Consider the following 238,366-nt stretch of genomic DNA (forward strand, 5'->3'; position numbering starts at 1 on the left):
TTCTGGAAGAGATGCCAAGGACAACGAGCTATTGCTCTCATTGGAAGACACCAAATGAGGAATTCTAAATCACCTGTGAAATATGCGCTACAACGGAATGCATGCAAACCACGGGGCTACGAAATAAACCAGTGAAAGTGCTTCTCAGAAGAGACATGTCTACGCCAGGTTGGAGAGAAGGGCCCTGGGTGGGGCAGATGAGACGGACTTTTGCTATTGGCTCTGCCTCCTCCTGGCTGTGTCCTTGGCAAGTCCCTTCCTTTCCCGCAAGCCTCTGCTTTCCCATCTAAGGTCTCCTCCGATGCTAAGATTCTATGTCCGACTGAGGGAACAGACGGGAGGAGAGAGTTCCAGAGAGAAAGCTCAGCTCTTAGGCAGGGGGTAACTGAGGAAGGGAATGGGAAGCCCAGAAGCGGCCAAGGGCAGTAACAGGCCAGGTCAGGAGGTAGAGAGCTTGAACTGGAGCCCTTTGTTCTCATCCTCCTGAAACTCCACATCCTCGGCACCCACTGAGTCCTTGGCTCTCTGCAAACCAGGCTGGTCCCAGCACACTCCTGAAACTGCTTTCTTCCTCCTTCCCAGTGACCCAGGCCCAGAGCCCTTTCTTGGTCCTCCTCCTCAGTCTCTCAGGAGCAGTTGACACTGGTGCTTACTGTTAGCTGGCTTTGGTCCCAGCTTCCTGCTCCACACGGTCCTCTGCTGGGTACCAGGTTATTCTTCCTAAATTACGAATAGAAAATCTCATTCCCTTGCTCAAAAACCTCCAGTGGGTCCTTTCGCCCACCAGTCTAAGTACAAACTCATCACCCAGGCATGCAAAGCTCTCCACAATACCTCAACCTGCCCTCCCAGCTTTTCCTCTCCCTGTTCCCTTGCACGAGTTGTGTACCCCAAGCTCCTCCTCACCATCCTCTCCTACCTCCCTACCTTGGGCGTGCAGTGATTCCCACCTGGAATCTCCTTTCTCTGCTGGTCAAATTACCTTTCATCATCCCTGTCCGTGCCACTGCCTCCTGGAAAATCTGCCTTTTCTTTTCTAATGGAGGTCTTTTTTTCAGGTTTTTTATTTGTTGTTGTTGTTAAATATTTCCTTTATTTTTGAGAGAGAGAGAAGGGGGGGGCAGAGAGAAAGGGGGACAGAGGATCCAAAGCACACTCTGCCCTGACAGCAGTGATCCTGATGCAGAGCTTGAACTCGCGAACCACAAGATCATGACCTGAGCCAAAGTCTGTCACTCAACCGACAAAGCCACCCGGGTGCCCCAAGGTTTTTTTGTGCGTTTGGTTTGTTTTGTTTTGTTTAATAGTCTCTGCACGCAACACAGGACTCAAACTCACAACGCTGAGATCAAGAGTTGCAATGCTCTTCTAGCTAAGCCAGCCAGGCACCCCTGGAAAACCTGTCTTGATCGTTTCCAAATGTAACTGTATTAGCTAGGCTGCTGAAACAAACACCCTAAAATACACGGGTTTGAGTAAGCCCTCCCTGATTCCTGCCTGTTCTCTGACCCTCATTCTCCAGTTCTTCTTTTGTTTCTGTGAGCTATTTGATAACCTTCTAATAAACTCCTTCTCTGCTTAAGCTATTCAGAATTGGTTTCTGTTGCTTGCAATCAATAATCATGACTGATACCCCTGCCTCCCTCCTAGATTGCTATCGAGTGAGATGCTGTGTGCACAGGTGCTTTGTGAAGAGTGAAGCCCAGCAGAAATGTGATTTATCATTCCACTCTCTATTCCCCATCCATGGCCTCCCATCATCCCGCTGCCTCTGACAGAAGAGAACCAGCAAAACAACTAGCAATCACATTAGCCAAAGGGAATGAAGGGCCAGAAGAGCTAGCGATGAAGCCCAAAATAGAACACTCATGTTACACTTGATAATTACCTCCCTGAATATGACTTTTGCAATTATATAATCCTAAACTTTTTTTTTTTTTGCATTGTAAACAGATAGCAAATAATCTCCAAAACCACTTACTGATGATTCCTGACTCCATTAAGGTAAGTTTAAGTGCTTTGTTTAGATCCCCTGTTACTGAGCCACCAAGAGAGAGAAAGTGGCTATTTCCCCCCTGCAGTTCCTCTCCAGGCCATGCGGCCTTCACTGTCCACTTACGCTAGAAGAAATCACTCCCTTTTCTAAACTCCTCTGACACAATTTTCTTCCAGATATCATTTACATAAAGTGCACAAATCTTAACTGGACCTTTGGTTAAATATTTACATATTTTGCATATGCCCAGGATTCCACTACTCAGATGAAGACACAGAACATTTCCAGAAGGTTCCTTCATGCTTTCTCCCAGCCAGTACCCTAATATGAACCTCTGACCTCTATCACCATAGATTGTTTTGCCAGTTCTAGAACTTCATAAAAATGGAATCATGTAGGAGCACCTATGTGGTTCAGTCAGTTGAGTGCTCAACTTTGGCTCAGGTCAGGATCTCACTGTTCCTGAGTTCGAGCCCTGCATCAGGCTCTGTGCTGGCAGCTCAGAGCCTGGAGCCTGTTTCAGATTCTGTCTCTCTCTCTCTCTCTCTCTCTCTCTCTCTCTCTGCCCCTCCCCTGCTCACGCTCTCTCTCTCAAAAATAAATAAACATTAAAAAATTTTTTTCTTTAATGGAATCATGTAATATATGCTCTTACTTCTAGCTTTTTTCATTCAATAAGTGTTTTAGTCTCCTGGCTTTTTTTTTTTTAATAAAATTTATCACCTTGCACATGAAATCTTCCTCACTTATAGACATGTTTTCTCTCTTCTACTAGACCTGGGAGTGGGGTCTGTGTCAGATGGCAGTCCCTTCAGAAGCCCCTGCAAATTAGATGATAAACAGTCCCCAGATGATTTCACCAGTGAAGATCAGAACTGTGGACACCATTTCTCTGTCCCCCTTACCATCTCTGTCATGATGCTGTGCACATGTATTGGGTACTTACCATGTGCTAGGCTCTGGGCTGAGTCCTTCATACACATTAACTTCATATAAGTGCCCACCATACCCCCAGATGCAGGTATGACTTTGTCCCCATTTTCTACATGAGGAAACTGAGACTAAGCTGTTATAATACTTCCCCCATGGCCAACTTCCTAAGAAGTGACAGAGCCAAGCTCGGACCCTGCTGTCTCTGACCCAGTACCCAGACTGCTAACCACTATCCCACACTGCCTTGTGGTTGGGAAAAAAGCTAACATGAATGGTCTGCCTGTCCTTTGTGACAGCTTGTGAACCCCTCCCATCAGCCCAGCAATGTGCATATTATTATGCCCATCTTCACAGGTAGGAAGGCTGAGGGTCAGAAAGGTTAAATGACCTGTTCATATAAGCAAGTAGCCATGGCTGAAGACCAGAATCCCTCTCAGGGTAGGCCTGTGCTCTTTGACATTCATGAGCCTCCTTTCTGTGGGACAAGCTAACTGAATGAAAGGGCCTTAGCAGCACATCTCTGTGTGAGCTGGGTATTTGTTTTCTTGACTCAGGGAGATGTCAGGATCAATAGTCTCCTTTAAAGCACAGCATTCGGAACTGACTGGCTGACTTGACTGTGCAAGGCTGACTAGGGTGACTGTGTCTATGGCGACATTTAAGATATACTCAAATATGGAAAAAAAAGTTTTCAATGTTTATTTTTGAGAGAGAGTGGAGAAAGGGCAGAGAGAAAGGAAGGCAGAGGATCTGAAGCAGGTTCTGTGCTGACAGCAGAGAGCCCAACGCGGGGCTCAAACTCAAGAACTGTGAGATCATAACCTGAGCCAAAGTTGGATGCTTAACTGACTGAGCCACCCAGGTGCCCTATCCTCAAATATTTTTAAAAAGCAGATCCAAATGAAGGGGCACCTGGGTAGCTCAGTTCGTTAAGTGTCCGACTCTTGATTTCACGACTCAAGTCATGATCTCATAGTTCATGAGTTCGAGCCCCGTGTCAGGCTCTGCACTGACAGTGCAGAGCCTGCTTGGGATCCTCTCTCTCCCTCTCTCTCTGCCCATCCCCTGCCCATCTCTCTCCCTCTCCCTCTCTCAAAAATAAATAAATAAACTTAAAAAGAAAAGAAAAGGAAAGGAAAGGAAAGGAAAGGAAAGGAAAGGAAAGAGCAGATCCAAATGAAAAGGACATGTGCTTTCATTCAAGCCTTATGTACTGAGTTCATGATAAGAGCTCAGCATAGTTCCAGGTACTGGTGAACACGGAAGGCCTGGTTTTAAGTCTCTTGGGGCCTCTGGTCCCGAAGGGGAAACAGACATGAGTAATGAAGGGCAAGTTCAGGACTCTGGCAATCCACAATAGGCGTTCCTAACTAAGCCTGAGTTAAGGAAAGCTTCAGAGAGGAAATGACATTTAATTTTGGTCTGAATGATGAACTGGAGCTAGAGGCCAAGGCAGTCAAGTGTGTATGTTGGAGAAGAGAGTTCAGGCAGAGGGAGCCACATGTGAGAAGAGCCTGAAGCAGGAAGAGAAAACACCAGATACTTCATGAGAATGAAGTCTTTCTCCTTGTTCACAATGGTTCACACACTATTGGCATAAATTAGGCACTATAAATTCCTGGTTACCGGAATTAATTAATGAATGGATGGGTGGATGGATGGATGAATGAATGAATGAATGAATGAAAAATTCAAATTGGCTGGAGCTGAGAACGGAGCAGCAGGAGATGGAGGCTGAGAGGTGGTCCAGATCATACAAGGTCTTGAAGGTCATGGTTAAAGGGCTTGGATTTTATATAAGGGAAATGGGAGAGTATTTGAAGAATTTTGAGACATGATCTTATTTGAATTTCTAAAAAGTCACCTTGGCTACTGAGAAGAGAATGGCCCCCAGAGGGGGCAGCTCGAGATAATGGCAGTGGTGGGGATGGAGAGCAGTAGAAGGACTCAGGAGTTATCGAGGGGGTGGGACGATCAGGATTTGAGTCAAGGATGACTCACACAGGCTTCTGGCTGCAGTGACAGCTGTGTGATGCGACCATGCACCATGATAGGGACCCTGGAGGGGGAGCAGGTGGGGAAGATGAGGAGTTTTTATACATGTTGAGATTCAGATGCCTAAGAAACACCCAAGTGAAAAAGTCAAGTGGGCTGACTGTTAGATGTGTGGGCTGGTGCTCAGAGAGAGAGCTCCGGAGAGAGCTCTGAGGACTGTTGACATCTGAATAGTAATTGAAACCTCAGGAAGAATTAGCCCAGGAAGAGAATAAAGCAGAGGAAGCTAGGGCCCAGAACTCAACCTTTAATGGCTACAGACAGGAACTGGAGAAGCTGGCAGATGAAACCAAGAAGAGAGACACAGGTGGTAAACTGGAGAGCACAAGGGTCACACAGGTGGGAAGAAGGTTTGGAGAAAGATGCAGACTGAAGTGTTTCCAGTGGATTTAGCAATATGGAAGCGATGGATAACATCAGCTATAAAATATAACTAATGATTACTGCTATCTAGTCCTAAGGAAGGAGACTGTGTTCTAGGGACAGGACTTGAAAATCCTCTATAAGGCTCTGGATGCCAGGTTATTGGAACCCGGACTCCCCCTTGGGGTCAGGATTTCTTGTCTTTGGTGGAAAGAAAAGCTACCTGTGAAGAGCTTTGGACACAGAAGGAAAGATTCTTGGAAAACCTGCTCTTAAAACATCAGTAAGGACATGTGATTTAGCAAAGAAACCACCTGAAGTTCCATGATTCATTCCCTCAACAACACGTTTATCCAGCCTCTACTATTTACCTGATACGTAAATCTCAATCCATTGACTATTTCTTGAGCCCTTACTGTATGCATTAATCAATCTATAAGTCTTTTGTTATTTAATCAAAAATGTAAACTTTTGGGGCACCTGACTGGCTCAATTGGTAGAGTGTGTGACTCTTGATCTCGGGGTCATGATTTTGAGCTCCATGGTGGGCATAGAGTTGACTTAAAAGAAAAAAGTAAACTCTCAGAGCAGAACTTTTTCTTTACCCTTTTATCTCCCAACAAATGGGGAAAACCCAGCAATCCTTGTCAATTCGCCATTCTCCCAATTTCCCGGGAGTCTATTCCCTCTACCTAGAATGTCCTCCAACTGCGTAAATCCTCATTTTGAAGGCCCAGTTTGGATGTCACTTCCTCTGTGAACTTCCCCAAAATGCCTCAAACAAATTTAAAAGGTTTTTCTCAGGGGTCCTAAGGGTCAGAAAAGCACTTGTCTTCCTATGCAGTGTTGATCTCTGTGTGGGGCTTCTATTTCCCTGTTCCAGCTGTGCCTCTTCACAATCCCTGCTGCCTAGCAGAGCACTTAAATTTGTCAAAAATCAACTACCCTCTTCCTTGGTCAAAATAGGGCTGTGTTCCAGACTGAAAGGCTCAGGCTCAGCCAACAACTCAGAAAACATTCCTCCAGCGCCACCTCCTGGCTAGATGGGGTATGATAGCTCCTGATTCCAGGCTTTCTCTCCTTGTTCTTGGTGCCCTCTCCTTCAACTTTTATTCTTCCATTCACTCTTTTGTTCATTCTATGCCAGGCTCTGAGTGTACTAGTGAGCAAGACAAAGTCAGTTCCTGAGCTCAGGGAGTTCCGAATCTAGTGCAGAAGTCTCCTAACTGGAGCGTGCTACTACAATCTGTGATCCTGAATGTTTTGAGGTGGCAGGAAAGGGGCTGCTTTGCCTGTCCCTGAGACTGCCATCCCCAGAGGCCATGACTAGAGCATGACCAAAACAGGACATGGCCCTCCTGTGGCTACCTGAGCTCTCACTTGGGAAGTATATCTGTGCCAGGCAGGTTCTCCACACTCCACTCCTCCACACACTCCACATTCCATACTCCACACACTCCTCCACACACTCCTTTTTTTTTTTTTTTTTTTTTTTTTTTGCTTATTGATCACAACAAAGAAAAACAGTACACCACACCACAGAACATTCTGGTATCTCTCTTGGTGCCTCTGAATGGCTAGGCCCTGGGATCCATGTCTCATATTCTTTTTTTCTTTTTTTTAATGTTTATTTATTTGAGAGAGTAAGGGGGGAGGGGCAGAGAGAGGGGGATACAGAGGATCCGAAGCAGGCTCTGCACAGAGCCCAACGTGGGGCTCAAACTCACGGACTGTGAGACAATGACCTGAGCCGAAGTCGGACCCTTAACCGACTGAGCCACCCAGGCACCCTTCCATGTCTTACATTCTTGAAGCCCTAAGATTAGAACCACAGTGTTAGAGCTGGAAGAGACCTTCATTCTTTCTTTCCATTATTTCTGTAAATACTTACTGAGTACTAGTAGGTGCCAGACATGGTTTTAAGTGCTGAGGATATAAAAGTGAACAAGGAAAGTCATGGTATACACTCTCATAACATTTATATTCTCTTTAAGGAGATAGGAAACAGAGAAAGTACACAACTTTTAAATATTTACTGATTTTTAATAGGTGGTACTTTATGTGATTCAAAATACAAAAAGATGCACAGTGAAAAGCCCCCCACCCCTCCCCTAGCCACCTAGTCCCCTCCATAGAGGCAAGCAATGTTACCAATTTCTTCTGTACCAATCCAGAGATAACATATGTATATACAAGTAAATGTATTTTCCCCCCACCCTTATTATACAAATGATGGTATGCTATACACTCTGTACTGCACTTTGGGGTTTTTTTTTTTCCACTTAACAGTTTATCTTAAGACATCATTCTATATCAACACATAGATTCCTATCTTTTTTACAGTGGCATGGTATCCCACTGTGTGTTGCATGACTGAAAATAATGTTACATTGTGATCAATGTTATGATGCAAACAGAAAGTAAGTAGTGAGCTGAATTTTAAAATAACAAGGGAGATCTGGCTTTAGATAAGGTGGTCAGGAAAGGAAGTTTGCACTTAGGAAATGACACTGAAACCGAGTCCTAAAATATAAGAGGGAATCCACCAGGGGAACACAAGGAGGAAGAACATGCACGCAAAACAAAGGATTGCCAAGGCAGGACTGAGCTTGGCATACTGGAGGGGCTGGAACTATGGCTGGAACCAGATGGGAGAGAGGAAGCACAGAACCAGATGGTGAGAGGCCTTGTAGGCCAGAGGGCGCAGCACGGGGGAGATTCCAAGTGCAACAGGAAGCCAGTGGAGGGTTCAAGAGAGAAATGGGCATTTATATTTGTAAAAACACTTTACTTGGGCAGCTATGTGAAAGGTGGAATAAAGGACGGAAGTGAACTGGGGAGATCAGTAAGGAGCTGAGGCAGTAGCCCAAACAGGAGAGAACAACAGCACGGAGAGAGGGTGATGGCAGGGGGATGAGAATCACTGACAGTGCTGGGTGGATTCTGGAAGTAGAGTTGACAGGATTGGAGGTGAGTGAACCTCATAGGTCACTGGGCCCAGCTCCTGCCCTTCCTAAGCTCACCAAGCCTAATGACTGGCTTGCCACAGGTCACAGAGCTGCTTAGTGACAGATCCAGGCCTAGTTTCCAAGGTTTCCCAGCAGTGCTCTATCACTCTAGGAAAGCAGGAGTTGGAATTTAAGGTTAGAAATCGTTTTGTTTTGTTTTGTTTTTTGTTAACCAGAAATTTCGGATTCGACTTTTAAAACTTTTAAACTTGCTTGACAACTTTTTATTAGCTTCCTGGTCTCCCTGCCTCAGAGTAGAAAGAGACAGATCCGGGGTGGGTGCAATTTCAGGTCCACTGCTGGCTATGGCGACACAGGGTGTGAGATGGGGACAGTGAATGTAAACAGGGTAGTCAGAAGAGACCTCGCTGATAAAGACAACCCTGCTGAAAAACCGGAAGGACATGAAGGAGTGAGTGGGCCCTGCAGATATATGAAGAAAGGTATTCCAGGTGGCAGACACAGCTGAGCAAAGACCCTCTGACAGGAGCCTGGCATGTTTGACGGTCTCGGGGAGGCCAAGGTGAGTGGAACACTTGAGAGCAGTACACAAATAAGCATGGAGAAGAATGGGATGAAATGTGGGAATGCAGGGTCAGATGCCATAAGGCCTTGTGAGCCATGGAAGGCTTTGGCCTTTATTCTGAGATGGGAGCCATGAGAGGGTGTAGGCTGAGAAGTGGCATGATATGACGTGCATGTTCACAGGAGCTCCGTGCTGCCATGTGGAGGACAGACTGTAGGAAGCAAAAGTAGAAGTGGAAACCCACTACGAGATCGTGGCAGTCATCAAAGTGAGAGAGGAGAGTGACTTGGCCCATAGGATGTGGCAACAAGTGGTCAGCCAATAAGATCTGCTGACAAATATGATGCAATATGTGAGAAAGGGAGTCAAACATTACTCCCAGGAGAAATGGGGGAGATGAATTTGTTACCAAACGAGATGGGGTAGGGGCACTGGTGTGTTCAGTCGGTTAAGTGTCTGACTTTTGATCTCGGCTCAGGTCATGATCTCACAATTCATGAGATGGAGCCCTGAGTCTGGCTCTGCACTGACAGTGCGGATCATGCTTGGGATTCTCTCTCTTCTGCTCTCTCTCTCTCTGCCCCTCCCCCACTCATGCATGCTCACTCGCTCTCTCTCAAAAATAAAATAAACAAACATTAAATCAGATAGGGCAGATGAGGAAGGAAGGGGTTTGGGTTTCGGAGTGTTAGGTTTGAACTGTTGGTAAGTCATCCAGTGGAGTGGCTGGGCTAGCAGCCGAACATACCAGAGTTCAGGAGACACATTTAAACTGGTTCTAGGGCACCTGGTTAAGCATATGACTCTTGGTTTCAGCTCAGGTCATGATCTCACAGTTTTGTGGGTTCAAGCCCCACATCAGGCTCTGCGCTGACAGCATGGAGGCTGCTTGGGATTCTCTCTCTTCCCCTCTCTCTGCCCCTCTGCAACTTGCACTGTCTCTGTCTCTCTCAAAATAAATAAATAAACTTAATTTTTTTTTATTTAAATAAAAAATAAACTAGTTCTACTTGGGAGGTATTGGCACATGGATGGTGTTTAAAGTCACAGGACTGGATGAAATCCAGTGAGTGTACAGGGTCAAGGACTGAGCCCTGGGTCACTCTGGTATCAAGAGGACAAAAAAGCAGAGGAGGAACCAGCCAAGGAGACTAAGTAGGGACAACCAGTGAAACCAGATGAAAATCAGAGGAGGTATGCTGTGCTAGAATCCAAAGGAAGAAAGTTTACTAAGGAGGAAACAGCAACAATGCCACATGCTGTTTATAGGTCGAATAAGATGACTGAAAATTAACAATGTGAGGTCCCTCATGACCTTGACAAGACCAGTTCCACTGGGATGAAGAGGATGAAAGCCTGACTCGAGTGGGTTAGAAAGAATGGAAGGAGAAATAGAGCCAGAGAGTAACAGCTTCCTCTTTGGGGGTTTGCTGCAAACAGAGAAATGGGTGGTAACTGGCAGGAAGAAAGGGGGGAAACAACAGCATGTTTGCATGCTGGTAGGAATGATCCGATAGAAACAAGTAAAATTGGGATGTGGAAGAAGGGAGATGTGGTGGAACCATGTTGAGTTGGTGAGAAACTGGGGTCTAGTGCACAGCCAGAGGGATTTTCTAGGCAGAAACATGCATAGCCCAAGGGCATTGCTTCTCAAACTAGAAGGTTCATTAGAATCACCTGGAGCACTTATTAAAGCACAGCTTGCTGGACCCCACCCCCTGAACTTCTGATTCTGTAGGTCTAGGGTCCAATAATTTGCCCTCTGACAAGTTCCCTGATGGTGCTGATGCTGCTGGCCTGGAGACCAGGCTTCAAGAAACATTGATCTACAGTGATGTAAGTGAGTAGATGTAGTGGAGGGGAGTCTGTGGTGTTTCATTTTGATTGCTTCAGCTTCCTCAGTCAAGTAGGAAGTAAAAACAGTAACTGAGAGTAAAAGTGGGATCTGAGGTGCTGAAGGTTTGAGAAAAGGGAGAAGGTATGAAATGGTTGTCTCGTGAGTAGGAAAGTGAATACAGGAGAAAATGTCAGTGATTCCCCTTCTGAAACTGATAATCAAGAAATTAAAATAGGACACTGCTTGCATGTTTTTCTCCAACCACTCTAAATGGCACAGGTACAGGTAGTGAAGAGTTGTATGTAACATAGATTGTAGTTTGTCAGTTAAAATCAATGAAGTGAGAGGTGCCTGGGTGGCTCAGTCAGTTAAGCGTCCGACTTCCGCTCAGGTCATGATCTCACGGTTTGTGAGTTCGAGCTCCACATTAGGTTGTCTGCTGTCAGCACAGAGCCTGCTTCGGATCCTGTCTCCCTCCTCTCTGCCCCTCCCTTGCATGCACTTTCTCTCTTTCTCAAAAATAAACATTAAAAATAAAAATGGGAGGGGCGCCTGGGTGGCTCAGTCAGTTGGGCGTCCGACTTCGGCTCAGGTCATGATCTCACGGTCCGTGAGTTCGAGCCCCGCATCGGGCTCTGTGCTGACAGCTTAGAGCCTGGAGCCTGTTTCAGATTCTGTGTCTCCCTCTCCCTCTGCCCCTCCCCTGCTCATGCTCTTTCTCTGTCTCTCAATAATAAATAAACGTTAAAAAAATTTTTTTTGTAAAAAGTGGGAGTGCCTCACTCTTCAAGTTGAAAGGCTTTGGGGAATAAGAAATTCGGAAAAATTTGGATTCCAATGCTTCAGAGGAACAAGGTCAGAAGGACAGGCTTCTGCCAAGTTGCTTTTGATGACAGAGACCTAGGCCCTTGGAGTGCTGCTCACCCCAGGATGCTAGAAGACCATCCATATTAGATCGTCATAGAAGACATGTGTCCTTCTTTAGCAAACCAAAATAAAAAATTCATGGAATTGTGACTGGAAGTGGTGAGGGAGGAGGACCCTGCAGATGGTTTGGTGTTGTTCTATTTTTGTAAAATAACTTATGTGGGTTACATATATTTAGGAATACACACATGCTATATGTATACACTGATTTTGTATGTGTCATAAAGCAAAAAAAAAATTTAAGTTTAGAAAGATATATAGAAAACTGCTATATCAAGATATACACCTTTTTATTCTATATATGTAACTGTCTGAACTGGTTATTTCATTTCTTTCATCAGAAAAGCACTCCTAGTTAAAATGAATTTAAATCTCTCAAAAATCATACATCAACGAGCTTCAGAGGTCATTTCCTTTTTCCAGTGAGGAAACGTGTGCAGAGCAATTCCCTGACTTGCCAAACATCACACAGCGCCTTCATCATGGAGCAGAGTGCCTAGGACTGAGCTGAAGCTGTGGAGGAGGATGAAGAGGCAAGGGGCGCATGCGGTCTCCGCTGAGTGAAAAAAGGCGAGGAAGGAAAATCCAACACAGAAAAGGCTATCTTCTGGATAGATGCCCCTCTTCTCTTCTCACAGCATCCTGTATCTCCCCCAGCATCAAACGGTATTACAGAGGAATCCTTAAACTGAAGTCTGAGAGGACGGGAACCTCCCACTTCCCTCTCTCCGGTGCCCAACAATAGCACCCACAGGGGCTCACAAAATACAGGCCAAATAGACGGATAAACCAGGAGTACACTCACACGGCAAACTGGACAAACAGCAAAACTGAGAGTTTCTTCAAGGAGCTTCCCCTTAAAGGGCAATTTTTAAGTAACTTTTTCTTTTTTGAGCACACGAACTGCTCCTGTGGCCAGCAGGTGGGTTCAGGGTAACAGTTTTCCAAGCTTCCGCTAGCCAGCCACATATTTGAGCATTATTTTAAACTTAAAATTTTTTTATGTTTATTCTTTATTTTTTTATTTTTATTTTTATTTTTTATTTTTTTGAGAGAGAGAGGGAGACACAGAATCCGAAGGGGGATCCAGGCTCGGAGCTGTCAGCACAGAGCCCGCGGCAAGGCTCCAACCCACTAACCGCTAGCTCAGGACCTGAGCCTAAGTCCCACGACGCTTAACCGGCTGAGACAGCCAGGCGCCTCATGAGCATTATTTGAAAAGGTATTAGAAAGCAATAAACCATGCATGACACTAATGACATCTCTGCCCCGTTAGCAAGTTAGTGCGAAATCCCATTTGCCCGTCCCTCAGGCTACCTGGCTTACCTGTGAAGGTAAGGGGTTTGGCACAGGGGGAGAGACCCCATCTTGAACCCAGTTTCTGGAGGTAAAATAGCCATTCCGTCAGGGCAGGGGAAAGGCATACAAAAACGAAGGTATGCAGAACAGCCCCTTAGGCTGAGGCGGCCTACTGCAAGCCAGGTCGCAGTAATATGGAGAATCAGGTTAGCAGGACGCAGGCTCGCCCGACCGCAGGTGAGGGAGCTGCGCACGCGCCGTCCAGGGTCCTAACCCGGCGGCTGGGCGGGGCGGGGCAGAAGGTCCGCCCTAAGCGCCCCCCGCAGGGGGGCTGCAGAGCCAGTCCAGGAAACGTGAAGGCAGGGCCCTGCAAGTTTGTGAGACCTTCTCCAATTCAGTTAATCTCGCTGTGGTATCTTACCCCACAATGACGTCAGCGTTCCACACGCAAGCCCAGCAGCTACTGTAACATAACGGTTCTAAAGGAAGGCTTCTCAGAAGTAAGGAGTGTCACCAGCTGCCTAGAAACCACTAAAGATGAATGACACAGTTTTAAGTGGCATTACTTTCCAAGGCAAAAAAAAAAAAAAAAATCGGAATCCTAGGGACACTATTACTCTTTATCAGAAGGGTCCTACATTCATGACACAAACATTTCAAATACACATCTTCCTCAACTTCTGATGGGGTTAGATCCTCCTGATAAATCCATCAAGTTGAAAATATCCTTAAGTTAAAAGTACATTTAATACACTTAACCTATGACAGTTTTGCCTAGCATACCTTAAATGTGCTGAGAACACTTCCATTAGCCTATAGTTGAGCAAAATCATCTAACATAAAGCCTATCTTAAAGTGTTGGATACCTCATATAATTTATTGAATACTTTACAGAAAGTGAAAAACAAAACGGTTGTGTGGGCACTAAATGGTTTAAGTGTATCAGTTGTTTACCCTCCTGATCATGTGATGGGACTGGCAGTCACACCAGCTGTGCTGCCCAGCACCAGGAGAAAGTATCTTTCTTCTGGCATAATGCTAGCCTGGGAAAATATCAAAATTCAAAGTATGATTTCTACTGAATGCCTATCACTTGTGCACCAGTTTTACGTAAAGTTGAGAATCTTAAGTCAAAACATCCTAAGTCAGGGACTCTCTATAAATCATTTTTCAAACAACAGTCAAAAGAATTGGCAGTATCCAAGTGCCATATTAACTCATGAAATACAGAAAATTTTAGTACTCATTTATTTTCATGCAGGTAGAAAAATCTCTGAAAAGTAAGTTAGGTGGGGTGGAAAATAGTTCTTCCAACATTTGGGGTTTCTATTTACAAGGCCAAAAGTAAAAATTATGGAAGGGCACAAACCAACCCACATTTACTGGGCCTCACTCTGGGTGAACCATGATGCCAAGTGAAAGTTCTCTCCGTAACTCCAGAAGAGTTCATTGCTATGAAAAGGACAGAAAAGGGGCGCCTGGATGGCTCAGTCGGTTAAGCGTCCCACTCTTGATTTGGGCTCAGGTCATGATCTCATGATTTATGAGATTGAGCCCAGCATCACACTCTGCACTGACAGTGCAGAGCCCACTTGGGATGCTTTCTCCCTCTCTCTGCCCCTCCCCTGCTTGCATGCATGCTGTCTTCAAAATAAATATTTAAAAAATAATAAAGGAGCTCCCAATTGCCAAAGCTGGGACAATTTGTGCAACAGAATAAATGACAGCACTGACCCATGGAATTAAATATCCCTGAGTCCACACTGATACAATTTTTAAAAAATGGGGAAGACAATTCCTCCTTATAGGATTCTAGTTGGTATAAATGTAAAATACACATAGTGAATAAACATGTGGCAAATGCCACAGTAATACAGGCAGTAACAATCCAGATGTCCAAATCAGTGAACCCAAGACTGATTTTGAGTATACTCAAGTTACTTATTAATTACAAAGGGGAAATCAGTAACTACAGTGGAACAGTATGGCAGACACTACCTTAAACACCAAGTGATCAAAGTCAACAGTAGTAAGACATATGGACATCATGTTTGTTAATACAATGCAGTGAGAAGGGCACAGAACTCTTTTGGTATTCTTGCCCAAAAAACCCTCAATCTAATAGTGAGAAAATATCAGACAAATCCAATGCAAGGGGCATTCTATAAAATACTTGGCCAGTTCTCTCCAGTGTCAATCATAAAAGGTAAGATTGAAGAACTCACAGGCTAGAGGCCTAAAGACAACTAATGTAATATGGAATCATGGACTGGATGCTGAGCCAGAGAAAAAGGGACATTCCTTGGACAACTGGCACAATCCATAGGTTAACAGTACTCTATCAGTATTTAGTTTTTTGATAATTGTACTATGGTTATGTAAAACATTGACAGTTTGGGGAAAGTTGAGTGAAGGGTGTATGAGAACTCTTGGTATTATTTTCACAAAAGTCTAAAATTATTCCAAAGTAAGTGTTCGGTTTTTTTTTTTTTTAAATGGAATTATGTTAGGGGAAAGTAGCCAATCAAATGTGGCTAAGATTAAATTGAATGAATTTAAGATTTATGCATTTTGTTCATCTTAAAAGTCAGAATGCTTTGAATCAACACTGGTATGTGTGGTTAAGATTGTTCAGTTCCCGGGGCACCTGGGTGGCTCAGTTGGTTAAGTGTCCAACTTCGGCTCAGGTCATGATCTCGCAGTACGTAAGTTTGAGCTCCATTTCGGGCTCTGTGCTGACAGCTCAGAGCTTGGAGCCCGCTTCAGATTCTGTGTCTCTCTGCCCTTCCCCCGCTCACATACTGTGTACCTCTCTCTTTCCCTCTCAAAAATAAACAAACATAAAAAAAAAAACTGTTCAGTTCCCCCTCAACAAAGGAGAAAACAACATGGCTATCCAAAATCTTACATTCACAAAATAAAGCACTGAGGGCAAATTATCAACAGTCAACAATTTCCACTGGCAAAGTGGTCACTGGAAGTAAGAGAATTCATTAGCTGCACTGGGGGTTCTTCATCAAACCAACTTTTGGACCAAACTTAGAGTGAACATAATCTCGTTTTTTATACTACAAAAGAAAGCCTGTGTGTGTGTGTGTGTGTGTGTGTGTGTGTGTGTGTGTGTGTGTGTGGTTTTTTAAATACACAAATCCAACATCTGGACCTTCTCAACCCTCAGGGAGAGCTAGGTGAGCAGCCTTTAGAGAGGCTCCAAATTCCTTTCAGTTTGTCCCCAAAATCATTCCAGTATTTCCTATGATGTGAAAAGAAAAACTGGGAAGCACTGGCTTAAACTTACATTTCAAACTGCAAAAACAACATCCTGAATGATCTCATATCCAACTTGAACACAAGGTAGAAAAATGAAAGTAAAATTGCTTTTGAATTTGCTTTTCTCAGGATATTTTCCCTTTTGAAGGTGAAATACTGGGCAATTAAGCCCATGGTAGTGCTCTACATGTCACAGAAGTTTGAACTAAAACTGTAAACAATGAATGTTAAATTTCTAAATTCAGAAATTGGGCATCTTCAAACTGAGCAAAAGACTCCCCAATTTTGGGTGAAATGTATTTTAGAAAAAGTTTGGCAAACAGGAATACCTACGTATACTGTACTGTGCCTCAAGCAGAGAAAAGTTCTCAACTCGAAGTGACAACTATAATGCTAGTTGCTAATTAGCATTATTACTTTTATCACATTCTATATTTAGTAGCCTGGGCTGTGTAGAACAGCCAAATGAATAAGTCATTTGAGGACAAAACACTGTCCAGTATCATTAAAACCCATTTTCAGTACCTTTTCTTATTACATGAGTTTTCACACATTTAACACACATTTAGCACAACTGGGACATCTTAAGAACTAAAAATCTTTTACTTATTTATTTCATTTTTTAAAGTAATTTCTACACCCAACGTAGAGCTCAAACTCACGACCTGGAGATCAAGAGTCCCATGTTCTACCAACTGAGCCAGCCAGGCACCCCAAAGGGCTTAAACTCTTTAAGGCAGAGAAGCCCCAAACCTTGGGAAATAAACAAAGATGAACCAAATACCATTATGTTTTTATGGTTCACAAAGACCCAAGCCTTACTGGGATTTATGCTTGGAACTGCATCCACATGAATTACTCTTTAGATAAGCCACATTTCAAATTAAACACTTACATCCTTGATACTGGACTCTACCTACTTTGCAAATAAAATTATAAGCTATCTGGCCAGATTTCTACAGGGTTAGACAAGTGCCTGGCACCTAATAAGCACTCACAAATATTTGCTGAATGATTTCCCAGTGGCTCTACCTTCTTTGGGAAGCATTATGAATTCTGGCCCACCTTTTTCTTTACAGAGGTCCCGGTTACAAAAGCAAACCTGAACTGTTTCATTTCAGCAAACTTTCCAAACATAGTTGCCATCTCACCTCTTAAAAGTCCTTACATTCCAAATCTTTCATTAAAGATAGTAGACTCAAATCATACTAATAAATGGTACTAGAAGTGATGCTCAACAGGATCTCACGTTTATTGAGAAGTGATTAATGGTAAAAAGAAAGGCAATGCCCTTTCCTCATTGGCTGAACAAGAAACTGAAGAAACATTCACTACACGTTTTACAATATTTTTCTCTTCCAAAATGCATTTCTGTAAACAAATTTTTACCACTGTTCTTAGCTTTGAAATCAAATTAATCCTGACTTAATCAGTATAATGTACAAGAACAGAAAATTTCTTAGGACTCCTAGTAGTTTACTTTGAGTAACAAAGGGTCAGAGAAAATGAACCACCCTTAAAGACACAACCTTGGGTAACACTGTTAAATTCTCCAAGACAAAAATTCTTCATAAAAATGTTCTTCCAGTTCGGAAGGGGAAAAACCAAATTCCCACTTTCTGGGGTGGAGGCCCAAAATCTTCGAAACTCAAGTGTTCTCCAAGTGCAAATGTCAAAATGGGGAGAGGAAAGGGTTTAAAAATTAGAGAAAACTGTATGCACTTACGGACTTTAAAATCCGAAAAACATAGTAAAAAGACAAAAAAACAAAGCATTATGCTCTGAAATCACAACCAAAGCCAAAATAAAAGGGACATTTTTCACCTAAACTACCTAGAGGGATTTTTTGTTTAGTTTTTTCTTTTTCTTTTTTTTTTCATTTTCCAGTTAAGTCCTATGTCTTTTGTGAAATTCCAATACTTAAACTGCAAGTCTGCAATCGTCTCTGAAGTCAATGAGATTAAGAAAAAAGTCCTAATTCTCTTGAAGGTCATTTTTTTCCTCTTAGGATATGCAGATGCAACCGTTGCTGCAGTCTGTGGAGAACTGCCTTTTATTTGCCACGACCTTGACGTTCCTACAGAGGTTAAAAAAAAATTGAAATCATTAGTTAAAACTTATCTGAACATGCTTAAAAATTAGAACTTTATAAACAACTCAATAGAAATTTAGTTATTTGTGCTAGATAGAATACTCCTTACAAATAAAAACTTTTACTTCCTGTATTTTAAACCAAAGTAGTAACACTCAATCACACCAATTAATAAAAAAAATGTTTTTGACTTTAAAATTTCTTACATGACTGAACAGATTTATTTTCCAACTATAGTTGGTTTAGGCTAATACTTGTCAGTCCCCCAAAATATGAACCCTTGGAAGTAATTCAAACATAATCAAAAGCCTAAAGAAGGAAAGCAGCATATAAGGAATACTAAAAAAACAAAGAAACAAACAAAAAAAAAAAAAAACAAAGAACACCTAACAAGGCTCTAGGCATATTCACAGGTTTCAATTTCCTTCTTTTATGAAATGAGGATACATATCTCACAAGACTGTGGAAGAATTAATGGACTGACATACAGAAAGCTCTTAGTCCATAACAAGAAAGAAAATTATCCTCTTAACCCCTAGGGACAGTTTAAAATCCACTTAGAGACAGAATTTTGAAAATTGACTGCAATACTTAAGTTTTCCCTGAAAAAAATCTACATGCTTATTTCTTAGTAAAAATCATTCTTTATGTGCCTTTCATAAATTTATCCTAAACAGCCTCCCATTTCACACACTACCTCATGTATTAGAATTTTTTAAACTATGATTCAATCCATGTGCCTTTTAAAAGCAAAAACATTAAGAAGCACAAGGCCTGAACTTATTACTTGATTCATCAATCTGTTGGAGTAGAATCAATCATCTGCTCCCATTTACCCCATGGTAAATACGATTCCTACTAAGAACGGCAACTACCACTTATGGGATTCCATGTTCCAGACACTGTACGTAATAATGATCTTCATAACCACCCTGTAAAGACTATTATTCCTGTGATAAGAAAACTTAAGTTCAAAAAATTTACTTGACCAGGATTACCTAATAAGAACCAAGATTCAAACCTAGGGCTATATATGACTATATAGGCTCTTTCTCTACACCAAGTTATTACAAATATTTATATAAAAATCAACAAAGTGAAGCTTTGTGATAAACAGACTACCCCCACCACTAAATTAATCCATAGATATAAAAACAGTATTAAGAGCAGTTATCTTTTTCTTTAAATAGACTCCCAGCATAGAGCCCAATGCAGGACTTGAACTCACAATGCTGAGATCAAGACCTGAGCAGAGATTATGAGTTGGACACTTAACCCACTGAGCCACCCAGGTACCAAGTTACCTATTTCTGATGTTCCATTTCACATATCTGGAATTCAGGGATAAACTCACCAACATACCAAGATGTGGGATGGATGGATGGATGGATGGAGATTATATAAGTTTTATTTATTTATTTTGAGAGACAGAGCGCACAGGGTAGGGCAGGGGCAGAGAGAGAATACCAACCAGGCTGTCACTGTCAGTGCGGAGCCTCATGCGGGGCTCAAACTCACAAACTGTGAGATTATGAACTGAGTCAAAGTCAGAGGTTTAACTGACTGAACCACCCAGGTGCTCCTGGGATATTATTTAAGTCATTGTAACATTTCAAATTTAATAAAATAACTCACCCATACACTATCTCTTGAAATTAAACCCAATTCAAGAATAAGAAATTCAGTCCAACACAAAAAAGACCTCAAAAGTTTTGATTCCCCTCATTTTTTTGCCCTTCCTGTATAATCTTCCAAAGTTTTGGTAATAAACATACTGGTTATAATAGGAAATTGCAATTAAAAAAAATCTCTGCAGTTGACCAAAGTCAAGCTTTATTGTTTATTTATTTTTGACACAGAGAGAGAGAGAGACAGAGCATAAGCAGGGGAGGGGCAGAGAGAGAGGAAGATACAGAATCCGAAGCAGGCTCCAGGCTCCGAGCTGTCAGCACAGAGCCTGACGCAGGGCTCAAAGTCACGGACTGTGAGACCATGAACTGAGCCGAAGTTGGACGCTCAACTAACTGAGCCACCCAGGCGCCCCCTAAGTCAAACTTTAAACAGCACTTCACTTCTCATTAATTTTAAGCTCATCTACCTGGTTTTATCCTTCATAATTTGGATGGATACGATTTACCTAACCTGTCTTCTATTATGGACCAAAATCTACCCTTGGGCTTCAGAAAATCTGGATTTTTCTTTTGTTTTTTAATGTTTATTTTAGAGAGAGAGACAGAGATACTGCACACGATCAGGGGAGGGGCAGAGGGAGACACAGAATCTGAAGCAGGCTCCAGGTTCCAAGCTGTCAGCACAGAGCCCGACGTGGGGCTTGAACCCACGAACCCCTTCCTTCCTTGATACTTAACTACCACAGTTTGCACTATCCTTATAAAATCTGCACCCACAATTAAAAAATTAAATTGCATTATTGTTTTATGTAAAATAAGTCCCAACTCAATCAAGAGCTCCTACAAAGCAAATAATAGGTCTTCAACTAACCTCACTCACAAACTACTTATGAATTTAGCAATAGGTAACAGGCTACAGCTGACATTTATTTATTTTTAATATTTATTCATTTTTGAGAGACAGAGAAAAACAGCATGAGCGGGGGGGGGGGGGGGGGGGGGGTGGCAGAGAGAGAAGGAGACACAGGATCTGAAACAGGCTCCAGCTCTGAACTGACTACTGACTCAGCACAGAGCCCAAGGTGGGGCTCGAACCCAGGAACCATGAGATCATAACCTGAGCCAAAGTCCAATGCTTAACTGACAGAGCCACCCAAGCACCTTCCCTACAGATGACTTTTAAATAAAATTCTGGTGCTCATCACAAGAAAACAAATCATTAACTATGCCAAGTGACAGATGTTAACTTATTGTGGCAATCATTTATATTTAACCATTACACTGTATACCTTTAAACTAATACAATGTTATGTCAATTACATCTCAATAAAACCAGGAAAAAAATTCTGCCTACTATCTCTTATTTTAATATAATGTAACCCCTACGAATACAAATAAACGTATGTACCCCAAACTGCACTGCTAAATTAGAAAAACTAGAATTTGCTAAGAATGCAAACTGGTGCAACCACTTTGGAAAACAGTAGGAAGGTTCCTCAAAAAATTAAAAATAGAACTACCCTATGAGCCAGCAATTACACTGCTAGGTATCTATCCAAAGGATACAGAAGTGCTGTTTGGAAGGGGCACATGCACCCCAATATTTATAGCAGCACGACTGACAATAACCAAACTATGGAAAGAACCCAAATGTCCAGCGACGAATGAATGAATGGATAAAGATATGGTACATATACACAATGAAACATTACTTGGTGATTAAAAGGAATGAAATCTTGACATTTGCAACATGGATGGAGCTAGGGTGTATCATGCTAAGCGAAATAAGTCAGTCAGAAAAAGACAAATATCATATGATTTCATTCATGTAGAATTTAAGATACAGAATGGATAAATATAAAGGAAAGGAAGCAAAAATAATATAAAAACAGGGGGAGACAAAGCGTAAGAGACTCACATACAGAGAACATACTGAAGGTTGCCGAAGGGGTACTGGGTGGGGGTATGGGCTAAATGGGTAAGGGACATAAGGAGGACACTTGCTGGGATGAGCACTGGGTGTTATAAGTAAGTGATGAATCACTAAATTCTATTCCTGAAATCATTATTACACTATATATTAACTAACTTGGACTTAAACAACAACAAAAAAAGATATATATATTTATGTGTGTATACATATCATGTAATCATCAAAAAAAAAAACCTAGACATCGCTAAATTTGTTTTTTCCTAATACAGTTATATGTAAGTTTATGAGCATGCTTAGTAACAGCATTTACAGTATTTAGTCAGAAGAAACTCAAACCAGCATTTTGCAATTGCACTTAACTGCATCATCAGATTTTTAAAACTAAGTCTTTTCTTCTTCATAATGTGCTAAGTCCCACAAATATCTATGCTCAGTTTTGCCCCAAATACAATATAAAACTATTCCTGAATCTTAACTACACAATGATACCAAGAAGGCAAGTACAAACTTCTGTCCTAACGTAAACCTGTATGCCAGGTTTATTTTAAATTACACAAATTACATACAAATACATGGCATTAGTGGTCTTAATCTCCTGATCAACATCAAGAAAACATCACACTGATACAATTCAACAAGCTGAATTAACTGGTGTTCTACTTCCAAATACAGCTTTGATGTATACACGAAAATTAAGCTTATATATTTACAAATAATAAAGATAACATCCATCTTCTCAGAGATTATAAAGATATTTAAGCATTCACATCACACTACCTTGAAAAGTAAAATAAATTTAGCACCAATAAAAAAGCAATTCACAGGATTTTAAATACTAGATTTTAAAAATATTTTCATTACGGTGCCTTGCTGGCTCAGTCCGCAGAGTATGCAACTTTGCAACTTTTGATCTTGGGGTTGTTGAGTTTGAGCCCCATGCTGGGTGTAGAGATTACTTAAAAATAAAAAAAATAATAAATCAAAATTAAATATTTTCATTAAGAAATTATAGATTGGAAACAGAAGCAGTGGAATCTTGCTTGAAGGGCTTCCCACTGCCCAAATCTGTGACAATCAGAGCATTACATAACCTTAATATAATAAGTAAACTATCATAGTAATATTTGAATTAGGCAACAATCAGCAATGGATGCTAAAACTAAAGGGTGAAAATTTGATGAGGAATAAGATGTTTACAATCTCAAACTATTTTCCCAATTAAAAGAAAAATAGCTTTATCCTCGAGAACTTGATGATGTCTTAAATAAGTGATCAAAATTAACATTCCCAGTAATGGAATAAACTGTCTTCTAATGTGAGGCACTGAGGACACGAAATCACTTCTGTAATTCCTGCCAGAAGCACAATCAGAATGTCCATAATGAGGAAACCTTAGACAAACTGAAGGACATCCTGCAGAAATAAACACCATAGGGGCACCTGGGTGGCTCAGTCAGTTAGGCGTCTGACTTCAGCTCAGGTCATAATCTCACCTCAGGTCACGATCTCCCGGTTTGTTGGGTTCAAGCCCCGCGTCAGGCTCCGTGCTGACAACTCAGAGCCTGGAGCCTGCTTCGGATTCTGTGTCTCTCTCTCTCTCTGACCCTCCCCCATTCATGCTCTGTCTCTGTCTCAAAAATAAACGTTAAAAAAAATTTTTTTTTTAATAATAATAAAAAAAAGACCAAAAAGACATGAAAACTAGAAGATTCTGGACTGGAATCTGGACCACTAAAAAATGGCTATCAAGGACATTAAGATTTACTGGTAAAATATAAGTAAGATCTGTAGATAACGGTATTGTGTGTCAATGTTAAACTTCCTGATGTTGATAACTGTGCTGTGGTTTTAAGTGCATGTTGTTTTTAGGAATTAAACAGCAAAATATTCAGAAGAAATGGATCTAGCTGCAATTTACTCTCAAATGGTCAGAAAATTACACATGTATCTCCAAAGAAAACGATAAAGTAAATGGGGCAAAACAATACACTGGCAAATCTGGGTGAAGAGTATACAGGCATTTGTGTACTATTCTTGAAATTTCTCAAAGTTTGAAATTATTTCAAAATAAAGTTAATAAAAATGGGAAGAAAATGACAGTTTTCATTTATTCTTCTGCAAAGAGTGACTACCCTAAAAGTTATGTTTAATAATTCATAAAACTTTGAAATGAGTTTTTCCTGAGACCTACACTTAAAGTCATTAAACACAGGGTATTTTAGCAAAAATTAAAATAGGGGTGCCTGGCTGGCTCAGTCAATAGAGCATGCAACTCTTGATCTCAGGGTTGTGAATTCAAGCCCCACACTGGGTGTAGAAATCACTTAAAAAGAATAATAATAATTTTTTAAAAAGAGTATAAAAAAACAAAAAGTTTACACCTAGCAGCTTTTTATAAGTCTTTTAGAATGAGAAAAGAAGACAGAGAAGGTTCTAACACAAAGACCATCATATTTCTATACACTTTTGGACATTAAAACCTTTTAGGCTTCAGGGCACCTGGGCAGCTCAGTTGATTAAGTGTCTGACTCTTGATTTCAGCTCAGGTCATGATCTCGTGGTTTCTGAGTTCCAGCCCCACATCGGGCTCTGCAGTGACAGTGCACTGTCTTGGGAGCCTGCTTGGGATATTCTCTTTCTCTCCCCCCCCCCCCCTTCCCTGCACTCTCTCTCAAAATAAACAAATAAAATAAACTTTAAAAAATAAAAATAAATAAAATAAAACCCTTTAGGTTTCTATAGAAGACTTCTCTTTTACTCTCCGGGGCACCTGGGTGGCTCAGTTTGTTAAGCTTCCAACTTCAGCTCAGGTCATGATCTCCACAGCTTGTGAGTTCAAGCCCCACATCGGGCTCTGTGCTGACAGCTCAAAGCCTGGAGCTTGCTTCAGAGTGTGTGTCTCCCCCTCTCTCTGCCCCTCCTCCACTTGTGCTCTGCCTCTCTCAAAAATAAGTAAACATTAAAAACAGAAGACTTCTCTTACAACAGCTTTCACTTTTATGACTATTTCCTATTACCACTGAGAACAATTCCACTAAATGCTTTGACAATTTATGGTAAAGGGCTTCACTTGTAAGTCAGCTGTATTTATTGACATTTCTAATCAACCAATCCTACCCTAGTAAAAATAAAAAGCAAAGGATGGGGGAACTAGGGAAGTGATGGTGGATATATAATAAAAGGAAGAGAGAAGAGCACATAAAAGCAAAAGGGTCCAACTCCCAGCCAGAATTGCCATGAGCAAAACATACATTTGTCTTGTTGGAACACTCAAGCTTTTAACATAAAGATACTACTGACTCACTGCAGCAGGGAAAGTGGTATGTCAAGTTGTTTTTCACCCATGGTACTGTCATGTGGAACCTGCCTACCCCTTTTTTTAACCTACTGCTCCTAGAGCCACAGGCTAGACAGTTACAAGGATATCCGTGTTAAGAACAGGCTGAAGCGGTCAATCGAGGTTAAGCTCTTGCCATGGATTTGCTGTCCACAGAGAGGTAAACCTAAGATCCTCAAGCACAAACACAAAATTAATTATAAAGTCCCAGTTAAACCAGAAAACAGCCCAAATACTAGAAGGGCAGATACATGCATTCCTAGGGCTTTAGGATATTATGCTGCTAATAAACAAAGAATAGAGGAAAATCGTAGAGCAAGATCTTACTGAATTCACACCCATCCCCAAAATCTCCATTAGGACATTCATTCTAATCTCTGAATCAATCCACCATCTCAACAAGAACAATGAAGAGACTAAAGAAACAGTCTTAAGAAATAAATTTAAATATAGTAAGAAAGTGTAAACCAAGGGAAGAAGTTTCTAGCCCTCAGTATCCGGCCTGCCACTTAAATAGAGGTAACCACGCATCCCTCCTGAGCCCCTCCCCATTTTACATCTACTATTGTAAAACACAAAATTTCCTAAAAATATCCTAAAAGCCACAAGGTGGCAATGTTACTTAAAATCTGCATGTTTGAAAACTCTTCCTAGAATACATATAGATCTCATTTTCCTCCATTTAGCTTAATACCCTTCTCTCATGTTTCTACCACCCACTCCCTACACTTTTAAGAAGCCATGAAACACAACTGAGGCATATATTTATTTGCTGGCTATGATTTTATTAACTTTAAAATCTGATGTTCACCCCCCAAATTAAATTTACTTATAAGCCCTCAACTAATTTTCCTATGTCCCCAGGGGCCTTGATACAGCAGAAATTTCAGTGTCTCTGGCTGAAAATTAAAAAATGCTGAGATAGGCTAACATGAAAAAAATGTGACTGTACTAAAATGACTTTTTAAAAAAAATTTTAATGTTTGTTTATTTTTGAGAGAGAGAGAGAGAGAGAGAGAGTGTGTGCATGTGGGGGAGGGACAGAAAGAGAGGGAGATACAGAATTCAAAGCAGGCTCCAGGCTCTGAGCTGTCAGCACAGAGCCCGATGAGGGGCTTGAACTCACTAAACTGCGAGATCGTGACCTGAGCCAAAGTCAGATGCTTAATGACTGGGCCACCTAGGTGCCTCTATACTAAAATCACTTTTACAGAGATATATACCATATGATTTATTCACTTGTATGTAAAATCTAAAAAAAACAAAACAAATGAATAAAAAGACAAAAAGCAGAAACAGACCCATAAATACAGACAACAAACTGATGGTTGCCAGAAGGGAGGTGGGAGGAGTAGGCAAATAAGTGAAGGAGACTGATAGTCTTCCAGTTATGGAATGAGTAAGAGGATAAAATGTATGGCAAAAGGAATACAGTCAAATGGTACTATAATAGTCTTGTATGGTGACAGTTGGTAGCCACATTTGTGGTGAGCAGAGTGTAACATATAGACTTGTCTAGTCAAATCACTATGTTGCACTAATGTAACGCTGTGTGTCAATTAGACCTAAATTTTAAAAATTTGATAAGAAAACAAAAAGTTAAAAAAAATCACTTTCACGGCTTTATGTGGCTTATGAAATCAACCTTTGTAGTCTGTGGTGCTGTGAATGAGTTAAACGAGCCTAATGACAGTTATATACAATATTCCACCATCTATAGGTGGAGGGAATAAAAATATTTTCCATCAATTTTCCAATTTAAAGCTGAGCTATAGTATTTTATTAAGAATATTTTCTACTGGGCACTGCTGGATGGTTCAGTTGGTAGAGCATGAGACTCTTGATCTCAGGGTTGTAAGTCTGAGCCCCACATTGGGTGTAGACATCACTTAAAAATAAAGTCTTTAAAAAACGTATGTATTTTTAAAGATAAGATAGATAAATCTTAATCTTCTACCAAAAATATTTACCTTCTACCTTCTCAACCCGTTAAGTTTTTACAGGTACAGAAATGTATACTTATTTGGAATGAATTTCTGGGAAATGAGCAACAAGATGAACTTAATGTATTAACTAATAACATTTCCTACTATCAAATTTTTTCAAGACTGCTAATTAGAAGCTGAACTCCTATCCACATTTTACCAAAAGGGTTGGAAGTAAAAAGCCTAGATAATCCACTATATTCAGTACCTGAATAATAAAGCTGACTAATAACAGAACAAAGGGTAAAAGAAATGATACATTAACATTTTTTAGCTTAACTGAAAGTAAAATTAGCAAACACTAGCTCCAAATCAAATGAAATCGTTTGACAGGCTTGATACTCTCTGAATCACTCCTTGGCTTTCCAGTAAAAACTATATTTGAACCGAAACTAATTTCACAATAAAACCAATTTCTCAAAACACTTCAGAATTAAACAAATAAGTTTTTAATAGCTTGTCAAATCCCCTCTATTCCCAGTACAAGTATAATTTGCATTCGACAGATAAATTCAGAATGAAGTAGTCATTAGAATATGCTTCCAGCATTCTGATGATATTCCCCAGCTCCACCTCCAAAAATTTCCTGTAACCACCCTCAACACCTCCATTAATACCTCTCTAGTCCAAGCTATGGTCATCTCTCACCTAGAATTTGCCAAACTCTTAACTGACCTCCCCTTTACTCTCATGCCTTCTTCATGTATTTTAAGGGTTGGACCCTAAAATAGAAACTCAGTAGCACTATTAAGTACCATGCCAAAAGTTGTTGAAGAATTTAATGAATGATCGAAAATAAAAGTATGTGCATATATACATATATGTGTATATGCCTAATACCACAAATCACAATCATTCATAGAAGACCTATATGCAAACAATTCATATATAATTTAATCCTAACAACACAATAGTATTGTGGTATTTTTCTGATTTTTAAAAAAATACTAAGACTCAGAGTTTACTTGCTCTAATCATAGTGGTAGATACGGTATCAGATCTTCTTCTAGAGTCCTTAGCCTTTCTGCTACTATACATTTGATACATTAACAAGACCACAGAATCTAGGTAGGGTTCATGCTCTCTATAAATAGTATCAACCTAGTATACACACCTAAATAATTTAAGGCCCACAATATGTAACATACTTTATAGAATCCCTTCCCCCATCTGAAGAAAAAAACTGATCACCTTTAAAAATCAGCCTTGAAACATCTCACTTTGGGCAACTTCAAGATGGCTGGTGGCCACAAAATCTTGTAGTTAAATCTTATCTAACAACTCTCTAAAAAATTAATGTGCCAGGGCACCTAGGTAGCTCAGTCGGTTGAGTGTCTAACTCTTGATTTTGGCCAGAGTCATGATCACACGGTTAGTGAGTCTGGCCCTGAGTTGGGCTCCCCTGCTCTCTTGGCTCTCAAAATAAATATATAAACAAACATTAAAAAAAAAAAAAAGTTTCAGGGTGCCTAGGTGGCTCAGTCAGTTGAGCATCCAACTACTCTTAGTTTCAACTCAGGTCATGATCTTGCAGTTTGTGAGATCGAGTGCAAAGCCTGCTTGGGATTCTCTCCCTCTCTCGCTGTCCTACCACTTGCGCTCACTCCCAAAATAAACTTTAAAAAAAAAGTTTCATTAAAAAAAAGTTAATGCCCCTTAGAGCCGTAACGCCTCTAAAAAGTAGATTATAGCATCAAGTTACAGATGTAGGATATTAAGCCAAAGAGACTGCCACCTTTTAATGAACAAAAAAAATATAGGCAACTCACTAGAGACTCATAATATTGATAGCTGATTTAAAAAGGGCAGGGATAGGGGCACCTGGGTGGCTCAGCTTGTTGAGCATCCGACTTTAGCTCAGGGCATGATCTCGTGGTTCACAAGTTCAAGCCCCGTTGTCGGGCTCTGTGCTGACAGCTCAGAACCTGGAGCCTGCTTTGGATTCTGTGTCTCCCTCTCTCTCTGCCCTTCCCCTGCTGAATCTCTCTCACTCTCTAAAATAAATAAAACTTAAAAAAAAAAAATTAAAAATGGGCAGGGGTGACCGGGTGGCTCAGTTGGTTAAGCACTGACAGCACAGAGCCTGCTTCGGATTCTCTCTCTTCCTCTACACTCACACACACAGGCTCTCTCTCAAAATAAATAAACTTTAAAAAAAAAAAAAAAAAAAAGGAAAGCAAACTGGGGTGCCTGAGTGGCTCAGTCAGTTGAGTGACTCTTATTTCAGCTCAGGTCATGATCCCAGAGTCATGGGATCAAGCCCTATACTGGGCTCTGTGCTGAGCATGGAGCCTGCTTAAGATTCTCTCTCTCCCTCTGAACCTCTCCCCAGCTCTCACAGGCTCTCAAAAAAAAAAAAATTTTTTTTCAATTAAAAAAAAATGGGCAAACTGCTCAAAAGATCATCCTTTCAGCCTTAAGACAGACCCCAACCCCAGTACTGAAAGGCACAGCCAGGCTTATCAGACACAGGTGAATTCTAACATTGCTTTTAAAGATAAAGTCTTGAGACAGAGACTTTTGAGGGGGAAGACAGGACTACAATACAAAGCAACTTTAGAAACCAAACTTGGTAGAAAAAAATGCATGAGGAACTTGAGGTAAGAGGCACACAAACCACTGACTAATGATATACATAATCTACAAGTTCTCAAACTTTAAAAATATGAGAGTCATCTACAGAACTGGTAAAATGCAGATTCCAAGGCCTTGGCTCCAAAGATGCTTATTGAGTAGGTAAGAGAGAACAGGAATCTGCAGTTTAAGTATTCACAGATGGTAATTTATGTAAATTGAGAAACTTCTCTTCCATCAACTTTTAATCCCATAAAAAATGCCCAGGAAGCTTACTAAATTAAATTTCTACTTTAGTAAGTCTGGGTGCAGAGCCCAGTTATCAGTATTTTTACAAATACTTTCCAGATGACTCAAATTTGACTGTAAGTAATTATTACCATCTTTGTGTGTATTCTCTGAAGCACTCACATAGGTCCACCCTGCTCCCCTCCTCATCCTTCTACAGGCTTATGGATTCCAAGTAAAGTAACATTTATCATAAATGACTTGAATTACCCAAGAACTTGTCTAGGTGCTTGTTCTGCCTCTCCCACTAAACAGAAGTAATCTTGTGGCACCTCAGTGGCTCAGTCATTTGTCCAACTTTGGCTCAAGGTCATGATCTCACAGTTCGTGGGCTTTGTGCACTGACAGCTCAGAGCATGCTTCAGATTGTCTCACTCAGCCCCTCCCACTCATGCTTTCTCTCTCAAAAATAAACATAGAGATAATCTTGCAAGTTCATGTACAAAATAAAGAGTGGGATAGAACAAAACCTTCCGATTCAACTTTATAACCTTTTCAGTGTACATTACAGCCAGAGCTACTTGTGTTCCTCCTTATTCCCGATGCCTGTCATTAGCAGTAACTTAAACAAGGTTAGAGTAGATCTAATTAGCTCCATTTTGATGCTAGTGATCAGGGAAGTACAGCCTGAGTGCTTAAACAAAGGTTTAAGTTTCAATTAATTATGCTCGCCTCATATACCCACAGAGAGGTGAATGGCATCAGTAGGTAACAGAACATCCTTGTTAGCTGTTTTAAATGATAAATGTGGGGGCACCTGGCTGGCTCAGTTGGTAGAGCATGCAACTCTTGATCTCAGGGTTGTGAGTTGGAACCCCGTATTAAAAAAAAAAAAAAAAAGACAAATGAAGGAGTGCCTGAGTGGCTCAGTCTGTTAAGTGTCTGGCTTTGGTTCAAGTCATGATCTTACGGTTTGGTTCCTGTGTTCAAACCCCACATTGCGCTCTCTGCTGTCAGTGCAGCCTGCTTTGGATACTCTGAATCCCTCTATCTGCCCCTCCCCCTGTGCACACCCATGCGCAAGCATGCGCTCTCTCATTCTCTCAAAAAATAAACAGAGGGACCTGGGTAGCTCAGTCAGTTAAGCCTCAGACTTCAGGTCGTGATCTTGCAGTTTGTGGATTTGAGCCCAGCGCTGGGCTCTGCACTCACTGCTTGGAACCTGCTTCGAATTCTGTGTCTCCCTCTCTGTCTGACCCTCCCCCCCACTTGCACTCTCTCTCAAAAATAAAAAAAATTAAAAAAAATTTTAATATCTAAAAATAAAAAATAAACATAAAAACATGATAAATGTAAAGATGCAGCAAAGCAGAAGAACAATAAAAGCGCTGGGGCAAAATAAATTCTAGCTCATCTACAACTTAGCTGGTGATCCTGAGGAACTTACACCTTCCCCTTTTTTTTTTTTTAAGACACTTCTTTTTAAGTAATCTCTACCCAACGTGGGGGTTGGACCGACAACCCCTACTAGGTCAAGACCTGATCTACTGAATAAGCCAGCCAGGTGCCCAGGAAGTTATACCTTCTAAATTACAAGTTCCCTAACTGTAAAATGAAGATAATCTTATAAAGATTATTAGAAGGGATCAGAGACAAGATATGAAAAGTGCCTAATACACAGATGTCTAAAATATGGCTAAATATGGGTATATACCTACTAAAGTATTAAGAGGAAAAGGCAAGACAAAATACTATACAGAATGATTATTATTGTATAAACCACTTGAATAAAATAAAGACAAGGAAAAATGTCAAAACAATAAGTGGTTTCATCAGAGTAAAGAAATCACAGGTGACTTTTTCCATTTTCTATACGTTTTATAATTTGGTTCTATTTTACAAGAGATAAATGTAAAGGCAAAATTTGCGATTATTAATATAAAACTTGCACACTGCAAATTTTTCACATACAAACATTTTAAAAGTTCTATATGCTACCCATACTGTTTACCAAAAAAGTTCACACAAAGTCAAAAAACTTATTAGTAAATCTAATGTGTATTACATAAGTGATATGGCCAAATTTTTAACTTTGACATATAAAGTACAAAAGTAAGTATCTCATAAGAACCATCAGACCTTATAATAGCAGTGCAAAGGAGTTGGAAAGATTAACTGCCTGCCTCTTCCCTTTCACCACCTACCTTACATAACAGCTGAAACTTGGGGTTTAGACATTTTCTTCCTTCGTTTTTCCACTATCTTTCCTATCCATTCTTCACACCCAACTCAAATCCAGTGTTCCATTAATATGTCTTGACCCTAGCCCTAACTAGTCTTGTTATTCTTCTCTTCTACATTTGGTCTCATATTGTAAAATTAACTTTTTAATATACATTGTCCTACAGTGCTTCTTTTCTTCTCCCTATGGCTAACTGGAGTTAAATCAGTTCAATTAGGAACTATTTATTCAACAACAGATGAAAAACATTAGGGCACTATTTACTGAACTAGTTATGTTATAGAGAGAAGATGTTGGTCCACAGGAGGTGGCAGCAGCAAGCAAATTTAAACTGAATTACTTGCTTCTGTGGAGAAAGGCAGGAGAGATGATCTGAGTTGATACACTCAAGGCTTTTCTCCTTGCTCATGTGCAGACTTGCAGGATTCAATGGTGAAGAAAAAGATCACTTTTGTTTGCCCTAATTCAGGGAATAGAGCTTTTTCCTCCTCTTCTGCATGAAACTCCTGAACAGTCTGCAGGTAACAGGGTAGTCATACTAGGGCAGTCAAAACCAATGCTGCAGCCTACTCACTTCTTAGGAGATGTAGTCTTCCTCATATCTCCCTCCCCCCAGACTAAACAAACCAACACACCTAAATGATGCTGAAGCTGCAGAAATTTACATTTCTTCAATTTCAAAACAGATGCACCCCAACTTCCATGTACCACCCCTTCATTTAAAAGAATTCATATCAACCAATAGGTTCCAAATTATGCTTCACAGGGGAGATGTTTTGGAGATCTCCAGGGGCGAGGGGTGGGGGAGCACCAAAAGTTAGCAATTCATGGGGTTTTGAGTAAGGTTTTGTTTGGGAGGAAAAGAAAAATTCACAGCTAAAAAGGTTAAAAATTGTTATGGGACTAATCTTTACTCCTGGCAGGTAAGCACAAAGGCTTGCATCTGAGTAATTCTTGGTTTACACTATTCAAAGTAGATAGTAAGTGATTCTAGAGTTGCTAACTAACCTTATCCCAAAATGGTGATGTTTGGAAAAACAACAGTCCCCTCTGGATCAATCTTTAGCCATATCAAAAAACAAAAACAAAACAAACAAAAACCAGAATACTATCATTTTTAATACCTAATTGAATTTCAGACATTTTTATATGGTCTAATTTATCATAAGAGCCCATACTAACTATATAAAAACCGGTCTTGGGGCACCCGGTGGCTCAGTCAGTTAAGCGTCCAACTTTGGCTCAGGTCATGATCTCACAGTCTGCAAGTTCCAGCCCCATGTCAAGCTCTTTGCTGGCAGTGCAGAGCCTGCTTGGGATTCTCTCCCTGTGCTCCTCCGCGACTTGTGCACATACTCTCTCAAAATAAATAAATAAACAAACAAAAAAAAAAAAGGTCTTACTTCCAGCAGCTCAAACTTCACTAAATGTCTTTAAGGCTTGGAACACTTTGTGGGTGGAAAGGAAACAATACAGAAGAAAACAAATACAAAGTCTGTTGAATGATATATAGACACCAAAACCTAGAAATACCTAACAACAAAGAGCTCTCATGTTACTGTTATTCAAGAGAGCCACTGGCATTCCCAATCATCAGTTACCTCTCTGCACTCTCTGAATAAGTTGATTATACTCCACTGCTCTATTTAACCCATCCTGCAAACTGGGTTATGGGGGTTCTTTCTCTGGCCCTCTTCTCTTACTGTGTGTTGGCTCTAGAACCAGACTGCAGAAACAAGTACAACAGCTCTGCTTTCTCAGCTTACCTGACTTCACAAAGTTATTCTTAATATTATTTTTCTTTTTAATGTTTATTTTTGAGAGAGAGAGCACGTGCACAAGCAGGGGAGGGGCAAAGAGACAAAAGAATCTGAAGCAGGCTCCAGGCTCTGAGCTGTCAGCACAGAGCCCGATGCAGGGCTCAAACCCACAAACCATGAGACCGTGACCTGGGCTGAAGTCGGACGGTTAACCGATTGAGCCACCCAGGTGTCTCCAAAGTTATTCTTTTTTGTGCTTCAGTGTCTTTATCTGCAGAATCAGATAGTTGTACCTACCTCATAATAATTAAATGAAAACTTACAAATATGTAAATTAATCAGGACAGATGTATGCTTGATATTGTATAGTGTTCAATTTCAGCCATTGTTTTTATTACCAATATTCTTAAATAATCTTAAACTCTTTCATGCCTTTAGCTATACTGAGGTCTATAAATACAAATTTCCATCAACAGTTTTCTCTCCTGAGCTCCAGACCCTACCATTACCTTACTGCCCCCCACATGTACCCCAAACACTATTTCCAACAACCAACACATCTCCAAACCCTAACCTTAACCTGGTGTTCATCCTATATTCTCTATTTTTTCTTTTTTTTTGCAGTAACTACTCAGCAAACAGGTCAACATTCTTCAAATCCACCTTTCCATCCTTATTGGGTCTTTTTCTTCCAAACTATTATAAAAGCCTCTGATTTGGTCTTTTTTTTTTTTTTCAATTTTTTTTTTTTCAACGTTTATTTATTTTTCGGACAGAGAGAGACAGAGCATGAATGGGGGAGGGGCAGAGAGAGAGGGAGACACAGAATCGGAAACAGGCTCCAGGCTCTGAGCCATCAGCCCAGAGCCCGACGCGGGGCTCGAACTCACGGACCGCGAGATCGTGACCTGGCTGAAGTCGGACACTTAACCGACTGCGCCACCCAGGCACCCCTCTGATTTGGTCTTTGAGTCACCTACACCTATCATATAATAGATGAGTTTACATAAGGTGCTAAACTAAGTTTCCATTTCTCTATTTGTACATATAGGATATTGCCTCCCAGGGTTGGCATGAGCATTAGAAGACTATGAAAGTGGCTAACAAAGGCAGTGCTCAATAAGTAGTTCACCCTTCTGATCATCCAAACTAACTCCACATTAACTATCATCCCTTACAATCCAACTAACTATAAAATAAAAATCCAAAGCCCTTCCAATATACTATTGGGCTCAACCAACCTCTCCAGCTTTATCACTTATCATTCTTTTCCACATTAGACTTCTCATTACTCTGAGAACATAACCTAAGCATTCATGAGATCATGTTTATAAACACGATGTCTCCTCTTCCTAGAATGTCTTTCTTCCTATTTCTCTACCTGGCAAACTCCATATACCACATAATGGTCATGGTCTTTGGAGGATAGAGGCTTCTGTGTCTATTCAAGTGTAGTTCCAACATTTTCATTTATCATTTATTAAGACAAAAATGAAACAAAAACAGGGGTGCCTGGGCAGCTCAGTCAGTTTAAGCGTCCAACTTCAGCTCAGGTCATGATCTCACGGTTCATGAGTTCGAGCCCCACATCAGGCTCTGTGCTGACAGCTCAGAGCCTGGAGCCTGCTTCAATTTCTGTGTCTCCTTCTCTTTCTGCCCCTCCCTCACTCATGCTCTCTCAAAAATGAACATTAAAAAGAAAAAAATGAAACAAAAACATGTCAGAACTTCACAAGTTCATCAATGATTTGAGTAACTTCTCTGCCAAACTGGATAATAATTTTCAAATTCTGGAAGAGTATTTCCTCAAATTCTTTGTGTTATTCGAAATATGTCAGAGCTACAGACATGACATGCTTAATTTAATCTGCATTCGTATTTTCTCTATCACTGTAAGGCTAGACAACTTAAAAAAAACAAGCCCTGATATGTATATATAGCATTTCCCAACTTCCATGGTGTAAGTAACATGGCATATTTCAAGCTACCAATGTTGACACCCCTGAATGTGGGGTTGAGATGTGCAATTGCAGAGTATCATATATTGATACAACAGATGTAAATAACCTCAAGAATGATAGATTCGAGTATTAGTTTGAATAGTAACAGTGGCATTCTAAGTTTGTTGTTTAATTTTAATTTTTATTATAAACCAGTTTATAATGCATTTAATGTAAATACAAAGGCATTTAGGGGCGCCTGGGTGGCTCAGTCGGTTAAGCATCTGACTCCGGCTCAGGTCATGATCTCACAGCTCGTGAGTTCGAGCCCCGCGTCGGGCTCTATGCTGACGGCTCAGAGCTTGGAGCCTGCTTCGGATTCTGTGTCTCCCTCTCTCTCTCTGCCCCTTCCCTGCTTGTGCTCGCTCACTCTCTTTCAAAAATAAACATTAAGGGGCGCCTGGGTGGCTCAGTTGGTTGAGCGTCCGACTTCAGCTCAGGTTATGATCTCACGGCTCGTGAGTTCGAGTCCCACGTTGGGCTCTGTGCGGACAGCTCAGAGCCTGAAACCTGCTTCGGATTCTGTGCCTCCCTCTCTCTCTGCCCCAACCCACTCACACTCTCTCTCAAAAATAAACATTAAAAAAATTTTTTTAATACAAAGGCATTTAATCTTTTAATATAATGTATTTAAAATTTTATGTCATTTAATAATGACTTTTTTTTTTAATGTTTACTTATTTTTGAGAGAGACAGCACATGAGTGGGGGAGAGGCAGAGAGAGAGAGGAACAGAAGATTCGAAGCGGGCTCCACACTGATAGCACAGAGCCCGATGTGGGGCTCGAACTCACGTACCGTGAGATCACGACCTGAGCCGGAGTCAGACGCTTAGCTGACTGAGCCACCCAGGCGCCCCAATAATGACTTTTTAAAAACTAATGTTTAACAGCCAGCTTACTAAAATTCTTGAAAGCTAAATTTAACTTACAATTAGCCAGCCCCAGCACATCACTACCTAACTGAAATATCAATTCCACCACTTAAGCTATGAGACCTTACATAAATAACCTCTTTGAGCCTCTTCCTCATCTAAAATGACAATATACTAAACTTTTATGTGCACTATGTGCCAAGAATTGTGCTATCATCTGAGTGCTTATTACTCATTCTATTTGACATGGTTCAAATGCTATTTCCAAACACCTGGGTGGCTCAGTTAAGCATCCAACTCTTGATTTCGGCTCAAGTCATGATCTCACATTTGTGAGATAAAGCCCCACGTTGAGTTCTGCACTGGGCATGGAGCTGCTAGAGATTCTCTCCCCCTCTACCCCACTCCCCCACTCATACTCTATCATGCTCTATCTAAAATAAAAAGTTATTTTCTCTATGAAGCCTTCCTTAATTTCCCTCATTTATCACTCTCTTCAGAAAGCTATTTTTTCATTCCTCTACTATAGCTAATATCCCATATTTTATCCATTCTGTTGTCCTCCTAACAACACTGTCTGGTCCTAAAGCAAAGATGGTGCCTTGTTTATCAATTAACACAAATATTTGCTCAAAGAGATCCAAATTCAGTGTCATCTATTCTCTTCTAGTGCTCCTTTAAGAAAGCTGCAGAAAGGCATTTTATCTATCCACAAAGCAAGGAAGGTGATGAGTAACACAAACAGAATTTCTTCAACCCTTTCGGCAAAGACAGATAAACTTATCTGCAAAACAGAAGTAGACATAAATGGCCTTAGAATTTTACAAAAAGTTCAGGTTTGCTACCCCATTAAAACAGGGTGCCTGGCATCTGAAGAGGCGATTTAAGCCAGTGGTGGAGCAGGGAAATACTAAATGGAAAAGACCATGGGTATTTATTCATATTTATTTAATACGAAAACATATTTGGCTAAAGTGATATTTTCTTTCTTTTATGTCACAAGTTTTACTTACATATTTTAAATTTTTTTCTAAAGTTAAAAATGGAGGGGCGCCTGGGTGGCTCAGTCGGTTAAGCGTATGACTTCAGCTCAGGTCACACATGACCTCTTGGGTTCGGGAGTTCAAGTCCCATGGCGGGCTCTGTGCTGACAGATAGCTCAGAGCATGGAGCCTGTTTCTGATTCAGTGCCTCCCTTTCCCTTTGTCCCTCCCCCACTTGTGCACGCGCGCGTGCTCTCTCTCACAAAAATAAACATTTAAATAAATAATAATAAAGTAAAGTTAAAAATGGAGCAGGGCGTCTGGCTGGCTCAGTAGGTGGAGCACATGACTCTTGATCTCGGGGTCATGAGTCTGAGTCCCACGTGGGGTGCAGAGATTACTAAAAAAAAATTACTTTAAAAAAAATTTTTTTTTAAATAAAAAGAAAAGAATATGGAGCCAAGGTTGCTTGCTTCAAATATTTCCCAAGGGATTAAATGCCCAAATCAAAGAATCAGGGAGGAAAAAGATGGCCACAAAGAAAAAAAAAAACTTCCTTATAAAGACAAGCATTACTTGCACCAACACCACAGAAAAACTACTTTTAAGAAAAAGGAAACAGGGCCATCTGGGTGGCTCAGTTGGTTGAACGACCAACTTCGGCTCAGGTCATGATCTCATGGTTCACGGGTTTGAGCCCCACATCAGGCTCGCTGCTGTCGGCCTGTCAGCACAGAGCCCACTTCTGTCTCCCTCTCTCTACCCCTCCCCTGCTTGCACCCTTCAAAAAATAATATTAAAAAAAAAAAAAAAGAAAGAAACATGTCTCTTAAATAATCACTTCTATATTTTTTTAGTAAGTCTTCAGTATGTGGGCGCCTGGGTGACTCAGTAGGCTAAGCGTCCGATTCTTGATTTCAGCTTAGGTCATGATTTCACGGTTGTGGGTTCGAGCCGCACTTGGGGCTCTGCACTGTGTGTGAGACCTGATTAGGATTCTCTCACTCCCTTTCTCTCTGCTCCTCCCCAGCACATACACACTCTCTCTCAAAAAAGTAAAAATAAACTTAAAATTCAAAAAAAAAAAAAAGGGCTTTAGTATGTTTTAGGGGCACCTGGGTGGCTCTGTCGGTTAAGTGTCCCACTCTTGATTTCGGTTCATGGTGGTGAGATCGAGCCCCATGTTTCCACTCTGGGCGTGGAGCCTCTTTAAGACTCCCTCTCCCTCTCTGACTGCCCCTCCCCCTCACACACACATATGAACACTCTAAAAAAACCCAAAAACTTAAAAAAAAAAAAAAAAAAAAAAAAAGTCCTGGAGTGCCTGGGCGGTTCAATCGATTAAGTGTCTGCGTTAGGCTCAAGTCATCTTACCGTGGTTCATGGGTTTAAGCCCCTCATCAGGCTCCGCTGACAGTGCAGAGCATGCTTCTGATGCTGCCTCCCTCTTTCTCTCTGCCCCTCCCTCACTCTCTCTAAAAAACAAACATTAGGGGCGCCTGGATAGGTCAGTAAGTTAAGTGTCAAACCTCAGCTCAGGTCACGATCTTGTGGTTCATGAGTTCTCGCCCTGCGCTGGGCTCTGTGCTAACAGCTCAGAGCCTGGAGCCTGCTTCAGATTCTGTCTCTCCCTCTCTCCCTGCCCCTCCCCTGCTCGTGCGGTCTCTCTCTCTCTCAAAATTAAACATAAAAAAAATAAACATTAAAAAAAGTTTATAAAAAATAAACCTTTAGTATTGTTTTAGATAACTTTTTCATTAATACTAATACAGTAACTATATTAAAAGACAACCACCCACATACCTTATCTGTGCTAAGATTTACTGGAAATCTGCCAATCTTTTCTGTCATTCATGTCCTTCTAGCCTTAAGTCCTTTATTCTTTTTATAAGTAATAAGTTATTTAGGTCGAAAATTATAGAACAGAAATAACCTTCCTAAAAAGACCTGTTTAGGAGCATCAATTCCTCTCCGTGAATTTCACACGTTATCTTGGGCTGGCTAATCTTACCCTGGGTTTATCTGGTTAGACTATTCCACATATAAACTTTCTTTACAATGTATCTTATTAAAGTTCTTTTGGTCTCTTCTTGAAACCCTCTTGTGACTAAGAACTCCATTTTTAGAAAGTTCTCCCTTTTATTTACAAAACTCTTCCTATAACCTCTATCCATTGGTTCTGGTGCTGTTTTCTGGCTTGGAGAATAAACCTACAAAGTTGTTGTGGGATTTTGTTTGTCTGTTTGTTTGTTTAAGTAAGCAACATAAGGCTTGAACTCATGACCCTGAGATGAGGAGTCACATGCTCTACCAACTGAGCCAGGCACCCCTAAACCTACTGGTCTTAAAAGTATTTGATTACACTTATCATATTCCCCTTCCAAATCATCTCTTCTAAGCACACTAAGGCATCTGATGAGAAATACGATAATGTGTATGAAACACATCACTGGAAAAAGTAAGCTGCTAGTATTTAGTAATGGCATCTATTACCATATACTCGTTCACCTTTACTTCTACAAGCTCCCCATTGCCTTCCATGCAAAGCTAACATCAAGGAGAGCATGGGCTGGTATATGGAATTGTTGCATCACTATGCTGTACACCTGAAATACAACACTGTACATGAACTAGAATTAAAATAAAAACTTAAGAAAAAAGTAACATCAATGAGTTTCTGATTGAAATTAGGTCTTATTCTTTCTTTTAAACTCTAGAATTTAAGCCAACTTTGTACCTGACTCAGTAAGTTCCTTCTATATCAAACTAACTGCATAAACATTTCATTCAACTTCCTTTTCCTCATCTCCAACAAACTTCCATTGTAGGGAAACCCACTCCACAAATACCAATTAGACTAGCTCTTGGACTGTACAGGACTTCTTGTTCCAAGTTATTATCTATACAGTGTCACAGACGTGAGCTGTCCTGAATCTGTGTTCATTCTTCCCCAAACATCTCTGGCAACCTTCTATACATCTTTGAAGGCTCAGCTCAAAAGCCACCTCTTCCAGGATTCTTCTGGGACCAATCCACCTATATACCCCAGGCTGGGTTAGACAATCGTCAAGCTTCCAAATTGGCATTCTGTGCATATCTTGAGAAAAATACTGTTTTGTACAGTTACCTGTCATGAGTATAAGGCTCCCTGACAACACACTCCTGCTTTCTCAGTAATATCTAGCACAGAGTAAAAAATTGTTCAAAGAAAAGGCAAATAGCTTCATCTCAATTCTTAAGCAGCATAATGAATCTTAAATATATCCAAACACATTCCAAGTCACTATTTTTAGGTCTTCTGCTTGAAAATAGGAATAACTCTAGAGGTATTTAAGAAATCCTGCTATTTTTATTTAATAACAATGAAATTTTTAAAAATACATACCTTGAGCCATTGTCACTATAATCATATCTTCTCTAGATCTATTTCTCTCCCATTAGCTTTCCAATTATTCAGAAAAATCATTTACCCAAGTGCCTGATTAAATCTAACACGAGGCCAGGCTTTAAAACTTTTTTTTTTTAAGTTTATTTATTTTTGAGACAAAACGAAGACAGAGAATCCCAAGCAGGCTCCGTGCTATCAGCACAGAGCTTGATACTGGGCTTGAACTCAAGAACTGTAAGATTATGACCTGAGCTGAAGTCAAGAGTCAGATGCTTAACAGACTGAGCCACCTAGGCACCCCAGGGGCTAGGCTTTAAGAAAATTATGCAGTCCTTGTTCCCCTCTACTCTTCCTACTTTTACCTACAGTTGAAAGCCTAGACATACAAGACAAATATTAAACTATTATGAAGCTTATAAAAAAACATTATCGCTTATGCAAGGAGTAACTCTCCCTTTATGCCAGACTATTCTAAAGTTGAAATAAAGAAGTTAACTCACTGTTGTCTTCTGACAGTGATTCTTTGAAAATCTTCAAAAAGAAAAAGCCCCATACGGCAATATACAGCACAGCCAAAACCTTCGAAGAGCATACACCCTTTGACCCAACAATAACACTAAAGGACAGGTGTAAATCAGTATTTATATCATGGATGTTCACTGCAGTGTTATTTCAGCTGGAAAAAAATATAAAGACACTGACAAATCTAACAATTAAGGATTGGAAAATTATAATACACCTATGATCGGATATTATGAAGCCATCAAAAGTGATGTCACAGAAGAATATTAAACAATTAAGGAAAAGTTCTAAATAACTGCAGAAAGCAGGTTACAAAATAGTATCTGAAGTATACAAAATAAACAACACATGGAAAATGTCACTAAAAGCTGCTCAAGTTTCAAGCCATAGATCCAGTACTTGAAGTTTCTATGATACTACTGAAGTAGATCATGGAACAGAACAAGTCAGTAATACTAGGCAAAAATGGCTATAGTTCTGCTTCAGTGTGTTCTGCCAAGATACATGCCCAATCATGGAACTTTAGAATAGCTGTGACATCATCTTCAGGATGAAGCTTAAGTATTTCTCTACTTATTGAGTTACCATGCCCATCTGGCACGATTTTTTGCAATCTTGTAAATAACACAAAGGTGCACAAACACCCTAACTAAAGGAGTCTACTGCCTCAATGAGCTATCAGTTTCACTCTCATGAAACTTGTTTTGTATTGGAAGCCTAATAAAGACTGGCTTTAGAGTCAGTTATGTAAGGATGTTAAGGATAACAGCGGGCAAGAGAAGGCAATACTGACTGAAATGGCAACTGGGTTTAGAAGCAATCATAGGGACCTTCCTGAAACCCCAGCAATCTCTTCTCACAAAAGGTAAACTAAAAAGTAATCTCACGCAAGTATAATCGAAGCTTTTTTTTGTTTGTTTTTATTTTTGGTGGTTTGTTCACTAGCCTGAGAACAATTAGTATACTCATTCATCAAAAGTCTTTATGGAATAGCTTTAAGACTGATCCATTAATCGGCGAAACAAAGACGCTAAACCTTGATTATTATTACTCACTGTGAAAACATCCCAACACTGGTCAATTCCAATTTGTGAATCTTACACCTCCTTATGAAGTTCAATTATTGTTCACTGAACCACTCAAGTGAATTTAATACAAATACAAACCTGATTGAAAGGTTACATAAATTAACAGCCCTTAAATTTGCTACTTCATTTTTATTTTTTTTAATGTTTATTTTAAGAAAGAAAAAGCATGTGCAAGCAAGGAGAGGGGCAAAGAGAGGGAGAGAGAGAATGCCAAGCAGGCTCCACACGATCAGTGCAGAGCCTGACCTGGGGCTCAATACCACCCCCACAAACCTCAAGATCATGACTTGAGTCAGATGCTCAACTGACTGGGGTCACCCAGGCACCCCTGCTACTTCATTTTTAAACCCAAGCTTCTCCACTAGTTCTAACACCTACACGTTGATCTTATTATCTATGTTGTACATTCCTGAAAACATTGAAATCTTTGTTTGCTTTCCTACTTTTTAAAATATTTTTTTTTGAGAGCATACACATGAGTGGGGGGAGGGGGGCAGAGCGCAAGGGGGACAGAGGATCTGAAGCAGGCTCTCTGCTGACAGTGGAGAGCCTGATGTGGGGCTCTCTCACAAACCGTGAGATATCCTGACCTGAAGTTGGACACTTAACCAACTGAGCCACATAGGTGCCCCTGCCTTCCTATTTTTAATCACAAGATGTAGACAGAACGTGCAGATATATGCAAGCAGATTTATAATACGGTATTGATATTATGCATGTTTTGAGTGGTTAAACTAAGTACCTGAATGGCCCTCACATACAATAATCTGCTGTGTCAATACATGATGCTTAAAAGGCCTCCCCTTCCTTGTTCCTCTAGATTCAGAAGTCAGTTAAAACATCTTTTGAGCCTTTCACATGTCTAGCAAAACTAATCAGTAAACTATCTTTCTACAAGATGAGGGCAGTTACACTGTTAAAGTTTGGGGAAGGGAAGAGAATTTAAAGGACAAAAAAAGGAGTGGTTTTTTTTTCTGACAGGCAATTTTTCAGTAATGTGGCTCTGTATCCCCAATACTTTTAGCATCACTGACAAGCATATCTCCATTTTTTATTCAACTGCACACATTAGAATGGCAACCATCCTACTTCAGTTGAACAACCATGCCCCTGATTCTTAGGTGTTATGGAGAAGGAGAATCTAACCAAAGAGCCATCCTCCCAGTGCTCAAAAGTTTTTACAGAGATATAACAAGCACCTCAGATCCTAGATCAAATATATAAAATCCCTAGGAATTCATCACAAACATAAAAAAATATATTTACATAAGTTTATTAGGTTTTATTTTACATTTGAACCTGACCACTTAGAATTCTCCCAATCATTAATAATCTTTAAAAAGAAACTTCTCTTTACCCACAATAATCTTTTCACCTACTTCCAACATTTAAATATGTCTAAATCCTAGATAACGTATGCTCTGCCCCAACCAGTACTTTATCATTCTCTACCATCTTAAAGTTTACATTCACTCAAAACACACAGACCAAGCATTACCAACACTTCCCAGTAAATTCCAACATTTTAGTTTGGACCTATTCTCCATGATTCTGCCCAAGACTCACTTGTTACAGAGAAACAAGAGAAGATTACTCCTCAGGAATACAGGAGAATTTTAAGAGCAGAAGACCAGCTTTTTCTAATCATGTTTTCAAAGTTTTATATAATAAACATTACTTTTCCAATGGGAAAAAGGTTTGCGAAAAAACAATTAAGTAGAACACTAAGGATAGGAATAAGGAAGAAAGTTCTGAAAAATACACTAATACTGCCAATTGTCAAAGGCAAGCAGAAAGTGATGTCAGGGCTGGTGACACACTAACTCTGATTTAACCACTGTACCCAAGTTAGGCCAAAAGTTAATTACAACATAACTTTTACCTTTTCTCTGCCATATTACAGCCTCAATCTTTCCCTACTTTCATTTCCATGGTTCTATCACTTCAATTATGCTCTCTGCATTTCTTTTGGCCTTATTCACCTCTTTTGCATCATTTAAATTCAGTTTCTCTACAGTTTCTGCTTTCCGTTAATTTAAGCCCACATTTCTATACACTAAGTCAAACAGTAACACCAATTATACTTCCACAAAGGCTTGAACTGTTAAGTAATACGCTTGTTACTTACAGAGCTTTTATTAACCATTCAGTATAATAACTCTCCTATTCCCTCTTGTACATTTTTCCTTCTCTAAAAGTCTTAATAATGGTAAACCAGTTACCTTTTTAACACTTTCTTCTTCCTCTTGGCGTTTCTCATAGTGTGAGAAGTCATCAAAAATCGAAGTGGTGTGCTTGTAGCTGGCTATGATTTTCAACACCTGCTTAGCCTTTTCCAGAGGCACTTCCTGAGTGTCCCTGGAGTTGGTCACTGGTTTATTCTCGTTGTTCTCTAGGCGAATGTGTCGCAGTTGGCTATTGGGAACGTCCTTCACAAAAATCCACCTGACGTCAAAACGACCCTTCCATTTGTCCTGGGACCACACACCTGCACATGTGTTGTAGTCCACAGCAGATTTCATTTCTGCAACGCCACAGAAGTGTCCACTGCCGTTGACACTGAAAAGTAAGTAAACGGGGCCTTTCCCGTTCATGGAGCGATAAGCAGCATCCAGTCTCTTGTTACCGTGCTCTGTGCTGCACCAGATATTATACTTAATGGAACGGTGGATATCGTCCTCAGAGTAGCTCTTGATGATGAAAACCCGGCCATGTTTCAGATTCCAGTCAAAATCCTTGGGGTTATAGTTATTAATAGACCGCAGCTTCTCCAACACTGGGTGAGGTTCTGAAGGAGTAGATCCAGATCCGGCCTGAGACGGTCCTACTCCATTACCATCCACCCCATTATGACCGAACCCACTGCCACGGTTCCGAGGTGCTACCCAGCGGGTTGGCTGAGTTGCTTGTTGCTGGACTGAGAGCTGGGCAGGCTGAGGTGGAGGTGGGGGCAATGGCTGTGTCTGTTGCCCAACTGATGCCTGAGCCACTGGTGGGCTATTGTTAGCCTGCTGACCTACAGGCTGGGGAGACCCCTGGGTTGGCTGTTGACCTAAATTCTGAACCAAAGCCTGTGAGGGGGTTTTTGCCACAGGACCCTTGTTATCCCAAGTTCCAATATCCATGTTATGCTTTATTGGGGGTGGTGGAAGACTTGACCCTGCAATGCCATTCTTGGTCTTCAACTTAGGCTGCTGTTTCGCAGGCTTGCTAGCAATATCAGCCCAAGACGCTGGTTTTGGAGGAGCAATAGTAGCTGGAGGCAAACTATTGGAAGCCACGATGTTACCAGTAATGGACCCACTACCAACTGCAGAGCCTACAACTTTTGGAACATTGCTTGCAACTTCTGTGCTACCCAACTTCAGCGCTGCCATCCCTTGGTCTATAGTATTCATGCCAGGAGCCTTATTGAGGGTCTCACTGGCAAAAGCTGACTGTCCATCAATCATGGCTCCACCTAAGGAGCTAGGTGCATAAGCATAATTGCTACTATATCCAGAGCTTTGAGTAGACTGTCCCTGAGAACTGTTATTTCCCCAAGCTGAGAAGTCAATCCCACTGGGAAAGAAATTAAAACCATGTTGACCAAGAAATGGAGTGCTACCTAGGGCTCCTGGTTGTCCAAACATTGCATCTGGTAAGAAGTGAGGCTCTCCGTTGCTCAGCTGTCCATAAGAAGTTAGATAGGGCATGGCTGTATCACCCCCAGTAGACCAAGCGGCTTCACCCAATGAATAGGAGAAGCCAATGGAGGGACTGTAGTAACTGGGTAAGTAGGAATCTGACATGGCAGTATATGCATTATTCTGTGGAAGGAAAAAAACAAAACAAACAGGCAAATCACAACTAAACACAAAAATTAATAAAACAACAATCAAGACATTTCCTCTCCCAATTATTCATACAACTCAAATTCAACTAAAAAAGCAAATGACCACCTCAGGTGGTCTCTTCCCACAAACTTGCTGAAATTTTTACACTATAAGAGATTTTGGTTTAACAAGTGAAATGTTTAAACACTTCAAGTTAAAGTGACATACAGTGATGTGGACCTTAACTTAAGCACTATCATTCAGTGAAGGGAAAACCCAGCATCTCATCAACAGTATTAATGACAGTATTAATAACAGTTCTACAGAACTGTTGAGATGATGCTTCTACTAAAAACCATTATCTCTGGATTTCAGGAGTGGGAATTTTGACACATCAGGAGTGTTCCTAAGAGTTTTCTATCAAAACCATACAATAGCTAAAACAACACAAAAAGAACTGGAAATTACAGGTTCTATCCTAAAAATCTGTGTTGCCATTCCTCAACCATAATCCAAGGTTCATTACACCTAGTTTACATTGCCAGCCTCTTGGCAAACCATTTGGGAACATCAACAAATGCCACTATTTAATTATAACCTGGAAAGGAAATGTACAATGAATTCCAGAGTTTAAAACTAGAAAAACCTTGCTACCTGTTGTACTTCACCTATAAAATTATTGGCTGTAAGCTCAAATGCACACCTAACTTTTCCATTAAAAACAGAATTCCAAAAACATGGTAAAGTTCGACTCTTTGAAAAAAAGAATTATCCTAAAGAATTTCCCAGAAATATAAACTTATATTCAACTAGTCTCCACACTGGAAGACAGATTACACTGTAAAAACATCATTCTTGATCTTACTTTAGTTTATGAACAGTATCTTAACTTTTCTATAAATGCTAGAATTCACAGACTAGTCCTGTGAGAAGCTGGAGATACAAAAAATTGGTCTCTGTAAATATAGATACAGCTCAATTCAAAATAGAGTACTTTACCCTAACTTGAAAATAACTCTAGTACAAGAGTACACTTATCTTGATGAGCACGGAGAAATTTATAAAATTGTCGAACCACCGTATTATATACCTGATACTAATATAACACTGTATGTTAACTACACTAGAATTAAAATAATAGCTCTGGTACATAAGAATCCATTAACTAGTGAATAGAGAATTTTACTCTCAAGAGACTTGGATGACCATAACTATGTTAGGCCTTAAGTTTCTATTCCCAAAGCCAAAAGTACTTCTCCTAGCAAAACGTATCTCTTTAAAATTAAATGTTTCGACTAATGCGGCCTGATAAAATGGTGCTTTTCTCTGCCAAAATTTTCCTTAAAAAAAAAAAAAAAAAAAAGGAAAGGAAGCTAAGCCTTTTCACACATACCCTCAAGTTTAAGAGAAGTCTATTTTTCTCGAAGACAGTATTAAAATTTAACAGACTCAAATCCATTATGAGTAAGAAATTCAGTCTATAACCAATGGATTAAGCCTGAAGGATTATTCCAACATTAAGGCGATGAATAATGGTTAAAAAGCAGATGAATTACTCTTGACGATTAACTACAAAGGACAAAGATTCTCAGGTTATCCATCTATTTAACTATGATTTCTATTCCCCTCCCCCCCAAAATTGTTTTAAGACATTTAAGCTTTAGCTTACTTGAGAAATAAAAAGCATGCACTTAATATCACAGGTTATGCCATTATATAGCTGAATGCCTACACCTGAACTGGCAGGTTCCCACATGTCCCTGAGCTCAAAAATCTGAACTACACATTATTTCACAAGAACTACCTAGAATTATGTTTCCAAATGCTCCCACTCTCCCTGTTATAATGATTATGTAAGGAAACTACTTCAATAGCAGTAATCTATTAATAGTTCATTCCTCTACTTCCTTTCCCATTTTTCCTGATTAACTGGTTGATTTCTGAAAACTTTTCCCAATCCCTTGCTTAAGTGGTTTCTACACTCTCAATGCAGAAAATTTTACATAAGAGATCTAAAAGTTTTATGTAAGAATTAGGCCCAAATACGGGCATGCACCAATATTTCAAGTTACTCAAGACTTGTATCTATCGTACAGCATCTGTTAAATGCCCCATAAGCTTTTTCATCTTTTAGGGTATTTTAGATGGGTTACTGTCAGTTTTCCTTTTGGCTTATTAATCTGTGGATTTATAGACATTAGCTACAACCCAAAATACTAATTTAAAAGAACTGACAAATCAAAGCAGTTTCTATATGCACAAGTCTTGTCAATGTATGAACTTACATGGAGCTAGAAGACATAAAAACAGATTACATCTAAAACATCAGAAGACAGATAACATGTCAAAAACCTTAATCATTCTCGATCTTCATTTGTGTGTGCCGAAGTGTTTTATCTTCCTTTAACTCCATTTTAGAAATCCTATAGCTCCCATAAGCGAGAAACCAGCGGTGTACAAAGTTGATCTCTACAGATACATTTCAACTTGAAAAACGAATACCTAAGTCTAAAACTTAGGATAATCTAAGAACCCACTAACTAGTGACCAGATGAAAGGGAAGAGATCAGTTCTGCAGCACTGAATAAAGTTCAGGTGATTTTACATTAGTTTTTCCCATCACATATGAATCCAGTTTTCCTAAAAGAAAAAGGTTTTGGGGGTAAAAAGTCAGAATATTTAAACTGGAAAGTATTCTTCAGTTTTCCACTGTTACATTTTTGGTAAGGAGAACTACTAACAGTGCTGTCAGTATACCGTGAAGTGTTATCAGTCAGTCTCATCTCAGAATGTTTGCTGGCAACAGAAATGAGAATCTTAACACTGTCTGCAACATTTGTAATAACTCTTCTTACAACACATTGAGTGGTATTAAGAAAGCCAACCCCTGAAAATCATATTTACTGATAGGGCAGAGAAAGAATATGGTTTACTACACCCTTTGATCAGGCATGTAAATGGTTAACTACTCACGGGCCTTGCCTGTGGACTCAAGTAAGGTTCAAAATCATCATCATTTAATCCATCCTTTTGATGTACAGATCCATTTTGTACTAAAGGGAAAAAAATTCAAATAAATTACAGAAATGTCTTAGTCGTACCACCTACCTCCCAAATTAGTCAATTCTAACCAGAGAAAAACCTTACTAAACAGAGCAAGTAAGTGTGAATTTCAAACGGATAAAGACGAGAGTGACTGCTGAGCAATAATAATCAATGAAAATGTCTCCCTCCACCCAGAGCAAGTTGATCTAAAAAGGTCATTTTATTGGCTCCTCTGGATTTCAATTCCCTCCCGCTTCCCCTCCCCCACCACATGTGAGTACTTCCAGAGTGTGATCCACGAGGATGAAAAACAAAGGCCTTCTAAGACCTACAGGAAACTAAGGACCTGGGACATTTCAAAACCGAATCCACCCCCACCCTTAATGAATTACTCCTTGTTCACTGAGAAGCTGTTCGCCAGCTGCAAGAACACACCGAAAGGGTCAAATACTTAAGTGTGAGGCACCTGCGAACTAAGCGGCTTCCGAAAGGTCCTCTCCCTGGGGCGCCTCCCGGAGACCCCGCCCCCACTGCTCAGCGTACCCCCCCTACCCCCCACCCCCCCACCCCCACCCCCCAGCCCAGGGCTACCGGCAGAGCTGGGCTCACCTTTGTTTCCTTGACCTTTTGGTCTCTGCGGGCGAAGGAAACGTCGCCGAGCAGCAAGTCGTCCGAGGAAGAAATGGAAAAGAAAAGACAAATTAAAGCCGGGCCCGAGAAGGGAATAAAGGAGCAGGCCTGAGGGGAGGCGTCAAGAATGGTGGTGAGGGGGAGGCTGAAAATGGGAGGCGGGGAAAAGCGCAGGCCGGCGGGGCCCGCTGAGAGAAAGCGGGGGACGCGCCAGAAACAACGCGAGCAGACTAGGGCTTCAAGGAAGGGGAAGGAAACAAGGAAGAAAAGAGGCCTGCTGAGAAGAGGGAAGGCGGCGCGGCCGGTGGGCTCCGAGGCCCAGGGAGAAGCGGGAGAAGCGGGGAGTACGGGCTGAGGGCGAGGCGCTGGGTGCGGCCGGCCTGAGAGGCCCGAAACCCGGCCCGCGAGAGGCGCCGCCTCTGCTCGGCCCGACCGGGGGCGGCGGGCCCGGGCCTAGTCGGACTACCTCTCGCCTCACACAATGGCCGAGGCATGCGGGCCGGGCCTGTACCTGCTCCAAGAGGCTGCTGGCCGACATGGCTCTCGGATCCTCACGAGTGGCGACAGCTGTGGACTCTCGTCAGGGCGGCGGCGGCGGCGGATGAGCCCTGGCGGCGGGAGCAGGCGGCGCGGCGACGGCTTTGTCCCTGACACTCGGGGGCCTCGGCGGACGCAGCGGAGACAGCGCGCGGCTCGGGCTCCGGCTCCGACTCGGCGACGCTCTAGCCCGAGAACTCAACGCCCGTCTCTATGCCTTTACGCGCGCGCCCGCCCCTCGCAGCCGAAATAAGAGCGCCGAGCGGCGGAGGCGAACGGCGCGCGCGGCGCGACGCTGACTCTCACATTCACTCACCCACGCGGAAGGGGCCCGGCGCGAAGCACCCCGGGAAGGAAGAGGCGGGGGTGCAGCGCCCCCTGGTGGTCTGGAGGAGCGGAAGCGGCGAGTGCGGCTTCCCCGCCCCCACCGCCTCAGGATTGGGGCCTGTAGGAAGGTGGGGGCGGCCAGGGTCGTGCCGCGAGGTTTTGACTAACACCTGGATAGAGTAGTTTTTAGCTTGAGAAAACCCACAAAAGCCTGTTTTCTCAAAAAGCGACCCCCGGAGCGCCAGAGACCTCAAAATAAACCAGCCTCCCAGCTGCAAATGGCACCCCACCCCCATGTGGGAGGGAACCCTGAGAGGGGTCACAGCCCCCAGGGAAACTTAATGGGGGCCCTGCCCAGAGAAAGACACGCCGCCACCACTACCACCAGGGACCTGATTATCCTCCTCTGTTGGACTTCAAAAAGAGTGCCCAAAGACTAAAACATCCACAAAAAAAATCTGGTCCCCTGCAAAGGATATTTGGCATTGCAGAGATCATCTACATTGCTAGATCATCTAGCTCTTTTTTAGGGAAGTCATTGGCCCGCCAGGATACTCTGTTAAAGAGTAGCTTTATTTTCAGGAAAAGCAGACCTCACTCATCTACACAAAATTTTCCATGTATGTTCAACAAGTCCAGAGAATCTATAAAACTATGGACTTCCAAGAGAGAATGTCCTTACTCTGGGAAAGGAGGGAGATTAATTCTAACTGAATACCTGCTGTAGGTTAGGTATTGTTGATAGGTTCTTTAAAACATTTAAAAGCTAGCAGCAGCTTCAAAATAGTTGTCAGTCTGTTTTACAACTGGAGAAACAGAGGTTAAGTAATGTGCCCAAGGTCACAAAGCTATTAAATAATCATGTGTATCTGACACTAAGAGAAACACAATAGTGTACTTCCACCCTCAAAAGAAATCCTGTTTTCAGGAATCATAATCCAGAGGAGATCCAAAATATGGGCAAAGACATTTTTAATCAGCAGCAAACCTAATTCATGTAGGGATATTTGATCCTAGGGCACCCATCTCCTAATAGCTTTTGTTATTGCAAATAGTAGTAAACAGATAAATAATGCACTATTCCGTGTCAACTTGATACCATCCACTCTCTGGAAATAGGAGGCTTTGGTGGACTCAGTAGTAAAATAAATGATAACACAGCACCTTGGATTTTGCATTATAATTTTGCTCAAAGTGCTCAAAGCATTTTTTCTGCACATCATCACATTTATGGTTGGAATGAATAAAGCCAGGCATCAATATGTGATGGACTTCTGACAGAAACCATAAAATGTCAAGTCTCAGAGCATAGATCCCACCAAGGAAATAAGAGAAACCTAGTAATCCTTTTTTTTTTTCTTTTTTAAGATATTCAGCCAGTTAACCTCATAGCCCAGAGTTTTGTATAAATTGTAAGCAGTTGCCTATACTTGAAAGCAGCATGATATGATCAATAGAGGATTGACCAAAAGTCACGTCCTGGGAAGGGGAGGCTTCACCACCAGATTTGCAATATTAGGTAAATTACTAGAACTTTCAGAGATTCCCTCATTTGATAAAGGGGATAATAACATCTACCTAACAGGTTTGTTGTGAAGATAAAGTTTAAAACACACACACATACACAGAAGCAAATCTGGTACATTGAAGATTCTTTCCTATAATCCGATTAAGGGATAATAGTGAAAATTCCCTCCTTCCAATGACTTTTGTGGTGCCTGAAATTTTTCTTACAGTAGTTCTCCCTTATCTGAGGTTTCACTTTCCACAGTTTCAGTTACCCACGGTCCACTGTGGTCCAGACCAGATGATTCTTTTGACATGTGTCAGAAGATCAATAATAGGCTAATGCTAGGTCACAATGCCTACATCTTTTACCTCACATCATCTCATCATGCAGGCATTTTATCATCTCACATCATCACAAGAAGGGTGAGTATATTGTAATAAGAATGGTGGGGGGGGGAGGTGCTACTTATTTATGACAAATATCCCACGTCCTTCATCCTCTCCAGTCAGAAATTCTTTGAAATGATGCTGTGGATCTTGGCCAGAGGATGGAGTCATCTGACTCACCCATCCTGCAAATGGCCCCACAGATAGCAAAGGTTTCAAACACTTTGGTCACATTGAGGGGATGCCTGTGTGGCTCAGTTAAGCATCCAACTCGACCTCAGCTCAGGTCATGATTTCACAGTACGGGGGATCGAGCCCCACTTCAGGCTCTGTGCTGACAATGCAGAGTCTGCTTGGGATTCTCTCCCCCCCTCACTCTCTTCCCCACCCCTGCTTGCACTCGTGCACGCTCTGTCTCTCAAACTAAATAAATAAACTTAAAAAAAATAAACACACCATTGAACTTACCTGTCACCTTGTCAGTCTTGGCTATGTTCATCTGGATGGACCTGTGGTCCTTGGCACTGATGATGTGGTTGCTGGCAGAGCATTTCTGCTGCACATACAGGTCCATGAACTTGCCAGCATTGTTATACATGTCAAGGGCACCCTTGCTGCCACTGCCACAAGCACAAATGCAAAAAGCTACAATAAGATATTTTTTGGTTTTTGTTTTTTAAGTGTTTAGTTACTCGTTTTGAGTGGGGGAGGGGTGGAGAGAGAGGAAAAGAGAATCCCAAGCAGGGTTTGCACTCTCAGCACAGAGCCTGCCACAGGGCTTGATCTCGCAAACCATGAGATCATGACCTGAGGCAAAATCCAGAGTCAGACACTTAACTGACTGAGCCACCTAGGCACCTCCAGCTACAATAAGATATTCTTAAGAGACCACATCCACATAACTTTTATTACAGTATATTGTTACAATTGTTTTATTATTATCATTAATCTCTTGTGCCTAATTTGTAAATTAAACTTTATCATAGGTATGTATATATAGAAAAAAAACAGTATATATAGGGTTCAATACTATCTACAGTTTCAGACACCCATAGGGAGGTCTTGGAACATATCCCCTGTGGATAAAAGGGGACTTCTGTAGTTCCTTTGGGGTTATTTTCTGTCCTCCAGGATTTCCCAGTTAAAATGCAAATATCCTTGAAAGAAGAGTAAACTCTAAACCTGGATTAGTTCACCAAATTGGCTATAACTGGCCCCTGAACAGAAGAGGGATAATTTAATCACTGGGAAAGGAAGAGGAAGTCTGGAGAGTGGGGTATCATCTTACAGGGACAGACCCTTCATGGTTTGAGAAAAGAATACTGTACTGGAAATGGATTTAGGTTCTAATTCCAGTTCGGCCATTGGGTGGAGGGGCAGGGGGAGAGGGAGAGAGAGAATCTTAAGCAGGCTCCCTGGCCTGCACAGAGCCCAGCGCAGGACTCAATCTAACAAACTATGAGCTGAAATCAAGTGTTGGATGCTTGGGGCACCTGGGTGTTTCAGTCGGTTAAGCCGGTCCGACTCAGTCGGTTAAGTCGGTCCGACTTCGGCTTAGGTCATGATCTCGCAGTTTATAAGTGTGAGCCCCGTGTCAGGCTCTGTGCTGACAGCTCAGAGCCTGGAGCCTGCTTCGGATTCTGTGTCTCCTTCTCTCTCTGCCCCTCCCTCACTTGTGCTCTGTCTCTCTCTATCAAAAATAAATAAATGTTGGGGCGCCTGGGTGGCTCGGTCGGTTAAGCGTCCGACTTCAGCCAGGTCACGATCTCGCGGTCCGTGAGTTCGAGCCCCGCGTCGGGCTCTGGGCTGATGGCTCGGAGCCTGGAGCCTGTTTCCGATTCTGTGTCTCCCTCTCTCTCTGCCCCTCCCCCGTTCATGCTCTGTCTCTCTCTGTCCCGGAGATGAATAAATGTTGAAAAAAATTTTTTAAAAATAAATAAATAAATAAATAAATGTAAAAAAAAAATTTTTTTTTAAAGAGTTGGATGCTTAACTGACTGAGCCACCCAGGCGCCCCTCAATCCCTCTTCTAGCAAGTATTTATTGAGGTCCAGACAATGTGCTGGAGAGAGAGTCTTAAGAGTTCACTTACCTCTCGAGCTTATACGTCAGGGGAGATGACAGGGAGCAAATAGTTATTCAGTTACAGTTGTGCAAAGTGCAATGAGAAGGCACAGATGGATCTAGCCTAGTCAAGGAGCTAAGGAACTTTTCCCTGAGCTCATAAGCTTCAGCTAAAACCTGAAGGGTGACCAGAAATTGACCACACAAGGAGGGAAGGGAAGTTGGGAACAGTATGTGCAAAGGCCCTATGTGGGGAAGGAGCTTAGCACTGGTGAGGAACTGAAAGAAGGCCAGCATGCCTGGCACATAATGAGAGCGAGGGTGGCACCAGATGAGACTGGAGAAAGGAGAAAAACAGGGACTTTAGTCATTAGCTGCAAATAATGATCAGTGTGAGTTTTGTGTTTTAAGAAGTTCCTTCTGGTTGCAGTGTGGAAAATAAACCTAGGGAGAAGAGAGTAAATTAGGAGTTAGAAGAAGATTGTAGTAAGTCCGGGAAAAAGATAATGGTCTAACATAGTGGCAATGAAGACAGAAATGGACTAAATGAACATTTTAGGAGGTAAAATGAGAGGTCTTGGTGATGGATTAGACTGGGGGAAGGGCACTAAAGGTGAAGGAGTTATCAAAGATGATACCTGATTTTATTTGAGTAGTTGGATGGATGAGGTGGCATTTTTTAAGCCTATTTATTTATTTTGACAGAGAGAGAGTGTGTGTGTGAGCAGGGGAGGGGCAGAGAGAGAGGGTGAGAATCTCAAGCAGGCTCCATATGCAGTCAGTGCAGAGCCCAACTCGCGGTTTGATCCTACGAACCATGAGATCATGACCCAAGCTGAAATCAAGAGTCAGATGCTTAACCGACTAAGCCACCCAGGCACCCAGAGGTGCCATTTTTTAATGTGGGGACATTTGTGGGAGTGGAGAAAGATCATAAGTTTATCTTTGGACATAGTTTTCAGGAGAACATAAAACATCAGATAGAGATGTTCTGTAAACAAAGGGCAGAGGACATAGAGAAACATAGCTGGGAATACAAATCTTGGAATCTTTGGTGTAGAGATGTTAGTGGAAGTCAAAGGAATCCATGCAATTTCCTCAGAAGAGAGAGAGAGAATAGCAAATGGCCCAGTACCCTACCAGAGAGACAGAAGGGGAGACGAGGAGAGTAAATCATTCCCTCACTTGGAATCTACTTCCAAGGCTATAAAATAAGGAAGTTGGATCAAAATAAATTCTAAGGTCCCTTCTGGTTCCACCACTTTAGATGTCTAGAAGGTAGAAACCTAAGCAATCCTTCCTCATATTTGAAGTGAGGAGTGGGGATAAGACAAAAAAAAAAAAAGTGAAAAAGAGGACAGATTGTACATACTCCAGAATTCTGCCATGGGCTGGGGCTGGGTCCTAGAGCTCTAGTTCTCAAAACTTTCTAGCCTTCAGGAGCGGTAGACCTCACTGCCCAAGTCACCCCCTTAGTAAGGCAGGAATAGAGAAATGTTTACACACAACTGACAGTGTAAGAGCTTATTTTTGAAGATTTCTGCTGGTTTTCTATAGTCTACTCAACGTGTACAAAGCTTGCCGCTCTCTGGCTCTGTGTATTTCTCACTGTGTACTTATGCCCCAGCCACACTGAACTTTTTCTCAAATACACTTTTTTTTTTTCCTGGAACCCACAATTCTGCACATGCAGTTTTTTCTGCCTCAAATACCCTTGTCATCTCCCCTACCCAGCTCCTGTCTTTCAAGACCCTCATCAAATGATGCCTTATTTCTTCCCCCAAGGAGAAGGGTGCTCTATTCTTTGTTCACCCATAATATTAGTCATATTTCCTTACTGTAACATTTTAGTGTATTAAAACTTACTTCATTAAGTAATACACTTCATTTTAGTGTATTAAAGCTTACTTCAAAATTTTTCTTTTGGAAGTCTTGGATTCAGTTGAGACTCTAATGAGAATAATGAATTTTCTCCTTAGGAAAAGGTACATGCACCCAAATTTTTGCCAACAATCTCATTAAGCAGTCCCATCCCCAAGCCATCTATCCCATGGATCCCAGGTTAAGAGAACCAACCCCTAGCTTACATATTGTTTCTTCAATAAACCTATGACTTCTTATAGGACAAGGAGTATTGTTATTATTGATCTTTATATTCCAAAGCTAAGTAAATATTTGTTGAATTAATTTGTTATTTTCAAAATTCTCCCTAGTAATGTCAATCCCCATTTTATCAATAAAAGTCTGGTGGGACCAATATGTTAAAAAGTGAAATGTGCAGGGGTGCCTGGCTGGCTCAGTCAGAAGAGCATATGACTCTTGATCTCTGGGTTGTGAGTTTGAGCCCCACATTGGGTGTAGAGATTACTAAAAAAAAATACTAATAAATAAACTTTAAAAATAAGTTAAATGTACAGACTTAACTAGCTCAATTGAATGTTAAAAGAAAGGCACTTTGGAAATCCCAAGGTAAGTGGATGATTGGGCTTTGTTATGTGCAGGTGTGTGTTATGACTGGCTGGCTGGAAGCATGGAAAGAGCAATGTGAGAACGTGGCTAAAGGAAGAAAAGACCAGCAGCTGGGCCAGGTGGCCTTCGGACACTATTCACAGCTGTGTATATCCAAAGGAAGCTGTTAGAGACATCAAGGGCAGAAAAGAACAAGCACCAAGAAAGAGCCAGCAGTAAAAACGCCTTGAAAATTCAATTCAGAGTCTAGAGGAAATTTTCACCAGTCCTCCAGGAAGAAAAGTAATGATCATGTGATGAGTTTTTCATAAAGCTAAATGTATTCAATGCAGAGGACTGTTCCTTATTCTGAGATTATTTCTCTTTTTGATGTAAAAATGCCCTTTCTTTTCAAATTATGCCAATAAGAGTTGGCCATTTACCTTTCTCTTTCTTTCTTTCTTTCTTTCTTTCTTTCTTTCTTTCTTTCTTTCTTTCTTTCCTTTCTTTCTTCTTTCTTTCTTTCTTTCTTTCTTTCTTTCTTTCTTTCTTTCTTTCTTTCTTTCTTTCTTTCTTTCTTTCTTTTTGTAATTCTAAGTTGAAATAATGCTGAGTCAGTATACCTTCTGAAATATTCGGCGGGGGGGGGGAGGGGGGCACCTGGGTGGCTCAGTCAGTTAAGCGTCCGACCTTAGCTCATGATCTCACAGGTCACGATCTCACATTCTGTGGGTTCGAGCCCCACATCGTGCTCTGTGCTGACAGCTCAGAGCCTGGAGCCTGCTTCAGATTCTGTGTCTCCCTCTCTCTCCCTGCCCCCCCCCCCACTCATGCTCTGTCTCTGTCTCAAAAATAAAAATAACATTAAAAAAAATAAAAAATAAAATGTGGAGACAAGGAGCGCTTGGGTGGCTCAATGGGTTAAGCATCTGACATCAGTTTAGGTCATGATCTCATGGTTCATGAGTCTGAGCCCTGCATGGGGCTCTCTGCTATCGGTACAGAACCTGCTTTGGATCCTCTGCCTCTCTCTCTCTGGTCCTCCCTCCCCTCAAAAAACAAATAAAAATATTTTTTAAAATTAAAAAAAAAGCATGTATTAAAAAATAAAATAAGGAGCACCTGGGTGGCTCATCCAGTTAAGTGTCAGACTTCAGCTCAGGTCATGATCTCACTATTTGCGATTTCGAGCCCTGCAATGGGCTCTGTGCGGACAGTGTGGAGTCTGGAGCCTGCTTCAGATTCTGTGTCTCCCTCTCTTTCTGCCCCTCCCCTGCTCATACTCTGTATGTGTGTCTCTCTCTCTGAAAAATAAACATTAAAAAATTTTTTTAAATAAAAAATAAAATGTGGACACAGAAGGATATATTTTTTTAAGTTTTTTTATTTTATTAATTCCCTAAAATAAGGATTTTTTAAAGGGGCTCCTGGGTGGCTTGGTTGGTTAAACATCTGACTCTTGATATAGGCTCAGGTCACGATCTCAGGGTTTGTGAGTTTAAGCCCCACATCAGGCTCTGTGCTGAGGGTGCAGAGCCTGCTTGGGATTCTCATTCTCCTCCCTCTTCCCCTCCCCTGCTCACTCTCTCTCTCTCTCTCTCTCAAAATAAATAAACTTAAAAAAAAATCTTTAGGGGCGCCTGGGTGGCTCAGTCGGTTGAGTGTCCGACTTCGGCTCAGGTCATGATCTTGCGGTCTGTGAGTTCGAGCCCCGCATCGGGCTCTGTGCTGACGGCTCAGAGCCTGGAGCCTGCTTCGGATTCTGTGTCTCCCTCTCTCTCTGACCCTCCCCTGCTCATGCTCTGTCTCTCTCTCTCTGTCAAAAATAAATAAAACATTAAAAAAATTTTTAAAAATCTTTATTTGGTAAAATGTAATGTCGTGAACTCCAGGTTGGTTCCTAAGACTTTTTTCTCTCTCTCTTTTTAAGTTTATTTTGAGAGAGAGAGAGAGAGAGAGAGAATCCAAAGCAGGCTCCGCTCTCAGCAAAGAGCCCAATGCAGAGCTTGATCTTATGACTGTGAGATCATGACCTGAGCAGAAATCAAGAGTCAGTCGCTTAGCCAACTGAGCCACCCAGGCGCCCCATTTTTTCCCCTCTTTTATTGATACATAACACCTAAAAGTCTGAGTAGCAGTGTACCAGGGAACAGCTACAGTCTCAATCTGATAATCAGAGAGAAAAATGGAGGGCAAATGAGATTTCTGGAGATAATGCCAAGGGGAAATGAAGCCACGGAGGGCTGGTTCAATTTTAAGTTTGTGCCAAGAAAAAATAATTAAACCAATGACTGTGTCTGAACTATTTGTGACAATGTTTCACAGATAAATCCTTCCTTGGTCCTTGGGAGGGAACTATAGAGAATTTAAACAAGGCAAGAATATGAGTCCAGTTTGCTCAGAAAGGCTCACCGGAGTGTCTCAGTCAAAAGCAGTGGGAACCTAGCATTTCTGTGGCATAAAAGTTCCATTTTGTTCCTGGACCAAGGGAATATTTGCTTTTTGCTCAGTTAGCAAAGGCTTTACAGTGCTATCGATGTTCTATGGAGTAGGGATCCTATGTAACAACTGGCACAAGGGCTTGGGCTCCACAGAGAAGGACCTTAACAAAGAAAGAAAGGAGTTCTAAGCAGGGACCCTGACACCGGCAACGTCTCAAACAGGGCCATTAACAAAGTGATAAGTCAGAGGCACCTGGTTGGCTCAGTCAATAGAGTGTGCAACTACATCTTCAGGTCATGAGTTTGAGCCACATATTGGGCATAGAGATTACACAGATACATAGAAATGTAAGTGTGATAAGTCAGTACTTCCTGTGACTGACAGATGATCTGGGTTCTAAAATCCTTCATTAAGTGAACTTTCCCTCCCACCAGTACTTCCTCCCTGGAACTCTGGAGAGACGGCACAGGGGACTTGCTGCCTAGCACAGATCACAAAATCTTATCAGCTACCACTGCCCCAGATCTCTGCAATCCTAGCCAAGCTGCAGCCTGATCAAGACTCAGTCCTACAACTGAAAATTTTAACTTCGGTAGTAACTAAACATGTCTTCAAATAAAACACCATTATTATAAAATGATTCATTGAAGGGCTCCTTTTAGGTATTAAGTTCTGTAGGACATTTAAAGACTCTGTTTAATAAATTTCATGAGTTACAATGCTTCCAATGTATCTATTGTTTAGAGTAGAATGTAAATATGTTTCTTCATTGTAAAATGAAGTAAATAATGTCATCTACCACATAGGATTGTTGTGAGGACCAAATGGGTTAACAAATGTAAAGTGCTTAGAACAATGCTTGGTACATAGTTCCCCTTCAATGAGTATTGGCTATTTAGTATTCATGCATCAAATATCTATTCAGCTTCTACCACATGCCAGGCACTGTTCCAGGGACTGTAGAAACAGCAGTGAGTAAGAGACCGGAAAGATCCCCTGCTCTCACAGAGCTTCCATTCTAGTTTGGGGAGGGGAAAAAAAAAAAAAAAAGTATGTCAGATAAGTAAAATGGAGGAAAATAAAATAGGGTAAAGAAAACTAGAAAGCATAGTGCAGGGGAAGTTGCCATTTTTTAATAGGGTGGGTGGTCAAGGAAGTCCTCTCTGATAAAGTAACATGTGACCAGAGACTTGAAGGAAGTGAGGAAATAAGCTTTGCAATTATCTGGGGGAAGAGTGTCCTAAGAGATTACTGAATCAAAAAAACAGGCTACCAAATAAGAAAGTCTAGGTCCATAATAGGAACAGGGTCACATGGTGAAGAAACCATGCCCCACCAGAGACAGGAATCAGTTCCAGTCAAGTGTTGCTGTGAGGAAATATAGACCCAGTGTTGTCAGTTCTTCTGGGGTTTTTTTTTTTTATTATATTTTTTGTTTTTGTTTTTTAAAGAGGTGTATCTTGAATTTTGAATTTTACATGTGAACTGGCCTAATGTTTGAAAGACTATGTAGGCATAAATGCATATATATGTTCATCAAAACTCATGTACAAGAATGTTCAGAGGCATTATCTATAATACCCCCAAACTGGAAACTACCCAAGCACCCATCATTAGAATGGATCAGCTATGGCACAGTTAGTTTCTACAGAGCAATGAGAAGGAACCAATTACAACTTCACACAACATCAAGGGTGAATCTTACAACATCATGCTGAGTGAGAAAACACCAGTCACAAAACAATTCAAAAACAGGTAAAACTGAGCTATGGTGTTGAGAGCTAGATGTTGGTTATCCTGGCTGGGTAAGATGCTGGTAACTTTTTTTTTTTTTTCCTTCTTGATTTAGTAGCTGATTTCATGGGTGTGTGTAGTTTAACCTTTTCAAATTGTACAGTCATTTGTGCACTTTCCTATATGCATTTATATTTCACAAAAAGTTAAAACAAAAATGTGGACCAAACAAAGTCTCAGGCTGAATCAGGGCTCTGGGCTTCCAGTCTGCTCTATAATACATAGATTTCTTTAAAGAAAACAGCAGAGAAATTTTTAAAAAACAAACTTATACTTCAAAATGCAAGTAACCCTCTCTGTATGCTTTCTTTAGAAGCTCCTACAAAGCCCGTTAAGGAATTTGTCTTTCCTCTGGGTCATTACCCAGCTTCATGTTTATCCTTAGATGTGATTCAATACTATTGTTCATTTTTGTTCTCAAAACTAGAAAAATAAATCCATATATACCATATTATAAGCCATAACTATCAGTAAAGAATACAGAATTGGAAACCATAGATGCAAGAGGAGAACCCAGAGGCAATTTCAAAGCAGGTTGTAGTCTACTTTTAGGCTGAGAGGCTCGTAAAACATAACAGAAATTTCAAGTAGTTGTGAAGAGGCAGTAGGAATCATACTTGGCTGAAATAATCTATCCAGGAAACAGGCATGTCTTAGCCTGGACCATGAGCCATAGATACAGAATCAATTGGGTATAAAAGATAAGTTTTAGGGGCACCTGGCTGGCTGAGTGGGTGGAGCATGTGACTCCTGATGTTGAGGTTGTGGGTTCAAGACCCATGTTGGGTATAGAGATTACTAAGAAATAAAACCTTTAAAAAAAATAAACACAGGTTTTAGAATCTACGTGCTCTGGAGAACTTACCTATAGCCACTGCATAAGAACATCCCAAAGGTGCTTCAATTCAGGTGGCTGATTGAGTCAGGGAAGCTGTTTTAAGTAGAGAAGACCCAGACTATGATTGGTGTATACTGAGGTTTGGCTCTTGGAGGTACCTTGACAAAAACGATGGTCTCAAGTTGAATTACTGACATGGCAGAATTTAGGAACTAAATCACCTTTGGCTCCCAAAAGCAAGGGCCAGGGAAGTAGTAGTATGGGAATGGAAGTTAGAGGGAAATAGAACCTTCTAGAGGAAGTTAAATTGTATACATCAGGACTAAGAAAGTTGTTCCGGGATTGGGAGGGAATCCTAGAAAGGTCTCAATTAGGGCTGCTGAAGAGAAATGCCAGGGGCAAAGAGTCCAAATCTAGCAGAATTGATTGTCTCGGGTAACAAACTTGGTTGTTATTGTAATACATTACAAACTAGGTAAGAATTTCCCCAAGAGGTATCCTAGGGGTGAGGGAATCCATAATCAACTATACTAGGGAAATTGTCTGAAAATGCAGGCTAGCCTAGCATCTGACTTTCTTCTCAGAGAGGACTATTTCCTCAGGAGTATTGCCCAAAGTGAATCACAACCTCATGCCTATTTTCATAATTCAGCCTTTTCTTTATCCTTTCCACCTCCTTAATAGTGCTAAAACCTGGACCAGTTATAATTCAGTGAACTGGTAATTCTGTATCTCATGCTTGATTATACTATCTTTATAATCAGATGTTACCAATACTAGTATTTCCCACCACACAGACTTACCATAAGGCCTTTCATGAAATAGGATAAAATGCCACCACCACAGTGGCAGACCACCTGAACTGAGTATCAATTTCCAAGATAATTGTATTAACATTAGTCTTCCTTCCCTAATGTGGACAGAAGCGTGCAAGAAACTTCATGTGAAGTGGCTTTGAATCTTGATGATTCAAGTATATTGTCCATTTTTTTACTTCAGAATAACTGGGAGTTGTTTTGTTTTGGGGGTGGGAATAGGGAAGGAGCCTAGCAATTGAAAGGAGAAGAATGAGGGAGGGACATAACTAAGGTATGACCGTTGTACAGTTGACTCCAAGGCCTTTGTGGAAACCACATGGCAGGAAGGTTTGGGACATTCACCTTCTACCAGCTAACCTCCAGTCCGGCACTGGATTCCTCTGATGGAAATTCTGAGAAGCTGACGCATGACTCGGCTTTTCCCAGTGGGATGCTCTCAGGAGACAGCCCATGCTGCTGATTCTACCTAGCTCTGGAGGCAGAGGCAGCAAAAGACTAAGGATTTTTTCCCCCTCTTGTATAAATAAGACCAACTACTTGAAATAGAGTACAAAAAAAGAAAAAAAACACCTAGCCAAAAATGGTCTCTGCTAAATTAGTTTAGGTATACACCTTCTCCAGGAAGTACTCCCATATTTGCTGACCCCTATCCCTAAGCTGGGTCAGGTCCCTGATCCTTTCTTCTCAGCTCCCAGCCAGTAGCTCTATCGCTGCACTTACCCCAATATGATGATGTTTCAGTATCTCACTAGAAAAGGCTTAACTTTGTTGTGCCTCTCGTAGTCTGTCGAAACCTATGGGCTAATTTGCAGAACAGTGTTTTTCAGTGCATGGAATAAAATACATAGGATTACAAAAGAAACCAATTAAATTGAAATATAGTTCTTAACTCCAGACAACCTCCGAAGTATGAAGTCCTTGAGTGCAGGAACTGTGTCTTCATCTCTGTACTGCCAGTGCCTAGCACAAAGCCTGGCACGTAGATGGTACTTATAAATGTTTATTTAATGAATGAACAGAAATATAGATGGCTACTGCCAAGTCAGCCTGAGGAATGATTCATTGCAACTGCTTGTGCACATACCAATGGCTTGCATATTTCTCACGCTGTCTGAGATCATTTAGACCAGGGCTCTGAGGAAACCCCCACACAACAGGTGCCACAGCAGCTAGCAATAATGACAGGCTATTGGAAGACCAGGAAAACAACAAAGCTTGTGTATTTCCACCAGCCGGAATATTCAGATAGTGCAAGTAAACAGGCTCTGTCTTTAGGAGGAAAAGATCTCTTGACTTTGGAAGCATGATGCTCACACTGCTTTAAAACACTACCAACAACAGCTGACAGAAGAAAGAAAGGAACCTGAGCTAGTGTGTGGGTGTTCTCCAGGGCTCCCCCTCTGTCCTGAATCGGACCTTGCATCTCTGGGAAAGAGAAAAGTGTCCCTAAAAACCACGATAGGGGTGACATGTGCCTTCCTAGGGTCAAGTAGCAGTTTTAGGCTTAAACTGAAATTTTGGTTTTGTTTATGTACCATCAGAAAACCTAAAGAAGCAATAATAAAAGCCACTTCCCTCGCTAACGGGCCAAAGGTTTGTTCTAAGCTGATTGCTACATCTATTGAACATTTTGAAGAGAAAAGTAAAACCCCAGACAATTTTAAAGCTGAAAGCCACAATTATATGGGGTTAAGAAATCTCACCCTTAAGGCTTTTAAGATTGCCCTCCCAAGTTAGAGGGCTTCTTTAGCTATTAAAGCCATCTGAAAGACGGCAGAATGCAGTCTTCACTTCCTTGACAACAAGGTTTCCAACATCTGTTGGAAGAAACATGGCTTCAAGTGGGTGCCCTCTTTAAAAAAAAAAAAAAAAAAAGGAAACTATAAGCCAAAGTTTTGCTTTTAATTAAAAAAACAAACAAACAAAAAAAAAAAACAAAAAAACCTCCCACTCCTAAGGTGTGTGCTTTCGTTTTGACCTCTTTTTCCTTTAAATTGTCTGCAGTTTCCCTATATTTTATCTAGTGCAGTAAACAATGCAATCAAAGAAATAAAAACCAGGGTCCACTCTTGCCCCAAACACTGAAAATGGTCAAAGAGCAGGAATCACAGCACAGAAAATGGCCCAGCTCTAAACATACAAACAACATAAAAAAAAATAATAACAACACCCCCCAAAGATATTATTATTGACATTCCTGGTACATTTCCTATAATATAATGTTGCAGACAATGCTTCTTTCCCAGGGAGTCCAGCTCGCTCAGGAGGAGACATCTACTTGTTGCCTCAGGATAGGCTGGGGCTGTTGAGTCTTCTCTGCCAAGCCTAAGGTGTTTTTTTTTTGTTTTTTGTTTTTTTTTTTAAGAGCTCAATATCTCACAGAAACATCTGTGGTATAAATGAATCTAAAAGAGGATGAAGGCAGGCAGACACCTGTCACTGTTCTCCAAATCAGCCAAAAAGCTGAAGAGCGTGGGATCCAGGAGACAGATGCCATTAACAGTTGAGGGATGGAAGGGAGAACAAGAGGAAGCACCAAATGAGTGGCTGCTTTTGGTTCCAAAGCCAAAAAAGGGCCCCACCAAAAAGGGCAGCTGGTCTGGATGAGGAACTACCCTGCACCCGGAGTCATGCAATAAAAACTATGGCCTTGGAGCCCCACCTCCATGACAGCCACAGTCCAGGAACCAGAGAAATTTACACCACATCACATAGTTTGCAAATGAATGGATTGATCCTAGTTTAGGGGGGTTAAGTGCTTTGACAAAATTGGGGAAGGAGGGGAAAGTGAGCTTGAAACCCAGATTTCTATTTCTGCAAAGTCACAGGCCCCAGGCCCCTGATGCCACTTGCTCCACGGAGATGTACCCTTCCACTTATTACTGGCCTCTCCTCAAAATGGCACCCATGGTAGTAACCCCTTAGAGATATCAAAAGGCATCAGTTGCACTTCTGGAAGTAAGATAATTTCCTTGCCCCATCCTGAACAAAGCACTTCCCTTTTCAAGCTGCTGCTGGTATGCCACCTTCCCCTCCCAGCACAGTTCAACTTGCTTTTGTTTCAGAGTTTTGCACTAGCCTCTGAGGGCCCTTTCCAGGATACAAAATAAAGTATCCTCTGCATCCATGTGCAGGTGGGTTGCCTTCCAGTGTCAGATCTGCGTCCCAGAGTTTGGCCAATGCATCTTTACAAAAATAAAACCGCACGTGTACACAGACAGACTAGCCTGGAAAGGGCTTTCCGGACAGGGTTTCTGGTTGTCTTGATGCCTCCCCTAAAAGAACTAACTTTCTTTGTGTAAAAGGATTTAGACATTGAGTGACCTACTCTCAACTTCCGGAAGGACAGCTTGTTTTTGTCCGTTTTTCAATGAGGGGGAGGGAGGGACCCAACATTTTCAGTTAGAACAATGAGATTTTGTTTTAAAAAAAGGATCCTATGTGGAAATGAGTGGGACAATGATAAAAATAAACAAATAATTAAAATTCCAAACCAAAGCATATCTCCTGGCCCTGAGATCCCCAGTTAATCCTCTAAGACCACAATCTCCACATTGTGGACTTGATGCTGGTGGTCTTCCATCTCAGCCACAACTTTCTCCTCAGTCCTCAGCTCTGTCTCCAAAATAACTGCTTTGCCCTCAGTATCCTCAGCCTCTGGGTCTGGGGCTGGGTCAATCTCAATGATGGTCTGCCCATCTTCCGAGGTGCTTTCAACAGCCTGGATTGCCGAGGTCAAGCCGGACTCCATGGCCACCAGCTCCACGGGGCTCACCATGGTGGTCATGTTGCCCAGGGTACTTCCATCCTGCATGGCAGTGGAGCTTAGCAGTGCTAAGCTAGATGAAGGATGGATGGTCACTGTGTCTGGTGAGCTGCTCTTGGCAGAGGAGACCACTGTGGCATAGCGGAAGAGCTGAGGGCCAGAAGGCAGTGTGTGAACAGTCACAGGACTGGAGCCCTGGCTGAGGGTGGCCACTGGAATATTGCCCATGGAAAATGACTGGCCCACTGGGGTGATGGTGATGGGTGAGATGACTGTGAACTGAGGCTGCTGGACCGGAGGAGAAGGGCTCAGGACTGTGGTAGAAGCTGGCCGCTGGAGCCGGGGCCTTTTTGGAGGCTTAGGAGTGCTCACAGGCATCAGTACCACATTTTGAACGGTCTGGGATTTCAGCCTGTGATCCTGAGCTTGCTTCTTCTGCTCTTCCAACTGGCGTTCCAACTCTGTGGAAAAAAAGACAGACTTTGTATGGAGAGAAGTATAGTCTTGGAGAGAGTAAACGGAGTCAGGAAACCTGAGGTCTTGTTCTGGTTTTGCCACTGTGTAGCTTCATTGTTCTCAAAAGAAGAAACCAAACTGGATGATTTAAAAAATCCTTGCAGCCATTGCATTTCATTGCTTGATTATAGGCAGGGCAACGATTCAGAATCTTTCTCGGGCTGTGATCCTACTATAGCTCAACCCTAGAAGCACCTGTGGCATTTTGTCACCTGTCACCAAAATGCAAAACAAGCCTCCAGTTGATTTTACAGCTTATAGATACCCACCTTGGGTCTACGGGTGAAAATAAGGAGTATCTGCACAATCCCTTTGGAACTAACATGGGCCTACAGAGGAGCTACAATGGCTGCTCCCCCCCACCCAAAAAACAAAACAAAACAAAACAAAACAAAACAATGACTCCTAAACTGTTTTTCAAGACAGGATCATCTTGCTGGTAATCTCAGTCTACCAATGGTCTTAGTCTACCATTAGCACCCAGAGAAGTATACAGAAAGTTACAGAAGTCTCTAGGAATTACAGAACTAAAAGAGGTCTTAGAGTTTATTTTTTTAATATTTGAGAGAGAGAGAGAGAGAGAGAGAGAGAGAAAGTGGGCGATGGGGCACAGAGAGAGACAGGGACAGAGGATCAGAAATGGACTCTGTGCTGACAGCAGTGAGTCCAATACAGGGCTTGAACTCATGAGCCATGAAATCATGACCTGAGCTTAAGTTGGACACTTAATCAACTGAGCCAACCAGGCACCCCTCTAACACATTAATTTTAACAGGGATCCATAGGCGTAAAGCGACTTAAGGTCTCAGAACTTGGGCCAAGGCAAAAGTCTTCTGATGACCAACCACAGAAGTGGTGGGTGTGCTTTCCCACCACAATATGTCTATCACTATCCCTCTCCCAATGTACAATCCAACCTGGTGACCACTGGTGAGTCTGGTTCTATACCAGAACTTCCTCTATTGCTTAGTACCTGAGAAGCATTCAACAAATAATCAGTTACAACTGTAGGGCACTTTGTTCCCTTTGGAACACCAAGAGCAAGTTAATTCCTTGCTTGGAATAAAAGGAGTAAGTAGGAATCAAGAACATTCAAAAAATTTTAAATACTGCCTTATAAGTTACAAAATACTGCATTTTTTCCATTGTCAGTAGTAAGCAAAGAAATGTGAACCTCAAGAAGATAACAACTACATCTATAATTTTTTAAAAAGTTAAATCAGAGAATATTTTAAGTAACAGCATCCAATGTTTGTGTGTTCAAAATGGTGACATAAGTTGGTATAATCTTGGAAATTTGGCAACAGGTCACAAAAATGCATAAAAAAAATTTTAATACCATTTAAAAAAAATTTTTTTTTTTTTTTAATTTTTAAAAAAAAATTTTTTTTTTCAACGTTTATTTATTTTTGGGACAGAGAGAAGACAGAGCATGAACGGGGGAGGGGCAGAGAGAGAGGGAGACACAGAATGGGAAACAGGCTCCAGGCTCTGAGCCGTCAGCACAGAGCCCGACGCGGGGCTCGAACTCACGGACCGCGAGATCGTGACCTGGCTGAAGTCGGCCGCTTAACCGACTGCGCCACCCAGGCGCCCCTAAAAAAAATTTTTTTAATGTTTATTTAGTTTTGAGAGAGAGAGAGAGAGAGACAGGGCACGAGTGGGGGAGGGGCAGAGAGAGAGGGAAACACAGACTCCGAAGCAGGCTCCAGGCTCTGAGCTGTCAGTACAGAGCCCGACGTGGGGCTCAAACTCACAGACCGTGAGATCATGACCTGAGCCCAAGTTGGACACTTAGCTGACTGACCCACCCAGGTGCCCGATTTTTTTTTTTTAACTTTTTTTTTAATGTTTATTTATTTTTGAGAGAGAGAGAGAGAGAGAGAGAGAGAGAGAGAGAGACAGTTAATACCATTTAACCTGAAGCTTAGTCCTGGGAAGTAGTTTAAAAAAAATTTTTTTTTTAATTTTTTTAATGTTTATTTATTTTTGAGAGAGAGAGAGACAGAGTGTGAGCAGGCGGAGGGGCAGAGAAAGAGGGAGACACAGAATCTGAAACAGGCTCCAGGCTCTGAACTGTCAGCACAGAGCCCGACATGGGGCTCGAACCCAAGAACCGTGAGATCATGACCTGAGCCGAAGTCGGAAGCTTAACCGACTGAGCCACCCAGGTGCCCCTAAAAAAATTTTTTTTATGTTTATTCATTTTTGAGAGGTGGGGGAGGGGCAGAGAGAAAGGGAGACACAGAATCCAAAGCAGGTTCCAGGCTCCAGGCTGCCAGCACAGAGCTGGAACCCATGAACCATGAGATCATGACCTGAGTCAAAGTCAGTCGCTTAACCAAGCCACACAGGCACCCCAATCCTGGGAAGTAGTTTAAAAGAGCATAAAAAAGAGGCACCTGGGTGGCTCAGTCCATTAAGCGTCCAAATCTTGATTTCGGATTAGGTGATGATCTCATGGTTCATGGGTTCAAGCCCCACATCTAGCTCCACACTAAGCCTGTGGAGCCTGCTTGGGATTCTCTCTCTCCACCCCTCCTTCGCTGCCCCTTCCCTACGCATGCGCACGCACACGCTCGTTCTCTCTCTCTCTCTTTCAAAATAAATGAACTTTAAAATATTGGGGTGCCTGGGTGGCGCAGTCGGTTAAGCGTCTGACTTCAGCCAGGTCACGATCTCGTGGTCCGTTGAGTTCGAGCCCCACGTGGGGCTCTGGGCTGATGGCTCAGAGCCTGGAGCCTGTTTCTGATTCTGTGTCTCCCTCTCTCTCTGCCCCTCCCCCGTTCATGCTCTGTCTCTCTCTGTCCCAAAAAATAAATAAAAAACGTTGAAAAAAAAATTAAAATATTTAACGTATATTTTATAATATAAAAATAAATTTAAGACAACATAAATTGTTCTTCTCTTGTTGAATAATCTTTTGCCTTTTGGCTTCATGACTGTAATATATCTTACATCATTCAAAGGGTGATAATCCATACCTCTGACTTGTTTTATATTTTTCACCTGCCTTACCTCCCCAAAACTTTTTCTTAATTCTCTCCAGGTATAAGTGACAGCTCCCTTTCTTCTTCTACCATACCCACTATATGCCTCAGTTACTACTGATAATTCCTTGAATTACTTAAAGACCACGTGGAGAGTGGGGCTGTCTCAGTCAACATGATATTTCTAAAACCTAGTCTGGCACTAGCACAAATTAATTACTTGATAAAAAGAGTTAAATTATTTATGTGTTCATAAGTTCTGATTACTGCAAATAATGGAGAAGGTGCTAAATTTATATTTACCAAAAGATGCAGTATCAGTAATGTAACAAAGACAAAGGCCAATTTGTTTCTTCTGCCACTAATGTTATTGGATTAATGGAGCAATTGAGCAGACATCTTAATCCTCCAAAAGATACAGAAGGAGGAAGAAAGAAAAGAAGCCAGTCCCAACAGAAGTCCAAAAAGAAATGGCAAGACTCAAGGATATTAGTATAATATCATCTAAGAAGAGACAGAAGTTATACACACCTGTCAGAGTGTAGAGAAACTGCTCTTCTCCCTGCTCTACTTGGTTCCTCCTGTTGTCCAAAACCTTCTTTACTGTGTCCATCAGGCCAAATGTATGTGCTACATTGTTGAGAACAGCAGCATCTATTTAAAACAAAGACATGCTTGTCAAATTAAAACACAACTGTTCCCCCAGCTTTCTGTTGTTCTGCTTATAAATATGAAACAACCCAGAAATGATGGGACTATTCTAATTGCATTTCTAAAAAAAATTAGCCAAGATTTATCACATGTATAATTAACTTTGATTTAATTGTTACAAATTTATACATATTTCCATATAAACAAATACAAAAATAAGAAAAAAATCCTGTATCTGGCTGTAAGTTATGACTTTTGGTTTAGAAAACACGGTGACTGTGCTAGATAGAACTAAGTTTGAATCTTGGGTTTACAATTTCTTCCTATCTGTATGAACTTGGATAAGTCATTTCAGTCCTTAGTTTTCTCATCAGAAACAAAGGGGATTAATAATACTTACTTGGCAAGACAGATACGAAGATTAGAAATATCATATTTTAAGTGTGGAATGGGAACTAGTATGCAAGGTTATTCATAGTATTATCTCTGTTCCTTTTTATACAAAACTTCTTGAAAGAGTTGTCACTAGTTGTGGTCATTACTTCCTTAACTCAGATCACTTCTCCACCTACAACTCTTTTCCACAGTCATCTCATCCAGTTCCATGCTTTTAAATAACACATGCATGCTGAGAACTCCCACATGCAGGTCTCCAGCCCTGACTTCTTTCCTGCATACCAGATTCATAATTCCATCTAGCTCGGTGACATCTCCATTTGAAGGCCTCATAAGCATTTAGCAAGTCAAAATTCATTTTTTTCTTTCTTTCTTTTTAAGTAAGTTCTATGCTTAACATGGGGCTTGAACTCATGACCCTGAGATCACAAGTCACATGCTCTGACTGAGCCAGCCAGATGTCTCAACTCAAAACTAATTTTGAGGGGCACCTGGGTGGCTCAGTTGGTTAAGTGTCCGACTCTTGATTTCAGTTCAGGACATCATCTCACAGTTCGTGGAATCAAGCCCTGCGTTGGGTACCACACTGACAGTGCAGAGCCTGCTTGGGATTCTTTCTCTCCCTCTCTCTCTGCCCATCTCTCTGTCTCTCTCAGAATAAATAAACTTAAAAAGTTTTAAAAACAAACAAATTTTGAGGGGCACCCGGCTGGCTCAGTTGGAAAAGAATGTAACTCCCGATCTTAGGGTCACGAGCTCAAGCCCCACAATGGGCATGGAGCCTAACTGAAAAAAAAAAAAAAAAAAAAAAAGCAGGGGTGCCTGAGTGACTCAGTTGGTTAAGCATCTGACTTTGACTCAGGTCATACTCTCACAGTTCGTGAGTTCAAGCCCCGTATCAGGCTCTGTGCTGACAGCTCAGAGCCTGGAGCCTGCCACAGACTCTGTCCCCTTCTCTCCCTGTCCCTCCCCCACACTCACTTGCTTGCTCTCTCTCTCTCTCTCTCTCTCTCTCAAAATAAACATTTAAAAACAAAAACAAAAACTTGATGTCCTCTCCCACTGATCTTCATCTCAGGAAATGGTATCATCATTCATGGCTCAGGCCAAAAATGTATGAGTCGTCCTGGATTTCTTTCTTTCTCTTTTACCCTATATCCAATCCATCAGCAAGACCTGTCAGTTCCACATTCAAAATATATCCCCGATATGATTACTTCTTGCCAGATCTACCACTATTCACCCTAATCCATGCCACCATAATCTCTTGTCTGGATCAATTCCTTCAGAAGTCTCCCAAATGATTTCTTGCTCCATACAGTCTGTTCTCCATATAGCAACCAAAGTGATCTTTTAAAAATCTAAAATATATAAATATATAAAAAATTATAAAGAGGGGCACCTGGGTGGCTCAGGCAGTTAAGCATCTGTCTTCAGCTCAGGTCATGACCTCACAGTTTGTAGGTTCAAGCTCTGCATCAAGCTCTGGGCTGACAGCTCAAAGCCTGGAGCCTGCTTCTGTGTCTCCCTCTTTTTGCCCCTCCCCTGCTTGCACACTGTCTCTCTCTCTCTCTCTCAAAAATAAACATCAAAAAAATTTATATTTGTAAATTGTATATTTGTAAATTTATATATGTAAATAAATAAATAAATCTGGTGCACCTGGGTGGCTCAGTCAGTTAAGTGTGTGACTTTTTTTTTTAATTTTTTTTAACGTTTATTTATTTTTGAGAGAGAGAGAGACAGAGAGAGAAAGGCAGAGTGTGAGCAGGGGAGGGGCACAAAGCGAGGGAGACACAGAATCCAAAGCAGGCTCCAGGCTCCGAGCTGTCAGCACAGAGCGCAACACGGGACTTCAACCCACAAAGCGTGAGATCATGACCTGAGCCAAACTCGGATGCTTAACCGACTGAGCCACCAAGGTGCCCCAAGTGTGTGACTCTTGATCTTACTTCAGGTCTTGATCTCAAGGTTGTGAGTCAAGCCCCATGTTGGGCTCTGCGCTGGGCATGAAGCCTACTTAAAAAATAAAAAATAGGGGCGCCTGGGTGGCTCAGTCGGTTAAGCGTCCAGCTTTTGATCTCAACTTAGGTTATCTCACAGTTTGTGGAATCCAGTCCTGGGTAGAGCTCTGTGCTGACATTGTGGAGCCTACTTGGGTCTCTCTCTCTTCCTCTCTCTGTCCCTCCCCTGTTCCCATTCTCTCTCCCTCTCTCTCAAAATAATTAAATAAACATTAAAAAATACTAATAAAAATTTAAGAATATAAATCTTATTACATCACTCTCCTGCTCAAAATCAGTATGATGGCTTAGCATCACCTTAAAATAAAACCAAAGTTCTAACAAAGCTTATCTAAACTTTGCTCCCTATTCCTCTCCAGCCTCATCACCTATCACTTTTGTATCTTATTCCACTGTGGTGGAATCAGAGCTTCTATAATGCTTTAAACATATCAGGCCTATTGCAACTTCGAAGTCTTTGTCCCTTCTGCCTAGAGTGTTCCTTCTCCCAGCTCGTAACATGAGACCTTCCTTGACCACCCTATCTAAAAGAGTCATCCCTGCTTTCTATATTACTTGCCTTTTTTTTTTACACTCCAAGCACATAAAGTTTTACTGTAAAGTTTAAGTGTATTTATATAATGTATGAATTATAAAGGCACAATAAGATAATAATAAGACACAACTAACAACTTTAAGATCTCACTGACACACAAGGTTATGAGATATCATTATGACCCCCCTCTCTTTTAAGTAAACTCTACCCCCAATGTAGGGCTCAAACCCAAGACCCCGAGATTAAGAGTCACATGCTCCACCCCCTGAGCCAGCCAGGTGCCCCATCATCATGACCCTTTTGTATCAGATGATTAGAACATCCTTTTACATTATGCACAGCAGCAAGAACCCTATGGGTATTCAGAAACAGCTATTAAGTGAACACAATAGTTCTGGAAACCTTAAACTAATAGAAGATGAGACTTGTCTAAAACCAGATAGATTTTTCCCAATTTTTAGACTGACTCACACTCTCCCTCTCTCTCTCTTTCCCATATATATATATATATATATATATATATATATATATATATATATATAATAGAGAGCATGCTTTCTGGCACCATTTATACAGGCAAAAATTACCTATGGAAAAAGCATGACCAGACTTGAGTTCAAAACCTCATTATGAACTATGGACAAACAACCTTTATGAGCCTTAGTTTCCTAATCTGTAAAATTAGGATCATAATGCCTATATGCCAGTGTTTTCATGAGGCTAACAAGGTCTACAGTTGTTAACATTTAATAAAATGATCACTACTGCTAGAATTGGTGTACTTACCTGTTACCTGGAAGGGAGCCTGAATGAGCCGCTGCTGAACTCCCCTGAGTAGCTCCTCTATTTCCTTCTGTATATTGCAGACAACCTCTTCCATCAGTCCTACATCAGCTATTCCTTTCCAGAACATCAAAGTATCCTCTGACACAAGAGGGATAAGACAGAGGGTAAACAAGGGATGCTACATACACCTAGGCACATGTCTACAAGTTAAACTCGAAATTACTTCAATTTGAAATAATTTCTTGTTGGGCCATTTCTCGGAAAAGGGAAGAAGCTTTTAGGGTACCGGCTGCCTCCTTGAGTTGGCACCCAGTTATTTGGCCTCTTTGGCAACATAGGGACTTGAGATAATTGTCTCAATTTGTCATGGCTCTGGCTATAGGGGGCAGGTATCTTCCTCTAATAAAGATATTACATTAAACAAATATTAAATATTATTTACTTAAATAATTTAAAATTAAATAGTCTTTAATATCTTAAAAGTTAAACAATAAAGATATTAAATTAAAGATATACAGTTAAGCCTTGTACAAGTCGGTTTGAACTGTGAGCGTTCACTCATATACGGATTTTTTTTAATAATACAGTACAAGTGACGTAAATTTATTTTTCTTATGATTTTCTTAATAACATTTTCTTTTCTCTATCTTACTTTATTGTAAGACTATAGTATATAATACATATAACATATGCTAATTGACTATGTTTTCAGTAAGGCTTGTAAAGTTTTGGGGGGAGGGGTCAAAATTTACACACAGATTTTCAACTGCACAGGGGGTTGGTGCCCCTAACTGCCACGTTGCTCAAAGGTCAACTATACTCCCTCTAGTACTATACTTGCAAAAATAAAATGAGATAGCTGAATAGGGGGGATTATAAGCTCCCTGAGGGCAGAGGCTATGCCTTTTCATCTATGTTGGCAACAGTGTCAACTGAAAATAGGCAGCAATAAATACTGTTTAAGTGAATTAACGAATGGAGGATGATGTGAAACATCTCGTGGTCCCCTGTAAGTGAATCATCATTAATCATCATCCTCTATACCACCTGCTACCTAATTTTTTCTTCTAACATCTTGCTACTTGGTTTATCTAAGAAACGTTCCAAAGTTGGAGGCTGACAGGATGAAAAGCATTGGACTACAGAGTCAAACAGCTGAATTCAGCTCTGACACTACTGGTGGTGTGACAGGTCTCAGGCAAGCTGCTGAACCCTTCTGAATCTCAATTTCTTCCTATGTAAAATGTGACTGTGCAGGGCTGTTGTTGCATGCATTAAAATACAATGTTTGCAGCTATAATTAGTATTAATATGCATAAGAAAAACCAGCAAAAGTAATTAAGAGGCCTTCTGTGTCCATAATCATAATGGTGAGAAGGGGCACAAAACCCTGCAAGATATCTCAGCCTCGTAGTAAAGTACCTGAAATTTCCTCTGAGTCTTTCTTCACACCCTCCTCTGTAGCCATGGTGACAGCAGCAGTGAGAGCTGAGTTCCATTCCAGCCCTGCCTCTTCCATGCTCTCTTCCGAGATGGCAATCTGTGTGATGCTACCTAAAAGCAGTCCATTAGAGGTAAAGTCAGTGAATTTCATGAAAAAGTTATAGCTATCCTTTATCTCATATAGCTAAAAAAAAAAAAAAAAAACAAAACCTGTTATTTTAACATTCTGGCCTTTTGCCTGTAGGTCCATATATTAAAAACTAGAATTGTAAGCAAGGATGAATATTGGATATTTTTCTTTAATGTTTATTTATTTTTGAGAGAGAGGGAGAGAATGTGTGCACATGTGCAAGCAGGGGAGGGGCTGAGAGAGAGAAAGACAGAGTATCTGAAACAGGCTCTGCGCTAAGAGCAGAGAGTCTGATGCGGGGCTCAAACTCATGAACCCGTGAGACCATGACCTGAGCCAAAGTCAGACACTTAAAACAACTGAGCCATCCAGGCGCCCCAAATGCTGAATTTTCTAAAGAAAACCTGCCTTGCAAAAGAGAATGCTTTCTTCTTACTCTGAATAGAAAGTGAAAGATAACTTACAAAATCACAAAAGAGCAATTTGCTCCCTGAGCAGGTATGTTTTTGAAAGACTGAAAGAGCACGATTGCCAGGCTGTCTCCCCCAGACTTAGTGAGGATAAGAAGAATCTAAAATGATTTAAGAGAAAAGTATGGTGCTTAGCCAAGAGCCCTACTACAAGCATGTTTGATACTAACCATCTAGAATATCAAAAGTTGCTGTCGTTTATTTATCAGGCTATATAAGAGAAAGCAAGAGAAATGAGACCAAAACAAATCAGAGAAGAAGAGATCCATGAATACCAGATTCACAGATAAAAATAAATTTTGCTATTAATATTGTATAACATTTTATTTTTTAATGTTTATTTTCGAGAGAGAGTGGGGGAGGGGGAGAGAGACAGAGAGAGAGACAAAGAATTCGAAGCAGGCTCTGTGCTGACAGCAGAGAACCCAACGTGGGGCTTGAAATCATGAACTGTGAAATCATGACCTGAGCCTAAGTCAGAGGCTGAGTTAACCGACTGAGCCACCCAGGTGCCCCTATTATTTATTTATTTATTTATTTATTTATTTATTTATTTAACATTTACTTATTTTTGAGAGACAGCATGAGCAGGGGAGGGGAGCAGGGGAGGGGCAAAGAGAGGGGGAGACACAGAATCTGAAGCAGGCTCCAGGCTCTGAGCTGTCACACAGAGCCCAGCGTGGGGCTCGAACTCACAAAGCGCAAGATCATGACCTGAGCCGAAGTCGGACACTTAACCAACTGAGCCACCCAGGCACCCCTTATTTTTTTATTTTTTATTTTTTTAAGCAATCTCTCCACCCAACATGGGGCTCAAACTCACAACCCCAAGATCAGGAGTTGCATGCTCTACCAACTGAGCCAGCCAGGCACCCTCATATATTAGGATTTTAAACAAAGACAATTGAGAAAAATCAAACTGATCCAGGTAGATATATAGACAAGTATGGACTCCCCATGCTAGAGGGTATCAATAATGAAGCAAAAAAGTAATATTGATATGGACAATCAAAACTAAAGGAATTTTTGCCAAATAAAAAGGAAGTAAATAATTTCATCGTTTTTACTTTCCAAGTGGAAGAATCACATGACCAAAAATTCAAACAGCTAGACATTTTATACTTTCCTAAAGGGAACTTAAGTTCCAAAAGATTTGGCTTCTACTCACCCAGTGGTTACTCACAGAATATTAGAGCTGACCACAAGAAACCTTGAGAGGTCATTTTTTAAAAATGTACTTCCCTTATATCCATTAGTGTCCTTGTGACTCTGTGAAACACATATGTAAGTCTTCTGGAAGCAGCTGAGACAGTCCAAGAATCTTAGCTGTGCTAAGTCTTCAGATGGACTAACTGAATCCTTTTTTTTCCCCTAAATTTGTTTGTTTGTTTAAGTAATCTCTACACCCAGCGTGGGGCTCGAACTCATGACCCTGAGATTAAGAGTTACGCACTCTTCCAACTGAGCCAGCCAGGTGCCCTGGGACTAACTGAATCCCTAATAATTATCTCACATGAGTCCATCTTCTCTGGAGATAGAGAGCTCTAATCCCAAGGTCAGTGATACCAAAGTTAAGTGTATGCCCATCCTGCCTCATTTGTGAGGAAGCCTCAACATGATTATCTGGATCCCTTCCAGGCAGAGCTCTTTGATCCTTGTATCAGAGTCTTTAGAGTCCAGTCCAGCCAACCATACATTACCTTTGATACATCTCAGCTCAACAGTTGAAAACCATTCACTATTTTAATCCACCTTCCTGCCTTGACCACTAGTAGAGCAAAGGATTTTCAAAACAATCTAATTTCAAAGATCCGCCAAGTGGCACCAAAGTGAAACCACTGAATAAGCATAATAACCACTGAACCATCTTTTTAATGTTCACCATGCATTATAGGAAAGAAACACGGAAGGAGGTCTGGCCAACAGGAATCATCTAGGAGAAAACAGATCTATTTCTAAAGCATGGAAGTGTACCCAAGATTAGCATACTTTACAGGGACAACAATGCTCATGAGAATTGAAATTAGGAAACTTACAAAAGAGAAATAAGGGGAAAGTGTTACTAAAAAACACAGTGGGTTTTCAGGTGGTTTCCTACCCCCTACCATCGGCCGAAGTGGGTGTCTGCACCACACTTGTCTGCTGTCCTGGCACCGGAGCTCTTGCACTGCTGATAAGAAGATCAAATTTGGTGCTTCTGCAGGTATTGGAGCAAACCTTGTCATGTTGGTAAAAATCAATCTGTCCGGAGTCCATCATTTTCCTGTGTAAAGGGAGACAAGAAGTATCAGTTCAGCCTGCACTTCATCTAGATGGAACTAGGCCTCTGGGACAAAGAGAGACAAAGTTGCTGAGTCTACTCTATAGATTAGCATTAAGTCATTAGGTTGCAAAAATTCTAATTGGGATTATAATTTTCATTGGTCCCACCCACATTACTAGTCTGCTCATTATGAGTATTCTCTCATTTCCCGTTATCACCAAGCTTTAGGTCCACACCCCTGACAACAGCTGAGTTTCCCCATAGAATCTCATTGAAACCAAACCCAAAAGGGAAAAGACTAGTTCATATCCCAGCACAACTGAGAATGCTACAGGGGAATAAGAATTTTGTGATGAGATTCTGATGTATTAGTATTCCTAGACCACCAAGATCTGTTGCCACTTTTAGAGACATAAAACTTCAGCAATTTCTTTCCTTAAAAAAAAAGGTAGCAACTCTCCTATAAACACAGAGCAAAGATGGATAGCAACTCTCCTATAATACAGAGCAAAGTTGATTATACTAAACCCTACTATAAATCGCCCTTATAACTGGATTCACAAGAGATTGTTATTATAGGCTATGAACAAACCCATGGGGTATTTTAATTATAGTATACTCTATGTTATAACATGACTTGGCTTTCACTAAAGATCTTTCAAGCATTCTAATTCCTTTTTACATTTGGGGAAAGTTGGCATGTGCTTGTTTTTTTGGGCAAAAAAGAACCGGCCAAGAACAACAAAAATAAAAGTTAAAAGTATTCCTTCCCAATTTCCTTCAACCACTGATTTCTGCATACAAATCATCTGTAATGAAAATTTTTTTAATGTGTCTCTATTAAAATAATATTTGAAGAAAAAAATTAACATTTTTCTGTGGAAAATACAGAAAACTATAAAGAAAACAACTGCCATTTAAAGAATCCGACAACACAGAGATAACTAACATTTTGGCATATTATCTTCTACTAAAGTTTACATACATAGGTGTCTAGGTTTTTTTGTTTTTGTTTTTATTGACAGAGAGAGTAAGCATGCATGTGAGCAGGGAAAGGGTAGAGAGGGAGAGAGAGAACCTCAAGCAGTCTCCACACTGTCAGCGGGGAGCCCCACCTGGGGCTTGATCCCATGAACTGAGATCATGACCTGAGCCGAAATCAAGAGTCAGACGTTTGACCGACTGAGCGTCCCCATACATGTTTTTTAACACAACTAAAATCACATTAATTGTGATTAAACACACATGTGTCATCACATTGTTTAATTAATTGTGTGTGTGTGTAGACACACACATACACACACACACACTTTTTTAAGTAATCTCTACACCCAGTGTGGGGCTTGAACTCACAACCCTGAGATCAAGAGTCACAGGTTCCACTGACTGAGCCAGCCAGGTGCCCCCAATGTTATGTTTTGTTGTCTTTCTTTCATTACATCATAAGCAGTTTTCCATGTAAAAACTCTTCAGAAATATTTTAATGACCCAAGGGCACCTGGGTCAGTGGAGTATGCAACTCTTGATCTTGGGGGTTGTGAGCTGGAGCCCCAGGTTGGGTGAGGAGATTACTTAAAAGTAAAATCTTAATTAAGAGGTGCCTGGGGGGTGCCTAGGTGGCTCAGTCGGTTAAACATCTGACTTTGGCTCAGGTCATGATCTCACAGTTTGTGGGTTCAAGCCCCACGTCAGGCTCTGTGTTGACAGCTTGGAGCCTGGAGCCTGCTTTGGAGTCTGTGTCTCCCTCTCTCTCTCTGCTCCTCCCCCACTAATGCTCTCTCTCTCTCTCTCAAAAATAAATAAATATTAACAAAAAAAAAATTAAGAGGTGCCTGGGTGGCTCAGTTGGTTGAGTGGCAGACTCTTGATTTTGGCTCATGGGGATGGAGCCCCGCACTGGGTTCTGCACTGAGCACAGAGCCTACTTGGGATTCTCTCTACCTCTGCCCCTTCCCCCACCCCAACTTGCTCACTCGCTCTCAAAAAAAAAAAAAAAAAATTAGGGGCACCTGGGTGGCTCAGTTGGTTAAGCGTCCAACTTTGGCTCAAGTCATAATCTCACAGTTCATGAGTTCAAGCCGCACATCAGGCTCTGTGCTGACAGCTCAGAACCTGGAGCCTACTTTGGATTCTGTGTCTCCCTCTCTCTCTGCCCCTCCCCTGCTTGAACTCTGTCTCTCTCTCAAAAATAAAGGTTAAAAAATTTTTTTTAATTAAATTAAATTAAAAAATAAATAAAATTTTGGGGCACCTGGATGGCTCAGTTGGTTAAGTGCCTGACTTCAGCTCAGGCCATGATTTCATGCTTCGTGAGTTCAAGTCCCACATTGGGCTCTACGCCGACAGTGCAAAACCTGCTTGGGATTCTCTTTCTCCCTTTCCCTCTGCCCCTCCCCCACTCACTCTCTCAAAATAAATAATAAACTTAAAAATAAACAAATAAATAAAATAAAATCTTTTAAAAAATGACCTCAGGGTGCCTGGGTGGCTCAGTTGGTTAAGCGACTGACTTTGGCTCAAGTCATGATCTCGCAGTTCATGGGTTCGAGCCCTGCATCGGGCTCTGTGCTGACAAATCAGAGCCTGGAACCTGCTTCAGATTCTGAGTCTCCCTCTCTCTCTCTCTGCCCCTCCCCCACTCGTGTTCTCAGAAATGAACATTAAAAAAAATTTTTTTTAATTACCTCATTTTTTAATGACATCATATCTCATAGTATATACTCATATATATTTAGATGAGCCACAAGTTTACTTTAGATATACCTTGAATATATATTAAAGCAGACTATAATTTTCAACATAATAAATAATGTTGCAATGAACTTTTTTTTTTTTAATATTTTTGACCTTTATTTATTTTTAGTGACAGAGAGAGACAGAGCATGAGCAGGAGAGGGGCAGACAGAAGGAGACACAGAATCCAAAGCAGGCTCCAGGCTCTGAGCTGTCAGCACAGAGCCCAATGCAGGGCTCGAACCCACAAAGTGTGAGATAGGACCTGAGCTGAAGTCGGATGCTCAACCAACTGAGTCACCCATGGGCCCCTGCAATGAACATTTTTATGCCTGAATCTCTACAAGCACTATAGATTTTTCTTAGGACAGATTCCTTAAAAAATTAAAGACAGGGGCACCTGGATGGCTCAGTCAGTTGAGTGGCGCCTGGATGGCTCCGTCAGTTGAGTGACCAACTTCAGCTCAGGTCATGATCTCATGGTTCATGAGTTCAAGCTCCGCATTGGGCTCTCTGCTTGTCAGCATAGAGCCCACCCCACTTTGCTTTGGATCCTCTGTCTGTCACACTATCTGCCCCTCCTCCACTCAAGCTCTCTCTCTCAAAAATAAGTAAACATTAATTAAAAAAAAAAAATTAAAGATAAAGAGTAAGATGTTCTCAAAGCTGTTGATACATGTTCTGTGGGGCACTTTCCATTCTTGACCACAATTTAAAATTTTCTATCAGTAAGTGAGTGCTCAAGAATTACCAAATAATGTTAATCTTCACGGGGGGGTGGGGGGATTACAATAATAAATTTGCTGTATAAAGAGATGGGGGTGATGGTATTACACATCCTTTTTTTGTTTTTTACTTTTTTTAAATGTTTACTTATTTATTTTGAGAGAGGGAGGAGAGACAGAGAGCACGCACACGGGGGAGGGGCAGAGAGTAAAGGAGAGAATCCCAAGCAGGCTCCATGCTGTCAGCACAGAGCCCAACGAGGGGCTCAAACTCATGAACTGTGAGATCATGACCTGAGCCAAGATCAAGAGTCCGATGCTTAACTGACTGAGCCACCCAGGTGCTCCTAATTTTATTTTAATGTTTATTTATTTATTTTGAGAGAGAGAAAGAGCCTGAATGGGGGAGAGGTAGAGAGAGATGGAGAGAGATTTCAGAAATCTCAAGCAGGCTCTGTGCTGTCAGTGCAGAGCCCAATGTGGGGCTTGAGCTCACCAACCATGAGATCCTGATCTGAGCTCAAATCAAGAGTCAGACACTCAAGTGACTCAGCCACACAGTGCCCATTTTTTAAAAATAAGGCTTCATGCCCAGCATGGAGCCCAACATGGGGAGTGAACTCACACACTAAGATCAAGACCTGAGCAGAGATCAAGAATCGGACACTTAACTGACTGGGCCATCCCGGCATCTCAAGGGCATTACACAGTCTAAAGTTTATTTCTGTGGTTCAATGATGGCAAAGATTGCATTCACTAAGCATGACTGTTACTTATCAACAGCACCCTCCATTTTACCATATTATCCCAGAACTTGTCAGCCTATACTTTTCCTTGGTCATCATGCTTCCTCAGCACCAGGCTTAGCTCTGCCTGCCCTTGGTGATCTCAAGTAGGACTGTCATCTACTCCCAAACTTCTCTGTCCAGAAAGGATCCTAACATCCTGACATTAGAAAAAATTTGCCTTAAATGCTGGGAAGAATTAATTTAATTCAATCTTCTTTTTCTTACAGGGATTTTAAGAACAAGCTGGGGTGCCTGGGTGGCTTAGTCGATTGAGCATCCAACTGTTGGTTTCAGTTCAGGTCATTATCTCATGGTTCATGGGTTCAAGCCCCATATCAGGCTTTGTGCTGACAGTGCGGAACCTGCTTAGGATTCTCTCTCTCTCTTTTGCTCTCTGCCCCTCCCCTGCTTGTACTCTCTCTGTTTCAAAATACATAAATAAACTTAAAAAAAAAATGAAGAACAAACTGATGAAAGTCAATACATGGGTTGCTCAAGCCAATTCTTCAGAGGGAATAAAAATTTCAAACTGAAGAGAAAATATGGAATTATCTATATTCTACCATAATTAAGTGCCCCAAAGTCAGTTGAAAGGTATGTGCTAATTTTTTTAAATTTTTTAATTTTTTAAAGTAATCTAGTAAATTGAAAAAACAAACAAACAAACAAACAAACAAAAAGTAATCTCTGTACTCAACGTGAAGCTCTGAGATCAAGAGGTGCACACTCTTCTGACTGAGCCTGCCAGGCACCCTGGTATGTGCTTGTTAAAAGCTCACCTGAGCATGATTCCACCCAGACGAATGGCTCTCTTCCAGTCCTTTAGGGTAGACTTGCCAGCCAGATGAACAAAATGCTTGGGGCTGATCAACTGATCATTGAACTAAAGGAAAAGGAAAAAATCCAAAATAAATCAAGGTCAACTGACGCAGGCCAAGAAGGAAAGAAAGGTAACTCCACTTGTTACATACGAAAAGTGCCCAGATGGCATCTTAAGTCATAGCCTTGTATCTTCCAGCCTTCTGCCCTGCTGTGCCAGAGAAGATGACCCTTCCCTGGGCATAGTGCCCTGTCTTGGTACAAAGCTACAGAAGACACGAGGATGATCAGAGATTAATATACTGATTAACATCTGAAATCCATTTATGCCCTAAATCAGGTACTTGGGTTCAATGTTGCAAAGGCTGTTTAAATAAACTGAAATAACCTACCTAGCCCTAATGACAAGATTCAAGATATGGTGGAAAGACTAGCATAGAAACCATTATCACTGCAGAGCTTCAAAATTCTGCAATCCTTCATGATTCTAGGATGATACCAAAGGTGGTGACTACTATCTACGGGTACCATCGTGACTACCACTGGAGACAGAATAAGCAATTATTTCCACATTGTGCTCTCCTGAAAATTTATTTTTATCAGTGATAAATTTCAATAACCTCTACCATAATGCACACTTGTGTAAGGCATTTTACACATATTATCTCATTTCATGTGCTAGCAACCTTATAGTATGTGTGTGTGTTGTGCATATGATTATTCGTATTTTAACATACGAGCCTCTATGGGGCACCTGGGTGGCTCAGTTGGTTAGGCGGCCGACTTCGGCTCAGGTCATGATCTCACGGTCTGTGAGTTCGAGCCCTGTGTCGGGCTCTGTGCTGACAGCTCAGAGCCTGGAGCCTGTTTCGGATTCTGTGTCTCCCTCTCTCTGACCCTCCCCCATTCATGCTCTGTCTCTCTCTGTCTGAAAAATAAATAAATGTTAAAAAAAAAATTAAAAAAAAACAAAAACAAAAACATACGAGCCTCTGAAATATTAAATAACTTATTCAAGGTCACCTAGCTAGTCAGTCATAGAGATGGGACTTCATTCATTCAACAAATATTTATTGATAAATATACCAAACATCTTTCTAGGTGCTGGGGATACACTGATAAACAAGACAAACAAGTTCTCAGCTCTTATAGATCTTGTATTCTGCGTGGAACTTGAATCCAGGTCAATTTCCCTCCAAAGTCCTTAATTTTTTCTACCGTGACAGCACGGGACTACAGCCACAAAACTGAAAACACTGATATGGTAGACGAGAGAGAAGAGGTACTGAAACTATACTCTTTGAAAACAAGGGGCCCCAAAACAGGCCCCAGCAAGGAGAAAAGACAATTACCTTGACACATTTCACATTTATTCCTGGACATACAAACTTCTTCCAGAGGAGAATGGCTTTGCTCTCCCCACAAGTTATGGGGTAAGCAATTTCCATATCCTCATTTGCTTCTATAGTGCTTGCATCTGAAAACGGAAAAAAATATCAATTATTTATTGAACACTTTTCCCCCAAAAGCTTAATTCAAAATCTCTAGTTTCCTGGTTCCTCTAAGGAGCTAACAGTTCACATTGGCTGGTATTGTTTAGGAATCTTCTGCAAGAAATTTGGCATACCAGCTTTCTTACCAAGCTCACACTATGTGTCAGACACTGTCCTATGTGCTTCTACATGCTTAATCTTATTCAGTTCTTACAACAATCCTGTGAGGCAGTGATTGTTTCCTATGTAGGCATGTGGGACTTGAAAAGGTGAAGTGACTTTCCCAAGGGCACACAGCTAAGAAGTGAGAAAATAGGATTTAAAATCTGGTTTGCCTAATTTCAAAATTTGTTTGTTTGTTTGTTTTTTCAGTTTCTTTCCACTGATTGCCTTCCAATCAACACCTGATAAGTCCTCATCAGCAACTTCTCTAATGACAGGATCAACCTTGAGGCTCCAATTTCTTTGCGGAATTTTTGTAGATAAAAAAATCTTTTCAGCATCCCAGCAAATTGATGTTAAACAATCAACTGACAGCTCTAGCATCTTAGTGGTGTCTCTAGATGCGCCATCAAATCGATGGCTACGGCATTGGTGGGGCATACTGGGTATGGGAGGGGGGACATAAGGCATAAAAGGCAACAAATTTCAACCAAAGCAGCTAGGGTCAAAGGCGAGAAAATAACGAAAGACTTACCAATCCCTTCTTCAATTTTGTGAATCGTGTGAGTTTCTACTGCCACGACTGCCGTGTTGTTCTCGGACCCAGGTTCATAAATCCTGTTGTAAAAGTGTCCATCGATAAACAAACTACATAAATCATGAAAAAATTAATATTCACAGCATGGAGTTAAGAAATTTCTTATAATCTATCTCAAAAGGAATAAAATAAATACACTTTACAACACTATGTTAGTGCTTTGACTAGTTCCCCACTGTATTTACATTCCAAGCTGCCGAGGACAGCTTAGCAGCCACTACCATGCACAAGAATCAACAACTTTCCTCACCTCAAAGCCAAGTTCCTCTTGCTACTGTCCTTACACCAGACTTTTCCCTTCCTAAATTTAAACACTTCTGACATAAAATGTTGCTTCAACTATAAGACTAAGTCACATTATAGAATTATCCTAGCAAGATTCAAAAGTAATACTGTTGGACAGTTCAAGACAGGAAGAACCCATTGACCACACAAGTTGATGTCCTTTGTTGGAATCTAGACACTTCAGTCTTTTTTAGCACTTCTGCATTTTTCAAAGACTCATAACCAAACTATTGACATGAGCAGAGCCTAGTTAAAAAAACTATGCCCAAAGTAACTAGCATTAATCAGAGATACCACCTCAGGGAAAGTCTCTAAATGTCTCTACCTTCTAAGAAATGTGCTCAAATAACCTAATAAAATACGCTGATGACCTCTGTTTAATTTTTATAATAAACTTAATGCATTAACTATTGCATCTGGTTTGAAAGCACTGCCTGAATAATATCCCTTGTATCAGTGATCACCCACCCCCACAGTGGACACCTTTAGCACAGACCTCGCCTCTAAATTTCACACCAGGATACAATTAACTGCTAAATGAATAAATACATTTGGATGTACCGCAGGACTTTGTGGAATTCATTATGTCTAAAATAACCAAGTTCTCTTCCCTCTCCCAAACCACTCTTCTATTCTCTATCTTTCTTAATGGCACCTCCTAGCATTCTATAGCCTAAGACAGAAGCCTGGGAATTTCATCAGATTTCTCCCTCCTCCTCCTCCTCACCTCCCACATACTCAGCCACCAAATCCTACCAGATGTATCTCCTTAACACCAGCCAGCCTCCCTGTCTCTTTTTCCACTGCTACTGCCTTAATTTAGGCTGCATCATCTCTAGTCTGAACTAGTCTCCTTGCATCCACCTGATCTTCTATATTCCTACCAGAGTGATCACAGAAATCCCTTCGGAAAACCCTTCAAGAACCCTCTACTTGCTGTTATAATAAAGCCCCAAATCCTTAATAGGATATTTAAGTTGCTCTAAGATCTGGCCCCTGGTTTCAGCTCTCCCTAAACCTCACCTTATAATCCAAACCCCACTCATACCAAATTATTTGTGGTTTTCAGAACTGTCATGTTCTTTTATACCTTCTATCTTTGTTCTTATTTCCCGCTTTCCCCAGAACATGCTTCCCCATCTATTTGTGTATTTGTGGGGTTTTAAAAAAGATTTTATTTATTTACTTATTATTTTAAATTTTATTTATTGTGAGAGATAAGGAGAGCACACATGAGTGGGGAAAGGGGTAGAGAAAATCCCAAGTAGGCTACATGCTGTCACCACAGAGCCGACACAGGGCTCGATCCCGTGAGCTGTGAGATCATGACTTGAGCCGAAATCAAGAGTCAGAAGCTCAACTGACTGAGCCACCTAAGTGCCCCAAGATTTTATTTTTAAGTAATCTCTACACCCAACATGGGGCTTGAACTTACAACCCTAAGACCAAGAATTGCATGTTCTACTCACTGAGCCTGCAAGGTGCCCGTCTATTTGCTTTGTAGTCAGTAGCCTCTATGATGCTTTTCCTTCCATATCAGTCCCTCCAGTATAATCACCTACTTCCTTCTTTTGACCCAACTGTACTTATGCCTTTGTTACAACACATATAACACTTCATATTATATGTTTGTTTACCTGTCTGCCTTCCCTTGGGCATGGTCTAAGAGGTCCCTGAGAGCAGAAATTATGTCTTATTTACTTATTCAATTTTGTATGTCTACTGTGTCAAATACTAACTGGAACACGACAAAGCACCCAATAAGTGGTTGGTTGGTGAATGAGGATTATGATAAACATGAATAATCACTGCTTCAAATAAGTTCAGTAAACTCACTGTAAATTGACCAATATGTGCAAAAATCCTTTTTTTTTTTCCTTAGGGTGAAATTCTTGGGGCGCCTGAGTAGCTCAGTCAGTTAAGTGGCTGACTCTTGATTTCGGCTCAGGTCATGATTTCATGGTTCATGATTTGGACACCCACATCAGGCTCTGCACTGATGGCATGGAGCCTGCTTGGGATTGTCACCCTCTCCCTCTCTCTGCCTCTTCCCTGCCATGCTCTCTCTCTCTCCCTCAAAATAAATAAACTTAAAAAAAAAAAAAAGAAATTCTTATTTATACATAATTTCAACAACCAGTAAATTGCACTTGTAGTGGGAAGTAGGGGCACAGTCTATATTTTTATGAGTAAACAAGGTTTTATCGAGAAAAAATTTCTAGGGCACCTGAGTGGCTCAGTTGGTTAAATGTCTAACTCTCGATTTTGGCTCAGGTCACGATCTCACAGTGTGTGAGATTGAGCCCCACATCAGGCTTTGTGCTGACAGCATGGAGCCTGCTTGGGATTCTCTCTCTCTCTCTCTCTCTGTCCCTCCCCATCTTGCTCGCGTGCATACACGCTCTCTCTCTCAAAATAAACTTAAAAAAAAAAAAGAAAAAGAACAAATTTCCTAAAGCAACTCAGAATAGTAATGGATTTAGCTTAATTCTCTATATCTACTACAACTATAGTAAAAAATCATAAAATATGTCGAAATGTTAAGGGACTGTAAGATAGTGACATGCCTTGTGAATCACCAAAGGAAGGTAAAATTATGCTTACTGGAGCTTTAAAATTAAGTCTGCATCATTGTATTCTAATTCTCTGAAAACCCACATATAGTTAAGTTCTTTTTTTTTTTTAATTTTTTAAATGTTTATTTATTTTTGAGAGACAGAGACAGAGCACAGGCGGGGGAGGGGCAGAGAGAGAGAGAGGGAGACACAGAATCCAAAGCAGGCTTCAGGCTCCAAGCTGTAAGCACAGAGCACAATGCGGAACTCGAATCCACAAACTGTGAAATCATGACCTATGCCAAAGTCAGATGCTTAACCAATTGAGCCATGCAGGCGCCCCTATAGTTAAGTTCTTTTTATCCAGAATGTTAAGGGAAGAAATTCTGATTAATTGAACATTAGATTAAGATTATTACATAAACTAAGTGGTACCTTACTGATTTGAAAGAGCTTATAATATAGGCTTTAAACTTTCTGCTAGAGAGGGAGAGAGGGATCTGAGCATGAAAGGGAAAGTAGGGCCAATACTCTTCAAACTGAACTATTCCAATACATTTGGATTGAATGTCCTCTACAGGAGAAAAAAAAAGCTAGTCAGGACGCTCAGTAAATTTACGTAGTACACTAAAACCACCAGTCCCTGGTGATGTTAAAAACTATTATGAATCCATACAAAACAGATGAACATAAGGGAAGGGAAGCAAAAATAATATAAAAACAGGGAGTGGGACAAAACATAAGACTCTTAAATATGGAGAACAAACTGAGGGTTACTGGAGGGGTTGTGGGAGGGGGGATGGGCTAAATGGGTAAGGGGCACTAAGGACTCTACTCCTGAAATCATTGTTGCACTATATGCTAACTTGGATGTAAATTAAAAAATTAAATTAAATTAAATTAAAAACTGTTATGAATCCACAATGAATTGGACAGCCAAGAACAATGAAGGAATCATAGTACCTTCACTCCCCTTGATAACTTTTTTTTTTAAACTAAGCTCTATGCCCAACGTGGGGCTTGAACTCACAACCCTGAGACCAAGAACTATGTGCTCTACCAACTGTGCCAGCCAGGTACCCCCTGCTCCCACAACTTTTTGAGTATAAGAAATTATATTTGAAAAAGTTAATAGCCATTTTATTTTTTTTAGAGAAAGCACATGCTGAACAAATCTTCTATGCTGAAAATCTCCTAGGATTAAAAGCCTTCTAGATACCTTAGTATCTATATTAAAAAAATAATAATAGGGGCGCCTGGGTGGCGCAGTCGGTTAAGCGTCCGACTTCAGCCAGGTCACGATCTCGCGGTCCGTGAGTTCGAGCCCCGCGTCAGGCTCTGGGCTGATGGCTCAGAGCCTGGAGCCTGCTTCTGATTCTGTGTCTCCCTCTCTCTCTGCCCCTCCCCCGTTCATGCTCTGTCTCTCTCTGTCCCAAAAATAAATAAACGTTGAAAAAAAAAATTTTTTTTAAATAATAATAGAGTTAAATGTGGACATATTTTAAAGCCAATCTAGTGTTATTATGAAAGTGTCATAAAAAAAAAAGTGTCATCTTATTCAGTATGTCAGATTCTATGTATTTATATCAAGAGAACATTACCAGACACGCTACTTTTGCTTGATAATGTATTCCTGGAAACATGTATATAATGCATACTTGAAAAAGTATAAAATATCATATATGTAAAAGTTAAAAAAGACATACAAGAAGAGTTCTATATATTGAAATCTAAAAATATTTATAGAGGGGTGCCTGGGTGGCTCAGTCAATTGGGTAACCAACTTTGGCTCAGGTCATGATCTTGCAGTTCGAAAGTTCGAGCCCTGCATTGGGCTCTGTGCTGACAGCTCAGAGCTCAGAGCCCGTCTGAGATTCTGTGTCTCCCTCTCTCTCTACCCTTCCCCAGCTTGCGCTCTGCCTCTCTCTCTCAAAAATAAACAGTAAAAAACATTTATAGAAAATCTCTATTTTTTGCCTTTTGAATATCTTTTCCAATTTATTCCCAGCAATTCATACATGTTCTTTTGATCGTTTCTTTCCCTCATGCTTGAATCTGTAGCCAATCAGGTTACGTGTGACTGAGGCTAAAGACCTCATGATTTCTATCTTTGTCTCAACAGTATTAAATTGATGAGGCCTATACCTTTTTTTGGGGGTGGGGAGTATAGTTGACATATAGTATTACATTAGTTTCACTGTGTACAACAAAATGGATTCGACAAATTTATACATTATGCTGCCTGCCACAAATGTAGCTACCATCTGTCCGTATACATCCCTATTACAATTATCACTGACTATATTCCTTAATGCGGTCCCTTTTATGATGTGACTTATTCATTCCATAAGTGGAAACCTCTATTTCACACCTGCACTGCTTATCACTAGTATCAATATTTCTGTTCTCTGCTAAAATGCAACAAAATATCCAAACAATTAAAAAATACAGGGCCCCTGGCTGACTCAATCAGTAGAACTTAGGACTCTCAATCTTGGGTTTGTGAGTTCAAGCCCCACATTGGGCTCAGAGATTACTTAAAAATAAATTAATTTTAAAAAATATAACTAGAGAAATCAATTAAACATTGATTGGCAGGCATCTCAAAATGCAGAACCTGAAAATGTATCACTAGCTTATATGGTAAATTCAGTGTAAACAGTAGGTTGGGGGGGGGGGGGGGCGCCTGGGTGGCTCAGTTGGTTGAGCATCCGACCAACTTCAGCTCAGTTCATGATCTCGCAGCTTCTGAGTTCGAGCCCCGCATCAGGCTCTGTGTTGACAGCTCGGAGCCTGGAGCCTGCTTCAGATTCTGTGCCTCCCTCTCTCTCTGCCCCAACCCACTCGCATTCTGTCTCTGTCTGTCTCAAAAAAAAATATTTTTAAAAAATTAAAACAAAACAAAACAAAAAAAACCAGTAGGTTGGGGAGTCCATATGTAGTACAAAGATGTCTAATCAGGCAACAAGAATTTTCCCGAAAAGACAATGCCATTTGGAAAATTAAAAAAGACATATGCACACGCAAAATAAGTGGAACTAATCTTCAAAATAATTAAGTCTCTAAGTAGTTGAGAAGCGTTTTCTGTCTCCAGAAGGGATAGGAAAGCGACAACTGGAGCACTTTAGAAAAGATAGAAGAAACAATGATTCCAGGAGAAAATAAAGCTGCCATGCACAAAAGAATCTTCCTCATGTTACCCTTCCTCAAAGGATAACAACTACAAGTATGTGTGTGTATGTAACAAATGAAATCCCAGACAAGTGATTTTGAATAAGTATGCATAATCTTTTGGTGCCACTTAATTGATTAAAATTTTGAATCACTTTATCCATTATATGTCAATACTTATTATTATTATTTAAAGATTTTATTTTTTTAAGTAAGCTCTACTCCCAAAGTGGGGCTTGGACTCACAACCCTGACATAAAGAGTCACATGCTCCACTTACTAAGCCAGCCAGGTGCCCCTGTCAGTAATTATTTATATCAACTTTCCCTTACAGATCTTAGAATATTTCCTTCAATATTCAGAAATGTCAGCAAACTATGGAGATATATATATATATTTAAATGTTTATTTTTGAAAGAGAGAGAGAGAGGGAAAGAGAGAGTGCATGCTAGTGGGGGAGGGGCAGAGAGAGAGGGAAACAGAGGATCCAAAGCAGGCTGTTTGCTGACAGCAGAAAGCCCAATGCAGGACTAGAACTCATGAACCTCAAGACTATGACCTGAGCCTAAGCCAGACGCTTAACTGACTGAGTCACCCAGGCACCTGATGAAATTTCTTACACTAAAAAGTTTTTTATGTTACCAAGAGAGAGGTTAACTATCTTTCTCCAGAAGTGTTTAAGACAAGGTACATTACTTAGTAGATTGGGATTGGATTATGTGTTTGCCCAAGAACATTTCTTTTTCTTTTTGTAAGTAATCTCTACACCCAACATTGGGCTTGAACTCAAGACCCTGAGATCAAGAGTGGCACACACCACTGACTGAGCTGGCTAGGCACCCCAAGAACATTTCTAATCCTATGAAGAATGTTTTATACATTCCTCAAGATAAAATAACTCTCTCTCCCTTCTCTCTGTAGATCTAATTCTTATTTAACCTTCAAGACCATTTAAAAATCTTATCTCTTCTTTCAAATTCATAGTGATCCTCTGAATTCAAGCTACTTTCTAACCATGACACTCAGCACTTCTTAGATTTTGCCATGTAAGTGACCTCTTTATTTACATATATGTATTTTTGGTTTGTACAACTAGACTGCAAGCTCCATGATGGTGGGAACCATGTGCTATATTTCTTCCAACACTTTGTAATATATCGTATAATAGTAGGTGGTCGATAAGTATTATTTGATTAACTAAGCTTGATTAATTTGTCCATCCTTTAGGGTCCAGATCCCTTCTGGTAGGAAAAGTTTTGCAGTTGCCTTGCCTAATCTCCTCTGACTCTAACTACACTGTCTTTCGGTAAACATGTATCAAGTTCCTATGCTAAACTGTGTGGATAAATAAGAAGAGGGAGCTATGTAACTTACCCTCAAAGAGCTTACAGTGGAGAAGAGGGAGAGAGACAAAGACACAGTTTACTGTTGTAATAAGTATTAAAATAACAAATAGAGCACACGATACATTATAAATACGTTCTGAAAGATTGATGCTAAATGTTCCATTGCGCTAAGCAACCATAAAGTTAAAATTTCCCCACTCTTTAAACCTCCCAAATTTTTCAGACTACCCAAATCTTTGGTTACTTACCCTTGCTGCACAGGCTGTAACTGCAAGATCACTTGGGTTTTAGTGTCTTCAGGGTTCTCCCCTTCATTTCCTTCAGTGGGAACCACAACCACATCCCCCACTGGAACACTTACTTCTGCATTAGCCATCTTTCACATGAAGTCAGATAGCTGGGCTGTTGTCAGAAACAAGAAGCATCAGTGACTGTCTGGTTTTGAAAAGATAGCAACCCTAGGAAAGGAACATCAGGATAATTAAGACTACCCATTCTAAGATCACGGTCCTCTGAAAAGGATGGGAACTGTGAGAAGGGGCTGACAGGCTCTGATCTTTCCAGACATGCTTTCGTACTTACTGATTTAGGTTTTCTTAGTATATGTGATTCACCCAGTGCTGTGCTGGAGCCTGCTCCTGAGAACCAATTGTGCACATCTCTTCCCAAATCTGAGTTTAGTGACAGCAAGTTGGTAGCTTGAAATCAGTGATGCTGGGAGTACATACACCACAGAAATTGGCAAGCAGTACAAATCAGGGTATTTTTTTTTTTCTGGAGAACTGATTTATAGCACACCACTAGTTCCAACCCCATCAGTAAACTCCTAGAAAGTAAGAATCACCTCTTTTCTTTGCAACCAGCCATTATGCTTCACCAAGCACTCTGTACTTTGTGAGCACTTCATAAGTATCTGCTAACTGAAACTGTACAGGAAGAAAAATGATTTGCATTGTGTGGTTGTTTAATAAATACTGAATCCAACTGTATGACCTCTAGAAGTTTCTTACTACCTCTTTGCCTCAGACTGAATGGAGAGATGATCTTGCCTGACATCTCCCTTGCAGACTTGTTGGGGAAACCAGTGTCCAACACCATGTGCTCCTCGACTCTAACGTAACTCAAAGCATCATCCCAATTTTTTTTTAAGTTTATTTATTTTTGAGATAGAGAAAGTAGGGGAGGGGCAGAGAGGAAGAGAGAAAGAATCTTAAACAGGCTCCTCAATGTCAGCACGATGTGGAGCTCAATCTCACAAACTGTGAGATCATGACCTGTGCAGACCATGACCTGAGCCAAAAATCAAGGGACAGCCGCTTAACTGACCGAGCCACCCAGGTGTCCCAGCATCATCCCAATTTTAATGAAAATTCAGAGGGCCCCAGAATATTCTGCAGTAGTTAGTCCTCACAGTTGCAAAGAAGGGAGTCACTAAAAAGAGTACAGGTAAGAGTACTGTGTTTACTTTCACGTGTAGGGACACGGTGGACACACATTTGAATATGTGACTGATAATCAGACAACTGAATCCACATCGTGGCTCATATTTGCCTATAATATGCATACTTAAGCACAGCAAGCAAAGTCTCCCTCATTTGGCCCCAAAATATTTTTCCCGTTTTATCTGCAACAGTAATTCCCTGAGAATCTGAAGTGCCAGCCAACCCAGCCTCTGCCCATGCTCTGAACAGACAATATGTACCTTCAGGTTTTTAGACCTTTGTTATTCCTTAAGCCCAAACTCTCTTCTCTCATCTCAGTCTCCCTTCAAGGCCCAGTTCAAAGCCCGCTCCTCCACAGAGGCCCTGCCAAGCCATTTTCTTTTCTACAGTCCCCCAACACTTCACATGTAGCTTTCCTCTAGTGGTTATCACACTGTGCTCTGTATTGTCGTTAATTGAACAGACCTCTATCTCCATAACTGCACTATACTCTCTATGAGGGCAGGTGCTGCTTCTCTAAAAAGCTGGTCTCCACAGCCCTGATCATCATGGCACTGACATGTTGGTTCAATCAATTTTTGGTTGTATATATAATCTAGTTAAAATTGCTCGTAGCAGACTTATGCTTCTGCCTTTTGTGATTCTCACATTCAAACCTCTTTCCTGAATTCTCTACCACCTGTACCCAAAAGCCTCTTATAATTTATCTTGTAAGCACCTTAAACTGAACTCACGTTCTCTCACAAACCTGCTCTTGTTTCCCTCCTCAGTAAATGGCACTATCCTCCACCCATTTTCTCAAGCCAGAAACTAAGGAGTTACTTTTCATTCTTCTCTTTATAAAATCTAATCAACTACCAAATCCTATCCATTCTATCATCTATATTTCTCTTTTAACCATCCCCCATTCTCCATCTGTGCTGCCACCATATTCTGAGCCACACACTACCACTTGAATTTTTCCAGCTGCTTCGCATCAGTATCCTTATCTCTGATCTTGCTCTCCACTCCATGATCTACAGAGCAGACAAAGTGATCTTACTAAAGGCCACAAGCCATTTCCCCATTTCAGAATCCTTCAGAGGATTCCCTTTGCTATTAAAGTGCAAGCATCTTAACAGTGCTTATAGAATCCTCCAAATCTGTCCCATCTACGCTGCTAACCTCATTTCTCATAGTTCTTCCTCTCACATTGTGGTCTCCTGTCATTGAATTTTTTTTTTTTAATGTTTATTTGTTTTTGAGAGAGAGAGACTGAGTGCAAGTGGGGGAGAGGAAGACACAGAATCCAAAGCAGGCTCCAGGCTCTGAGCTGTTTGCTAGCACAGAGCCCGACGCGGGGCTCGAACCCATGAACTGCAAGATCATGACCTGAGCCGAAGTTGAACACTCAACTGACTGAGCAGATGCCCCCCCCCCACACTTTTTTTTTTCAATTTCTCAAACATGCCATATTTCCTCACCTGAGCCTTCACGCTTGTTTCCTCTACCTAGAATTCTCTTTTCCTTCCTTTTTGGCTAGTCACTGCTAAACTTTTATAACTTATTTAAAACATTACTTCCTGGGGCACCCGGCTGGCTCAGTTGCTAGAACAAGAGACTCCGGATGTCAGAATCATGAGTTCAAGCCCCACATTGAGTTTACTTTAAATAAATAAATAACTTCCTTAGGGAGGCCTGTGACTTCCTTGACTAGATGTGAGATTGTGTTCTTAGTACCTACAGCACCCGTCATAACCATCATCCACTTTGTCAGCCTCTCCCCACCAGACTATATCCTGGGAGAGCAAGGATTGCCTTTCTTTTTCAACGGCTCCCCTACCCTTAGCTCAGTACCCATGACACAGGAGTACAATAACCAGTTTTCAAATATCAGACTACTATTTACAAAACTGTCTGTCTACTTTGGATATGAAAAGGGAGAGTAGCTGCTCTTCAGGAACTAAACAAGGGAAAGAGATGCATACTAGAGAAAAAAATTAATTGTAAGATATTACAGTACACTATCTGAACTTATATAATTTAAAGGCTTAAAAATTTTTTTTAATGTTTTTATTTATTTTTGAGACAGAGAGAGACAGCATGAGCAGGGGAGGGGTGGAGAGAGAGGGAGACCCAGAATCCGAAGCAGGCTCCAGGCTCCGAGCTGTCAGCACAGAGCCCGACGCGGGGCTCGAACTCACGGACCTCGAGACGCCCAACCGACTGAGCCACCCAGGTGCCCCTATAATCTAAAGGTTTAAAACTAGGGATAAAAAACAGAATCAATGAGGGGCGCCTGGGTGGCTCAGTTGGTTAGGCGCCCCACTTCAGTTCAGGTCATGATCTTGCAGTTCGTGGGTTCGAGTCCCGCATCAGGTTCTGTGCTGACAGCTCAGAGCCTGGAGCCTGTTTCAGATTCTGTATCTCCCTCTCTCTCTGCCTCTCCCCTGCTCACACTCTGTCTCTCTCTGTCTCAAAAATAAATAAACATTAAAAAAACTGTTTCAAAACAAAATCAATGGGGGCGCCTGGGTGGCGCAGTCGGTTAAGCGTCCAACTTCAGCCAGGTCACGATCTCATGGTCCGTGAGTTCGAGCCCCGCATCAGGCTCTGGGCTGATGGCTCAGAGCCTGGAGCCTGTTTCTGATTCTGTGTCTCCCTCTCTCTGCCCCTCCCCCGTTCATGCTCTGTCTCTCTCTGTCCCAAAAATAAATAAACGTTGAAAAAAAAAAAATTTAAAAAAACAAAATCAATGGACTGGTTCAGCTGGCTGCCAACAGTAGAATCAAAACAATTAGGACCTTAGAGTCTAGAAAAAGACAAAAAGGGATACAATGAGGCATAACAAATGCTATCAAATCCTACAATAATTGAACCAATAGGTATCTTCAAATTTTGAACCATTAAAATGTAGCTTGGGAGTGCCTGGGTAGCTCAGTCAGTTGAACATCTGACTCTTGATTTTGACTCAGGTCATGATCCCAGGGTCTTGGGATCAAGCTTGGAGCTTGATCTGCAACAGCGCAGAGCCTCCTTAAGATTCTCTGTCTCCCTCTGCTTCTCCCTCTAAATAAGTAAGTAAATAAATAAATAAAGCTTGAATTAAAATAATCACAGCTGACATTTGTTGGACATTTATTGTCAAGCACTATTCTGTTATTACATACTTAATGAATTTAAAAGATATAATACTTTAGCATGTAACATACTTGTGAAATTATTATTCTAAAACAGTGTTTTAGGGGTGCCTGGGTGGCTCAGTCAGTTGACCGTCCGACTTCAGCTCAGGTCATAGTCTCGCAGTTCGTGGGTTCAAGCCCCGCGTCGGGCTCTGTGCTAACAAACAGCTCAGAGACTGGAGCCTGTTTCGGATTCTGTGTCTCCCTCTCTCTCTCTCTCTCCCCCTCCCCTGCTCATGCTCTGCCTCTCTCTGTCTCTCAAAAATAAATAAATGTTAAAAAAAATTAAAACAGTGGTTTAAAATTTTTTAAGTAGCTTAAGTAAATAAATGGGTTAGAGGAGGAGAATTAGAAGGATGCTTCTAGTTTTAACCTTCTACCCTAAGGTTGAGTCCTCTCTACAATACTCTGAATAAGTGGTTAACTAACTACTTTATTAATACTTTCCTCAATAGGAATTCATATTTTACTCCTTAGCCCTCCTACTCCTTAGAACCCAAGAGGAATGTTCTCTAACCTTCTGAGTTTATCCGAGAAGATAATTACAATCATCCACAATATGTCTCTCAGTGTCAGTAAGAGACACAGGTCTGATCCAACATGGCAACTCTTACATTCTTTAGAGAAGCAAGTTTAGGTTGAATATATCTCATTACCCTAAATACCACATTCTTAACAAGTAACCTGAAACCAGACTCTACAGACTACACTGGCTAACTGAAAGGTCATCTCTTTGAGGTGAGTATGATCTGAAAAGTGGCTCTTGTTTATAGCAACAAAAACTCCTGAGGCAAGATGACTGAGCTGCTCCTTTGGGTATTTCATGGAAGGGGCCTTAGAGTATTCACTGTGTAATCACACAACACTGTAATTCTAGGGGAACACACATAAAGGAAAGATGTCACATCCACGTGAAAAGAATTATTTTGTAGTTCTTTTCAAAGACAAAAAAGACACCTTGATCAAGAGTAAGCATATGACCATTGACATAACTATTGGAAAACTAAACAAATGACATCTGACCTACTCGAGATTAAATTCATTTTTTGTGTTCTGAAAACAAAGGTTTCTTTTTCTTTTTTTTTTTTTTTAAGTAATCTCTATACCCAACACAGGGCTCAACCTCATGACCCCGAGACCAAGAGCTCCACGCTCCATCGACTAAGCCAGCCAGGCACCCCTGAAAACTAACGTTTAGAACGTGGCAAAATCACAAGTGTCACATGATTGCAGGGACATCGGAGTTGATAGTGGAAAAGGTAAAAGAAATAGATACCCTGAAACTTTCTAACCCCAGAATGTATTTATTCCATACTGTATTATAATTTTTGTAGATTGTGTAGTCTATTACAAAATTCCCAAGTTATAATAAATTATATAATCATCAATATAATCAATAAAATTAAAACTTTATTATTACTTGAGGCCAAAACTCCTTGATTTTTTCCTTCTTTATTCCTTCTCATGCATTCAGTAGGTGATCCAGGGTGCTATCAAATGTAATAAAGCCGACAAGAAGGCTACACAGGACCACTGTGAGGGACAAAGCCAAAGCAAATGAAGTTTGGGACAGGTCACATATTGAAGACTACTATATAGGTGTTTGGGGAAGCGATGGGATAAAGGGTTCTTTGAAGCGTCATCACACTAGACTCTAGGGGACTTCTGCCTAGGACAAGAGCAATTTAGGGCCCAAGCTAACCCAATGAAGTTGAGTACAAATTAGCTACTTAATATATGTTTGTTGAGGTAAATATGAATGGTTGACTCATGACTAATGAAAAAAGTCATCAAGTCAGTATATACTAAGTATATATTAAATATCCATAATTGATAAAAGGCTTAGGAATTAGGGAAGACAGTCCAAACATTTAATGAAAAGGTCCTCCAAAAGCACTTTGGTAACATTACCAGAGGCAAGGGAGAAGAATCCCTCTGAGAGTCTAGAACGATCTGATCCTCCCTTTCCCCAATCCCTAGGTTGAGGAAACCCAGTTCTTGGTTCTCCTAAATAGACACCAAACAAGGCCCTTTCTGTGCCTGTTAGGAAGTACCTTTGAGATTTCTCTCATCCTAAGAGAATTCAGACCTCCTCCTGTTCCTTGGACGGTCAAGCCCTACAACCGCCCCCGCCCCCCATCCCTACTAGGTCAAGGCTCGACACGCCTCAGTCTGGTCTGGTGGATCTCTCTCCAGGACTCTCAGGTAAGATTCTGCTCTCACCGTTCCTGCCCCTCAATTAGGAGACAGCTGGCCAATTCCCCTGTCATTTCTGAAAGCAGAAATGTCATTTCTTCCCCTCAATTATCTTCTCTCCGGTCCTCCAAAACACGGGTTTTCCCACCCCCTGACATACCAGACTGTTCCGTTCTCTACCTATATACTTCAGAAGATCCTCAGTCTTTCATTCCCTCACAGGTTTGGACCCTTCCCCTTCCTACTTGAGGAGGCTGAGGCGTCTTCCTACCGCCCCCTCATCTCCGGGAAGGCAGGGGCCTGTTCACTTTCCCCTGGAGCTCTTCTTCCTCGTCCCCTGCTCACACTACCCATACTGTCACCACGCCTTCGGAACAGCACCTGCCTCTTTTCCCCTGGACTGAAAGGCCGAGGCCTCTAATGCGCCCCTCGGGTGAAACTCGGGCCTCCTTCCCTCCGCAGAACCCACTCTCCGCTCTTTCTCCCCCGCCAAGCTTCCAAGGGTCTCCTCCCGGGCGGGCGTGCAGGCTTCCTTCACCTTTCGTACCCACCCCCTACTTCCCCCCACCTCCCCCACCCCACCCCCGGCCAAGCGCGACCCAGGCCCCTCCCAAGCTCTGTATCCAAGGGCCAGCTGCTCCCCGGGCCCCGCCTCTAGGGATACCCCGGGATCCCCGGACCCCTCATCGGGGTCCTGGGCGTCCGGGCCTCTCAGTCCGGAGTCGCTCCGGCCCCTCTGGGCCCCTCAGTCTAGGACTTCCGGGGCCCTCGGTCCGGGGGCGCTGGGCCCCCCCAGCGCCCCGCTCGCCGGCGCCCGCCGCCCTCGGCCAGGGGCCGAGCCCGGGCGGCGCGGCCGGCCGCGCTGGGGGCGGCCCGGCTGCTCGGGCGGACCCAGCGGCAGCGTCCCCCCACCCCCCCGCGGCGCCGCGACGTCCGCTCGCTCCCCGGCGGCGGCGGCGGCACGCACAGGGCGTGGGGAGGCGCCCGCGGAGGCAGCAGCCCCCCGCCCCCTGCGCGCCCGCCCGCCCTCGCCGGCCGCCGCGCGGCCCCCGCGCCCGCCCCCCCGCCCCCACCCCACCCCGCGCCCGCGCCCGCGCGCCCACCCCTCCCCCTCCTCACCGTCTCCGTCGGGCGGGCGGGCGGCGAGCGGCCAGGGCGGGCGGGCGACGGAGCATGCGCAGAGGCCGCCACGGCCGCTACTGCCACCGCCGCCGCCAGGCCGAGCTTCAACACTTCCGGCCGCCGCCGCCGGCGAGCTGGCGCCTTAAAGGGGACGCGTCCTTATTGCGGGCCCCGCGGACGATGAATCTCAGCCGGAGGAATTTGAATGAACCTTTACCTGAGAAGGGGTCTTTTGCTCTGAAGAGTCAGTATTGGGAAGGGCTCTGGGACCCTAATAACTCTTCTTCCCCAACTTCAAGGTGAGGAAAAGGAGGTCTAAATTAAAGGTTCATCTCATCCGCAATCAGGGGCAAAGGCAGGTCTCTCGACTCCTCTGGAGGACTGCCCATTTCACCTCCCCAAATCCAGTTTTATTACAGACCTTCAGAAGTAATGCCCCACTATCAATTCGGAATCAAAGATCTGGTTGAGTATAGAGTCAGTAACTGGTCACGAGTCGTTGAGCAAGCTGCTTGCATTCTCTGACCCACGCATTTGCCAAGCCTTGCCTGGTAGTGAGGTTATGGATTCAAGTCTTAACTTCTTTAGGGGTATTATTAACAGCTCCAAACCTGCATTTCGCGTAAGGTATAAGGTTGTCGTGAGTGTTAAGAGGTGATACTTGAAAAGTGCTTAGGAAATTTCTAGGAGCCAGTAACAGTAATTAGCAAGTATTAAAACCTTTCTATATGGCCAAGCGTTGGGGAAGATGCTTTTGTCTCCTATAATATTCCCAGCGACCCTACTAAGTAGCTTCTTTTCACTCCCGTTTTACAGGTAAAACAAAACAGGGGGGTAAGAGAATTAGTTGATTCCTCAAGGTCACATAACCTTAAATGGCATAGGCAGGGTCTCAATTCAGGCCCTTCCTTCTCCAGAGTCCATGGTTGTAACCGCTGAGATGGTTCCTCTTATTAGGAACAAATGAGGTGGTGGTATGGGCACTTTTTTTTTTAAGGGGGTAGGAGAATTGATTCCCCGTCTTGCCTCCTCCTGTCATGTCCCCTCCACCACCAGGAAGAGGTGACAGGAAGTCTTACAAGTTCTTGATTCAAGGACAGGTAAGAATGCCCAGGGGTCAACGATAGAACTGAATTTGGGGGCTCAGGGATGTTGACCAAGTCTCACCTCTTTTTTAAAAAAATGTTTATTTATTTATTTTGAGAGGGAGAGAAAGACAGAGAGCCTGAGTGGGGGAGGGGCAGAGAGGGAGAGAGAGAATCTGTCAGTGCAGAGCCCCACTCAGGGCTCAGTCTCACCAATGGTGAGATCATGACCTGAGCCAAATCAAGAGTCAGATGCTCGGGGCGCCTGGGTGGCGCAGTCGGTTAAGCGTCCGACTTCAGCCAGGTCACGATCTCGCGGTTCGGGAGTTCGAGCCCCGCGTCAGGCTCTGGGCTGATGGCTCAGAGCCTGGAGCCTGTTTCCGATTCTGTGTCTCCTTCTCTCTCTGCCCCTCCCCCGTTCATGCTCTGTCTCTCTCTGTCCCAAAAATAAATAAACGTTAAAAAAAAAAAATTAAAAAAAAAAAAAAAAAAAAGAGTCAGATGCTCAACCCACTAAGCCACCCAGGTGCCCCAAGTCTCACCTCTCTTAAGCCTTGGTTTACTCTTCTGTAAAATAGAGATGATTTTCCCACTGTGCCAACCTCTCAGGGCTGTTTCCAGTATCAAAATAAGGAGACTTAGTGCCCACATTGGTACCTGTTCTTATGATCAAGGACTTAAACATTATCAGATGATTTTGAATATAATGGGGGCTGGTCATGACTGGAGTCTGGACCTATGTGAACTATTCCATAGTGGGACCATCTATATCTTTTGATCATGCATTGAACACCCACTGAACACTCACTGAACTGTCCTTACCTTCCAGAAGCTCTTGTTCACCTTCAGAGACAGAATTGTAAACATACAAGACAGTACAGTGTGTTAGATGTTATCCTAGAGATACAAACTAGGCACTGAAAAAGTTCAAAGAGCTCTCCCTGGAAAATTCCTGAACAGCTTTAGAGAGGAGGGGGTATTTGAGCCTGGCCTCAGGAATGACTAGTCCATCAAAGGGAAAGTGAGGAAGAGCATTCCAAAAAGTACAGCAGGTGCAAAGACAAGAAATGATGGGAGCTGGGCTGAAGAGGGAGGCTAGAACCAGATGGTTGTCATAAGGAGTACGAAGCCAGCCTGCAGGTATTCGGGACCCAAAGAAGGCTTATGTTCTCTCCAACTGCACTGCTAACACCCAACCCAGCCCACAGGGCTTGACCAGGCCACTGCAGTCTCAGCCACACTGTCCACCTCAACCCCAGATGCACTCCACCCTATGCACCTAGAGGGAGTAATCTTTTGAAGAGACAAAGTCAAATGTGACTTCCTTGCCAAAAACTCTTTAATAGCCTCCCATTCCACTTAGAATAAAACCCAGTCCCCTAACCAGGGCCCCCAGGCATGATCTTCCTGCCCTCCTCCTTCCACCCCTTACTGTGCCCCAGACCAGACATCCTGGGCTCCTTTGTGTGCTGGGAACTCTCTCGGCCTTATCACTAGCTCTTCCCTCTACCTGGAAAGTGCCTCTTTCAGCTCTCCAGAGCTCATTCTCATCCTTCATTCCTCACAGGCCTTTCCTGGCTCCCAACCTGATGTTGTGTCCCAGCCACATTCTTCTCTATCATCGCTGCCCCCAGTTCCATCAGGACAACTGTCATGTTGATCTGGGGGGACTATTCCAGGGCAAAGACCACCTCTGAGAGAACTCCCCTCCCCATGCCCTACTTTCTCTCAATCCCTCTGCTTACTCTTGTAGCAGTCCCATAATTTGAAATCCCCTAGAGGGGTGCCTGGCTGGCTCATTCAGCAGAGCACGTGACTCTTGATCTTGGGGTTGTAAGTTTGAGCCCCATGTTGGGTATGGAGATTACTTTAAAAAAATAAAATCTTTTGTGGTTTTAGGCACTTTGGTGGCTTGTGATTTTAGGCACTTTGAGGCACTTTGGTGGCTCAGTCAGTTGTGTCCAACTTTTTTTTTTTAATTTTTTTTTTAACGTTTATTTATTTTTGAGACAGAGAGAGACAGAGCATGAATGGGGGAGGGTCAGAGAGAGGGAGACACAGAATCTGAAACAGGCTCCAGGCTCTGAGCTGTCAGCACAGAGCCTGACGCGGGGCTCGAACTCACGGACCGCGAGATCATGACCTGAGTCAAAGTCGGATGCTTAAACCGACCGAGCCACCCAGGCGCCCCAAGTTGTGTCCAACTCTTGATTTCAGCTCAGGTCATGATCTTGCGGTTGTGGGATCAAGCCCCATGCAGGGCTCAAGCTGGGCATGGAGACTGCTTGGGATTCTCTCTCACCGTCTCCCTCCACTCCTCCCTCTGCTTGCGCTCTCTCTCTCCAAAAAATAAATAAATAACAAAATAAATAAAATCTTTAAAGAAGAAAGAGAGAAATCCCCTAGATTATTTACCTATTTTGGGTCAATCTGTATGATTTACCCCTCATAGTATTTGGAGCAGAGTTTGTGCATAGCAAATGTTTGTTGACTGACTGAAGGAATGAATAATCAGAAAAATTATAAGGTATGGACTGGGGAGGAGAAAGATCAGGAAATGGAAGCTATGTCAGGGAGACTACTATGATCCAGGCAGGAAAGAGGGGGCCTCCTGAAGGGCAGAGGAAAACATATCAGCAGGGAGCTGATGGGTTCCAGACACAGTTTCAAATTGGAACCAACAGGTATTAGTGACCAACTAGACATGGGGAGAATGAGGGAAAGAATGAGACAATGATGACTTCCAGGGAAGGAACAAAGCAGGAAGAGTTGGTTGGGGTTGAGGGGAAGTAGAAATGATGAGTCGGTTTGGACTTGTTCAGTGTGAGTTGTTTGAGGGACATCCAAATGAAGGTGTTCAGAAGGAATTTGGACTGACTTACCTGAGGCAAGAGGCGAGGGCTGGGATATAGGAGCTGTCATGTAAATGGGATCATACAGGCCAAGAGTGGATGAGGCCACCCCAGAAGAGTGTGCAGAGAGGTAGGGGGCTAGATGTCCAAACCTAGGGAACATTAAGCTGAGAGGAATCTGCAGGGACCAACCAGAAGTGGTCAGAAAATTAGGTCCATGGACAAAGGGGAGAAAGGAAGCCCAGATGGCAGGCAGGGAGCTTACAGAAAGGGGACAGCACCAATCCTGTCTGATACTGCACAAAGCTCTGGCAAAGAAAAAGGAAAAGCCCCTGGATTTGGCAATTAAGAGTTCATTGCTGATCCTTCCAGGGTGGAGTCACCTCCAGAGTTAAGGAGGAGGCCAGATTGTAGTGGATCAAGTAGTCAATGGGAGAAATGAAAGAACCAGCCAGTGGAGACCATTCTTTAAAATTTTTCGATAGAGGGGGTGCCTAGCTGGCTCAGTTGGTAAGAGTGTGTGACTCTTGATCTTGGAATTGTGAGTTCAAGCCCCACATTGGATGTAGCGATTACTTTTAAAAAGATTTAAATTTAAAATCTTTTAAAAATAAGTAAAATTTAAGAAAATTAAAAATTTTTGATAGGAGGAACTAAGACATAAGGCAATTAGAAGATTAAGAGGAAAGAAAGGGTGCCTGGGTGGCTTAGTTGGTTAAGTGTCCAACTCTTGGTTTCAGCCATGGTTCGTGAGTTTAAGTGCTGTGTTGGGCTCTGTGCTGACAGTGTGGAGCCTGCTTGGGATTCTGTCTCTCCCTCTCTCTCTCTGCCCCACCCACACTCATGCTGTCTCTCTCTCTCTCAAAATAAATAAATAATTTTTTTTTAAGAGGAAAGAAAGTCATGTGAAGGCTTTCCTTTTTTATTTTTTCACTTAGTTGTTTTTCCTATGAAGTACACATTCACTATACAAAATTGTAACGTGCATAAGAGGATGGAGAAGCAGAGAAAAAAGTGTTTCTTTAGCATCTAGCATATTTCCTTTCAATCTTTTTCTATGTATTTTTTTTCTTTACCTGGATGAATTATCTTCAATGTACAGTTCTGTGTTGTGCTTTTGTCCCCCACTAAACATTGTTTCCTAAACATTGATGGCGGTTTTTCTTCTCCTTCTTCTTATTCTTTAATATGAGACACTTGAATGGCCACTCAGCTCTGCCCTCCCCTCTAGCATCCTTGGGGGGTCGCTCTGATTTTTCAGCAGACAATTTTGTTTGGGGGATAATTCTGTTAATTTGGGGGGGAATAAAAAAGACTGAACAATAGAAGGGACAAAAATAAAAATAATTTGGCAGGGGGAGGGGCAGCTAACAGGGTTAGGAGAGGGATGTTCAAGGTATCCAGGCCCAGGAGGGGAGACCATGAGTGTCAGCTGGACATAGGCCTGCGGTGTTTGCAGTCATTTTGGAAATAGCAGGGCAACTGAGGAGTGCTGATGTCCAGGCCTGCCAAGGGCTTGCTAGCTGCCACACACTGCTCTAAGCACTTAAGGTCTATACAACCTCCCAGGTCCTTTTATTAACCCAGTTTAACATGAGAGGTTAAGAACTTGCCCACATTTATACATCTATTTAATGGCTTGGTTGGATTTGAACATAGGCAATTGTGCTGCAGAGCCCATGCTCTTAATTATCTCTCTACTGTAGAGCTCCTATTCTTGGCTGCACATAGAATCACTTGTGGAGATTTTATAAAATACCCATACCAGGGCCCCACCCCACATGAATTCAGATGAGATCTCCGAGGATAGAGGCCAGATATGAATATTTTTTATTTAAAAAAGTTTTTTGAGTTTATTATTTTTGAGAGAAAGAGAGAGCACGAGCTGGGGAGGGGCAGAGAGGGAGAGGGAGGCACAGAATCCCAAGCAGGCTCCAGGCTCCGAGCCGTCATCACAGAGCCCAACGTGCGGCTTGAACCCATGAACCGTGAAGTCATGACCTGAGCCAAAGTCGGACAGACGCTCAACCTACTGAGCCACCCAGGTGCCCCAAATATTTTTTTTTAAATGTCCCTAGAAGACTCTAATGGCCATCCAGGTGTAAGAACCAATCTAATCCTTGCTGAGTGCCATGCCATTTTAAACACTTTGTATTGGGGCGCCTGGGTGGCGCAGTCGGTTAAGCGTCCGACTTCAGCCAGGTCACGATCTCGCGGTCCGTGAGTTCGAGCCCCGCGTCAGGCTCTGGGCTGATGGCTCAGAGCCTGGAGCCTGTTTCCGATTCTGTGTCTCCCTCTCTCTCTGCCCCTCCCCCGTTCATGCTCTGTCTCTCTCTGTCCCAAAAATAAATAAACGTTGAAAAAAAAAATTAAACACTTTGTATTAACTTATTTAATTCCCAGAAGGTAGGTAAGAGTAGTGTCCCCATCTTACAAATAGGACAACTAAGGTTGCATAGTTGGTAAGTGGTAGAGCCAGAATCTGGACTTTTGTTTTTCGTTAATGTTTATTTATTTATTTTCGAGAGAGAGCTGGGGGAGGACAGAGAGAGAGAGAGAATCCTAAGCAGACTCCACGCTGTCAGCACAGAGCCCAGCATGGGTCTGGAACCCACCAACTGCAAGATCATATCTGAGCTGAAATCAAAAGTCAGACGCTTAATGGACTGAGCCACTCAGCATCTCCAGAATCTGGACTTTTTACCTCAGCCTATGCTATGACCCAGCCATTCTGATTTCCTGAGACTAGTTGCTCATCAGATTGAAAGGAGCAAACACTGCTTGAGCCCCTTCTCTGTGTCTGCCAATGTGCTAGGAGCTTTCCCAGAGATGAAATTCTAGCTAGCGAGTGTTAGCCCCATGTTTCGGAAGAGGCAAGACAGGCTCAGTGAAATTAGGTGGCATTGCGAGGCTGAGACACAGGAAGGCTGCCACTTCCAATGAATCCATCCAAAGTCCAGGCTTTGTGCCAGGACAACTTTTTCCCCTTCTCTGGTGTCACCTCCTACCCATACCAGAGGTTGAAATCAGTGCCACCAGGACCAGACGTTGAGCAGGCCTGCTGGGGTTGGACCAGCTGGAGAGTTTGTGCCCGATCTGGAGGGGCAGTAGCTCCTCTACCAGTCTGCCGTGGAACCAGAATGTGGGCCCAGTGTGGCTTGCCCAATTTGGAAGAGGAGGTAGAAATCCTAAGTTTTATTTGATGTCTCTGGATGTGTAAGTGTCAATAACCAATTTCAAAAAAAAAATGAAAACAAAACCAAATGTCAGACCTCTTCTGGGCTCTACATTGTCCATCTGTAAAGAGGTGTGGCCTGTGGGTCCCAGGTAGCAGTGTCTGGTCTCGCCTCCCAGGCATCCGCTTCCAGCCTGGAACAGTGCCTCCAGCTGCCTGACTGCAAAGTCAGCATGTCCACCCTGACTCATTTCTACCCTGTCTCACCTTAGATCTTCCCTTCCCCCACCTCTTACCTCCTCCACCTCAGAGAATGATACTTCCATCACTCAGTCGCCTCCCAGAGACCCCTCTGATACCGCCTCCTCTCTGAACCCCACCTGGTCCACACCACCATCATCTGCCTCTGCTGCCTTACAGCCAGAACCTCCTGATTGGTCTCCCCACTTCCTGCCATGCTGCCTCCCAGCCTTCACTGTTTACTACTCCAATGGCCTCTCTTCCCCTTAGAATTAACCTTGAACTCCTCATCATGGTCTACAAGACCATTCATGAACTGGCTCTGGGATCTCCGCTTGACTCCTTTTCTCTCTGTCACCCTGCTCCAGCTTCATTGGCCTTCCTCAAGTGCCTCTGACACATGGGTTTCATAACCTTTGCCCGTGCTGTTTCCCCACAGAATCCTATAATGCTCTTCTCCCACATCTTCAGCTGGCTCCTTTCTGTGCTCCAGGTCTCCTCTCAGCTGAGCCAGGCCTGCCCTGTCCTCACTGTCTCCAGTTCTGTCTGCTCCCCAGTCACTCTCTCTCACATCCCCTTTATAGCCCTTACTGACACCAGGCACATCTTCCTTGTCTGTATCCACTCTCCTTCCCCTCTCTCACTTCCTTTTCTACCCTATCCCCCTCTCTAGCCCTAACCTGTCACTCACATGCATATAAACCCTGTAATGGAATCTCCTTGAAGGCGGAGACAAAGTCTGTTTTATTCAGCCTCTAGAACATTGCCTGATACCAGATAGCTCTCAAAACATACTTGTTGGGGCCCCTGGGTGACTCAGTCGGTTAAGCATCCAACTTTGGCTCAGGTCATGATCTAGAGGTTTGTGAGTTCGAGCCCCACATCTGTGCTGACAGCTCAGATCCTGGAGCATGCATCTGTGTCTGTCTGCCTGTTTCTCTCTCCTCTCTCTCAAAAATAAATAAACATTAAAAAAAATTTTTTTTAATATTTGTTTATTAAGGACTGCCTACCCTTTTGTATCTACCTCCCCTCCCCCACAGCTTACCCTATCTTCTGCATCACATTTGCAGAAGCCAGAACCCACTAACAGATGGGGAGTGAATCAGAAAAAGAGGCAAAGAGAGAAAAGGAGGAAGTCCTGCCAGTGGGTGCAAAAAAGAAAGAAAAAGAAACCAGAAAAAAAAATCTGGGTTGAAACTAGATTTGGTCAAGTGAGTCACCTACTCCCCCACCCCAGAAACCCCTTCAGCCACTGTCCACCACCAGTACCAAACCAAAAGGCTGGATTTCTGTTTTTGGAGTCAGAGTGGACAAGATTCAAGGTATGCTGGCTCTGTGAACTTGGATCGGTCTCTGTCTCAGCGTCAGATTCTTCATCTGAAAAAGGGAGATAGTAATGGGACCTCACTCACAGAGGAGTTGTGAAGAGTAAATGAAGAATCCATACTCACAAAAAGACTAAGAATAACGTCTGGAATGTAGTAAGTACTCAAGAAATACCAGCTAGTATTACTATTAATATTCCAACTGGCACCACCTCCCTGCCTTACAGAACTCAGAGTCCTGTCAGCTGCCTCCATTGGCTACAGGACCTCTCTGGGCCTCAGTCTTCTCATTTGTGATGGGGACCATTAGTAGCTACGCTTATGAGCACGTGCTGCATACCAGGCACTTGGCATACACACAGTTTTGCCGACTTAGGGCAACCTCCCTGAGCTGATGACCAGCTTCCAGTCCCAGTGCTGGAGATATCTTAGGCACACCCAAAACCTTGCTCTTCACCATCTTCTCTTTTCTTTAAAATTTTATAATCTTAATTTTTTAATTTTTAATTTTTAACATTATGGTAGGGGCGCCTGGCTAGCTCAGTTGGTAAAGCACATGATTCTTGGTCTCGGGGTTGTAAGTTCAAGCCCGACATTGGGTGTGGAGATTACTTAAAAATAAAATATTTAAGATAATAATAATAATTAAATTAAATTTACATTAAAAAATAAATTGTGGCAAAATAGATATAACAGAAAAATGTAGCATTTTAACCACTTTCAGTGTGCACTTGAATGGCACTAATCACGTTGACATGGTCGTGCAACCATCACCACTGTCCATCTCCAGAACTTTGTCATCATCCTCAGCTGGAACTCAATGCCCACTACACAGTAACTTCCCATACCACCCCCCTTCAGTGCCTAGTAACCACTCTCCTATTTTATGAATCTGACCATTCTAGGTATCAACACATGGTATTTGTCCTTGTGAGTCTGCCTTGTTTCCCTTAGCAGAATGTCCTCAAGGTTCATCCACGTTCTAACATGTATCAGTACTTCATTCTTTTTAATGGCCAAGTAATGTTCCATGACATGGATATTTATTCATTTTGTTCTTCCCTTTATCCTCTGATAGGCATTTGGATTGTTTCTACTTTTTGGCTATTGTGAATAATGCTGCTATGAATATGGATGCACAAAATTATCTTCGAAACTCTGCTTTCAGGGGCACCTGGGTGGCTCAGTTGGTTAAGCATCTGACATCAGCCAGGTCATGATCTCATGGTCTGTGAGTTTGAGCCCCACGTTGGGCTCTGTACTGACAGCTCAGAGCCTGGAGCCTGCTTCCGATTCTGTGTCTCTGTCTCTCTGCCCCTCCCCTGCTCATGCTCTGTCTCTCTCTCTCAAAACTAAAATAAACATTAAAAAAATGTTTTTAATTGTTTAATACCAGGATTTGATACAAGGATTCTCTATTCTTTTCCACTGGACTATATGTCTGTCTTTATAGCAATACCACACTGTTTTACTTACTATAGCTTTGTAGGAAGTTTTGAAATCAGGAAGTGTATTCTTCCAACTTTGTTCTTTTACAAACAGTATTTTGTAAAAGATACAAAATACAAAAACATTTTGGCTATTAGGGGTCTCGAGATTCCATCTGAATTTTAGGATGGGTTTTCTATTTCTGCAAAAAACGTGTTAGGATTTTTATAGGGATTGTATTGAATCCACAGATCGGTTTGGCTAGTATTGACATCTCAACAATAATATTAAGTCTTCCAGCCCATGAACATGGGATGTGTTTCCATTTATTTATGTCTTCTTTAATTTCTGTCAGCAGTGTTTTGTAGTTTTCAGTGTACAAGTTACACTCATCCTTGGTTTAGTTTTACCTCCTTGGTTAATGTTATTCCTAAGTATTTTATTTTTTGATGTTATTATAAATTGAATTGTTTTCTTAATTTCCTTTTTGGATTAGTAGTGTATAGAAACACAATTTTTATGTGACCATCGTTTCTTTTCAGTGGTCACTTATCCCAACCTAGGGGAGCTCAGGGACCTTTTTGGCTGTTTTTGGTTTTGTTTTTTTAAGTAAGCTCTGTGCCCAACATGAGACTTAAACTCATGACCCTGAGATCAAGAGTGGCATGCTCTACCAACTGAGCCAGCCAGGCGCCCCCAGATTTGGTCAGTTTTGAGAGAGGAGCCATACTTCTATCTGCCTACCTGAAGGTTAGAAACTTCCTCTTATCTTCTGACAAATTGACACTCTCTTCCCCTCCACCCTTAAAATGCCAAAGCTTCATGGCCCCTCGAAATCAATTTCCCTGAACTACCTCCCCTGCCCCCCCCACCCCCTGGAGTAAACCCATCCTGTTGGGAGTCTATGACCCGAGTAGGAGTTCCATTTTAGTTACAGAAGGCAACTTCCTTACAAGTTGTGTAAACTTAGACTACCTATAAATGGGAAGACTGTTGTCCTACTTCTGAGAATGGACAGGAGCACACTGTCTTGCTACACCCATATGCTTGGACATAGCAGGTGCTTAATAAATAGCAGCAATGGGGCGCCTGGGTGGCTCAGTCGGTTGGGCGTCCGACTCCGGCTCAGGTCATGATCTCGCGGTCCGTGAGTTCGAGCCCCGCATCGGGCTCTGTGCTGACAGCTCAGGGCCTGGAGCCTGTTTCAGATTCTGTGTCTCCCTCTCTCTCTGACCTTCCCCCATTCATGCTCTGTCTCTCTCTGTGTCAAAAATGAATAAACGTTAAAAAAATTTTTTTAAATAAAAAAAAATAGCAAATGTATGTACATAAGTACTTCATGACATACGAAGAGCTCTACAAATGTATTGAATGCCTACTAAGTGCCAGGTACTACATCAGACACCCAAGGATGCAAGTGATATATAAGACACAGGTTCCATGCCCTCACCCAGGTGACATTCTGGCTGGGGAATATAAATATTGAGCAACTAACTTTACATCAAGTGTAAATGCATTAATAACAACTATGATGATGTTCTGCTGCAACGTAGATGGTGCCATGAAAGAGTGTAACAGAGTGTGAGGGAGCTAACCTAGTGAGGGGTGGGGAGGTCAAGGAAGGCCTCCCTGAGGAAGTAACATTAGAGATGAGATGTAAAGAATGAAGAAGTAGCCATGATGGGAAAGGGGGAGAACCTGTTGAGAAAGAACATTTCCAGCTAGAAGGAAGAACTTTCTGGAGGCCCTGAGGCGAGGAGAGAGTAGTGGCCTCAGAGATACACAGAGAAGACTAGTGTGGCTGGAGCCCTGAGAACGAAGAGGATGGTGAGTCACAGAGACTTACAGGATGTTAAACCAAACTAGTTAGGCGCCACGGAAGGGTCTTAAATGAGGGGGGTAGTGACATAATCAGCTAACACACAGAAACTCAGCATGCAGGAAATCCACTAAGGTCAAGTTTTTAAATTAGAGAACTTATTCCATAAACTGATTACAGCTCAGGCTCCTAGCTGTGTATATTCTCCTTTTAGCCCTTGAATTTTGTTTTTAACATCCTTATTCAAGTATAATTTACATACCACAAAACTTACCCATTTTAAACGTACAACTCAATGATTTTTAATAAATTTATAGAAGTGTACGACTGTGACCATAATGTATTTTTAGGACATTTCCTTCACTCCCAAAAGATCTCTCATGCCCATTTGTAGGGCATGCCCACGCTCCCCACCCACCATGGCCCAGCCACCGGTGTAAATGCCCACACCCACACTGAGCTCAGGTCCACTTTGGGGGAGGGCCCAAGTGGGGGCCATGCCTTTGTCCAGACTCTTGCCCTGGACCCTGCACTTTGACCTAGGCTGGGAGCCAGAGGACCCTCTATCTGGTCCTGCTGGCTCTGTGGGAACTGGCAGTCCCTGTCCCAGGGGGTCTCTCTGGTGACATTCACTTGGGGCCCTGATGCACTCACTGAGACCCTCCTGTACCTCCCACAGACCCCAAGGTGGGGGAATGGCAGGGTCTGGCTGGGGTCCCCTTCCTATGCCCAAGGGTTTGGGGTCCAGCCCAGCTGCCAAGTGACCTTGTCCCAGCTCCCCCTCCCCAGGCTGGTGTGAGTGTGTGTGTTGGCACCCAGCTTCTATTTCATATTGCAAATGTAAATAAATAAAGGTGCTCCCACCTCCAGCTCCAGGCAGCCACTAACCTGCTTTCTTCTGCTTTCTGTCTCTATAGATTTGCCTTGTCTGGACATTTTACGTAAAAGGAATCATATAAAATGTGGTCTTCTGGGACTGATTTTGTCATCATTTGTATTCCAGTGACTATGTGTCTCCATTATCTAACTTTTTCATATATCCCATATTTTCATAGAAAATAGGGAAAAAATGGGGGTGCCTGGCTGGCCCAGTCAGAAGAGTGTGTTACTCTTGATATTGGGGTTATGAGTTTGAGCCCCACATTGGGTGTAGAGATTATTTAAATAAATAAAACTAAAAAAAAAAGAAAAGAAAAGAGGGAAATATGGATGAGCAAAATGAAAAAGCTTCACTTTCCCAATAAGTCTTTCCTAACAGATTCCACTATAGTTGACTTTCTCCTGGGGCATTCTGGGCAGTCAGAGACCTGATTCCTGTCAGAAGACCTGGGCTCACCTTTTGACTCTGCTATTTTCTCGCTATGTGATCTGGGACTCTCGGAGTTTCTGTTTTCTGATCTGTAAAGTGAGCAAAATAATACTACCTACATCATTGGCTTCTATGATGAGTAATAGGAGCTAATGCACGCTAAGTGCTTAATATAGGGACTGGCACTCGATAAGCACACCATAGAGGTGAACCATTATCATAAATATTCCTATGCAACATTTTATTTTTATTATTATTCATTGTTTTTTAAGTAAGCTCCACGCCCAACATGGGGCTTGAACTTGTGACCCCAAGATCAAGGGTCACATGCTCTGTTGACAAGCTAGTCAGGTGCCCCTCTATGCAACATTTTAATGAGTAAATGGTATTCAGTTTGTGGCTATCCCTTAGTCGGTTTGAGTTCTTACTGCTCTTGAATATGTAGGCCAGGGGCCAGTGAACTACAGCTCAAAGAATGGTTTTCACATGAGATGCCTGGGTGGCTCAGCTGGTTAAGCCGTCCAGCTTCGGCTCAGGTTATGATCTCCCGGGTCAGTTCGTGAGTTTGAGCCCTAGGTCTGGCTCTGTGCTGACAGCTTGGAGCCTGGAACCTGCTTTGGATTCTGTGTCTCCCTCTCTCTCTGCCCCTCCCCTACTCACACTCTGCCTCTCTCTCTCTCAAAAATAAACATTAAAGAAAAAAAGAATGGTTTTCACACTATTTATTTTTTAAATGTTTATTTGTTTTTGAGAGAACGTATACAGGTGAGGAACATAGAAAGAGGGGAGAGAGGAGCCGAAGCAGACTCTGTGCTGACAGCAGCGAGCCCGATTCGGGGCTCAAACTCACCAACCATTGAGATCATGACCTGAGCAGAAGTCAGACGCTTAACCAATTGAGCCACCCAGGCACCCCTGGTTTTCACATTTTTTTAAATCATTTTTTTTTAACGTTTATTTATTTTTGAGAGACAGAGCACAAGCAGGGGAGGGGCAGAGAGAGAGAATCCAAAGCAGGTTCCAGGCTCTGAACTGTCAGCACAGAGCCCGATGCGGGGTTCGAACTCATGAACCATGAGATCATGACCTGAGCCGAGGTCGGATGATCAACCGACTGAGCCACCCAGGCACCCCTGGTTTTCACATTTTTAAATGGCTCGCAGGATTTTAAAAATAAATCAAAATAATACTATTTCATGACGTGAAAATTATATGAAATTCCAATTTCAGTGTCTGTAGGTAAAACTTTATTGGAACACAGCTACACTCCCTTGTTTGTATATTGTCTCTTACTGTTTTGCAACAGCAGAGTTGAGTGGCTAGTAGATACCATATGACCACAAACCCTAAAATATACACCATCTGGCCTCTTTACAGAAAAAGTGTGCTGATACATGGTGGAGATAACTCTTCATCCCTTATGCTTTATAAAAAAAAAAAAAAAAAGTACTGCAAAGGAACATCCAAGGCCTGTGAGACCAGAAGTCAGTGGCCTCTTCAGGCTGCCACCCGGCTGGTTTCATACTGGCCTTTCTGGTCTTTCAGCTCTTGGTCTGTCTGCGGCACATTGGCTCCACCCTCAAGACTTTGCCTCTGCCTAAACAGTCCTTCCCCCCCCCCCCCACAATTTTGTGTGGGGGTCTTCTATTGCTTCTTCAGGTTTCAGTTACAAAGTCTTTGCTTCAGGAAAGCTTTCCCAGATCTCCTCCTCCCAGCCAAATTCAGCACAGTAGTACTCAGTTTGCTATTCTCTCCCCTCACTAAGCCTTGTCAAGTCAGGCACTGGATCTATCACTACTACAGTTGACCTTGAACATTGCAGAGCTTAAGGGTGCCACCCTCCCACCATTTACCCACTGTAAAAAAAAAAAAAAAAAATAGTATAACTCCTCACCCAGTATAACTTTTGACTCCCCCCAAATTGCCTTCTGTTGACTAGAAGCTTTACTATAAAAACAGTTGACTAACATGTCTTTTGTATTAGATGTATCATATACTGCATTTTTTTGTAAATGTTTATTTATTTCTGAGAGACAGAGACAGAGAGAGTGTGAACAGGGGAGGGGCAGAGAGAGAGGGAGACACAGAATCAAAGCAGGCTCCACGCTCTAAGCTGTCAGCACAGAACCTGACACGGGGCCTAAACGTACTGCAAGATCATGACCTGAGCCGAAGTCCGGACGCTTAACCGACTGAGCCACCCAGCAGTCCTAACTCAGCTTTAGAAAGGCATAGCTATATGCATACATATCATATAGTCCTGGTTAAGGGGGAACATTATTTTACAAAATCAGTTATGTGTGATGATTCAATCACCCCTGTAGACAGGTACCTAGGTGGAAGCCCGATATTCTCACTGAGTAATTCAGAGTACTCTTAAGTAAACTTGTAACTTGTTTGGTTTAAACCTCAATTCCTTAACCTGTGATACGGAAAACAGCCGCTCTTCCTACGTCAGCAATCACCTGAGCAACTTTTCCACAACCAACGCTGCTGTGAATACGCTCTGGCGATCACAACTCCTTGACGTTTTTCAGTAACTGACTGACTTCCTAGAAAAAGACCTGCGTAGAGATTTTGTTCCGGCTACCATTTCACATACTTGCATCTAACCCCCAAAAAAGGGACAATAAACAGTGCTTGTAATTACGACATTGCCATACAAGCAAAACGGGGTTTGAAATTCTTTTTTAACGCACTACTTCAAACAGGGGCGCCGGGACCAACGATCACCAGCTGCCCAGGTGCCAAAAAATTATGCTTCCGAAATCTCTTGATGTCGATTCCGCACGAAGAGCAATGGAGCTGCCCTACGTGTGCCACTCACGACAGAAGCCCTTTTTGCCTTAACCGGAACTAAGGCAGGGTGGCAGCGTTGGCGAATCCCTCTTTTGCTAAAGGTGAAAACAAAGCTGAAGTAATTTCCTATTTCTTGTTTCTCTGGGTAAGGGGAGGAACTGCAAGACATTCTGGCCCGGGGGGCAATCTTCACAAAAAGACTTATGATTTGTCCTTTTGGTTTTTATATAGTAGTAAAGGCAAGGAGGTAAATTGATATGCAAATATGAGCGGTGCTTGCTGGGAAGGGGCCGGCAGGCGCAGAGGGAGTGGCAGGGAAGAGCGTTTGTAGGAGAGGGCGGGAGAAGCTGTCGCCAGCTGCAGTAGGCATGGGTGGCACCTGTTGTATGCTGCGCGGGAGATCCGCTTCTGGGCGGCTCTGGGTACCTGTCTGCGGAAGACACGAATCCCACCCTATTAAACTTGAAAACGCACAAACTTGTGCCACCCCTAGCCATCGACCCGGATGGGGCCCCACCAGGCGAGCACTGGAGGCAGAGCTTCCCATTAAGAGAAAAATTGAGAAGAACCTCCTCTTCTGCTAACGGATTAGCAGAGCGTTGTGTGTTCATAAAGTGGAACGCCATCTGCTGCGCTGCCAGGAGTGAATTAGACACCAAAAAGCATTGAGCGACAAGAGTTGCAGAATAAGGTACAGCATGACGACCATTAACGTGAAGGGGGAAAAAAAATCAATACTACATTTGGATTGATTGAAGTAGATCTTTATCAACAGATATAAAAAAAATGAGTGAAGGTGTTGAATAGGGTACCACATTAAATGATCAGTGTAACAAAGAGCCTACACGTGTGCACATAAAAACCCAGTGCTATATATTTTCTGACGCCACATACTTTATTAACTTTCTAAAAAAGATTTGCAAGAACATACATCAGTGATTACCTCTTGGAAGGAGGGAAGGATGAGACTCATGACACACAAGACTTTAGATTTACCTGTAATAATATTCTAATTATTTTAAAAAGCATAATGAGTTATTTTATTACTTGTATAATTGAAATTATTTTTAAAATTGTTCTTGCTTTTGAGGGCACCTAGGTGGCTCAGTCAAACATCTGACTCTTGGTTCCAGCTCAGGTTATGGTCTCATGGTTCATGGGATAGAATCTCAGCTCTGTGCTGACAACGTGGAACCTACTTGGGATTCTCTCTCCTTCTCTCTGTGCCCCACCACCACCTCGTGTTCTGTCTCTGTCTCTCTCTCAAAATAAATAAATTATTTAAAAAATTGTCCTTGGGGCACCTGGGTGGCTCAGGCGGTTGAGCGCCCAACTTTGACTCGGGTCGTGATCTCAAGGCTCGTGAGTTCGAGCCCCGCATCGGGCTCTGTGCTAACAGCTCAGATCCTGGAGCCTGTTTCAGATTCAGTGTCTCCCTCTCTCTCTGACCCTCCCCCGTTCATGCTCTGTCTCTCTCTGTCTCAAAAATAAACGTTAAAAAAAAAAATTGTCCTTGCTTTCTATATTTCCTCCCTATATTTCATTTTCTAAAGTCAGGTTTGTTGACATGTAATTTATATATAAATATACCTTTTTTATCATATAGTTTAACAAACTCATATAGACGTGTATCTGGTACCAAGGTCAACCAAATATCAAACATTTCTATCACCCCCAAAAGCTCCTTTGTCTCCTTTTGTAGTCACCTTCCCGTAATTCCAATCCTGGTAAGTAGTGCTCTTCTCTGGTCCTGTAGTTTTGCCTTTTCCAGAATGGCATAAAAATGGAATCAATCACACATCAGTTTTAATATAAAAACAGTATGTGCTAATTGTAAAAATGCTGAAACAGTACTGAAATGTGAGAATGTTTTCCCCAAACTACTATGAACAGTTTAGTGTTTCTCTTGCCAGACTGTTTCCTATGTACATACACATAGATTTTTTTTTTTTAGTGTTTTATTTATTCTTGAGAGAGAGACAGAGCATGAGTGAGAAAGGGGCAGAGTGAGAGAGGGACACAGAATCCGAAGCAGGCTCCAGGCTCCGAGCTGTCAGCACAGAGCCCGATGTGGGGCTCGAACTCACAAGATGTGAGATCACGACCTGAGCCAAAGTTGGATACTCAACTGACTGAGCCACCCAGGCGCCCCTACACAGATTTTTTTTTTTTAATTTTTAACTTTTTTTTTAGAGAGAGTGTGTGAATGCTCGAGTGGGGTGGGGGGAGGGAAAGAGAGAGAGAGACAGAAAGAGAATCAGAATCTCCAGTAGGGGCTCAATCTCACGACCCTGGGGGCATGACCTGAGCCGAAATCAAGAGTCCAATACTTAACTGACTGAGCCACCCAGGCTCCCCTACATTTTAAAACAAAAATGTAGACTGTCAGGCATTTTACTCTCCTTAAAATATTTTATTTTTAATTTAAATTTTAGTAAGTTAATATGCAGTGCAATATTGGTTTCAGAAGCAGAATTCAGTGATCAAATTCAGTGAAAAATATGCAATGCTTCACAAATTTGCGTATCATCCTTGTGCAGAGGACATGCTAATCTTCTCTGTGTCGTTCCAATTTTAGTATATGTGCTGCTGAAGTGAGCACCTTAATATATTTTAATAATATATAGAGGTACCTGACCTCTACAATTTAGAAGCTGCAAGAGAAGGAAGTCACATAAAAAGTTCCTACAGAATAATAGGAAGCAGACCTGTAGTGCAAACTCGTCGAAGCCTAGATACGGGCACTGTCAGTTGTGTTTGTTGGGGGCTTCTCCTATAATCAATCTGCTAGTCCTCTCTTAAAAATAAATCATTATTTGGGGCACCTGGGTGGCTCAGTCAGTTGAGCGTCCGACTTCAGCTCAGGTCATTATCTCACAGTTTGTGGGTTCGAGCCCTAAACCTGGCTTTGCACTGACAGCGAGGGCCCGCTTCAGATTTTCTGTATCCCTCTCTCTGCCCCTAACCCCCACCTCTCAAAAATAAACATTCATTTTTTAATTTTTAAATTTTTTAATGTTTATTTATTTTTGAGAGACAGAGAGAGAGACAAAGTGTGAGCGGAGGAGGTACAGAGAGAGAGGGAGACACAGAATCCAAAGCAGGCTCCAGGCTCTGAGCTGTCAGCACGGAGCCCGATGCCGGGCTCGAACCCACGGACCGTGACATCATGACCTGAGCCGAAGTTGGATGCTCAAGTGACTGAGCCACCCAGGCGCCTCCAAAATAAACAAACATTTAAAAAATTAAATCACTATTTCACTCCCCCTTTCAACACTCCAATGGCTTCCCATTGCACAATAAATAAAACCTCATGTCCTCACCATAGCCTACAAAGTCCTGCCTGAGCTGAGCCCTGCTTGCCTCTCCCAACTCTACCCGCCACTCTATCACTTATTAAATTCCAGCCACCTTGGTCATCTTGGTCCTTGAATAAGCTTCCTTAGCTCAGGGCTTTAGATCACCCAGCTAGTTAAATCTGGTATTCTCTCTTACACTTTTGTGTACTTTCTGTACTGGTCTGTTTCCCACTCCAGATTGTAAACTCTCAGAACAAGGATATTTATTATCTGTCGTATCTACTAGCATATATACCCAGGACCTAGCAAAAAGCTTGGCACACAACGAGCGCTGCTTGCTGAATGAGTGAATGTACATTTAAACTGGTCTTAAAAAGATGGAGTGGGAGGGAAAAAGTGTGCCAGATCCTTAGGAGAATGAAGAGAGCTGTAGCAGGGAAATTAGGCTAAGGAAGGCCATTTGAAGCCTAATGGTGAAGGGGCCTTGAATCTAAGAATTTGCATCTGGTGGCAATGCAGGTGATTGGGAGTTTGGTGGGCCAAGGATGAGAAGATGTAAAGATAAGGAGGGCACCTGGCTGGCTCAAAGAGCCTGTGACTCTCGATCTAGGGGTTGAGTTTGAGCCCCGTGCTGGATGTAGAGATTAATAAAAAACAAACTTAAAATATAGGTGGGGGGAAACCTCTTCCTGATTTCTGCAGGCAGTTACTATGGCTCACTTTGGGCTGTCATGGCTCTTTGTATATTCGTTTGTGTCTGCAGGTTCTTCATTTTAGTGTGAACATCACATTGGTTGGACTGGGTCTTACATGCCTAGCACCTGGCATAAGGTAAAAAATGTTATCCCAAAGTGATGTAAAAACTAAAGCCATCAGTTTAATAGTTACACACAGGACAGGATTAGGCTTTAAGTGAGAGTTCAAGTTGAGACTGCACTTATTAGAACCTTAATCTCTCAGGGATTTTATTTTAAAGTTTGTTTGTTTGTTTGTTTTTGAGAGAGAGAGGGAGAGAGAGCAAGAAAGGGGCGGAGAGAGGGAGAGACAATCCCAAGCAGGCTCCATGTTATCAGTAGCGAGGAGCCCCACGTGGGGTCTGTAACTCACCAAACCGAGATCAAAACCAGAGATCAAGAGTCCCACACTTAACTCACTAGGCCACTAGGGCGCCCCTCTCAGGGGTTTTCTTTAAATGATTACGTGATATAGGGGCACCTGGGTGGCTCAGTCGATTGAGCATCTGAGTCTTGATATTGGTTCAAGTCCTGATTTGGGGGTGGTGGGATCAAGCCCAGCGTCAGGCTTCATGTGGAGTCTGCTTGGGATTCTCTCTCTCCCTCTCTGCCCCTCCCCCATTTCAAAATAAATAATTTTTTAAAAGATTAAATGATGTATCGGAGTTAAGAGGCTTAGCAAAGTTCCTTGATGACAGTAAGCGCTCAATTAATACTATTTGCCAATCCATAGGTACAACCCGTCTCTCGTCTCCACGCTCTTGTGCTGCCAATTCCCTTGTTAGACTTCAACGGGATTATCCACGGGGTGCTTCGGTCCCAAGTGGTATCGCTGTCTAGATACGACCATAAAGGCAACTAAATCAACTAAAAATGGCGACCTGTAGGACATCCAAGGGCGTCAATTATCGGCTGTGCTAGCGTATACGATACGCGGAGACTGAAAGAAACAGAAAGAGCAGGGATCGCAACGCCGGGGTAGAAGGCAACGAGTTCGCCCACGCTGCTACCCAACCACAAGCAAGATAAACCCCAACCGCCGGAGCGGAGAAACAGCCTAGGACCGCGACCACGTGTCAGAAAGCAGTCTGCGCATGCGTAAGCGAGGCGCGCGCCCGCCGGCCGGAAGAGCCGCGCGTTTCCGGGTTGGAGGCGGGGAGCGGTGCCGGAAGTACTCGGGGAGGGCCGAGCAGTCGGACCGGCTGCTGAGACGAACGCTTCACTGGGGCAGTCTCCGCATATCATGGGGAGATAGACGCTGCTGCCTGTGAGTCTTGGGCCCTGGCAGTTGAGGAAGAAGAGCGGGAGGAGGGAGTCAGGACCCAGACCCACAGTGGGTCAGTGTTTGAAGAACTATGTTGTGGAGGATACCGGGTTGTGCGAGGAATCAGGCTGTTGGGACGGGACTAAGGGGCTCCGGGCTCGGAGAAGACGCGGCTGTGGGGACCCGGGCTATAGACGGGACTTAGGGAACCGGGACGAATGTGAGTTCTCCGGCACCTGAGGGAAAGCGATGTGAGGGGAACAGGATTATGAGGACCCGTACTCTTAAGAGGAGAGGGTCTGAATGGAAAGGGGCGTGAAGACACGGGCTCCTGAAAGGTAAAAGCGGAGCTATGAGGACTTGGGCTCCTAAGAGACAGAAGCGGGACAGTCAAGACCCAGGCTCCTAAGGATTCAGAAACAGATTAGCGAAGACTTAGGTTCCTGAGGGGCAGGAGCGCTCAGAGACCACTTGGGTTTGGAAGGAACGGCAGCGGGCAGTGAAGACGGGCTTCTGTGGGGACGGGATCAGGGCTTGGAGACTCCGAAGTACCTGAAGGAACAGGGCTGTGAGAACCCGAGCTCTACAAAGCGGAGAGTATAAGGGGCCATGGCTGCAGGGAGATCAGCCTCCAAAGGAAAGGGAGAGTTTGGAAAAGATGTAGTGATCCATTTTTTTCCTCATAGCCTCTGAATCCAGAGTGGTAAAGGATGTATTCAGGGGAAGACGACCCTTCCTTCGCGCTGCCTGCTTGGCTTTTGGCAGGCTTTTCTTGTGTCAGATACTTTTATCTAGGAAAGCCCACATGCAAGCATCTTCGTTTTCTGCTTCATTCTTACAAAGCTCTGATGTGAAGTTGAAGCCGTTTGAACTCAGTTATATACTTGATAAGTGCTTTAAATACCATTCCACCGAACCCTGATTGAGCACAGATCTCTGCATCTCAAATAAAAGAATGTTAGAGATAGGGGGACAGGATGGCCCAGAAAGATAATCTTTGTAAAACTCCTGTTTTATAGGTAAAGAGGCTGAGGTCCAAAGAAGGCTTAGGATCACATGAAGCAATGATTGATTCGATCATAATTTTGATATAGTACCCTGCTGTGCCTAGCAAATAGGAGATCTTGGCTAATAATATCCTTGAAAACACGCTTCTAGAATCTTTGCTTTAACGTCAAACTCAAGAAGGAAATTTTTACAAATTTAGTACTTTATTTCAAGGCTTGTGGCTGTATTGACATCAATACAGTGAATGTCACCAGTTAGGGAACCTTTAAAGGAACGCTTCTCCTCCCCCTCCCCCAACCCCAATATAGTAAGCCATTTAGAAAGTTGCAGATAAATAAGTTATATCCTATATTTTTAGTATCAGGATTTATTGGAGATGGCTGCTTTTAGATAAGAATGTCAGGGATACCTGGACCAGTAACTTCCCTTCAATAATATCTTTTACTGAAACCTACACAGATTAATCAGGCACTATCGTAAGCACTTTTTTTTTATTAATTTTTTTTAACGTTTATTTATTTTTGAGACAGAGAGAGAGAGAGAGAGACAGAGCATGAACGGGAGAGGGTCAGAGAGAGGGAGACACAGAATCTGAATCAGGCTCCAGGCTCTGAGCCGTCAGCACAGAGCCCGACACGGGGCTCGAACTCACGGACTGGGAGATCATGACCTGAGCCGAAGTCGGCCGCTTAACCGACTGAGCCACCCAGGCGCCCCCGTAAGCACTTTCAAGTGTTATATTATTTAATTCTCACAACTCCACAAGTTAGATATTGTCAGTCCCATTGTGCAGATAAGGAAATTGGTTCAGAGAGGTTAAGTACCTTGCCTGAAAACACATGGAACTAAGTGGCCCATCCCCAGTCAAACCTTGTATGTGTTTGACTAATTTTGTCTACTTTTCTAAGTGAATTCCTTTCCATATCTCAGTTTGCCCATCAACAAAATAGAAGTAACAGTTAAACAAAACATATTGAATGAAAACACCCCCTCCTCCTTAAGATTTCTATTAATACCAAGTACTATAACTTGCTAGGGTACTTATATAGTGTAGTATTTGAGAGCTAAATTTCTTTGTTTTTAAATAAGCATAGATATTCAAGATCTAAAAATGGGACCTGATTAGAACTTTTCCTTACAATGGAGAAAGATATATTTAATTTTAAATTTAGGAGGCCACAAAAGACCAATTTGAAGAGCAAGGACTTAAATTGGATTAACTTTACAATTAATTGCAACATGAACTAGATGATTAGGGAAATTGGGCTAACTTAGTTGAAAACTACTGTTTTTTTTCCCCAAAGGGTTAGCTTATACTATTTTCAAGTGCCTCTACTACATACAAGTGATCAAAACTTACCCCAAATTATGAAGTAAAGCATTCCCATGACACCATTTCAAAATACTTGGTTTAATTAATGACAATTTATTCTTGAGTTAACATTCTCATCTACATTTGCAAAAGGTACTTATTTCACTCATATGTAGCTCTAGCATTGAATTATCATAATAGTGTTTCAAAGTACCTGATCAGAAAATCATTGTGTTAGAGAAGATCTGAACATGGAACGTATTACTTTTGATCTAAGGTCTTCATGGAAAGCCCCAAAATACTTTGGAGACTATACACAACCAGTGTTTATCAGTCTGTATTGTGAAATAGGTGTGCCAGTGGCAGAAGACAAACTGAAATCTGTACATATGGACTTAATCTAAAATCTTACGTTAATTGTTAGAGGTGTAAGGACTTAAGAATTCGGATCCCACTCTTAATTATAGATGTAGAAAATTTGGTCAAAGGGAGCTCCTATAACTCTGTGGCAGAAGTAGTATGATACCCAACCCTCCTGACTTGGGCCTTCCCTGTGCCATAGGACCCCTCATCAGCCTCCTTTTGACCATTTACCACGACCATTTTTTTGCAGTCACTTTTTTTTTTGTATTGTTTTTTAAGTTTTTTTTTTCAAAGCTTATTTATTTATTTTGAGAGAAAATCCCATCCCAAGCAGGCTCTGCAGTGTCAGCACAGATCCCAATGTGGGGCAGGAACTCCCAAACCTTGAGACCATGACCCTAGCCAGAATCAAGAGTCTGATGCTTAACTGACTGATCACCCAGGCACCCCACTTTTTTTTTTTTTTAATATCTGAAGTCATAAAAATGGTTATAGGATGCCACCAACACATACTACAATGGTTGAAAACCTTTAGCTTTAATGCACTGATTTTTATAACTAAGATTTAGAAGAGAGGAGCATATATATTATAATATTAGCAAACATGTTTATTTGTACTTTTCATGTGCCAGGCACTCTTCTAAGTGCTTTCTATACATAAATTCAATGTACTGTCACAACAGTCCCATGAGATATATAAAATGTGAATGCATTTTTCACATGAGGAAACTGAGGTATAAAGAGATTGGGATAACTTGCTCAAGGACGTAAAGCTGATTAATAAGTGGCAGAGTTGGTATTTGAACCCAGACATTGCCACCAGAGTCTGTCCCTTGACCACTGTACTGTATTGCCTTTCTGTTAAGCCAAGACCACCTAAACAAAATCAAACTAGTCAAAAAAACTAATGGAAAGAAATGTTCCTCTCAAGTTTTACAGAATGCAATTAATGGATTTTTTTTTTAAGGCTGGGAAATTTGAGCTCATTTAGATACATCTAGAAGCCAATGAGAAAAGAAACAGATAGAAAACCCAGTCATTTAAGTCCTGTACCACAGTGATAGGGCTTTTATGCCATCAGCCTGGTAGTCCCCTTTACTCCACTATTTGGTTTAAATAATTCCTAAACATTTCAGAAGTGAAAGGGTTTTAAAGACAATCTGTTCTTCTATTCCCCTATTCTCTTCACTTAAAAAAATATATATATACATATATGTATATATATCTTGGACTGGTTCAGTCCAAAGAACATGCGACTCTTGATCTCAGGGTTGTAAGTTTGAGCCCCAATGTTGGATATAGAGATTACTTAAACTATTTTTTAAAACTTTTTTTTAAAGTTTACTTTCTGGGGCGCCTGGATGGCTCAGTCGGTTGAGCTTCCGACTTCGGCTCAGTCATGATCTCACGGTCTGTGAGTTCCAGCCCCGTGTCGGGCTCTGTGCTCAGAGCCTGGAGCCTGCTTCAGATTCTGTGTCTCCCTCTCTCTCTGCCCCTCCCCCATTCATGCTCTGTCTCTCTCTGTCTCAAAAATAAATAAACATTAAACAAAATTAAAAAAAAATAAAGTTTATTTTCAGAGAAGGAGAGAGAGAGAGAACAGGGGAGGAACAGGGAGAGAAAGAGCGAATTCCAAGTAGGCTCCGCAGTGTCAGCTCAGATTCCAGCGTGGAGCTGGAACCCACAAACCGTGAGATCATGACCTGAGCTGAAATCAAAAGTCGGATGCTGTACCGACTGAGCCACCCAGGCACCCCTTGTGAAAACTTTTTTTTTTTTTTTTAAGTTTTATTTAAGTAATCTCTACACTCCAGGTGGGGCTCGAACTCACAACCCCAACATCGAGTTTCATGGTCTTCTAACTGAGCCAGCCAGGTGCCCCCAAAATAAAATATAAAAAAATATCTGTTGGGGTGCCTGGGTGGTGCAGTCTTTTAGTGTCTGACTTGATCGCAGCTCAGGTCTTGATCTCAGGGTCATGAGTTCAAGCTCCGTGTTGGACTCTGTGCTGGGCATGAAGCCTACTTTAAAAAAAAATTGCTAATGAAACAGATGTCTAGAAAAGGCCATGGTCTTATAATTACTACAAGGTGTGACCCCCTCCCCCCATCTCCTAACCCTCTGAAAAATCAGAACCTCATAGTACAATGATAGGGTTGTGACTGGATTTCTGTTTGAGGTACAAGCTGTTAAAAGGAAAAGCAGCTAGGGCTGTTATCCTCAGCCTGTCACCCATAGTTTAAATGTAACTGGTGAGGAGGAGGGAGGATAGACTTGGTATTTAATTGAACTCCCAGCCACACAATCTTGTTTTGATAAAATTATGAAGTAAGTTTTACTGTGGATTACTGGGGCATGGACTCTCTGGACATAATTTCGTAAATCCTGTAGCATGTGATTTCCACATAGTAGGTGCTAGTAAGGGTTTACTGTTACAATTGTTCTCTCAAACTGTCCCACAATTAATGTCTCTGTTTTTACACAGTAGTACTTCCCTATTTCTTGGCATTCCAGGTAAGTGAGAGTTAGAAATTTGAGTAGCCCAAAGGCAACCATGGTATATTACATAACAGAATTTAGGTTATTTACAGTCACTTCATGGCATTGTGCTTGGTCAGTATCATCCACAATTGGACTTAATGAAAGTTGTCAGTAAACAGGTGATTTGGAAATGGAGTCATTGACCATTTCAGAATGGTTATGATGTTTTGTTTTTAAATTTACATACCAAAAAACACACCCTTTTGGGAGTGCAGTTCTATGAGTTGTGACAATGCACACTTTCATGTAAGCACCATAACACTGCTCCCTAAAAGTTCCACCATCCCCAGAATTTTCTTCGTGCTGCTCCTTTGTAGTCAAACCCTAACCCACTCCAAGCCACTGGCAACCACTAATCTGTTCTCTCCATTCATATAGCTTTGCCTTTTCCAGAGTGTCATATAAATGGAATCATATAGTAAGTAGCCTTTTGTCTTGCCACTTTCACTTAGCATATGCATTTGATTATCCATGTTGTCGCATGTGTCCGTAGTTCTTCCTTACTATTGCTGAGTAGTACTCCATTATATAGATATATATTTATAGTTTATCCATTCACCAGTTGAAGGACAATCTATTTTTCCAGTTTTGGACAGTTATTAATAATGTTGCTGTAAACATTCACACACCAATTTTTGTGTGAATAGAAGTTTGCACTTCTTTAGTAAATACCTTAGGAGTGGGATTTCTGGGTCATATGATAAATATATACTTCACTTTATAAGAAACTGCAAACTGTTTTCTAAAGAGATTGCACCATTATACATTCACACAGAAATGTATGATGATTTCAGTTGCTCAACATCCTCTCCAGCACTTGTCTATTTTTAAAATTTTTAAATTATTCTAATAGTATTTAATGGTTATTCATTTCCCTCATTGCATTCTCCAGATGACTAATGATATTGAATATCTTTTCATGTGTTTGTCATCTGCATATCTTCTTAGGCATAGGGTCTGTTCAGATCTTTTGTCCATTTTTTAATTGCATTGTTACTTTTCTTGTTGAATTTTGAGAGTTCTTTATATAACCTGTATACAAGTTATTTGTCAGATATGTGATTTTTAATATTTTCTCTTCATGTATGACATGTCTTTATTTTCTTTTATGGAGCAGGAGTTTACATTTTGGTGAAGTTCACTTTATCAATTTCTTTCTTTTTTTTTTCACAAAGTTTATTTATTTTGAGAGAGAGAGAGAGAGTAGGGAGAGGCAGAGAAAGAGGGAGAGAGAGAATCCCAAGCAGGCTCTGCACTATTAGTGCAGAGTCCAATGCGGGGCTGGAACTCACAAATCATGAGATCACAACCTGAGCCGAAGTCATACGCTTAAACGACTGAGCCACCAGGCACTCGTCAATTTCTTTCTTTTGTGGATTATGCTTTTGGTGTTACATGTAAGAACTCTGTCCTGACCCAAAGTTATGAAGATTTTTTTTTCCGTATATATTTTCTTCTAAAAGTTTTGTAGTTTTACATTTTTAATTTTAAGTGTATGATCAGTTTTGAGTTTGCTTTTTTATAAGGTATGAGATATAGGTTAAATTCGTTTTTGTTGCTACTGCTGTATTTTTTGTTATATTTTAAAAAGTTGTCAGAACTACCTATTTTTTCAGAGGAAACAAACCAAATACTACTTTAATTCTTTTTTTTCATAGGTAGCATATACACATGGTACAGAATTTAGGCTATATGATGAAAAGTAAATCTTCTCCCACCTTGGTCCCATAGGCCACCCAGATACTACCGTTCCCTTCCCTACCAAGATAACTGCTGTTATCAGTTTCTTATTTATCTTTCCAGGAATAATTTATGCATTTACAGTTATATGTCTTTTAAGAAATGATAACAAATTATTCTCACTATTCTGTACCTTGGATTTTCAATGAACAGTGTATTTTATTTTTTATTTTTAAAAAAAAAATTTTTTTTTTCAACGTTTTTATTTATTTTTGGGACAGAGAGAGACAGAGCATGAACGGGGGAGGGGCAGAGAGAGAGGGAGACACAGAATCGGAAACAGGCTCCAGGCTCCAAGCCATCCGCCCAGAGCCTGACGCCGGGCTCGAACTCACGGACCGCGAGATCGTGACCTGGCTGAAGTCGGACGCTTAACCGACTGCGCCACCCAGGCGCCCCTGAACAGTGTATTTTAGAGGTCCTTTCATGAGTTTTTTCATTTTTTAAAAACAGCTTTATTGAGATGTCATTGACATTATCATACAATTCACCATTATCAGATGTGCAGTTCAATGGCTTTTTTATACATTCAGGGTTATGCAACCAACCATCACCATAATCTAATTTCAGATTATTTTGTCCCCTCCTAAAATAAACCCTTTACCATTAGCAGTCAATCCCTATTCTTCTCCCTTACGCTTCAGCCCTGGCAACCACTAATCCACTTTCTTGTCTTGATAGGTGTGTCTGTTCTGGACATTTCATATAAATGGAATGATACAACATGTCTTTTGTGACAGGATTCTTTCTTTTATTTATTTTGTTTAATTTTTAAGAAGTTTTATTTAAGCAATTTCTACACCCAACATGGGGCTCGAACCCATGACCCTGAGATTAAGAGTTACAGCTCTTCCAGCTCAGACCTCGGAGAATGATCTCCTCTGAGCCCCTCTGGTGTAAAATAAACCTCCTGCCTTCCAAAAATACAAAAACAAAAACAAAACAAAAAAGGGTTACAGCTCTTCCAATTGGGCCAGCCAGGTACCTCTGGATTCTTTCATTTAGCTTAATATTTTCATGAGTCTTATTCTTTTTCAGTGTATTTCATTGTGGTTATACCCTGATTTATTTAACTGTATCACTTTTGATGGACATTTAGGCTGATATTCCTTGTATGTACAGTATTATTTTTACATAGAAGTTCAACTGTAATATAAATTGCTAAACATGGAACTGTGGGGTCAAAACAATATATGTTTTTTAATTTTGGTAGATACTGCTAAGTAGCCCTGTATAGAGACCTCTAACAAATTTATATTCCCCCCACTCCAACAACAGACGAAATGACTATCCATAAAATTTTCAGAGTACATGTAAAACTTTTTCATCATTGCCAGAGGAGGAATATATAGTTTTAATCTGTGTTTTTATTATGAATGAGAATAAAGGTAATTTCATTACTTTAAGAACTATTTGAATTTCTTGTGCTGTGTTTTTTTGGTTTTGTTTTGTTTTGTTTTGTTTTTTGCAATTTTTCTTTTGGGTGGTTGGGTGCCTATTGATGTCTAAATATTTTTTATATGTAAAAGAAATTAGTTCTTTGTCTTTGATATATATATTGCATATATTTTTGCTAGTTTGTCTTTTTGTCCTTTATTATGTTTGTTGCCATGCAGACATTTTATTTGTCTGACAAATAAATAAAATTACATTTTATTTTTATGTAATTGAACATGTCAAGTATTTTATGGCTCCTGAGCTTTGGGTCATCTTTATTTTATTTATTTATTTTTAAATGTTTATTTATTTTTCAAAGAGAGAGCGGGTGCAAGCAGGGGAGGGGCAGAGAGAGAGGGTGACAGAGGATCAGAAGCAGGCTCCATGCTGACAGCAGAGAGCCCAATGTGGGGATGGAACTTGTGATCCTGGAGCTCATGACCTGAGCTGATGTCAGACACTTAACTGACTGAGCCACTCAGGCGCCCCCTTTGGGCCATCTTTAGAAGGGCTTTTCATTTACTGCTGAGAATTTTTTTTCCCCAATTTTAAAAATTGAGATAATTGTAGATTTATTTGCAGTTATAAGAAATAATACAGAGTGGAACACCTGGGTGGCTAAGTGGGCTAAGTGTCAGACTTTGGCTCAGGTCATGATCTCTTGGTTTGTGAGTTTCAGCCTTGCGTTGAGCTCTGTGCTGGGATTTTCTTTTCTCCCCCTCTCTCTGTCCCTTCCCCACTCTCTCTCTCTCTCTCAAAATAAATAAATAATTTTTTTAATTAAAAAAAAATAACATACAGAGATCTCTTGTATACGTTGCCTAGTTTTCTCCAGTGGTAACATTTTGCAAAACTGTTGTGCAATATGACAATCAGGATATTGACCCTGATATAATCCACCAGTCTCATTCAGATTTACCCAGTTTTACTTGTATTTGTTGACTTGTATTCATTTGTGGATGTATGTGGATTAAGTCCTATACAATTTAGTCACTTTCATAGGTTCTTTTTTTTTTTTTTTTAGTGTTTATTTGTTTATTTTGAGAGAAAGTAAGCAGGGGAGGGGCAGAGAGACAGAAAATCCCAAGCAGGCTCCACACTGTTAGCAAAGAGCCAGCCCATTGTGGGGCTTGAACCCACGAACCACGAGATCATGACCTGAGACAAAAATCAAGAGTTGGTCATTGGTTGGTCATTGGTCACCTCACTGACTGAGTCACCCAGGAGCCCCTAAAGGTTCTTTTATCTGTCATCACAGTCCAGACACTGAATGATTCCATCACAAAGGTCCCTCATATTGCCCTTTTGTAACCACATCTGCTTCCCTGCTACTCAGTGCCTAACAACCTCACGAATCTCTTTCCTGTTCCTAAAATTTTGTCATTTCAAAGATGTTATATAAATACATTTTTGTATTGTCTTTTGCTCAACGTAATTCTCTGGAGGTTCGTGTAAGTCGTGTGTATCAAGTTTTTTTCTTTTTATTGATAAGTAATTTTCCATGATCTGGATATACCAGTTTGTTTAACCATTCACTTCTTGAGAGACACCTGAGCTGATTGCAGTTTTTGACTATTACAAATAAGGCTACTATGAATATTCATGTAAAGGTTTTGGTGTGAACATAAGTTCTCATTTCTCTAGGATAAATGCCTAGGACTTCAATTGTTGGGTCGTGTAATAGTTGCATATTAAGAGTTTTTCTTTTCTGAGCCAACTTTATCGAGGTATAATTTGTGTACAATAAAATGCACATTGTAAGTATTTAGTTTGATGGGTTTTCAGAAATGTATGCAACTGTGTAAGCATCACCCCCCTCAAGATATAGAGCATTTATATCTACCTCACAAACTTCCCCCATAACCCTGTTCAGTCTCTGCCCCATCTATTGCTAGAGTTTAGTTTTTAGATCATTAGAGATTAGAATTTCATATAAATGGAATCAGGGGTGCCTGGGTGGTGCAATCAGTTAAACGTTGGACTCTCTTGATTTTGGCTCAGATCATAATCTCATGGTTCATGGAATTGAGCCCCAAGTTGAGAGATTCTCTCTCCTCCCATTCTCTCTGCAGCCCCCCTCAAAATGAATAAACTTTAAAAATGAAATACAAATACGGGGTGCCTGGGTGGCTCAGTCGATTGAGCGTCCGACTTCGGCTCAGGTCATGATCTCACAGTTCGTGAGTGCTAGCTAGCCCTGTGTTGGGCTCTGTGCTGACGGCTCAGAGCCTGGAGCCTGCTTCAGATTCTGTGTCTCCCTCTCTGTCTGCTCCTCCCCCTCTCATGCTCTGTTTCTCTCTCCTTCAAAAATAAAAACATAAAAAAAATTTTTTTAATGAAATACAAATTTAAAAATTAAATAAATGGAATCATAGAGTATTTCTTTTGAGACTGGATTTTTTTTTTGCTTAAATATTTTTTGAGATTCATCCCTGTTGTTTTGTGTATTAATGGCTTGTTCTTTTTTCCCCTTTTTTTCTTTTTAGAGTAGGCTCGACACCCAATGTAGGACTTGAACTCCGACCCTGAGATTAAGAGTCGCCTGCTCTACCTGCTGAGCCAGCCAGGCACCCCCTCCCCCCTTTTTTTTTCTAATTTTTTTTTACTTTATTTTTTTAAATGATTATTTATTTTGAGAGAGAGAGAAAGACACACACATACTCACACATACGCACGTGCATGCACGAGAGCAGGAGAGGGGTACAGAGAGAGGGATTGAAAGAATCCCAAGCAGGCTTTGCAACATCAGCACAGACCCCATCTCAGGGCTTCATCTCATGAACCATGAGATCATGACCTGAGCTGAGATATAGAGTCGGATGCTTACCCGACTGAGCCACCCAGGCACCCCTAGTTTTTTAATAAACTATTTCTTAGAACAGTTTTAGGGGCACCTGGGTGGCTCAGTGGGGTAAGCATCCGACTTTGGCTCAGGTCATAATCTCGTGGTTCATGAGTTCGAGCCCGCGTCAGGCTCTGTGCTGACAGCTCAGAGCCTGGAACCTCCTTCGGATCCTGTGTCTCCTTTTTTCTCTGTGCTCCTCCCCCACTTGTGCTCTGTCTCTCAAAAATGAATAAACGTTAAGAAAAAATTTAGAACAGTTGAGATTTACAGAAAAATTGGGAAGGTAATAGGGTTTCCATACACCCAGTTTCTCCATAGCAATATCTTACATTAGTATGGTGCATTTGTTAAAACTAATGAGCCAATATTAATACAGTATTATTAACTGAAGTCCATCATTTATTCAGATCTTAGTTTTTCCATTTGTCTTCATGTCTCTTTAGGCTTCTCTGTGACAGTATATCCTTAGATTTTTTAAGAAACTGCAAACTGTTTTAGAGTGGCTGTACTGTTTACATTCCCACTTGCAATGTGCTAGTGATCCATTTTCTCTGCATCCTTGTCAGTATTTGGCGCTATCACTATTTTTTATTTTAGGCATACTTCTAGGTGTGTAGTTTCATCTTACTGCAGTTTTAATTTGCCTTTCTTTAATGACTAATGATGTTGAATACCTTTTCTTGTGCTTCATTTGCCATCTGTATGACTTTGGTGAAATATCTGGTCAGGTCTTCTGTGCATTTTGTAATTGAATTAGTTAAAAAAAAAAAAAGACGTGTTGAGTTTTGAGAATTCTTTATACTTTATAGATACTAGTCTTTTGTTGGATATGTAGTTTGTAAATACTTTCTCCTCGTCTGTAGCTTGTCTTTTCATCCTTTCTACGTAGGCTTTCACATAGGAAACATTTTTAATTTGATGAAGGCCAATTTATCAATATTTCCTTTTATTGATTGCATTTAGTGTCAAGTCTAAGAACTCTTGTCTAGCTAGAGCCCAAAGATTTTCTCCTATTTTTTCTAAAAGTATTATAGTTGTACATTTGATATTATTAAAGTATACGATCCATTTGGGGTTAGTTTTTTTTAATAAAGTGAGAGGGTTATATTTCTGAATATTTTTTAAATCTCCTATATTCTAGTATTTTATATTTAACATTTAAGATAATTCATTTTATATTTAAGATTTAAATATTTGATCCGTCTGCAATAAAAGAGTGTATGAAGGGAGGAATATATATATACCCCCCTCATTCCAGATGGGTCAAATATTTAAATTTTAAACATGAAACCTGATGTTTTCCAGATGTACTCATATACCACCATGTATTCAATAATCTATCTTTTCCTTATTGATATATGCTATGAACATGAGAATATAGGTTTGTGTGGGAACACAAGTTTTTATTTTTCTGGGATAAATGCCTAAGAGTGCAATCCTTTATTTATTTGGGTGGGGGTTGGGTGATTTGGTTTCCTGTCCTTAATAGTGGTATAATTTGTATATACAATAAAATGCACAGATCTTAAATATTCAGTGTGATGACTTTGACATTGTGTAAATCCATGTAATCATCACCCATCCAAATATGGTGTTTTAAATCCAACCAAATAAAGGAATAGTCTAGGAAACTATGGGCAGTGTCAGTCTGGTAATGAGTGGTTATCATCTGCTTTGTTTTGTTTTGTTTTAATGGAAGAAATAGCTCACTTAACAGAATTATTGAAAATGCAGAAGTAATGTTTGCTTCTCAACAAAACAATACAGTAAATTGCAGTCTAGTTTCTTAGGGAGAAACTTTGATGTCTCTTATATTGTATGGATTCCCGTTATTTCATTAAAACAACTTATTTCATTAATAGTCATTGGAGCTATTCCTTAATGTTAATTCCAAACTTGACATATGATTATTCATATTTGGTGCTGTGTAGATTGTGGTCTTGTCTACAGGTCTTATTATAGAAATTCCCATTATGCAGAAATCTCTATTACAAAAGAAGTCTTCTACTTATTTTGAGCAATACCCAGTACTCTTTGGGAAGTCCCTTGAAGGTTATGGGAATGTTATTTGAAGGGTATAATATGTTCAGTGTGGTGAACATACTGATAATCTTTAATAAGTCTCTTTCATAAAACTTGCTGTGGGTAAATAGTTTGTTTTTATAACATTACAGAACAACTATTAACCACATTCTGAGTCTTTCCCTCTCCTGATTCTTCTGTTGGTACCATTTGTGGGTAAGGGAGAAGGAGGCATGGACTGCATACGGTTAAAAAACAAACCAGTGATCTTGATGCTCTGCTGTCCCCCTCAGCTGACTCTTGGCCAAGTTTCTCTTGGTCACTTAACCAGTGTATAGTTAGTTGCTCTTCTTAAGGGTAAACCAGGAAAGGTGATTTCTCATGTTAGAAAGTTAGACGGTTTGTTGGGGAGGAACTCAGCAACTGGGGCAAGAGTTCACATGTATAGATGCTCATTTAGGTTGCTAAGCTTCACCACGTTCTGATAACCACTGCCATGATTCCTGCAAGTTCAAGTTTCACAATTTGGCCAATGAAGTTTCCATATGCTGCTAGTTTATCCCTAACGCTAGAACATCCATTTCATTAGAAGAGAATTTATATTACTATAATCTTCATTAATTTTAAAAGCTGCGTATGAAAGAGATGGAGATATTTCTCTTGGTAATGAGTAAGAATAAGGAGACAGGAATATGGATGCGTTTCTCCACATCCAGTTTGCTTGGATTCTGGCCCGTGAAGATGTGCCAGCCACGCAACTGAAATGGTTCTGTGGCAAGAGTGGTGCTTGATGCCAGTTGTTCATTTACAGGTAGCTTTTGAAAATGGCTGCCTCTCAGTTCACCGGGCTCACAGCTGTTGCTGATGTAATTAAAGATCTAGACACTCAGATAGCTGTAAGTAAGCTCGTTGAGGCCGCTGTTGACAGAATTTGGTAAATGTGCTTCTGATCTTGATGACACCAAAGCTGCTGTCCACAGAGTCTACCTCATGGCTTTAAAATTTAGGAGTCTTGGCTACTCCAGGCTAGGGACTCTGCATGTACTCAAAGATTGCTAACACTCAGAGAAAATTTGCTCTTGATGACAAAGAACAGCTTACTTTTAACAGTTGCTAAAAATCGTGTTGATTAGACATAGCCCTGACATAGATTTAAGCATGTTTTGAAGTGCCAAAATGAACTAATCTGTTTTCTGAAGTTTTGTGACTGGTTTTAAGTATGTGCTTGTGCCATGATTTATTTGAATTTAACATTATTTGCTGTTGAAAAATAACACATTTAGTACTTAACCAAGTATTCTATTTTTACGAAGTCTTCAAAAATGTCTTACTCATTCTAGTTTATTTTTGTATAAGATTTCTCATTTCATTTACTTATTTAATTTTGTGGACTATTTCATTTAGATTTTAGAGAAAATATAGTTTCTAAATATGAGGTGAGAGCAATGAACATTCCTCATTCCGTCCATTTTTAATGTGCAGGTATCACATGGTCACTATCCCAGAAATCCTAAAGACCCTTCAAGTCCAAGAGACTTTATATAAGTTTACTTTCAAAACTTACCCTTTATTAAAGATGTTTCTGGAGTTAATTCTCTTGTTTTCCTTCTACAGTTGATTGGCCTTGGTCCTCACAGCTCCAAAAAGAAACAGGATCTTGATAAGCTCTATGAGCTGAAGTCCAAAGCTCGGCAGATTATGAACCAGTTTGGCCCCTCAGCCCTAATCAACCTTTCCAATTTCTCATCCATAAAACCGGAACCAGCCAGCACTCCTCCACAAGGCTCCATGGCCAATAGCACTACAGTGGTAAAGATACCAGGCACTCCTGGGACTGGAGGGCGTCTCAGCCCTGAAAATAATCAGGTATCGTTTCTTATTTTTGGTTCTTTATAGGTACCTCTTATCTGTTATTTGAACCAGTAATGCTTTGGGGGAGATGTCTGTCTATCTCAGATGCTGCTTCTTCCTTTTAGCTGGAAAAGGTCTTTTCCCTCCTTTGGACTTCTTTATTTTTTTTATTTTCTAATTTTGTTGTTGTTGTTTATTTATTGTTGAGAGAGAGAGAGTGTGTGTGAGCAGGGAAGGGGCAGAGAGAGAGAGAGGGAGACACAGAATGTGAAGCAGGCTCCAGGCTCTGAACTGTCAGCACAGAGCCCGACATGGGACTCAAACTCACAAGCTGTGAGATCATGACCTGAGCCGAAGTCGGACGCTTAACCCACTGAGCCACCCAGTCGCCCTATTTTTTTTAAATAGGTTTGTTGGGGGGCGCCTGGGTATCTCAGTGGGTTGAGCGTCCAAATTTGGCTCAGGTCATGATCTTGCCATTCATCAGAGCCCTGCGTCGGGATAGCTGCTGTCAGCACAGAGCCCACTTTGGGTCCTCTGTCTCCCTCTCTGTCTGCACCTCCCTTGCTCACACTCTCTCTCTGAAAAATAAAATTTAAATTTAAAAGAAATTTAAAGAGTTTTACTATTTATTTATTTATTTATTTATTTATTTATTTATTTATCTTTAGCTTATTTTGAGAGAGAGTGAGAGAGCAGAGGAGGGGCAGAGAGAGAGAGCAAGAATCCCAAACAGGCTTAGGCTTGAACTCACGAACTGTGAGATCATGACCTGAGCCAAAACCAAGAGTCAGACACTTAACCATCTGAGCCACCCAGACGCCCCTGTCCTTTGGACTTCTGAAGTTCTTTATGAAATTATCATGTACAATGTTTATCAGTGTTTGTAGTGTTTATGTGTGTGATGTATATTTACATCCATATACACACACTAACACATGTTGCCTATGATAGGTTTTTATATTTTTATGTATAAATACATATATGCTCTATAATTGGTAAATAAAATAGCTAAATAAAATAACTAATGCATTCATTATTCATTATTCCTGTAATTAAGTACCATTGCCTCCAGTCTTTTCTCCTTCTAGTTCATTCAGCTGCTGCCATTAATTTTCTGCAGTACTTCTAAAATCTGCCCCCTACTTTCTGGCCATGATTCTGATTCTGCTCTGCAGACCCACAAGAGATAAGAAATAAGTATTATCTCTTAACTTGAACCTTGTAGGCTGGAATAGGAGGGAGAGACATTTCAAGAAAATAGGGGGAGGGACCAGCAAAGGTGAATGGGGAAGGTTGGGCAGATAGTTGGGAAGCCAGCTTGTGTTGAATGTGTAGTCTGTTGGAGAAGAGCAGGAGGTAAGACAGTTTAGGCTGGATTATGGCAGAATAAACTGAGCATATACTAGTCAGTTTCCTTTGGAACTTTTAGTCATTAGACAATCTTTGCAAATATTTAATAGAAGAGTAAGTAACATAATAAAAGTAGTATATCGTAGGAGGATTAACTTGGTAGTAAGTGGATAAGAAAGGTAGGAAAGGGGGCAGACTGAGAGGAAGACCAGGTCTAAGACTTCTGTAGTAAATCAAGATGTGCAGTAAAGGCTTGTTGTAGTGGTAATGTTAGAATGGAGAATGGATAGATCTGAGAAATCATGAACAAATATGTATTTTAAAAATTTGTTTCTTGGGGCGCCTGGGTGGCGCAGTCGGTTAAGCGTCCGACTTCAGCCAGGTCACGATCTCGCGGTCCGGGAGTTCGAGCCCCACGTCAGGCTCTGGGCTGATGGCTCAGAGCCTGGAGCCTGTTTCCGATTCTGTGTCTCCCTCTCTCTCTGCCCCTCCCCCGTTCATGCTCTGTCTCTCTCTGTCCCAAAAATAAATAAACGTTGAAAAAAAAAAAAAATTAAAAAAATAAATAAATAAAAATTTGTTTCTTTTTTCTTTATTTCCAAGATTATACATGCTTATCACAGAAACTTTAGAAATACAAGAATAAATAGCCCATAATTTTACCATCACCCCAAAATAACTATGGTTAACATTTTTTTTAATATGAAGTTTATTGTCATACTGGTTTCCATACAACACCCAGTGCTCATCCCAACAGGTGCCCTCCTCGATGCCCATCACCACTTTCCCCTCCCTCCCACTCCCCATCAACCCTCAGTTTATTCTCAGTTTATGGTTAGCATTTTAATGTATGTCTTTTGATTATTGTTTAATGGTATATATATATGTAACATGACATTTCCTCTCTGAAAAAGGGATCACAGTTGTACACACTTATACAAATATTATATGGAGATGAACACATGGTCCCTGCCCTCAGGGAGCTTTCAGCCTACTAAGTCTGAAACAGGCAAGTTTATGGGGTGCCTGGGTGGCTCAGTCGGTTGAGCAGCCGACTTCGGCTCAGGTCATGATCTTGGGGTCCATGAGTTTGAGCCCCGTGTTGGGCTCTGTGCTGACAGCTCAGAACCTGGGCCTGCTTTGGATTCTGTGTCTCCCTCTCTCTCTCTGCCCCTTCCCTGCTCACACTCTGTCAAAAATAAATAAACATTAAAAAAAAAGAAAGAAAGAAACAGGCAAGTTTACAACTACATACAATGATAGAAGGGTGCACAGAGTCTAGTAGAGGCCAAAGGAGGAAGTGGTTCCTTTTACCTGGGTGGGCTAGGAAAAGCAGAAAGAAGGCACCATAGACTGAGCAGATAGGAAGAAGGGTAGAAGAGCACGTCCAAAAGCAACAGAGGCACATACAAGTTGTGATGGTCAGAAAATTGCGAATTATTTAATGTAGAGGGAAGGTAAGGCATAGTGAGAAAGAGATGAAGCAGAAATAAACTGACAGATGTTGGCCTCTCGGCCACACTGCTCTTGTGGCCTTTCCCTGGGCTACTTCTGTCTTGAGAGTACAGTTTCGTAGAATACAAGTCTTGTAGGCCAGACTGCTGACTTTTGGAAAGTAGAAACTAAACCCAACACAGTGACAGCCTTTCTTCATTACAGGGTAATGAGGTGTTTTTCTCCCTTAATACTTACTGAAAAAATCTTCTCCCAATTAACTTTAGGTATTGACCAAGAAGAAATTACAAGACTTAGTCAGAGAAGTGGATCCTAATGAGCAATTGGATGAAGATGTGGAGGAGGTAAGGTGGGGTTGGGAACCCCAGAATCTGTGTCCCTGAGACCTAATACAGAATATTGGCTCTTTAGAGGCAGACAAATCTGAATCTGAATGTTGGCTCTGCCACTTACCAGTTCTGTAGCTGTGGACAAGTCACGTACTCTTTTTGACTCAGTTTCCTCTTGTGTTGGCAGGGTATGGTATTATTTACCCACAGGGTTATTGTGAGGGTTCCCTGGAATAACTTGTACAAATCACTTAGGAGAATGCCTAGCACTTTCTACCTAGCAGCTGCTGCTGCTTTTGCTTGGCGAAAAGGGCTTCGTTTGTTGTTCACAGGCAATCACTTTCAACAATTTTAGTTGTTTCTATAATATTCCTCCATATTTTTAAGTAATATACTGAAACAGATATTCTTTGATTTCTGTCTGTTGATAGAATTTTGTTAAACCACTCACATCCATACATGCTTCCCTTTCCCTCATTTTTCCAGTATACTTTTGTCACAACTTTTAGGTAACTCAGAAATCAGTATTTACATTATTCTGACCAAGTGAATATTGTTCACCACTGAACCAAGTCCTGTTTTGTACTACTTACAAAGTTGATAATTGACTCATTTTCATTTAGTTTTTTTTTTTTTTTTTGTGCCTTTTTTATTCGACTTCTGCTATCACCTCTGGTGTACACTTTATCAACATTGTTTTCCAAATGGAAAAATAATCTGCAGATTTTAGTCTCTCCCCCGCCCGCTTTCCCGACTCGGAGATTTCACTCCCAGAATCCTCCATCGTCTTCTGGTCTGATTAATTTTAGGTCACTTGAACAAACCTCTCCTGGGTCTTCCTTTTGCTCTTTCTTTTTTTTTCTCTTTGGATCTCTTGTTTCCTAGATCCTACATCCTCTTCTTACTTTATTCCCTCTTTTTGTTAAAGCACATTTTTATTACTGTCTAAGAAGGTTAGATGAGAGGTAAATGTCTGAAAATGTCTACATTCTAACTTCACACTTAATTTTTGGTTTGAAAGAGTTTAGAATTTGATTATGGAAATCATTTTTTTCCTTTCAGTTGTAAAGGCATTGCTCCATTGTCTTTGAAAATCTATTAAGAAATCTTATGCAGGGTGCTTCATGCAACTCTTGATCTCAGGGTCGTGAGTTCAAGCCCCATGTTCGGCATGGAGCCTACTTGAGAAAAAAAAAGAAAAACAGAAAGGTCTTATGCCATTCTGATCCCAATTTTGGTTTTTTAGAGTCTTTTTTCTTTTCCCTTTATTTTTTTAAATATTTTCTTTTTTAAGTAATCTCTATACCCAACCTGAGGCTTGAACTCAACCCTGAGATCAAGAGTTGCATGCTCTACCAACTGAGCCAGCCAGGTGCCCCTAGAGTGTTAACTTTTTTTCTATTCTGAATTTTCATATGAGCTTTAGTGCTATCTTTTTTCATTTGTTGTGCTGGGTTCCTGGAACCTTCTTTTATTTTAGGGACTTGAGTGCCTCAATTCTGGGATGATTTTGTATATTTTGGGGTTTGGAGTTTTTTGTTATTAGTTTGTTTTGCCTTTGCTGAAGAGTATGTAATGACAAGGAAAGGAAATACAAATTATAAAAAAAAAGTAGAACTCTATTTTTATTTTTTTTAACCAGAGGGAAAAATACTTGCTCTCTTTGTGTGTGGGGATGATGGGGGAGTGGTTGAGGGGGTAGCAGCTTTATTGAGATATAATTCATATACCATAAAATTCACTCATTTGAAATCTACAGTTCAGTGGTTGTTAGTCTCTTCACAGAATTATACAACTCTCAACACTGTCATTTTTAGAACATTTTCATCACCCCTAAAAGAAACCCCTACCTATTAGCAGTCACTCCCATTTTTTTCCAACCCCCACAGCCCTTAAGCAACTAACTACTAATCTACTTTCTGTCTTTATAGATTTGCCTGTTCTGGACATTTCAGATAAATGGAGTCATATAATATGTGGTGTCTGTGACTGGCTTATTTCACTTAGTGTAATGTTTTTAAAGTTCATCCATGTTGTAGCAGATATGAGTACCTCTTTTCTTTTTAGGGCAGAATACTATTCTGTTGTATGGACATACCATTGTTTATCCATTCATCAGTTGATGGGTTGTATCCACTTTTTGGTTATTATGAATGTTGCATGAACATTCATGTGCAAATTTTGTTTTTTTCCTTTTTTTTAAACTCGTGCATAAGTTTTATGTGGAAATATGTTTTCATTTTTCTTGATAATATACTTAGGAGTGAAGTTGCAGAGTCATGTGGTAATTATTTTTCCAAAGTGCTACATACACCCTTTAACATTCATACCAGCAGTGTGTGAGACTTCCATTTTCTTATATTAGTTTTTTGATAATTTCTTCTCTGTTTTTGCTCTTTCATTCTGTAATGACAATTGGTTGGATATTGAATCTTCTGCATTGGTCCTCTTAGGGTTTTTTGTCTTTGATTTCCTATTTTTCATTTCTTTATAATTCTAAGTTCCACTTGCTAGGGAGATTTTTCTTAGTTTATCTTCTAAACTTTGTAAGTTTTATGGTTTTTTGCTATAAAAATTAGAATTCTCATGAGGTTTTCTTGTTGACTAGTCCTTTTTTTGTTTGTTTCTTAAAGATTTTATTTGGGGGCACCTGAGTGGCTCAGTTGGTTAAGCATCCAACTTCAGTTCAGGTCATGGTCTCGCGGTTCATGAGTTCAAGCCCCAAGTCGGGCTGTGTGCTGACATCTTGGAGCCCGGAGCCTGCTTTGGATTCTGTGTCTCCCTTTCTCTCCGTCCCTCCCCAACTTGTGCGTGCTCTCTCTCTCTCTCAAAAATAAAATTAAAAAAAAAAAAAAGGAAAGATTTTATTTTGTAAGTAATCTCTACACCCAAGGTGGGGCTTGCAGAATCCTGACATCAAGAGTCATACTCTTCCACCAGCTGAGCCAGCCAGGCACTTCTAATTGCTCCTTTTTTTCCCCAAGCCACTCTGTTCTTATTTTATGGTTGTAATATCTTCTCTTACCTTTCTTTCCAAGGAATTCCATTTTTTGACATTTTCTTCTTTTCCCTGCATTGTCTTAGTGTCCCCTGGGCCCTTTTTTTCTCCTTGGTTTGCTTATTTTCTTTTTAGTATTGGAGATTTCCTTCACATGTTTGGTGTTCTTGACGATCTGTTCTTAAAGACTGAGCCACTAAAAAGCTGATGTGAAGCGGAATTTACTGATTGGCTTCATCTAGTAACATACTGTTAATGTTTAGCAACCAATTTGGTGGAGGAAAAGGCCCTAATTTTTAGCGTTTCCTAATTTCTGTGGTGTACATATTCCCAATATACCCTATTTTAAGCTATCAACATGTTGCTGAATGCAAGATTGTGAAGAAATGCATGTAATTAATTGACTTTTATGAGCTCCTCTCAGCTGGCTTTAGCAAACCACTGGCTTCACTCCAGAATAATTTGTCCACAAGTCAGCCTTCTTATTGGAGGATCTCTACATCTCAGCATCTGTAAGTCTATTCTCTAGAGTCATTTGGTATCTCCAGAAAGGAATCCTCCAGGCTCCTATCTGGAGGGTTTATCTCTAGCTTCTGACATCCTGAAAGCAAGGCAAGAGAAAGAGGCTGTATGTCTCCCCTGCCATCACTGTGTCTGATGTATTCTAATCCAGAGCCATGGCTATTCAGTGTTCTAGGGAATAAACCTGCTGAGTTCTGGTATGTGTGGGGAGGAGTCACTTGGCTGCTTTTGGAGTGTGGAGGGAATGGGGACTAGTCTGTATATAGACTTGTAATACTTTCTCAGATTTTGGTTCCGTGCCTCAGCCCAATCTTTTATGTAAATAGCACTTCCAGAAGCTGGATCTTTTGGGGGCTGCAAGGGGCAAATCAGTTTAATTCTCATTGGTGTCCCCTTTATGGGCACTTATGTTGTACATTCCATCTGCAGGTCAGATCCCACCTTTCCTCTGTTATCTCCTTGGCAAAAGTTTACTTTAAAAGTTTGTTGGAGGGGCGCTTGGGTGGCGCAGTCGGTTAAGCGTCCGACTTCAGCCAGGTCACGATCTCGCGGTCCGTGAGTTCGAGCCCCGCATCAGGCTCTGGGCTGATGGCTCGGAGCCTGGAGCCTGTTTCTGATTCTGTGTCTCCCTCTCTCTCTGCCCCTCCCCCGTTCATGCTCTGTCTCTCTCTGTCCCAAAAATAAATAAACGTTGAAAAAAAAAAAAAAAATTAAAAAAAAAAAAAAAAAAGTTTGTTGGAGGGGTGCCCGAGTGGCTCAGTTGATTAAGCATCTGACTTTGTCTCAGGTCATGATCTTGTGGTTTGTAAACTCAAGCCCCACATTGGGCTGTCTGCTGTTAGCACAGAGCCTGCTTCAGATCCTTTGTTCCCCTCCCTCTCTGCCCTCCCTCGCTCATGCACTCTCTCTCTCTCAAAAAATAAACAAATAAAAGTTTATTGGAATCTCGTGTCTATTAAATTTTTCTCTCCTGTTGTCTTTGTGAATTTATATGTCTTTTTTCCCTTTATTATTTTAGTGGATTTAGGGAAGGAGAGGAGGTCATTTTTGGATTTGATTTGCCATGTTTAATCAGAAATCTCTCTGTTAGGAGGTGCCTGGCTGGCTCATTTAGTAGAGTATGTGACTCTTGGTCTCAGGGTGGTGAGTTCAAAGCCCCATGTTGGGCGTAAAGCTTACTTTAAAAAAAAAGAGAGAGAAAGGGGTGCTTGGGTGGCTCAGTTAGTCATCTCTTTTCTTCAGCTCAGGTCATGATCTCATGGATTGTGAGTTCAAGCCCCATGTTGGGCCTTGTGCTGACAGTGTGGAGCCTGCTTGGGATTTTCTCTCTCTCTCTCTCTCTCTCTCTCTCTCTCTCTCTCCCTCTCTCTCTCTCCCTCCCTCCCTCCCTCCCTCCCTCCCTCTCTCTCTGCCCTTCCCTCACTCTCTGTGCATCTCTGTGGATGGTATCCATTTGGTTTCATAGAAAAGATAACAATGTAATAATAGTCTAACAGAATAAGGTATACCTGTCTATGATTGTAATTCATTTTATTTTTGGTCAGCAGAGGAGGCCAAGGTATTGACTGATGAAAACTCCAATTTTTAGCTTCAAATTCTGATTTTACTCTTCACATAGTCCAGGATAAATGATAATGAAGTGGAAAGAACCCAGGATTTGGACATGGAACCTGGAAGTTGAATCCTGCTTCTGGTGCTTAGCAGTTGCATGGCCATGAGTCAGCATCCTTCTGTATAGAAGGAGGATAAAATCCATGCCCCATTTTTTTCACAGGATTAATAGAAGGACTAGGTGAGATAATGGAAATAAAAATGCTTTAGGAGACTGTGAGTGAGGAAGTATAAAGATTCACTTTTGTTTTCCCACCTAATTCAGAAGAAAATATGAGAGTGAGGGATTGGCCTGATTGATTCCTGCCAGGTAGGAAGTACAGAAAGTAACATCCTCAGAAAGGTGTGAGTTGTGCTCAACCTGGTTAATGAGTTGATGTGTTTTTAGTGTTGTTCTCACTCCTCTTCCTCCTCACCTTAGCCCAAATGCTGATTCCATGGCTTCTAATAGAAAGCCTGACTAAATATGTGATTCAAGCAGACACAGTTGTCCCAGCAACAGGAGCCTACTCTGCCAGTGTCATGGTTACTCTCCCCCACTTTTGTCTTCCCCAGATGCTGCTGCAGATTGCTGATGATTTTATCGAGAGTGTGGTGACAGCAGCCTGCCAGCTTGCTCGGCATCGCAAGTCCAGCACCCTGGAGGTGAAAGATGTCCAGCTGCATCTAGGTATGTGGTCTTGTTTCTCCCTGAGGCATTCACACTGTTTCTCCTTTAGGACCACCAGGAAGATCTAGTCAGAGGAACCTTCATGTCAGAATTAGGCTATTGGGCTCTGGGATGTATGTATTCATTCCATAGCAGATTTACATAGAGAAGGGAAGCCCATCCATGGTAAGGAGAATGAGCCAAGGCATTGGGTTTGCCACTTTCTGTCTGTATCACCTTGTCCTTCCTACCAACTTTCTCTTAGAGCCTGTTTCCTCATTTGTAAAGTGGAGATCATAATATCATCCCTGTAGGGTGATCATGAGAATTACGGGTTATGTTTGTCAAGTGACTGGCACAGGACCTGGCACAAAGTAGAGTTTTATAAATGTAGCAATTATGTCTCCACCATTTAAATAATGGTGTTTCTCTTCCAGTTTTTAGCCTATTTATGCATTGCCCCCCTCCCCCAAATTGTAATCATAATATACATATAATTTTGTGTTCTGTTTTTCTACACTAAATTCAAGCTTGGGTTTTTCTGAGATAACATTGATAACCATAATTACTTGGGAAATAAACAAGCCCCACTCTGCATTGGTTACAATGCAGTTCAGAAGAAAGTGAACAGTCTTGTGAGTACAGAGATAGTCAAGCCAACTGAATGAGGCAGATTGAGGGATTCGGTATAGATCAGCCCATGACTGATTACTGAAAAAGGCTTCCTTCCCAGTGTCAGGAAGGTATAGCTTAGGGAGACGCTGGTAGTCTTGGTGGAGTAAATAACACACTTCTGGTTAACGTTGCTGGTATTAGTAATAGAGGACAGATATTCCAGTTATGTGTTATTGGGTAACAAACTGCTCCAAGACAGTGGCTTAAAACAATAACAATGGTTTATTTTGTTCATAAGTCAGGGGGTGACTGGGTTTAGCCAGGCAGTTTTGCTAAGGGGTTTCTCACGTAATTAAAGTCAGGTGGTGGCCGGGGCTGAGATTGTTTTGAAGGAAGATGTATTAGTCTCCTAGGGCTGTCGTAACAAAGTACCATAAACTAGGTAGCTTAAAAAAAACAAAATTTATTCTCTCACAGTTCTGGCAGCCAGAAATCTAAAATCAAGGTATCAGCAGGGCCATGATCTCTCCAGTGTTACTGTGGAAGAATCTTTCCATGCCTTTTCCTAGCTTCTGCTGGTGGCTAGGAATCCTTGCCTGCATATAGCTGCATCACTCCGTCTATGCCTCTGAGTGACCTTCTCTCCTGTGTGTGTCTCTTGGTCTGCCTCTTCTGCTCTTCAGGATGCTAGTTATACTGGATTAAGGGCCCACCCTACTCCTGTATGACCTTATCTTAATTAGTTACATCTGCAGTGACCCTATTACCAATATATTCTGAGGTGCTGGGGGTTAGGACTTAAACATGTCTTTTTCTTTTTGAGGGACACAATTCAACCCATAACAGGGTTTCATCATGTCCAAGTCTGATACCAGGGCTAAATGCTCTCAAAAAGCTGGGACTCCACAGGTCTTCCTTTGTCTGCAGTCTCCCTACATGATCTCATCCCGTGCAGTCCCGGGATGGCTAGACTTCTTTTTTTTTTTTTTAATTGTTTTTTAATGTTTATTTATTCTTGAGAGAGAGAGAGAGAGAGACAGAGTGCAAGTGAGGGAGGGGCAGAGAGAGAGGGAGACACAGAATCCGCAGCAGAATCTAGGCTCTGAGCTGTCAGCACAGGACCTGATGTGGGGCTTGAACTCCTAAACCGTGAGATCATGACCTGAGCTGAAATCGGATGCTTAATTGACTGAGCCATCCAAGCGCCCCTGGCTGGACTTCTTACATGGTGGCTATAGGCTCCCAGGATGAGTATCCTATAACCACCTGGCAGAAAGTGCACGGCTTTCACTGACCCAGTGTCTGAAGTCCCTCAGTGTCACTCCACTGAATTCTGTTCTTTGAGGCAATCTCCACTCCTTAACAGGAGGCATGTAAAGGAATTTGCAGACATGTTTTAAAACCACCATAATGCAAATGGATAGAAAGTAGAATGGTGATGATGAGGGGCCGTGGGAGGGGTGAGATGGGCACTGCTTTAATGTGTACAGAGCATTAGTTTGACATGATGAAACCGTTTTGGAAATGAGTAGTGATAATGGTTGTACAACAAGGTGAATGAGCTTAATGCCGCAGAACTGTATGCCTAAAAATGGTTATGGGGCGCCTGGGTGGTGGCTCAGTCAGTTGGGCCACCAACTTCGGCTCAGGTCATGATCTCGCGGTCCGTGAGTTTGAGCCCTGCATCGGGCTCTGTGCTGACAGCTCAGAGCCTGGAGCCTGTTTCAGATTCTGTGTCTCCCTCTCTCTCTGACCTTCCCCCATTCATGCTTTGTCGTTCTCTGTCTCTAAAATGAATAAACATTTAAAAAAAATTAAAATAAAATAAAATAAAAATGGTTAAAATGGTAATTTTTATGTATATTTTGCCACAACCCTCCCCCACACAACAGATTATATTACTTTGAGAGTTTAGCATTCCTATTTTTAAATTTTTTTAAGTTTATTTATTTATTTATTTATTTGTTTGAGAGAGCATGTATAAGTGGGGGAGGGGGCAGAGAGCAGAGGGAGCAGAGAGAGAGAGAGGAAGAGAGAGAATCCCAAGCAGCCTCCATGCTGTCAGTGCAGAGCTGATACTGGGCTCACTCAGTCTCACAAACTATGAGATCTTGACCTGAGCCGAAATCAAGAGTCGGATGCTTAACTGACTGAGCCACCAAAGCACCCCAAAATATTTTGTATTTTAATTATTAGAAATAACATTGGAATGTTAGTTTATTCATTATGGGTGAGAAGTAATTGTCACAAAGATAGGAATACTCACAAGTCTGCATTGCCAGAACAGCTTCTGTAGCAGGCCTAGGTGGAGACCGATGCATAATCAGATCGCTTGGGGGGCATGGGATCGGAGCAAGGGGAATTGAGGAACCTGGTATTGAATGGCACCTGACCACCCAGGTCTGCTGCACACCACCCCCAACAAAGATAGACTTGCAGATGGGGATGTAAAATCTGGACATCTCCTCTCTTCTGACCGACTGGGATGGGTGCTGCCAGGTTTGCTTCTCACCTGATTTTCTGTACTTGCGTAGTTAAATAACCTCCCTTTCTGATAGACAGAGTCTTTAGAAATGTGGAAGTTTAGGAGCACCTGGGTGGCTTAGTTGGTTAAATGTCCATCTCTTGATTTCGGCTAAGGTTGTGATCTCACGGTTCGTGGGTTTGAGCCCTGCATGGGGCTCTGTGCTGACAACTTGGAGCCTGCTTGGGATTATCTCTCTCTCACTCCCTCCCTCTCCTTTTGCCTCTCTCCCTGCTCATGCTCTCTTTCTCAAAATAAATAAACTTAAAAAAAAAAAAGAAATGTGGGAGTTCAATGAGATAATGTACATGGAATGCTTTGTACAATGCTGCTTTATTTTTATATTTTTAAATGTTTTTTAATTTGTTTTAGAGAGAGACAGAATGCAAGCAGGGGAGGGGCAGAGAGGGAGACACAGAATCCAAAGCAGGCTCCAGGCTCCGAGCTGTCAGTGCAGAGCCTGACTCAGGGCTCGAACTCATGAACTGTGAGATCATGACCTGACCCAAAGTTAGACACCTAACCAACTGAGCCACCCAGGTGACCCTACAGTGCTGCTTTATACCACACATTTTACTATACCTTTTAGTCACTAAATGATTGTTGTTGCTGTTACATTAATGTAATACAAAATATAAATATACGCATATTTAAAACTTTTTACATTTTCATTTATTTTTGAGAGAGAGAGAGCAAGCCGGGGAAGGACAGAGAGAGAAACAGAGGATCCAAAGCAGACTCTGCACTGAGACTGGAGAGCCGATGTGGGGTTCAAACTCACAAGCTGTGATCATCACCTGAGTCGACGTCAGACACCCAACTGAGTCACCCAGGCGCCCATAAATATATACAAATTTACATACATTGCTACACATACTTAACATGTGTGCATTCTTGCCTGGTAGCTACTATCTTTTTTTTTTTTTTTAAGATTTTTTTCTTTTTTTAAGTAATCTCTACAATGTGGAGCTCAGACTCACAATCCCGAGATCAAGAGTCGCATCCCCTACTAACTGAGCCAGCCAGCCTGGCTGTTCTCTTTCTTTAAAGACACTTTACATATCCATATCCTGACCCACTTTTATTGATTGTAAAGTTTAATTCCCAGAGAATAATCTTTTTTAAAGGCTCATTTTTTTTTAAGTTTATTATTTTTGAGAGAGAGACATAACGTGAGTGGAAGAGGGAGACCCAGAATCTGAAGTTGGCTCCAGGCTCCAAGCTGTCAGCACAGAGCCCAATGTGGGGCTTGAACTCGGGAACTTCGAGGTCATGATCTAAGCTGAAGTCGGACACTTAACCAACTGAGCCACCCAGGCACCCCGGGAATAATCTTAGTTCCACTTTCTTTTTTTTTTTTTTTTTTTTTAACGTTTATTTATTTTTGAGACAGAGAGAGACAGAGCATGAACAGGGGAGGGGCAGAGAGAGAGGGAGACACAGAATCTGAAACGGGCTCCAGGCTCTGAGCTGTCAGCACAGAGCCCGATGCGGGGCTTGAACTCACGGACTGTGAGATCATGACCTGAGCCGAAGTTGGATGCTTAACCGACTGAGCCACTCAGGCGCCCCATTAGTTCCACTTTCAAGGACTGACAACAAATATCATTTGCAGAAGGCTTCAGATATTTTTATTTTCAAATAAATATTGGAAGAGAGCTGTATATAAAATTATTCTAGAACCAAACATAAATCATTTATTCACCCAATAGTTACTGTACAGTAGACACAAAGTATAACTATAAAATCACTAATACTCAATTTGATTTAAGTAAGTGGCTGCCTGGGGCAAAACAGATTTGCAAAACAAATGTTTTCAGTGCTTTAGGGCATATGATAAAGTATCTTACTCCTTTTGAATAGGCTTATTCCCTAAATAATCTTGTGTAGGTATAATTTTTTTATATTGGGTATACTTAAAGTGCCCCGCACTTTTATTCATGGGTTTGGGCGTCCGCGTAGCTATGCCAATTACTGACATACTCTAATAAACAAAATCTCTTTGCCCTCTTGGAACCTTTAGGGACACTCTTACAGGGATGACCATATCCAGTGGCACCAGAACACAGGGCTGTGCTATGGACATACCTATGTCTATATCCATATCTCTGTGCATTTATCCCAGGCTCTGGGATTGCATTATGTCATTGAATGCTTTCAACCACCCTATGACATGGTTATTACTGTTGTTACTACCATGTAAAAGATGAAGAAACTGAGACCCAGCGTCATACAGCTCTACAGTGAAGCAGCAGAACTGGGACTTGGCTCTTAACTCCAGAATGCTCAAAATGCCTTTCTCCTCCTTCTCTTCCTTTGGGTTTGAGAGGAGTGACTTTGAACATAGGAATAAGACAACTGAAGGTGCCTGGCTGGCTCAATGGGGAGAGCATGTGACCCTTGATCTCAGGATCGTGAGTTCAAGCCCCATGTTAAGTGTGGAGCCTACTTTAAAAAAAAAAAAAAAAAGACAACTGAAGAAACAAATGACTTTTCTGTTCTCTTGAGCTGCATGGAAACCTTAGGGCTCATAACTCACAGCCTGGACTCATTTCCCTCTTTTGTCTTTGCATGTAGGTCGAATGGTGTCATTTCAAACCTTGGAGGCACCACATGTGATTCCCCCATTTGTATTCCATAGAATCCCTCTGCAGGGTTACTGCTAATTAATATAGCTGATTGCTCAGATTAGTGCTCCCTGACCCTTGTCCATGGGTCCCCCTGCACTTTGATACTGCCTTCCCTGTCCCCTTATCTCTGGCCTCTTCCTTGCAGAACGCCAGTGGAACATGTGGATCCCTGGGTTTGGCTCTGAAGAAATCCGACCCTACAAAAAGGCTTGCACCACAGAGGCTCACAAACAGGTGAGGAGCTGTCAGAAACCCAGGGGAGTCACAGCTGATCCTTGAGCTGTGTCTCCAAGGGAGCAAGACAGCACACACAGCTACTATCACTGCAGTTGTCACTTCCCTCACACAGTAAGCTCCACTCCCTGGACCAGAGAGCAGAGAGGGCAAGAAGCACAGGGCTTCATGGGAGAACAGTGAGATACATCTGTGGTACTTTGCTGTTCCCACATGTGGCCTCAGTTTTTTCTCTCAGTCCTGATGGGCGCCACTTAAAGCTGTTGATTGTAGATTCTTCTAATAGGGACAGAACTCGCCCCTCCATGTCTCCCTAATGAAATCCTCCTGCACTGTTGCTGTCAGAACATCATATGTGGCCCTCTGGGTAGAGGGCAGTTTAAAGAAAGGAGAGATAAGCCATACTTGTGCAGGAGGGTCGCGCCCAGACTGCCGTGCTAGGCATTCTGGCCTCTGTCCCAGCTTCATCTTTGTTCTCTGCCCCTCTGACTACAGAACTGAGGGGTCATTATGAGAACTAACTCCACTTCTGCTGTGAACAAGTTGTCTCTGTCATTGGTTAATCTGATAGCAGTGATGGCTTCCTCTTGACAACATCTTAATTTAGCTGGTGCTCTGATTTCAAAAGTGAGTTCTTTCCAAGCTTAATGGGCATAGTTGGGTGGTTGTAGCTGACTGTCCCTTGCTTTTCCATATCCTGGGATCTCCGGAGTGTGTGTGTTTACAAAGCTCACAGAGGAAGCCCTACACGGAAGCCACTGATAGCCTGAATCAAAAGATCACAGTATTCCTCAGAAGGCAGTCCTTCAGACAAGGGATGGTCATTTTGGCTCTGTTCCCAAATTATCCACTTTTCAGCCCTATCTCCCTCCCCATCCCCCTCTCTCAGCAAGTATCATAATATTAGGACAATCTCTTGGTCAAAGAGTAAGCAAAGCCAATCAGTAATTTGGCCAGTGGCTGGAAATAGTAAAATTTGAAACCTGTGACCTGAATGTTTCCCTGATGGGTTGTGGTGGAAATTGTTAGTGTCAGTTTCCTTCACTATAGGTCATCAAGAGTGAAATATCAGCTCCCTTTATGTGTGGCAACAGTCTTGAAACAGTCCCCTTCCCTATTTTCTTCATCCTCAGAGAGATTGGACTCTAGAATCCTCAGAGATTAGGAGTCTAGAAAACATATGCTTTGATGACCTATCCCCTAAGTCCCCAAAAGGCAAGAGCTGTCACCTTCTGTTTTTAACTTTCTTGCCATCCTGCTAACCTACAGTAGTTTGGGTCTTTTGGTCAACAGAATGGATCTACTGGCCTGTCCAAACATCTCTTGGGGTCCTGAAGACTGCTCTTAGGCTCAAAGGAGCCTGCTGAGCTGCGCTGTACATGTAGGTTCCCAAGGGCTCCAGCTTGTGGTATAGACCGTGCCACACATGGGTGACTAGGACAGTTCCTGACTCTAACCTGTGTTATTGGTTATTTCACTCTCCTTTCAGAGAATGGCATTGATCCGGAAAACAACCAAGAAATAACACATGGAAAGGTCAGGGAATGGACAACAATGTATTTGGAGATACTTGAGCTGAGACCTCAGCCATCTCATCCTTGGATTTTTTTTTTTAATGCTTTACAGAGAAGCATATATTTTTTATTAACAGTACAGCAATATCTATAATGACTGAGAGGATCTGCCAAAAGAATAAAGCCTCCTGTCCCAACTTCCAGTCCCTTTCCCTGCCGTCTCAGAGAGGAACAATGTATCTTCCAGAGAAGATTTTATTTGTGGTTTATTATATAAGTGATTGAATATGGAACAAAGCATTACGGTCTTGTTTGGTGAGACAGTATTAGCAGGATTTGTAGAGGTTTTTGTTTCCTTTTCCCTTCCCCTTTTCCCTGTACTTTGTAATGTCAGTGTTTATATGAATATGACTTTCATTTGCTTTTCCAGAATAAAGAAGTTATTAATCGAAGAACACAGGGTATACATGGCTTATAGCCTTTGAAAGGCCAGAGAGAGTTCAGAGGACAAGCAAGGCTGGATGTAGCTCTCTGTCAGCAGGTGGCAGCACCACTATTCATTCTGTGAGGAGAAAAAAAAACCCAGAAATTTTTCTATTATTTTACTCCAAGGAAGGCCATACCGTCAGTAGGAGTTTGAGTCCAGTTTCTCTGCCATAAGAACGGGACAGGGTGACTCTCATGAGCCCCAATCTCAAGAGTTTTGGCAAAGTCTTTTTTGACCTGCTCTTCTAGAACTCCTGATGTTCATCCTTGGCCCCAAGAAAGGATGGCAGTAGCTTGGGGAAAGGCCCATCTGTGCAGGTGCCTGTCTGTTCTCAGTTGTTGATGTCCCTGATCCCTGTATTTTCAATATCATGCAGAGGAAACCAGGCACCTTAAGAACTCAGGGTCATGACCTTCAGTGGTACCTAGCATCACCCTGTCCTGAGCCCAGTGTAGCCCTTGTGGATTGTGAGGGTTCCTTGGGCCTCAGGGGGCGTGGGTGTTCCATCCAGAGATCACCAGCATGGGTATACCCATCTTGTCCTGCTTTTCTCCTCTGCCTTGAATCTTGGCCTGAGATGGGACCAAGGCTTTTCATTCCCTCCCACTTGGAATTTGGCCCCATAACCCCTCTCTTAAGTGAGCAGCCCAAAGGCTGTGCTGATGTTCCTGTTGCTCTTGGCCAAGGTCTCAACATGGCAAGCACCCAAAGAAGCAGCCAGCTTCTCTTCCTCCAACGTCACCTGTTGCTTGGGCACCAGGTCACTTCTGCGGCCTACCACCAGGAAGAGGATGTTGAAGAGTTTCACTTTTTCCAGAACCTCCTGATACCACTGGGTGACATTCTCAAAGGATGTTCTGTTGGTGATATCAGACAGCAAAAGGCCTCTCGCTGAGTTCCGATAGTAGGAGCGAGTCACTGACCTTGACAACCAAGAAGGAACCCAGAATTAGTTTTGAAACCTTCATTAAGGACAGAAAGGGACAAAAGAATTGGGCAGTTTAATGGAAGGAGCTGGGGTAGAGTCAAAAGATCTCAATTCTTGATCAGCTGTGTGACAGGTAAGTGGCTTCATCCATCTTGAGCCTTGTCCTATCTGTATGTGGAGGGGCTTGTTCATTCAGCAAGTATTTATAAGCTGGACCTGGGCCTGTGTTGGTGAATAAAAACATGGAGCGGTCCTGCCATAGAGTGGGTGTAAAACTGCCTCTGTGCCTAGGGCTGCAAAGGAGAGGTTCACAGGACTGGGGGCAGCGGTCTGACCAACTGAGTTGAGTGACTCAGGTGAAGGCGTGGAGGTCTCTTTGAGGGAGAGAGAACTGCATGGAAGCCAGCCCTGAGGCAGTGTAGTGAGGTGAGTCAGGCCAGGTCATGCAGTGCCTCATAGGCCCCAGCAAGAGTGCACTGTATCCAAAAGGTAACAGGGGCCACTAGGGGATTTTCATCAGGTTTGCAGTTGTTTTTGTTTTAACAGAATGCCAAGATTTTATTTATTTTTTCTCTTTTTTTTATATTAAATATAATTTATTGTCAGGTTTGCAGTTTTAAAACATCACTCTGGCCAGGCAGTGGAGTACAAATAGCCAGGAGGGGGGAAGGGAGAGGGCAGGCGTGGAAGCAGAGAGATTCATTAGAAGGCTGTTACCTGGATGGAGGTGGTGGTAGTGAAGTGGAGGGCAGGGGGAATTCTGAAAGATGGTTACACGGCGCACTCACAGGCTTTGACGACTGTGTGTAGGAGTACAGGACAGGGGCACCACCAAGTGATCTATGAGGCATCTTCTGACTTGGTGTGGCCATCCTTAGTGCAGCTCACCCGCACCCTGGGTTCGAGGCCCTCTTCCTCATTGACTGAGAACCATAGCCAGATTCCCAGAGCCTAGCCCAGTGCTGAGGAGCTCAGGGACAGCAGGGCTGATGGACTCCAGCATCCTTGTAGAGGATCCTTGTAGGGTGCTTACAGGTGCCTCATGCTATGCTAAGTGCCTTCCATAGATAAGTGCATTGTGTTTTCCCAGCAAGTCTGAAGAAGGAAGAATGTGCTTGGCCTGTGTCACACAGTGTAATTGTAGTATCTTATCTAATCCCATGTTCCCAGGAGGAAACTGAGAGTTAAAAGTTTAACTTACTCAAAATCACACAGCTTGTGTTGGTGCCGAGGCTTCAGCCAAGTCCATCTGACTTCCGGAGCCTGCCTCTGCCCTGTCTCCCTAAGTCTTATGGAGACAAGATGGGGGTGACTAAGAACAGCATATGCAAAGGCCCAGAGGTGTAAAGAGGTCAGTGCATCATGTGGCTCAAGCACAAGGTGTAACACTGGGAGACGATGTCCAGAGATGAGCAGCAAGTAAACTTGAGAGGTGGACAGCTTGCAGGCAATAGTGTCAAAGTCTTCAGAGGCTGCTGTGCGCGCGCGCGCGCGCGCGCGCGTGTGTGTGTGTGTGTGTGTGTGTGTGTGTCTGTCTGTCTTGCAGGAATGGGAGGGTGTAGTGTTGGGGTGTGTGTGTGTGTGTGTGTGTGTGTGTGTGTGTGTGTGTGTATCTGTCTTGCAGGAATGGGAGGGTGTAGTGTTGGTGGCCCAGAAGGCTGGCCTTGGGCTTCGCACCCCTCTTCAGCCTGAGCAATACCTTTTCCTAATTGGGGGACATTTTTAGGACTAAAAGATAAGAGGATTCTGATGCTAAAAATAAGCATATAAACAAAAAGTTTGAAAACTACTGTCCAGGTGATGGGGAGCCAGTGGAGGTTTGGGGGGAGGACTAATGTGATTGTGTTTCCATGTTAAAAGCCTTGCTCTGGCTGCCAGTGTGGAGAATGGAGTTGGAGGCGGGTGGGAAGGGTACAGCCAGGAAGTTGCTGCAGTTAATTTGAACTAAAAGTAAAGGGATATGGCATGTGAGGTTTTCCTAGGAAAGTATTAACCAAAAGATAGAGGTAGGGTGTGGCTGCAACAACAGGAGTGAGTTTTGAGGACACAAAAGGAAGCATCTGGTACCAGAAAGTCATCCTGGAAAGTCCCGTGTGCCTGAATGAGGGGAAGCAGGGAGGAGGAGGCCAGAGCTGGACTGAAGCCTCACAGTTACCTATAGTTAAAAAAAGGCCCCAACATCACCCAGTGCTGCCCTTTATTTTACTAGTAAGAACATTAAGGTCTGGAGAGGTCATTATGACCTGTCTGAGGTCACTGGGCAGGCTAGGACTCAGATCTGTGCTCTTGGCCCATTGTCTTTCCTTCTCATGGAAACCGTGGCCTTGAAATGCTAGAGTCTAGTGGGCCAAAATGATAAGAGACAGCAGAGCCTGAAATCTCAAAGAAGGGAGCCACTCAGGTGCCCTAAAGGCTCAGAGAAGGAACTGATACATTAGGTTGGGCCAAACCTTGAAGGATGAACAGAGTTTTGACATAGATGGAGAAAGGACATTCAGACAAGGGATGGGCACATGAAAGACCCAAAGGGAGCTTGTTAACAGAAGGAAGTTAACACTCATTGGGCACTTAACACATGTCATCATATTTAATCCTCTAACAAACCTGTGACGTAGGAATTGTTCTCATTTTACCATAAAGACTGAGGCTCAGAGGTAGAGAGATTAGACTCCCACCCCCAATATCTTCAGTTCCAGCTTCATGTGTGGAGAGCAGGATGGGTCTTCCCTCTTTACCCACTAGGTTTCAGTGGCTCCCAGGGCAGGCTGGATCTTCAGAAAGGGACTACAGGTAGCAGACTTTGGCTCTGTGCCTTCTAAAGGGCAAAAAGCATGGATCCAGGCCTGGGAGCTTGACCATGCGGAAGCTGCTATGGCCAGAGAGGGTTTAGCCAGGGTGCTGCTTTGGAGAGGGAGTTTTGTGTGTTCAGACTAGCCTAGGGATAGCCCCGAAGGGACGATTCTGGAATCTCACCCTTAATAAGAAAGCAGAGCCCAGCTCACATCTCCGGGTCTGGAGGCAGGGAGCAGGGTGGGGGTGCGGTCAAGATCTTTTAAGATCTTTGGTAGAGTCTGGAATCCTTGTTATTTCCCCAGTGTTTACTTTGGTAGTCTCTGTTCCCTTACAGTGATTAGGAGCAAAACCCTCAGGGGAAGAAGGGGACATCCATTTTGTGAATTCCTACTGTGTGGCCAGCACTGCCTTAAATTTCTCATCTAATCTTTTCTTAAGAAAGAAAATTTATTTTTAATCTTTATTTTTGAGAGAGAGAGACAGAGCATGAGTGGGGAAGGGGCAGAGAGAGAGGGAGACACAGAATCCGAAGCAGGCTCCAAGCTCTGAGCTGTCAGCATAGAGCCTGATGTGGGGCTCAAACCCACAAACTGCAAAATCATGACCTGAACCAAAGTCACACGCTTTAACCAACTGAGCCACCCAGGAGCCCCTCATCTAATCCTTTCTAAAAGCCTGTGAGTTAGGTATTACTATCCTCTTTTTCCAGAGGAGTCCACTGTGGCTTGCAGAGATGAAGTGAGTTCCCCAGGGTCCCACAGTTACACAGTGGAGCTGAGAGTCAAACTTGACTGCAAAGCTTACCCTACTTTTGGCAGCTAGGATGATACTATGGGTAAGAGGTGATCCTTGGGGTGCCTGAGTAGCTCAAGTTGGTTAAGCATCTGACTCTTGATATCATCTGACTCTCAAAATAAACTTTAAAAATAGTAGTAAAAGAGGAGGCAGTGCACAGCGAGACCCACCCTGGCCCATCCCCTATAGGGAAGAAGCTAAGAAACCCACCTAGACTAGAAACCTCCCAAGAGCCCTTGGAAAAGGGGATTATCAGTCACATGATACTGAAGAGGAATCTGAGACTGAGTAAGTCCCCAGGTCACAAAGTGAATTAAATGGTTTTGCTCTTTTGCTGTGGCAACTGTCCATGCCCTTCCTGTGCCCACTGGCACAATGACACCTCTCCTATACCTGCAGATTCTTCTTCTTTTTTTTTTTTTATTTTTTTTATTTTGAGAGAGGGAGAGAGACAGAGAAAACATGAGAGTGGGGGAGATGAAGAGAGAATCCTAAGGAGGCTCCCGGCTGCGAGCACAGAGCCTGATGCCATGCTGGGCTCAAACTCATGAACCCTGAGATCATGACCTGAGCCGAAATCAAGAGTTGGATGCTTTATTGAGCCACCCACGTGCCCTACACCTGCTGAGATTCTTACCAACATAAACACCATCTCCAGGAAGCCTTCCCAGATTGCCCCAAGACATTTTCTGCCTAGCAGTTCCTGTTCTCCAGGAGGCCATTTCTGAGATGAGGATTAGTGAGCAGATATGGATTAGGGTATTCTGGAGAGCAATATCTGCGTGGGGGGGGGGGAGGTGTGACTAAGCAGAGGGAGAAGAGCTGTGATGTTGTAAGAACAATGGCCTCAATTTGCCCCATGAAGACTGACAAAGCTGGGTTTGACCTTCTGAGTTGGGGCAAAGAAAGCCAGGCTTTTAAACACTCCTCCCAGCCCCAGTGGATTCAATAGATTAACATTGGATGTGGGCAGTTTCCAGAGGGTGCTGTGAACCCACCATCAACACCATCGCTGCCCTCCCAGGGACAAATGGGTGGGGGTAGGAGGCTGTGGGTTCTTCAGCCCCAAAGGAACAACTTGGTGGCTAATCAGAGTGTCCACTGTGTGCCTAACCTAGGAGCTGGCCCCTCGTGTTCATCCCTGCCTTCCAGATCCAGATCAGGCACCTGGCCTTGGAGTAGGGGCTCTGAGCAGCAACCCTGAGTTTCAGGGCACGCATTTAAGACTCATCCAAGCCTGAGGACCTAAGGAGGCTCCGAGGTAGGCTTGCCCTGAAATTCCTGCCCAGTCTTTGCCTGTGCAGCAGCTTCCAGACGCGGTGCGTCTCAGCATCTGAGCTCAGAAACACTGCCAGAACTGTCCGAGATTGGAAAGAGTGATGAGGACAGTTGTTATTCAGTTCTTACCGGATGGCTGGCTCTGGGCTGAGCATGTCCCCACATTCATTGTCTCATTCATGCCCACACACTCCCACCCCCCCCACACCCCCACCCCCTGCCGTGATGTGGGTCTTTAATGAGCCCCACTGACAACTGAGGAAACAGGCTGAAGGACAGGAAGCCGCTGTACATGTGACTTCTCAGAGCTTGCTGGAAGAAAATCTTTCTGGAAGAAAGTCCCTGAGACCCCAAGAGTGACTGCTAAGATACTGTTTATGTTAACCCTTTGGATACATCCTGCCATTTGATCTCCAGAAAGATCCTGCCACTCCCCATTCCAGCAGCACTTCTGAGGTTGACAGAGGTTTAACCCTTTCCCTCCCAGAGTCAACACTGACATGGGCCTGGGGGCTGCTTCCTGTGGGGGGACCTGGGGACTTGGGCCTTGTGGATGAGCCGGACACCCCCCCAGTCCTCCTCCAGCTTGATGTCCCCCTGCTCCAGAGCCTGCTGGATGGCGTCAGCAAGGGTGTTGAAGGCCAGGTCCACATTGCAGTTCTTTTTGGCCGAGGTCTCCATGAAGGCCATGCCCAGGGAGGCAGCCAGCTCCTCTGCCTCCTGGGCTGAGACAACACGGGTGCTCTGCAGATCACTCTTGTGGCCAACCAGTAAGAAGATCACCTTGTTTGGGCCCTGAGTGGCCATGGCCTCCTGGTGCCAGTCGCAGATATGTTCAAAGGACTTCCTGTTTGTCACATCAAAGACCAGTAGGACACCTACCACATTCCGGTAAAAGGACCTGGTGATGCACCTGAAGGAGGGGGGAGTGAGCTGGGCGAGGTTTATGCCTTCAAGACCCTCCACCCCCCAAAGACAGGGCTTCCCTCACGAGCACCGACTGCCCCACAGGCCCCATAGCTCATTTCACACTGCTCAGTACTTCTCTGCTCCTGGCATCCGTGTCTCCCAAGAGAGTGCCTGCGCCCCTCAGCTAGGGAGCAAGTTCCAGTCATACCCTCTGGACCATTCCTCCATTCCTGGAGGAAGCCTGATGTTTTCCTGATTGCAGCTTTTTGCTTCCCGTTTTCTGGCAAATTCCTATGCATCCTTCCAGGCCCACCCAAATCTCTCGTCCTTTCACGGCTCCCTGACACTTCCCGCTCTGCTCCGTGGGCTCTCTCAGCAGCCAGGTCACCCATCCCTCTAGCTTTCCAGAGCAGGGCCCTTCTGCCCTCCCAGCATCAGGGTCTCAGGCCACTGGCTGCATTTGTGTAAGGACTCCGAGTGAAGGGCTAGAGACCAGGGCATTCCCCAGACCTGGGGACACTGAGGCCGACCCCGCTGGGGGGTAGCCGTGGAGGCCGGGGACACTGACCACCCCGAAGTTTCTCACCCCGCCCTCCCCGCACCTGTAGCGTTCGTGGCCCGCGGTGTCCCAAAGCTGCAGCTTGACGCGCGGCCCGGCCGGCAGCTGCAGCTTGCGGCTGTAGAACTCGACGCCCACCGTGGGCGCCCACTCGGGCTCGGGCTCGGGTTTGGGCTCCGGGGCCCCGGGCGCTCCCGCCACGTAGCGCCGCAGCAGCGACGTCTTGCCCACGGCCGCGTCCCCCAGCAGCGCGATCCGGAACTGGTAGTGGCAGTCCGGTGCCTCCATGGCCCCCTTCTCGCCGCCCCGCCGGAGGCCAGCGGTCCGGCCTCGCCCCGCCCCGCCCCGCGGCCCGCAGGCTGGCGCCGCCCTCTGGGCCCCAGCGCCGAGACACGGGACCGCGGGCCGGGGGCGCGTTGTGCTAGTGACCCACCCCGGAGGCCCGGCGGCCGAGACACCTGGGCACGTGCTCGCCTCTCTGAACCCCAGTTTCGTCTTCCAAAATGGGGATAATAACCCCTACTTCTTAGGATGAGAGATGAAAGAAGGCAATGTGGGTTGGAGGAAGAGCGAGGAACGAGAACGAGACAGGCACTGGCCCGAAACTAACACAGCCAGAGTGTCCACCTCATTCAATCGCCGCTGCTGCTGTGCTGGCTTCTCTCTCCAGCCCCGCTCTCCAGGCAGTTCCCCGGTTGGGCCCCTGCTGCTGGACCTGGAGACGCCACTCTAGAAAGTTGATGGTTTATAGATGCCCCTTCCCTGCCCAGGTGCTCCTTTCCAGGAGCCCCATTGGCCCTGGCCTAGGGCCTCCTGTTCCATGGTCAGGTTCAATGTTTAACAACCCCATTGCATCCTTAGCACCTACCTGGGCTGGGCCTCAGGGCCCAGAGAGAGACTTGGACAGGGCTAGTAGAAGAGGCAGGACAGACAAATGTGATTCCAGAGGGAGTGCAGTTGGTCTGGGGCCTTGACAATTAACATTTATGAGGCCAGATGGTCAGTTCTTCACATTCTGTGGGCAACAATTTTGAGAGGGCCACTGTGTGCCCATTTTAGAGCTGAGGAGACTGAGGCTTGTCTCAGGTCACAGAGCACAGCTGAGACTCATATCTCAGTTTGTCTCCATCTTCGTTATCCCCTCGATGCCACGAAAGGGGACTGCAAATCAAGTACCAAGAGTTTCCAGGGCACAGTGGTCAGGTCTCACTTGGGTTAGTGGCAAGGGTAAGGCGGGGACAGCTGCTTCCAAGATCTACTCTATTCTCCCCAGTCAGGCCTTCTGGAAACCCAAGGTATCAAGGCTGAGGTGCTGGCTGGTCTCACACAGCTTGTCTATTGGTTTAATCCCACTGTCCAGTGTGGGTGGATTTTACCAGTTTAATTTGTTGTGGCACATTGGTGGTGAGGGGAGATCCTCACTGTTGCAAACAATCATGTCATATTTCCTTCTCACCTTGTGAGTTTTAGGTGTTGTTCTGCTCATTTCCACAGATGAGGAAACTGAGGCTCAGAGAGATTAAATAATCCAAGATCACTCAGCAAGGAATACATTCTAGCTGCCAAGTTTACCCAAGGGCAAAGCCTTGTTTGGTATTTCTGTTTCTGGCAGGATCTAGGAAGGCCCAATTTTCTTCTAACTAACTCTTTTTTTTTTTAAAGTGTATGTGTGTATGTATGTATGTATGTAAGTAATCTCTACATCCAGCATGAGACTTGAACTCACAACCCTGAGATCAAGAGTCACATGCTCTACCAACTGAGCCAGCCAGGTGCCCCTCTTCTGGCTAACTCCTAACAAATCAGTAAGAAGCCACTTTGAGGGTCTCCGCGTAATCTCAGTCATTGGTCACCTGCATGGTAGAGCCTGAAGGGGCCCATGTCTCTGCTCCTTCCCTACCTCTAGGAGTAGGAGAGAGGAAGAGAAATCCTTCCTACCAGGTTTCCCCAAATTAAGAGTCTGCATCACTCCCACCTGCCCCACTGATTCCTCCATCGAGATATTCTCCCCACCTCTGTTCAGAAGGAAAATTATTTTTGTGTCAGATCTCTATGGATGCACCAGCCTCCTCCTCCTCCCCCTCCTCCCTCTCCTCCTACTCCTCTTCTCTCCTCTTCTCTCTCTTCCTCCTTTTTTAAAGTTTATTTTGACACACAGAGAGTGCCCCCCACCACATACATGCTTGCACATGTGCTTGAGAGGGTGGGAGAGGGGCAGAGAGAGAGAGGGAGAATCCCAAGTAAGCTCTGTGCTGACCGTGCGGAACCTGGACCACGAACCTGGACCAGGAACCGTAAGATCATCACCTGAGCTGAAACCAAGAGTCCAACAATTAACCAACTGAGCCACCCAGGCACCCCAGCCCTTAAGCCCCTTCTTTACCCACCACTGGTACTCTGAGCTCCAGCCATACTGAACATCTTTCCTCTTCTCAACCCTCTGCCAGGAACACACTCTCTCTCTTCAAAGGGCTAACTCCTACTTCATACCTTAGATTAGATCCCTGTCCTCAAGAAGCCTCTCACCACCTGGCCAATGAGGTCACATGCCCTTTTGTCCACTGTGCTGTCTCCCTCCTAGGTTACTTGAAGGCAGTGATCTATGATTGTATCCTCAGTGCTTGGCACAAAACAAGAACTCAGTAAATATTTATGGCTTAATGAATGAATAAAAGCAGGTAAGTGCTATTTATTCATTAATTCAGTCAGTCAAATCCCACAATAGGGCTGGGCTCAGGGAGCTACAGGGTCAGAGAAGACCTCATGCAGGAGGTGATGCTGAAGCTGAGTCCCCAAGGACAAGTAGGAGCTGGGGAGGTCAAAGAGGAAGGGCACTCCAGGCAGGGGCATCTGGGCAAAGGCAAAGAGGCATGAAACAGCTTGAAATGCAGTTTGAACCCAACATTGCCAGAAGGCTTTGTGGTTAGCACACATGGGCAGTGCACTGTCAGCATTGGACTCTTTGAACTTCCTCTCCTGGACACTCCTGCTGTGGGATGGGGTCATGTGCCTGACCTCTGCACCTAGCACCAGAGTCCAGATGTCAGCTGACCTTGCCATAGACTATGTGATTAGGGGTGAGGAAAGTGATTCCCCACCCCCTGCTTCCGCTTCTGCTAAGTAAGGCAAATCACGGTGCCCACCTCATGAAGTAGTCATGGAGGAACTGTATAACATAGCAGGTAAGTTATGCACATTTACATTAGATAGATCTAGGTTTTAGTTCCAACTGCCACTTACTAGCTATGTGGCCTTGGCCAATTTAATTAATTAATTAATTCATTTACTTACTAATTGTTTCAATAAGTGCTGTCTCTTATATACCAGGCACTTATATAGCAGTGAAGATAAAAAGACACAATTCCTGTTATTGGCAGCTCACATTGTAATGGGGAAGACAGAAAATAAACCCATGTATAATGTGATGTCAAGAGGCAATAAGTGCCATAAATAACAATCAAGCAGAACAATAGCTTAAAGGGTGGCAGGTTGCTATATCAAAATAGGGTGTCCTGAGGAGGTTACATAAAGTGAAGGAATGAGTAGTGTGGTTGTCTCTGATATCCAGAGAGGATAGTTCCAGGCAAGAAGAACAGCAAGAGCAAAGTCCCTGAGGTGAGATCAGGCAATGATGCTACAAGCAGAGCAGAGAGGCTGAGAAAAGGGAGCAGAATGAATGAGGGAGCAAGTGGTGGGTGAGGAGGGCAGAGAGGAGGAGGAGCCAAATCATGTGGCTTCAGAGGCCATTATGGGACTTCAGCTTTTATTCCAAATGTGTTGCAAAATCAGTGGAGATTTTTGAGCAGGTGAATAATAGGATGTAAATTTTTTCTTGGTTATGGTTTTTATTTTTACATCTTTATTGAGGTATAATTTGCACACAGTAAACTGTACATATTATAGTGTACAATGTGATGAGTTTTGATGCACATGTACATCCATGAAACCATTACCACAACCATGTATCATGCCAAAAAGTTTCCCCATGTCCGTTTTTAATTCTCTCCTAACTGTCCCCCTGCCTGAGAGTTACTTTTTTGAAATTTTTAAATGTCTACTTTTTTAAGGGGGGGTGGGGAGGAGCAGAGAGAGAACAAGACGGAGAATCTGAAGCAGGCTCCACGCTGTCAGCACAGAGGCTGACGTGGGGCTCAAACCCATGAACCATGATATCATGACCTGAGCCAAAGTCAGACACTCAACCAACTGAGCCACTCAGGTGGCCCCCCTGCTGAGAGTTTTAATTTTGATGAAATGTAACTTATTAATTCAATATTGTACTGGAGGTCCTAGCCAATATTAAAAGGCAAGAAAAAGAAAGAAAAGGTATCCAGGTTGGAAAAGGAAGAAGTAAACCTGTCTTTTTATTCACAGACTTGTGAAAAATCTTAAGGAACTTACAAAAGAGGTGCCAAAACTAATACAGGAGTTTAGCAAGGATATAAGTTAATATGCAAAAATTAATTCTATATATACTAGCAATGACCATTTAGAATTTGAAATTGACAAAAATGCCATCTACAATGGCATCAGAAATATGAAAGACTTAGGGATAAATTTGACAAAAGATACATAAGATCTGTACACTGAAAATTAAAAAACACTGTTGAGAAAAATTAAAGATGACTTAAAATAAATGGAGAGGTATACCATACTCATGGATGAGAGGACTCAAGATTGTTGTCAGGGGCACCTGAATGGCTCAGTCAGTTGAGCGTCTGACTTCAGGTCATTGTTCTTGAGTCAAGCCCCACATGGGGCTCGCTGCTGTCAGCCTGTCAGCACAGAGTCCACTTTGGATCTTCTGTCCCCCTCTTCTGCCCCTCCCTTGCTTGCACTTTCCCAAAAATAAATAAATATTAAATTTTTTTTTTCAACGTTTATTTATTTTTGGGACAGAGAGAGACAGAGCATGAACGGGGGAGGGGCAGAGAGAGAGGGAGACACAGAATCGGAAACAGGCTCCAGGCTCCGAGCCATCAGCCCAGAGCCCGACGCGGGGCTCGAACTCACGGACCGGGAGATCGTGACCTGGCTGAAGTCGGACGCTTAACCGACTGCGCCACCCAGGCGCCCCAAAAATAAATAAATATTAAAAAAAAAAAAAAAGATTGTTGTCAGTTCTCCCCAAATTAAGTCTACAGATTCAATGCAATTCCAACCAAATCCCAGTAGGCTTTTATTTTTTATTTTTATATTTTAGAGAGCATGCAAGAGGAGGAGAGGGCAGAGGGAGGGAGGGAGAAAGGGAGAGAGAGAGAGAGAGAGAGAGAGAGAGAGAGAGAGAATCTTAGGCTCCACACTCAGCACAGAGCCTGATTTGGGGCTTGATCTCACGATCCTGGGATCATGACCTGAGCCAAAATCAAGGGTCCAACGCTCAACGGCCTGAGCCATCCAGGCACCCTCCAGCCAGCAGGGTTTTTAAAAAATACAAATTAGGGGCTCCAGTCATGATCTGTTCAAGCCCCGCATTGCGCTCTCTGCTGTCAGTACAGAGGTCACTTCAGATCTTCTGTCTCCCTCTCTCTCTGCCCCTCTCCCATGTATGCGAGCACGCTCTCTGAAAAATAAACATTAGAAAAAATACAAAATTAGCTGATACTAAAATTTACATGGAAATGCAAAGACTGAATAGCTGAAACAATTTTGAAAAAGAACAAAGTTGCATGACTTATAGTACCCTATTTCAAAACTTATTAAAAAGCTACAGTAATCCGGACAGTGTAGTATTGAGTACAGCAACAGACCTACACATACGGTTAACTGATTTTTACAAAGGTGTCAAACCAATTAGATGGATAATCTTTTTCAACAAATGAAGATGGAACAACTGGAGAGCCATATGCAGTAAATAAGCAAACTTTGACTCTTACACCATACGCAAAAAATTAACTAAAAAATGAATCCTAGATCTAACTGTAAGAGCTAAGACTCTTAAACTTCCAGATGAAAACAGAGGGGAAAATCTTTAACACTTTTAAGTTAGGCAAAGATTTTTAAAATAGGACACAGAAAGCACAAAGCATAAAAGAAAGCAAATGGACATGCTAGACTTCATCAAAATGAAAACCTTGTGTTCTTTACACACCATTGGCTGGTTGTTGAGACCAGACTATAGGGGAGAATGGTAGAATCAGGGAGACTAATTAGGAGGCTACTGTGATTGTCAGCCGGCAATGATAGCATCAGTGGAGGTGGTTAAGAAATGGTCAGATTCCTGTCACATCTCAAAGGTGGAGAATGTAGGATTTGCTGATGGATTGTAAGTGGGATGATAGAGAAAGAGGAGTCCAGGATCACTCCAAGGATTTGCTGAGATTGGGAAGAGCAGGTGTGGAGGAGGAAAGGCTATGTTCTGAGAAGCCTATTTATTAGACAGCCAAGTGTAGAAGTTCAGGGACGCTGCAGGATATAAGGTCTGGAGCTCAGAAAAGTAAGGCTGGAGAAACTCATTTGGAAGTCACCAGGAAATTTCTTGCCTCCTTACAGTCTGTTGTTTTCTCTATGAAATGAGAACAATAGTAGTACCTCCTTTTTAAGGAGTATATTAAGGATAAAAACGAACAGAGTAAGCACAGAACACGTATTTAATTCTTGACAACTTCTTGTTTTTACACTGACGTTTATTCATTCCATGGACAAAACATGTACCTGGCACAGCGATTCTGAGCGTGGTCTCTGCCGTGGACTCGTGGATTCAGGCCCTTCCCTCGTTAGTTACCTGGGTGATGCATCCCTCAGTTTTCTGATCTGTAAAAAAGGCATAACTACAAACCTACACACAGGGTTGTTGGGGAAATTAATTGAGATAATCGAGCATAATCTGTGTAAGTGCTCGGCAAAGTTACTTATCTATTAGCGGAAAATGAATAATGCATTCATCTTCTGAGTAAATCGGTCGCGTCTTCCTTGCTGAGAAACCCTCCCAAAGAGCCTCGCCCCCAGAAGAGCTCGCAGAGCGCCTCTCCACACCCAGCCGGTGGCTGCTCCTTGGTCGGCCCGCCGCGGTCGGAGCCGAGCCCTGACGCAGCTCACCGCGTCATTTCCCGACTTTGGATGTCTGAGCTCCAGCGGGAATAGCGAGTCGGCTTCATTTGTGAGCCCAGGGCGGAGTCCCAGACGTTCAGCGAGTGCGGAACACGGGCGGAAGGCTGCTCTCTTCCCGGCAAGAAGGCAGCGACTCCGCACGCGCTTAGAACTCAGAGCCTGACGTGCCTCCCGGTGCCTGAGGGCAGACGGACTACAACTCCCAGAGGTCTGCGCGGGCGCGTTGCCGCAGTGGTCGGGCGTGGCCGCCAAGGGCGAGGCCTATAAAAGCCCTCTCCCAACGCTCCGACGTCCCTTTTCCCAGCCGCCGTGCAGGGGTAGTCGTGCGTCGCTGTCTCCGACCTGCTGCAAGTCACGCGCATTCTTCCACTTACCCTACCGTAGCTTGGCCGCCACCGGCCCCTCACTCGCCCGGGCTGCCTCCCGTGGCTGAGGGATGTTAAGCGCGGCTCTCAGTTGCCGGGCCTCCCGGCCTGCTGGGACCGAGGTCCAGGAGGCCTGGTCGGCCGCATGCGCGATGAGAGGGGCCGGACCCCGAGAGGGCCGCGCCTGCTCCCGCCTCGGCCCGCGCTGTGACGGGTGAGTAACGCGGCCAGGCAGTGGGGTGCGGGGCAGTCTTGGGCCTGTAGTGGCCTAACTAGGGAGACGCCGCGTGGTGGTGTCAGCGGGATCGGAAACGGCCCATTACAGCTACTTATTGGGCGACCTTGGGGAAGTGACTTTACCTGTTATCTGGCTGCAGGACATGTTAAGGAATTCATGCAGGTGGATAAAAAGAGATTTTTGGAGTTCGAGTCCTTAGAACCTATTTTAAATTCCAGTTGTGTGGCTTTTCTACACTGATTGGCGACTTTCAGTAAATAGCTTAATTTAAACCTGTCCGTAAAACGGATGATAAAATGGTCCTGTAAAGATTAAATGAGACAAAACACTGGTACATAACAAAAATGAAGAGGAAGTTGGGACCTGGTAGTAGGATATCTGTTCTCTTATTTGGTCTCCAGCATGTCTCAGTAGGTGAATTTCAGTTATGCAATAGTGCACAGGATTTAGGGGAGTCTGAGGGTTGGACAGCATTTGTGGCAGTCCTGAGACCTAAATTGCCCTGTGGCCCTTATCGAAGCTGCAGCTGCTTCCACATAGCTGCTGTGGTCAAAAAGGAGCCCAGAGTGACAGTTTTCCTTGACGGTCGCCGTTCTGTTTGCTGTAACTGATCTGCAACATATCAGGAAAAGACAATTCCCATCGTACCTGCCATTTCTCCGGTATAGGTGGAATCCTTTATTACAATAGACAGGTTTCCAGAGGCCAACAGAAATGCTCTGTTGATGGGTCTTGCATAGAGTTGCTAGAATAAAACTTCTGAGAAGTAGATTGCTGAGATGAAGAACAAGTATGGAGGGGCAGGCAGTGGGAATGGGTTGGACATGTGTGCTGGGAAAATCCAGTGGCAAGTGGCACAGATCTTAACAGTGCTTTGGGTCACTGCCCTGAAAAGCTTAAGGCATAAGTACCAGGGTCAAAAGCCAGTCAAACATTTTGATTCTCAAGACCAGAAGGGAACAATGTCATTCAGGACAACTGTGTTCTCGTCTTAGTTGTGCCAGATGAAGATTCCAGGAGGACTCTGAGGTTGAGCTTTCTGGTGAGGATTCTGTGGTCATGACTGTGATGGAACACAACCATCTCAGGACCCGGTAGGTTTCTGGGAACTGCCTGGTGGGTCGGTACAGCATGTTTCCAAGGGCTGTGGCCGGTTGTGGCCATGGGATCTCCAACTGCATGCGAGAGCAACCTGGAGAGACTTTGACAGCACAGGTCAGCATAATACCTGCAGCTGCCACTCGCCTTTCCTATAAACGGCTTGGGACCTGGGCTGGAAGCCTTCTAAGTGAGTCCGGGTGTTTTCCATAAACTACCACGTAGATGGTAGATGGGTATTTCGATCAACTTTTTCGTTTAGAGCTTTCACCCTTTTTTCTGCAGGTTGCCCCCAAGTGTCCTGGCAGTATCTGCTACTGAAGAATCTGAAGTTACCAGGTTGTTGCTGTGCTTTAGATAAGGTAAAGTTAGATGTTGAAGACATCCTGACCCTCCGGTTCCCTTTCCCATCGGATCTGAACACTGGTCTTGGTGGTCGTAAAAGGAGGAAAAAGAACACTGAAACTAGCCTCCCAGTGCTTATCGTCTGGTATATAGCTTGGAGGCTAGTTTCAAACAAGATTTGAATTCTCTTTGATCTCCTCCCCTGTAAAATGGGATAATCTTAGGCTTAAAGGGAGGATGTCGGTGAAGGTCTGGGCAGTTGTAGTGATGGCTGACTTAATGCTTCTGAATTTGATCAACATGAATGTCCTTCTTGCCTCTTGGTTGAGAGTGTCCTGTTTTTTGTTTTTTTTTAAAGATCTGTTACCAGTAAAGCTGTCCTTATCTGTGATTATGGATCTATAGTTGGGTAAGTTGGCTACCTAAACTTCACTGTAGCTTCCTTGCAGCGCCAAGCGGTGGAGTGTTGTAAACCCTAAGTAGTGTAGTGAATCATGAGGCAGCCTAGGCCTGTATGAAAGAAAGTCTTAGCTTTTTAATACTACATCACTTACACCTATTAGCTGTTCATGGCCAGAAGAGAAAAATGTTTGGTGTGATTTGGTCTGTTAGATTTGCCTATCCTGTTGGAAGGCCAGGAAGAGCACAACGTGCTGTGAGTAGAAAGTACCAGATGCCAAAGCCCTGCACCTTCAGCAGCAAAGGCTGATTGCTTTGAATGTGCAGTCGTGGTTTGAGCTCCTGCTCTGAGGTTTGGGGAAACCTCAAACCGTGGGATCGTACTGGCCCCTTTCCTGGAAGTGTGGGAGATGGGTTGGGCAGAAACGAGTAGTTCATCTAGTTCAGGGTATGTTTTGTTAGGCTGACTGGTCCAGGATGAAACCTAATCTGAGTGGACATCTATGGATGATAAATGCGGATATGGGACTGAGACCAGTTTGGGAAAAATGTCTGGGTGGCATTAATTAATTGGGGGAATATTAACACACTGGCATACACTTCCTTTTCAGGAGACAGACCTTATGGGAAGAGGCAAGCTAAAAGATAACAGGTTATTTTCAATGGAAAACCATGACCTCTGTATTTCTGCTAATGCTGGCATGTGGTTATGTAAGTGACCAATAAAAGACTTAAAGTATGCTTGTGTCCATATTCTTGATGTCCCTCAAGCTGCTGGTTATTCCCCATTACGGCGTTAAACTCTTTATTTTTATTTTTTATCCTTTTTTTAATTAAAGGATAATATGATGAGTTCTGTAACTTCCCATTTATATAAATGTCTCCTTCAGTAAGCCTGAAAATTCAGGCTGAGCCTAAGACTGGTGTTCCTTAAAAAAAAAAAAATGTTTATTAGAGGGAGAGAATCTTAGGCTCCACGGAGCCCAGTGCAGGGCTCAGGGCTCGATCCCATGAGTCAAAACCAAGAGTTAGACTTTCAAACCAAAACCAACTGAGCCACTAACAGAAAAGTAGGAATAAAATGGGAGATTTTTAGTAGAAAACCAGACTTCCACATGGGTGCTGGAGATCTGTGTAAGAGGACTCACGTCAAGAAACAGGCCAGGTGGATGTAAATTATTAAAAATATATAGAAAGTTGAAAGAAACCGGCTAGGCACACAGATGTCAGTAATGTTCAACCATGGCTTACCTCAAAGTCAGACCTGCCCTTGGAGCATGCCCTAACTCTTGAGCCTTTTGGTCTAGCTGTAGCTGTCTCCACGACTTCCTACCACATAGGCCACACAGCTTCTTTCCCAGCTGGAATGTCTAAGCAACTTCAATCTGCCCTAGCCACGAAACTTAAGCGTGGGGGATGGGGACAAAGGGTACTTGAAATGGAAGATCAACGTTGCCCATCATTTGGCATAACAGCAGGTAATTCATGCATTCTGACTTCACAGGGGGTAAGGATATAGTGTCACCGGAAAAAGGCTCCTGGGTTGAATAAATCATATGGTCCACTTCATTAATGACTCCAAATTCTTCTCTCCAAGAGTGTACATAACCCTACCTGGAACAATTATTGTTCAAAGACAAATTGGAAAACCTTGTTTAACGGCACCTTGGTTTTCAAACTCAAAAGGCTGTCGAAGGGAGTGGTGGTGCAAGAACAGTCATAATCAGAATAGTTGGTTACTAAAATCTTACAAAACGTTTCCAAAAAGGTAAAAGTTCTTCCAATACTTTTGTTAAAAAGGAGTCTCTTATCTCCATCACACAGTCCGTTTCTGTTTGTCCTTTGTCCTGACTACATCATGGCAGGGATCTCTGAAGAGACTGTGTCCAGGGGCTGCCAGTGACAGTCCATCAGTGCATCATACAGCTCCTCACTCTGCTCCATGAACTCCTTGTTGGCCTCCGTCACATCCAACTGCGGCATGGGGTCTGCAAGAAAAGCAAGGGTGGGTTCCGAGCGCCAAGAGCAGCTCTGGGAGACTTGGACTCTGTTCCCAACTGCCAGGACTTCTTCCTCAGGAAGTTCCCTACCCTCGGTCAGAGTCCCTCCTGCCTCACAGGGGTGGATACCACTGTCTTGCAGGCTTCCTCTGAGGATGAAAATAGAACCTACTTAGAGAATGGAACATGTAGTCAGTACTCAGATAATGGCGGCTGTTATTCCTCTTATCTCTGGCCTTCCTGTGCGCTGGCTTTCCTGGAGTGGTCTTTATTTCAATTTTGGGTTCTGGAAATCTGATCAAAATTACTAAATCCAAAGCACTGTTGTTAAAAGGGAACATTACATAGCCGTGAAAATGAACCTCAGCTGCATACAACTTGATTGGATCTCACAAACGGTGACTCTTAGTACGTTTACAACCATGAGCACTGAGGATTGTACAGAATTGTTGAAATCACTACACTGTACACCTGAAACTAATAACACTGCTAACCATACTGGAATTTCATTAAAAAAAAAAGGCGAGGGGTGTCTCGGTGGCTCAGTCGGTTAAAGCATCTTTTTAATTTTTTTTTAATTAAAAAAAAAAAACTTATGAGAAAGCGTGAGCGGGGGAGGGGCAGAGAGAAAGGGGAGACAGAATCTGAAGCAGGCTCCAGACTCAGCTGTCAGCACTCGAGAACTGTGAGATCATGACCTGAGCTGAAGTCATACTCAACTGACTGAGCACCCAAGCACCCCAAGCATCTGACTCTTGATATCAGTTCATGTCATGATCTCACAGTTCATGGGTTTAAGCCCCGCGTCGGGCTCTGTGCTGACAGTGTGGAGCCTGCTTAGGATTCTCTCTTTCCTCCTCTTTCTGTGCCCCTCCCCAGGCTCATGCTTTTTCTCTCAAAATAATAAACATTAAAAAATAAAGAGTTTATGGGGTGGCTGGATGGCTCAGTTGGTTGAGTGTCCAACTCCTGATTTTGGCTCAGGGCGTGATCTCATGGTTTGTGGATTTGGGCCCTGCGTGGCACTCTCTGCTGGCAGTGGGGAGCCTGTTTGGGGGTTCTCCCTCTTTCTCTACCCCTCCCCCACTCACACTCTCTCTCTCAAAATAAACTTTATTTTTATTTTTATTTATTTATTTTTAACGTTTATTTATTTTTGAGACAGAGAGAGACAGAGCATGAACGGGGGAGGGTCAGAGCGAGGGACACACAGAATCTGAAACAGGCTCCAGGCTCTGAGCTGTCAGCACAGAGCCCGACGCGGGGCTCGAACTCACGGACTGCGAGATCATGACCTGAGCTGAAGTCGGACGCTTAGCCGACTGAGCCACCCAGGCGCCCCCAAAATAAACTTTAAAAAAGGTTTAAATTGTCAAAAAAAATAGTGTTGAATGAAAAAAGCAAGACGTATCTATAGTACAGCTGCATTACATGAAGTTAAAAACAGGCAAAACTAAACCATATTATTTAAGGATGCATATCTAGGTGATTACAAAGAGAAAATCAATACAGTAGTTTCCCCTAGCAGGGTTGTGATTAGGGGAAGGATAGTTTCTGGAGGCTGGCAATGTTTTATTGCCCTGAATAAAGGTTTCACAAGCAATTGCTTTATAATTTACATATTAAACTATATGCTTGTTTTACATACTTTTCTGTAATAAAAGAAGTTAAAAAAAATTCCTTAATCACTATGACTGGTAACATTTTATACTTTTCCTTGCCATCTTGTGTTGGTTTAAAAGGCGCACACACACACACACACACACACAAATACAATAAAATGCACATACACAAACACATTCATTACAACACTTATTTTACAATTAGAGACATTAAAGAAGACCTAAGTAAATAGACATCCCATGTACTTGGACTGGGACACAATATTGTTTTTAGACAGCAATACTCCCCAAATTGTTCAGTGTAATCCCTATAAAAATCAGCTGCCTTGTTTTGCAGACATTGAGAGGCTCATAAAATTTAGATGGAAATGCAAAGGAGGCACACTTGGGTGGCTCAGTCGGTTAAGCGTCCGACTTCGACTCAAGTCATGATCTCACAGTTCATGAGTTCAAGCCCCATGGTCAGAATCTGTGCTGACAGCTGGAGCCTGGAGCCTGCTTTGGATTCTGTGTCTCCCCCTCTCACTGTCCCTCCCCCACTCATGCTCTTTCTCTCAAAAATAAACATTAAAAATTTTTTTAATTAAAAAAAAAATGCAAAGGATCTAGAATAGCCAAAACAATCTTGAAAAAGAAAGTTCGAGGACTTTGCCACTTCAAAACTTACTACAAAGTAACAGTAGTAAAAAACAAAAACAAAAACAAAAACAAAAACAAAAAACAACTGTGGCAGTGGCTGAAAGATAAACATATAGATCAATGGAATAAGATTTGAGAGTCCAAATGCAACCTGTACATTTATAGTGAATTCGTCTTCTAAAAGGGTAGCAGACCACTGAATGGTAAAGAATAGTTTTTCAACAAATGGTGCTGGGACAACTGGATAACCAGACAAAAGAATAAAGCTAGACTCTTAAGAATTAAGAACTTACTTAAACAAGAATTAACTAAACACGGATCAAAGACCTAAATATAAGAGCTGAAACTATAAACTCTTAGAAGAAAACAGGTGTAAACAAACAATGCCTTTTAGATAACAATATTTAAGCACAAACAAAAAAAAATAAATTGAACTTCATGCAAATTAACTTTTGTGCTTCCAAGGACATTATCAAGAAAGTAGAGACAGTCATGGAATGGGATAATTTGCAAATCTTAAGTCTGACAAGGAACTGGAATCCAGAACAGAATATGAAAAACTCTGGCAAGGCTACATACAAAGACAACCCAACTTAAAAATGGACAAAGGACTTGACTAGATATTTCTCCAAAGATCTGCACACACACAGTCAATAAGCATACAAAGATGCACAAAGCATTAGCCATTAGGAAAGTGCAAACCAAAACCACAAAGAGATATCACTTGAAACTCACCAGTGTGGCTGTAATGAAAAAGAGTAACAATCACTGGTGAGGATGTGGAGAAACTGGAAGCCTCATAAGCTGTTGGTGAGAACAGAAAATGCTGCAGCCTTTTAAGAAAAGTTGGCAGTTCCTCCAATGGTTAAATATAGAGTTTGCCATATGATCCAGCAATTTCATCCCTAGGTAATGAAAACTTTTCCCTGGCCATACAAAAACTTATACATGAATGTTCTTTAGTAGTATATTCATAATACTAAAAGTGGAAAGAACCCAAATGTCTATCAACAAAACGAATGGGTATCTACACAATGGAATATTATTTGGCTATAAAAAATGAAATAATGACACATGCTACAACATGGACAAACCTTGAAAACACTATGCTAAGTGAAAGAAGCCATTCACAAAGACCCACACATTATACACAATTCCATTTATTTAAAATGCCCTGGGGTGCTGGCACAGTGGGTACAGCACGTCTCTCTTAATCTCAGGGTTGTGAGTTCAAGCCCCACACTGGGCATGAAGCCCAATTAAAAAAAGGGGGGGGGCACCTGGGTGGCTTAGTCTGTTAAGCGTCTGACTTCAGCTCAGGTCATGATCTCTCAGTTTGTGGTTCGAGCCCCGCATCAGGCTCTGTGCTGACGGCTCAGAGCCTGGAGCCTGCTTCAGATTCTATATCTCCCTCTCCCTCTGCCCCTCCCCTGTTCGTGCTCTCTCTCTCTCTCTCAAAAATGAATCAACATTTAAAAAAATTCGGACTTCTGTGAATGGTGTGAGAAAGTGGTCTAGTTTCAATCTTCTGCATGTTGCTGTCCAGTTCTCCCAGCACCATTTGTTAAAGAGGATGTGGAGAAACGGGAACCCTCTTGCACTGTTGGTGGGAATGCAAATTGGTGCAGCCACTCTGGAAAACAGTGTGGAGGTTCCTCAAAAAATTAAAAATAGACCTACCCTATGACCCAGCAATAGCACTGCTAGGAATTTACCCAAGGGATGCAGGAGTGCTGATGCACAGGGGCACTTGTACCCCAATGTTTATAGCAGCACTCTCAATAATAGCCAAATTATGGAAAGAGCCTAAATGTCCATCAACTGATGAATGGATAAAGAAATTGTGGTTTATATACACAATGGAGTACTACGTGGCAATGAGAAAGAACGAAATATGGCCCTTTGTAGCAATGTGGATGGAACTAGAGAGTGTGATGCTAAGTGAAATAAGCCATACAGAGAAAGACAGATACCATATGGTTTCACTCTTATGTGGATCCTGAGAAACTTAACAGGAACCCATGGGGGAGGGGAAGGAAAAAAAAAAAAAAGAGGTTAGAGTGGGAGAGAGCCAAAGCATAAGAGACACTTAAAAACTGAGAACAAACTGAGGGTTGATGGGGGGTGGGAGGGAGGGGAGGGTGGGTGATGGGTATTGAGGAGGGCACCTTTTGGGATGAGCACTGGGTGTTGTATGGAAACCAATTTGACAATAAATTTCATATATTGAAAAAAAAAAAACCTACAGTCTATTACATAAAAAAAATAAATAAAATAAAAAATAAAATAAAAAAATAAAAATTTCGGAGTTCAAGCTGTATTACAAAGCTGTAATCATCAAGACAGTATGGTACTGGCACAAGAACAGACACTCAGATCAGTGGAACAGAATAGAGAACCCAGAAATGGACCCACAAACGTATGGCCAACTAATCTTTGACAAAGCAGGAAAGAATATCCAACGGAATAAAGACAGCCTCTTCAGCAAGTAGGAAGCTGGGAAAACTGGACAGCAACATGCAGAAAAATGAACCTGGACCACTTTCTCACCCCATACACAAAAATAAACTCAAAATGGATGAAAGACCTAAATGTAAGACAGGAATCCATCAGAATCCTCGAGGAGAAAGCAGGCAAAAACCTCTTTGATCTTAGCTGAAGCAACTTCTTACTCAACACATCTCCAGAGGCCAGGGAAACAAAAGCAAAAATGAACTACTGGGACCTCCTCAAAATAAAAAGCTTCTGCACAGCAAAGGAAACAACCAGCAAAACTAAAAGGCAACTGACAGAATGGGAGAAGATATTTGCAAACAACATATCAGATAAAGGGTGAGTAACCAAAATCTATAAAGAACTTATCAAACTCAACACCCAAAAAACAAATAATCCAGTGAAGAAATAGGCAAAAGACATGAATAGACACTTCTCCAAAGAAGACATCCAGATGGCCAACCGACACATGAAAAAATGCTAAACGTCACTCCTCATCAGGGAAATACAAATCAAAACCACAATGAGATACCACCTCACACCTGTCAGAATGGCTAACATGAACAACTCAGGCAACAACAGATGTTGGCGAGGATGCAGAGAGAGAGGATCTCTTTTGCACTGCTGGTGGGAATGCAAACTGGTGTAGCCACTCTGGAAAACAGTATGGAGGTTCCTCAAAAAATTAAAAATAGAACTACCCTACAACTCAGGAATTGTACTACTAGGTATTTATCCAAGGGATACAGGTATGCTGTTTTGAAGGGACACATGCACCCCGATGTTTATCGCAGCACTATCAACAATAGCCAAAGTATGGAAAGAGCCCTAATGTCCATCGATGGATGAACGGATAAAGATGTGGTGTGTATATATATATATATATATATATATATATATACACATACACACACAATGGAGTATCACTCGGCAATCAAAAAGAATGAAATCTTGCCATTCAGAACTACGTGGATGGAACTAGACAGTACTATGCTAAGCAAAATTAGAGAAAGACATATATCACATGACTTCACTCATATGAGGACTTTAAGACACAGAACAGATGAACACAAGGGAATGGAAGCAAAAATAATATAAAAACGGGAGTGGGGGGGCACCTGGGTGGCTCAGTCGGTTGGGCGTTCGGCTTCGGCTCAGGTCATGATCTCACAGTCCGTGAGTTCAAGCCCCGCATTAGGCTCTGTGCTGACAGCTCACAGCCTGAAGCCTGCTTCGGATTCTGTCTCCTTCTCTCTCTGCCCCTTCCCCACTCACACTGTGTCTCTCTCTCAAAATAAAATAAAAACATGAAAAAAAAATTAAAAACAGGGAGGGGAACAAAATATAAGGGACCCTAAATATGGAGAACAAACAGAGGGTTACTGGAGGGGTTGTGGGAGGGGGGATGGGCTAAATGGATAAGGGGCACTAAGGACTCTACTCCTGAAATCACTGTTGCACTATATGCTGACTTGGATGTAAATTTAAAAAATTAAATTTATTTAAATTAAAAAAAATTAAAACAACAACAACAACAACAAAACCCAGAATAGGTAAATCCAAACAGACAGAAAGTAGATGAGTGGCTGACAGGGACTGGAGGGGGCCGGCACATGGAGAGTGACTGCTAATGGCCGCAGAGTTTCTTTTGGAATTAGTGGTGACGATAGCACAACTTTGTGACTACTGCCCACCCCAACCCCCACTTGTGCTTTAAGTAAACGAATACAATTTTAAAAAAATATATTGGACTGTATACTTTTTTTTTTAACATTCACTTATTTTTGAGAGACAGAGAGAAACAGAGTATGAGCTCAAACCTGGGAACCGCAAGATCATGACCTGAGCAGAAGTTGGACGCTTAACCAACTGAGCCACCCAGAAGAGTTTTACTTCTTTAAAACTCAACATCTGTTTAGGGGTGCCTGGGTGGCTCAGTCGGTGTTCTCTCGTGGCTTCGTATTCTCTGTCTCTCCTCTCTCTCTGCTCCTCCCCCACTCAAACTGTGTCTGTCTCTCTCAAAATAAATAAATAAACTTAAAAAAAAAAAAAAAAACCTTAACATCTGTTCAGAAACATGTTGAAAAACTTTTTTTCATAACTTTTTCAAGCCTTAGAGAATCCTTTAATTACTAATATTTCCCTTGAAAAGTTTTGCAGGTTAGCAATTCCTTCAGTTTTACTTTCCTTTTTCTTGTTAAATTCAGTAAAAATTACAATAAATGCTTTTTTTTTTTAATGTTTATTAATTTTTGAGAGAAAGAGTGTGAACAGGGGAGGGGCAGTGAGAGAGGGAGACACAGAATCCGAAGCAGGCTCCAAGCTCTGAGCCGTCAGCACACAGTGCGATGCAGGGCTTGAACCCGGGAGCCACGAGATCATGACCCGAGCCGAAGTCATGCTTAAGTGACTGAGACACCCAGGTGCCCCAATAAATGCTTTTAATTAAAAAATAATAATGGCTATTACTATGTCCCAAATGGGGGTGATTTTCAGTTTCTTCATCAATGTTACTATAGTTTCCAAATTTTCAATGGTAAGTAACTATTACTTGAAAATGAGAGGGGTGCCTTGTGGCTCAGTCAGTGGAGTGTGCAACTCCTGATCACAGGGTCGTGAGTTCGAGCCCCATGTTGGGGGTAGAGATTATGTAAATAAATAAATAAACTTAAAAAAAAAATGAGGAAAAAATGTCATGTAAAATATATAGAAAAATTAAAACATGAAATAAAAAATGAATTTTCCAAATTATCAAACAAATACAAGGCAATAGTTTTGCAGGAGAATTGCATCTGGGGACCGAATGGCCCACGTCTAGGGAGTGACCAGCTCTCTCTCCTGTTGAGCTGCTCCCTCCAGGCTCTCTGGGACCTGCACAGACACCGCTGGGGGATACACTCAGTTCTTACTCTAATTAGCAAGCACTAGTTCTCTCACTAAAAGTCAGTCTCCTCAAGAGCACACTCCACATCGCACTCCTCAGCATCTAGCTACAGGCACAGTGTCAGCCACAGGGCGGTCACCCGGCAATAGCTGACAGAGGACAGAGGAAGGGGTGAGCAAACTCCTTTCTTACCTTCCAATGCGTCGTCCCCGACTTCTTCGTATGTCTGCCAAGAGACCAGAGAAGGGATGAGAAGCAGCGTGAACTCCTGGCCCAAGGCCAGGAGGCCTTTTTTTTTCTTTAACATTTATTTATTTATTTTTGAGACAGAGAGAGACAGAGCACAAGTGGGGAGGGGCAGAGAGAGGAGACACAGAATCTGAAGCAGGCTCCAGGCTCCGAGCTGTCAGCACAGAGCCCAACGTGGGGCTCGAACTCACAAACCGTGAGATCATGACCTGAGCCGAAGTCGGACGCTCAACCGACTGAGCCATCCAGGCGCCCCTGGGAGGCCTTATTTTTTTTTAAAATTTTTTTTTTTTCAACGTTTATTTATTTTTGGGACAGAGAGAGACAGAGCATGAACGGGGGAGGGGCAGAGAGAGAGGGAGACACAGAATCGGAAACAGGCTCCAGGCTCCGAGCCATCAGCCCAGAGCCCGACGCGGGGCTCGAACTCGCAGACCGCGAGATCGTGACCTGGCTGAAGTCGGACGCCTAACCGACTGCGCCACCCAGGCGCCCCTGGGAGGCCTTATTTTTAACAAGAGGAACTCGGTTGCTGCCTCTTTCCCATATTTTCTAAAGTCCAAGCTGCCACCCTTACCAATCCCTGGAAGACGACATACCCAAGAGGACCAGGTCTGCCGAACCATAGTTACCTGCATGGTGCTCTGTGTGTAGCCATACTGGGGGTAGCTGTAGCTGTAGCTGCCTGTGTTCTGGTCATAGCCCCACTGGGCGTAGTAGTTCTGGTACTGCTGGTAATACTGGTTGTAGCTGTAACTGTACATCTGACTATATTCCACTGGCTTCACGCGGCTCCTTAAATGAAGAAAGAAGCAAAAAGAAACAAATGTAGACAAACGTTTCCATAACTCTTACTACGTGGCCAGGGGCTGTTCTAAGTGCTTTCCGCAGATCAACTCATTCAAAACCCACGACAACCTTATGTAAGAACAATACATTATTCCTATTTGAGATGAGGAAATTGAGGTACATACAGGCCACATCATTTGTCCAAAGCCACATAGCTAATAGGAGATCCACACCCAGGCAATCTGGCTTCAGAGCCCAGGCTTTACAGTCAGGAGTTTTGTTTTTGCTTTTAATTTTTTTTTTAAGTTTATTTATTTATTTTGAGAGAGAGCGAGCGAGCGAGCACGAGTCGGGCAGGGACAGAGAGAGAGGGAAAAGAGAGAATCCCAAGCAGGCTCCACACTGCCAGCACAGAGCCTGACAGGGGGACTCGAATTTATGAAACTGTGACATCAAAAACTGAGCTCAAACCAAGAATCAAACCTTAACCGACTGAGCCACCCAGGTGCCCCTACAGTCAGGAGTTTTAATGGTTAGGTTTGTCTCTCTTATCAAATCTTGTCAGTACTGACTTGTCCTCTTACCAAGATCTCGGGGGGCTGGTTTTTTTGCCACCCACAAAGGCTCAGGTGAACAAGGCCTGGAAAATCTGGATTTAGGATGATCCAAGAAGCTTGTCAACTACAAAATGTCTAATCACCTCTTCTCCACACACACACAAAACAAGTGTTCCAGAAGGTCCAGTAGGCTTAGCGGCACCACTGTAGTCACAGCTACCATTACGGAATAGGTACTCAGGATCTGGGCCCGTTGTTTTTCATATACAGTCTCCTATCTTAAGTCTCACACAACCCTTTGGCAGAGCTATTATGTATTTTTCCCATTATACAGATGAGAATACTGAGCCTCTAAAAGATTAAGTGATTTACCCAAGGCCACACCTAGGACCGGAGCCAAATTCAGCTCCAAGGCTCATGCTCTGAACACCACACTGTTACCTACAGTACCTGCTCTGACAGATGTAAGACATCTTGCCAGGCTCCTATATCCTGCACTCATAAATCAGGGCTGAGGCCCAGGCTCAGTGGGCAGCTTTCTTCTCCTGCTTGCATGGCTACCCTAGCCACTGTTAACCAAAGACAGAATGTCAAGCTTGAAAAGGATCCACTGCTCTCAAAAATATACACAATCATGTGTGAGTAGGCTTATGAGACAGGCCTGGGGTATGACCAGCAGTCCGAGGTGGGAGGAATCAAAAGAACAACATGGCAATGTGCTTCCAGAGTCATCACACTCCTGAGAGCCAGACTCATAAGTGCACACCAAATACGCAGGAGGCAGAGGCCCACACCACCCGCTGGCTGGCTTATAAGGAGAACTGTAACTGCCACGTGGTGTGGAATGCACTCACGTCCTCATGCTTAGTGTATTCTATCTCCACAGTGAAGCCAGAGAGGAAACCAAGTCATAAGCAGGAGGTGAACTACCACAGCAATCCTGTCACAGGAGCCACAAGTTCTCAAAGTCGGAATGAGCGCGAGTTGTTTTCGAGTGCAACATCTGCTTGGTGAGCAGGACTTGGCTAGAGCAGTTAGACAACTCCACGTCTGACCATCTTAGCATCACCTCCTGAAGGGGTGGCCGGATGAAGTCTAGTGGCAGAGACTTCCTCTCCCTGCCCGGCGTGAGGCTGGAAACTGCTAATGCTCCCCTCCGTGACTACCCTGAAACGTTTCCAAGGAGTCTGCCACCCTCCTGATATATTCACATAATTGAAGGTCATCTCCCTGGCCTGGGTCTGTACACTTCTGCTCTGTTTCTCCACACTCAGCTCTTACAGATGAATTCTCAAAGAGAACCCTTACCACCCTCAATTCCCAGTGCTTGATGGCGCCTCCCTAGAGGCAGGCCCCAAACTCTGACAATGATCAGCCGGGAAATGGAACAGAACATAACCTCCTTGCAGAAGGCACTTTCTTTTTCTTGTTTACAGCTACAACTCCAAAGTCTAGGTCAGGGCCCACAGAGTTGTAGGAACTCGTTATTGTTGACTGAATAAATGGTAACACGTCAGAAACAACCAACAACGTCAACATCTGAGGAACCTTGAGGCAGAATATACGGTCAAGATACCCTGAAGCTATTAAAAATATTATGGTGAGGGGGCGCCTGGGTGGCTCAGTCGGTTGAGCGTCCGACTTCAGCTCAGGTCACGATCTCACGGTTCTTGAGTTCGAGCCCCGCGTCAGGCTCTGGGCTGATGGCTCAGAGCCTGGAGCCTGCTTCCGATTCTGTGTCTCCCTCTCTCTCTGCCCCTCCCCCGTTCATGCTCTGTCTCTGTCTCAAAAATAAATAAACATTAAAAAAAAATTTTTTTTTTTTAAATAAAAAAAAATATTATGGTGAGGATTGTAGAGCTATGTCGGAAAGGGAATGTGTATATGAGGGAAACTGGGGGAAAAAGAATGAGCACTGTTACTGTAATTAAAAATGAATAAAGAGGGGTGCCTGCATGGCTCAGTTGGTTAAGCATCTGACTCTTGATCTCAGCTCAGGTCATGATCTGATGGTTGTGAGATCAAGTCCCGTGTCAGGCTCCAAGCTGGGCATGGAGCCAGCTTAAGATTCTCTCTCTCTCCCTCTGCCCCTCCCCCCACTGTCTCGTGGGCATGCACATACACTCTCTCTCTCTCAAAATAAATAAATAAATAAATATTTTTAAAAAACGAATAAACACTGGGTGCCTGGGTGGCTCAGTTCGTTAAGCATCCAACTCTTGGTTTCAGCTCAGGTCATGGGCCGTGGTTCTTGGGCTTGAGCCCTTCATCCGGCTCTACAATGGTGGCTCAGAGCCTGCTTGGAATTCTCTCTTTCTCTCTGCCCCTCCCTCGCAGGAGCTCTCTTTCTCTCTCAAAATAAATAAGTAAACTTTGGAAGTCAGAAATCATAATTAGTCATTTTAGGATAATGAGGAAATTTCTTTTAAATATTTTCTGTAATGTTTTATATAGTATAGAATAACATTTTGAGGGGAAATTACTCAAACTGATCTTCCATGTATTAAATACAGTTAAGCTACAAAGAACCTCCAAATCTTTTGCTGCTTTGAAAAACCTTGCCATTTAGGGGCACCCTGGTGGCTCGGTCGGTTAGTGCCCAACTTTGGCTCAGGTCATGATCTCACGGTTCATGAGTTCAAGGTTCACATGGAGTCACTGCTGTCAGCACAGAGCCCGTTCAGATCCTGTCTCTCACTCTCTGCCCCTCCCCCACTTGGGCTTTCTCAAAAATAAATAAAACGTTTAAAAAAAAAAGAAAGAGAGAAGGGCACCTGGGTGGCTCAGTCGGTTAGGCGTCTGACTTCGGTTCACGTCATGATCGCCTGTTCATGAGTTCAAACCCTGCGTCAGGCTCTATGCTGATAGCTCAGAGCCTGGAGCCTGCTTAGAGTCTGTCTCCCTCTCTGCTCCTCCCTGCCTCACACTCTGTCTCTGTCTCTCTCAAAAGTAAATAGAAAGAAAAAAAGAAAGAAAGAAAGAAAGAAAGAAAGAAAGAAAGAAAGAAAGAAAGAAAGAAAGAAAGAGAGAGAGAAGAAAGAAAACTGGCAGCCTAGGACTAGAACCCAATGAAAAAAAAAAAAAAGACAGAAAAACCTGGCCATTTGGAAGTTCTGCCCCAAGAATGTAGCCATTCTGCCACTCATGGCATAGACTTCCTCAGCCTTCACATTATTGACTTGGGGGCAAGGCAGACAAGTCTTTCGGGTGGGGCCGGCCTGTGCATTGTGCGACATTTAGTAGCATCCCGGGCCTCCACTCATTAGATGTCCTCCCCGACAAGTTGTGACAACCAAAATTGTCTCCAGGTGTTGCCAATGTCCCGCTGTGGGATGAAATTGTCCCCAGTTGAGAACCACTGCTTTGGCCAAAGGATAGAAGATTCTATGCAGAGAGCAGTTGTCTTCTGAGTGAAAAACCTGCTTGGAGTTGTAAGGGAAGAAGGGCTCTCTGACTGGCATGACAGGTATGATAGTGATGTACATAATATTCTGTAGTGTTTAGGATCATTACCTCTTAGCTATTCCCATAGTTAAAATTGGGTATAATATCTTTCCTTCTGCTCAATTCTCATCAGTTCTGTGGATAAATCTCTAATGGTGACACTACGGGGCAAAGAGCAGAGCCCAACTGCTTTCCCAGCACTGCTACCAGCCATATCTGAATGTATGTGCCTTCACCAGTCAGAGCTCTCTGGAGGGGCAGAGTTATGTCCCTTCATCTCCAATGCCCAGAACACAGCCTAGCAAGTAACAGGCACTCATTATCTGTGACCTAAACTATGCCTCCCTGCAGTCTCACGTCCAGTATGCGGAAGCTCCCATTATCACCAAGCAGATGAGGAGCGTCCAGGCTGGCATCAGTCCAGAGGCTCTCTACCTTCCCGCCAGTGCACGACTCACGCTTTGGGGATTGCCACACTCAGCCGAACTGGTTTAGACCCTAAGCCAACTGCTCCCTGGCACTCAGTCAGAGCTCGCTTCTGTTCCAGTTCATCTGTGAATTTCACGAAACCATAGCCCCTGTAGGAAACAAAAGCAGATACACTATTTAGATCACAAATGTGATGAAGGTAAAGTTTAAAAACAGAAAAGAGAGAGAGTCCCTCAAACTCTGTAGGAAGGGATGAGATCCCCATCAGTGGAGGCATGCTGTAGGTAGAACAATTCAAGATTCCAGCGCTGGAGGATCCTGAGATCTGGGGGAATCCCTACTTTAGTTCACCGTTCCCCTCCACGCCTTCACTGATGGGGCTCCTTCCCAAACAGAGGCCTCCCACCCAATCTACTGGAAATATTACTATCATCAGTATGGTAGTAGTAACAGCCATAGAAGTTCACTGAGCAAATACTTCCTGCGTCTGCCCTGTTGGCCAGGTATGGTGTTAGGCACTGGGGCTCAGCAGTCCTAAGCAGACAAGGTTCTTGCTCTGCTGGACTCACATTCTACTTGGGGGATCAACGAATGATAGTGAACATTTCACGAGCACTTTTTATTTCCCAGCACCGTGCTGAGCGTCTCATCAAACGGCCCAACGATTAGATAATGGTGGTATCTGCATTTTACTGAGGAGGGAACTGAGGTCAGAGGGGTTCATAACTTACCCGACATCACTGGAGAATCAGGATTCAGATCTAGGTCCCAAGCTTGTAACTCAACCTCATGCTTATAACTATTACTCTGATCAAGAATAAGCCTTTCTTGAGGTTTTTCCACTTTTGAAGTAACACTAATAAATAAAATGGTAAACACCTACAAAGCCTATCCTATTGCTTTATTTATATCACATCATGTAACTCTGACATCAGCCCTATGAACAGATACTATCAATCAGCATCTGTTTCACAGATGAGGAAACAGGGTCAGAGCTTCGGTGACTTGTTTCCCACATTATCCCCAGCCAGTACTGGAGTGAGGGTTCACACCAGAACGTCCAGCTCCAGAGCCTATGCTCTTAGCCACCGTGCTCCATGGCCTTGCTCTAACATTTCCATCCAAAACACAAATCCTAGAACGGGGTAGGCATCAGTAACCAATGAGGTCTTACTTAGACACGCCTGTCTGGTCCAAAACCACCTTGCCTCCCCGACAGGAGGGGTAGACTTTGACGAAGAATTCATACAGCATGCCGTCATCCACGTCTGGGGTCAGGTCCCCCACAAACAGGGAGTACTCAGGGCTGAGAGGAGAGAACAAGATTCAGAGACAATCACCAAAACCTTTGTTCTAACAAGCTCTTTTGGCCCATTCTAGGTAAACCTCCTGGGCCTTCTGAGGGAACAGCACATCTGATGGGCCCTTAACCAGGTCCGAATTTGTTCCATTTGGCAGCCCTGGCAGAAGAGTTATGGAAGCAGCCCCCTGTCCCAAGTCCCTTACTCACTGAACAAAGCCTGTTTGGCTTTGAGTGCAGATAGGGAGACCCGGTCAGAGGATCTCAAAGGAGAAATCTACACATTCTGTATTCACTGCATTTTTGTAAAGTAATTTCTTTGCAAAAAAAAATTTTTTTAATGTTTTTATTTATTTTTGAGACAATGCAAGAGACAGAGTGCAAGCAGCGGAGGGGCAGACAGAGGGAGACACAGAATCGGAAGCAGGCTCCAGGCTCCGAGCTGTCAGCCCAGAGCTGGACGCGGGGCTCAAACTCACGAACCGTGAGATCATGACCTGAGCCGAAGTCAGACGCTTAACCGACTGAGCCACTCAGGCTCCCCTTTTTAAGTAATTTCTATGCCCAACATGGGGTTCGAATTCATGACCCCAAGATCAAAAACTGTGTGCTCTAGGTGTCCCTCACTGCATATTTTTAGTTGAAATAGTGAAAGATAGAGAATGAGAACTGGACCTTATGTCCTAAAGCCTGAAACCCCAGCTAGGATGAAATCCCCTAACTTTTAGAATGTGTGTCAGCAAATTTTTCCTGTAAAGTGCCAGACAATAAAAGTTTTAAGCTTGGCGGGGCACCTATGGTCTCTGTTGCTTTTTCTGTTTTCACAATCCTTTAGAAGTATAAAAACCATTTTTAGCTTGCAGGTGACACAAGTCAGGCCACATCTTGTCAACCTCTTATTTTAAATATATATATTTTAAGTTTATTTATTTTGAGGGGGGGTGTTGTGCAAGCGTAGGGGAGGGGCAGAGAGAGAGAGAAAGAGAATCCCAAGCAAGTTCTAAGCCTAGAGTCCAGCATGGGGCTTGATCTCACAGATCATGACCTGAGCCAAAACCAAGAGTTGGGCCCTTAACCAGCTGAGCCATACAGATGCCTTTATTTTATTCTTTTCTTTTAATAGTCATTCTTTTTTTTCTTTTTTTTAAATTTACATCCAAATTAGTTAGCATATAGTGCAACAATGATTTCAGGAGTAGATTCCTTAGTGCCCCTTACCCATTTAGCCCATCCCCCCTCCCACAACCCCTCCAGTAACCCTCAGTTTGTTCACCATATTTATGAGTCTCTTCTGTTTTGTCCCCCTCCCTGTTTTTATATTATTTTTGTTTTCCTTCCCTTATGTTCATCTGTTTTGTCTCTTAAAGCCCTCATATGAGTGAAGCCATATGATTTTTGTCTTTCTCTGACTGACTAATTTCACTTAGCATAATACCCTCCAGTTCCATCCACATAGTTGCAAACAGCAAGACTGCATTCTTTTTGATTGCCGAGTAATACTCTATTGTGTGTGTGTGTGTGTGTATGTATATATATATATATATACACACACATACATATATATATATATATATATATACACACCACATTTTCTTTACCCATTCGTCCATCGATGGACATTTGGGCTCTTTCCATACTTTGGCTATTATTGATAGTGCTGCTATAAACTACTCTACTCTATTCTATTCTAGAGAGATAGAGCACAAACGGGAGAGGGGGGAAGGAGAAAGAGGGAGAGAGGGAGAGAGAGACAATCCCAAGTAGGCTCCACACTCAGCATGGAGCCCGATGTTGGGGCTCAATCCCACGACCTAGGGATCATGACCTGAGTCAAAATCAAGAGCTGGATGCTCCGCTGAGTGAGCCACCCTAGGTCCCCCGTTCGAGAAAAATTATTAAAAGAAAAAATCAGGGGCACCTGCCTGGATCAGTCAGTGGAGCGTATGACTCTTGATCTCTGGGCTATGAGTTTAAGTTCAGATTACTTAAAAATAAAATCTTAAAAAAAGAAAAAATCAAACATGTAAACTCATTATTATTTTCTTAGTTCAAGCATGATATATATTCCTTCTTTAAAATCAGAATATACAACGGGCAGCTGGGTGGCTCAGTAGGTTGGGCATCTAACCTCAGCTCAGGTCATGATATCAGTTCGTGAGTTCAAGCCCTGAGTCAGGCTCTGTGCTGACAGCTTGGGGCCTGGAGCCTGCTTCAGATTCGGTGTTTCCCTTGCTCTCTGCCCCTCCCCCTCTCGCACTCTGTCTCTCTCTCTCTCTCAAAAATAAATAAATATTAAGAAATAAAAAAATAAAATCAGAATACACAAAAGGACAAAAGAAAAATAAAATTACCAACAACCCAACCACTCAAAGGTAATCACTATGAACACTGTTATATTTTTGTCTTTTTTTTTTCCCTTGGGCTTCTCTTTTTGAATTTACAAAACTTGGGTATAACTCATTTTGTTTCTAGCATTTTTTCACTTTTAACATATCACCAATGTCTTGACATGTCCTATTTTGCTACAATGACTTATTAATGGATACACAGTATTCCAATTAATAAACATATTGTCACGTAAACCACTTCTCAATTATTAGATTATCTGGGGTTTCTCCAATTTTTCCCATTATATGTAATATTTCAATGAACACTTTTGAGGCTAATCTTTGCATACATCCATGAATAAATTCTGAAAAGTAGAATTACAGGGTCAGTGGGTGCATATCTTTTTTAAACTCTTGATACATTGTTTTAAAGCTTTTGAACAGCACCCTGAAAAGCTGAAGCTGAACGGATTTATGTTGCTACAACAGGTCAATTCTTACTATGGGTAACAGGGAGGAAGGCTAGAGGTGGGCCCAAATAGAATACATGGGTCTTGACAAGAAGCCCCAGTGGGGAAGGGGAAGGAGTCATCCTTTGGGAGGAAGGCAAAGTGGACCAAACTTGGCTCCTCAACCGTCTCTTTGGTAGAGCCCAACACAGTGATGCGTCTTGTCTCTATCTAGACATTTCCTGGGGCTTGAGGCTACCTTGGGGTTACCCTATGCTTACCTGTTATCTGGTTGTTTCCCATAAGTGGCATAGTTCAGTTTAAAACGTTTTGCCTAGAAATTTAAAAACAAACAAACTAAAACAGAGAAGGGCATTTCAAGAGCCAAACAATATTTGAAAAAAACTGAAATAAATTACCTTGGCCAAAACATCTCCCCCTCTCTAAGCCTCAGCTTTTTCTCCTGTATAAAATGGGGGGGTTGCACGGATGATCGCTAAGGGCACTGCCAGCTCCATGGTTCTATGAGCCCAGGTGTGCCAGCTTGGTGCAGCTGTAAGCTAAGTAACTGTGGGAAGAGCAGAATGTAACTCTCTTGAAATGTGTCCTCACTACCGCCAGCCTGTTCTAGTTTCTCAGTCAGGCAGAGGTCTAGGGTTTCAAGTCTTCCGTTAAGGGAGGCAGAGGTGCACAGCGCAAAGGGCATGGATTTTAGAGGCAACCAATCTTCAGTTTGCATCCTGGCTCTGTACTTACTACCTGTGTTGCCTTGGGGCAAGTTATTTCACTTCCCTGAGCTTCAGCTTCCTGGTCTGTCAAAGATAACAATGCCTACTGTTCAGGGTTTTTATAGGATTAAATTAAATAATGTAAGTATACAGTAGGGATTCAATAAATGATAGTTATCGATGACAATAAAAATGGCAACATCATCATTATCTAAGTGTCCTTACAGGTGTGGCTCCGGGAAGGGGTTTCCCATTAATTTTATGCAAACACTTCTCGGCTGTGGCCAAATCTGCGAATTCTACAAAACAGTAGCCAGCTGGGATTCTGGAAAGAAAGCAAACAAGAGAAAGAGAATGGTTAAAGGTGGGATTCTCAGATGAGACTAAGCCCTGGCCTGAGGGGAAGGAAAAATGTTTTTCTAACCAGAGCCTGTACTGTTTCTTGTTCCCTCTTATATTCTAGTTCAAAACTAATTTACAAACCTGAATGTAAGGATTGCCAATCTGGGCCAGTCCCACACTCATCTATCTAGTAAACATTTACTTATGTACTATATCACCTATGAAGTATTTTTGTCAAGAATATTTAATATAATATGGGGCACCTGGGTGGCTCAGTTGAATGCCTGACTTTGGCTCCAGTCATGATCTCATGGTTCATGAGTTTGAGTCCCACATCGGGCTCGCTGCTGTCAGTGCAGAGCCTGCTTGGGATCCTCTGTCCTCCTCTGCCCATCCCCCACTTGCACTCACTCTCTTTCTCTCTCAAAAATAAACAAAAATATATATATATATATTTAATACAACCCAATCAAACCCTTAGATCTAATGTCCAGTTTACAGGAAATATTAGGGACAGAACAAGTAAAACACCACCAAAAGGAAGCAAATAAGTCCAGAAAGTTAAACTAGATTCCAGAATGTAGAACCTTATGTAAGACAATTGGTCTTACCTCTTTAAAAAGTCAGTGTTACAAAAAAAGATAAGAGGTGAGCATTTTTTTTCCTTTTTTTTTTAATGTTTACTTATTTTGGGGGGAGAGAGAGAGAGAGCGCACGAGCACAAGTGGGGGAGGGAGAGAGAAAGGGAGACACAGTCTGTGCTGACAGCTCAGAGCCTGGAGCCTGTTTCAGATTCTGTGTCTCCCTTTCTCTGCCCCTCCCAGGCTTGCGCACTCTCTGTCTCTCTCAAATATAAATAACATTAAAAAATAAATAAATAGGGGCGCCTGGGTGGCTTGGTCAGTTAAGCGTCTGACTTCGGCTCAGGTCATGATCTCACGGTCCGTGAGTTCGAGCCCCACGTCGGGCTCTGTGCTGACCGCTCAGAGCCTGCAGCCTGTTTCAGATTCTGTGTCTCCGTCTCTCTCTGTCCCTCCCCTGTTCATGCTCTGTCTCTCTCTATCTCAAAAATAAATAAACGTTAAAAAAATAATAATAATAGATAAATAAATAAAATAAATAAATAAATAAAAGAGACAGGAGATGATCCTTTAGTTCATTAAGTGTGATGACTGAGTGTTCATACTTTTGTGATATGTACCTTCCTCAAACCCTGTTACAACCTTAGCACACTACTCATCTGACTTGGGGAAAAAAAAAATTTTTTTTTTTAAAGCTATAAAAAGCTATTCTCGGGGCAAATATAAAAATTTAAATGTAGACTGGCCACTATAGGGGAATTATTTGGGTATCGTTTGATGGGTATCAGGGAATCACTGTTAATGCTGTTAGTATGATAGAAGCATTGTGGTTATGTCCAGTTTTTGGCAATGTATGCTTAAATATGTTGTGGTAAACTGTCACAACATCTGTGACTTACTTTCATATGATTTAGCAAAAAGAAACATGTATCTACATCTATCCAGTTAGAGAGATAAGGAAAATATGGCAACATGTTAACAAAATTCAGTGGTGACTGTATTAGTGTTCACTGTACCATTCTTTGTAGTTTTATTTGAAAATTTTCATAATTTAAAGTGGTTTTTTTTCTTGATCACCTACCACAGGTCAGGCTGATACAGAGCTGAAGAACAAGATTCCTGTCCTCAAGAAACTTACAATCTGGCTGGCTGGACAAAGTAAATCCATGGACCCTAATTGCAAGATGTCTAGGAGATCCCCCATATTCTATTTTTTAAAGAGACGGAAGTAGGAGAATATGGCTATATCCTCTGACATCCCTTCTACTATGAGATTTATACTGAAAACAGTTAATTTTCCTTAACATCATCCTTACAGGTATCACCGGTGAAATAATCCTAACTTTTCTGGAAATATTACTCAAGATCCTTAGTTCCAATAAACATATGGACACAAAGCCAAGAAGGTATGGGTAATAGCAGTGCTTGTGCCCAAGGATCACAGAACAGGATCTATGAGCTCCATGTTTGTTGATGCTAAGAAGAATGAAGGGCCAAATCTGTGTCTTCTATGTGCGAGAATCTTGAGGCTCACAGATGTGAAGACCACCATTAGTAAGAGCTACCCACTACTAGGGCACCTGGGTGGCTCGGTCAGTAAAGCAACTAACTCTTGATTTCCGCTAGTCAGGATCCCAGGGTTGGGGTTATTACTGAGGATGATGAGATTATACACAATGTGGGCTAGCTAAAATGTAACACAGATTTCTGGTGGGCTGCAGTTAAGCTTGGAAGGGGCGTGGGTTCCTTGGAATGCCAGAGGCCTGAATGCATTATGCCCTAGCCGGGAGGCCAGACCTTCCAGGTGTTTCTGCAGTCCTTGGGGAACTCCCTTATCTATACATTGCATACAAAGTTTAGCAAAATAATAGGACACATAGCCACTTGCCATATTTCTCTGATTTGATTAGTCTCTTGTGATTATTCACCTTTTAGTCAGGCACCCTTTGTTTTTGCTTGCCCGAAATGTTATACGCCCTTTGAACATAAATGAGAGTATAAGTGAGGCAAACAGGGTCTTAGTCTGTGAACCCTGACCCAGTGCCTTCTCCTCTCTTTCTTAGCAAAGAGTGGAGTAATCTTTCTTCCATCAGGGCAGGGTTTGCTGGCCATTCCCAGCAGGATCAAGCCCAGCCTCAGACTCCCCACTGAATGTGGAGCCTGCTTAAGATTCTCTCTCTCTCTCTCTCTCTCTCTCTCTCTCTCTCTCTCTCCCTTTGCCCCTCTCCCTGCTCTCATGCTCTCTCTAAAAAATTAAAAAAAAAAAAAATTCAAACATGGACTTGAAAAAAAAAAGAGCTGAAGACTACAAAGCACTCACTATGGGCCAGGTTCTGTGTTGGCCATTTCACATGCACCATCTCTCACTGACTGAATCGTCACACTAACTCTGCGAGGTGAATGAAACCATTACTCCCATTTAGAAGGGTACACGGAGACCTAGCAGGATTCTACAGTAGGCCTTAACCCACACAGCTGGGATGTGCCACAGGTTGGAGTTGAATTCTGACTACATTCTTTCCCCAACATTTTATTGTAAAAAATTCCAAACATAAAAATGAAAAGAATTGGGGGCACCTGGCTGGCTCAGTCAGAAGAGCATGCAACCCTTGGTCTCGGGTCATGAGTTTGAGCCCCACATTGGATGAAGAGATTACTAAAAGAAAAAGAAAAAACTTAAAAAAAAGAAGAATTGTATAGCAAACACCTACATATCCACCACCTATAATTAACCCTTTATTATACTTATTTTGTTACACAATTATCCATCTATCCATCCCTCTACCCACTTATCATCCTTATTTTCTGATACATTCCAAAATTAGGTTTTAGATATTGGTATGCTTCCCTCAATTACTTCAACATGCATATTATTCAATTATTCTTTACAGTTTTTTTGTTTGTTTTACAAGCAGTGAAATATACACACAGAGAACTGCCCAAATCTTCTAGACACTGAGTTATTTTTACCATACATCAATTTTGTATATTCTACAAGTTTAAATAAATGGAACCATACAGTAAGGCTTTTTTCATTTAGCATAATGCCTTTTTTTTTCTTCAGGTAAACTCCACACCCAAGGTGGGGCTCAAATTCATGACCCCCAAGATCAGGAATCACATGCTCCACCAACTGAGCCAGCTAGGCACCCCTTCATTCAGCCTAATGATGGAGATTCATTCACGCTGTTACTATATAAGTAGTTTGTTCTTTTTTATTGCTGAGTGGGATTCTATTGTATGAAAACACCAATATGTATCTGTTTACCTATCTGTGGATATCTGGACTGCTTGCAGTTTTCAGCCATTGTCCTGAAGCTGTTATGAACACTCTTTTCAATTCCTATTTTTGGTGGATAGATGTTTTCATTTCTCTTGGGTAAATACCTAGACTAGACTTGCTCAGTCATAAGGCAGATGTATATAAGAAACTGCCAGACTCAGGGCTCAATCCCACGAACCATGAGATCATGACCTGAGCTGAAATCAAGAGTCAGACACTTAACTGACTGAGCCACCCAGGCACCCCCCACTCAACTGCATTCTTAATGATTCTTTTAATGTTTATTCATTTTTTTTAATTTTTTTTAATTTTTTTTTTAACGTTTATTTATTTTTGAGATAGAGAGAGACAGAGCATGAGTGGGGGAGGGGCAGAGAGAGAGGGAGACACAGAATCCGAAACAGGCTCCAGGCTCTGAGCTGTCAGCACAGAGCCCGACGCGGGGCTCAAACTCATGGACCGCGAGATCATGACCTGAGCCGAAGTCGGCCGCCCAACTGACTGAGCCACCCAGGCGCCCCTAATGTTTATTCATTTTAGAGAGAGAGAGAGAGAACGAGCAGGGGAGGGGCACAGAGAGAGGGGGAGACAGACAATCCCAAGCAGGCTCTGTGCTTCACACTGAGCCCCACCTAGGGCTTGATCTCACAACTGTGAGATCATGACCTGAGGCGAAGTCAAGAGTTAGTCACTCAACTGACTGAGCCACCCAGGCACCTCTGGTCTTCTTTTTTAAATTTGCATTTACTCATTTTACAGTATTCTTATAAGCCTCTTCAAAGTCTTTTATCAAGTGAGGCTGAATAAAAATGCAATGTGTCTGTAAGTATCAGCGTAAGAAACAGCTAAAGTTTAGTAACGGATAGGAGGATATAGTTCCAAATCTCATTTCAGTAAAGTAGAAAGTACTACAGAATGTTTGTTTTCATACCAGTAGCTGATTATCTGGGGACTTCTGTCTACAAGAGTGAAAAAGAAAAATATTTAGGCTAGCATGATGTATCAGTCAGAAAATCCTAGATATGAAGCGTCTCAGCCCCTCTGGCCAACCTAGTAGTATTTAAGTTCTAACAAGCACCCTTATCCCATGTGATTGACTAACTAAACCTTTCTTTGTACATTTATAGATCATGCAACCTTTCCTAGAAAGAACAGAGCTCTTCTCTCCTGTACCACCCTGGGCACCAAGGAACCAAACCCCACCACCACCACCAAGGAACCAGGCCCTTTGGCAATACCTCTGAGCCCTGTGACAACATCTGTCGCTGGCACCACTGAGCCTGTGTGTAATCAAGAACTGTCATAGAGGGGTGCCTGGGTGATTCAAGAGGTTAAGCAACCGACTCCTGATTTCAGCTCAGGTCATGAACTCACAGTTTGAGTTCAAGCCCCACAGTGGGCTCCGCACTGTCAGAGTGGGGATTCTCTCTCTCTGCCCCTCCCATACTCTCTCTCTCTCAAAATAAGTAAAATAAACTTAAAAATTAAAAACAAAAAACAAAAAACAATTGTCATAGACCACTGCACTTCCTTAATTAATTGCCCTAAATTACTTTTAAAATCTCTGGGCCAGGAGAAACCTTGGAGTGGGTGTGTGTGTGTTGTTTTATTTATTTTTATTTATTTAAAAAAATTTGAATGTTTAGCTATCTTTGAGAGAGAGACAGAGAATGAGTGGGGGAAGGGCACAGAAAGAGAGGGAGACAGAGAATCTGAAAACAGGCTCCAGGCTCTGAGCTGTCAGCAGAGCCCGATGAGGGGCTCGAACTCAGGAACGGTGAGATCAAGGCCTAGGCTGAAGTCAGATGCTTAACCAACTGAGCCACCCAGGCACCCCTGGAGTAGGCTTTTGGACAAGAGTCTGCCTTCTCCTCAGGTGGCTGACCTCCTGAATAAAGCTCCTATTCTTTCAAATTAAAACTCCTCTCTTGGGGGTGGGAGGGTGAGAAGAAAAAACAACTCATCTCTAGAGTATTGGCCTTTCCAACTATAGGCAACCAAACCTGGGTTTCAGTACAGGTATTAAACTCTGAATACACAAAGTACCTGTCAACCAAATAGCCAAAACTGACTGCAGTTCATACCTCTCATCTGTATTTTTCAACCATGTGATGTTTTATTTAAAAAAATTTTTTTTTAATGTTTATTTTTGAGAGAGAGGCAGAGCTTGAGTGGGGGAGGGGCAGAGAGAGAGGGAGACACAGAATCCGAAGCAGGCTCCAGGCTCTGAGCTGTCAGCACAGAGCCCGATGCGGGGCTCGAACTCACGAACCGTAAGATCATGACGTGGGCTGAAGTCGGATGCCCAACCGACTGAGCCACCCAGGCACCCCCAGCCATGTGATGTTTTAGCAAGCTACTTTAGTAGAGTATGTGGCAGAGTAGCTGCTCAGTAAATACTGACAATTGATAAAAGAATCCTCCCTTTTCTAACTAGAACCCTAAGGAAAACTAAGACCCCCTCCTCCCAAGAGAAGGAAGAATCTGGAGGCAATATAGCACCACTATCTCAAAATATTCTCTGCATTTTGTTGTTTCCATATTTACTGTTTCATCTCCCTATTAGAATGTAGTAAACTGCATGAGAGGAAGGACTATGGTTTGTTTCAGCCTCCTATCCAGGGAACCCAAAACAACAGCACATAGTATTATTTCTATAAATAACTTTTTAAGTGAATGACACACGAGAGTTAAGAGCACTCATGGCTTTAAGAACAGACCTGAGTCCTGGCTTGTCATTTAATAGCTCTGTAAACTTTAAGACAGTTATGAAGCTTCTCTAATAATAGTACTTAGCTCAGACGTATTTGTCTGACTTTAGGGGCACCTGGCTGGCTCAGTCGGTGGAACATGCGACTCTTTATGTCAGGGTTGTGAATGCAAGCCTCATGTTAGGTGTAGAGATTACTTAAAAATAAAATCTATTAAAAAAGTGATTTTAGGGGCGCCTGGGTGGCGCAGTCGGCTAAGCGTCCGACTTCAGCCAGGTCACGATCTCGCGGTCCGTGGGTTCGAGCCCCGCGTCGGGCTCTGGGCTGATGGCTCAGAGCCTGGAGCCTGCTTCCGATTCTGTGTCTCCCTCTCTCTCTGCCCCTCCCCCGTTCATGCTCTGTCTCTCTCTGTCCCAAAAATAAATAAACGTTGAAAAAAAAAAATTAAAAAAAAAAAAAAGTGATTTTAAAGCGTTTATTACTGTGGCACCTGGGTGGCCCAGTAGGTTGGGTGTTGGACTTTGGCTCAGGGCATGACCTCATAGTTCATGGGTTTCAGCCCCGCATTGGGCTTTGAGCTAACATAGCAGAACCAGCTTCAGATTCTCTATCTCCCTCTCTCTCAGCCCTTCCCCCACTCCCTTTCTCTCTCAAAAATAAACAACAAAAAAAGTGCTTATAACTAAGCATACTGTAATCTGTTTATACTTATTGAGCATACACCATATGCCAGACACTGTTCTAAATGATGAACGTGAATTAACTCATTTAATCCTCACCATAACTCTTTGAGGGCGATGCTGTTATCACCTCCATTTTCATAGTTGTGTCAGGAGATGGAGAGGTTAAGTAATTTGCGAAAGGTCACAATAGTAGACATAACTTTCAGTCTGGTTCCAGAGTCCAGTCCTCAAGCAATATGCTACACTTTCTCTCAATAAGCCCCCAAAATGTTAGCGTTTCTAACGTTATATTAACTATTATTAGGGGTGAGAAGCCCTGACTTAGTGATGTTTACACTCTCAGAATGACACTTGCAGCATGGTCTATTAACGGAGAATTGAGAAGATCGAAGGAGAAAATGTACCCAGTGAGGCGGTTTCGGATAATTTTGACGCTCATTACGGTCTCCCCCATGGTGGCAAAGGCTCTGGAGATGAAATTCTCATCCATGTAGGGCTCCAGCTGCGTAAATACAAGAGCAGAGCGATTCAGGCCAGCCAGCAAGCAGGCTCCTCAGTCCGGGTTCCAGAGCCCACGCGGGTTTGGCTACGCGATGCTGGTGGGGGCGGGGTGAGGGAGGGGAGATTTTCATCTACAGAATGGCCTGATCCCCAACTTTCAATCCCTTGCCTCCTTCCCCTCAAACTTGCTCCCTTTAGGGGGCCTCCCTTCTGGATCTAGTAATCCCTCCAGTCCTAGAGCCACAGCGCCCTTCAACCTTGGGATTCTGCCATGCTATCCCCCTAAAGAACCTCCCTTTCCCTTCCATGAACCCAGGTGAAAGGCCAGGAACCCCCACCCTCAGACTCGGTCCCTTCTTCTAAATGCTGGGACCCTCCTGTGTCACCCAAAGAACTGCCCTCCCCATTCACTTCCACCCTTTTGGGATTCCAAGACCCTTCCGCCTCAGACTCTTCCTCCCCCGTGACACTAAGAGTCGTCCTCCTCGGACCCGCGCAGCCGCCCTCACTCACATCGCCCATCCACAGGCTGGCCGCCATGTCCGCAGCCGGCCCGGAATTCCGTGGGCCAAGGAGGCCAGCGCGGTAGCCAGACCGCTGGGTCCGGGACCGCCAAGGAGCATGCGCCTCGGACGCCTTCTGCGCAAGCTCTGAAACTCCAGCGCCCAGGGCCGCGCCCGGATTTGCCACTCCGGGTTTTTCCGACGATTCGGCTGGGCGCAGAGTTCCTGGATCCCTGGGGGCGGAGCTACGCCGGAGTCGGCGGGATGGGGCGGAGCAGACGTCACTGCCGGCACGCTGTTGCTCCAGTAATGGGGTTTCTCGGGTTTCTCTCTGTGTTCAAATACAAACGTACTATAAAATTTTGCTTATTGTGAAAAAACAAAAACAAAAACACTGCAAATATAAGCACACTTTTTAGAAAACGGAAAAGTGCCCTTTGGGAGCCAGGACGACTCAGTTCCACTACGTGGCCTTGGACAAACCACAGGTCGGCCCCAGCCACCCCTTCACCATTTCCCAATTTGCAAGACGTGAGATTTTTGTTGAAGCTGGATGGTATCCTGCGGTGGAAAGGGGGGCAGGGGTTATAGGGCGTGTAAATTGGAGTAACAGAGTCATCTCAACCAAATAATCCCCAAGTCGTGTCATTTTACTTTCCTGAGTCCCATATCCACTACCCTAACCCAAACCGCCAGCTCTCACTTGTCCCAGAATGATGACCTGCCCATAGAATGCCCTCAGTAAACAGGATTTCAGTGACTAGATAATCCCGATAAAACTCTCCTAGTCCGGAAACGTCCCAGGTCAAAGCCTCACATTGGCGGCTATTGCTCAGGGAGCTTCTGTAAGTGACTATCTCTAACAATGAAGCTCACTTTGCGGATCTCTTTTTGGGGCTCCCACTGGGCTGATGTGACACTAACGCCCTCCTTTACCAGTTTATATTCCTATACCAGTTTATACGCAACCTGGGCGTTGCGTGTCAAAGCCAAGCGCTCATCGATCTGAAAACTTGAGATCCAACCACCAGCTGCCACATTTCCAGCTTTATCCTACTTACTGTAATAGCAGGGTACCGGCTAGATGCTTTGACTATCAATCCCAACAAATGAAACATCAATCTCAGCCCCCTCTCACTAATTATTTTGGCAAGTTATTTAACCTGAGACTAATGTGGGTAATAGTCCTTACCACATAGGGTGATGTGAGGAGAAAATGAGAAGTTGGGAAAGTACTTGGCCCAATGCCTGGCATCCAGGAAATTCTCCATGGCATTTGGAGGCATTCAAATTATAACCGATAGCTGTTTATTTAGTACTATTTGCCAGGGCCTCTGCTGTGCTCTTTGCTTACTACACGTGGACGATTTATTTTCAGGTTGGAGATTTTTAAGTGTTTATATATTAAGTTGTTTTCTTTCTTTCTCTTTCTTTTTGAGACTATGCGATTGGGGTGAGGGGGTGGTGGGTAGGGAGAGAGAGAGAGAATCCCACGCAGGCTCTGCACTGCCAGCACAGAGCCTGATGCGGGGCTGGAACCCACCAACAGTGAGATCATACCTGAGCAGAAACCAAGAGTCCGACACTTTACCGACCGAGCCACCCAGGTGCCCCTTAAATATTTATTTTTAATTTAGAGTATAAGTTTCATGAGACAGGGATTCTTGCCTGTTTTGTTTCTAATCAAATTCCTACAACAATGTCCAGGATATGATAGGCACTGAGAAAATATTTGCTGACTTTATGAAATAAACAATGAACAGCACAGTCCCTCACCCTATCTATCCCTACCCCGAAATTCCATTCCCTTGGGGCAAATTTTTCCAAATCTTCTTCCTAGAATCTTTCTGCACATTTCTAAATGACATATGTTCTCTTCATTTGTAGTTTCAGATATTTTAGCAACTGCTCTTCATTCACACATATACACATCCAACTTCTCATAATTTCTGTCAGAGCACGGGTACCTGGCTGGCTCAGTCAATAGAGCATGCAACTCTTGATCTGGGGGTGGTGAGTTCAAGCCCTACATTTGGCCAAAAAAAATAAAATAAAATTTCTGTCAAAACAATATTGAACATCTACAATTCTGTAAATCTTATTTGTAGCTAAGCCACATAGGGTGCTATGATTACCTTTGTTTTGAGGTAATCAATCCAGGTTGGTGAAGGATGGGGGGAAAGATAAAACAGAGTAGACGTGTTTGAACAAAGGGAAATTTACACTTGACACTAAATTAATACTTACACCAGAAAACTATGCATGTGAAAAACAAGGCAATTATTAACTATAGGGAGCAATAAAAAAAGTACAATTGCCAAAACAACAAAAACTAATATTTACTTTGTACCTGGCACTATTCTAACATACGTGAAGCACCTGCAGAAAGCTTCATAATGCTTGCTTGCAATACAAGGAAAAGGAATTGAAGTTCTAGGTTCAGGTAGTGGCTACTTTTTTTTTTTTTTTAATGTTTGAGAGAGAGAGAGAGGCGTGAGCAGGGGAGGGCAGACAGGGACAAACAGAATCCAATGCAGGCTCCAAGCTCTGAGCTGTCAGCACAGAGCCTGGCGCGGAGCTCTAACTCATGAATGGTGAGATCATGACCTGAGCGAAGTTGGCGGCTCAACCAACTGAGCCACACAGGCGCCCCTGAGGCTGATTCTGATTCCAGCCTAGTTTGTGCCCTTGGTAAGTAGCTTTTTTTGTTTGTTTATTCATTTTTTGAGGGGGATGGAGGGTCGGGGAGAGACACAGAACCTGAAGTAGGCTCCAACCTCTGAGCTGTCACCACAGAGCTGGATGCGGGGGTTGATTTATGAACTCTGAGCCAAAGTCAGACACTTAACTGACTGAGCCACCCAGGGACCCCTGGTAGGTAGCTTCTTGACCTTAAACATCAACTCTATGGACTGTTTCCCAAAAGACAATGCTGACTTTGCAGGACTGATGTAAGGATCAGAAGAGCTATTATTGCATGTAGAGTTTAGCACAATGCCTGGCCCATTTTAAGCCCCAATACAGAACAGCTGCTATTAAGAAGAGGGAATTTTCAACATGCTGTCAAGAAGGAAAACTCCAGTAAATCTAGTCCAAATGGACTTTTGTAGGGAAGAGTAGCAGACATACAAGTGCTTCTTTACAAAGAAAATATTATAATCAAAAGTGTGATTTCCCTTCTAAGAAGTCAGTTTCTAAGCAGTATAGTGCCTGTATCAAAACTAAAACTTCAGGATGCCTGGGTGGCTCAGTTGGTTAAGTGTCCAACTTCAGCTCAGGTTATGATCTCACTGTCTGTGGGTTTGAGCCCTGCATGTCAGGCTTTGTGCTGACAGCTCAGAGTCTGGAGCCTGCTTCAGACTCTGTGTCCCCCTCTCTCTCTGCCCCTCCTCCACGTGCACTCTGTCTCTCTCTCAAAAATAAGTAAACATTAAAAAAAATGTATTAAAAAAAACCCAACAACTAAAACTTCAGGGGTGCCTGGGTGGCTCAGTTGGTTAAGTGTCAGATTCTTGATTTGGGCTCAGGTCACCATCTCGTGGTTTGTGGGATTGAGCCCTGCCTCAGGCTCTGTGCTGATAATGCAGAGCCTGCTTGGGATTCTTTCTGCCCCGGCTCCACTCGTGTGTGCACACGTGCTCTCTCTAAACATTAAAAAAAAAAAAAGAAAAAAAAAGCCCTAAAACTTCAAGGGGGAAAAAAAATCACAGAATACATTTTATTTTACATCATATTCATTTTTCAAGTTACTAACATCCAAAAAGAATCCTTCTGGCAATAATAAAAATTTCCTGTTATACATATAACAGACCTTCTATATCAGCATTGTTCATTATAAAAATGTTCTGTTTGCATAGCCCAATACTAGCCATATAGTACTGAGGACTTGAAATGTGGCTAGTGCAACCAAGGAATTTTAAATTTTTACAACTTTTGATTTAAATGTAAATAGCCACGTGTAGCTAGTGACTACCATATTAGGTCGGCTGTATGATTTGGTTGCTTAAATACCTGGGAAAATCTACATTAATACATACAAGTTGTCTTAAGAGTTATTGTGCAGTTAATCATGTTTAATCAATGACGTCAGCTGTTAAAAATGATACAACAGCAAGCTTTAGCATAAGTATAGGTATGCACTGTACTCAAATCTTGGTTTGGGATTAGGATATTAAAAGATCCATTCCATGTCTCTTACATTATGCAGCATAATTTTTAAAAAATCCAGTGATTCCTGAAACATAAATACCTAAGCAAAAATCAATCACCTCTTTTTCTTTTTTGATTTGTATGAAACAGCCACACCAACAGCTGACTAGCATATTCTAGGACATCATGATGTCACCTAAGTCCTAGCCTTGACCAGGTGCTTAGGTGTGGGTTTATTCTGCTCTTCCCAACACAGGTGCTCCCTTAAAAAAAGCAGGGAGTATGTAGAAAACAAGTGGCCTGTTTTATAAAACTCTAAATTTATTCAAAGTGTTAAAAGAGTTCACTCTCCCCTCCAAAATACTTTACATTAAAAAAAAAAATCAAAACTGTTTTCTATTTCCTCAGCCACTGTACAAGCTGCTGCTTCCCTTTCTGGGCACAAGCCTCTGCCCCCTTTCCCCTCCCTCCCTTCACTCTCAGTATTGCTTTAAATTTGTTTATAAATCCCTCCTTCCCCACTCCCCCCATGTCCTGCCCTGCAGATGTAGCTTCCTTTCCAGATTTCAGGCCCTTGGCTGCAGGTAAGGCATGTTGGATGGGCAGAATTCTCAGGCAATGCCTGAAGGGCAGAATGTTTTGTGCTTCTGGGAGAAAGGCTGATTGGCTTTTTTCTTGACCAAGTGAAGGATCATTGTTTTTTCTTCCCCGTGGACATCTGTTGAGGGCCAAATATTTGGCTTGGAGTTGCCCAAGGCTGGGCAGCCCTGCCCAGTCTCCAGTTTCCCCCAGGCATAAGTCCATGACAGCTGGGTCTGACCACCATACCATTTGTCTGCCTGTGGATTGTGAAGGACAGAGGGTGGCACATGGCTACAGTAGGGCTTGATGAGCCCCCAACCTCTCAGAATGTGGGCACCAAATCCCCAGGGGAGGAATTTTTGGTTTTTGGCAGGCAAAACCAGGGTCAGCCAGGACCATGGGAGGTAGGGACGAGGGGGAAAGGTCTAACCACATAACTCTGGGGCGAGCAATGTTCCAGCTGCCAAAACCCCCTCCCCTTTTTCATTTCCCCCCTCCCCCTTCATCCTGTAGACTGTAGGATGACTCAGGAAAGGAGGACAGAAAAGAGGGAAAGGATTCTGTTCTGCTGATAGGAAAAAGGCAGATGACAGAGTACTCAGGGCTGGGGGAGGCCTGCTGGAATCTATAGTCATAGCTTCCCAGTTCCAGGAGGGGGGGTGGGTGGCGGGAGCCAGGCCCGCAGAGGCTTCATCAGCTCTGTTCCTTGTCCTTGACTAGTAAGACTGTGTGCTGGCCACCACTGGACACAGATAAGACCACACGGTTCTCCAGCTGTTTGCCTGTCATCTCCACAGGGCTCCAGGCATCCTCTTCCTGCCCCGTGCCCAGCTGGTAGTTGGTGCCCATGCCCCAGGCAAAAACACGACCTACAAGGGAGAGAAATGGGGGCAGCTGTCTCCAGGATTCCTAGCCCCACCTTTCTGTAGTGTGAGAAGCCTGGAACATGAGGGTGAATTTTGGCTTTGGCCTGTAGCAGCCTAGCAATGTCCCAGCCTCTAGTAGTTCAGGGAAGCTGAGAGAAGCCAAGGAGATCTTGGATTTAAAAAACAGCTTTGTCAACCAGAGACCACATTGCCAAAGACTTCTCCCTGCTCCTAGGAATGGCATTCAAGGTCCTACATGACTGGCCACTTCCCAACCCCTATACCACCCTCCATTCCAAGGACCTATGGGACTGCTCTAGATGCTCCTGCACTTCAGATGCCTTCCATGCCCTCCACTGCTTATCATAAAGGACTGAACCTTTAAGGTGTAGTACAAGCTCCACTTCCTCAGGAACTCTTCCCAGATAATCCCAGGTCAAGCGCTTCTATCAGCTGCAGCCTTCTCAAGGTGCCCATTGCTGTCCCCCTCAGGCTTTGGTGACCACCTGGTTCACACTCTCCTCTGCTGTGCCTGCTATGACCCCAATGACTAAGCCTTCTTTCTCCTAGTAAAATTCTAAGTACAACTCTCTGGTTGTAAATAAAGAGGTCACCTTGGTGGAAAATGTAAAGAGAAGCCTGAGTTAGGAGTCTGGAGACCTGGATTCAAGTCCTACTGCCTATCTGGGCCTCAGTGACATATCCCCTTCCACTATTTTTCTATGCTACAAAACAAATCACCCTTATTAAAATAATTTGTTTACTCATTTTATGTCCATCAAAGTCAGAACTTCAGAGAATCAGGAGAAAAGCAACGTCATCACAAACAGTGCTCTGTGTATCTCAGCTCTATTCAATGATGGACATCAGAGGCTGATGAACAGTTTGGTAAGAATCATGACCCCCAAGCCCCAACCACACCGAATGTGGGCAGCCCCACTCACCATCCTTGGTCACGGCATACCCTACGGAGGCCCCACAAGCTACTGAGGAAACAGCAGGGAGCCTGGAGATGAGGGTGGGTATGCTCTTCTCCTCAGCACCCTCCCCAAGGCCCAGCCGCCCATACTCAGCGCGACCCAGGCTGTATGCTTTTCCTGTGGGAGGAGGGGAGAGATAAAGAGTACCAGAGGGCTTGTTCCAGGTAGGCCGGTTGAGTTCCCGTATCTGTGGGAGCTGGTCCCCACTCCCAGGGTGGTAAAAATGTCTGCAGTATATTCCAGTTCTGGGGAGTCCTGATAGAGCCCCCATAGGACCCCACTGAACTCATTCATACCTGGAGGGGTGCCAGGACTCTGAGGGATGGGGGTGGCCCTCATGGACCCACATCTGATCCAACCCATAGAGCAGGCCCAGGTTCCATATCTTACTGGGCTTATGCCCAAGGAACACTCCACCCTCAGCCCAGAGGTCCCACCTTCTGAATCCATGCAGACTGTATGATGCTGGCCACCAGAGAAGCCCACCCAGGACTTGGTAGAGTTCTTGAAGGATGTCAAGTTTTGGGGTACAAAGCAAGATTCTGTGCCTGGGGTTCCTGGGAGGAAAAGGCCAGGACAGAGCTGTCAAGGGTGAAGCTGTCCAAGGAGCTGTCCTTCTTCATTCCCTCACGCAGTGAGGTCGCCTCCCCCCACAACAAACACCAAGATATGGCTATTTTCACTTTACAGTGACAAAAATATGGCTCTGAGGGGTTAGCTGACCCCATCAAGAGCGAGCAATCAATGAGTGAAGCCAGGATTTGAACCCAAGTCACTCTGGGGTATGCTAGATGCTAGGCTTGGGACTCACCAAGCTGATGATAGTTGGAGAGGCCAAATCCATATACATGACCCTCGCAGGAGATGGCAAAAGTGAAGTAGGCACCACAGAAGGCATCCTGGAATCTCACGTGACCCCGGCTTCCTCTGGATTTCAGCATCACACACTTGGGGACCAAGAGTCGTTCTGTAGGCAGAGAGGCAAGGGTCAGTGGCAGACACACACAGCTTCTCTGTCTGCCCTGTGCTTTTTCCCCATTACTATAGCCCTTGGAGGGAGACTAAGCAGGCATTCTTCTCCCTATTAAGCAGAACAGGAAACTGAGGCCAGGAGAGTACAAGTGCCTCACTCAGTCTCCCAGAGCCTTAAGAGGTTAACATTTACATGGAACTTACCACGTGCCAAACATTCTTCTATGTTAGCTCATTTAACTTCACCACAACCCAATGAAGTAGGTTTAGAGATGAGGAAACTGTGTCCAGAGTCCCACAGCCAATAGGCAGCAGAACCACAATTCAAATCCAGGGTAGTACGGCTCTAGAGTCAGAGTTCTTAACTACCAGGTTAAGGTCTATCTGATGCAAGCCTAAAGACCGTTAGGGAATTGCTCTTGCCTCTGACCTTCACCAGGGGGTGGCTTGCCAAGTTGCCCCGCCAGAGGGACCTAAGCCACCTACCAAGGCCCTGCCGGCCACCACGGTTGGCAAATAATTCAGGCACACGGCCCAGCTGGCCCTGCTCCCCGCAGCCCAAAGTGTAGAGGTCACCATCAGCTGTCAGCATCACCAAGTGGTCATTTCCTGAGGGGGAGAGGAAGGCAGAGGATGCAGGGCTTGTCTGTAGGGCCCAGGGCTAGGCCAGCCACGGAACAAGGTTCTCCAACTCCTGCCTAGAGCAAGTACCCCCAGACTCACCTGAGGCCACCTTCACTACAGGCATTGTCAGCTGCACTTGCACAGGTACCATGCTCTTCTTCATGGGCTCCAAGAGTCCAATCACACCATTATTGTCCTGGAAGGTAGGGCAGAGCACTTACCAGCCAGTCGTGCCTGCCCCATACCAGTCAGGTCCAGGCTTGCAGGCAACCACAGAGCTGTCTGGTGAAGGACACTGGTGCCAGATGGGGATGAAGAGGTGGGCAGGAGCCGGGACAAATAATGAAATACTTAATGAATGAAATAGTATGTGGCTTGGGATTTGCATTAAAATAACAAAGGATTGGGGTGGTGGGGTGGATGAGAGTAGAGAGGAAACAAGTTTGGCCACAAATTGATGACTATAGAGGCGAGTAGATGGGTGTTCAATGTTATTTTTCTGATCACTTTTATGTGTTTGAAATTCTCCATAAAAATTTTTAAGAACAGTCCTGATGAAGAAACACCTTATCAGATTCCTTTATTTTTAACACTTCAAAATAAACACCAAAGTACCAAAACAACTTTAACGCTGACTTTGTGTAAACTGCACTCCCTTGCCTTCAAAATTCTGAGATGTGACAATCTTTCCCATGCACCCCAAAACCCCTGACAGATGTAGGAGATGGCTGGGGAGGAGAGAGGTTGAAGGAGAAGGGTGAGGAGAGTAAGCTTCCTGGATTAGCCTCAGCTTAAAGGCATCCTTGATCCACCCTTTCCCAAGATACACATTTCATAATGTAGATTCAAGGTAAATGTGGACAGGCCTGGATGAAAAGACATGGGTCTGGGCCCAAGCTCTGCCTCTGGGCCTTGATTTCCCCACCATTACATACAAGAGGGAGGTAGAGATGGATTATCACTGGGGCCTCACCAGTTAATTCAGCCAGCCAACCCCCATGCAGTTCTCCAGACCCAGTCTTACCCTGAAGGAGCCCCAGAGGAAAACTCGGCCATCCTCAGTGAGGGCTGCTGTGTGACTGTCTCCTGCCGACACCTGTACCACTTTCTCTTGTAGTTCCACTTTCCCGGGAACCATCTCTGAGCCCTCTACTGATGTGTCCCTTCCCAGGGCACCCTCATCATTGCAGCCGAAGGAGTAGACCTGTGGCCAAGAAGCCTTCATTAGTGCAAGGTCTGGCCTCAGTCCATTCTCGTTTAGGCCACTCCCTGCTCAGCTAGCCAGCACCATTGCCACAGAGTAACTTTTGTGGCTCAAGGTTCCTTCTCCAAACCCCCAAGCCCAGGCCCTGTCCAATCCTGTGCCACCCACCCCAACCTACCTGGCCGCTTTTGCTTAGACACACGGTATGCATGCCCCCAGCCTCAGCCTGCACAATGTCCTCCGGAATGGGCACCAGGGCCGGCTTCTTCCTTTCCATCACATTCTCGCCCAGCCCCAGCTGGCCCACATCGCCCTGGCCCAGTGTCAGCACCATGCCTGGTTCTGTGCTGTGGGACCTATGTGAGACTGAGGGGTGAAGAAGACAGCCCTTGAGTGTGCAAGATGACAGAGGAAAGGAGGAGTCATTCTTTCTCCACTGCATGGGCTCTGGGATCACAAAAACCTGGGTTCAAGTCCCTGCTCTGCCACAGACCAGTAATATGACTTTTCTAATAAGCCTAAATTTCCTCATCTCTGATATGTGAATAGCAAAAATAACTATGTCACAGGGTTTTTGTGAAAATTAAAAACTGAGCACATTATTAATATGAGGGAGGAAATGTTAACAAGACACTCAATATTGTGAAATGAATCTTGGTGGGGAAGAGAAGAATGAGGATACAGATAGTCTTCCCAAATAGCTCCAAGTTCTCAGTTAGGAGTCACTGTGCCAACGAGGATTCACATAACGTCTACCCTTTCCTGACTGCTTACTCTACTAATGTGAAATTGTTTTGTAGTCCCCTAAATTATGCTACAGACCTTCCATATTAGGATCCTTTTTTATAGGAAAGGAAACAGAGACTCAGAGAGGTTAAATACCTTCCCAGTGTCACAAATCTAATAAATAGTAAAGTCTGCACTGAAACCAAGGGAACCTACATGGGTCAGAGCATCGTTCCTAGCCTCCATGTTCTGGCTGCGACTAACTCCCACACATATTCACACCCAACCCTTCCGCGCCTATCTGGGAACAAACAGGCAGCAGAAGAGGAAGGGGCGGGAGTAAGACATAAGACAGACATTTGCAAAAAGGTACAAGCCAACCAGCGGGCAGCAATGGGCCATCTGCTGCCCAATGACGGTCGCCCACGGCCCCGGACAACCTATGGCGTCCAGACCCTCCCTCCGGGGGTGTGGCCACAGCTGCCAGGGCCGCTATGGCTGCGCAGAGGGTGCCCTGGGCAGGGAGCCACCTGGTCGGGTTTTCTGGTCAGGAGGGCTCGGCCCGTGGGCACCTGGAACACGACGGGAGGCAGCGGCCCTCACTGCCTGGTTACGAGGGTCTGCAAAAGACAGACACTGTCTAAGTGTGGGTCCACACTATCTCCTCCCGGATTGGGGTTGGATTGCTCTCCTCACTGTCTCTCTCCAGGGTCCCAGGAAAGGAAACCACAACTACCTTCCTCAAATGCTACCAGGACATTATCTCATTTTCCTCTTAACAGCCCAGCGAGATTGGTGCTGAGCTGTTGTATGAATCAGGTAATTCAAGCTCAGCGATGTTAAGTGACTTAACCAAAGCTACACGACTGCAAAGTGGCAGAGCCTGGACTTGAACCTACTTCTGGAAGTCAATGGTCCTAGCCCTGGTGCATTACTGCCGGGAGCAAAGTGCTAGGGTCTCACACCACCCCCCCCCACCACCTCCCAGTACTACCTGAGTGCTTGTAGACAAGTCTCTGCTGCTTTAGGAGTCTCAGAGGGTGGGATTCAGTAAGCTACAAGAGACTCCAGCTGGGTGGAGTTCTTGGGCTTCCAGGTCCCTCAGCTCCAGAGGTCAGGGAGGAAGGAGCCCAGTCCCAGAATATGGGGGCTCCAAGAGGCTACCCATTCAGAGATAGAGGCCAAAGCCAACTTACCCTTCACCTTCTTGCTTTTGGGGAGAGCATCCTCTGGAGGTGACCTTCTCTTAGCTATACGCTTGGGTGGCATCCTTTCCTGAAAAACCCAGGCAAATACTCCATTTCATTCATGGCAATCATTTACCTGCTCTCACTAGGTAACCCTAAAAAAGGTAAGAGGGATTCCAGCCATTCCATTTCTCAGAATTTATCTGAGAAGAATGGTAACAGAATAATGGATACATCCCAAGATTAAGTTCCATAAATATTCTCTACTGTATTTGACATAACATTAAAAAGGAAAATGGAGCAACCCATGTACTCAATAGTAGGAGCTGGAAAGTACGTGGTATATTTATAATAGAATGGTATGAAGCCATTAAAAGTGATGCTTTCAGAGATTTATTTATTGAATCGGAAGATGCTCACCACTGCCAAATAATGTAAGTAGACTGAAAAAACACTTCATCATCCCATTAAAAAATGTATACGTGTGTAAAAATATGTGTAGAAAACTGTGTGGAAAGAAGTACGTTCATTATTAACAATGGTAACCTCTGGAAAATGGGATTATAGACACATAATTTTTTTCTTTTTGTACCTTCCTATATTATCTAAGATATCTAACAACATTACATGTATTTTTTTTATTTTTTTATTACAAAAAATTAAAACCTTTAAGAACATCAAACAAAGTATCTCTCATAGCTCTCCCTCAACCTTGAGATACCACTAGTAACTCTGGCGAAGCACTACTGTTATCAGACCCTCCCATCCACAAAAAAGCACGATTCTCATTAAATAAAACCAAACCAGACCATTTGTGCCCTTTGATCCAAAAGTCCCATTCCTGCAAGGAACGTGGCCTTCCTAAACAGTCCAATAATAAATAAACACTGTGTATATGCTCACCAGGTATTAGAGAAAGGGCAAAGGAAACCGCTTATAAGTTACGAGAAAGGTTCCATCCAGGGCAGCTAAGGTTCCATCCAGGGCAGCTATGAGCCTCAGCCCCAAACCCTCCTGCCTTTAGCTGCTGCTGTCCTGCAATGTTCTCCCTGTCTTCCTCAAGGCTGCTGAGAACAGAGACATTTTCCCCAGCTCTCTCAATTCCAATCCAGCCTAAACGGTGTCCAAAGCCTCCTTCCTCCACACACCCAGCCCCGGAAATAAATCTTCATTGAGCCCTGGTCTTTAAGCTTGTGAAAAGAAGTCAAATTGTCTAAGCCTGGAGCTCCTGAAACCAGAATTGTAAACCCCCTGGCAGGGGCCAGGGCACTTTAGAGCTATCCTGATGTAGAAATAATATAGCTTGTGCTTGACCTTAGGCAAAATTACTTAATCTCTTCATGAATCAGTTTCTTCCTCAGTAAAACAGGGATAATAATAGTACCTACACCTTTGTTACATAGGATTAAATGAGCTAATATTGTAAATGTAATAAATTAGTATCAGTATTACAACATTCAGGGCCTGTCCCAGGTAATGCCTGAGAATAGCTCTAAGCTAATCTAACCCACCTCTCCTCCATTTTGTAGATAAGGGATGAGACTCTACCCAACACTAAAAATGGAATGAGAACTCCAGAGTCCTTCTCAGGCTCAGCTGTGGCCCTAACCAGCACCCTGCACCTCCCTTCCCCCCCACCCCAATGTCTTTCTTCCAGTAGGTCCTAGAGCCTCAGCCCCTCCAGCTCCCTACTGCAGAGTAATGAACACAAGGCCAATGGCCTCTTGAATTTCCAGGCACTTTCCTGCTAACTATCCTGGGGCAGAACAAAGGACTGAAGATGAGGAAGTAGCCAAAGGTTTAGAATTCTCCAAGCCAGTGTAGGCTGAGCCTCGGCAGGCTGAGCTGCTTCTACAGGTTGTGACTGGCCCAGTTCTGACTCTGATGAGGTGGCAGTTCTGAGCGTCACCCAACTTTTATTCCCTTGGGGTGTGATTCCCCCTCTTGGGGTGGGACTCCTCCTCTCCAACCCACCTCTTTGAGACCCCTCTTACCATGCTAAAAATGCACATTCTCGGGAATTAGAGGGAATTGGATTCACCTGCCAGGGCTGTGGCTTGTTCACCCCAGCTTTTGTGGCCATGGTTAGCCAGCAGCCTTGACCTCTCTGAGCTGTACCCTCATCTGTCAAGGGGAATGCAATGACTTCTCAGGGCTGCCCTCAAAACTGAATGAAATATCTGTTTTCAGTGCTAAGCACACAGTAAGTACTCAATACATGGCAGCGTTTATTCATTTGTTCCACAAATATTCATTAAGTGCCTATCACCACTGTTTGGTTTTGGGTCAGGTGTAGCAAGGAAAAGGGGACTACCCCTCTCCCTGTTCCCATGAAGCTTACACTGTAGTATGGAAGACACATTACAGATGATGCTGAGTGAAGGATAAGGAGATACAGTAAGAGATCACTTGGGGGGGACACAACAATGTGAGTGTACTTAACACTGAGCTATATGCTTAAAAATGGTTAAAATGGTAAATTTTATGTTTGTGTTACCACACTAAAAAAATAAAATGCCTTGGGGTAGGGGAATAGAGTGGTCGGAGGGGATGACATTTAAGCTAAGACCTGAAATATGAGAGAAAGACAGTCAGTGCAGTGTGTGACTCCTGATCCCGGGGTTTATGAGTTGGAGCTCCACACTGGGTATAGAGATTACTTAAAAATAAAATCTTAAAAGAAAATGACTAGGAGGATGGTAGACTTCTATTAGTGAGATAGAGAACACTGGGGGACAAACAGGAGAGAAGAGACTGAGAAGACCATTTCTCCAGGTGTTTTCCTGAAGCTTGAAGTCGTTGGGAGCCAACGAGAGATGTGAAGTATGCAGAGCTGGGTGGGTGAAGGGGTGTGGGATAGAACAGGTATCCCTTGTTTCAGGTAGACAACTTGGATCCCTGGCCAAGCCGGCAGCCAGCTGAGTGTGTCCAGGGCTCTATCCTGCTAAAGGCAAATCTCCCATCAGTTCATCAAAATGACCTGTAGAGGTTAGCTGTGCCACAGACGGAGACCGTGTAACAGGATGGAAGAGTACTCACAACAAGAAGTGAAGTGAAAGCACAGGGAAGAGAATTATGTCAGCATACTGGCACTGACGCTGGGTTGACCTGTAGGCAAGGCCTGAAGTGCAGACAGAAAAATAAATGAGGTGGTTGGTATCATGGGGGCACTAACAAAAAACATGTGTTACTGTGGGTTGGAACCCAGTGAACATCTCCTTAGACACCTGTGTTTTGGCTAAAATTGTGGGGCATCTCACTGCAAGCTATGAACATTGATCCTATTTCACAGACGAGGAAGCTGAGGCTCAGAAAGGTAAAGTATCTCACCCAAGACTGGAAGAGGAAGTGAACATCTTAACCAAGTTGGTCAGACTCCAAAGCTGGTGTCCTTTCCAACTTCCTCCCCAATGTTCCCCAGTCTCTCAGCCTGCCTGGGAACTATCTCTCATACCTTCTCCCCAAGAAAAGACAGCAACTTGGCTCTGGTCTTCCTGATACCTACCCCATCCCATTCCAGAAGTCATTCATGATCTTTCTAAACCTCAAACCTGAAACAAGGTGCTTCTTTGCTCAGACTCCCCACTGGCTCCTTCTGCCTGGAAGATAAAGCCCACATTTTCTAGCCTGGTACGGAAGGTTCCAGACTCTGGTACTGACATAACTTTTGGCCTATCCCTTTTCTGTCACAATCTCCTTACTCTTCCCACACAATCTTAGACTGCTTATTGTTCTCTCTGTCCATTTGCATCTCTATACCTTCCCACCCCTTATCCTACTAGAAGAATGTCTACTCAGTCCCAAAGTCACCTCCACTAGTAAATCTTCCAGATCTCTCCCCTCATCCCAAAGGAATCATTCTCTCCCAGAGAAATGGGACTTTTGGATCTGGATCGTAATTACTCTAATTTACTTGTCTGTCCATCATACCAACCTACTCCTTAAAACGTGAGCCACTCTGGGGCACTGGCCGCTCCTATCGTCTGTATGCCAACAATCTTTAATTCCTCACAAGATGAGGAAGGACTATCACTTCTAATTCAGTTGCTGCACCTGAGGCTCAGAGAAATAAATTTACTTGCCTAAATTCATACAGTCAGTAAAAGAGAGTCAGGAATAGAACTCAGGTATATATGACTGATTAAAAAACCCCACAAAAACAAACAAAAAAACACATCAGCCAAAGGCAGACCATGATCCAGGCAAGGTTGGAGGCTGCCCAGGCAGGCCTCCCCAGGATCCCCCCATGAGCTTGGCCAAACACAATGAGTGAGGGCTGAAGCTACCTAAGAGGGAGAGGACAGTGAGATAAGAGAGGAGACACTGAAGCAGCTTGGGTCTGACAGGGTGGGCCAGGTGGGTGCTGGACCCACTGAAAAATGCGGGGAAGGACAGACCTGGGTTCTCTCTGAGCCTAAGAATTTCTGCCTCTCAGATGGAGGTCTCTAGGTATAGCAGAATGCTGTCGTGAGCAATCCCGTGAGGTGCCCTGGGGGCACCTGGCTGGCTCAGTGTGAGGAGCATGCAATTCTTGATCTCGGGGTCACGAGTTCAAGCCCCATATTGGGCCTAGAGCTTAAAGAAATAAGTAAACAGGGGTGCCTGGGTGGCTCAGTCGGTTGAGCGTCCGACTTCAGCTCAGGTCATGATCTTACGGCTCGTGAGTTCGAGCCCCATGTCGGGCTCTGTGCTGACAGCTTGGAGCCTTGAGTCTGCTTCAGATTCTGTGTCTCCTTCTCTCTCTGCTCCTCCCCCATTCATGCTCTATCTCAAAAATAAATAAATGTTAAAAAATTTAAAAAATAAGTAAACAAACAAACAAACAATAAACTTTTTTCAGGGTGGAGTCCTTCACATCCTCTACTACACAAATCAGTTCTTTGTATGGACACCCTCTCTAACTGCTCTGGGTGTGTTTTCTTAATCACACAGTAAGTGTCTCGACTAGGAATAAGCAGCAATCTTTTGTCCCCACCCTAAACCCCCCTAACAAACACAGCTTCCATCCTCAGCAGCTTACAGTCGGGGAGAAGAGTGAGACACAGTCACAAAAGAGTAAGGTCAGATATAGAGTCAACTTCCACTAATAGGCATCTATGATGCCTGGAATGCTCACACCTGCCCTCTGAGGTAAGTGTGATCACCCTGGTTTTACAGAGAAAAAAGTTGTGCCCCAGGCCACACAGGTGGGGTGAGATCCCAGGTCTCCTGACCACTTCCCATCAGCACCAGAGCATCCCCCTTCCTCCTCTTCCCCTTTCTCCCTGGGCTTCAGTTTCCTCAGGTGGTGAACCAAGGTATACCAGACTAGACAGTCTACCAGGGGCCTGGTGTTCTGCTGTGACCTTCTATGACCCCTCCACAGCCTGGTTTCTGCAAAGAAAGATAGAGCCCTCTCTGACCACAGCAGCTGTCCCTGCCACCACCCCTACTTCCTCACTTGCCTGCCAGACTCAGAAGCTTAAGAATCTCTTTGTAAGAAAGGTCCCCAGGAAGAAAGGGAGGAGAAAGTCTCATCTGTCAACAAACACTTGCTGAGCTCCTGCTATGTGCCAGCCACAGAGCTGATACACTTCACTCCAGGAGTTCACCAGAGGAGCCCCCTTGCATGCAGAGGTATCCTGGGGAAAAGGGACCTCAGCTTCCACCGGATGTTAGAATCACTGCTTTATGAAAAATACAGGATATAAGTAATTCTCACCATACACCTCTTACCTTCATTTTACAGATAAGGAAACTAATGCCCAAGGAGACTGGGGGGGGGGGGGGGGTGGCCCAAGGGTACCTAACCAATAAGCTACAAAGCTGAACAGTATTCCTGCTCTTGGCATGTCTTTGTGACAAAAGCATGGTGAACTCCTAATTCCATCTTTCCAGACCCATTCTGATGCCCTTCTTGGGTGACCCCCTCCCTGCCTCCTCCACCCTCACCCAGTGTTTCTTGGTCTTGCATGCCAGACCTCTCGATACCCGGTCCTTGCTGTATTATCTTGTTACTCCTTTCTTTGTACCCCACACTGAAACATCTATGGTATTTCTGACCCCAACACTCACCTTTACCTTCGTGCCTCTCCATGCCCCTGGCTGGATGGCACTAACCCCTCCACCTCTGTGGGCTGAATAACTCCACTGTCCTTGAAAACCCCATCCAAGAGTCATCTCACCCGGAAAGCCATCCGGACCCTCCTGGGCAGGGTTGGGTGACCCCCTCAAGAGTTTCCATACCACTCCATACGTTCGACTTCTGCCAGGACACACAAGTTACACTTGGTTGGAGCACCTCAGTTACCATCTGATGAATGAATGACTTGCCAGCAGCAGCGCCGCTGGGTCCACGGACATACGTGGGTGACACACTGGACCTTAACCGAGGCCCCCACAGGGGTCTTCCCAAGGAGACCAGGGGCCACACGGGGCCCTTCTCACCATTGTTCCTCAGCCCTGCCAGCGCGGCACGAAGTAGACAGACAGTAAAAATCAGTTGACAGCTGAGTTGATGCGGGGTTCACAGCACACCTCTCCAAGGCTCAACAGTCTTCCTCTTGGTGCCTGGTGACGCTGACTTCTTGCCCTGCAGAAGACCCTCGCCAGCCTATACCTCGCGCTCCTAAGGCACACACTCTCCGGGCAGGATCCCCCCCGCGCCCCGCTGCTCTGCCAATCGCATCCTCGGGACGAATGCTGGACAAAACCACTTTCCCCTCTCCGGAAGCGCAGCCGGGGCTGCCGGTCCCGGGCCGCGAGGCGCGCGGGTCTGCGCCCTGCGGGGTCACGGCGGCCGCGCGCACCCGGCCGGCCGCGCTCGGGCCGTTTGAATCTCCCGCCCGCGCGGGCGCCGCGGGCGGACGAGAGAGGCGCGGCGGCAGAGGGGCCGCGCGGCCCTCGCTCGAGCCAGGCGGGGCCGGGCCGGCTCCAGGGCGCCCCGCGGGGCCGGGGACCCGCGCGCCTGCTCCCGCGCCTTCCTGCCGCCCGGCTTCACGTGGGGCCGGCGCCGCCGACACGAGCGCGCGGGCGACGGCCCCGGCCTGCCAGGGCTCCGGCTGTGGCCGTCCGGGGTGCAACCTTCCGCCCGGACCCTCCGCCCCGACCCTCCGCCCGTGACGGGTGCGACCTACCTCGCTGCAGGTCCGCCACAAGCAACTCCTCCGCCCGCCTGCCCGGCCGCGAACTGCCCCAGAGCATGCGCTCTGCAGGCCTCCGGCCCCGACCCCGGGCCAGAAAGAAAAACAAAGAGCCCGGCGGCCCCTGGCGGCCGCTCCCGGAAGTGCAAGTGGCGCGCTCGGGCTAGAGCGCTCCCGACCAGGCTCTCCGCCCTGGCCCCGGTACAATGGGTGTGTATTTTGGAGACTCCAAATCCGGACCAGTGGACTGACAACCAGAAACTACTTGAAACCGGGGTTTCAAGTTTGGGAAGATCTTGTGGGGCAGAGACTGCACGGAGAAGATACTGATAATGCTTTCAAAAGGGTCTCCGTCAGAGAAAGATGAGAAGAAATCAGACCATCAACAACTACACAGGGCCATGACGTGGGTATGCCCAGGGGCATCTGGCTCAGCCTGGGGCTTAAGAAAGGCTTTCCAAGGTAAGGCTAAGAGGGCAGAGCATCTAGGACGCATCCCTTGCGAAGACAGGGAACGATGAGAGAGTAGAGTGGTTGTGGGAAACTGCCAAGGTGTGACTGGGGCAGAGGGTGCCTATGGGAGTGAGCAGAGAACACTAGAGAGCAAGGGTCAGATCATGATGCAGGGCCTAGTGTATCCAAGGAGTACAGCTTCTATCCTGAGGCAGTGAAGAACTAGGGAAGGGATTTGAGCATGGGAGTGACACGAGCAGAATTTGTTTTAGAGCAAAATGGAGAATGGACTTGGCAGAAGGAGAAACCAAGAGTGGGGGGAGCAAGAGAAGTGAGGGAGACCAGCGAAGAAAGAATGTGGGGCTATGAATTGGGGTTGGGAGCTGGAGATGGAAAATAGGCACCAAGCTGACTATGCTCTCTTAATACACTCCTTCTTCAGTGGATACAAACAGTTCAAGATTCCAGATGTTCCCTGAGGTGACTTCTCAGGCCATTTGATTGTGTCTGGAGGGTTTCTGAGGTCAGGACAGGGACCTCTGCAGAAGGGTATTTTCTCCATTTCGTGTTGATTCTGACTCTGAAAGTCATTCAATCATACCTGAACTCTAGATGGATACTTTTGGTGAGTATTTACCAACTGAATTTCTCCTACTATGCAGAACCCATCCCAAAGGACTCCCCATATTCAGGGTCTCTTACCTCTCCAAATTTACCTCTGCCTCCATCATGGACTCCTCTTTTAGATGATATACTGTGTGATTTCTCCAAGTTTTAACCCTGGATGTTTGATCTCTCTCTCTGCGTTCTTCTTCCAAGATCTTACTCATTCCCGTGGCTTAATGTAATTATAAAAATGATTATTATCACCCATTTTGTAAAACTGTTTACTTTGTTAACTACAGAAACACATCCACCCATGTCCATGAGCTCATTTGTTCCTTACAAAACCTCACGATAGTTGGAAAATGAGAAAAATGAGGTTCAAAGGTGAGGCAAGTTCTCTGGGGTCAGCACACAAGTGGTAAAGGGGACCAGAGCTCTTGTTCAGCCTGGAGCCATCATCTTTTAACTGAGAGGGCAGTCCATTTGGTCTGGTTCTGACCTCCACCCTAAGTTTCAGCTATCTCTTCCCAGAAGACCCCACACCTAAAATAAAACATGTTATGTACGCATCTAGACCTCTCCCCCCCCCCCCCCCACTTCATTCTTACAGCCAAGAGTAAGGTTCTCTGAGAAGTAAAGATTCAATCCTTAACTTATTTTCTGATTCTTCCCTCTTCTCTCCTCTTCATGTTTCGGTTGCTGCCCCTCTGGTCTAAAGCACCACCCTCCTGGCCTCTGCTCCTGACTCACGTCCCTTCCCCTCCATTTTGTTCCACCTAGATCCCCATTAGTCACCCTAAATCATGGCTCTGAGAACTTGCCCTGCATACAAATCTTTAAAGACTCGGGTATTTCTTCAGTGCTGTACTCGGAGCACCAGGCAGCAATTGCCCCAAGCTGTTTGACTTCCCACTCTCTCCTTAGCCTCTGCGCTGTACTCTGAAGGTGCCCATGTTCATTCTACCTTCTCACCTTTATTGGGGCTGTTTCCCCTACCAAGTGTCTTCCTTCCTGCCTTGCTGAGCTCTTGATATAACTTAAGGCTCAATTCAGGCCCCATCTCTGTGAGGACTTCCTTGACCCCACTTATCTTTTCCTATTCTGAGCCGAAATATTAATTTTAATTATTTTTTACATTCTATCATTTATTTCACTTATTGCACACAAACCATAATAAGAACAATCAATTGAAGCTGGCCCAGAACTGGCTCAAATGATAGAAGTGAAGGACACTGAAAGTTATTATAACTGTATTCCATATGCATAAAAGTTAAGTAGAGATATGGAAGATATAAAAAGACCCAAAGTGAATTTCTTGACAATATCGAAGATTGTAAATACACTGGATGTGATTAACAATAGATTAGATATTGTGGAAACAACGATTAGTACACTTTAGGGCACAGCAATAGAAATTATCCAAAATGAGACACAGAGAAAAAAGAATGTAAAAAAATTGAAAATAGCATTAGTGAGGTATGGAATAACTTTAAGTGGCCAAATATACAGGAAAGCAAGGAGGATCTGGGGACAGAAAATATATGAAGAAATGACAGCTTAAAAATGTATAAACTATGAACCTACAGATCTGTGATAGTTATTTTTTTTAATGTTTATTTATTTATTTTGAGAGAGTGAGCACACAAGGGAGGGGCAGAGAGAGACAGAGAGAGAGAATCCCAAGTGAGATCATGACCTGAGCCAAAATCAAGAGTTGGAGGCTTAACTGACTCAGCCACCCAAACGCCCCATGATAGTTAGTTGTATATGTCAACTTGGCTAGGCTATGGTGCCCAGCTGTTTAGTTAAATGCCAGTCTAGATGTTGTTGTGATGGTATTTTTAAGAGATGATAACCTTTAAATCAGTAGACTTTAAGGAAAGCAGATTACCTCCTATAATGTGGATGTGCTTCATCCAATCAGTTGAAGACCTTATGAGAAGGAATTCTGCCAAGACTGCATGTAGGCTCAAGACTACAACACCAACTCTTGCTGGAATTTCTAGCCTGCCAAAGTGCCCTACAGATCTCAGACTTGGCAGTCCCCACAACTACGTGTGCCAGTTCTTTAAAATAAATCTCTATCTATCCATTTACACACACATACATCCAGTTGGTTCTGTTTCTCTGGAGAACTGTAACCAACACAAAATCCAAGAAGCTCGAGTAGCTCCAAGCACAAGAAACAAGATACATCAAAATCAAATTGCTTAAAACCAATGACAGAAAATCGTAAAAGCAGTCAGAAAAAAGACATGTTATATACAGAGAAATGAGGCAAGGATATAATGCAACATGTTATGTGCAGAGGAACAAAGACAAAGATACAATGCAAACAAGGGGACAATGGAGCAACATCTCTAAAGCACTCCAGCCTGGATGGCTCAGTCTGTTAAGCGTCCAACTCTTGGTATGGGTTTAGGTCGTGATCTCACAATCCATGGGTTCAAGACTCCCTTGAGGCCCCCACCCCCCTCCATCAAGACCCCCCCTTCCCCCATTAAGCACCCCCCCGCAGGTGAGCCCTGCTTAGGATTCTCTCTCTCTCTCTGCTCCCCTCGGCTCTCTCTCTCCCCCATCTCTCTCAAAATAAATAAATAAATAAATAAACTTAAAAAAAAAAAAGATAAAGTTTTTTTTTAATAAAAATTAAAAAAGTACTCCAGCAAAATTGTATGTCATAAGGTATATCCAGCGCAAACATCTTTCAAAAATGAAGGTGAAAATCAGGTATTTTCAGACATATGAAAGCTGAAAGAATTCATCACCAGTAGAACCATTGTAAAAGAAATGTTAAAATAAGAACTTTGGGGATGACTGGGTGGTTTAGTTGGTTAAACGTCTCAAAATAAGTAAATAAACTTAAAAAAAAAAAAAGACCTTTGGGCAGAAGGAAAGTGATACCAGATGAGAATCTGCATCTACACAAAGGAATGAAGAGCACTGGAAAATACCTTATTTCACCTTCATTTTTTAAAAAATTTTTTAGGGGCGCCTGGGTGGCTCAGTCGGTTAAGCGTCCGACTTCAGCTCAGGTCACGATCTCATACTCCGTGAGTTTGAGCCCTGCGTCGGGCTCTGGGCTGACGGCTCAGAGCCTGGAGCCTGCTTCTGATTCTGTGTCTCCCTCCCTCTCTGCCCTTCCCCCGTTCACTCTTCTGTCCCCTCTCCATCTCTTTCTCCTTCAAAAATAAATATAAACATTAAAAAAAAACTTTAACAAAGATAGTTTCCTGTTTAGACAAAAAAAATGTATTATGGGTTTTATAACATATATAAAAACATATATAAAAGTGATATACATGACAACAATAACAAAGACTGTGGGGTGACAACATAAAGTTCTTTTACTGTCATAAGTGAGTAAATGATATGATATATGATATACTATCATAAGTGAATGAATTGATACAATATCAATTGAATGTAGAATCTGATAATCTGAAGATGTATACTGTAAACTCTAGAGCAACCACAAAAATAATAAAACAAAGTTATAGCCAGTAAGCCAACAAAGAAGGTAAGATGGAATCAGAAAAAGTTACTCATTTTTTAAAAGGGAGAATAAGAGTGGCACCTGGGGGGCTCAGTTGGTTGACTGACTTCTGCTCAGGTCATGAGCCCATGCTTTGTGGGTTATAGCACCACATCAGGCTTTGTGCTGACAATGCAGTTTCCCTTTCTCTCTGCCCCAACCCCCCCAAAAGAAACAAACAAAAAAGAATCCTTAGTTGATTCTTTTTTTAAAAAAAGGTAGATTAAGAAGAAAAAAGGAACAAAGAATAGATAAGTCGAAAACATATTTAAGATAAGACTCAAACCTAAACGTTAATCATACAAAAATATGGTCTAAGCACTACAATTAAAAGGCAGAGATTATCCTAATAAATTAAAAAAGGCAAGACCCAATTATGCACTGCCTACAAGAAATAGTTTGTTTTTTAAATGTTTATTTGTTTTGAGAGAGACAGTGGGGGAGGGGCAGAGAGAGGGCAAGAGACAGAGAATTCCAAGCAGGCTCCGCACTGTTAGCACAGAGCCCAGTGCAGGGCTGGAACTCACGAACCATGAGATCCTAACCCAGCTGAAATCAAGAGTCAGACACTTAACCATCTCAGCTACCCAGGCACCCCAAGAAATATGTTAAAAATATAAATACACAAATAGTTTAAAGGTAAAAGGATAGAAAAGACATCCTCTGTCACACTAGTCAAAAGAAAGCTGGAGCAGTTATATTAATAACAGAGTAGATTTCAGAGCAAAGAATATTATTGAAATAAAGTAATTTCATAAATGATAAAGGAGTCAATTATTCAAAATACATAATCCTGAACATATATGCAACTAATAACAGAGCTTCAATATGTGAACCAAAAACTGATAGAACTTATGGAAGAAATAGACAACTCCACAAATATAGGTGAAGATTTTGATAACTCTCAATAATTGATAGAAAAAGTAGAAAACCAGTGAGGATACAGGAGACTTGAACAACTCTTGTAACCAACTTGAACTGATTGATATTTATCGAATGCTTCACCTTTCTTCACATTCCACCTTGCTTTCTTCAAACAAAGTAAAATACATATTGAAGTGCACATGAAACATTTATCAAGATAGACCATGGTCTAGGTCATAGAACAAGTCTTGGTAAATTTAAAAGGATTCAAGTCATACAAAGTATATTCTTAGACGACACTGACATTAAAGTAGAAACTAGTAACAGAAAGATCTTTGGAAAACCCCCAAATATTTAAAAATGAATATACTTTTAAATAGCCTATAGATCAAAGAAATCAAAAGGGAATTTGAAAGTATTTTGAACTCAATTAAAATGAAAACGCAATACACCAGAAGTTGTGGGATATTGTTAAAGCAATATTTGGGGGAAACTAACAGCACTAAATGCCTGTATGAAAAAAAAGAAATCTCTCAAATGAGTGACATCAGCTTCCACCTTAAGAAACAAGGAAAAGCGGGGCGCCTGGGTGGCGCAGTCGGTTAAGCGTCCGACTTCAGCCAGGTCACGATCTCGCGGTCCGTGAGTTCGAGCCCCGCGTCGGGCTCTGGGCTGATGGCTCAGAGCCTGGAGCCTGTTTCCAATTCTGTGTCTCCCTCTCTCTCTGCCCCTCCCCCGTTCATGCTCTGTCTCTTTCCGTCCCAAAAATAAATAAACGTTGAAAAAGAAATTAAAAAAAAAAGAAACAAGGAAAAGCAAACTACACCTAATCAAAAGAAAACAATAAAGATAAAAGCAGAAATCAATGGAACAGAACATAGAAAAACAACAAAATTATCAACTAGTGTTTGCTATTGCCAGGCATAGTATAGGAACTGAGCTTACAAATATGGTTCCATTCTTGAGGATCCAACTGTTGGGTTAGACGGACATCAGTTTGAAAAATAATCACATCAGAATGCTAATTATCATGATGAAATGCTCAAGGTGCTAATGCTTATGAGAAGGGGAAGTGAAGACAGTGGTTAAGAGTTCAGGTTCTAGGGGTGTCTGGGTGGCTCAGTCAGTTGGGCATAAGACTCTTGATATTCACTCATGTCGTGATCTCGAAGTTGTAGAATTGAGCACTGAGCTGGAAGCCTACTTGGGGCTCTCTTGCCCCCCCACCCCTCCTTCATGTGTGCTCATCCTCTCTCAAGATAAACTTAAGAGCTCAGGTTGTAGAGACCAAGACCTTCAAGTTTCACTCTGTGTGGCCTTGGGCAAATGATATAACCTTGATCTTGATTGTCTTCTTTTTCTATAACATGGATTTAATAAGATTCCCTGCATTGCATAGGGCTCTTGTAAGGATGAAAAAATGCCTAGTTCATGGCAAATCCTACTCAAATGTCAGGTACTATCATTAAGATGTGGGTCCCATCCATTAGAGGGAAAGACATACACAAAGATAGAAGAAATGGGGGTAAGGGAGAGGCATGGTTGAGGAAGGACTTTCACTCCCCAAAAAACTACTCATTTCCACTTTATTTTCCAGTGTTGAGTAAAACCAGGCACATGGGTATATAATTAATTACAACTGAAACTGAGGTTTTAGGGTGTAGTGGTTACATTAGCTTAATACCAAAAAGTGGTTTAAACCAGGTGGAAATAGTATTTTTTGAGGCATGATATAATATAGGTTGAGAATAGGTTCTGCAGTCAGTTGCCTTGCTCAGATGCATGCTCTGCCACTTACTGGCTGTATAACGTGGGCAAATTCCACATATCCTCCCAACTTCAGTTGTCCTCATCTGCTAAATGGGCACAGAGTACCTTCTTTATAGAGGTATGTGGAATATTAAATTACGTATGCACATCACTACACTGTCTTGTTTAAAGCTAGTAACATAATAGCTTATCATATTATGGTTTAGGAGTTAGGTTCGAATCCTGGTTCTGCTCCTTACTTAGATGATCTTGAGCAAGTTTCTAATCCCTTAATCTCTCCTGGAAAGATAGGGTTGGTTCTGAGGTAAGCCTGAATAGTAAGTGATGGTAGACTTTATTCATTCAACAAGATTTATTGGATACGATATCCCAGGTTGTTTGCTGTAATACTTAACAAGCTCATTGTACTTTTATGAGACTGTAAGCTTTTTACAAATGTTAACTCATTTAAATCTCACTAAAACCCCAAGAGGTAGGTACTTTTATCTATGGATGAGAAAATCGAGGCAGAGAGGTTAAATTGTTTGCCCAAGGTCGCGTGAGCAGCAATTGGTATTAGGATTCAAACCCAGACTGTCTCGGGACTCCCAAGTTTGCTAGGAATGCCTACTTGCAGAAAAAGCCCGCAGGCAGGTAGGTTACAAGAAGTTTGGCAGAAAGGGTGGGGCCTAGAAAACTGCCAACAGCTTTGCTTCAGCTACACTTTGGACATAAAGAGAAAAAAATGCACGTATTTCCTGCCCAGCAGGTTACCCGGCCCTATGCTGAGAATTTGTACTAAAAACTGTAAATCCCCAGGTTAGCTGTAGGAGGAAAAGAACACTTTTCATTTTACTGAGCACCTCCTGCACAGACTGCAGATGTGACAATGATACCAAAGAGGAGACTTTTGGCTATACAGGCTCCCTCCCAGCAAGTGTGCAAGAAGGGGATAGTTGCAGAGGCTGCTTCCTACTTGTGGGCTTAGGCAATCAGCCTGTTAGACTAATACCTCAGAATTGTGATGAATACATGCCAAAATGCTTAGAACAGTGCCTGGCAGAGGTAAGCATTGCAAGAACCCTTGTTCAAGATGACCTTTTAAGTTGGTACTCCTTAAAAATAAACCCATCAAGAGGCATCTGGGTGGCTCAGTGTCCGACTTCAGCTCAGGTTATGATCTGTTTGAGCCTGAGTCAAAGCTCTGTGTTGACAGCTCAGAGCCTGGAGCCTGCTTTGCATTCTGTATCTCCCTCTGCCCCTCTCCTGCACTCTCAAAAATAAGCATTAAAAAATTTAGTAGGCCCAGCAAGCTCTCCCAGATTCTCCACAATCATGGTTTAACTACCTCCAATTCTATCATCTGGGGCTCAAAGGAGTGAAGCAGTCTGCCTCGACATTCCAAAAATTTGGGCTAGGACTCAAATCATCTCTAATCTCCTCAATCACCTTGATGGCTTCTAAATGGGCAGGAGGCTGTTACAGTCCCCCTCCCCACTGTATGTTCATTTAGTCCCACCCAGGAACTAGACTCTACCTTCTAGATGGTTCCCATCCTTCAGGGCCTGGACTAGTTTCCAACGCTGGCAGTCAGTGCCTGTGCTTGACAAGATTTCCATTGTGACTCAGCCTCACATCATAAGCAGGATGACAATTCTCTCAGGCTGAAGTACACTACTTGGAACAATGGCAGTAGAGGCTAACTAGCTAACAGTGGTGGGATTTTGCCGTTTATGTCCAATCAGGTATTTGCTAAGGTTAACTTGCCTGTACTACACTGTGGGGAAACTGAAGATTAGGCTTGGTCTATCAGTAACCCAGATCTCCCGTCTAGTGGCCAACTGTAGTAGGTTGGTCTCTCACCTAATTCCTTAGGTGTCCTAAGCATTACCCACCTTTGAATGCAACCAGGAAGCTCTTCCCTGCACACTAGGGAACTGGTAGGAACCAACACATTTTCCCAAGTAAACAAGTGCCAGCATATACAAGACAAGCTCAGGGCCTTGTCAGTCATGTTTCCACATAAAAAAGAGCCACACAAATATGCAGTCATCTTTATTGTAATCCATAAGTACATCAGAAACACATGGATCAGGGTGCTGGGTGGCTCAGTCAGACTCTTGATTTCTGCTCAGGTCATGATCTCAGTTGAGGCTCCATGCTGATAGGGTAGAGCCTGTTTGGGATTCTCTCCCCCTCTGCCCCTCCCACATACTTGCTCTCTCTTAAATTAAGCTTAAAAACCTACTGTTCCCCCTTGAGTTTCCCTTAAGGGCAATTTTAAAAAGGGGTCAAATGTGCTCAAGCTTCTAAACCTCCAGGCTTAGCTTACAAAAACATTTATCATCCACTTCACCAACTGTCCCTGCCAAGTAAATAAAGTACCCCAAAGCATAAAGTGTCGACTGCCAATGTAAGGTGAGGCTCCTCTTCAATCCTAAATGAAAGCAAACAAAAAAGAGGATCAGACTCCTATTGAAGACCTCACTAAAAACTTTCCTTTTAGTTTTCATTAGATGTTTCCTGCATGGTTTGTCTCCTCAGTCATCGTCCACAGGACTCTGAGAAGCTGTAGGAATATGCAGGCGCAGACTCAAGGCCCGGCTTCATCTCCAACGTCGTGGAAAGGGACTGTACGTCACGGGGCAGAGCCCTATGCTCCCCTACGCCACCTGGACAGAGCCCGGGGAGAGTGACCTCCCGAGAGTATCCACGTTGGAATGACCAATTAAACAGCACCACCCTCAAAGTATTTAAGAGATTTCGTTTTCCTCCATCCCTTATTACACAAGTGAATTTGAGGTAAGCCTGTTTAAAAACCAGTCATTACTACTACCTTTCCCAAGGTTTATCTTATTCACTGACCTAGGAATATTCAGGTGCATATGCCCCCCTTCATTTCCATTGTCATGGAAAGGGTCTGTACCAGAGAATAAATCCTTGGCTCCCATGGACAGACTTTGGTTAAGCCACCCAAACGCAGTTTTTTCATTAGCAAAGCAGAAGTTTCTACCCCATCACACAACTAAAGATATGAAAATAATTTTTACTGGCTATAAAAGGCTATCTTCCCAGACATGAGCATAAATCTATGAAACTGCTGACATGCCAGCAAAAACGTCAAAGTTACTATCTGGATGTATTAAATGGCAAGAGCACATTCATGAAAAGGAACCCCGCTGGAATGATTAAATGTTGACAGGCAAACACTGGCAAGTCAGAAACAATTCTTACCCCAAATCCTTTGGTTTACTTACCCCAAATCAAATTATCTGGAATCCTGAGCAACTGCTGCAAAACAAGGTAGGTAAGAGAGCTTAATCCAGTAGAACAGCAGCTGATTAAGAGCAGAATTTTCTTTCATTTCCCATCAATCTAGCTCCAGATAGGGGGTGCTCTAAGAACTGTTTCCTGCATGGTTTGTCTCCTCAGTCATCGTCCACAGGACTCTGAGAAGCTGTAGGAATATGCAGGCGCAGACTCAAGGCCCGGCTTCATCTCCAACGTCGTGGAAAGGGACTGTACGTCACGGGGCAGAGCCCTATGCTCCCCTACGCCACCTGGACAGAGCCCGGGGAGAGTGACCTCCCGAGAGTATCCACGTTGGTCACTGTAATTTACTTAACTTGCAGACTACTGAGCTAGAAACAAGTTTCAACCAGCTGACGACTTCCCCAATTCCCCAGGTGAAACCTGAATTCCAAACGGGCAACGAAATTCGAGTTATCAGCAGTCTCATGCCAGTAATCTAAATGAACTGCCAACCAGATACCCCAAACCTATCTATAAATCCCAACAGGCGATTAGCACTACTGCCAGAAAAATGCAGAGCCGAGACCACAGTTATGCCTCGTTATGTATAAACCGATCTACAGTCGTGAAACCACCCTACATCACAAATCAACTAGCAGCAGGATTAAGATCCGTCCGTTTCGAAATCAATTCTGGAACTCCGATGGGGGTCAGAAATAAAATGTCTTCCGTGCAACTCCACCGCCTCCTAGGAGGCAAGTTAATAAACCGGCGATGGTCAATAGCGAGAGGGCGGGCCGCGCATTTAGCGTCCCGACGCGGGAGGTAACAGCCCTGGAGGTTTCCGCGCTCGCGCTCCTCCGCTATGGGTAAGACCCGCGCGCGGCTCGCAAGGCCTCCGCGGCCTACATTCGGCCCAGCCCCGCTGCACAAATAAGTGTAGTTAGCACAGACACCGCTGAGAAGAATCCTTTTAAACAGTACGATGTCCACAGGAAAAGCTGGTTGGCTGGCCTGAGAGACTAGACGTAGAGCTAACGAATCGAGCGGGTAAAGACACTCACCAACCCCAACACAGTGGCGCTTGCTTTCTCGAAAGGACCGAACAACCCGCAAGGCATCCTTATTTATACCTTCTGAAGCGCGTGTAAGTCAAGGTATCTCTATTGCGCCTGCGCCGTACCATGCGCAGTAAGGGAATCGGAAATTCGCTAAGGGTGCTGGGAATCCATTGCGACTGAAGCCTCCCCTCGCCCCCCACCTGGCTCGGCGGTTTCTCGCGATAATAGGCCCTTCGCGCTCGGGGAGCTTGCTGGGGAATGTAAATTAGAGAAACTGAGTTTAGAAGTATGTAGCCCGGTAAGTATGTGCTGAGTAGTAAATTTAATTGTCTGCAGTCAACTAACGTAGTCTGGAGAATGTACAGTTAAAGAAACTCGCCAATAAAAACACCCCACTTTGCCGTAATTGTATGCGAAATTGAAAAAGCCGTGTAGAGAAATGCAGAATCTCAAAAGTGATTGAATCTCCCCTGTCGCATCTGAAATAAACATTTGATAAATGCGCAGGTAAATAAGACAAATGCTTCTACAGGAATTGGCTAAAGTTAAAAGCCTCCTATACACAACAATGGATGTATTTAATACTGCTGAACTGTACACCTAAACATTAAAAAGGTAAATTTTACATTAAGTATATTTTAACACACGCTCACCTAATATAAAGAAGTAGGCAAGTAAAGAATCCTGAAGATACATATTACATATGAAATATTGCAAATGTGATAGAATTTTTTTTTTTTTTCAAGAGAGAGAGTGCAAGAGTGGGGTTGTGTAGCAGAGGGAGAGGGAGACAAAATCCTAAGTAGGTTCCACACAGTAGGAGCCGACTGGGGGCTCCACCCCATGACGCTGGGATCAAGACCTGAGCTGAAATCAAGGGTCAGTCTCTGAACCCACGGAGCCACCCAGGCACCCCTGTGATAGAATTTTGAATGTGATATTAAGCAAATAGATATTAGGTAAATTAACATGGAGCCATCACAGCCGGGCTACAATGAGTGGAAACATTTATAGTGTTCTTCCTTTAAGATTTTGTTCTGAGGGGCGCCTGGGTGGCGCAGTCGGTTAAGCGTCCGACTTCAGCCAGGTCACGATCTCGCGGTCCGTGAGTTCGAGCCCCGCGTCGGGCTCTGGGCTGATGGCTCAGAGCCTGGAGCCTGTTTCCGATTCTGTGTCTCCCTCTCTCTCTGCCCCTCCCCCGTTCATGCTCTGTCTCTCTCTGTCCCAAAAATAAATAAAACGTTGAAAAAAAAAATTAAAAAAAAAAAAAAAAAGATTTTGTTCTGAATACCTTACGTGCATTACTTACTATCACAGCAATTCTAGGACATTGGTATTATTACCTAGATTTTAAGATGTGAAACATGCCCAGGGAGATAGTTCTCAAAGCAAAGTTGTCACACCCAGGGGTCCCTGAGACTCTTCTGGAGGGGGCGGGGGGGCCCATGAGGTCAAAACTATCTCATAGTAATACTTAGGCTTTCTTTGCCTTTTTCACTGTGTTGACTCTGTACCATAAAGTGAAATGGATAAAACTGCTGGTCCGTTATTATGTTTTCAGGCCCTGTCACCAAACTGTAGCGGTATTGTATTCTTTATCATCACAAATTTACAGTTTAAAAAAAAGTCAGTTTAGGGGCACCTGGTGACTCAGTCGGTTGAGCGCCTGACTTCGGCTCAGGTCATGATCTCACGGTTCGTGAGTTCGAGCCTCTATCTGGCTCTGTGCTGACAGCTCAGAGTCTGGAGCCTGCTTCAGATTCTGTGTCTCCCTCTCTCTCTGCCCCTCCCCCGCTCACACTCTGTCTCTCACACACACACACATAAATAAACATTAAAAAAATTTTTTTTTTAAAGTCAGTTTCTGATTCTTAGAAAATAGGTGGTTGCCAGGGACTTGGGGTATGTGGAAAGGGGGAGGTGTTATTTAACAGGTACAGAATTTCAATTTGGCAAGATGAAAAAGTACTGCAAATCTGTTATACATCAGTGTGCATATAGTGACTACTGAACTGTATACTTAAAAGTGGTTTAAAAAAGGCCCACTTTATGTTTTTTTTAAAGTTTACTTATTTATTTTTTTACTAATCTCTATCCCCAACATAGGGCTTGAACTCACAACCCCAAGATCAAGAATCGTGAGCTCTACTGCCTGAGCCAGACAGCGCCACCCCTGTCACCCCCATCACCCCACCCCACCCCCACAAAGGCACATTTTATGTTCTGTGTTTTTCTACCACAATAATAAATCGTATCTATACCAAATTAAAAATAGCTTCCTCTAAGAATGCTGTTGATGAAGAAATAAAAGTCATTAATTTCATTAATTCTCAACCTTTGACTATGCATCTTTTTAATATTAAAAAAATTTTTTTTAACGTTTTATTTATTTTTGAGACAGGGAGAGACAGAGCATGAACAGGGGAGGGTCAGAGAGAGGGAGACACAGAATCTGAAACAGGCTCCAGGCTCTGAGCTGTCAGCACAGAGCCCGACGCGGGGCTCGAACTCACAGACCACGAGATCATGACCTGAGCCGAAGTCGGCCGCTTAACCGACTGAGCCACCCAGGCGCCCCAAAATTTTTTTTAATGTTTGTTTGTTTTTGAGACAGAGCATGAGTGGGGAGGGGCAGTGAGAGAGACACACACACAGAATCCAGAGCAGGCTCCAGGCTCTGAGCTGTCAGCACAGAGCCCGACGTGATGTTCAAACCCATGAACTGTGAAATCATGACCTGAGCCGAAGTCAGACATTTAACCAACTGAGCCACCCAAGTGGCCCTCTTTTTAATATTTTGTGTGATAAAGTGAGAAGTACACATAAAGTACTTTGGGGTCTGCAAAAGTAGAGCATTTGTCTCCAGGAAAAGCACTTCTATGATTGTTTTGAAATAGCCACATCTTTTTCCTGAAATACCATTTTACTTGAAAGAATGGCTGACATCTTTACCAACTATATATCTGTGTGGGATTGGATTTTCTTCATTTACTTCAGCCAAAACAATATATAGCAACAGATTGAATACACGAGGAGATATGAGAATTGAGCTGTCTTCTATTAAATCAGACATTAAAGGGGCGCCTGGGTGGCTCAGTCGGTTAGTGTCCCACTTTGGCTCAGGTCATGATCTCGTGGTTCGTGGGTTCGAGCCCCGTGTCGGGCTCTGTGCTGACAGCTCAGAGCCTGGAGCCTGCTTCGGATTCTGTGTCTCCCCCTCTCTCTGACCCTCCCCCGTTCATGCTCTGTCTCTCTCTGTCTCAAAAATAAATAAACATTAAAAAAAAATTAAAAAAAAAATCAGACATTAAAAAGATTTGTAAAAAAATGTAGAACAGTGCCACTCTTCTCCCTGATTATTTCTGGAAAAGTTATTTTTCATAAAAATCCATTATTAATGTTAACATGTAATGGGTTATTATTTTGAAATGTATTATATTTCATTATATTATAATTAATTATATAAATTATATATTTAAAATTTTTCCCAGTTTTAATTGTAGTACAGTAAGTATCAATAGAAGTCACACACAGATACAAAAGTTCTTGGGGGTTCTGAATAATTTTTAAAAATTTCCAAAACCAAAATGTTTGAGAACCAGTTTACATTTTTTTTTAACGTTTATTCATTTTTTTGAAGACAGAGACAGAGCATGAGTGGGGGAGGGGCAGAGAGAGAGGGAGACACAGAATCCTAAGCAGGCTCCAGGCTCTGAGTTATCAGCAAAGAACCCTATGCGGGGTTTGAACCCATGAGCCATGAGATCATGACCTGAGCTGAAGTCGGATGTTTAACAGACCAAGCCACCTAGGTGCCCCAAGAGAACCAGTACTTTAAAAGAAAGAAGACACGTCAGGCTCTGGGCTGATGGCTCGGAGCCTGGAGCCTGCTTCCGATTCTGTGTCTCCCTCTCTCTCTGCCCCTCCCCCATTCATGCTCTGTCTCTCTCTGTCTCAAAAATAAATAAACGTTGAAAAAAAAATTTTTTTTAAAGAAAGAAGACAAATAATTCTGCTCCTGCTCCTTCCCCGGCCATATTACCAGTATTCAGCTCCTTTTTCAATCCCTCATTCAACATTTATTTAGTGGATATGATTTATCTGCTAGGCATTGTGCTAGACAATGATGACTCTGATATGAAACTTTTTTTAAAACATTTTATTTTTTAAAGTATTTATTTTGGTAGAGAGAGAGAGAGCGAGCACACAGGAGAGGAGCAGAGAGAGAGAATCCCAAGCAGGCTCTGCACTTGTCAGCGGGGAGTGTGACATGGGGCTCGATCCCACAATCCTGGGATCGTGACCTGAGCTGAAACCAAGAGTCGGTGCTCCAGTGACTGAGCCACCCAGGTGCCCCAAGATTTTATTTTTAAGTAATCCTTACACCCAAGTGCAGCTCAAACTTAAAACCCCTGAGATCAAGAGTTGCAGGCTCTACCAACTGAGCCAGCCAGGTACTGACTCGACATGAAACACTTCTGTCTGCGAGAGCCCACAGTAGGAGAAATAGACATGCCAGCAAATTATACTATCACTTGATGAATGCTGTATTCTGAGAACACAGAGGACAGAGCAACTGAACAATCTGCTCAAGGCTAAAGGAACTTTCCTAGGAGTTAAAATTTGACCTCAAACTTGAAGGGGTGGAGTAAAGGAGTGGAGTATGGATGATGACAGCATTGCAGGCTGAGGAACTAGCAGGACTACGGTCTCCTGGGAAGGGAAAGAAGTCAGCTTGATGAGGTCCACTGAAGGGAGAAGGTGCCTGCACTTTTCACGAGACCAGCAAGTAGGCAAAGGCTGAATTATAAAATATGTTGCAGTCCAGGCCAAAGAGTTAAAATTTTATCTTGCAGGCAGCTAGAGATCAATAAGTTTTGAAGTAAAGGATTGCTGTGACCAGCTTTGCATTTTAGAAAGGTAACTCTAAGCAGTGACAGAGCACGCAGCAGGTGGTGAGGACATGCGCGCCCTTCCTCCTTCCTCTTTCTAGACTCCATCTTTGTGGTTGCAGCTGCAGTGGCCGTAGTTCAGTCACCGACGTGCAGCTCTTTGCGCCCAGGAGCTACACACCCTCAAGGTGACCGGCCAGGAGACAGTCGCCCAGATCAAGGCTCATGTAGCCTCTCTGGAGGGCATCACTCCAGAAGATCAAGTCGTGGCTCCTGGCAGGCACACCCCTAGAGGATGAGGCTACCCTGGGTCAGTGTGGAGCGGAGGCTCTGACCACTCTGGAAGTAGCCGCATGCTTGGATGGAAAGTCCGTGGTTCCCTGGCCCATGCTTGGAAAGTAAGAGGGCAGACTCCTAAGGTGGCCAAACAGGAGAAGAAGAAGAAGAAGAAGACAGGTCGAGCCAAGCGGTGGATGCAGTACAACTGGCCAACCGGCGTTTTGTCAATGTTGTGCCCACCTTTGGAAAGAAGAAGGGCCCAATGCCGACTCTTAAGTCTGTTGTAATCCTGGCTTTCCCCAATAAAGCCACTTAGTCCAGAAAAAAAAAAATAGAAAGGTAACTCTAGTGGCAATATTGGAGGATAGATTAGAGAGATCAGAGGTCATAAAGTCCCATTAAATTCTTTTGGCTTTGAACTTGGATGGTAGACAAGGCAAGAGGAGATACAGGAATCAAGAGACATTTCAGAGGCAGAGAATGCACAGAACTTACTGTCCCACTGGACCTGCAAAGAGGGGAACTTGCAGATAATAACAAAGTATCAGGCTTAGGAGAGTAAACATGTGGTGGTCGCTAACTCTGATGATTGAGAAAGCAGGCTGTGAAGGTAGACAGTAAGGTCCATGTTGGAGGTACACAGAAGTTACCTTGGGGACATTTGGGTGTATAGATGTCCAAAGGGCAACTGGATGTAGGGTTGGAGTCCAGCACAAAATCTGAGTTGCAGACAAAGATTTTGAAGTTGTCAGAGTAAGAGTGGTGGCTGATGTCACCTTGGGAGAACAGGGAATGAGAAGACATGAAAACCCATTTGAATGGCATGCTGGGAAGGAGCCAGCAGGGCAGAGAAAGCATGGTCAGAGAACTGAGAGACAGCAGTGTCTGAGACGCCAAGGAAGAAGTTTGGAGGACTTAGGACATGGCCAAAGCGTCAAAAGCTGCAGACTAGTCAAATACATTAAGAGCTGAAAACAGAGTTTGGATGTGGCAGTTAACTGAGAAGTTGCTGGTGGCCTCAGGCAAAGCCATTTTAGTTTGGATTTAGTTTAGATTTTAATGAGTTGAGTGACTATGGCTGTAGAAATGGAAAACCAGGTATACGGACCAGAGGTTACAAGCCAATGTCAAGAAGCCTATTCAGTTTACATCTACATCACTTCTTTTTTTCTGCACCTGTCACTCATTTAGCTCAACTGCTTGGACTGTACAGGGAATGCGAGGTGCTTAACATTAGAATAGATTATGTGGAGGGAGTGTAGGAAAAGCTGGAGGTAGGGCGATAGGTTTAAGAGAAAGATAAGGGAAGACTGTTTTTTCCAGGGGTGGTGGATAGGAAGGAGATAAACACTGACTGAATGAGTGAATGAATGAATGAATGGTGGAGCGTGTGTGCCTCTTCAGTACCAGATGGAGGAAAACTGAGGGTGTTTGTCCCTGTCCAATGGCCTCTGTGCTTTCTTGGGGGAAGAAATTAATGGTATCCACACAAGAGACCGATGAAACAAGTGGCCCAGATTGCTGGTGGTTCCTGCTCTACCCTAGAGCCTCCTGGAGCTGAAATTGGTGGTTCAGGCTGGGTTTTGGTTTCAGGGCTTGGCTTTCCTTTGTGGAACGTTCTTATCTCTCAACGGTACGCTTCCTATCCCATCTCCTCCTATTCAATATCCACTGCGTTTGCCCTTTCTGAAAGTGTGTTTTCAAACTTTTGTTTCCAGCTGCGGTCCCCCCTCTCCTGGGCACACTAATCTAAATCTACAAGGACCGTAAATTCATTCATCATTTCAGCAAACACTGAGCAACGTGCACCTTCAAAACACCCTTCTGTAGACAATGCTTAACCTCAAAAGAGAGATGGCAACTTGAGACCTCTTCGGAGCTCAGTGGGGTTTGGTCTTTGGAGGGCAAGAGAAGGAAACTCTGGGAGCTGGTGGAACCCAATGACATGGACAGTTGTGACTCATGGTTTCTTTGAACTCTTGGTAAAGGGTGGTGTACTAATCAAAGCCAGTCTCTGAAGTGACAAGAGGAAAGTGAGTCATTTGGTGAGGCTACAGGGATTGAAACTGGGCTGCTTGCCAGAGGAGTACATGAGGTAGGAGCTGTCCTGCTATGCTGTCAGCCTCAAGTCTATTTCCATGGGGTCCACACACAGTAAGTCCTTGGAGGGACAATCGACTGGGATGCAATTGCCTGTCCCTGAATATACGCAGTGGATACATAATTTGCTTTGACCTTTGGGAAGCAACTTCACCTCCCAGGTTCTTTTTCTCCTTACCTCCCAAATTAGGGGTGGGATAAATAGGATAAAGGACCCGGTGCCATACCACGGGGGCGGGTGGTGGTGGTGGTCACAGTTGACTTTTTGTCATATGTGTGCACAGACAGACACAACATGACTGACCTTACCTCTGGCTACACTTAATAATGTTAGTATTATTTCTCCCCCTCATATACTTCTTTTAGGGCATCTAGTAGTATTTTACGTACCATTTATAAGCTAGCTTAAATCTTTTGGAATAAGGTAGAACGTTAAAAAACAACAAACACT

At 43.0% G+C, this 238,366-nt stretch overlaps 6 protein-coding genes, 3 long non-coding RNA genes, 10 other non-coding genes and 2 pseudogenes across 29 annotated transcripts; 8 read left to right on the top strand and 13 right to left on the bottom strand.

Annotated features, from left to right (window-relative positions):
* Positions 1-17,442: 17,442 nt before the first annotated feature.
* On the bottom strand, positions 17,443-51,090 carry YTHDF2 (YTH N6-methyladenosine RNA binding protein F2). 3 transcript variants are annotated; one of them, XM_047083695.1, is made up of 5 exons: positions 50,852-51,090; positions 50,320-50,344; positions 49,648-49,718; positions 45,073-46,659; positions 17,443-18,291 (listed from the first exon to the last, which is right to left on the bottom strand). In XM_047083695.1, exons 1-5 carry the CDS (start codon positions 50,876-50,878, stop codon positions 18,268-18,270), a joined length of 1,734 nt encoding a protein of 577 aa, XP_046939651.1. In that variant the 5' UTR covers positions 50,879-51,090; the 3' UTR covers positions 17,443-18,267. The 3 variants fall into 3 exon arrangements, with proteins under 3 accessions (XP_046939651.1, XP_046939650.1, XP_046939653.1); XM_047083694.1 differs by having other exon boundaries at positions 49,639-49,718; positions 50,852-51,089; XM_047083697.1 differs by lacking the exons at positions 49,648-49,718; positions 50,320-50,344; positions 50,852-51,090 and adding an exon at positions 48,059-49,570.
* Positions 51,091-53,219: 2,129 nt separating this feature from the next.
* On the bottom strand, positions 53,220-53,698 carry LOC124514482 (40S ribosomal protein S21-like; annotated as a pseudogene).
* Positions 53,699-60,727: 7,029 nt separating this feature from the next.
* GMEB1 (glucocorticoid modulatory element binding protein 1) lies at positions 60,728-102,147 on the bottom strand. Of its 5 annotated transcripts, none has more exons than XM_047083493.1 (11): positions 100,807-101,490; positions 100,173-100,285; positions 94,398-94,551; positions 86,730-86,842; positions 85,892-86,016; positions 84,500-84,603; positions 79,317-79,474; positions 76,591-76,722; positions 75,169-75,306; positions 71,308-71,430; positions 60,728-67,731 (listed from the first exon to the last, which is right to left on the bottom strand). In XM_047083493.1, the coding sequence occupies exons 3-11, from the start codon at positions 94,523-94,525 to the stop codon at positions 67,031-67,033; spliced, it is 1,722 nt and encodes a 573-aa protein (XP_046939449.1). In that variant the 5' UTR covers positions 94,526-94,551; positions 100,173-100,285; positions 100,807-101,490; the 3' UTR covers positions 60,728-67,030. The 5 variants fall into 5 exon arrangements, with proteins under 5 accessions (XP_046939449.1, XP_046939448.1, XP_046939450.1 ...); XM_047083492.1 differs by adding an exon at positions 94,732-94,863 and having other exon boundaries at positions 100,173-101,490; XM_047083494.1 differs by lacking the exons at positions 100,173-100,285; positions 100,807-101,490 and adding an exon at positions 102,068-102,147.
* A 15,868-nt stretch (positions 102,148-118,015) lies between these two features.
* Positions 118,016-118,149, bottom strand: LOC124516840 (U11 spliceosomal RNA). The gene has a single exon (XR_006963228.1). It is a non-coding gene; the product is annotated as a U11 spliceosomal RNA (small nuclear RNA).
* Positions 118,150-120,600: 2,451 nt separating this feature from the next.
* On the bottom strand, positions 120,601-120,707 carry LOC124516695 (U6 spliceosomal RNA). The gene has a single exon (XR_006963105.1). It is a non-coding gene; the product is annotated as a U6 spliceosomal RNA (small nuclear RNA).
* A 2,596-nt stretch (positions 120,708-123,303) lies between these two features.
* TAF12 (TATA-box binding protein associated factor 12) lies at positions 123,304-155,407 on the top strand. Its single transcript, XM_047084923.1, has 6 exons — positions 123,304-123,405; positions 138,285-138,536; positions 141,596-141,673; positions 147,345-147,459; positions 153,353-153,441; positions 154,931-155,407. The coding sequence occupies exons 2-6, from the start codon at positions 138,369-138,371 to the stop codon at positions 154,964-154,966; spliced, it is 486 nt and encodes a 161-aa protein (XP_046940879.1). The 5' UTR covers positions 123,304-123,405; positions 138,285-138,368; the 3' UTR covers positions 154,967-155,407.
* Positions 155,408-161,552: 6,145 nt separating this feature from the next.
* On the bottom strand, positions 161,553-162,992 carry RAB42 (RAB42, member RAS oncogene family). Its single transcript, XM_047085377.1, has 2 exons — positions 162,748-162,992; positions 161,553-162,149 (listed from the first exon to the last, which is right to left on the bottom strand). Exons 1-2 carry the CDS (start codon positions 162,990-162,992, stop codon positions 161,726-161,728), a joined length of 669 nt encoding a protein of 222 aa, XP_046941333.1. The 3' UTR covers positions 161,553-161,725.
* A 1,413-nt stretch (positions 162,993-164,405) lies between these two features.
* On the bottom strand, positions 164,406-164,478 carry TRNAK-CUU (transfer RNA lysine (anticodon CUU)). Its single transcript has one exon. It is a non-coding gene; the product is annotated as a tRNA-Lys (tRNA).
* Positions 164,479-168,227: 3,749 nt separating this feature from the next.
* Positions 168,228-169,957, bottom strand: LOC124515508 (uncharacterized). The gene is made up of 3 exons (XR_006962828.1): positions 169,743-169,957; positions 169,359-169,457; positions 168,228-168,267 (listed from the first exon to the last, which is right to left on the bottom strand). It is a non-coding gene; the product is annotated as an uncharacterized LOC124515508 (long non-coding RNA).
* Positions 169,958-169,988: 31 nt separating this feature from the next.
* Positions 169,989-172,940, top strand: LOC124515507 (uncharacterized). The gene is made up of 5 exons (XR_006962827.1): positions 169,989-170,333; positions 171,353-171,451; positions 171,741-171,817; positions 172,159-172,209; positions 172,811-172,940. It is a non-coding gene; the product is annotated as an uncharacterized LOC124515507 (long non-coding RNA).
* Positions 170,861-170,995, top strand: LOC124516816 (small nucleolar RNA SNORA16B/SNORA16A family). The gene has a single exon (XR_006963205.1). It is a non-coding gene; the product is annotated as a small nucleolar RNA SNORA16B/SNORA16A family (small nucleolar RNA).
* LOC124516831 (small nucleolar RNA SNORA44) lies at positions 171,485-171,615 on the top strand. Its single transcript, XR_006963219.1, has one exon. It is a non-coding gene; the product is annotated as a small nucleolar RNA SNORA44 (small nucleolar RNA).
* Positions 171,845-171,977, top strand: LOC124516833 (small nucleolar RNA SNORA61). Its single transcript, XR_006963221.1, has one exon. It is a non-coding gene; the product is annotated as a small nucleolar RNA SNORA61 (small nucleolar RNA).
* On the top strand, positions 172,666-172,739 carry LOC124516845 (small nucleolar RNA SNORD99). The gene has a single exon (XR_006963234.1). It is a non-coding gene; the product is annotated as a small nucleolar RNA SNORD99 (small nucleolar RNA).
* A 330-nt stretch (positions 172,941-173,270) lies between the features above and the next one.
* TRNAU1AP (tRNA selenocysteine 1 associated protein 1) lies at positions 173,271-201,022 on the bottom strand. Of its 3 annotated transcripts, none has more exons than XM_047084438.1 (10): positions 200,724-201,022; positions 200,114-200,211; positions 192,335-192,434; positions 191,663-191,715; positions 188,480-188,611; positions 187,335-187,454; positions 182,719-182,881; positions 182,030-182,063; positions 177,196-177,264; positions 173,271-174,187 (listed from the first exon to the last, which is right to left on the bottom strand). In XM_047084438.1, exons 1-10 carry the CDS (start codon positions 200,748-200,750, stop codon positions 174,051-174,053), a joined length of 933 nt encoding a protein of 310 aa, XP_046940394.1. In that variant the 5' UTR covers positions 200,751-201,022; the 3' UTR covers positions 173,271-174,050. The 3 variants fall into 3 exon arrangements, with proteins under 3 accessions (XP_046940394.1, XP_046940395.1, XP_046940396.1); XM_047084439.1 differs by having other exon boundaries at positions 200,114-200,305; XM_047084440.1 differs by lacking the exon at positions 177,196-177,264 and having other exon boundaries at positions 200,724-201,017.
* Positions 193,598-193,697, top strand: LOC124516856 (small nucleolar RNA U13). Its single transcript, XR_006963244.1, has one exon. It is a non-coding gene; the product is annotated as a small nucleolar RNA U13 (small nucleolar RNA).
* Positions 201,023-204,411: 3,389 nt separating the features above from the next.
* RCC1 (regulator of chromosome condensation 1) lies at positions 204,412-219,167 on the bottom strand. Of its 2 annotated transcripts, XM_047085265.1 has the most exons (11): positions 219,119-219,167; positions 212,013-212,091; positions 211,347-211,436; positions 210,269-210,456; positions 209,911-210,090; positions 208,986-209,082; positions 208,749-208,871; positions 208,102-208,257; positions 207,728-207,847; positions 207,255-207,407; positions 204,412-206,313 (listed from the first exon to the last, which is right to left on the bottom strand). In XM_047085265.1, exons 2-11 carry the CDS (start codon positions 212,083-212,085, stop codon positions 206,138-206,140), a joined length of 1,356 nt encoding a protein of 451 aa, XP_046941221.1. In that variant the 5' UTR covers positions 212,086-212,091; positions 219,119-219,167; the 3' UTR covers positions 204,412-206,137. The 2 variants fall into 2 exon arrangements, with proteins under 2 accessions (XP_046941221.1, XP_046941222.1); XM_047085266.1 differs by lacking the exons at positions 211,347-211,436; positions 219,119-219,167 and having other exon boundaries at positions 212,013-213,269.
* Positions 219,168-228,373: 9,206 nt separating this feature from the next.
* LOC124515115 (uncharacterized) lies at positions 228,374-230,685 on the bottom strand. 2 transcript variants are annotated; one of them, XR_006962741.1, is made up of 3 exons: positions 230,648-230,685; positions 229,589-229,788; positions 228,374-228,768 (listed from the first exon to the last, which is right to left on the bottom strand). It is a non-coding gene; the product is annotated as an uncharacterized LOC124515115 (long non-coding RNA). The 2 variants fall into 2 exon arrangements; XR_006962740.1 differs by lacking the exon at positions 230,648-230,685 and having other exon boundaries at positions 229,589-230,632.
* Positions 228,846-229,050, bottom strand: LOC124516795 (small nucleolar RNA SNORA73 family). The gene has a single exon (XR_006963186.1). It is a non-coding gene; the product is annotated as a small nucleolar RNA SNORA73 family (small nucleolar RNA).
* On the bottom strand, positions 229,734-229,938 carry LOC124516796 (small nucleolar RNA SNORA73 family). Its single transcript, XR_006963187.1, has one exon. It is a non-coding gene; the product is annotated as a small nucleolar RNA SNORA73 family (small nucleolar RNA).
* A 4,426-nt stretch (positions 230,686-235,111) lies between the features above and the next one.
* Positions 235,112-236,147, top strand: LOC124514382 (FAU ubiquitin-like and ribosomal protein S30; annotated as a pseudogene).
* Positions 236,148-238,366: the final 2,219 nt, after the last annotated feature.

This window comes from Lynx rufus, unplaced genomic scaffold (genome assembly GCF_022079265.1).
Source record: "Lynx rufus isolate CCGP_SWC_20201006 ecotype Redwood Valley unplaced genomic scaffold, mLynRuf1.p SCAF_2, whole genome shotgun sequence".
Taxonomy (NCBI): domain Eukaryota; kingdom Metazoa; phylum Chordata; class Mammalia; order Carnivora; family Felidae; genus Lynx; species Lynx rufus.

Coding starts and splice junctions, on each gene's coding strand:
- YTHDF2 (XM_047083694.1), bottom strand. CDS start 50,878: ATGTCGGCCAGCAGCCTCTTGGAGCAG. Junction 50,345..50,851: donor CCAGCAGCCTCTTGGAGCAG/GTACAGGCCCGG, acceptor CTTCGCCCGCAG/AGACCAAAAGGTCAAGGAAA. Junction 18,292..45,072: donor AAGAAGAAAGTGTTAAAAAG/GTAACTGGTTTA, acceptor TAACCTCTGTAG/GAACGTCAAGGTCGTGGCAA.
- GMEB1 (XM_047083494.1), bottom strand. CDS start 94,525: ATGGCTAATGCAGAAGTAAGTGTTCCAGTGGGGGATGTGGTTGTGGTT. Junction 79,475..84,499: donor CTGGGTGGAATCATGCTCAG/GTGAGCTTTTAA, acceptor CCCTTTACACAG/GAAAATGATGGACTCCGGAC. Junction 67,732..71,307: donor GTTTCTCTACACTCTGACAG/GTGTGTATAACT, acceptor TTTTTTCCACAG/AGTTGGAACGCCAGTTGGAA.
- TAF12 (XM_047084923.1), top strand. CDS start 138,369: ATGAACCAGTTTGGCCCCTCAGCCCTAATCAACCTTTCCAATTTCTCA. Junction 141,674..147,344: donor TGGATGAAGATGTGGAGGAG/GTAAGGTGGGGT, acceptor TGTCTTCCCCAG/ATGCTGCTGCAGATTGCTGA. Junction 153,442..154,930: donor CCACAGAGGCTCACAAACAG/GTGAGGAGCTGT, acceptor CTCTCCTTTCAG/AGAATGGCATTGATCCGGAA.
- RAB42 (XM_047085377.1), bottom strand. CDS start 162,992: ATGGAGGCACCGGACTGCCACTACCAGTTCCGGATCGCGCTGCTGGGG. Junction 162,150..162,747: donor GCGGGCCACGAACGCTACAG/GTGCGGGGAGGG, acceptor CCCCTCCTTCAG/GTGCATCACCAGGTCCTTTT.
- TRNAU1AP (XM_047084438.1), bottom strand. CDS start 200,750: ATGGCGGCCAGCCTGTGGATGGGCGAT. Junction 188,612..191,662: donor GGGAAACAACCAGATAACAG/GTAAGCATAGGG, acceptor CTCTCCTCTCAG/CCCTGAGTACTCCCTGTTTG. Junction 182,064..182,718: donor ACACACAGAGCACCATGCAG/GTAACTATGGTT, acceptor GTCTCTTGGCAG/ACATACGAAGAAGTCGGGGA.
- RCC1 (XM_047085265.1), bottom strand. CDS start 212,085: ATGCCACCCAAGCGTATAGCTAAGAGAAGGTCACCTCCAGAGGATGCT. Junction 210,457..211,346: donor TGACCAGAAAACCCGACCAG/GTGGCTCCCTGC, acceptor TTCACCCCTCAG/TCTCACATAGGTCCCACAGC. Junction 209,083..209,910: donor TCCTCTGGGGCTCCTTCAGG/GTAAGACTGGGT, acceptor CCTACCTTCCAG/GACAATAATGGTGTGATTGG.